The 281,136-nt window shown below is 58.8% G+C and overlaps 1 protein-coding gene across 1 annotated transcript; it reads left to right on the top strand.

Annotated features, from left to right (window-relative positions):
- Window positions 1-61,149: 61,149 nt before the first annotated feature.
- TAFA5 (TAFA chemokine like family member 5) lies at window positions 61,150-186,732 on the top strand. The gene is made up of 4 exons (XM_081311932.1): window positions 61,150-61,360; window positions 113,518-113,667; window positions 155,148-155,275; window positions 184,960-186,732. Exons 1-4 carry the CDS (start codon window positions 61,270-61,272, stop codon window positions 184,966-184,968), a joined length of 378 nt encoding a protein of 125 aa, XP_081168058.1. The 5' UTR covers window positions 61,150-61,269; the 3' UTR covers window positions 184,969-186,732.
- Window positions 186,733-281,136: the final 94,404 nt, after the last annotated feature.

Consider the following 281,136-nt stretch of genomic DNA (forward strand, 5'->3'; position numbering starts at 1 on the left):
GACGTGACTCAACCTCTCTGTGCCATGGTGAGCTGACCACTCTGCGGGTTGGAGAACTCCCACCCGCAGCAGAATGCGACCTTGTTTGGAAATTCGGTTGTGGTAGATGTGCTTGGTCACCATGAAGCCACACCAGAGAAGGTGGTCCTACCCTCGGCCGCAGGTGTGCTCTGAGGAGGGGGGGAACCCAGGGACCACGTGGAAGGGGCCAGAGACTGCAAGGACCCACTGACAGGCCAAGGAGGGCTGGCAGGACCTGAAGCTGGAAGGGCAAGATCCCACCCCAGGGCCCACCCTGCCCAACCCTCCAGTTTGAACTTGGGGCCTCCAGCACGGAGGAGAAGAGGTGTCCATCCCACACCGCCAGGTTGTGTCATGTTGGGGCAGCCTCAGGACACTAAGGGTGGCGCCCGACTCTCGGGGAAGGCCCTGGGCTCTTATGAATCAACATCTAGCAGGTGGGTAGAGGGGCCAGGAGGGCATCTCAGGCCAGAGCGTGGAGCCAGAGGGGCCAGAGGGCCTGTGGGTGCAGGCAGAGTCCCTGACATTGCTGAGAAGGGCAGCTGACTGCCCTCTTACTTGGGGGCTGTGGGGCTGGGAGGGTCCATCAGGACACGCCTGGCCTGCTTTCAGACCCTGGGCGCCAGGGCATCCTGCTGGCTGGGGCCAGGGAGGTCCTCGAGCAGGGACCTGTGCACACCAGAAGCAGCCGCCTCCTTGGCCCCTGCTGGAGGAGACCTTGACGCCCAGGGCATGCCCACATCCTGAGCCGCTGTTTGTAGGGGAAGGTGCGTGTGGGCGGGTGGAATTTTCTTTGGAAATTAGTTGCATGGTGAATTCTCCCCGCCAGGGTGGAAAACCGTGCAGGATGCAGGGCTCCTGAAGAGTGCAGCCAATGGGCTTCCTCCGCCCGCCTGGGCCTTACGCCTTCCTCGCTCCTCGGCTTCATTTACCTGCTGGACGTTGCTCTTCAAAGCACATCTGGGCACTTTTAAAGAATAGCGTCAGGTATTTGGGGAACTCGCTCTGATTTGGGTTTGTTTTATCTTGCAACATCAAACAGTGAGGCATGGAAGCTTCCGGATCATGGCCCAGAGGCCCTTGAGGTCACGCTTGCAGACACTTGCCAGCGCAGGGCTGGCTCCGCCTGCCTCTCTGCTTTCTCCCCCTTTCTTACAATGCTAATGATATTGTTTGTTCCCGGCGCCACACAGAAAAAGCACAGGATGATCACCCAGGCATTAGTCACTATTAAGCTGGTGATAAAAACAAAGCAGTTCCACAGCTCCATTTCCAGGAGGGGCGTTCTGTCGCCGATGAACGGTGTTTATTACAAATGTGGGTTTGAGGGACCTGTCACTGCCAGCGGCAGCCAGGCAGGGGAGGCGCAGCTGTGCGAGGACCCAAGCTTTAGGCCTGGGAGGCATACGCGGAGGCGCAGGGTTGAATTGCCGCTTGGAGTGGCCAGGGTCTGCCCCGGGTCTGCCGTGAACGCGTTGGAGGGTTCCCAGGCCTTGTCTTGCATCTGTGGATGCAGAGCTGGCTGATGCCCCCCGCCCTGGGGTGGCTCAGGGACTCTGCGTGAAGGGAGGCAGAGTCTCTCCCAGGCTCAGGCTCGAGCCGGGCTGCACAGGGGGGAGTGGGGCTGCAGCTGGGAGGATGTGGTAGAGGTTTGGGAAGAAACTTTGTGCCAGGAATGAAGCCCCCCGAGCTCCTGCCAGCGCTGGGCACTTCAGGTGGGGAGGGCAGAGGCACAGAGGACTGTCCTCGGCACGTCTCATGCTCCTCCCGGTTGCTGCCTGTGTTGAGGAGTGCATTTGTCTGCAAGTAACTGGACCCTGAAGGCAAAGGCCTGAGCAGGTTTCTTTTCCTAGTGAAGGAGTCCAGGAGCAGCAGCCCAAGCAGACTTTTGCTGTTCAATGTGAGCCCTGCCGTCCCTCCCTCTGACCTGAGCAGGGCCAGCGTGTGATCTCACGGTGACAGGGAGCCCACCGTGGTCCTGGGCCCCGTATCTGCATGGGACAGGAAGAGTGAGGAGGGCCACAGTCTCCTCTGTGGCCCTAGTGGCCAGTGGCCCTGCTCTAGGTGGAGAGGCAGGCAGAGATGTCGCCTGAGGTTTGGAGGAGGCCATGGGCAGGACCCCAGGGTGCGACTGCCCGCAGCCCAAAGCTGGCTCCAGCCTGGCTCCCTCTCACTCTGCGGCCCTCAATGGACGAGGCTCCTCCAGCCAGGGGCTCCCTGCAGAGTTCATGGCCACACCTCCATTTCCATTCCTAATGTTCACGCTGGCTCGGTGACCGCAGGACCGGCGAGGTCAGGTCCAGACCCGTGCCGGTGACCTGGGCTCCCCCAAGCATGGAGCCCGGAGCACACACCTGCCCTGCAGAGAGGCACAGGCAAGGCGGGCTCTCTGGACGTCCAGTTCGCTGTGCAGGGCTGACTGGCCTGGAGTTTGTGTCTGATTGTCCAGGGCCACTGGAGGCCCGGGGTTCAGGGGTCAGCCACAAGTCAGCCCAAGGAAGGGCTTTGTGACATTGGATGGCCCCAGGCAGCAAGTGCCAGCTGGCCTGCCCCTCAGCTACAGGCCAGGAAGCCTCTCTTCAGACCCTCAGCTCCAAGGTGCCATGATCTGCTGACCAGCATGCCCTCAGCCTGGGCAGCTGGGGACAGAGCTGCCAAATGTAGATTCAGGACACCTGCAGGGGCCCAGGACCAGCCTGAGGTGGCTGCACTCTTGGGGGCCCCAGAGAGGGGCTGGGCCATGATGTGCATCAGTGCAACAGGAGACCCTGTTGTGGGCAGGGGGCAGCAGAGGGGCAGAGCAGTTCCAACTGGCACTGGGGCCTCTAGCATGCGGGTCTCGGGGACCTCTTTTGAAGCTCCAGGGACAGAGCCTTGGTTCCTCATGTGTCCCAGACAGAGCCCCCGCCTGGAATGGGCCTCATTTTGTCTCTTGGAAGCTTTGGTATGTGCATAGTCAGCAGAGCTGGGCTTTGTCCCTCTGTCCTTACTGTGGGCAGCCCCGTCCCTGGTTCAGGTTAGATTCATGGCTTGAGGTGGGGCACTGTTCTTACAGGGCTGCTTCCCTGAGAGCCTCATCTGGGGCCCCCTGGGACAGGACTAGACAGCCACCGAGTCGGCCAACTCTACAGGGCAGGAAGTGGTCACTCCTGGCTCAGAGCTACTGGAGCAGGCCTGGGGCACGCCTGGAAAACTGTGGGGGCCCTCACTCCTGGACCCAGGGACCCCCAGCTGCTCTGCCTTTGCCCAGGGGCCCGAGTCCTGCTGCTCTCCCTGGACTCTGGCTTGGGCCTTCCGTGTCCAGCCCTGGCAAGGGTGAAAGCCTTTACAAGGAGGCACCAGGGCCCAGGAGGGAGCCCACTCCTGCACCTCCCTTCATTCTGGGCCACCTCAACCTGCTGTCCAAGTGCATGAGTCCCCTACCCCCTGCAGATGGAAACAGGTCAGGGAGGTGGGGCCAGGCCCAGTCTGGAGTGGACAGGTCTCCGCAGAGGGGAGGACAAGGGGCTGGTGCTGCCTCTGCAGGCGGCTTGGCTGCCCGCGTGATCCTGGTGTGGATAGCTCCCACCTCTTCCCAGCCTGCTCCGCGGCCACCGGCAGCCTCTGGTGCGGGTCAGGTGTGACTGGGAGTGGGCAGAGTGTTGCGGGCAGCCCTGCTCATGGTCCTGCTGTGAGTCTAGTCTGCTTTCTGCTTTCCAGGAGTCTCTCCTCCCCTCTTTCTCGCCCACTTCCTTTCCCAGGGGTAGCCTGGCTGCCCTGGTGCTGGCCGCCTGGGAGGCCTGGGTCTTGGCGGGGTGTCCTCTGGAGCTCCCGTGGGTCAGCGTGGGGGCCCCTGGTGTTCACGGTGCAGAGGAAGCTGGGTTTCGGGCTCGGCCTCAGCTCACTCTGGGCGACCTGGGTGGGATGGAGAGATCCTGCCAGGCTTCCTGGGCGGCCATGAGGAGCCAGGCAGCCGCCTCCACTGGAGACCTGGCTGGGCCACCTTGGATGCTCGGGGTTGAAACAGCACTTCCCTGCAGCTCCCCTGACTCATGCCTGGGGTGGGACGAGGAGCCAGCTTCCCCCCCCACAGGACCCCCAGGCCTGGGCCTCGTCCCCATCCCACTGCCGGCCACAACTTCAAGGAAATAGCAGCTGGCGAGGCCCGGCCTGTTCCAGGGATGAGCCTGGACCCTGTGCCCAGCTCCAGCAGCCTGCAGTGGGACCCCCCCCATGATGTCGGCCGTCTCTGTGGGGAGCAGGGAGGCCAGGACTCCTCGCCCTGCTGGCAGGTGTGGGGACAGCTAGCTCTCCCTGGCAGACCTCCTGTGTCCTGGGGCATGGCTCCTGGGCCAGTGGTGTCCCCTGCAGGCAGCTGAGTGCCATGTCCCCCTGTCCCTGAGGAAGCTGTACCTGGGAAGACCAGGGCATTCTGCTGGTGCTGGGCGTGGGAGTTCTGTCCCTGGCCTCAGCGTCTGCCACCACCCTGCACCCGGCCTGGGAACAAGGAGGCCCTTTTGGGCAGCTAGATGGGTACCAGGGGCCAAGCCCTCCCCCTCCCCAACCTCTGACCAGAGGCCCCTCCCAGGCTCGGGGCTCATCGTGGGCCTCAGAACAGGTGTGGTGAGCAGCACCCTGCCGAGGGAGGCCACGGCACAAGGCCGACACTGGCGGAGGCCCACCCGTCTTCTCCGTGGACACTACTGCTGTTGGTCTCTCATCCTTAAATTCAGAAGGAAGAGGTGGAGCCGGGGGGGGTGAGGTAGGAGAGGCATTGGGTGAAGGCTAGAGTCCAGCCCTTCTGCAGGCCTCCCTGGCCCTCTGTCCCCACCTGGTGCCATACCCAGTGTGAAAGGAGCCAAAGGCTGGGGAGGCCCAGCCGTGGGAGCCAGGAACCTCCTCTCCTGCAGGGCTCCATCTGCCTCCTGTCATGTGCCTGCAGGGAGACTCCGTCCTGGGCACTCAACTCCTGGCCTGGACCAGCCTCTCTGGCTCCTCCCCTCTCCACCCTTCCTCAACCATGGTGAGGAAGGAGCTGGAGTGCAGCGGGCCTCGGAGACCCAGGGCCATGCAGGGCTTTGAGCCTGGGTGGACACTTCCTCTGGGTGGGCTTTACTGCCGGCAGGTCTGGGTAGGAGTCTGAGCTGCTCAGGGTATTGGAGGGATGTGGTCCCGGCCACAGGTCACTTTGGTTCAATGCCCTCCCCCAGACAGACAGCCACACCACTGGGTTTAAAGTCCCATGTGGCACCGTGACAGTCGCAGGACTCCCTGGATGGTGCTGTGCTGTGCACTTGACCAGGCGTGAGTCTCCAGTGTGAGTCTTGAGCACTGAGGTAGAGCCTGGGGGTGTTTGGTGGGATGGGCTAAAGCGCAGAGTTGGGACGGGAAGGGCATGGCCTACTCAGTCAGCAGGGACCTGAATCCACTGAGACCAGAGCTGTGGGAGGCTTTCTGGCCCCCTTCGCATCTGGAGCACCTGGGGACTGGATAGGGGTACTCAGCTTCTCTGGATACCACAGTGACCACGTGTGGCCCCCATACAGCCATCTCAGGGGCCTCAGGCCCCACCGCCCCCGCTTTGGACCATCCATGGGAACCATGATTTTTCCACTCATAACCTTCCCAGGGAGAAGTGCTTTCTCTCTGTCCTCTGCCCTCTCATTATCCCCATCATCATCCTCATCACCATCATCACCACCACCACCACTGTCACCTTTGTAACCATCAGCACCACCATCACCACCACCACCATCATTACCATATCCCCATCATCCCCATCATCCCTACCACCACCACCATCACCACCACCATCACCCTCATTACCATATCACCATCATCATCACCTACATCACTACCACCACCATCATCATCTTCATCACCATCATCATCACCACCACCACTGCCATCATGACCATCATTATCACATTATAACATTATCATGTCACCAACACCATCATTATCATCACCATCACCATCATCATGATCATCATTATCATCACCATCACCACCATCACCACCATCATGACCATTATCACTGTCAATGTCACCATCATCACCATCATCGTTACCATCATTCACCATCATTGTCACTATTGCCACTACCACCACCATCATCACCATCATCATCATCATGATCATCACCACCACCACCATCACCACCATCACCACCATCATGACCATTATCACCCCATCCTCACCGTCAATGTCACCATCATCACCATCATCATCATCATGATCATCACCATCACCACCATCACCACCATCATGACCATTATCACCCCATCCTCACTGTCAATGTCACCATCATCACCATCATCACCATCATTATCATCCTGATCATCACCATCACCACCATCATGACCATTATCACCCCATCCTCACCGTCAATGTCACCATCATCACCATCATCACCATCATTATCATCCTGATCATCACCATCATCACCATCATGACCATTATCACCCCATCCTCACCGTCAATGTCACCATCACCACCATCACCACCATCATGACCATTATCACCCCATCCTCACCGTCAATGTCACCATCATCACCATCATCACCATCATCACCATCATGATCATCACCATCACCACCATCACCACCATCACCACCATCATGACCATTATCACCCCATCCTCACCGTCAATGTCACCATCATCACCATCATCACCGTCATTATCATCATGATCATCACCATCACCACCATCATGACCATTATCACCCCATCCTCACCGTCAGTGTCACCATCATCACCATCATCACCATCATCATCATCATGATCATCACCATCACCACCATCATGACCATTATCACCCCATCCTCACCGTCAATGTCACCATCATCACCATCATCACCATCATTATCATCACGATCATCACCATCACCACCATCACCACCATCACCACCATCATGACCATTATCACCCCATTCTCACCGTCAATGTCACCATCATCACCATCATCACCATCATCACCATCATTATCATCCTGATCATCACCATCACCACCATCATGACCATTATCACCCCATCCTCACCGTCAATGTCACCATCACCACCATCACCACCATCATGACCATTATCACCCCATCCTCACCGTCAGTGTCACCATCATCACCATCATCACCATCATCACCATCATTATCATCCTGATCATCACCATCACCACCATCATGACCATTATCACCCCATCCTCACCGTCAATGTCACCATCATCACCATCATCACCATCATGATCATCACCATCACCACCATCACCACCATCACCACCATCATGACCATTATCACCCCATTCTCACCGTCAATGTCACCATCATCACCATCATCACCATCATCACCATCATGATCATCACCATCACCACCATCACCACCATCACCACCATCATGACCATTATCACTGTCAATGTCACCATCATCACCATCATCGTTACCATCATTCACCATCATTGTCACTATTGCCACTACCACCACCATCATCACCATCATCATCATCATGATCATCACCACCACCACCATCACCACCATCACCACCATCATGACCATTATCACCCCATCCTCACCGTCAATGTCACCATCATCACCATCATCATCATCATGATCATCACCATCACCACCATCACCACCATCACCACCATCATGACCATTATCACCCCATTCTCACCGTCAGTGTCACCATCATCACCATCATCACCATCATTATCATCCTGATCACCACCATCACCACCATCATGACCATTATCACCCCATCCTCACCGTCAATGTCACCATCATCACCATCATCACCATCATGATCATCACCATCACCACCATCACCACCATCACCACCATCATGACCATTATCACCCCATTCTCACCGTCAATGTCACCATCATCACCATCATCACCATCATGATCATCCTGATCATCACCATCACCACCATCACCACCATCATGACCATTATCACCCCATCCTCACCGTCAATGTCACCATCATCACCATCACCACCATCATGACCATTATCACCCCATCCTCACCGTCAATGTCACCATCATCACCATCATCACCATCATCATCATCATGATCATCACCATCACCACCATCACCACCATCATGACCATTATCACCCCATCCTCACCGTCAATGTCACCATCATCACCATCATCACCGTCATTATCATCATGATCATCACCATCACCACCATCATGACCATTATCACCCCATCCTCACCGTCAATGTCACCATCATCACCATCATCACCATCATCACCATCATGATCATCACCATCACCACCATCATGACCATTATCACCCCATCCTCACCGTCAATGTCACCATCATCACCATCATCACCATCATCACCATCATGATCATCACCATCACCACCATCACCACCATCACCACCATCATGACCATTATCACCCCATCCTCACCGTCAATGTCACCATCATCACCATCATCACCATCATGATCATCACCATCACCACCATCACCACCATCACCACCATCATGACCATTATCACCCCATCCTCACCGTCAATGTCACCATCATCACCATCATCATCATCATGATCATCACCATCACCACCATCACCACCATCACCACCATCATGACCATTATCACCCCATCCTCACCGTCAGTGTCACCATCATCGCCATCATCATCATCATGATCATCACCATCACCACCATCACCACCATCATGACCATTATCACCCCATCCTCACCGTCAGTGTCACCATCATCACCATCATCATCATCATGATCATCACCATCACCACCATCACCACCATCATGACCATTATCACCCCATCCTCACCGTCAATGTCACCATCATCACCATCATCACCATCATGATCATCACCATCACCACCATCACCACCATCACCACCATCACCACCATCATGACCATTATCACCCCATCCTCACCGTCAGTGTCACCATCATCACCATCACCACCATCATGACCATTATCACCCCATCCTCACCGTCAGTGTCACCATCATCACCATCATCATCATCATGATCATCACCATCACCACCATCACCACCATCATGACCATTATCACCCCATCCTCACCGTCAATGTCACCATCATCACCATCATCATCATCATGATCATCACCATCACCACCATCACCACCATCATGACCATTATCACCCCATCCTCACCGTCAATGTCACCATCATCACCATCATCACCATCATCACCATCATTATCATCCTGATCATCACCATCACCACCATCATGGCCATTATCACCCCATCCTCACCGTCAGTGTCACCATCATCACCATCATCATCATCATGATCATCACCATCACCACCATCACCACCATCATGACCATTATCACCCCATCCTCACCGTCAATGTCACCATCATCACCATCATCACCATCATCACCATCATTATCATCCTGATCATCACCATCACCACCATCATGGCCATTATCACCCCATCCTCACCGTCAGTGTCACCATCACCACCATCACCACCATCATGACCATCCTCACTGTCAATGTCACCATCATCACCATCATTGTTACCATCATTCACCATCATTGTCACTATCGCCACTACCACCACTACCACCACCATCATTGTCACCATCATCTCCACCATTACCATCACCATCATGGCCACTATGACCATCATCATCACTGTTAGCATCATCATCACCATCATCACCATCATCACCATCACCACCACCATCATGATCACTATCCAGAAGGCCAGGAACCAGGAGATGCAGGACTCAGGCAGGTCCTCCAGATCCCTTCCCTCCTTCCCTCTGCAAGCCCTTCCCTGTAGCCCTGCTCTAGGCCCAGCCGACCCAGAATTTTCCCAGAGGTGAGCCATGACCCTCTGCTGATATAAACCCAATTTGGTGGGTCAGGGTCCTTTTTCAATATCAAAAAGTTACCGGCAATAGAATCCCTTCTGTGGCACAGGACTCTGAGGTCTGACCCAGCTGGGTTCTGTAAGCTGGGCACAGGCTGTCCCAGTGTCCTGAAGAACCCCCTGCTGGCCTCTGTGGCAGGCCACCCCAGCCTGCTCCCCGTCTGCTGGGCTGTAAGGTCTGTATGGCAGAGAACCAAGTGGTGGGATCTACCGCGGGGGGCCTGGGAGACCACTCCCTTCCCTGGGCCTGAAGCATCTGAGGTCCACTGGGTGGTTTCCTGGACCTGGTCTCTTCCGATCTGGCTGTGTTCTGTGGAGGAAGGATGTACTGCGAGTTCTCAATTTACCCCACCACTGGAGGACACCCCGGTTCTTCTTGATCAGGCTGCTGATGAGAAGAGCTGCTGCAGACTTTCTCACGCGGGTTTTTGTGGGAACAGAAGCTCTTCCACTTCTCTGGGAGTCGTATTTTGTGATGTGTGTGAAATAAAGAACCCAGGGCAGAAAGTTGCAGAGTGTGTGTGGCCGTGGGAAGGGGTGGGGTTGCCAAAGCCTTGCCCCTACCCACCTGTGTGCGAAGCCTTGCCTCCACCTACCTCACTGTGAAGCCTTGCTCCACCCACCTGTATGTGAAGCCTTGTCCCCACCCACTTGTGTGCGAAGCCTTGCTCCCACCTACCTGTGTGTGAAGCCTTGCCCCCTACCCATCTGTGTGCAAAGCCTTGTCCCCACCTACCTGTGTGTGAAGCCTTGTCCCCACCCACCTGTGTGTGAAGCCTTGTCCCCACCCACCTGTGTGTGAAACCTTGCCCCCACCCACCTGTGTGTTAAGTCTTGTCCCCACCCACCTGTGTGTGAAGCCTTGTCCCCACCCACCTGTGTGCGAAGCCTTGCCCCCACCTACCTGAGTGTGAAGCTTTGCCTCCTACTTACCTGTGTGCAAAGCCTTGAATCCTACCCATCTGGGTGCAAAGCCTTGTCCCCTGCCCACCTGTGTGTGAAGCCTTGCCCCCTGCCCACCTGTGTGTGAAGCCTTGCTCCACCCATCTGTGTGAAGCCTTGTCCCCACCCACCTGTATGCGAAGCCTTGACCCCTACCCACCTGTGTGTGAAGCCTTGTCCCCACCCACCTGTGTGTGAAGCCTTGTCCCCACCCACCTGTGTGTGAAGCCTTGCCCCCACCCACCTGTATGCGAAGCCTTGACCCCTACCCACCTGTGTGTGAAGCCTTGCTCCCACCCACCTGTGTGTTAAGTTTTGTCCCCACCCACCTGTGTGTGAAGCCTTGTCCCCACCCACCTGTGTGTGAAGCCTTGCCCCCACCTACCTGTGTGCGAAGCCTTGAATCCTACCTATTTGTGTGTGAAGCCTTGCCCCCCCATCTACTTGAGTGAAGCCTTGCCCCCACCTACCTGAGTGTGAAGCCTTGCCCCCTACTTACCTGTGTGCAAAGCCTTGAATCCTACCCACCTGGGTGCAAAGCCTTGTCCCCACCTACCTGTGTGCGAAGCCTTTGGAAAAAAATTCTCATTTGCAAAAGTGAGCTATCAGGGAGCCTGGCAGGGCAGCCTGGCATGAGCCTCCTCAGGAAGCTAGGGTCCTTCTCCTCTAAGAACTCCTTCATCAGCATGAGGAGCTGAGCTGGTCTGCAGAGGAGGCCTAGCTAGTGTGTCAGCCACAGCCAGCCCAGTGGCCAGAGGGCCCTGAATGACTGTCCACCCACCACAGTGAGACTTTCCTGTATGCCTCCCCTGCACACACAGGTAGGGACAAGGCTTTGCACCCAGGTGGGCAGGGGGCAAGGCTTCGCACACAGGTGGGCAGGGGGCAAGGCTTCACACACAGGTGGGCAGGGGGCAAGGCTTCACACAAGGGTAGGGGAACAATATTTTTAACCAGTGCATTATGGTTGCACAAATGAGGGTTTTGTTGTTACGTATTTGTACGTGCTCACAATGTACTGCGCTCCAGAACATTCCCTCTGGAGAGAGCTCTAAGTGTCTCTTTGACACAGCCCAGAGGGGTGAGTGACTTCATAAAAGCCATGCGGCCCTCAGTGGCAGGGCAGGGGGCCCAGCTGGCTCTGACTTCAGGACAGGACAGTGGACAGCCATCTGAGGAACGAGGGAGGCTGACCTGGGGACCCCAGTGGGAAAGAGGTGGCCCATGAGACCCGCGATGTCAAGCGATGTACCCTTCAAACCAGGCTCTGTCTGCGGCCTGAGCCTTGCAGAGAGCTTTCTGTTGGTCACTGAGGGCAGTGAGTGAGGTCAGTCATTGTTCCAAATGCAACAGCCTTCATACTGGGCACGGCTCAGAGCTGCCTTCAGGGCCAATCCCACGTGGCCCAGGGTCCCCATGACGTGCTCTCAGGCACTGCACCCACCATTCTTGAGCACTTCCTGGGGTGGCAAAGCCAGAACCTCAGCTCGGCCATGGAAGCGCTCAGTCTGGGGCCTGTGGCCTGGCGTCCCCCAGCTGGCTCCGCAGCTGGACCAGCTCTCAGCCATGGCCAGGGGAAGCAGGACGCTGCACGGTGCTGCTCAGCACCGGTGCTCGGAGGCCTCTACCCGTGAGGTCGCGGTATGCGCTGGGCTCCTCAGAACGCCACTTCACGGTCAGGTACTGCCAGAGGCAACAGTTAAGATGAGGTCATCCTGGACAGGGTAGGACAGCTGGTGACGCCATGCACACATGGAGGTAGAGGCTGACCAGGGCCACCGAGGACTGCCAGCCAGCACGGGCTGGAAGCTGGACAGAGGCTGGACAGCCCCTCCCTCACAGCAGGAGGAGGAGCCCACCCCACGCCCACCTCAGACTTCAGAACTGCAAGAGGGGGTTTGTTTAGGCTGCCCACTTCTGTGACCATGTCAGGAGACTCATACGGCTGTGTCCAGTCAAGTTAGACGGTGGCCAGGCTTGCCCTGCCGCCAAGTGGCCTTGAGTCCCCTGCTCATGAAAATGCTCACCCTGTCCTGAGGTTGGGTCTCTGGATTCTGTACTTGCCACAGGCCATGCTAGAAAGGCCTGTGCTGAGGAGAGGGACGTCCTGGCCGAGCCCCGACGCAGACAGGCTGGGCAGGTGCTTCTGCGCTGGGGATGGGTCAGCCACGACCCGTGAATCCCAGGCTGCTGGGCCACTGCACAGGCCCCCTCCTGGCCAGGCAGACAGCACGATTCCTCGGGTGGCCTTTGGCAGCTCTGCCTCCTGGGACCCTGTGAGGAGTCCACTCAGAGAGTGAGGTCCTCTCAGAGGCTCGGTGGCCTTGTGCCCCAGGTAGGGCCAGTGAGAGTCCAGGGCAGAGTGGATACAGCCACGACCCTCTGCGCAGATGGTCAGAGAAAGACTTCACATGGCTCCCCCAAGTGCTGGCTCCGGCCCCTCAGAATGGGACTGCATTTGGGTCAGGACCTGTCAAGGGCCATCACCCTTAAGTCCCAAGGTTTTAGTTTGGGGAATATTTCAGAATTGACCCAGGAGCATCGGAACAGGCCGGGGAGCCTAACCCAGCGTGTGTCTCCTGCTGGTAGTTTTCATATATGTTTTTTGAATGTTCTGATCTTTCACCTGCTGCTTTTCTCTGAATCAGTAATTATCTCAGAGTTCCCCTAAGTGCTGCCTGCGCTGCTCAGTTTAAGTTCCACCTCGGGGCCGGGGGCACATGGGCCAGGAAGTCACAGGGTGGCCCTGACCAGTGGCACTGGTGTCCTCACCAATGTTGGCTGCAGGAGCCTAAGCCGTGTTGAATGTCCACTGTCCAGCATGTCCCCACGGAGGGAGTCCTTCCCTAGCAACGAGCTCCCCTGGGCCCGTTCCTTCTCTTCATCTGTCCCTCGGTCCAACCGGCACCAGGGCAGCCCCACAGGCTGCCCTCCATGGTGGTTTCCTGGGAAGTGACTTGTCCCCATCTCCAGCTGTCTTCTGCTGGGACCTTGACCCTCCCACGTCTTGCAGGAACCGTGGCTGGGCGAGTGGGAGCTGGGTCCTGGGGTCCTTGTGGCCATAGGCTTCCAGAGGCCACCTGCTCTGTGAGGTGCCGCGGCCATGGATAGGGAGGCCCTGGAGGGGTGCCAGGTGCCCCTGAGAACGCAGGCTGTGGCCATGGTCAATTGGGAAGAGTGTACCAGAGCCCAGGGCCATCGCCAGGGGCAGGCTGGGCTCAGGGCTGGGGGGCGATGGCGGGAGTTGCAAGAGCCTTGCGACGGGCCAGAAGTCTTCATGGCAGCTGTTGCGGGGACCAGAGGGCAGCGGGGACAGTGTGGGAGGGACCTTCACACACACCCCTGGAGTGCTGCAGGAGAATGGTATGCACGCCCCCAGGCACCAGGCACGCCTCCTGCATCTGCAGCAGGGTGCCTGCTCCCTGCCACCCGGCAGAGCTCCAGCGACTGGCTTCCACCGGGGACCCTGGGCATGTGACCTGCACCCCAGCCCACGTCGTCCTGGGAAGGTGGAAAGCTGCCTTGCAGCCATCCTGTCTCCTGGGCCCGCCCCTGGTGAGTGACAGGGCCTGGGAGGACCAGCGTCTTCCTCCCCAGGGACCACTGCTTATGCCTGGGTGGCACGCAGTTCACCTCTCTGTGTCCCTGCCTCTTGTCCCTGTGTCCTTGGGTCAGAGACACAGGGGTCCTGAGGTCAAGGGCGGCCCTGCCATGCTGCCCTCTAGGATGAGGAGATGGGGTCCCTGGGGTCCTTCAGGGTAGGGCACAGGCTGCCCCTGTGCTGAGGACAGTGCCGGGCTGGTGAGAAGGGCATCCAGGTGACCCAGATGGCCAGAACTGCTCCCGTTCCAGATTCCAGAGTGCTGGGGTGGAGCTGGCTAAGGAGAGCGAGGCAGTCATGGCAAGTGAGCTCAGCACCCGTGCGCCACAGGCCTCACCTGGCCTGGGGAAGCAGACCCTGCCCTGGGGCATGTCTGCTGGCGTGGGCGCTGCCCAAGCCCACTGGTGTTTGTCACCACCACGATACTGTGGGCACCAGGGAGAACGGGACCCTCTGGGATGCCCCCTAGGGACATGCCTTTCCCATCCTATGTCTTGGAGGCCGGAGGTTGACGTGGACTCCCTGGGCTGAGGTTGAGGTGTGGCAGGGCTGCTGCCCTGGAGGCCCCAGGAGATGCCGTTTCCTGGCCTCATGCAGAGTCTAGAGGTGTCTGCATTCCTTGGCTTGTGGCCCCTTCCTGCATCTCTGCAAGTCCCCCTTTGCCTGTGAGGTCAGGTGTCCTGAGGCCTGGGATCAGGCTCCTGGGCATGATTCATCCTGAGTGCACTGATCCCCAGGATGGGGAGCAGCAGGGCTCCTCAGCACATCAGCTCTGGGGGGATCTTGGGGTTTTTCTGAGTCCCTCAGGCCCACCACCCACTGGCCGGCTCAGTGCCCACCGGCTCTTGCCTCCCCTGGACCCTCCAGGCCACCGTCCTGTCAGCTCCTTTGCTCAGGTGCTCCTCAGCTCAGCCTCCTCAGGTTTGAGCCAGTGTCAGATCCCCTGGGCTTGTGATGGCGAGGTCACAGGCCTCCCTGGGGGTGCTGAGGCCGCAGACATTAACACTCCTAGGCACCCTGCTGCGGCTGCCAGGCACTTGGAGAACAGAGTTGTCCCCTGCCTCCTGGCCCCTGCGGGTGCCTGGCCGCTGAATGGCTTCTTGCTTTGCTGCCCTGCTGTGGTCAGCAGGGCACTCAGGAGGATCTACATTCCTGGTGGTGCTGCCTCTGGTCAGTTGGGAGGCCGAGGACACCAGTTGGCCCCTGTGGGTCATGCCCAGGTGCTGCCAGAGTGAGGGGCCTTGCTGGGACTAGAACTGGAGACTGTCCTGTTTCTATGCCCTGCCTCTCCTCCCCCAGTGGAGAGTGGTGTCTCCCTGGAGAGTGATCTGGGTCTCTGGGAGGCTCTCCACCAGGGCCAGGGGCTGCCCACCTGTCTGCAGGGCCCCTCGTCCTATGTCCTTGGGTGACTCAGGAGCCCTCTGGGGGGTGGAGTAGGGGCAGGTGGCACGGCAGGCTGTCCTGAGCTCCACCCAGCCAGTCCGCACACAGATAGGTCACACTGGGAGTCCTGGGCGTCCCCGGTGCTCGCTTGGGTCAGTGTGGGCAGACCAGGACCACCAAACACCGCTTGCTCCCGCAGGCTTGGTGCGTGCCGACTTCACCCACCGGCCCGTGGCCGCACTGCCCCCATGGCCGCACTGCCCTGAGCTCCTGCCACCACCTCCCTCGTCATCGCCTCCTTCCTGGTCCTTACAAGGAGAGACAATGTCCCGTGAATGCATTTGCATGTGGATCACACTGCCCTCATGTATCTGGGAGTTTCTATCGTGAGAAGAATGAGATAATCATGTTGGTGTATACTGAATAGACTTGAAAAGATTGCAAGATAGCACTTTCATTGGAAGAAGGGAATTAGTTTAAAAATATGCTGTCAAAATATGTTGCTCTAAGTGCTGAGCTGATGATTCTTTTGTTTTGCTTTGTTTCTTGAATGCGTCATTAGAAAAAATTAACAACGACACCGCCGGAGATGGGACCGCACTCCTCTGAAAGGGAGGAGATGCGGAGATGTCCCGATAATCTTTAAAAATGACTCCTTTTCCTTGAAGTCTTCTCTCTCATCACGAGGTCCATCATGACTCCTGTTGTCTCTGTTCTGCGAAAGTGGCTCGCGTGCCTCTGGAGAGCGCCCCTGAACACCCTTACCAAGCGCAGCCCGGGCCCAGGACCCCGCAGCAGGGTGGGTGCCAGCTGCCTCCCTTCTGGGGCTGCGTCAGCCGTGGGCTGCAGGAGGGAAGGGGAGGGAGGTGTGATGGCCGCTGGGCCCCGGCCCTGGCGTGGGCTGTGCTGACGCCGTGCCCAGCCTGCCTTTGTCTCTGGAGTCTCCCCTGAGAGCAGGGTGCCTCTGGGAGCCCAGCAGACTTCTGCACTCTGCGGAAGCTTAGGAAACAGGGCAGCTCGCTGAGCACGGGGCGAGGAGCCAGGCGGGGAAGGCGTCCATTTCTGTCAGTGAACCCACAGACCCAGGGCTGGGGAGTGGGGGCGGGCGCAGCCTGCGCGGCTGCTGGGAGCTGTGCCCCGCCCGCTCAGGAAAGTCCCCAGGAACTACACGATGCGGGTGCCCACATGATGCCCAGCAGTGTGCCACCCACCTGACTGCGGTGCCCTTGCCACCTCAGCAGGGACTGGGACACGTGTCTGAGGACAGAGCACCCGCTCCAGCACCTGTGTGCACAGAGCCAGGGCCTGGGGAGCGGAGCCACGCTCACACTTGATGGGCCACGACTGGACTCCAGTGGCCGTAGGCAGGGCTGGAACGTCCCCTCTGCCTTCCCCAGGGGACCCTGCCCTGTTCCCTGGCCACTGTCACGCCCCCCTCTGGCCTGCAACAGCCTGCCCACTGTCAGACTTTTTGGGACCCTGGGGCATGGGCTCAGAGCACCTGCAGGGAGGAAGCTGCATACACCACTTGCTCCCCAAGGCCAGCGCACCTGCCGAGCCAGGTGAGGTGGGAGTGGACGGGGGGCAGCGGCAGCCCCCAGTGGCCCAGCACCAGCTGGTCCTGCCCTGCTGCTCCCTGAGCCCTGCCCAGCTCTTCCCTTGTGTGCACCCTCCCCAGTGGGGTCCTCTCTGTCGAGCACCGTCTTCCCCTCCCAGAGCTGGGGCCACCTGGGAGCCCAGGACTGGAGACCAGAAGTCCAGGGGTGCCTGTGACCCTTGGGATGTGGCTGTGGGCAAGGTGGTGCTTGAGGCAATGAGATAGGTGTGTAGTTGGCTTTGGATGCCTTAGGTCAACAGGGGTGCCCTCTGCAGATGATCATGGGCCGGCCCTGTGGTCAGAAGACCGAGGAGCCTGTGGTGTGGGTTGGTAGGCTACTACCTGTCTGTGGTCAGGAGCAACCAGAAGGACAAGACAGGCTGCTGAGAATGTCCAGGTGTCCAGGAAGGAGATGAGGTGTCCAGACAGGGGATGAGGTATCCAGCAGGGGATGAGGTGTCCAGCAGGAGAGGAGATGAGGTGTGGGCGGGAGATGGGACCCCCAGCAGGAACAGAGAGATGCTTCACCAGGTGGACAGTAGCAGCGTTGGATTCTCGGTGAGGACATGGTGATGTGTTGGGCGTGAGCAGGGAGGAGGCTCATGAACGTCCACTTCCGACCTTCCCCTGATGAGTGACAGCGTGATTGCAGCTCTGTCATGGGGAGCCTTGTGGGATCAACGAGGAGGAAACTCCCAAGACAGACCGTCCAGGTGATATTCTGGCACCCCGCTCCCCTCTTCCAGAGCTGGACTCCACTCTGACCCAGGCCCCAGAGGACAAATGGCACCCACTGCAGCTGTGACTCCCGTTTGTCACTTCCTCATGGACCTAGTGGCTGTAAGGTGGGGATGCTGTGGCTTCTGCAGCCCTCCTTTAGGACTCTTGACCTGCAGAGTCAGCTTCGTTGGTCTCCATGGTGACCTGAAAATGGGGTGGGGCTCCATCTACATTTTGGCCTGCAGAAGAAATTCAGCAGAAGTCTCCTGCCACGTGCCTGCGACATCCACACACATCATCTGACAAATGGGGCAATCTAGCGCTTGGTGCTGCCTGGCTCAGAGTCTCCTGAGGAAACAGTGCTGAGCCAGCCCCCACAGTCCCTAGGCTGGTGGCAGAACCCAGAACCGCTCCTCCCTGGCCAGATCTGGAGGTCTCCAGGGAGGGCGCTGCTGAGTCTCAACTGACAGGAGGAGACCTGGGCCAGGGGCCTGGGCAGGGTCCAGTCCAACCCACTGTGGAGGCCCAGACTGGGAGCCAGGACCCCGAGGCTCTGTCCTTGGCTGCTTCTATCCTGCCCCTTCTTCCAGAATCCCACTTCCATGGAGCTCAGTCGGTCAATTGCCCTCATCCCTGGGACCCAAGGCCTTGGGTGAGGAACAGATCCAAACTGCTCCTCACCAGGCCCAGTCCCCCAGTGGAGTCCAGCACTGGAGGAGGGAGCAGCTGGCCCCATGGATCCTGGGTGCCCCCAGAAATGAAGTTTGTGGCTGGAGGGGAGCCTCCAGGACATGGGGATACCAGGGTCCACAAACCAGGGGGACTTGTCTCCTAGGGTCCAAATGAAAAGGGTGGAGGCGTGTGGTGCCATGACTGAGGGGCCCCCATCCTTCTGGGTCCCACAGCAGTCCCTGCCCTCAGGGCCCCTCAGCCTGGCTGGGGGAAGTGGCCGAGTGGCCGAGCTGGTGTTTGCAGGCAGTCTCCTGAGCAGGTCTGGGTGTCCAGGGGCCGCCAGGCAGTGCAGGGGTGTGGCCTGCCGTGGTCCCAGCCCAGGAGTGTGGTCGCCCTGGCCTTTCTTGGAGCTCAAATGAGCAGCTTCGGGAAGGTGAGGCCAAGCCTCAGGGGCTGCATGAAGAGGTGTGATGAGCAGCCTGGGGGCACCGGCGTCCTGCACAGCCCTGGCGCAGATAGGAAGCAGTTCTCCTTCCTGCGCAGAGTCCTGCAGCCACTGCAGACAGCTCCTGCCTCCTCCCACCTGCACTGTGCTCTGGACCTGGGGGACTTTGAGGTCCCCGAGGCCAACACTTTCCCAGAAGGTTCAGGTGACAGATGGGCTGGCTGCCTGGCTGCCGGCTGAGCTGGGCATTGACTGGCAGACGGTGGAGGCAGCAGGCCTGCGCCCATAGTGCGGCCCTAGGCAGGACGCCCTAGCCCAGAGCAGCTGAGATGACAGGAGGCCTGTGAGGGACCAGAACATGCATCTTCAGGGACACTGGGGAACAGGCAGTCATCAATCAGCTGTCCAAGGTGGCCCCAGGGACTCTGCACCCCAGGATGCAGTGCTGTGGGACTGGCCTTAAAGACAAGGAGACAGTGGGCACCTGAACTCTAGGAGAGTACTGGCTGGCGGGATGGCAGAGAGGACTTGCATCTGTGTAGATAGCCAGGCACAGGACCAGATGCACAGCCCACACCCGCTGGCAGCCAGCTTGTGTCTGCCTCTGATACCACAAGCTGACCCTGCTTCTGGTCCCCGCAGTGGACGGTGGTGGGCTGTGCCCTCCAGAGCCCCGTGCCCTCCCCCTGTTGGCAGGACAGGGTGGTCTCCTCGCCTTTTCCTTCCTGTCAGAAGGATGATAAGCTGGGCTTGGAGGGTTGGTCTAGAGATCACTAGCCTGGGGCCTGGTGTTCTGAGCTCCAGCACCGATCACAGGGCCTGACGGCTCACCTTCTGAAGTTTGCCTCCTTGTATCTACTCCGCACCTTTCCCGGCTTCAGGGCCCCGACGGGTGCTGTGGGCTCCTGCCACCAAGGTTTGGGCGAGGCTCACATCTTGAAAATACGCGTTTTCTCGGGAGACCCTGGTCCCCCGTCGGTCCCATTGCCATTGACGTGTTTGGCGGGTCTTTATTTTCCACGGTCTTGAGCGTTTCCACCTTAGTGTGGGCGGGGTGCCATGGGGTCTACGAGGCCTTGAGTGGCCCTGCTGGGCTGTGAAGAGGGCTGTGGGGGTAAAACCCCACTCCACGGCAGGCGCAGCGCTGTGGCCACTGCAGTCACTGATGCTTGGGCCTTTCGCTCCTGCAAGGCCAACATCCAGCTGGTGGCTTCCAGGTGTCTTAAAGGAGGGAAGCAGGGAGGAGGGAGGGGTGTGGCCAGGCCTGGTGAAGGCTCCTGAGCTTAGGCTGGTTTTCCCAGTGGTCCCCCCGTACCAGCTCCCATGGGAAGGCCTGGGAGGCGCGTCGTCTTGCGGTGCAGGATGTGTCCTGGGTGGCAGCACAGGGATGCTGACCCCTGGCAGAGAGGTACCATTTCCTCCTTCAGGTCAGGCTGCACAGGTCTGGGCCCCATTGTCCCTGGGTGACAGCTGGAGTGCCAGCTGGGGTGCCGAGCCTGAGGTGTTCTCCCTCTGTCCAGGGACGCAGAGGTGGCCAACTGATGGCTGCAGACACCTGTCCTGTGCAGATGTGTGCTGGGGACACACTGAGGAAGGCCTGTGCCCTGTCTGGCTGGGGTGGAGGAGGGGATTGGCTGGGAGTAGCCGAGAGGGGACCCTGGAGAGGAGCACAGCAGGGGAACTTTTAGCCCTTCCTGGGCCCTGCGCCCTCTGTTTTCTCCTGCTCCCCAGAGACGACAGCCTCAGCGGGTGCCAGGGCCACAAGGCTGGCCGGGCTGTGGCTCCAGGGCAGGCAAGAGCCTCAGCATCATGCCCTCCACCCTGCAGGCCCGAGGTCCCCGCCGGGGCTTGTCCACAGGGGCTGCTTGCAGGATGTCAAACGGGAACTGGGTCCCACCACATGCTGAAGGGCCAGGAAGGAGCCTGGCACTTAGTGGTCACTTGGGAGAGTCCCAGAGGCTCTGGAAGGAGAACCAAGTCCAGGAGCCTTTGCTAATGTGCAGCTACCCTGTGGACCTTCTGGTCCCTGGCGGAGGAACTGTGACCACACGGTGGCTGTGGGAAAGCACCTTTCATCCCCTCACTTTCTCTTCCTACGCCCTCAGTCCTTCCTCGCTTGGCCTAGCGGCCAGTGTCCTGAGATCCGGTGAGAAAGTCAGGCCTGCGCCAGGTGTGAGCTCTATCAGCTGCTGCCCTTTGCCATACGCTGATGGTGTGAGGTGAGGCTGGAGCAGTGTCCTCTCAGAGCAGGCGGCACCTCGATCCCTCCTCCCAGCTGCCACCTTCCAGCAGCAGCAAGAATACGGAGGTGGCAAGGCCGGGCAGGTGAGGCTGGGACAGACAGGTGAGGTGGGATAGCCAGGCCCGGGGTCTGGTGAGGGCTCCCATGGAGGTGACCCATCAGGTCAACCTTGGATTGAGAGTGCCTGGGGCAACAGGTCCAGGAGGACCTGGGGCAGCTGGGTAGGAGACGGGGGCTGGAGGCCAGCTGCAGGTGGCGGGGAAGGGACCCTGCAGGCATCTGGTATCTGCTGATGCCCAGGGCCACTCCCTGTTCCTCCACTGACTTAATTTCCCAAAATGCCCCCTGCCCCACTGGGTGGGGAGGGAGAAGAGAAGCTGGGGTGTAGCAGGGCCAGGAAAGGGCCTGGGTGACCTCCTGGGTGGTTCTACAGGAGGAAGGCTGCTCTGCAGCAGGTTGGGGTAGGTGGACATAGCGCTGGGGCCCCAGATGGCCTGCCTGTCTGAAGTTAGGACCCTCAGGGAGAGGAGGTGGAGACGTGGTGGCCACTGCATGAGAATGTGAGGGAGGGACACTGTAGCTTCTTTGGGGGTCGGATGACCGTAGCCAATTTCCCTCATCACTTGGACCCTTGGCCCAGTGGTCACCCCACCAGCCTGGCAGCCTGGAGCTGGTGTTCTCACCCTGTCCCAGAGCTGGGGTCCTTGGCCCTGTGTTGAGGACCCTGGCCAGGCCCAGCACCCGTGGAGCCTCCCACTGTGGCGTGGGGATGTTCTGAGTTCTTGTGCACACACCTGACGTGGGACAGTGCTTTCCCAGGGCTGGGTGAAGGTGGTGCCACTGGCTGACGCATGCCCACACACCTGGTGTACCCCCTGCACACACGGCACACTCCTGTGCAGCAGACCTGCGCATGCTTGTGTAAGATGCACAGCTGTGATTCACCTAGGCATAATAGTGTGACAAAAGGGAATGGGTGTCTTTGTTCCCAGGAGTGACATCAGTGTGTATACCTCAGAGATCCATGGTCAGTGCACACATAAAGGCCGCTGGGCATGAGCATGTGTGTGGGTATGTGCTTACACCTTCAGTCACACACACACTCGTGTGCGCATACTTCAACACACACACAATCATGCACATGCATAGGCCGTGTCACACACACATGCATGGTACTTCCTTGTCTGGCCCCCCCTGTGGGGACTAGCTCGGCAGAGGCGACCGCCCATACGTAGGTGTGGGACTATTTCTTGGTGCAGACCTGCAGCCCGTGTGTGCACGCGCACGTGTGCGTATAAGTTTCAATTAATTAGTGAGGACTTGGAAACGCGCAGTCCCCGGCTCGAGGCGAGTGCCAGCAGCCCCGGGCTTTGTGGAGAAACACAGAGGAAGAATTGTCTATCAGAGGGTTTTCCCTTCCTCAAGCCAGGAAACGAGTGATTTCCTTTGTTCGCCGACAAGTTATGTGTCCATAAAAGACGCGCCCGCGGGAGCGGCCTGCTTTCGGCTGACAGCGCGGCCGCGGGGCGCCGGGTACCCAGCCGCAGCGCCAGGCGAGGCGGACAGATGGCTCCGTGCGCCGTTGATGCCTTGTCAGAATCGTGGCAGGGCTTGTTTTGCCAAACATGCGCTCCGGAGGAACAAGGACTCCAACCTGGTTATCAGAGTCTGACATTTCCAAAGTGCCTGAAGAATGTTTAACTGTTGGGTTTCCATGTCAACAGCTGCCTGTCTGCATCAGTGACTTCCAGCTTCCTGTCCCAGCGCCAAGGGAGGACAGGGTCTCCCCGTGCGGCAGCTGGAGTTCACGGCGCACCATGCGCACGCACCAGGTGCACTCCGCGGCTTCTTCCGGGATTCACCTGGAGGAGAAAGCCTTTCCCTCTGTGTCCGGAGGAGGTGCAGGCAGAGGGGGGCTGTGCTCAGGGGAGGCCCGGACCTGGGACAGGTTCCCTGTGGAGGCGGCTGGGGCAGGGGCCACTCCTGGAGGAGCTCTGAGGGATGGCCGTGTTCAGGGGAGATGCCACTGCAGATTAAAACCCAGCCAGCCTTCTCGTCTGGCAGGAGTCGGAGGGCCTGCTGACTTGAGCCAGATGGCAGGAGGGTGGTGACAGTCCGGATTGTTCCCTGGCTGTTTCCTGTGACTCTGAGATGCTAGGCCTGGGGGTGTGTGGGGGAGGCCTGTGTTCCAGCCACCGGCCCAGGCCCCCAGGGATCTGAGGACATGGGGTCCCCTCAGCCTCAGAGCCCTTCTAGGCCAGAATGTCCCAGGGGAGGTGTGTGGCTATGGGGAGGCCTGGGAGCAGATCCCCTCCCCCACCCTCCATGTGAGTCTGGGGCCAGGAGGCAGCCATGGGGTGAAGGGAGGGCTCAGGGTGCAAGTCCTGGCCGCGCAGCTGACCCACTGTCCGCATTGCAGGCAGCTCAGGTGGCCCGGGGTCTGGTGAGCACCAGCTGTTTGTAGCAAGGAGCTTCTCCCAGGCCTGAAGACCCCCTTTCTTGTTCAGGAGAGGTGCCACCCACCATGCACCAGGACCAGGGCTGGCACCGTTTCTGAGGCCCCTTTCCTGTGCTCTGTACTTGTCCACCTGGGCACTACCAGCACGGACATCCCCAGCTGCAGCCTGCCGAGGAGACAGCCCCGTCCACCTGGGTCACCACAGTGTCCCAGAGCTGAGCCAGGTCCCTGCGGGGGAAAGGTGGCAGGAGGAGCCTGGAGCGGGCCGAGGGTGCTCTCAAAACTGTGGGGATCGGGGATGATGAAGTCAGGGTGTGGAAGAGTGTGACCGAGGCAGGCACCCCCTGCCCCCCTGCAGGTCCAGGGTGCAGTGGATTCTGGGCAGTGCTCAGACATCACTGTCACCAGCTCATGGCCAGCCCAGCTTCCTTACTTCAGGAGGGAAGCTGCAGGCTGGACACAGGGGTTGTGGTTTGTATTGCCAGCTTTTCCACTCCTGAGGGCTATCACAGGCCACGCACAGTGACCACGCCTGTTGTCATAGCCACTCGGGAAGCTGAGCAGGATTGCAAGTCTGAGGCCAGCCTGGGCAACCTAGTGAGAAACCTTAGTGAGACCCTGTCTCAAAATGAAAAGTGGAAAGGCCTGGGGATGTGTCCCAGAGGGAGAGAGCCCCCGGGAGAGTGGAGCTGAAACAAAACAAGCAGGGTCCACGCAGCAGAAGAGATGGCTGTGGCCGGCCAAGGCTGAGCCACTTTCTCCCTGGCCCGTCATGGAGTTAGCTGAGGACCAGGGCTGAACAGGGTTTGGAAGAAAGTGACCCTGGACAAGAGTGACCCTGAAAGTCTCCCCAGGCCCAGTGCTTCTGCTGGCTAACCACTTTTAAGTTCCCAGGTCTGAGGGGTCTGGGAAAATTAGAGGCTGGCTGCTGAAATTTCCTGCCTGTGAACTTTTTGAACTTTATGGCGTTGCTTGTGGGATGTTGTGGAGGGTGAGTCGGGTGGAGTGACGCGTACCAGGTGTGACAGTCAGGCCCTGCTGCTGAGAAGCTGCCTGACAGTCATCCCCCTGCCACCTGCAACAGTTGGCTGATTTCCCTGCTCCTGCCTCTGAGGGTCAGCTGGCTTGTGCTCCAGGCTACAGGCTGGGTCCACCTGTCTCCATGTGCTCTGGACTGGCAACTTCTTGGTGTGGTTTTGTCTCAGTAAACCCCAGGACCATAGGACACAGCCCAGTGCCCAGCTTCAATTAGCCCTGCCCGGATCAACCCGAAGTATTGCCTCTGCCACAATCAGTCTGAACCCAGTGTCAGAGGGCCAGGGGAATGGTTCCCCCGTGTACAGCCAGGTCACACAGGAGACAGAAGGACAATAATCCAGTCTACACCCCCAGGCGTGGAGACTGGCCGGGTCCACAAAGCAAGCGGAACAGTGTCCCTTTTATCTCTTCCTGTCTGGTGTCTATTTTTAGTGTATGTCTGATAAAGTGTGCAACGGATTTATGTTGTAGGCCTGAGTGCAAACACGTTTTGGAGGGACACAGGGCCTTTGTGATTGTAGAGGGTGCCAGGGAATGGGAGTTGGACACCTGGCTGAAGCTGCTGCCCTGTTCTCCAGCTCCTGGTGGACCGGCTGGATTCCGTGGAGCAGAGCACCTGGGGCCTGGTACTGACCTGCTGGGTAATTGCCATTTTCAGACCTTGCTTCTTGGTAAATAATGACATTTCTCCCTCTCACGGGGAGGCGGGCTGTATGGAAGTGAAGATAAGGCCAGCCCAGCCGGGGCCCTGGGGAGGCCGCTAGAAAGACCCTGGTGGGCTTCCAAATTGGTTTATTTGCCAGATAATCGGAGGCAAAGAAGGAGCTGTGATAAGACATGGGGTCCTTTGTGGACGGTGCGTGGCCGCAGCTCTGTAGAGGACCGTGGGCCGGGGGACTGCCACGGAGCAGCTCTTACGATTTCCTGGGCAGGAAAATCTCTTTGATTTCCCTCTTGGCACCTGGAATGAGACAAAGAGAATTACTGTGTTGACTTTTCCTAAAGACAGTCACATTTAGTGCAGTTCATCTGTGCAACTCTCTTCCACCTCCTGGATTTTTTTCAAGCTCAGGCGGTTGATGGAAGCTTTGCACCTGTCAGGCAGCAGCAGGGAGTGACGGCTGTGGTGTTCAGTGGAGCCGGGACTCACAGTTCTTGCAGGCTGCTGAGTGCCTGCCCTCAGGAGCACCTGCTCCCTGGGAGAGGGGGCTGTGAGCAAACCCTCAGATGCAAGTCAGGGACCTGCAACCCCGTAGCCTGAGCTGGCCAAGAAGGGCCATTCCTGAGAGGTGACATTGTAACTGAGTGCTGGACAACAGGAAGAGGCCCATGGAGAAATGTCCAGGTTTCTAAACAGCCACCCACCCAGGACCCCGCCAGAGTCAGAGTGGCGCTGGGGCCCTGGTAGGGGAGAGGGGTTTGGTTTGATTCTAAGTGAGAGGGAAGCCTCAGACCAGCTGTGGGTGGCCACGCCCCTTCTGGGTCCTCCATTCCAGCCCACCATGAGCCACTTTGGTTCTCTGTGCCCCAGGAAGTCACGGCATCTGAGAGGTTTCTAGTGAGGTGACAGCTCAACCCAATTCAGTGTAATGAAAAGGGGCCCCTTTGGCCCTGGCATGGGGAGGGGCAGGCAGAGCCAGGTGGGCAGCTGGGCCCTGCTCCTGGGCTGGCTCCTCACCACCCCAGTTCACCTGCCTGCGATGCCAGGCTGTGCCCGCGCCCTTCCCGGCCCTCCACACCCATGGGAGAGACACGCTGGTGGCCCAGCGCCTCTGCTCCCTGGCCCCCTGGTCCAGCACTTCAGCCTGCTGGCAAGGCTCCCCAGGCCCCTGCAGTGAGGAGCTCCTCCGTGCAGCTGTGCTCAGGACCGGGCCTTTGGTCCCCTTCTCTGCGTCCTCAGCTCTTCCTGCGAGTCCCAGCCTCGATGCCCATCCTGTGCAATCCTTCTCAGATTGCAGCACTAAAATAGTCCTGTGACTCCCGATTATTCCTCCTTTCCTCACGCTGTGGCCCAGGACCTGACCCCTCACGTGCTGTGAGGCCTGTGGCCTTGGTGTCAGCAGGAGACGCAGAGGGCAGGCGGGGCAGTGAGATGGGTCTCTGTGCCCGCCTGGCAGGACCATTTCACTAGAAGCTGGCCGGGGCCACAGGCCTGGTGGGACCCTGGCATGGGCTGTGTAGTGCTGGACGCCAAGGCACCTGCAGAGGGACTTGCAAATGGAGATGGGGCTCCAGGTCACAGCATGTGCCAAGGATATTGGTGTGGAAGGAACCTGGGAAGTCTGACCCCGAGCTGCGTCTCTCCTCAGCACTGCCTGCTGCCTGGGGGCACAAGGACCTGGGACCCCAGCAGCCTGTTCCACCTGCAGCATGTGTGCAGGGACCCAGGGAACCTTGGGGCGGGCATGTGTGTTAGGACCTGGAGACCTTGGACCCTCTTCTTCTGCCTGTGGCTTTGTGCTCTCTCTGAGGCCCATCGTCCCCTGTCCTTGGAGGCCATGAAAGGACAGATGCACTCTCGTCCTCTCCCTCAGCCTTCCCTAGCTCCCACTGCCTCGGGCCAGGCTCTGCCTCTGTCTGTTCTTCTGCCTCCTTGGAGGCACCAGTCCAGGGACACACTGCTCACCTGGTACCCATCATCTTAGCTGATGACCTCTGCAGTCACCCTGTTTCCAGACAGGCCAGTCCTGAGCCTCCACTGCACCCTGGCTCCTGCTCCGGCCCCCCTCTGCGGTGGTGTCCTGTGCAGGTGTTTAGCACAGGGCTGCTGCCCCTTGGATAGAAGGTGACCACTGTGGTTCTCAAGCAGTACTGCCCACCTACGTTGGCCTCCCAGTGGGCATGGGGAAGCTGCAGCTCGGGGGTGACTGGTCCCCCTCCCTCAGAGGACAGTGGGTACTTCTTCCCGTGAGTTGACTGTGGTGTCTGAGCCTGCCCATGGCAGGGCACTGGGCACGTGGCTTCAGGCAGGTGGAGGTGAGCGGTGACCCCAGGTGGGTCTGATCCAGTCTCAGTCACACCCCACATCCAGAAATGAGCACGCTGGGGACCTGGCCCTGGAGAGGCACACGGGGGCTGCCCCAGAGGTTGGGGGTTCTTCCCCAGGATGGAGCCCGCCCCCACCTGTCACACAGACGTTCAGCCCTGGCCTCCAGGGAATGCTGCCAGCGTGGGCAGGGCCTTGTGGGGGGGGATGACTGCCCACCTCAGCGTGGCTGTGAGTGCCCTGGCTGCCCGCCCTGAGCCCGGATGGCGCCGTGTGCTGACCAGCCTGCCTCCAGGGGCCATGGCCCCCAGTCCCTCCCCTGAGCCATATACCCGGGTGCTGGGGCCCCTCCAGAGCCTGTCCTCAGGGGTTGGGCTTGGGCAAGACCCACCTTCACCTGAGCCAACTGTGAGGACAGTCCCTCAGTCACCCTCTCCTTGATAGTGCACCCTGCCTCAGGGTCAGGAGGGTGGCCTGTCCATGCCCATTCACTGAGGGGGACCCTGAGCCAGGGACAGTGGAGTGACAAGCCTGGGAGTGGGTAGCAAGGGCAGCTGGGGTCTCGCCCACACTGGCCCTCCCCAGTCCCTCTGGCTGCTATGTCTGTTAGGCATTTCCTGGGCAGTCCCCTGCCTCAGTTCCACTGTGCATGAGGCTCTGTGACCGACTGGCACTGACCAGCCCCTGCCAGCCAGGCTGGCCCCTCCCCGGGCACTTTTTGCAAGAACAGCTGTGGGACATGAAGAGGAAACCTTCATAAAGGGATTGTAAAATGGAATCGTGGCCATGAAGCTGGGCTGAGTGCAGGGGAGGTGACCTTTCTGGCCACTCTTTGGAGGAAAAAGTCACCCAGGAAGAGCGAATTGGGAGGACTCCATCTCTGAGCAGCTCCCTGGGCTGGCCCTGACCAGGCAGGCGGACACCCTCCTACAGGAGGCCTCCTCAGAGGCCGAGGGAGGACGTCACCATGCGGCTGGAGCAGGTCTGGCCGCGACTGCAGTCGGGAGAGGAGAAGGTATCTTTGCGCAGGTGGGAATGGACCAGCTCCTCTGCCCCCATCACGGCCTTTGCTCTCCTTCCTGGGTGACTGGGCAGGCAGGTGGCTTCTCTGCAGTGGGCATCCTGCCCCGAGCTGGCCCTGCCAGAGGAGGCCTCATTTCCACCCATGGAGCAGACCCAGGCGTGTGGGAGATGGGCTGAGGGTCAGCACTGGCACCCCCTGCAGGAAAGGCATACCTCCTCCCAGGCCCCGCCGTGATCCAGAGCGGCCTTAGGCTGGTGGGCGTCTGTCAGAGGCTGAGGCCAGCACCTGCAGGCTCCTGAGCGCTCCAGGGGGTCAGTGGGGGTGGGCCCCAGAGGCTGCCCACCTCCAAGTGCACTAAGCTGCAGATCCATGGGCCAGGATCTGCAGATCCATGGGTGGGAACCCAGGGGTCCTCCCAGTGGGTCCCACAGCTTCAAGGATCATCTCAGGGTCCCCCACTTTCCCAGAATTCCTGGCCTTGGACTGACAGCTGGTTCTGATTCATTCACCCTAAAGAACCACTGGGCAACTTTCTGTGGCCAAACTGAGTCTGCTGCCTCCAGACACTGGCAAGATGGGGTGCTGGGCCTGCTCACCAGAGTGGCTGGGTGTCCCTGCACATCTGCAGGCCCAGCTCATGCGGGCGGCCCTGGGCTTGCCCGGACTCTTTCAGGCTGCTGAGGAGGGCACATCAGACAAAGCGAGATCTTATTGAAACCTGCAGACCTCTGTGCCGAATGCTAATCTGGGCTTTATTCAAATGAGCAGCAGCGCCAGGGGGGTGGAAACAGTGTTAATTACATTAGCGCCAAGCCAGCTTCCTGGCGGGCTGGAAAGAGCTGCACCAGCTGCGAAGTCGAAGTCGAGGTGGCTGGCGTTTCCAACCCTCCTTCTCTAAAGTCCCCCTGTGCACTGCGCACTGACTTTGAAGATCCGCTGCGTCCTGTTGAGCTGCCTGCTGGTAGAATGGGTGTGGTCTGGGCCCCACAGCTGGACCTCGGGGAGACCTACTTGCAAAACTTTTGAGCTCTGGCTTTTGCTAAAGTCAGGGACAGTTTCAGGCACCTTGGGCCAGGTGGGGCTTGAACAAGTTGGGGTTGGGCTTCGATGTCACCATCTGAGTTGACAGTGCTCTGGGGCAGTGTCCAGAGGGAGGCCTGCCTAGCAGAGGCCCAGGTTCTGAGTACCCTCTTCCTCGCCCAGTGAAGCCCGGTGGGCTCTCCTTTCATCAGGGTTTCCCTGGAGTTCTGCCTCTTGGTGCGAACAGGCCATCAGGTCTCCTGTGCTTCAATCAGCAGGAGGAATGGGGGTCTCCACCGTCTCCAAATATATTTCTAGGTGACGGGTGTTGAGCAAGTTTTCAAGTCCTAAGGAAACCGTTTGTGCTGGGCACTGCCCCTCCCTGTCCTCCCACCTGCTGCCCAGTCTTCCCATCTGCTTACGGAAGCCCATCATTCAACCCTGGCCACCATGGTGATCACTGCCCTTAGTCTCCAAATGCTATTTTCCCGATGGCCGCCTCTCCTGCTTGCCCATGTGCCTGGCTCCTGTCTCTGTGGGGTGCCACCATGTCCCAGGACAGCACTGTCTGTGGTCCCTGTGATGGCTGTCACCTGGCAGCTCTTTGGTGTGAACGAGATCCCCCAGGGCAGCAGTGGAGTGTCAGTTACCCCCTCCCTCCTGACGCCTCACAGCCAGCACACAGGAGGCGCTGGGGGGCGCTGTGGAATGCGCCAGTCTGATCTGGTACCCGGCCGCTGCCGATCTTGTGGGAACACAGTTGGCCCTGCAGGCGTCCCTGTGCTGGTGAGGGGAGCTGTGAGCGTTCCCGGGAGGACTCTGCTTCCAGCGCTGGGTCTCCCTGGGGAGAGGCCCCAAACGCGGATCGTCCAGGACCAAGACCAGCTGGGCCCCCAGGGGTGGAGGCAGCTGGTCTGGCTCCTGGCTCAGGAGAGCTGCAGGCTGGGGAAGGAGACATGGGCGGGGAGTGGCACAGAGCCCTGGAGGAGAGGGAGGAAGAGCTGTCCCCGGGACCTGTCCTTGCAGGAGGCACTTTGTCAACAGACACCCCGAGTCTGGCAGTGCAGGCACACCCAGCCCCTGTCTGCCAAGAGAATGAAGGCCTGGGCCGGTGGTGAGGGAGAAGTGAGCCCTGGTTCTATTCAGCCTGCCCGCTGGGTTCTCCGCCTGGGGGCAGGGTGGCTCCAGGTTCCAGGAGTCAGCCAGGTCCTGCTAGGGAAGCTGTTCTGATGCTCCTAGTGGACCAGCCCAGCCCAGGCCAAGGAGCGAGCCTGGGTCATCCTGTCTGTACCCCAGGTCCGGGTTGGACCTTGCACTGTCACTGGAACAACCCAGGTGGGTGCCCAGCAGAGTGAAAGGGGACTCTGAGGGGAGGCCTCCCGGCCACCCTGCAAAGGCCCCCTCCCCAGGGTCCTGCACCTGCCAGTGCCCAGTGGATGTCCTAACCTCCGTCGGCACCTGTCACGGCTTCCCTGGGTGGTGTGCACGGGCAGCCCATGTGTTCCAGCTCCCTTTCCACACCGACCTGTGTGTACGTGTGCGAGGTCACAGGGCTTGAGCTGGACTTGCTGTTGCACAGCCCTGATTCATTCAGCAAACCACATGTTGTGCTGGGCAAGGGACGGCTCTTGGAAGTCCCTCAGGGAGCGGTGTGCTGTTGTCCTCTTAGAGCACAGGTGGGGGGAGTGGGCAGCTCCTGTCTTCCTGGCCTTGCTGGTCCACCCTCAGCCCATGGCAGGAGAGAGGCAGAGATGGTGCTCCTACCCAGCCGCCAGCACAGAGGGGCTGGCATGCTAAAAGGCACGAGCCAGGGAGTCCCTTGTCCTAACTCCCCGGGGCCACCTGTGAGCCAGCCAGGGGCGTGTGGGTGCAGCTGGCATTCTCCAAGGGCAGGGCCCGGCAGTTCTGGGAGGACCCACCTGAGGAACCTGTTTCAGGATGTGGACCAGGAGGCCGCGGCCCCCACGGGAGGGTGGACCCGCCAGGACTGCAGCGGGCGGGGACGCGGCCTTGACTGAGAGCCTGGGGCTGGGAAGCGCCAGTTGGCCAGACTCAGGCTTTGTCTTGCTTGGGAAGGGTTTGTTTCTCCAGACTCTGCCCAAGTCTGTTTTAATCCACCAAAAGAGGAGCTGAGTTTGATAAATAAAAGAAGATTAAAAATGGTAGAGAAAAATGTGTTTCCCCCCGCTCCCGAGAGAGTGCTGCCAAAATTGAAGTGTAGAAACAAAAATAGAAATGATCAAAATGTCTGATGGTGTCTGTGTTTTCAAATGAAAAGGCAGAGGTAGCCGGCAGCAGAGCCGCTCGGGAGCGCTGGGCTGGAAGAGGACCCCAGCGCCCTCGCGGCCCTAAGGGGAGCTGCAGGTGCGCCCAGGGGGTCCCTGAGCTGTCCGTGGGGGGCCTTCAGCCCTGTGGCTTGGAGCTCCCGGGCCCCCGTAATCCTGCCCTCCCAGCTGTCCTGCCTTCTGGCAGGAGGGCCCTGGCCTGCGATGTCATCTTGGCATCAAGCCGGGAGCCCACCCTGGACGAGAGGTAGGGAGGGGACACGTGCGTGTGGCGGGTGGCTGAAGTGCACGGGGAGGTGACAATAGTGGCGCAGTGGCAGCTTGCTACCCTCGCCTCACCTGCCAGCCTTGGTTTCTGCTTCCTGGTGTCACCCGATTGGGTCTTCACCTGGCCTCCGAGCAGAGGCCCTCAGGGACAGGAGCCTGTTGGAATGCCCTTCCCTGCCCAGCCCTGCCCCCTGGGTTCCTCCTCCCCGTCGGGGGTTCTGGGGCTCGCTGGATTAACGGATGTTCCCAGGCAAACATGTCCCTGTCCCATTTCCAGGTGGGAAAGGCCTGGCCATGTCAGAACCAGGCTATCCCTGCAGACCCATGGGCCTGCTGCTGTCCTCCCAGGTGGCTACAGATCCTCCACTGCTGGGTCTGCTGTCCTGGAGGTGGGGACAGTGACCCAGAGCTGTCCACCGTTGGGACGTGGCCACAGAGTGTTCCACAACCTCACCATGGCCAACCCTACTCTCCTGGGTGCTGGGCCCTGACTTGTGCCCAGCTCAACTGTGGCAGGGAAGACAGCTTGAAATGCACATGCCACTATGTCCCCGAGAGCCCCTGCCCCCAGTGGATCTCTCTTCCCCATCCTCCAGAGGGACCGTGACACTGATTGTGCCTGCCCTGTCCCTCATGTTGGGCAAGTCAGGCTTCTCCACCAGCCTGTACAGGCTCAAGGTCGGCCATGGCCACAGGTGTGCTGCATAACACACCCAGGTCACTAGGCAGCCTGTGGCTGCTCAGCTGGGTGAGCGTGGGGTGGGTCTCTGGGTTGGCTGCAGCAGGGCTGGGCTGGCCCTGGGCTCGGGGCTGCAGGCTCCATGTGGATTGGTGGGTTCTGCTCATCTTGGCAGGGTGGGCTGCGGTGTCCTGGTCTCAGAAGCACATTGCTTCCTGTCCCTACACACCACCAACATCCCCATGGTTGAAGCAGGGCCCCTGACGAAGACAGGTGGGAGAGGGGCATTTCCCCAAGTCACAGAGTGGCCACCATCCTTGTCTCTGTATCCTTTTGTTCAGTTCCCCATAGTGTCTGGCACGCAGCAGGTGCCGAGCCTGCTTTGGCTCCATGCTGGATGGACATCAGTTATTTTCAGTGAATTCACTGCCTTTCTGGGAATAAGAGTCTGTGCTGTGGTCACACCCAGGCTGGGAAGAGCCATCTGGTCCAGAGGAGGGCTTCGTAAAACTCAAATTGACCTAAAGGAGAGTTTCTCAAGGTGACATGTCAACTTGCCAGCCTGAGACGACTCTGGCAGTCTTACTTCAATTTGTCTCCTAAGTGGGGTCCGAGAGCCAACGTCCCGCTCCCTCCTGATGGGGGCAGGCCTGACTCTTGGCCTGCGCAGGGTCCTCGTCCCCTCGCTCTGTGCTCTGTAGACAGCCACCACAGCTTGAGCACCCAGTGTCTTCTGCAGATTGTGGACACTCGCTGCCCTGGCCTGACACTGACCCACATGTCAACGTATCTGGACGTCCTAGAGTGTCCATGGACATGGACACCTTGAGCTCCAGGAGCGCAGGGTCCCCTGCGGGCACACGGGCGTCTGGGCACCTACACCCACCAGGAGCGGGTTTCTCACGCAGGTCCACGCGCTCCTCTGAACTTCAGTGTCGTTGACCTCCTACTCCTGTGGTGGCACCTGGAGAAGGCACAGTGCATACCCAGCTGATGCAGTGCTCAGAGAAGCTGGCACAGGTGCCCCGGGAGCCTTGTCCAATACCACTGCTCCCGCTCCCCCTTCCCAACAGGATGAGCCGCGAAACAGGCCTTCTTGGGCAGTGGCGTGCTGGCCAGGCAGGGCTGGGCTTTGGACTTCTGGGCCAAGCTGCATGGGTTAGGATCCATCTTCCATCCTGACCCAGGGGTGGCTTTTAGCAGGGACAGCTGCAGTCCCTGGAAATGCGGAGGATCCGTGTCAGTCCTCTGCCCAGGTGTGAGGGTGCACAGGTCGGTGGATTCACAGGGCCACACCCCTCCTGGGAGCACCAGGCTCAGAGCCTGGCTTCCTCCTTGTCATTCATGGACAGCTTACTATGCCCGGGCGCTGGTCCAGGTGATTCACACACATGACTCACCCTCCCCGCCCAGCCTTGGAGGTGCTGCTGTGGCCTCCTGCCTAAGGAGAGCTGAGTCACACAGCCTTCAAACAGTCCAGCACGTGAGGCCACCAGCGTGTGGCAGAAGCCCACACTTGGATTGGACACTGCTGGGTACACGTCCATTGGTGGGGGTGGCCTCCCTGTACCCTTGGCCACCCAGTGTCCTTGGCCACCCAGTGGCTCTCCACAGTGGAGCCTGCCCTGTTCCCACACACATAGCTGGAATGAGGGGCCCCAGATTCCAGGGCTGGGCCCCAGGGCAAGGCAGCAGGGGCTGGCATTGCGTGTGCCCGGTCTGAGCCCTTGGGCCAGGTGAGGGTGGGGCTACCCTGTGCTGCTGGCCCTGCAGCCCCCCAGGGGCATTGGCTGCTCCACCAGCTGGGACAGCAGATGGAGCTAGGGTCTTGTGCCTTGGAGTAGCCATCTCTCCCCAGGGGCTCGGCATCCCATGGCCCCAGGAGTGGGCCCAAAGGATGGTCAGGAAGAAGCTCTTAAAACGAAGCTCTTGGAAAGCGATGTCAGTCCAAGAAGACCCCAAGCTGCAATTCACCAGCCCGGGGGCACACGTTGGAGGAGCTGACCGGCTGGAGGCAGAGCACACAGGACTCTGGACGTGTCCAGGCAGATGCTTGGTGACAGATGGTGCCTGGGAGCCCAATGTGAATGGACACTTGCAGGCCACGTTCTCTAGGATGGAGGGGCCACGGGCAAGCCCTTGTCTTTCTGGGCTTCTGCGGGACACTCCTGTCACAGGCAGCCCCCTGGGACCCAAGCAGCCAATTGCCATTTCCACCTGGCCAGTGGCCAACCCTTCCATGCAGACCCAGGAGGGTGCCAGATGGCCCAGGGGAGGGCTCCCCGGCCTTGAGCCGTTGGTGACATCATCACTCCCCCGGTAGGAGGGAGAGACAGCGACAGACAGAGGAGGGAGAAGGGCTGACCTCTCCTGGCCAGGGGGCTGCTCCAGGGACCCCTGCGGTGCCAGCCACGCCCCCAGCTGCCTGTTCTCTGGGGGATTTAAAAATAGGTAGTGCCGCAGTTTCTTCCACGTCCAGCGTGTGTCTCAGAGCATGAACATCCCTTTTCTTTGATGTTTCCAGGAAAGCCTCATCCTGCAGGGGTGGTAAGATGGCCTTTGGGGCCAGGGACAGGTAGATCCCTTTGTCAGGTAGGGCCCAGCCGAACTGACCACCTACCTGGCCAGGACACAGTGTGGGCGCCAGGCAGACAGGTGTCCCGCGGGCCACAGTGAGAGCAGGGTGGAGGGCTTCGGGGATGGCAAATGATGCCTGTCCCCCGCCGGGCAGCAGTGGTGACTCTGAGAAGGTGCCAGGGGTCTGGTCTTGGCTGGGGAGGTGGAGACTGTGGATGTTGCATTGGCACAGGCTGCAGGCGTGGCCTAGGAGGCTTGGCTGTCCCAGGGTAAGAGGAGGGACGCGGAGCCTGGGAAGTCCCAGCCGGAAGACGAGAAGGGCAGGCTGGGTCAGCCCAGGTGTGAGGGCCTCGGTTCCCTGGAGCTGGAGTGGTGCTGAAGAGGAAGAGCTTCGTGCCTAAAGCCCGAGCTCGGAGACCTCGAGGGGAGGCTCACTGTCCCCAAACCTACCTCCTCACAGTCCCCACCTCCCAGACTTGATTTCAGTGAATCTTCCCAGCGTCTCTGCATCAAGCTGGAGCCTGCGCTCAGAGAGGTGAAGTGGCTTTCCCTGGGCCACACAGGAGGCCGGGTGTGGAGCTTGGACAGAGTGGGTCCTTGGCCAGGGCTCCGTCCTCTGATGGACTTCAGCACGCCTTCTCTGGCCTTTTCACCCCTGGAGCAGGTGCCTCCGGGACACCAGCGTGACATGTACCCAGAATCAACATGTTCCTGTCCCTGCTCCCAGGGGTGACGCAGGTCACAGGGTGTTGAAGACAGTTCCCCATGTCGTCCCGCTCCTTCCTTGACCCTTGACCCTGGGGAGGTGGGCTATGTGGAGGCTCCTTTCTGGCCGGGTCCTGCCCACAGTGCCACACACTGGAGCTGAGCTACTGGGCACGTGGCATCCGGCAGCCGCCCCCGGGGCTCTGAGGCTGACCTGGACTGAGGTGGTCCTGGGCACCACTGGCAGGAGGAGACTGTGACCGTGAGGCTGAGCTCGGGGGAGAGGTGCTGGCCAAGGGCAGAGTGTCCCGAGGGGGCAGTAGCAGTGGGCACCCTGGTCCTCCAGGTGCAAGTAGGGACAAGGCCATGGAGACTCCTTCCAGACCCTGATCCGTGGCCTGAGGCTCGGAGCAGATGTCTTGTGCTCCTAGCACGCCAGGTCGCAGGGCCAGGAGGGACAAGAGGACCCCGTGAGACCCCCAGCCAGCTCTCCCCTTTCCCTCACCGGGAGACCCAGGCCTCCTTTACTGGCTCTGCGTGTCGCAGCCCTGGCGCCAGCCCCTGTGGGCACGTGTAGCAGTGCCAGCTGTTGGCAGAGGCATGGCCAGACACCGGAGCCCGAGCCTCCAAGGGGGTGGAGGGGCTGTGGAGACCCAGAAGCACATAGGCTGCAGGCGTGTGGGGTACCCCTGGCCACCCCCTGCAGAGGCCTCCTCCTATGCAGAGGAGACTATACCCGGGGCAGCGGCCTTCAGCCCTCCTGGCTGGCCCTGGCCTCATGGGATCAATCCCCCTAAACCCCTCGAGGGCTCTGCTTCTTGGAGAGCCTGGGACCTCCTTCAGAGGGTCCCCTGTAGATTAACTCAGCTTACTTGATCCATTGATTTTGTCAAGTGTTCGTTTATCACACTGACAGCTGCAAAACCTTAAATAAATATTTATCATCCTTGGAGGGGCCTGGACGGCTCCTAGGGAGGAATAGGGACAGCTCCGGTCACAGCCATGCAGACTTCCCTAGGGAGGACCCTAGGCCTGGCCCCTGGGAAGCCCTGGCTGGTGGCCCTGGTGCCTGCATCCCCTGTGGACTATCTGGGGGGTGGGGCCCGGGGACAGCCCCTCCCCTGGTGCTCAAGGCCTGCCTGGCCTCTCGGGCTATTTCATTTCCTCATTGGCATGTTCCCTTTTCCATTCCATAGTCCCCTGCTCACAGCAGAGAGATCAGGAGGCCCTGCCCTGCACCAGGGGTGTGAGAGGAATCTGGCAGGACCCTGGAGGGAGACGGCCCGACCCTGAACACAGCTCGGCCTAATCCAGCGGAGGCAGCAGCCTGTCCTCGGACTCCTGAGTTGCCTGCATCTGCCTGTGGCCACTGTGTTCCCCCTTGCTGGCCTGGGCTGGCCTCCTGAGGCCCCCTCTGAGGGAGCTGCGGATTCCTTGCATGGGTCTCACAGGTGTCCTCCTGCTCAGAACCACGCACAGGCTCCTGTCTCCTGGGCTGTGCTGACCCCCAACCTTGTCCCTGGCCCCCCCTTCCCTTCTTTGGGAAGGCTCCTTCCTCAGGGTCCTCACAGACGCGGCCCTCGGAGGCCCCCAGCTGCCACAGTCAGCACCTTCCCACGCCCACTCCCGGGCCTCCACGGGGTCTCCAGGCCTGACGGCACTGTATCCTGTGGTGGGCACGTGTGGTCTCCCTGCCTGGCAGACCTGGACCAGGCTGGGCCAGGGCCCCTGCTGCATCCCGGGACCCTGGCCAAGGGTGGATACTCTCAGGAGGTGCTCAGGCGTTAGTGGGCAGGGACGGATTGTGAGTCGGCTGGATGGAGTGTTCCGGGTGTATGTTGGCACGGGGCCAGGAGGAATGTCTTGGGATGAGCCACATGCAGGTGTGGTGGGGTGCCCTGGGGACTGCACCCACCTGGAGTTCCTGGCTGAAGGCCAACTGTGGAATGGGGGTGTGAGGCTGGAGAGGTCAGAGGTCAGATCACAAGGCAACTCCCTGCTCTACAAAGTGGAAGAGGGTGTCCGGGAAGGGTGAGGCTGGACAGTGGCCAGACCCACCTGTTTCAGGATTCCTGTGTATGGCCCTGGAGGGGACCTGGCCATCTGGCCCAAGCCCTCACCCACTGGTTCACCTCATTCCCCTCTGCCTAGATATGGCAGAGAGCCAGCATTCTGGGAGGCTTCTGCAGCCGTGCTGCTCACAGCCCATGCCAGGCCACCCCGAAGGGCTCTCTGTCCAGGTGGGCAGCGACCCTGGCATGCTTCCTGCTCTGCTCAGCCTGAGGGCCTCTGCTCTCTGGAGGGCACCCAGTGGGTGGGTGGTGGTCATCGGGCACCTCCGCTCATCATGCTGCCTCTCGGTTTCCGTTCTGGCCAAGTGTGGCCGCTCATACTTGTCTGGGCCACTATCCTCCAAGGGTCACCATCAAAGCCCATGTGGAAACTCCTCCAAAGCTCCAGGTGAGTGCAGGTGGCAGCTTTGGAGGCCTGTGGCACCAGCTCTGAGAACCCGGACTCGCTGGCTCCCCGGGGCTCGCCATCCACCCTGAGCCTGGGGCACAGGAAGAGCTCCATGCATCCGGCAAGGCCACCTCCTGGGGACCTTCCTGGAGGCCTGGCTGCAGCTTTGAAGGTGCAGAAGTTTGGGTAGCTTGGTTCATCATTTTTCTCCATTAATAAAAATTAGGATAGGAAGGAAATTATCACCATCCAACACTGACAGCGAAGTCTTCCATTTACTTCTCGTTCTACGAGGGTTTTTTTTTTTAATCAAAACGATTTATGATTAATACAACCCATATTAAAACTTTTAACCTGGTACTTTCGTAAAGTAAAAAATGTTGCCAACATATTACATTTTTAATCACATGAGTTAATTACTCTTCGGGGAGGCTTTGGAAATTCTGGAAAGGAGAGGACCATGGATTTCAAAGAATGAGGCTGAAACTGTCATTTTAATGAGAATGCAAATGAGAATTGCTAAGGTTCAGTGAAGGTCATGGCAGCTTAATCATCAAATTATTATGGCCATTTATTGCCAGTAACAAATGAATATTAAAAGCTATTGTTTTAACAGATTAGACCTCCAAATTATTATTATTTCAAAATTTCCCAGGTGTCTGGAATGTAATTTAAGGATGGCTGAGATGCTCTTCGGGCCTCTGCCCCTCTCCTGGGGTGTGGGGTTTGGGAGTGCAGGCCTCTCTGTCCCTGGTGTCAGATTGCAGGACATCTGCAGAGTCTGAAGCGCTTCATCTGCCCATGTCACAGGCCATTCACGGGGCAGCTACTTGGTATCCTTAGGAGTCTCTGCACGGTGCCCCAGGGGGCAGAGTAGTGGGTGTGGCTGTACCTGAGCTGGGATGGAGGCAGGAGGAGATGTTCCTGTCACCATCTGCATCACAGGAGCAGGAGGAAAATGGTCTCCACCCCAGGCCCCACTGGCCCTCTCACTCACCTGTGCACTCACACCCAGCCCAGGGCTGGGCACTGCTGGCCACGGTGCCTGCTGAGGGGACAGGAGGAGAGAGTGGATGGAGGGATGCAGGGTGGATGCCACTGTGTCCCTGGTGACTTGCGACTTGTCCTGAGCCACACGGCGTAGCTGGCTGCCCAGTCGTCAGCCCTTCTTGTCTTCGTGGCTTGCCATCTCAGGGCAGCCCACTCTTCCCAGCAGAGGGGCTGGGTTCTCTTTGTGCCCCTGGTGCCCACAGGGTCCAGAGCCTCTGCGAGGAGCTCAGGGTGGAAGGCGGCTGCCTTCCTGCCCCTCCTGGCTCTTCTCCCGCATCCTGCACACGCGCAGGGTGGTGTCCAGGTGCATCTGTCTCAGGGTGCACAGCTGTGGCAGAAAGAGAGGGGCCAAGGCTGGGAGGAATGGTAAACACCAGCTGCTCCCGGAGGTGAGCCACCAGAGCTCACCTCCCCACGTGGTCTGAGGCCTCCTGCAGCCTGGAACCCTGTCCCCAACAAGACCAGGGCCACTGTGTCCAAGCTCCTCCTGCCGCAACTGAGGAAGGCCTGCAGGAGACCTGGGAGGCAGCGGGGAGCTGCCCCCTCCCTCCTGCCTCCCTGCTGAGTGTCCTCTGCTTGGGCAGGGTCAATAGGTGAGCTTGGGATCTCAGGTCCTGGCCAAGACCCCTGACTCGGAAGCCCACTCCTCCTGGTGGAGAGAGCCTGGTAGTTCTGCCAAGCTCCTGGACCACCGTGGACTCTGAGGTCCCTGTGGGCCTGCGGCACAGGTGGCCTCTCCTGTGGAGGAGAGTGGTCTGTCCTGGGGGATGGGGAGGCTCCGGGGCCTGGAGAAGAGGCCGGTCCAGGGTGGAAGCCCTCCAGCCCTGCCCAGGAGCCCCCGCCCTGCCCCCTCCCCAGCGCCTCCTGCAGAGCAGCCTCTCTGGGGTGCGCTAGGCTCTGGGGACTGCGTGGTTATCACTGCATCTCGATCCCACACAGCACAGGGAGAAGTAATTAAATGTAATAGATGCTGAGGCTTCTGAAATTACATTATTTAGGAGCTTCTGCATACACACATACACACGCATGCTAAGCTGCAGATAATTAATAGATTTATTTAAATCAGCCTCTGCCATCTGTATTCACCCAGGAGAGGCTTCTCAGGCTGGCCCCCGTTGGAACACCTTTCCTTGTTCAGAGGGAAGCTGGTGGTCCCCAGAGCAGCCGGGCAGGAGGGGCCACGGGCCGCCAGCCCAGCACCAGCAGGTGTGCCACCAGGGCTGAGAGCAGCAGCACACCTTCTTGCAGCTCCTGCAGAGAGCGAGACCCTTGGTGGGAAGGGATCAGACAGGAGCGGGGACTGCAGATGCCTCAGGGGGGCAGGGCCATGGGTGTCTCCCTTACAGGGACCCTGCTATCCTGCGCAGCCTGCAGGGGTCTTGCAGGGGTCTGGCCCAGGCCCTAAGGCTGCTGCTGCCCACCAGCCCCCCTCATCTTGTTCTGTGTCCAGAAAGTGCTTTTCCTTCTCTGGGGCCTGGGCCCTGGCAATGTGCATCAGATAAGGAAGCCCCAGGTGCTGCTGGCCAGATGCCAGCTGGATTCCTTGAAGGGGACCCTGCATGTAGTCACCTTTTTGCTGGGTCAGTGGCCATGCTGGGGGACATGGCTGGTCTGTGGTGTCAGGGTATGTGGCCAGAGGGTCCTGACCTCACCCTTGCACCCGGGGGACAGGAGCTGCAGGTGGCAGATCTGGCAGATGTCCAGGGTGTGAGTGTCAGGCGGAGGGGGGTGGTGTCTTGCTGTGACGTCTTTGCTGAGGGGGCGAAGGTATGGTGGGGAGGTGTGGGCCCAGGACCTGCTGGGCCCTGGGACCAGTCATTCCACAGGCTCTGGCCCTGCTGTGGCCTGAAGAGTGGCCTGAAGGGCGTAGTGTGAGGGGCCAGCTTGGGGCCTTGTCCCTAGGCACACCCTTGTCCCCATGCTGAGCGCCTGCAGTGTCCCCATGACCCCTGCAGCCAGCACACCTTGGAAAGTATGACGACAAGTGAATGACGGGGTGAAGGGCTGGGGACCCGGTGGCTGGGGCTGCACTTGCCAGAGGGTACTGGAGGACACTGGTGGGCATGCAGCAGGGCCCAGGCCCAGGGGTTTCTGCGAGGTCCAGGTGCCCTGGCCAGCAGCGCTTACGGCTCTGCAGTGAGGGTGACTATGCTTCCCGCGCCCAGTACCCCCGGCTCTGTCTCTGCAGCGGGAAACCCATGTGGAGGCCCTTTCTGCCGGCTGGGAACCTGGGGCCACAGGGTGTGATTCTGGTGGAAGTTTGAACTGTGCACTCTCCCCTCCTGCCTGCCCAGGTCGCCTGGAGGGGTGGGCCCATGGAGGCATGGAACTCAGCGTCTGCACCACGCTGTTGACTCAGCTGTCCCAGCCCAGAGCCCAGCGCCACCTCCACTGTGCGGGCTGACTCTGGAGCATCGGGAGCCGGCCAGGGTGGGAGTTCGGGCCGGGCCTCTTCCCAGTCTCTCCCTGGTGTGGGCCTTTCTGTTTTAGCAGGCTGCTGGCCACCCCGTACTCGGGCTTGTGTCATGGACAGCAGGCCTGCCCTTCATGGACACACCCTCCCTGAGCCCTCATCCGGACCTGGGGGGATGGGTCCTGGGGGCCCATTTTTCAGAGCGACACTTCCTTCCAGTGGACCTGACCTTGAGAATGAGCTCCTGGTATGGTCAGGCCATCTGGGGTCGGATCCTGGGGAACGAGGGGGCACCTGGTGGAGGTGAGAGGGGCTCTGGCAGGAGCAGGAGGTCAGCAGGACTTGGGAGCCTTCAGCTTCACCGGTCACACCCTGCTGGGAGGCCACTCCTCTCCCTGGGCACTGCCTGGGCCCTGGGGAGGCTGATCTGGGAGCCTGAGGCCTGTGGACTGGAATCCCTTCACACTCCTGCCTGCTGAGCCCTGGGGGCTGTTCATGGTGAATCTGCCCACCTGGTGTGGTCACCACGTGCAGGGACCAGGGAAGTACCCAGGCCCAGAGATCCAGGGCCTAACGACTTCGGAGGTCAGTTGGGGCAGACAGGCATATTGGGGCAGAATTGTTTCCCCAGATCCATGCCAGAGTCTCAGCACTTCAACATGTGGCTGCCTCTGGCGGGAGGCTCTTCACAGGGTGGCTCAGTTTCAGGAGGCCATCAAGGTGAGCCCTGATGCCGGACCCCACATGACGGCTGTCCTTGTCAGAGGAGGAGATCAGGACATGGATGTGCAGAGTGACCCTGGGAGGGGCCCGGGGGCAGCGGCGCCTGCAAGCCGAGGAGGGGCCTCAGGAGGAGGCAGTCTCTGCACCTTGACCTTGGATGCCCAGCCTCCAGTGCTGCGGGACAGCACTGCTGGGGTCTGAGCCAGGCTGCGGAGCTTCGTGGAGGTGGCCCAGTGCAGGCGGCCCAGCAGAGGTGTGAGGGGAACGGCCGTGTCCTCCCTGAAGGCTGAGTGCTCCACCCAGCCTGCCCAGCACAGGCTCCCTAGGACACAGCCACACAGGGTCACCAGGACACGGCCACCTGTCACCTGAGCACCAGGGCTGCTTCCAGACTGGCCGAAGTACAGTCACCACGGTCACCCCTTCCCCAGCCTTCCTCGGCAAGCATGCTTGGTGCTTACTGGGCAGGCTGACCAGGGCCCCTCCCGGCGGCTGCCAGATTCTGCACATCAGAGGGATCCGCACAGACTCCTGGGGGCGGGGAGGTGACGGGACTCCTGGACGGACTGAGCTGGGCCTTGCCGATTCATTCTTATTCCGGCCACAGTCGCAACATCCCAATACAGTCATTACTGTGTCCTCGCTCTCTGTGGCTGCATTATAATGTGAGCTTATGTTCCATTTGCTGGGCGCCAGCAAATCGGCCCGTGCTTCTCCTCAGCGCACACTCATTTGCTGCTGCCCTAGGTGTTTCTCAAAGTCTGGGTTTTATACATAGACAAATTAAATCTTGTTTTTGAATGTGTCCCTCTCTGGAACGGACATAATGTGTTTTAATAGCCGTCGCCCCTCTTGGGGTCCTGAAGCTTGCCATCATCTGCATTTTCAAGCGGCAGATTACTTACAGGGACATGTCCTCGGAGCTGGTAATGAAGCTGGTGGAGAGTTGGGGTCTGCGCAGAGCCTGGCCCTCTCTCTCCCGCCGCTGCCAGCTGGGGGGGGGGCATCGGGGGTGACGGCTCTCTGGGAGATGACTTTGTTCCTGCATCTGCTTACTTGTGCCGCCAACCAGGAAACGTGTCCCCGGCATCTTCCCTGCGGGCCGCTGGGAGACGAGCAAGGGGGTGTCAGGAGACACGCCAGCCAGCCAAGCAGATCAGGGTGAGGGCATGCAGGGAGGCCGGACGGTTGGTTCCCCAGCAGAGAAAGACTCACCCAGCACCCACCGCGGCAGCTCCTAGGGCCCACGGGGAGCAGATGCCATGGACACCATTGTGTCCCCATCAAATTCATATATTGGAAGTGGAAATATTTGGAGGTGGAGCGTCTGGGAAGTGATTTAGGACCTGGGGTGGGGCCCTAGGGTGGGATTCGTGCCCTCCCCACGGGGAGCCAAGAGAGCTGGTTTCATAGCTCTCCCCTCTGCCACTCGAGGAGAGGGGCCTCACCACAGCCCGACTGCCCAGGGCCTAGGTGGTGGGATCCAGCCTGCAGGACCCCGGGCTTGGGCCTTTTGCTCCTGCAAGGCCACCATCCAGCTGGTGGCTTCCAGGTGTCTTAAAGGAGGGAAGCAGGGAGGAGGGAGGGGTGTGGCCAGGCCTGGTGAAGGCTCCTGAGCTTAGGCTGGTTTTCCCAGTGGTCCCCCCGTACCAGCTCCCATGGGAAGGCCTGGGAGGCGCGTCGTCTTGCGGTGCAGGACGTGTCCTGGGTGGCAGCACAGGCATGCTGACCCCTGGCAGAGAGGTACCATTTCCTCCTTCAGGTCAGGCTGCACAAGCCTGGGCCCCATTGTCCCTGGGTGACAGCTGGAGTGCCAGCTGGGGTGCCGAGCCTGAGGTGTTCTCCCTCTGTCCAGGGACGCAGAGGTGGCCAACTGATGGCTGCAGACACCTGTCCTGTGCAGATGTGTGCTGGGGACACACTGAGGAAGGCCTGTGCCCTGTCTGGCTGGGATGGAGGAGGGGATTGGCTGGGAGTAGCCGAGAGGGGACCCTGGAGAGGAGCACAGCAGGGGAAACTTTAGCCCTTCCTGGGCCCTGCGCCCTCTGTTTTCTCCTGCTCCCCAGAGACGACAGCCTCAGCGGGTGCCAGGGCCACAAGGCTGGCCGGGCTGTGGCTCCAGGGCAGGCAAGAGCCTCAGCATCATGCCCTCCACCCTGCAGGCCCGAGGTCCCCGCGGGGGCTTGTCCACAGGGGCTGCTTGCAGGATGTCAAACGGGAACTGGGTCCCACCACATGCTGAAGGGCCAGGAAGGAGCCTGGCACTTAGTGGTCACTTGGGAGAGTCCCAGAGGCTCTGGAAGGAGAACCAAGTCCAGCTGACTGGGTGGGCGACACTCAGCTCATCTCCTGGGAAGCTTGACAACGGAGGGGTCTTGGGAAGGGGCCTGGTAGACGGGGAGGGTGGTTCTGACCCAGGACCCTGCAGAAAGCAGGCCTGTCCTCTGTGGCCCCCGCAGTTGCCTCCTGACCGAGGCCTTCAGAATCCGTGCTCTGAACCCCAGGCCTGCAGACGGACAGAGGTGAGCTTCCGTCTACACCCCTTCAGTCCCTCCAGAGTCGGCCACTTCTGGGGTGACGAGTCTTGGCAGTGGAGTGGTGACCTGTCTGGGAGAACAGGGAGACAAGGGACCTTTGAGATTCTCCATGGAGATAAGGGGAGGGCACCTGGGCTGAGAGGAGCAGGGGGTGGAGCCTCGGGGCTGAGATGGGGGAGCCCTAGAGGGGTGGGGGATGGGCACAGGGCTGCAGGCAGGGTCCCCGGGAGGGGTGCTGGTGGAGAGGGGCCTGTCGGCCTAGGGAAGAAGAGCAGTGTGCAAGGCTGGTCCCCATCACCTGGGGCTCTGCCTGGTCCTGGCTGGGTCTGGCTAGGAGTGGAGCTGCTGCAGCCCATAGCCCCGCTCCCCACCAGGCAGGGTCCTCCACTGTGCTGGGGTGAGGATCCCCGTGTGCTGGTGAGAAGGCCCCTCCTCGCTGTGGGCAGCTGTCCTCGGGGCTCGGCAGGAGGCCTGCTCTGGCACACACGTCTGGGCCAGGGACTGTGATGGCCCAAGCACCGGTCCTGTGGCCCCCCCACTTACTTGAGGGACACAGGGGATCTCTGGCCTCGGCGTGGCCCCAACGAGCCATACAGTGTCCTCACAGTCAGCCTCTGGTGGCTGGAGACCACACAGAAGTCCAGAGCCGGTGGGTACACCAGCAAATGAGGGGCGCTGGCTCTGCAGGAGTGGCCCAGGTGGGTCACTGAACACAGGTGCTTTCCTGAGACCCCAGCTGGGCTGGACATCCTTGTTATTTTTAAAGGGGTCTTTGCTTGGCTTCTGGTTTCTGGCAGTGAGCTGGTCCCAGGTGGTCTGTGGGCAGGGTCCTGTGCTGTGCCGTCCTCTGCAGCTTGGGCAGCGGGTCCTGGTGTTGTGGTAACGTGTGCAATGTGGAGGCATGGTCAGGGCAGGCCCTCTTCTCCAGCTAGAGGAGCATCAGGGAGGGCCTGCAGGAGGGAGAGTGCCCCATGCCGCCCTGCTGCCCTGTGTCCTGGGACGGAACACCTCACCTGGGTGTCTCATCAGGGAGGCCAACTAGGCCACCTGGTGCAGAGGGACAGCTGGCTAACAGAGTCCCACTGGGGGATCCACTCGGTGCTGTGGTTCCATGGGGTGTTTGCTGGGTGTCTGTCCAGTGCGTCCTTCCCAGGCCCTAGGAGGACCCTTCCTGCTTCAAAGACAGGAGCGTAACTTGCCAGGGGTCCGACTTCCCAGAGCCACACCCGTGCCCTCCCTGGGCTGAGGAGCCTGCTCACCCCATTCTCCCTGGTCCCTTTGCGGGTTGTGACATCCCAGGGGGACTCTGAAGTGAGGAGGCTGTCCCACACTTGTGCGGGGCTGCTGGCTCCCAATAGGCAGGTCGGTCGGGTGTCCCCCACACTGGCCGCAGCCCGGGCTCCTCCGGTTTCGTTGCCTTGCAGAGCCGGGCGCTTCGCAGTTCCAGGACTTTCCCCACGCGCTGTCTCCTCCCCACGGTGGCTCCAGGTTCCCAGGGCTGAGGTGATTGACATCCGCTGTGACTGAGGTGTGATTGCAACACTGCAAACCCGGATCCCCGTTAGAAATTTCCAGACGCCAGCGGGCGGTAATGAACTAGTCTCGCAAACAAAGCTCCCCCATGGACTTTAAAATCAATAAGCCATTTCTGATGCTCTGGTTGTAGGTGTGGAGCGGACTTGAGCCTTGACCTTGTTTGGAAGTGAATGTTCATGGAGCTCAGCATCGCTGCCCGGGGCCGGCCGAGCCGGGCCACGCACAATCTCAAAGAGGTGACCCAAGGTCTAAACTATTTCCACCCATTGCTGTGGCCTGGGAGGGAACCGAGAGCGGTGGCTCAACTCTGGGCGCCCATAGTGTTCTGTGCCTCGGTTTCTTTGGTTGAGGTGAAGAGAGTAACTACATCCCAGGGCTGCGGGGTGGACTAGAGTGTGTAGGCCACGCCCTGAGCCTGTTCCTGGCACATGGTGGACTCAGGGTGTCAGCCATTGCTATGCCCACTACCCCCTTGCTGCTGTACCCATTCCTACATCCTTGTCCCAAGCCCTTTCTAGAAAATGGGGAGGGGGCACAGGGTGGTTGCTGAGCAGCACCGTGGACTTTTCCCACACCAAGGGGACTGCAGGAGTGGCCATCTTCCTCTGAGGGGCATTTTGTCATGCCTCCAACTGCCTGAGCCGGTCAGGTAGCAGGAACACTGGATCCTGGGAGGACCCCGGCTTCTTTCGTTGAGGTCCAGGTGGTCGGGCAAGAGCCCAGGGGAGAAAGGTCAGGTGGCCGTGCCCTGCTGTAGGTAAGGGCTGTCCCTCTGAGCCCACGGGGCCCAGCCCTCCTCAGGACCAAGGCAGGCTCCTTAGTGGGGCCTTGGGCACCCGGGACCCCGATGCCTCTGTCCTGGCTCACACCTGAAGCTGTCCTTGCTGGGAAGGGGCAGCTCTTCTCCCTACAAAGTGTGCGTCGAGCAGCAGGCCCAGTGACCAGGAGCAGTGTGCTGTGGTGAACTTGGGGAGCCAGGAGGTGCACCCGGGAGGGAGGGAGGCAGCTGTGAAGGGCAGCGTGTCACTGTGGGCATCTGGGCTGCACCCTGTGGTGGAAGTGCACACCACTCAGCCAATGCTTTCTCTGCTCAGAGCTGGAGGGGGGTGGGCAGGGGAGCCCTCTTGGTCCTGGGAAGAGGAAGGCGATGGTGCCTGCCTGGGGCGTCCCGTGTAACTGGTTGGGGATCACATTTGGCTTTATTTGCTGGGTCCTAAATTGTACCTGGGAACAAAGACGAGGGATGGAATAGGCAGCCAGTGCCCAAGTGCTCACTGTTCTTCCTGAGAGGGGCAGAGGCGGTGAGTGGGAGCTCTGTTGTCACGTGTGGTCTGGTCACTGTCCATCCATGTGGTCAGTGTCGGCTCACTGGGGAGAAGTGCCAATGTGGGCCTAGGGTCACCCTATCTGAGTTGAGGGAGTGGAGTGTGGTCAGCCCCACTTTGGTTGAGAGCTGCCCAGGTATGGGGCGTGGAAGTCCAGGACGTCAGAGCCAGTGGACAGAGCTGGGAAGTCTCCAGGCCTGGCCATGTGAGTGCTGGCTCTCTTGTTGGAATGCAGATTGATGTCCTGGGCTGGGGGGACAGGGGATGTCCTGGGGCTTGGGCCACCTTTCAGGAAAGGTGCAACTGGCAATCGCCATGGCAGGTGGAAAGCAGTCGGGGCATCCCCTCCTGCGCCACAGCGTTGCAGGTGCCCTCAGCCGAGGAACAAGCTCAGAGGCTGTCCAAGGGCGCGGGATGCACAGCACCAAACGGCTGGGCTCCCTCTGCCACCACCTGTTGGTCCTTGGGTGGGAGCTATAGCAGTGCAGGGGGAGGGGCTTCCGGGGGGGTCCCTTCAGGAGCAGGAGCAAGTTCTGGGGCACGCAGGACAGGCTCAGGCTTGGGCTGCCCAGAGGTAGAGGGGTGGGGGATGGGCACAGGGCTGCAGGCAGGCCATATCCTGAGAGGACGTGTGCGTTGGTCCCCGGGAGGGGTGCTGGTGGAGAGAGGCGTGTCGGCCTAGGGAAGAAGAGCAGTGTGGAAGGCTGGTCCCCATCACCTGGGGCTCTGCCTGGCACCTGGCTGGGTCTTCTTGCTAGGAGTGGAGCTGGGACCACTCCACGCAGCATTCCTGCCTCCCTGCCACCTGCAGGAGGACGGCAGTGGCCCTCCAGGCCCAGGTGCCTGTTCACAGTGTCAGCTGCCCAAGAGGACATCGCAGTGGTGCATGCTGCTACCCTCCACTCTCAGGAGTTCCCTGGAACATTGAAACACAGGAGGAAACAAGCCCCCATCTCGAGCCCTTCCCAGCTCTGCCCAGCTGCACCAGGCTGGCTCGGGCTGTGTGGGGCAGAATCAGCATTACACTCCGGGGGAAGCCTTGGGGAAGCTCTGCCCTGCTCCAGATGATTTGAGGGGCCTCACCTAACCTCACCCTGCGCTCAGGCCTCGGGTGCCCACATGTTGCCCCAAATCGCAGAGCCTGCCGGTGGGCAGAAATTTCCCTGGGCGTAGTCCACCTTCCCAGATGGTGAGCTCAGTCTGGCAGGTCTGTGTTCTGTTCTCTCCTGATAAAGTCAGGGGCAATGCGGGGGGTTGACAATGGACGATGGAGGAATAAGTGGATTGAATGAATGGAGAGGGGGATGGATAGGATGATGGTAGATGGACGGATGGATGAATAGATGGATTGGTGGATGAATGAATGGGGGGTGGATGGACAAGTGGATGATGGGCGGATGGATGGATGGATTGGTAGATGAGTGGATGAATGGACAGATTGGTGATGGATGGATGGATGGGGTGGATGGACGGGAGGTGGATGGATGGGTGGATGATGGATGGGTGGAGACATGAAAGGGCCTGTGACAGTTCTGAACTCTTCAGAGAGGTGGCACCTTTGGCTCTGGGAGACCCGGGTCTGGCCCAGTCTCTCCTTGGGTGGCTGTCAGCAGGTCACCAAGCTCCTCGGGGCTCAGTTTGCTCAGGGGTGAGGGGCTCTTTGTCCCAGAAGACTGCTGTGAGCAGAAGACTGCAGGAGGCACGTGAGCATGTGGCGGGCTGGGCCCCGACGGCCTCCTGCTCCCCTCTGTCCCTGCCCACGTTCAGCGCTAGGTCACGCAGCCCAGGGCTCTGCAGCTGGCAACTGGCTCATGCTGATCCGAGTGGGCCGCGTTCTTTCTGTTCCTCCTCCGTGTGGTGTGCCGTCCTGTGGAGTTGTCCCCAAGGTTGGCAGTCATTGTGGGCAGGACGTTTCGTCACATGAGCAAGCAGTGCTTGGGGACTACTCTGGGGCTTGAAGTTTCCAGATCCAGGGTCTGAACACCTTCAGTTTGATTACATTTCCTCAGGGACACTGGAACAGAAGATAATTGTTTTTAAACCAAATAAAATCAAAATCTTTGTTGAAGAACGTCTGAGCCCTGACTTGGGGCGAGCGGCCCCAGTCCTGTGCTCTGGTCCTCAGGTCCTCTGGCATTGAAAGGAGGCCCCCTGTGTGCCTCCACTCTGAGGACCAGGGGCCACCAAGTGCCCTCCACTGGCCAAGCGGCCTCCCTGCAGCCTCATTAGAGAGCTTTAAAAAGACAGTTCCCACTCTGAGCAAATGGCGTCTATTAGGTCCAGCCGAAGTGTGAGCTAATGTGTGCAGAGGACAGATAAGGGTTTCAAGACGGAGAGAGAGGCAGTCATGGTCACGGGTCAGCGATAAGAGCCGCTGCAGATGCTGTGGGTTGGCCAGGGCTTGGGCGGAGGCTGGCAGAGCCTGGCAGAGAAGAGCGGGCAGCCCTGAGGGAGAAGGGCCTTGGGGCCTCTCTGCGACATCCCCCGCAGCTGCCTTGTCCTGGCCCCATTCACTCGGTTCTGCCTGCTGTCGACCTCGTCCTCTGGGCAAGGCCCTGTGGGCACAGCAGCGTGTTCTCTTGGGGTGGGGACATGGGTAGCTGTGGCCCTGGGGTTTGTGGGGTGACCCTGGCTGAGTGTCACCTGTGCAGGGTGATGGACAGGCTTGGGAATGAGCAGAGGCTTGGGTGGGTTCCAGTGCAACCCAGAGTGATAGAGGCCTGGCCCAGAGGAGCAGCCGTGGCCGTGGGCAGCAGCTGAGGTGGTGCTATCCCAGAGGTGGACCATGCGAAGCTAGGCATTTCCAGGTCATGCCTCTATCTTCTGCGTGTCCACCGGGGGCCGCAGAAACAAAGTGTGTGGGACCCAGACACTGGCCGGCGGCTGCGCTGTCGTTGCCTGTGGATGGGCTCGGGGACCTGCACATCTTTTCTTTTTGGTACTAGGGATTGAACTAAGGGTCCCTCAACCCCTGAGCCACGTTCTCAGCCCTATTTTGCATTTTATTTAGAGACAGGGTCTCACTGAGTTGCTTAGTGCCTCGCTGTTGCTGAGGCTGGCTTTGAAGTTGCGATCCTCCTGCCTCAGCCTCCGGAGCTGCTGGGATGACAGGTGTGTGCCCCCGTGCCCAGCAGGCCTGCACATCTTGACCTCTGCTGTCCTGCTGCCACTTAATTTCTAAGCCTGGCTCTAGCCTTTCTGACTAGGGATGCAAAAATGAGCCCCACACCAGCTCTTCAGAAATAGTTCATTTAGAGTGAAGTCATGCTGCCTTTTGATAGCAAAAATAAATAAAAACAAAACACTGACTTCCTAAAGCTTTGCCTAGCTGGGAGACTCCCTCCAATCTTTTAAAAAAACTGTTATTTGAGTTTTGATTGACACACAATACCTGTGCACACTGTGGTGCCTGCGATGTTTCCGTGCCGTGGGCTCTGCAGCCCTCGCGTGGAGTAATCGGCATATCCGTCACCTCAGTGTTTATCAGTGCTTGGTGGCTCGGGCATTCTGGACCCTCCCTTCCTGCGATTTGGAAAGAGGCAGCGCACTCCTGCTCCCTCCTCACGCTGCAGGCACACTAGAGCTCCTCCTTCCGGCCTCCCACTACCCCTCTGCCCTCCCCGCCCCTCCCTCCCCACCCTCTGGGGAGATTCCAGCTACTTCTGCGGCTCCACCTGTGGCGCTGCACACTCAGATGTGAACAGCTGAGTCCCTCTGTGCCTGGCTGGCTTCACCTAACACAGCACCCTCTGGGCTCATCCCAGGAACCAGGGCTTCACCCTCTTTAAAGGACAGATGGAGCCTGTGGTGGATGCACACTGCATTTTCTTCATGGATCCTCTCATCCACGGCACCTCGGCGTGTCCACATCGTGGCTGTCCTGCCCGTGAACCGCGTGCAGCTCTCTCTTTGCAAGGCTGATTTCGCTTCCCCTGGACACAGAGCTGGGGTGGGAGAGCCGGGCCATGTGCAGCCCTCTTGGTTTGGTGGGCTCTCACCGCTTCTCCCAGCGGCGGCACTAACTCATGTTCTTGAAATAAAATTTAAACTACAAGGATGAGTTCCATCCCCTCATCCCCCCAGAAAGCCAGGTTGGGGTGTGCTGCAGCCTGAGGTGACCCAGGCCCAGCGTGGAGGGTGGAGCCCCCCTTTGTCCTCCGTGGCTCTTCTCCAGCCTTGGCTCTAGTACTGCTGTCACCCTTTATGGGTGACACATATGGGGCCACAACCTCGGGACTGAGGGACTCAGCCTGGCTCACAGAGGTGGAGGCCTGGTGTCCTGGCCCATAAGCTCCAACTGCCCTGGTGACCACCAGGCTTCCCTATTCTAGGCCCACAGTGGCCACCAGGATTGCTGCAGTACCCAGAGGAGGTCTTGGGCGAGAGGGTCCACAGACTCATCCCGGCTCTGGGTACAGCGCAGACACTGTGCAGCGGACCATGCGTGTCAAGTCCACCATGCCCTGTGCACCAGGCTGTCCCCAGGGGAAAGGTAGAGTGAGCATCGGGGTGGTCCATGAAAACACATCAGGTGGCACGTGTGTGTGTCCACGTACCAGCCCAGGGTTTCCAAGGAACACTGTGTCCAACGATATTGACAAGTCCATCTTTGAAACTCCAGGCTGCAGGAAAGGCCTTGGTCTCCTGGGAAATGTCTTTGAAAACATCTCCTATGTGACTTTCCAGAGGTGGTACACACACATCGACACACACAGAGACACTTGCACACAGAGATGCTCACACACACACACACTTTCCTACTCAAACACAGGACACAGAGATACTGTGTGCATGGGACTAGACATGGACATACATGCACCCAAGCATATGATAGTGCACGTGTACACACATGAACATGCACACCAGACACAAAGCCCACACACATGCCTGCACATGCATACACAGACATGTCCATGCAAGTTCCTATACACATACTCACATGCATGCACACACACGACCACACACCTATACACATGAACACATGTGCAAATTGACGTGCATATGCTTATACACATGAGAACACAGAAGCACATGAACTTATACACACACATATTCACATGTGTGCACACATACACAACCTTATAAATACACATGTGTGCACATAGAGACATGCATGGCCACACACCTATGTACAGAGGCATACACATCCATATATACACTTGTGTGCATGCAAGATACAGCCATACACATGCCACCTGCATGCATGCACACACATGTATGTGTATGTGCACACACTTCTATGTACCTGCATACACATACCTGCACACACACATGCACTTGTGCCCTCACACATGTCCTGATACCTGTAGTGAGGACACTTCTGTGGCTTCCTTGTGCTAAGCAGCATGGGTCTGTGGGGCTGACAGAAGCTGCCTGTCCTGTGTCTTCAGGGTCAAACAGCTGCTTCTTTGAAGTGCTTGAGGATGCCCTGCTCTGCCCCGGGCCTGTCTTTCTTCTCTGGTGGCCCAGCCTTAGCACCTCCTCTCCCCAGCGCCCTCAGATAACTTTGGATGCGCAGATCCAGGGGGTGGGCTGCTCTGGGGATTGCATGGACTGTGCCTGGAGTGCTCCATGTCACACAAGTCAGATGGAATTATTCCTATGCCACTGAGGACCTAGTTGCAGGGAAGCTATCGGGGTAGGGGACAGTGAAGGGACCCCAGACCTTTGGGCCAGGACCTGCTGGAGCCTGTGGGAACTGGGGCAGGGGATAAGGGGTCTATGTGTCCTGGTGTCCATGCGTGCTTGCCTGTGTGATGTGCATGTGCCCAAGTGCAGGCACGGTGTGCAGGGCAGCGGCGGCCAGGTGTTCGGTAGGCCTGGCCCTCCAGCTGTCTCAGAGGCCTTGAGCGAATGTCCCTCTGCAGGGCACTGCTGCAGGAGCCAGCTCCAGCTTTGCAGAAACAGCCGTGGATCCACACCTCAGGTCTGTGGGACCCTCCCCTGGCCAGCCCAGGCGGGACCGTGCGTCTCTGTCCACTCCCAAACTTCTGCACCCTGAATTTTAAGCTCAGCCTCCTGTGCCTCGTGGGGAGGCACCACCTGAGACCACCTGGGTCCCAGTGCCCAGTGTGGCCTTTGAGCAGCACTGCCTGGGGCAGCTGGTGTCTCCCTGCACAGTCCGGCTGGGCCAGGTGGGTGCCGTCCAGCTCCTCCAGTCACACAGGTTGCCCCTCTGGGGTTCTAGGTGCTCCATGGCCCTTTGTCCATGCTAGACCTGAGCTCCAGGAGGGGCTCCAGTCCACACTTAGGGGTGACTGAGCTGGCCCAGCCAGTCCATCCACAGGTGGGGCGTGTTGTCCCCATGGCTGCTGGTGCCTGCCCCGCTCTGGGCGGGGTCTGTTTCTCTTGAATTCCACCTGCTGCCTGCAGGCCGCCCTCCCTCCCCCTCCCTCCCCCTCCCTCCCTCTCCCTGGCTTTTGTCTTCCTCCTTGGCTGTAGGCACTGGCACCCACCAGGGCCAGCCCACACCCCTTCTCTCTGCCACCTGTGTCCCCTGCTGTCTGCCTGGCCTTTGCCTTCAGACCCTGCCCACGAGGAGCTCCCACACACCCCAGGTCTCAGCTGTCCACTGCCGACAGCCACTGCCTCCTACCCTCCGCCACAGGTGACCTTCAAAAGCTTCACCCCACCTTCCTGGAACCAGACCCCACCACAGCCTGCCCGCAGCCTGCTTCTCCCTCCCTCCACACCTCAGGAATGGGCTCCCTCCTTCCAGCCCCAACTCCTCCCCTCTCCAAGGCCAGGCCTTTGGCAGAACTTGCCGGAATGAGCTTCAGATCCTCAAGGAGGCCCCTCCCCCTCCCCCATGGGAACCTGGTCTCACTGCCAGCAGGGGGCCAGGAGCGGCTGCCCGAGTGGTGGTCCCTGAGAGCACAGGGCGTTTTGCTGGCAGCTCCCACCTGGAGCTGGGGGCACCTGTGTGGGGGCAGGTGTGTGGGGCATGGCAAGGGTGGGCACCCTGAGAATGACTGCCCAGCCGCCCACCTTGTTGAGCTGCCCAGCTCTGCTTCCTTGCTCCATGCTAGATGTTGGCTCAACCAACTGTGTGACCGCAGGGCTTGGTCTGCTCGGGGAGCCTTTCTGCTCGGTGACCTCAGGGATAAGTTGTCAGGTCATGAACATGGAGGCCTCCAAGAAGGAGGAGTTGGTGGCAGCAACCACGGCCCACGCCGTGGGCACTGGCAGAGCAGCCCCTCTGGACCTCAGAGCTCTGCTTGTGCTCCACAGACCCTCTGGTGATCCCTGGCCTCCCGGGTGCCCACCCCAGGCTCCACAGCAATGTCCCTGCACTTGGCCTGACTCACCCGTTGGCCAGGGCGCCTCTGCCACCCCAGCAGGTGGCCTTGGGTTGACAGTGTGTGTTCACACCTCTCACACAGCGCAGTGGCTGGCTTCAGTTTTGCTGACACATACAGCATCCTTGTTCCGAATGCAGTTTGACATTGTGTGGGTGTGACACTTTGTGGACACCATCGTGAGGATTCTAGGTTTGTCACCTCTGTCCCCAGCAGAACAGAGGCAAATAACAATGAAGCCTCAAACAAAAAGAAAAGCCTCTGCCCCGCTCTCCCTGTACCATGGCCTTTCCCGAGGGAAAAATGCTTCATACTCACACCCTCTTCTGACTTTTGTCACTGTGGTTTTGATTTCTTTATTTGTAATAAACACGATGGCAGTCAGTGCACACTTAGATTTCTCCTGTGTGATCCATCGGCTCTGGTCAGGGCCTGCAGAGGGGCTTCCCATTCTGAACAAGTGGGCAGACTTGGGCCTGGACATTCCCTTGGCCTGAGCATTCTCTTCCTCCATTCAGTCATGCACACGTGTGTGTGCACATGTGTATGGATTCAAACACATTCACATACAGAGAGGGAGAGAGGGAGCGCTCTTGCGCGAGGTGCGTGTGTGCGTGTGTGTGTGTATGTGCACACGAATTTTCTGAGCTTTGTCGACATGTTGATTTTAAAACTTAAATAGAAACGAATGGCATTTACAATACTATCTCATAAATGTTGTTTACCACAGAAAGAAGATTTGTGGCTAGAATTATGGAGAAAGAGATGTAATGTTTTATTGTAAAGCTTTTGCTGGTTGGAGGAGAGTCTTCTGCGTCGCGGGGCTTTGCACGGCTCCGTGCAGATTCTTTATGCCCTGCGCTTCCCCAACTCAAATCAGCTGGCCTCCCCTCACTCCATGTTGCCATGCCCAGTCTCTGGACCCATTTCTCTGCAGGAGTGGCCACCAGGTCAGCTGTCCCTGCAGGCGTGATGGCAAGGGGTGTGGCACGCCTTGGGTGGTGTGTCCCACTGAGACTGGCTGATGCCCTGGGGCCTGTCTTCCCCATCAGAGCTGGAGACAGTCCCCAAAGAAAGCCCCGTGTCCTTGATTTCTGGCTGTGGGACAGTGGATTTGCTGCTGGTGTCCTTGTGTCCGGCAAGGTTTCCAGAGTGCCTTGTCTTTCTTGGTCTGGGTCTGCCCGTGAGGTCTGTTTGGAATGCAGCGAGTCCATGCAGCCGGAGGTGTGTGCCATGCCTCTGGTGAGCTCCTCTCTGCGCCTTTCCCCCCTGAGACTTTGCACCCAGGGGAAGTTGAGCCTGGGGTGCCCGGGGTGCCCTCCACACCTCATTTTCCTCCGCCTTTCCTTTCCACAAGTCTCCACTGTGAGAGACATTTCTGCCTTTTCCTCATCTTCTTCTCTGCCCACTCATTACTCTTCGGTGCATCTCTCATCACTTAATATCATGTCCATCTCCAAGGGTCCTGCTTCCCTGGCTTTCCACTTGGTCATCAGCGCCTGCTTTTCTCTGATGGGCACCACATTCTCTCTCTCTTTGGAGAATGATGCTATTTAGACTTATGGAGGTTGCTTTCCCCCGAGTTACTTCTGTCCTCCAGGAGTCAGGTGCTGCATGGATGCATCCTGAGCCTTCTCTTTTACATCCGGGCTTTCTGCAGGTTCCTGGGATCCTGTCTGCCAGTCCTGTCTGGGCAGGAAGGAAAGTGGAGGTCTGGTGTAGCAGGTCACTGTGGTGACCCATGCCCTGGGTATCCCACAGTGCTTCTTGCTTGCCCAGGACAGCTGATGGGGCATGTGGACAGGTGACATCCTGGAAGTGGTAACAGAGCCAGATGGGCATCTCCACAAGGGCAAGCGCTTGTGCATTTCATGGTGGGGGAACCTGCCACCTTGGGATTGGCCGGTCCTGCTCATTCCGTTGGCCGTGGAGTTCCTCGCCTCCTCTCAGGCTCTGGCTTCTCACTGGGGCTGGGATCCTGGATAAAAGCCCAGTGGTGAGCACAGCCCACCTGCAGTCTGGTGTTTCTGAGAGTGGCCACGGGATATGAGACACCTGTGCTTTGTTGGTGACAGTCAAGGAGGCAGCAGCTAACCTGTTGTGCTGATGTCCCTGCCTGTGTGCGTAATGAGGCGATGTCAGGTTCCCCCAGAGACACTGAATGAAATGTACCCTGCCCTGCAGGCTCCCAGGCTTCAGGCACTGTGGGGACCCTGTCTGGCTGAGGGCCCTCTCCTTAATAGCTTTTGCCTCTGGCCTCAGCTGGACTTGCCCTTAAGTGGGTGGGGGCACAGCTGCCAGCAGCTTTGGGGACACAGCACTAGCAAGGTGCCTCCTGCTGCCTGCTGGCCCGTCCACCCCTGCCCCTGGGACTGGGCTCTCTTTCACTCCCAGTCTGTCCTGGAGCATGTGGGCATCCTCCCGGTGGTCTTCCCTTTTGTGCAGCATGGAGCTCGGCTCCCCCTGCCCTCTCTGACCTGCCAGTTCATGGTGGTGCTGTCATTTCCAAGGGGTCTCCTCCTAAGGCCTGTGTGAGTTTCACCTGCTGCCATCCAGAGCTGAGTGTCCAGGGGTAGGGGCCTCCATGGTCTGCGCAGCCCACCAGCTCTTCCTGGTGGAGCTTTGCCCTTCCCACCTGTGCTCTCCTTCAAGGGAACCAGCTGAGTCGTGTGCTTTTCCTAACAGGAGACCTCAGCCACCCTGGGCACCCAAGTCCCACCTGAGGAAAGTGAGCAGGCTATCCTGTCTTTACAACTTCATTTTCCTTTCTTCTCTTAATCCTCTTTACAGTAGGATCCTCCAAACAGTTCTTTTTTTTAAAGTTCCTTTAGTGAATTTTAAGATACTGTTCAATCTTCAAGATTTCAAATAATATGCACCTGATTGGGGACACAACCCATGTCAGAGGTGGCCTTGTTTCTTGATTGAGGTCCCTCTGGGGTCCTGCTGGGGTGTGTGTGATGAACACCTAGAAGACCCTGAGCCCACTGAGGCGGAGAACTCTGCTCCAGGTGCGGTGTGCAGGCCAGTGACCTTGGTGGAGGTCAGGCTCTGCAGGCTGGGCGGGGCAGGGTCTGGGACTCCACCAGAGAGGGAGACACACGGGAAAGTGTCTAGGGGTGAGGAGAGGGCAGAGTGGGTGTCTACGGAGGTGGGACTTTTCCAGGGACTGCTTGAGGGAGAGAAGGCTTAGTCCCTCTGAGGCAGTCCAGGGTTGCCTGGCTGGGGTCATCTGGGACCACCTCTCCGGGTCGAAGGACTCTGGCACTCCTCTCTCCTAGCCATCTTCAGGGACAGGGGAGGGGCGATGCAGGCAGAGGTGAGGAGTTGCTTGTCTCTCTTCTGACCAGGACTTGGGTCAGGCAGACACATCAAGCATGGCTCTGCCCTTCACTTACTGGTTGACTAGTGCCAGCTGCCAAGCATCTACAAGCCTCAGTTTCCCTAAATGTGCATTGAAGGACTTGATCCAGCTGACCTCTAAGAGCCCTTCATGCCTGGCCTCTTTCTCTTCTGGGTACATAGATACTTAATGCACAGCAGAAACGGCCTTCATGAAGCAGGTGGGCTGGAGGTCCTTCTTGACCCATCCATGCAGGCCAGGCCCAGCCAGCCAGGAGCTGGAGCGCTGATTCCCGCCCAAAGCTCTTGCTGGGCTCCTGAAGTTCAATTCAGGCAAGACAGCCTTGAGGCTTACCTTACCTTTGTGGGTGCTGGGTTCTGGACAGAACAGGAAGGGGAGGATGGAGGCAGCATGGGAGGTACCTGCTGAGTTCCTCTGGAGGGGACCTTGTGCTACATGCCCTGAGAAACAGGGCAGCTGTGTGGAGGCTGGCACACAGCATGATCCTGGAGCGACTGTGTGTGTGTGTGTGTGTGTGTGTGTTCAGGAAGATGTGCCATTTTCAAAACCCGTGGAACCACCTCCCCCAAGAGCAGCCTTCTCTGAGAGGGTCCAGCTGCGGAACAGTTCCGGGCAGTTGCCGAGCCTGGGCCTGGGTTCCACTGTCTCTCGCTGAGCAGTGGGGTGCAAGGGGGGCTGGGCGCGACTTCAGGCCTTTGGTCCTTCACTCCCGGCGCCGGCCGCGGCTAGCTCTGCAGTGAGGCTCCTGTACACCTAGGTGGAGCCCGACCCGCAGTTTTCCGCTGGACTAGCCCCACCTGACCCGCTGGCGCGCCAGGCGGGGGCGCTGCAAGACGACCCGGGTCCCCGGGGTCCCCTCCGCGGCCCAGTGCGCATCGGCGGCTCCGCGGGCCGGGCGGAACGCAGACGGCGGCGCGGCGCCGGCCGGAGTCCGAGGCAGCGCGGCCCAGCCGCCTGTGCTAGCGGAGACCTGCGCGGCGCTCCCCCTCCCGCCGCCTCCCCAAGAGGGGCCGGCGCCGAGCCGAGCGGCGGGCGCGCGCCACCGGGCCGGAGCAGCGGCGTCCCGCGGGCGGTGAGGCGCGCAGCGTCGCCGGCCCCACCTGTCGGCGCAGCCACCACCGGCACCGCCACCGGCAGCTCCAGCCAGCGCGGGCAGCCGCGGACGCGCCAGGCCCGGACCTCGTCCCGGCCGCAGCGGCGGAGGCGCGGGCTCCGGGGAGTGCGGAGGCCGGCACCGTCCGGGGGGGACTCGCGCAGCAGCCCCGGGCCGCGCAAGTTCGATCGCGGCGGGCGGCGGGCTCGGGCCGACCGAGCGGGCCCCGGAATCGGCGATGGTGCGGCAGCCCCGCGCTCGGCGCACAGCCCCGGCCCCAAGCCTGGCCCGCCGCGGCGGCGGTGGTGGCGGCGGCGCGGGGGCCCCTTGAGCCCCGGGCCGGAGAGAGAGCGGCCAGCGGCGGAGGCGGCGGCGGCGGCGGCGGAGGAGGAGGAGGAGGAGGAGGAGAAAAAGGAAGAGGAGGAGGAGGAGGAGAAGGCGACGCCGAGCAGCGAGCGGGGGGCGACAGGCGAGGAGGGCCGGGCCGGGGCCGCGCCGGACCCCCCCGCGCCGCCCGGCCGTTGCGCAATCCGCGGGCCGCCGTCCGGGCCCTGCTGGCGGCGCGGCTCCGGGGGCGGCGGCGGGGCTGATTCATGGGGCCGCGGCGGCCGCTCCCCCGCGCTCGGGCCCCCGGCGCCCCGCAGCCCGCGATGGTGGCCGAGTGGCCGGAGCTGCGGCCGCCGCGGCCCGAGACTTTCCGCTAACCTCCCCGCCCCCGCCCGCCCCCTCCCTGGCGCCCTCCCCCCCGCTCCCGCTCCCCTCCCCCCTGCCCAAAAAGACACAAATCGCCTCCCGGAGTGGCGCCTCCAGTCGCGGCGGAGCGCGGCGTTGGAGGCGGATGGAGGGCGCGAGCGAGCGGCCGCGGCGGCTGCACCCGGCGGGGCGCTGATGCAGCGCCTGGACCTTCGCTGCGCGACTTCGGGGGCGTCGGCCGAGTTGGCACTCCGCGATGCAGCTCCTGAAGGCGCTCTGGGCACTCGCAGGGGCCGCGCTCTGCTGCTTCCTCGTCCTGGTGATCCACGCGCAGTTCCTGAAAGAAGGTAATTGTCCTCGGCGTGCACACAGTTCCTCGGGCATCGTCCTCCGCGCTCCGAGCCGCTCGCGGCTGGTGGCGACCCCTGCGCCCGACTCGGCTTCCAGCACGTTCCGCCGCCGCCCCGCTGCCGCGCTCTGCTGAAGCTCGGCGAGCGCCACTGCGGGGCCGGAGCGGCCGGCGGCGCGAGCTTTCCCAGTCCCGGCCCCTGCGCGGAACCCGTGTACCCGCGCGCATCGGGATTCTCGCGCGGTGCGCGGGATTCAGATGAAGCGCGGGGTGCGGGCGTGCTGAGTCCTCAATACCTCCTGAGTCCTCGATACCTCTCGCGCTGCCGTGTAACCTCGGCTTAAGCCGAAGCTGCTGTTCCCGTCTCTGGCCCCGCAAGGCTGGGTGGCAGTGGCACCCGCCAGCGCGCCGCTGGCCCTCGGTAGATGGCACCAGCGTTCTATGCTGGCAGTCCGGTCTGGGGCTGGCGCGGAGCTGGCCTGGGCTGGGTGGACGCGGGGCTGGACACGCACTGGTGTCAGAGGCCAGACTTGAGTGCCCCCACCCCTGCTGATACCCCGTGCAACAAGCCATTTTCCAGACTGGATCCTTGACCCTTGTGTTTCCGACAGGAGAGCAGATCCTCGGCAGCCTGAGCGCTCAAATCCCAGCCCCAAGTTTCAGTCCCCTTGCTTTTCTGCCTCTCTAGATTGGAGGTCTCTTCGGTCTCGCTTCTTGGGAATCCATGGAGGCATGCAGATGTAGACAGGGAAGAGACTGGTCCTGGATCTTCTGAGGGAACAGCAGGTCCCCTTGAACTGGGGGACATTGGCCCAGGCCCACACTCCTGGAAACTTCCTGGCCCAGGTCAGGCTCCTTGTGCCCAGTTCTGGTGCACCTGAGCTCATCCTGGCCTGCCGTTATGGAGGTGAGGGACTGGGGCACTTGCCTCCCTGGGTGGCACCCACTGCCTGTGGCAGCTGGGGGCCCTGTCCACAGACCCTGCAGGCACTGCCTGGTGTACCCGTTGCCCTGAAGGGAGAACTGAGCCTAGGGAGAGCTCCAGGGGCCCCAACATGTGCTTCCTCATTAGCTCTGGCTTCCTGTGGAAGGGTCAGCCACATGCATAGCTGCTGGCCTGCCTTATAGAGTGGGCTGCTGCTGCTGCTCAGGAAACAGGTAGGTGTGAGCCACTCAGGTCCTGTGACCTCCATCCTGCTGTACATTTCCCTTTTGATTTTGGATCCTGGTAGCAGTGGACAGAAGATGGAGTCGGGGAGGAGGCTGCCTGGAGCCTGCTGCAGGCAGGGCCTGCTCATCCTGACTCCGTGGGCCCTGACCTGGAGCTAGAGGCCAGGCCTCCTGCCAGCTTAGTGACCTATTTCAGGAGAGGCGGTTCTGTCCCAGGGTGGTGGCCCTTGCTTCAGGTAGCTGTCAGTTCTGCTAAGGGGTCATTTCCTCCAAGATGTCTCAGAGGGCTGTCCTTTGCTGGTGTCCTCTGTCAGGTGACGGTGAGGTCCAGCAAATGGTTTGTCCCAGCCCCCTCATTTGGGCCACATATTCTCTACTGCGCTGTTCCCTTCTGGGGTGTCAGTTTTGGGGAAGGGCATGCATGTTAAGATGTCAGGGCTCCTCTGAGGTGGAGGGTGCCTGCCTGTGTCAGGATGTTCTGGGGCAGGCCATGATTTAGGAACACAGGGAAGTGAGGGCCGTGTGGGAGGCAAGTGGCCCAGGGATTTTTTTTCTGCATCTCCCTGTGGGAAGGCACTGGCCCTGGGTCTTCCGAGGTTACTGCTCCAGGCCACCGTCTTTCAAGCAGGAGGCGGAATGAGGCAGGACAGCAGTGTCAGCCAGCAGTCCTGTTCCTCGAGCAGTGTGTCTTGAGGGTGGCAGGGGACAGCCTTTCACAGAAGCTACGTTTGCTTGGGAGCAGACTGTGGTGTGTCAGTGGGTAGAAAACAGGTAGGGTAGTAAGGGAGTCAGGACACGGCTGGGGACAGGAGGACCTCGTGAAGGTGCAGGTGTCTTTAAGACAGCCACGGGAAAGTGCCACATTTGCCTCGCCCCCTAGGGCCTTGCCAGCCAGGTTACCCACCCTGAGCCCGTCGCCTCTGATCTCTGAGTTCCAGAGCCCTTTGCCTGGCCTGTGAAAGGTCAGGAAGGGGCATCCCTGATCTTGCTGACTTGCTCTTTGTGCCCCTTGGGGTCAGCAGCCCCAGGGGCAGGCCTTGGATCTGGGAGTGAGCACCTGGGAGAGTGAGTGGTTCCCGGGGAGATGCAGGGCCTTCCTGATAGCAGGCTGCAGACTGGAGTCCAGCCGGAGGAAGAGAGAGGCAGCAGTGACCACTGTGACCTGTTGCCCGGGATGGAGTGGGAAAGAGCTGTTAAACAGCCCTTTCCATGACTCTGGTGTTTTAGGGTAAGAATGGGAAGCCTGGGAGTCTCTTCCACACTTCCCCTTTGTGTGGAGACACAGGCCACCCGTGGCTCATCTGTCCCGCCGGCTGGTTGGTCTTGCAGGGTGTGTGAAGATGAATAGGGTGGTCAGCCTGGAGAGGCAGACTGTGGTCCTAATTGGATGGAGCTCTGCAGGGGCAGGTCCTGCTCACCTTTGGGGTGGCCAGAGGCCAGGAGGAAACGTGGCCGCAGTGTGGGGCTGCAGGGCAGAGGACCTGGGCCGCGCTTACCCGCCATTTTCCCTCCTCTGAGGACCGCTGTCTTTGCTTCTAGGGGAGGTGGCAGGTGCTGCTGTTTCTGGGCTAGTGAGGGTGGGGAGAGGGTGGGTGTCAGGGGACCTGATTTTAGGTCCTGCAGCTCCTTAGGTGCAGAGGCATGTGAAGTGGAGAGGAGGAGGGGAGAGGAAGGCCATTCCTTTGTCCCCTTGGTCACATGGCTTTTGGAACACTAAGTTAAGACAACAGCTGGAACTGTAAAAATTTCCACTTTCTTCCTGCAAAGGCTCTGAAATATTTTTCTTGAAGTCTTGGAGTCACTGGGACACCGTGGTGCTGCAGCACACACTGTCTCTGGTGATGCCACTCGGCGCAGGAAGAGTAGAATAGAACTCAGAGGACAGGGGACGCGAAGGCTGGGGGGACAGAGCCAGGCGTGCCCCCACCAGTCCTTCCTGCATGGAGGGGACAGCCAGCACTTCCCCTGTGACTGTGGATGGAGCTTTGACTGCAAATCCCAATGGCAGGGGAGCCCGTTCCCTGGGCCAAGCACGCGATCCAAGAGCTTCTTCTGCAGTTGGTTGACAGCATGTGGGGGAGATGAGCGTCTGCGGCCGGCCACCGAGCACAATGTCCCTGTGCCCTAATTCCCCGGGACTTTCCGCTTGGCCTTGGCATGCCTGTCTTCGGCAGCTGCTCTGAGGGCAGAGTGTTGATTGAGTAAATAGGATTCTGCTTTCGTTTATCTAGTTAGCTCTTCATTTTGGAAGTGAAGCGTCATGCTATGAACCCAGGTGGCCGGTGCGAAGGGGTGGGCTTAACCCATGGAGGTGCTTAATTTGATTATGGTCATTGTTGTGGCTCAATGTGGGGGTCATGGATCCGTGACATTGTGAGGGTGGCAGCTAACGCAGGGCGCTGGCATGTCTGCTACGCCCATCAGTTTATTTCTAAAAATGGACAAAGGACTTAGGAGTCACAACACAGTTCTTGGCCCTTGAAATTCATAAGCAGTATCTGTTAAATTAAAAAAAAATTCTTCCCATTATAATGTGTGCATGAGTCCCAGAGCCAGGCAGGGGCAGTGGGCAGGGGCCGTGGAGGCCCATTCTGGGCTGGTGAGGGCTCGATGATAGACCTTTTGAGGCTGTTAGAGCACTGGAGCTGCTTTTGGTGAGGCCCAAGGCTGTGCCCAGCCTTCCTGGCTGCCCGAGGAAGAGCCGGAGGAAGAGCCGGAGGCCTGAGTGTCTGAGAGGAGAGAGGCTTCCACACTGTGTCCTCCTCAGTCACTGTCCTGGCCAGGGGCTGCAAGGCTCTGGGCCTGACGCCCAGCTGCTGCTTTCCCAGCCTCTGGACTGCATGAGGAGGGATCTGGGTCTGTGTGGGGACCGGGGGACCCGCAGCCGCTGCCTGCGCGTGGTTCTCAGGGCACACAGGCTCTGTGAGGAGCGGGAGGAAGGACAGCCACGGTCCCAGTGCAGCGTCACGTGCAGACTGCTGATTGGCCTGTCGGCCTCCTCTCCCCTAACCGCCTGCAGACCTGGACAGGCCACATGAGCGTGAACAGCTGCCCGGGAGGGGTGGACTTGGAAAGGGTTAGAAACACCCAAGTCCTTTATCATCATTTGCTGCTGTTCCTTGTGTGATGCAGAAACTAGATAAACCCACACCTACGGTGACGGGGCTCTCGTCCGCTGAGACCATCAACACGGAGGGGCTGGTAGTGGAGGTGATGGCAGACACACCGGCCACACCAGGCTGGCAGGATGCAGGAGTCTGGCCTTCCCACTCCCAGTGCAGAGCGAGGATGGCCCTGGGGAGGGCTGGGTCCTGCTAGGGGTTGGGAGGTGCTGTCCCTCAGGAGGGCCGGGACTGGGCTGTCTCCCGCCAGGTCTCTGAAGCTCGTTCATCTCCTATATTGACTCCATCTTGAACCCGGGGGTCTGAACCTGCAGAGGAGGATTTCGGCCTGGGCGTGGAGGATTCTGCCCAACACTGGGTCCTCAGCACTGTGCGGGGCCAGGCGGGCAGAGGCACAGCAGGGACGGCCACGTCCCAGGTCCTCCCGAAGTGGCCATGCAGCTCAGCCAGGAGCACGTGCCCAGGAGGGGTGGAAGGAAGTGTGGCCTGGGAGTGTCTGGCAGTGACATCTCTATGTGTGTGTGTCTGTGCGCACGTGTGATTGTACGTAATTAAGCACTCATAGGTGTTTATACGGTTGTGCGTCACCCACCTCAGCATATGAAATGATGAACATGGATTACAAATTTGATTTAAAAAACTGCCGCTTAATTAGAGAGCAGAGAACACACTGTGGTGTGCGAGGCTGGGGCCAGGAGGCTGAGCCTTAGTCTCCCGGATCATGAGGGAGTAAATTGCTGGGAGCATGTAGGCATGGCGTGTGGGGCACCTGGTCGCTGCATCTCACGTGCAGTCACGTGGTGGCCCTCTTGAGGTGGAGTTTGCCCATGTGCTGTCCAGGGAAGGGGCTGACCTCAGGCCTCTTTCCCTTCGTCCACCTGGGCTCTGCCTGCCACAGGGCCGCCTCTGCAGAAGCACACACACACCTCACCACACAGGCATGTCACAAACACACCCGCCACACGCACCACCTCAACACAGCACCAGGCGCACATCCAAAGACACACATGGTCACCACACACACATCCTTAACACACTTGCCCCCCACCCCCATTTCTACACACACATGCACCACACACGCACGTACACCACGTACTGCATGCACACCCCTCACCCCATCACACTGCCTGCCCACACACACCCCCCGGCCGCACCTCTCGTGGTGGAGCAGGATGGCAGAGGTGGACCCACATTGGCCCCACTCTCTTCTCTCAGGGTTCAGCTTGTGCCTGCTACTGTGTAGGCTGGGTTCTAGAAGGTTCTGCACACCAGAGTGGCTGTGCTGTGCTCAGGGGGAAGGTGGGTGCTCCATCTTCATGGGTGGAACTGGTATGGCCTGTGAGGTCAGAGGACTGGCCCCAGTCCCCGAGGCCCAGACCCAGAGGTGGACCGAAGGCGAAGCTCAGGTTGCTGTGAGGGAGGAGCTGAATGGGCTTCCCTGCGTGCTGTCCCCAAGGCTGTGACGGTCTCGTCAGGGATTGCTGGAGGACTCCACGTGGCCAATGACCCAGTGCTGCTTGGGTCAAGGAGATGGTGGCACTCAGGGTGCTGGATGCAGGCTCCCGCCACACCCAACGGAGCAGGAGCCCAGGAGCTGAGGACCCTCGTGAGAGCAGGAACTCTGGACCCCCGTCCCGTCAGAGCCCCTTCCCAGGTGCCCTGGTGGTGCAGGCTTCACCTTCACCCCTCCTGGCCCCTGTGGGGGTCCCGGAAGGCCTGGCTCTCGCTCCCTGCTGCTCAGCACTCAGGTCTGCTCAGGTGACGTGTCCTCCATGGACCAGGGAGTCCCTGAGGTGGACAGGCCTCCAGAACCTTCCCCATAGAGGAGGAGGGGAAGGTGGGCCAAACACGAGGGTCCACTTCAGGGCCTGAGTGACACCTGGGGCGCAGGGCCTGTTCCTGGAGGGAGACCAGGAGACATCAGAAGCAGGGATGGGCGGGCAGGGTGGCTGGGACGGCCTGCTGCCCACCTGGCTGTGTCCTGCTCTCTGAATCAGGCAGGAGAAGGAAGTGGCAGCTTCATCCGGACCAGAAGGCTACTTGGTTACGGAGTACTCAGACAGCGGTGAGCCCCGCGTCCAGCCACGGCTGTTGTTGACAAGGGTCATCCCAGGCAGCTGGGAGGAGGGTCCTGAGGTTCCTGCAGTCAGCTGGTGCTGGGCAGCAGGGTGGCTTCCAGCAGGCCCTTGTGTGAGCCTCGAGAGCTGGCCTTTTCCAGGCACGGAGATAGCCCCTCCCTCCCCGGAGAGGGACTGGCAAACGCTTGCCCCGGGGGAGGGGGAGTCTCTCCAGGAAACCCTGGCTTCTCCAGGTCACTCCTGCTGCCCACTCAAGTCCTGGGTCCTGGCTTGGCCCCTGCACGGGGTGCTCGTGGAGCCCAGTGCGGCTCTGCTGTGCCCCTGGTTGGCCAAGATGGCACCAAGCCTTTCCTGCAGCCTCCGGTCCCTTATCCAGGCCCAGCACAGAGAAGTGGGAGGCGGCACAGCCGCGTGTCCCGAGTCCCTCTGGGGACCCTGAGAGGTCTGAGGATGCTGACGGGACTGCTTCAAAACCCCTTCCCAGCTCGGAGGCCCCTTGTCTTTGGAGAAAGCAGGCCATGACTGCGTCACTGTGTCATTCACGGATGCTCAGGGTGACCTGGGGGGCAGGGTGGACCCCAGGGTGGCTGAGCTCCCAGCAGCCCTCAGCTGATCAGCAGCTTCTCCTGAGGACAGGTGCACGCCTGTGCGTGTGGAGCTTGGACAGTGGGATCCCAGCTCACCCCAGCTGGGCACTGCCCCCAGCCAGCTCTGGGGTTGCTGGCCATGTCCCCTCCCTTGCTGGCTTCCTGCTCTGCCCAGTGGTATGTGCTGATCACTTTATTCTCTGCTTGTAATTCAGAGAATACTGAGGCCAGTGCTGTCCGGTGGTGCCTCGTGACCAGTGGTAGCGGGGCCCCTGGCCCCGGCCACCTGCCTCCTTGCTGATAGTATCCTGCAAAGAAGCAGGCGGGCTGAGTCACCTGCACCTTGGGGCTCCAGTGGGAACCAGGGTCTCAGCCAGAGGGTGACTGGCTGCTCACTGAGGCCACAGTCTGCCTTGAGGTGGGGGGGATCAGGTGACTCCAAGGTGGAGAGCCTGGGGGGCTGAGCATGGCCTTGCAGGTGACTATGGGGACGTGCTTGGCTGTGACCTCAGCTGGTCCTTCCTACCTGCAGGGGTAGTGACTGTCTCTTGACTTTATCCTTGAAGAGACTCAAGGACAGAGCCAGGAACTCAGGGCCTAGGTGAGGTCCCATGAGCCGAGCCCAGCACCCTCTCCTGACCTTGTTCTGAGGGGGCTTGGCCCCACATGCTGTGAAGCTGTGCTGAGGTGTTGGGGTGTCTCAGGAAGGGGAGGTCCACGGGAGGGTCCCAGGCAGGGTCGGAATACCATCCCCCAAGTTGGGGTCCACCTCCCTCACCTGATCCCGTGTGGGACTCAAAGCCTATCTTCATGCAGGGGGGCTGCAGACCCCCAGGTGCTGAGCTGTTCTCCTGCTGTGGTGATATGACCTGCCCCCACCCTGTCACCTGCCTGCTTAGGGCCGAGCAAGGCAGGGCAGGGTGCTCCAGTGAGCCCCGGGTTGGGGCAAGCCAGTGGCCTCTGAGAGGTGCTGGTGGAAGCATCAGGTGCCTGCAGGAAGACCTGTCCCCGGACAGACCGCGTGGCGCCTGGCACACGTGATCCTCCCAGGTATATTTAGAAGAGGTCGCACAGCCTCTAAAATACTCTTTTCAAAGCCAACTTCTGCCTCCTCTCACAGGCAGATTTTATTAGCCAATTACCTCCCTGCTCCCTGATGACAGAGGCAGCCGAGCAAGCCCTCTGATTCGCTTCACCGATAGAAGAGCCCAAGACCTCGCTTATAAATAACTCCTCGCTTTGCAGAGACGCAGAATCTGTCTTCAGACCTCCTGTCCCCCGGGAACGCCTGCACAGTGACAGCTTCCTGCTCCTCCTGCCCGTTGCTGTGGGGACAACCTTGATAGACATGCTGGCCTCCATGTGGCACGCATGTACTGATTGCCTGCTGTTTGCCAGGCTGTGAGCCGGGGGCAGGTGGCAGGGGTGGGCTGCTGGGGGTGGGCTCCCTGAGACCGTGTGTCTGGAAGGGTGAACCGGGAACCAGGGTCTGTGTGTCTGAGTGGACGCCTCTGGGGTTAGTCAGTGGTCCCCAAAGACAGGCGCACTGGAGAACTCAGAGCATGCTGTCCATAGGAAGAAAGGTCTCCACAGACGAGGTTAAGGGTCTCCAGATGAGGTTGTCCTGGTTATGGGCCAAAAGTCAGTGACGAGGCCTTGGAAGAGGAGAGTGCACGTGCGCGTGTGCACACACACACACACACACGCACACACACACACGGGGCACCTGAAGAGGAGCTGAGACTGAGTGAGCCGTGAAGGGACCCTGGGCCACCAGGGGCTGGGAGAGCCCTGCAGACAGCCTGACCTCAGACCTCAGGGCTCCCGTGCTGCACCTGTGTCCTAGGCAGCAGCAGGTCAGAGCCTGCAGATGACGGGGCCAGTGAGCCGCTGGGCTCTGCAAGTGTGCGGGGCCTCCAGGCCCCTGCTGGGGGCAGGTGCTCTGTCAGAGTGAGGGTGAAGACAGGATTTCTGGTTGGGGAGAGAGGACTCTGCAGACGTGACTGTCTGGGTGAAGGCAGACCTGGTTTCCCCAGAAGATCAGGGTGTGGTGGGGTGGACAGCCTGGGGATTCTTTTTTTTTTTTTTTTTTTTTATTGGTTGTTCAATGCTCTTCCACCCATAAATCCAGCACTTCCCACACCGAGGGCACGCTCTGCCGTTGGCCTGGAAGATGGCTTTATGCGGACGCAGATGGGCATTTTTCATTTTAATAGCTGTGTATTTACTTTTATGGTTACCTTCTATTTATGGCAGTGGTGCTGGCTCTGTTTACAGGGTGATGGAAAGTGTCTTTTTTACAGTCATGATGCATGGGGATGGTGCAATCGCGGGGTCACCGCGTGCCTGAGGCTCAGGAGACACTGCAGTGGGTGACCGTGTTTATTGAGGAGCTACTGAGCACCTGCTGCACACAGAGGCAGCAGAGATGCCGACGTGGCCTCCCGTGGCCTCCTGTGGCTGCTGGGAGTTCTGCTCTCAGGTTGCAGTAAGTGTCCAGGACGGGCGCAGGGTGAAGAGACCTCAGTGCCCAGGGAAGTTGTGGGGCCTGCAGTCCACGTGAACATGGGCATGGAGAGGTGCCTGTTTGTCCCTATGCCACAGGACTTCATCCTCCCGTGTGTTTGGAGCTCACAAGTACCAGCTCAATGTCAGCAGGGCTGTCCCTTCTGGAGCCTTCAGAGGAGAATCCATCCCAGACCCTGTCCCCAGCCCTGTCCCTGACCCCTGGTGGCTGCCAGCCGTCCTTGGTCTTGGCTTGTGACCGCATCACTCCATTCTCTGCCCACCCCACATGGCTGTCCCCCTCCTGTCTCATAAAGCGGCCACAGGCATTGCCTTCGGAGCCCACCTTTGCCCAGGCTGCCCTCTCCAGGGCCTGTGCTGTGCGTGCATGGACACTTGCTCCAGCTGGGGCTGCTTCTGAGGTCTGGGTGGACTCGTCACTTGGCCACCACGTGTGAGGGTGGAGGGAACGTAGCTCTGGCTCAGACCTGAGCATTTGTCTGCTCCGGGCTCCTGGTGGCCCCTCAGTCAGTGGCTGTGACTAGCGGGATCTCTGTGATGGCCTCCTACCATGACACCCATGGGGGACGCAGGGCCTTCCCCCAGGCTGCAGCCACCGCATGCCCTCTAATGGCCCCGGCACCCTCCTGCTCTGACCCCACCTGGGCTTCTTACCTCGGGAGGTTGCTCCCACTCACCTGGATGTGCCATCTGGGGTTGAGCTGACCATCCTGGGACCACCCCTCCACACCGTGTGGTGCTTCTGGGAGCCCCCAGGTGTGTCCGTTTGTAAGTTAACTTTTCTTTTTTCTTTGTGTTTTTCAAAAGAAAATTGTGAGCCGAGTTGGACACTCGCACCCAGGTCCCTCTCCTGTTGGACACTCGCACCCAGCCTCCCCAGAGGCGGTTTTTATTCAGGTTGGAATGGACCGGCCAATTTGGCAGTTACCTGCTCTGTTATTAAAGGTGTGCTCCTTAATGTTTCTTCGTTTCATTTGTGATTTATTCTTAATGCATTAATTCACGTTAATTGAAACGGAGATATTTCTCTTTTCCATTAAGCTGGTGGCTTGAAAGTGAGAGCTTAGTGCTGAGTTCTGCATATTGAGTTCCTTCCTTCTCTGGGAGGGCTATGCGCAGCCAGGGGTGGCTCCTGCTGCCCATGTGCACCTTCTGGAGTAAGCCTGGCCCTCCATGTGGACACCCCATTAGGGTAGGGGCCTTAGGAGCTGCAAGATGGGATGGCCCATCTCCCCTTCCCAATTTGGTCCCCACTCATCCCACCCCACTGCGCCTGCCCTGAGGGCTCCCAGGGCCCCAGTTACCCGCAGCCAGGGCCATGCATTGCAGGAGGAGGCTCTGGGACAGGGCTGTGCTTTGGAGAGGGGCCTCTTGCTGGATCGAGGTGGGGTCAGTAGATGCACGAGGCAGCCACGGAGGGATCAGAATGACAGAGAACAGGGAAGGACTGCACCAGGGCCCCGGGGTTGGGGAGTGAGGCTGGATCAAGAGTACTGGAGGCAGAACCCCAGCCTCGATCCCAGAATCTTGGCCACCAGCACCTCCATCTGGGAGAGCCACCATGGCGTCCCCTGGTGGAATAGCCCCTGGTCTTGAGCAAGCGTCCCTGGAGTCTGTGAGCTGAGTGGGTCTTCCCAGGAATCACGGGTCCGGCCTTGGCCACCCTGCCCTGGAGGCCTGGGCCTTAGTGAGTGAGGAAGAGTCTCTGCTATGGTCCATGCCTCATCCCACGCCTCCTCCTAAGCCGTCCCCTTGACCTGGGTCCCTGCCACCTCCTGCATTCCCGGGTGGCCAGTGTGGCTTCTCCCTGTTCCACCCAGGCAGACCCTCCATCGGATTCCTTGACTGAAGCCTTTCTCCGCCCCCGGCCCCAGGGCTCTCCTCAAGCTGGAGACTCAGCCTGGGGCTCAAGGCTCTTCTGGGCCTGCACAGCCATTCGGGCCTGGGAGTGCGACAGAGCACATCCTAGCTGGCTGGTGTGTTGGACCCACTGAGATGGGTGGCATGAGGGCCCTCGGATACACACGAGGGGAAGCCCTTCGTGTGTTTGCAGCTCTGAGCACACTCTGTGATGGCCTCCTACCATGACACCCATGGGGGACGCAGGGCCTTCCCCCAGGCTGCAGCCACCGCATGCCCTCTAATGGCCCTGGCACCCTCCTGCTCTGACCCCACCTGGGCTTCTTACCTCGGGAGGTCGCTCCCACTGCCCTGTGTGTTTAATTAGTGTGTGCACATGATACCCGACAGCTGTGGCCACCAGGGGAGAGACAAGGCTATGCCTCCCAGTTAGCGGCTGCCTCCCGTGGAGGCTGGACCTTCCTTCTGCCTACTGTAGAGGCAGGGCCTCCCTCCCTCATGTTTATTCAAAAGCAAGGCCTGAGCTGGGACTCGGGGTCTCTCCATCCTGCCAGCCGCCTGCTCGTTCTTGAACCAGCACGTGGCCCTAGGGTGGCATCCCGAGCCTGCAGAGCAGGACTGCTGCTGCTGCCCTCCATCCCCCTGGTCTTCCTCACCCAGGTGCTCTGTCAGCATGTTTCACTGGTGGCGGAGAGCAATGCTGACCGTGGAGAAGGGCGGCTGGATGGGGTGGGTGGACCTCTCTGGAGCATGGCTGCCGTGCCCTGAAGCCCCCGCTGGCATCTCTGAAATGAGAGAGAGAAGGCCGGTGGAGCCTCACTGGCCTCCAGCACACTCCTCTCCACTCAGAGCAGCCCTTGGGCACCAGGAGGGCATGCTGTGGCCCTGCAGGTCCTGCAGAGCTACCACTCCTTGTCCACACTGACAAGAAGAGCCTGCCACGGGATTCTGGGAATCAGTGTTTCTGTAGCCCAGAGTGTCCCTTTGGAAGTGGGTGAGCTCATCAGCTGTTTCCCAGTGCCCTCAGGCCCCAACTGGAGCCTCCAGGTGGCACAGAGCTGATTCCCGCCTCTCAGGGGGGTCCAGCTGTGGGCTTGGGCAGGGGGCGCTACACCACTGCTGGGCTTTGAGGTCAGAGGTCTCCTAGTCCTCTGGTCCCTCAACCCTGAGAGGTGTCATCACAGCTGCCAGCAAGGAGGGCTCTCCCGCCACATGGAGAGAAGGGGAAATGGGCACTCTCAGTGGGCAGCCGAGGTCCTGACCGCACTGAGAGTCCAGGGCATGGAGTTGTGCCTAGAGCGGCCACCTTGAGGGAGGGGCCACACGTCTCTTCCTTGCCTGTGCCTGAGATGGCCGTGCAGGAGCCCAGCACCCATTCCAGGGGACGTGGCCCCTCGGGGGGGTGGCTCTAGCCGTGGGGGTCCCCTGTGTGTTTAATTAGTGTCTGCGCAGGGCCACGCTGGCATCATTGTGCACTAATCCTTTAAGAACTGAGATCGTCTCAACTACGCCTGAGTTACAAGCTGAATAAATTAAAACTCCTTGTACACGATATCTTGTAGCCTTATTAAGTGGCAAGATTATGCAAAAAAAAAATCGTTAAGTATGATAATGCAACGAGCGGCGTGATTTGTAACAGGACATTCATTATCTCTCATTCTGCTCTATTTAAGCTCCGTTCCGGGGGAATTAGTGGCATTACTGTTCAAATCTTAACTTTTGTGTTATGAAAGCATGTTCCAGAGCTTTGAAACGTATCTGAAAGCAGAGTCTTGGTTTCCCAGGTCTAACAAGCAGCGGGCAAGCGTGAGGTCTCCCAGGGAGGCTAATCTGGAGATGTCACAGTGGTCGCACCAGTAGATTTTCCCCATCTAATTAAAAATATGTTGTTTTGCTGAAAGTTACCCAATCAAGTCACTTGGAGAAGGCTGAGGAGGAGGGGAGAGGCGCTTCCTCCTGGGGCCTGGGGAAGAGCATCCGTTTCTAATGACCACACCAGCTCCATGTCTGGCGGCTCTGGGCTGCCTGGGGACAAGCAGGCTGCCGGCTTCCCTCCTTGGCTGTCACAGACCTTGGCTCCTAGAGAAGGTGTGTGCTCAGAGTAGAGTTCCAGGGCAGGGTAATGTTGTTATGTCGTTTTAACTGCACACCTTATTTGGGGGGGACAGTTTTAGGGTCACAGAAACGTGGAGCAGAGAGTATGGAGAGTCCACTCCTCCAGTGTCCCCATCGGGCACAAGGTCCTCTGCGTGGTGCATGTGGCATTCTGTGAACCACCTGGGCACCATCAACTGGAGTCCAGCCAGTGACCACAGTGCGACAGGCTCACCCGTGGCAGGTTCTGGGTGTGGGCACAGGGATGGTGTCGTGTGTGCACAGAGCAGCGCCCTGTCCTGGAGCCCTCTGCTTCAGGGCATCTGTCTGCCTCACAGTGCTGCTCTGCAGTGTGTGGGCTGCAGCACCAACAGGCTCAGGACTCTGCTGAAGGTCGGCTGCACACTGTCCACGTCGGGAGTTGGAGCCAGCAGTGCTGGTTCTATCTTGGCTCTGATGTGACCACAGGCAGGTGATCTCCAAGAGTAGGAACACTGCTGAGCATGCTCTGGACACTGAGTCCAGGTGCCACCTGTCCTCCTGGAGAGGTGTGTGCATGCTGGGGTCCTCTGGAGCGAGGCAGTGGCAGGAGGGGCCTTGGTGGCCAGGGCTGTTTCTAGTGCTCCCTTTGCAACACACTTTTTATGATAAGTGACCCAATAAAGCTGAGAGTCCAGCCTCTTATTGTTGAGAGCCACAGCCAAGTCAAGATGAGGCCTGGCATTTTGCCAGAAGGAGTGGTCGAGGGGTAACGCCAGCGAGCCATTAAGATGATGATAATTAAGTTAAGCTGTGCATAATTATTAAGATAATGACTGACTGCTGTAACTGGATGATGCTAAATTGAAACAAGCTGTGTATTCAGTTGTGTATATAGACCTCTGCTGTCCGGCAATAAGATGGTTCCTGCTACCTCGGGTGCCCGCTACTTTTGAGTTCTCAGGGAGGTCCTGTTGAGTTCCCGTTGAGTTCGTGTGGGTTCTGGAATAAAGTTAGTTCCTGTTTGAACCTACAAGTGGCTCTTGACCTCCTGGTTATTTGTGCCCAGCCAGACTGCGGCATCTTATTTTACAAATTTTTCATCTCAACACAAAAAAAGTAGCATTTAGGTAAGTTTATGATCCTTGAAATCCACCAGCCGTGGTTCCTGTGGCTGAGGGGAGGACATGGCCGGTGCCATCCATTGCTTCTCCACCAGGGTCCCAGGAGCCACCTGCTTCAGTGGCTCCCTGTCATTGCTCCTGTTACCTGGGCCTGCGTCCCTGCCACCCCTGGGCGTCTGGACTCTCCTGGGTTGGCCAGCTAGTTCCTGTGGGAGGGAACCCAGCACCTGTGGTTCCTCACCTTGGCTCCCACTCCCTGCTCCTGCATCTGTGTCACCCCGTCCTGGTCCTCACCTGGCCCTCTGCACAGCCTTTACGGGCTCTTTCCAGCTGACTGGTTGCTGGGGCAAAGGTGGGCCAGCTGCTGCCTCAGGGCTGCTGACCATGAGGGGGACAAGGCAGGTCCAGGTCGGCCCAGAGGGTGGCTCCTGGTGGGACCATGACCTGGCAGCTGGCCACCTGAGGGTGGAGGCTGCGAGTCTGAGCCTTTCAGCGCAGGGGCTCTGGGAGGCGAGGCTACAGGCTGGCTGGAGGCCTTGCAGGCAGAAGCCTTGGGGGGGCAGCCTGTGAGCTCTCAGCTGCCTGCATGAGGCCCCGCCTGCCCGAGGGGCTCTGCAGTGCTCCAGGTACCGCCATTCAAGCTCCAGTCTCCAGTCACCCTCACAGGAGTATCCAGAGTCGCGTTGGGCCACAGATCTGGGTGCCGTGGCCCCCCACGTTGATGCCTGGAGGTTATTTCAGGGGGCAGCAGTGAAGGGCTGGTGGTGTGAGGGCAGCCGGTGGTGATGGCATGGGGCTGAGGGTGGCTGTCCCGGGTCCAGAGTCAGCAGCTTGACAGTGGCCTCTCCTCAGGCAGGTGTTGGGATGCCCTCAGGGCAGGCCCGGGAGAACCACAGGTCACAGGTGTCACAGCTGGGCCATCCACCATGGTAGCCTTCCAATAGCTCCCTGTGGGTCTCTCCTGGCTGCCATCTCCCCCGGCAGCAGCTGAGCCCCACAGCTGAGCTCCACCTGGCACTGAACCCGGAGCTGGGGCCGAGTCCCTGCTGCTGACAGGCCACATTGGGGGTCCCCCGCCAGCTCCATCACTTGAGTTCTAGGATTCAGGAGCTGCCTCACTATGAACCATTCATTATGAACTCAGGAACCACCCAAAGCAGAGGTGCCCAGCCCAGATGTGGGGTGCTGAGCCTCCAGCCCCCCGGGCGCCCCTCCTAGCACCCTGTGCTACCACTCCCCAGGCTCTCCCAGCCACGCTGCCTAGGAGTGTCTGGAGGGCTGGGGATGTGGCCAGTGATGAGAACTCTCCAGCTCTGTCCCCTCCTGGGGTTGGGGACATGGCCTCTCCTGCTGCCGTGTTCCCTCTGTGACAGCCCCCTCTGAAGGTGCCAGCCCAGCCAGCTGCCACCTCTTTAGCACACAGAGGACTCAACACTCTGGGGAGTCCACGGGTTTAGGAGCTGCGTGCCAGGAGCCAGGGTCACAGTTTATGAACTGTGGGGACACCCTGGTGTGTGGACAGGACTGCCTGGGCGTCCTTGGCAGACCCTGATCAGACAGGACACCGTGCACCAGGACTTCACTGCAGGGGCTGTGCCATCGTCCCTCAAAACCCTGGGGCGGAGTTGGGCTCTGCACCCCAGGAGTGGCCAGGGAGTGTTGTGCTGGGGGCAACGGCTGCACTCTCAGGCCATGGGCCCAGGGGCACTCAGCAGGGCACGGGTCCTGTGTTCCCAGAGCAGAGGTGCTTTGGCCTTCTCCCCTCCCTGAGAGCAGCTTGGCCGAACCTCGGAGCTGCTGATATTTGGGGCTGGATCCTTCTTTGATGTGGGGTGTCCCTGGCCTCCCACCAGTGGAGACCTGCCAGTGGCCCTAGAGCACCGCGGCCTGCTTAGTCCCTCTGCTCTGCAAGGTCCCCCAGCCCAGGGCCCAGGCGGAGACCATCACCCAGCTGCGACTCCCCCTGGATCTCGTCTGGCCGCTGACTTTCCACACTGCTGAGCCTGGGACTCTACTGAGACAGGACAGCAGTGGACGGAAGGGGGCTGGTGCGGCCTGAAAGCTGAGGTGCCCTCTCGTGTTGCGCTTCACGGCTGGTTTCTTCCCAGCGCTCGCCGCTGTGCACCACCCCAAGAAGCAGTGTGGGGCTGAAGGGCCGAGGGAGCCAAGAGGGACCCCGGCTCAGTCCCCCAGGCCAGCAGGAAGGGCCAGAGCTGAGGCGGCAACACCAGCAGTGCAAGGTGGTGGACCGGAGGTTCTCCACGAGCCCCATGCCCTGGCTTTGGTGCCAGGGCCATCCTTGCTCAGTGCCTGTCCTGCATGTGCATGCACAGACGCACACACCTGTACCTTGAGGCACCTCCTGGCCCCAGGACCTGCCCTTTTGGCCTGTTTCTTGAGGCTTTCTCTAGGACAGTGTGCAGGAAGCGTCCCTGTCCTTTTGTAGGGCTGTGTGCTATTCCACTGTGTTCAGGGCCTTTTCCCGCCAGGATTCTTCCTTGCTGGGCGCTTAGAGTACTGCTTTCATGGAATGTCCCCTGTGAGTGGCCAGCACGTCCTCAGGGTCTCAGGGGAGCCGCACCTGCAGGGTAAAGCCCTTGCAGGGCTGGAGGCACACAAGCCCCCAGGGAGGGCGTGGCAACCTGGCCTGTCTCCCCCAGTCTGTGCTCTCCCCACGGCAGCAGGTGTGGACAGGCTGCCGCGGTCCTGCCGCTCGTCTTCTCCCCCTGGGCTGGCTCCCCCCACCCTCTGGCCATCTCCTTGGGCCTTCTTGCCTGTGTCCCCCTGTCCAGGCTGTGGGACGCTGTTCCTGGACCTTTGCCCGACTTGCTCTGTCACAGTGTGGCAGATGACGCTGTGGCGGGTGGAGACTCGCTCTGCTGTTCCTCTGTCCCTTGGACTCTGGTCATGCCCATTTCTCTGGAGACCACTTGGGCCCTCCTCTGGTGGCTGTGGCCTTAGTCAGCTGGGCAACCCTGGCACGGGCTGGTGCCAGTGGGGACCTGGTGAAGTAGTGGGTTGGTGGGCACAAGCCACCTGGGCCCACCACAGCCTGGAGGACCTTTTGGCTAATGCTGGAGTTTCACGCATGGGAGCTGGGGTCCTGAGAGGCTGTCCCTTCTCAGTGTCACATGGGGATGTGGTGACACGGAGTCAGAGAAGCCTCCAGGGTGGAGGCTGATGCTCCTGAGGCCTGGTGGCCTGGGAAGGTGTCTCCCCGTGACTGGCCTCTGGGGTGTGGTAAGTCCACAGCTCACAACGAGGTCTGTGGAGCTGTCTGCCTGTCCACATTTGCTGTCTGAGTGCAGCTCTGGTCTGGGCCCCGCTGCCCGCTCAGCCCTGCGCACCAGGGTGGGCATGCCACACTGCACGGCGCACCTGCCCCAGGCTCCCGGCAGGCGATGCCTGCTGCCTGCCCATCGCTCCATCTCCTGCACCTCGGTCACCCACGCTCACTGCCTGTCCTCAGTCCCAGGAGGGAGGCCTGGACACCTGGAGGCTACTGTGCCCTCAGGGCATGGCCAGGGCTCGCCCACTCACCGTGAGTCACTGCCGCTCAAGGGCCACCTGATGGAGGTGGCTGAGCACAGCAGCTACAGCACTGACCAGCTGGGCGGCAGGGCCACCTTCCCTGGCCGAGAACAACACCCTGACCTTGCGTGTGTCTGAGGACTGTGCTGTCTCTGGATTCATTTGGGACACAGGACGTGTTAGAATTTAGACCCTCTGCTCTCCAATGTCCAGACTTCCTGTGGTCCTGGAGCTGCCATGGTGGGGACAGTGGTCCTGCCCAGCAGGGCCTTTGTGGACATGGGCTCGGCATTGCTTGTGTCACCCAGGCCCCTGGGGTGCTACGGGAGTGCCCCAGCTGGGTCTGCCTGTGGTTCTGGTCCCGACCCTCCACTCACCTGCTATTGACTTGGGCACGTCCTACTCTGGTGTTGTCCCAGATTGCTTCCAGGAGGGTGAGTGAGTCTCGGGTGGCCTGTGACTCTCCTAGCAGATTTGGTGTCTCTGCTTTTGCAGCAGCCTAGGGATAATCCTCCCTTCCACTCCTCTAATGTCTGTCAAGGGGCAGGACCTGGGAGGTTTGAGGGGACAGTGCAGGCTGAGGGCCCCTGGGGCATGAGTAGCTTGCGGTTTCTTTAGGGATGGACGAGTTCTCTAGGCTTGGGTCAGAGAGGATTTTCATGGTGGGTTCTGGAAATGAGGAGATGGATGTTACAGTATAGATGGGGGTGGAGGAGTTGACCATCCTGTGATTATGACCAGGTGATGATGTTGGTGATGGTGGTGATGGTGATGGCGATGGTGGTGATGATGGTGATGGTGATGGTGATGATGGTGGTGATGATGAACATGGTGATGATGGTGATGATGGTGATGATGGTGGTGGTGGTGATGATGGTGGTGGTGGTGATGGTGATGGTGATGATGGCAGTGATGATGGTGGTGATGTTGATGGTGGTGGTGATGGTGATGTTGATGGTGGTGGTGATGGTGGTAGTGATGGTGGTGGTGGTGGTGATGGCAGTGATGATGGTGGTGATGGTGATGGTGGTGATGGTGATGGTGGTGGTGATGTTGATGGTGGTGGTGATGGTGATGGTGGTGATGGTGATGGTGATGGTGGTGGTGATGGTGGTGATGGTGGTGGTGGTGGTGATGGTGATGGTGGTGATGGTGATGGTGGTGGTGATGGTGATGGTGGTGGTGATGGTGGTGATGGTGATGATGGTGGTGATGGTGGTGGTGGTGATGGTGGTGATGGTGGTGGTGATGGGACTACTTTTTGTGTCTTTGCATTATGCCCTTTAATACTAATAACCCTATTAAGTTGGAGGAAGACATTTTGCATGTAAGTACTTGGGATTCTGAGAGGTTAAGTAACTTGCCCAAGGCCCAAAGCTAGTATGTCAAATTTGACTTGAGCCTGGCTCAAATCCTAAAACTGGGACCCTGACTTTCTTACCTCAGAGTACATATCAGCCTTGATTAAAATGGTTCAGAGGGCTGGGGTCGGTGCTTGGTCCCCACCATCCCAGGTCTTCTCCTGTATGTGGAGTGGGTGGTGCTAACTCAGACCCAGGAAGCCCAGGGTCCAGAATGCACTGTGGATGGAGAGCCTCACTCCCTGGGCTGGGCACTGGGCTTTGTAGGGGGCGGCAGGAGGCAGCTGCCCGGAGATGACTCAGCGTGGCGAGTTAGCAGAAGGTCAGCCGTGGACTCCTGTCCTGTGGGTGATGGGGGTGCACTCTCCCCAAGAGCATGTCACAGCAAGGACTGTTAATGCTCCTCCTTCTGGAGGGCACTTGAGCCCCTCGTAGGAAAATACTGGAAGACCCTCAGAAAGCCAGCCTCAAGGAATCTGCAGCGGGGCCTGGGAGGAGACCTAGAGCTGAAGGACAGGTGTCCTCTGCAGTGTCAGGAGGGGACCCTTGGACACGACAGGCCTTTGGGTACAGCTTGGGTCCCTGTCCTGGTATCCAGGAGGCCCCCGGAGCCCCTGGGAACAGCCAGGACTAGGGAGTATGGTCCTTGGAGGGCTGAACGTAGATCCCCGCAGCAGCGTGCGGGTGAGCCGTGTTTGTGTTTTCACGAGGGAGTGCGTTGATGTGGAGACCTGGGAGGAGGGCTGAATTGACCACTGCGAGCCTGGGCGGCGAGGTCACAGTGCAATTTATTTTCTTTCTTCTTTGATTTCCTTCTTTTTATACAGAAATCGCGTTGACTGTTCTATGTAAAAACACGTTAGTGAAAAGTGCCATGGCTGCTGCCCCCAGGCTGTGGGAACGGCCTCGACTGAGCCAGGAGCTGTGCTCTGGGTGTCTGGGTGGCCGGGTCCCATTCCCGCTCTCCTGCTGTCCTGGGCACAGGGGGGCCAGGCCTCTCAGGAAGAGTCATGTGGCTGTGTAATGTACCCAGTGTCCTTGGCTTGTAGGGGAGGGTCCAGGCCAGGATCTGGGTTCTGAGGAGGAAGCTGTGTCCCTTCACTGTGGTCCTGTGTCCTGGCGCAGCCTGAGGACCAGCCTGGAGGGGGCCCTGTCCCGGATCCTGACCAGGGCTGCCCTGCCCCCTCCTGGCTATCCCATGGGTTGTGTCCAGAGGCCTCAAAAGAGAAGAGTGCTTTAGTTGATAAAAGGAAAGAACAAGTCCCGCACCTTTTGCTCAGAGTCTGCCCTTTCCTGAGCACCTGGTGGGCTCAGGAGCGAGGGGCTCAGGCTGACCAAGGGAGGATGAGGTCATTCCCCTTGGAGAATCCTGCCAGCTGGAGGGCTCATAAGCCCCGGGCCCACCCCTGATTCCACGCTGGGTGGTCAGGCAAGATCTTCCACTGATGGGCAGCTCAGGCGCCCTTTCCTGACCTGGTTCTGAACTGGGCACGTGCACTGACCTGGACAGGAGGCATCTGCAGCAGGAGCCCTGGGTCTGTCCCCTGGGAAGAAGCACTTTCCACGTGTGTATGTCCCTGTGTTGGCCCGTGGGCCGGGGACAGTGGGCCATTGGATCCTGTGGGAAGGGCAGAGCAGGATCTCTCTGGAGCACTCGAGCCTTGGTGACTTCAGTCTCCATTTGGGCAGAGGCAGGTACCCAGGCCACGGGAGCTCAGTGCTACATGCTGGCCCTCCCTGCTGTACAGCTGGGATACTTACCCTGGACAGTCCTCAGGAGCATGGGCAGACGCTTGGGTTACTTGACGTTGGGAGCAACGGTCAGCCGCTCGGCTGCCCTGAGCCAGGGCTGCCAGCCGGCAGCCTGCTAAGGAGCAGATCTTGTTGGACAGCAGCACCCGGCATGGCTGGGCTCTTTCCGGCAGGCAGGGTGGGTGTGCGTGAGGAGCTTATAGAGTGTTAGACCAGAGGGGCCTTGTCCCTTCTGTCTGACCCACGTCTGTCAGGGTGCAGGTGGGCAGGCGCAGGCCAATTGGAGGCTCCTGGCAGGCAGCTAAGCCCTGTCGTGCAGCTGGGCCTGGCTGGCCTCTGCCTCTCCACCGCAGTGGCCACTTCTCTCTGGCGGAATGGACGGCTGACCCCACTCAGAGCTCACCTATGAGACATGAGAAGAGTACACATTTAGAATGTGCAGGGGGGGTTACAACCTTCCCATGATCCCCTGCAGGGTCAGCTGGTGGTGACTGGGCAGGCGGGGTGTGGCCAGGAGCTGGGTCGCGGGGTGTGCCTTTGGACTTACGTTTTGTCTCTGGTGAGCAGAGCTCTCTGCTTCCTGGTGCCGTGTCCTGAGCTGCCTTCTTTCTCCATGCCCGTGAGGTCTGCCTCACCTTGGGCCCAGAGCTAGGGAGAAGGCTGTCCAGGGACTGACCCTCTGAAACTTTTCCTCCTGAAAGTGGTTGTTGCGAGGTCCTTTGTCCACGGCCACAAGAGGCCAACTGAAACCCCAACAGAAGCGCAGTCGCTCTGATATTCCCCGCCAAGGTGTTTTTCTGAGACTCTGGGTTCTGAAGGGCAGCTGAGAGGCCAGGCCAGCAGGGGCCTCACGGAGACCTCTCTGCAAGATTGCACATCTGGTCTCACGGACTGCCTGCCCCCAGAGACAGGAGCCTAGCCCCACACAGCCAATCCGGGCGGGAGCCAGGTTGGGCTCCTTCTTGGGGTCACTTCGGGGCTGGACTCAGAGGAAGAGTGGCGATCTAGAGGAGGTCAGCACAGGTGAGCCATTCAGCATGAGTGCCGTGCTGGCTGCACGTGGACATTCTAGATGGGGACACAGGATTTCTGTTTTGGGTGTGTGAAGGGTGAACCCGGGGAGGAGGCTTGGAGGGGCGCCCCTCCTCCAGCTGGGGTGGGGAGCCACACAGAGAGGACCCAGGGGTTCTCAGCAAAGACTCAGAAGTGCCTCTCAGGAGGACAGAAGTGTTCAGCAAAGCCCAGTGAGCACACAGCAGCCCCAAGAGCAGCGGGGCAGCACACTGTCCCTTCAGAGTGGCCTTCATCCAGGACCCAGGTGGCAGAAGGCCACTCGCCGTAATGGCCACACTCTGGCATCTGGGGAAGAGTCCTCAGAGCTTCCTGGCCCTGGGAAGGGTATGGGGAGCCAGGGGTGGCCTCAGGGTCCCCTTCCCTTCTCCCCAGCTCAAGCCCACAGGACCCTGTGTCCTGCTGAGCAGGACTCTGCTCCCTGAAGCCTGGCGTCAGGCCAGCCACGTGGGGATCTGTCTGCAACTTTGCCTTTTGTGCTTCACCTACCTGGTCTTAGAGGGAGAAGGTGGGTGGGGGGCTGACCCCACTCACAGCAAACTCTCCTGTTGGGGAACAGACAGCCGTCTGAGCAAGAGTGTACTGCCCGGGAAGGCACCGGAGGGAGCTGGCCATGGTGCTGCAGTGTCCCTCCAGTCTGTGCCGTGCGGAAGCCTCGGCTGGGCCCCTGCCATCCTCAGGCCTAGTGTCCCTCCCTAGAGCCCTTCAGACCACCCAGGCTATTTGGGGCTGGCTGAAGGGTGTGGCATCGATGGCTTTGTGCCACCACCAAGAGGTGACCAGTGGTGGTCGCTAGTGAGGGTCCTCCTGGAGCCGTGCTACCCAGAGGCTCATCTTTCTTGGGGAGGCCTCAAGAGAGAGGCGCTACTTCAGGGGTCACTGTCACTGATGGGTGTCCGTGTCCAAGTGCAAGGGAAGAAATGAGGCCACTGTTTGAAATGGCCATGGTGGCCGTGGCTGGGCAGGCCTGGCTGAGACCCGCTGCATCGCCAGGCCGAGCATTGTCTGTGGGATGGACAGGGACCACGTCGGAGGTGAGAGGCAGGGCTCGACCGTGCACACGCCCCCTCCTGTCCCCAAGGTTCCCCTCAATGCCTGGCCGCAGTCAGCTCCCGACCAGGATGGGGCCTTCCATGTGAGTCCTGTGTGAGAAGGACAGGGACTGTCCTGAGGCTCCCTCCAGCAGAACCCACCCCAGGGTCTCACCTCAGCTCGTCACATCTGCCAAGACCCCGTTTCCACATGAGGGAGGTTGAGAGGTGCTGGGCTCAGGGTTTCAGTCGTGGTTTGGGGGGATACAGGTCAACCCATAAGCAGAGGCAATGGAGGGTCATTTGGCTGGTGGCCATGTGGGGCCGGTGGGAAAGGCCTCGCTGCTCTGTGGGGAGGAGCCTGCGGACAGAGCCAGAGCCACGTCTCCGCAGCTGCCCTGCACGTGGTGGGCCGCTCCTCGTGATTCCCGGTCCTCTGGAGCCGGGCTTTTTGCTCCACCTTCTTGAGTCTGTGGCTGTAACGTCACGAGCCCGGCTCAGCCCAGCGGTGTGGGACGAACGAGGGCCCAGAGGAACCACGAAAGGTGCTCACACGACAAACAGCGCCACCGGGTCAGTGCCCACCTTGGCCGAGGGCAGATGGAGGCCCACGGAGGTGAGGGCCAGCATGCGGGGAGCCGAGTTGGGGGATGTGCCGGGCAGGGATCTCCTCTCAGCCTAGTCCTGCTTGCGGGCATCTAGCAGTGTGGCCAGCGCTTTGTGAAAACAGGGCGGTCAGGGGGTGGGGCCAAGCTGTCCCCCTGCAGACCAGGCCCATGTCCCGCCCTCTTGGAAGCCTGAGGTGGGAGGGTGGGATTCCCTGGGCGCAGTGTCCTGGTCAGCAGGAGTTCTGGTCTGCCCTCCACAGCTGCGCTCGGGCTGTGTGGACAGGCCCTGCCGCTCCCTTCCCGGACAGTGGCCCTGGGTGGCTGGCCGTCCTGCCGCGCGTCTCCCGCTCTGGTTCTGTTCGTCATTTTATTTATTTGCTTCCATTCATCCAGCTCCTGGCTGCTGTCGAGCTGGGGCTCAGGGACAGGCTCAGAGGCCTCCGGCCCTCTCTACTCTTTCATGCCCAGAGTTTGTTCTTGGGAGTCCGTGACTCGCAGGGCCTGGCTGAGGGCTGCGGTTTGGCATGGGAGGTGCCAGGCGTCAGGGGCTCACGGGCGGTGCCTGTGCTGTGTTCTGCCTCTCTGTGACCTGGAGAGGCCGTCCCTGTGGTGTGCTGATTGTGTCAGTGTGGGCTGGGCCTCTTGTGTATCCTGGCAGAACATTCTGGAAGCCCTACAGACAGCAAATTGTCTGGTTCTTCCATGTCAGATACTGTTCCAGGCACTGGGTTTACTGGAGAATGAGTGGCTGAGGTGGGCCGTCCCTCCAGGTGGGAAACATTGACCTTGAACAGGTCAGGTCAGGGGATGGGGCAGGTTGAGGGGCCTGGAGAAGCCCAGACCCGGTGGCAGCTGGTCCATACCCGGAATGCCTGACCAGGCTGGCTCCTGGCGTACTTGACTGAGGCTTTGGGGACCATGGGCCATGGGGCCTCGCCTGCCCAGGCCAGGGACCCTGTGTCAGCCTGCTGTGGGGTCCCCAGCCCTGGTGGCCACTCTTGGTGGAGTTAATCACCCAGGTCTCACTGCTCAGCAAAGAGCAGCAATTAAAGCCACATGAGGCAGGGCCATCCCCTGCCCCAGGAGGCTGGTGTCTGCCATACACACCCCTGAGACACGGGATGTGTCACCGAGGCTCTGATGGAGGAGGTAGCCCTTGATGTGAACTGGAAGTCCTCCGTGTTCCCTGCAGCTGCCGGGACAGTTGGCAGAGAGCAGGAGGTGGGGCAGGCACAGGGAGGTGTGCTCCAGGCAGGGCCGGTGGGTGGGCCTCCAGCTCAGCTGGCCAGGCTCCTGGTGCCCCAGGCTGACAGGGAGCAGGAGGGGAGGAGGACCAGAACGCAGCCCTGGGCTCTTCTTGGACTTGCCTGCCTGCAGGCTTCTCTCAGATTCCAGCAACGACCAGGAGCCCCAGTGGCGGGAGCTGGAGTTATCGTGGCTCGCAGCAGGGCTGCACGGTAGGCCCCAGATCAAGGAAGGATTTCCACTAATTAGTCTCTGTAGCTCATATTCTCCCTGGGATTCCATTCAAGGATCTTTCCAGAACCAACAAAGACATGGCATGTGAGACAACGGCTCTCTTTGTTTAACACCGTCGTCCTCCTCCTCGTTCAGGGTGAGGGACACAGGGCTGGGAACCCGGCAGACACGGTGTCCAGGGATTCATAGATTGGCCCCCTGAGGCGCTGCCCTGGGTAGTTCCGGAGATCCTGCTGGGGCGGTGGAGACCAGGGTGTGCGCTAACGGACAGCATGCAGACTTGGCTGTGGGGTCCGTGAAGAGGAAGGTCAGATGCTGCCGGCTGGGTGTGGTCTGCACCTCACTCCTGACCCCTCCTGCTGGGTCTCTGACCTTTGTGACTGTGGCCTGCTGTGCCCCAGAGCAACGACTTCCCTGGCTCTCTTGACACCTGGCAGGCTCTGGGGTCTCTTCCCTCTTCTGACACCCTCACACCTGCAGCCTCAGCCTGGCAGAAGTGCAGGTGACCTCTGGGCAGAGACCAGCAGGTCTGTGCAGGGGCCTGGGAGCAGAGACCGGGGCTGCACAGGCGAGATCTGAACACAGCTGGGCTTGCCTTCAGCCTGGAGGGAAGTGCCGGGCTTCCGAGGTGGCTGCCCACTGGGGTGCCCCGCAGCGTGGCAGAGCGAGGCCACAGGCAGGAGGCAAAGGGTACTGGTGTCACGACCTACCCCCAGAAGAATTTCCTGGGGACAGGCAGGAGCCTGCACAGGGCTTGAGGCTCAGCTCCCAGGTGCACAGCCCTGGGGGGCCACTAAGCTGCAGGAACTAGGAGCCCATCTCCAGCTGCCAGGCCACTGGGAGGGAGGGCTGTGCGTCAGGAGCTGTGTTTGAATCCTGGGCCCGATTGACAGCTACGTGCCCCTCTCTGCCTCAGTTTTCCCGCTTTCAAAAGGCAAAGCCATCCCCCAACCCAGCGGTGCCCCCTCTCATCCTGGTCCTGCTGGCTGGAGAGCCCTGGCTTTCACGGGTGCCGCTGCCAGCTACGCTGAGCCCTGCAGAGTGGTTCCTGAGTGGTGAAGACTGTGAGGACCCTTGGGCACCTGCCTGGGAAGGAAGGGGAATATGAGTAGCCTCAGAGCCTGGCCAAGTCCAGTTCCAGGGCCCCGAGATTCTGCGGGATCTCCCCTTGCTGACAGGCAGCGCCAGGCGAGCCACTGTGGGCGGCACATGTTGTGGGGCAGGCGGTACCCGACCAGCTCAGCAAGGCCGTTCATGGGCCCCTCGCTCCGAGGAGCTGAAATCTTTATGGGGACAAGTCCCCAGGCCGAGGACACAACTGACTCACGGTGCAACTGCCACAAGCACGTTGGCACTTATTTGCATCTTAATGTGGAATCCAAAGCGAGAGTGTGGACTCCACAGAGGCCAGTGGTGTTTTACAATCCAGGTCACTCTGGGACACGGAGGCAGGAAATTGCCTGATGCCCGCCCGCTGCTTTGTAGCCTCCTTCTCCCGACCTCCGCTGGCCTTACCTGACAGGCAGGAGCCTGCCTTGTGTGTCTACCAAGCCCCACCCCTTCCTCTGAACCCCTGCTCCACCTGCCCTGCCTGGCCCCGCCACCTTCCCTGGGAACTCTCCCATGGGTGGGCTTCTCCCAGCGTCCTCAGGTCCTGGGCAGCCCCGGCCCTGCCAGGGAGCATGTGTCCCATGTCCACCAGTTCTCCATGGCCAGGGCGGTACGTAGAATATGGCTAGGAGTGAGTTCCTGGGCGTGGCCTGGTCCTCCTCGATCTAGCCTGTCGGAGCTTTCTATGTGGGTGTGACACAGACACGGGACACTCCCAAGCGGTGACCCTTCTCCAGGGTCCCCAGGTGGGTGCCCCCTCCTCCCTGCTGGTTTTAACGAAGGGCGGCTCCTGGCTGTGATGGACCCCATCCCTGCCGGACAGTTGGTTCTCCCATTGCCCTGTCCACCCGTTGAGGGCACAGGGCTCTTCCAAGTGGCCTCCTCTCTCAAGATCATTGCTCCAGCACCAGCCCTTTCAGGTGTGGTCTGAGGATCTTAATCTTGGTCCTTCAGTGTCTCCCCATCAGCTGAGGCCACAGTGGGGCTGTCAGTATCACAGACACTGGTGTGCGGTCCCTTCCTTGGCGCTGACGCCCTGTTAACATGACTAGAGATCGCCAGCGCACCGTGGACGCCCAGCTCCACCTCCCTCTCTAGGTCCCCTGCCTCAGTCTCTCTCATCTGGGGCCGGGCCCAGCGTCCGGACTCCACACAGACTCCTGATCAGCCCCATTCCTCCTGCTCTGTTATCCACACATCTGACCAGGAGGTCTTCTGTGGCCACCACTGTGCAGGGCCCAGGGCCTGGTCCACATCCCAGTCTGGGGTGAGTGCTCCTCATGGTTGCCCTGTGGCCCTGGTCTGCAGCTCCTGCCTGTGAGGGAGGCCTGGCTGAGATCCAGATGACCAAGGCCCCGCCCTTGCCCTGTGACTCAGGGATGAACCCGAGTCCCTCTGAGCTCTCAGTGGCCCTTGTGGTGCAGGATTATGTCACAAAGAACACCTGGCCCTCGTCCTGCCTCAGCAGAAGGAACAGGAGCCAGTGGCCAGGCTGCAGGCTTCCTGTGCCCACGCCCACCAAGACCACACGGTGGGCAAACACGTTTAGGTGCGCAGTCTTTCTGGGTGCCGTGCACACCCTGGGATGCGTGGCCTCTGTCCTGCAGCTGGGGCTGGGCTGTCCTGCCTGGGCACCAGGGTGCAGAGTGGGCTGAGAGATTCACCGAGCTTCTGCTGGAAACCTTCAGGGCTGGGGCCCTGGGCCAATGTGAGGTGACTCTGCAGCTGGTCGCCTGGGTGGGCTGGGGATGAGTGTGGGGGGCCAGCACAGGGCAGCGGGCCTTGGAGCCCCTGTGGGAGCAGGGCCTCCTGGGAGAAGTCAGGTGCCACACATGGATCCCAGCCTCCCAGCCTCGACTGGGGCAACTGTGACTTTTAAATTTTCATCTTCTAGCTCATGAGGTTCTAGAAAGTTTAGATGAAAAGCCATGTATGTCAGCCAGGTCGCTGTCCAAGAGTCACAGACCCTGCCCCTCCGAGGCCAGGGCTATGCTGTGGAGGGGTGGACAGGTGTGCGTCCCCCCAGGTGACAGCTGCCAGGGGAAGACGGAAACGGCGATTAGCGTGCCTCATTAGCAGGAGCCCTCAGACACCTCGGCACCCACAGTGCTGATGACAGTCTCTTCCTGCACTCCCGTGGCAGGCGGGTCAGATGCCAGCCTGCCCAGGGGCAGCTGACGACGGCTTCTGCTTCCGTCAGGTGGCCCTGGCCTGCGCTCCGTGGGCTTGCTGGCCATCTGCAGAGCCTTCCTCCCCTGGCTCAGGGGCAGTGATCGCACTTCATGGCTCTCACCCAATGCAGCCCTAAGTCAACCCCATTCACGTTCCCAAGGTGATTGGCCTTTGGTTTTTGAGGTCTGTCCCCCGGCTCACGGCTCCCCAGCCCCACTTCCCAGGAGGCTCCCCTGAGCCGTGGTGGGAGGCCAGGTCCTCCCCAGTGCCTGGGGCAGTGCTTCTGTCCCTCACAGGCAGCTCTGGGCCCCTCTGCCCTTCCAGGGGCCATTGTGGGCTGTCCTGAGGGTCCCTCAGGTCCCAGCTCTGACCTCCTGTGTTCTTGCTGTGGGTGGGTGCTCAGCTCCATGCCCGCCTTCGGGAGGTGGGAGGCCTGGAGTGGCAGTGCCAGGAGGTCAGGGCTACAGCGGGTTTTTCCACGGGTCCCACAGCCAGCTGCCCCTCTGGAAAACTGGCACAGTGCGTCACCCCTCAGGACCTCAGGTGGCCTGCGGAGGGGCTCACCCCGGATGGAGCCCACAGCCACAGAGCCGCTCAGGAGTCGGGCAGACACTGTGGGAGGCTCCTGTGGGGAGGCGGCCAGGCGGAGTGGGGGGACTGCCCGCTCTGGGCAGGGTGGCCGATATGGTCTTCATATTCCTGCCAGAGCTGCCATCTTGCTTTTCTGAAGCTCTGGTATTTCTGGCTAAGTCCTAACGAAGCAGAAAGCCCAGGCTGTCAAGAATGTGACTTGTCCCCATGCTGGGTGATGGCATAGCCAGAGGCCCCGGGACACTTGTAACCCATTGCCCACCCTCCTGGGAAGTCCATCCTTCCTACACACAGAGCACATAGGGGGGTGGTAGTGTCACTTGGGCCCAAGGGTCAGAAAGTCCAGGACTTTTTCTGCCCTTCAGACCCTGGTCCAGGGACTGCAAAAAGAATCCAGCTGAGACAGGGGGCAGCTGCACCCAGGGAGAGGGAGCCACTCACCTCTGAAGGACATGGCTCTGGGCCCATGCAGGTCAGCAGGGACCCAGGAGGCCTGGTGGGCACTGCCCACATGGGAACACCTTGCTTGAGATGGGACCCTCCTTGGGGGCCCCATGCCTGGGTCTCTGTCCATATTAAGGAGCACAGGCTCCTGTGGTCACTAGGGATGACGCGTCCTGTAGACCAGAATGTGGTCAGCTAACAGTGGTGGGCCCTCGAGACTCCTAGACTGGTCCCCCCTGGCTTCTGCAGACTGTGGGCACAGGGCTGCCGTCCCAGCGACCAGTCCCAGGACTGAAATGCAGCCTTTGTGGACAGGGCCACACCTGGACACTCTCTGCTTTCCCATTGACTTTCTGTTGAATTAGAAGAAGGCTGTTCGTGCGCTTTTCCAACAAGAGGCCTGTGAACCCCTCCCTGGAGCAGCATTCCTCCTCAGGAAGCCCCAAGCCCACCCTCAGGCAGTTCCAAGCCGCCCTGTGGCAGGGCACAGCATATCCTTGCAGCTCTGAGGGTCACGTGGCCTCTCACGGGTCCTGGGCCACCAGAGAGCAACCCGACAGCCTGTGTCCTATCGAGGACCTTGGATGGCTGTCTCTTCTCTCCCTTCGCCTCCTGACCCGGGGCCTGTGGACTCCTCTTAGCTGCACAAATTCCTTCCCTGAGCTCCGTGGAGGCCACGAGGTCCTGGCCCCTGGGAGGCCGTGGAGGGGGATGTTCAGAGTTGCCCTGGCAGGGATGGCGCAGCCTGTGGGCAGCTGAAGGGCGATGAGGGGGGCAGGTGCTGACTCGCCACGGCTGTGGGTCCTGTGCCTGCAGGGAGCTGCGCTCTCCGGTCCTCCCCCTCAGGACAGAGCCGCTGGGGAAGCTCCCTCTGCCCACACCCCTGGGGGACAGCGCCTGGCCAGTCTGGCCTCTCATCTTTGACGTGGGGCTGCTGCAAAGGAGGGCTGGCTCAGGCAGGAAGGAGCCCCAGTACTGGCTCCGGGCCCTGCATCAGGCTGGCCGGTCACAGGAGGAAGGGTGTTCCCGGCCAAGGCATCCTGCTGTCCTGGAGCAGGCCCATGGCCTGGTTCTCCCCAGCCAGACATGCAGGCCGAGGATCTAGAACGTTCTCCTGGGCCCTGCCCAGCACTGCCTCCTGCCTCCTCCCCTAGCCTCTGTCCCCCTAGCCAGGGCTGTAGAGAGCCCTGGGCCCTGCTTCTCCCAGGAAGTGGCCACCTGCCAGGCCAGGGCGACAGGCTTGGGTTGGTTGTCGGGGCCTCTAGCGTTCCAGCCCGTGGACCTGGGCTCCTTAGCTTCTGGGATCCGCTGCTGGGGAGCAGCACTAGGAGTCAGGGGTCTGGGCACTCAGTCGCTCTGTGAGCTGTGATGAGAGTGGCCTCTGAGGAGCACGGGCTTCCAGAAAGGCCCTGCAGCTGTGCCCCTCAGCAGGACAGACCTGCCCCGGGCTGAGGCCAGCAGGTGGGAGTCTCTTCTTCCCATTTGACTGGCAAGCTGCCCAGGGCGCCAGTCATGAGCTGGGTGAGGCGCATCCCTGTGACTCTGCTGACCTGTCCCTTCCACCCCCTCGCTCCTGGAGGCCCCCACCCTGTTATCCCAGCTGGGGACCCTCCACCCCTCCCCTCACACCATCCCCAGTGTCTCCTCTGCAGCCCTGGGGCCTCCTCGTCTTTCTCCTGCCTTATCTGCGCGGCTCTGACCCTCATCTCCCCAGGAGCTGGGCTTCCCCTGCACGTATCTGTGAAGATTCATGCCCATATTTTGACTTCATTATCTCAAAATGGCCCTATTTGGAGTTGGACTTTTCTGATGCTCACAAAATCTGGGAGGTGGTTTTTAATCAGTCAGCTCTGCTGCGGCCGCCTCCTCAGAGAAGGGAACAGTCTCCCTTGTTCTCCTGTTTTTTAATTTTTTTTTTATTTTTGCTGAGAACAAGTTAATTTGATCTCCAAGTGTGGGTCGCAAGCGCTGTGCTCTGCTTTTGGGGGTGTTCTCGGTTCTTTTCCTCTGTCCTGGAGCTCACGGGAATGCGGGCGGGTCCTGCAAGCCAGGCCTCCCTCCCACCACGGCTGCTCCGTCCTGCAGAGCTTGAGTCCTGGTCCCACGTGTGCTGATCTATCCGGCATCTGTTTAGGGAGACCTACTGTGTCATGTTCAACCTCGGCTCACATGGGGCTCCACATGTGGCGGCCTCTACCCCGGAGCACGTGGTGGTCAGCTGTGCCCCATTCCACCCATCTGTCCTTCCATCTGCGTATCCAGCCATTTAGCCATCCATCTATTTTCCATCCTCCATCCGTCCTTCCACCCACTCATCTCCCCCCACCTGTTTATCTGTCTGTCCATCCATCCATCCACATCTTGGATGCTCTCTGGCAGCCACCAAGAGCCGTGGTCCCCAGCAGCTGGCACGGCACCGTGAGTGCTCCCTCCAGCAGCCCCTGGGCAAGCCCTCCTCTGTGCCTGGGAGGGTGGCTGTAGGGCTGCACTTTCCGAGGACCTCTTTGAGGGAACTGGAGGCGATGGCATCGCAGTGTGCAAGCGGGAAGGAGGACTTGTTAGGTGGCCTTGGGCACAGCGAGTGCCCTGGGCTGCAACATGAGGGGGGCTGAGGCCCACGTCCTGGGGTCTTCAGTCCTGGTGGAACAGACTGGGGGAATTTGATAGTGGCCTCTACCTCAGACCTTGCAAGCATACCTACGACCTGGGTCCACCCAGATTCTGGAAGTGTGGGTGCCAGCTGAACACATGTGACCCCCGAAGCCCGTGGGTTGAGAAGGAACATGAGGGGAGGGGCCTTGTCCTGGAGGGAGGCGCATCTGCAGGGCTCTGAGGCAGGCGTGGTTCCCCCCTGGAGGTGGCTGGCTCTGGCCTCACGCTCTTTCTTTTAGGAGAGAGAGTGAGCCTGAGCAGGGCCTGCTGCTCAGGTGTTTCTGGAACCACCTTCCACAGCACATCTCCCAACACATTTCTCTCTCTCCCTCCTTGTCATGAGCAGGAGAAGCCAATAAAATCCTCCAGACAGTTCCCAGAGACACAGAGTGCATCAGAACCTGGGCAAAGCACGCTGCTGCACCTGGCGGGGTGACCTTGAAACCAAGGGATGATGGTTCTCAAGATCAGAAGCCCTAAGCCCCACTCATGCTCTATCTCACAGACCTCTCCTACCGTCTGCAGCTGTCCTGGAGGTGAAGGATTCAGGGCAGCACCGAGTGGCTGCTTACACCCCGAGCAGGCCCTGGGCACCCAGAGTGGCTGTGCCCCTGCACTTACATGTTTACAGATGCACAGTGGACTTCTGCTACAAACAGCAAGTTGGGCTGTGCACAGGACTCTGGAAACCAGGGAGAGGGCTGAGCCCACCTGTGCCACGCACAGGGGATGTGGAGGGTGGAGGGTCGTGGGGCATGGCACTGGGGAGAGGCCCCACAGGGCATCCATCTGGGACCTGTGGATTCTTTGTAAACTGGCAGCCTTGGTCCACTTCCTTTGCTATAAGGAAACACCTGCAGCTGGGCCTTGTATGAAAAGCGCTCTCTGTCTTGGAGGCGGGTCGTGTGGGCCTGGCTGGTCCCCTCTGGCGAGGGCCTCGGCTGCTGCACCCTGGTGGGAGTGAGCCCCTGGAGAGACAGGAGCCAGGGAGCAATGTGGGGTCTGCTTGCTCTTTTACATCAGCTCACCTGGAGGCAACTGACTGGGCTTTCAGGACACTCCCTTGTCCTGCTGAGGATGCGCCCCGATGTCCTAACCCCTCCCACCTCTTAAGAGGCTGCCACCTCTCATGGGAGCCAGTGTTCCACACCGAGTCCTTGGGGCACAAACTCGCCCTGTCTGTGCTCTGGTTTAGCAGGAGTCTTTGCTGATACTGGGCTGGGAAGGACAAGGTGAGGCCTGTCAAGGAGCTCAGAGGAGTGACCAGAGTTTGGTCCAGCCGTCCTCCCTGGTACCTGCTGTTAGAGGCTGTGAATACCTGCAGGAAGGTGCGGCCAGAGGCTGCTTCCTGGTGAATGCCGGACACGCAGCAGTGCAGGGCCTCCCATCGGCCGCTGCCATACCACCACCTGGCCAGGTGGGCAGGGTGGGGCCAGTGGCCCTTGAGAGCAGGGTAGGGAGGTGCTGACCCGGAGAGCCGGCTGCGTCCCCTCGGGTGTGAACAGACCTTGTGAGTCCTTGTGTGGACAGAGCCTGCTGCCCAGGTAGGCCTGCAGAGCAGCAGCCTCCTGCCAGGCGGGTGGAGGACACACAGGTCCTCAGCTTGTACCCTCCCTCGGCTCCATTGCCACACAGTTGCCATGAGGGGAAGGTCTCTGCTCCAGAATGCTCCGTGTGTCTCTAATTACCAGCATCAGGCCGGCCCACCCCGTGGAAACACGTTCTGGAAGCCGTGTGGGGTGGCCAAGTGAGCTCCAACTGCAGCTGTCGCCTCTGACCTTGGAAGAGGCCTTGGTGTGACGGGAAGGGCTTGCAGGGCGCCACCAGCTCAAAGCCTTGTGGGCCCCGCCCTCTGCCGGCCTTGGCTCCCCGTAAGGTGTCTTCTCAGCAGAGGGTGTCTCAGCAGGCCCCTGGGTAGGTGATGAAGGGAAGGAGGTCGTTTGTCGCTGAGTGCAGGCTGATGTGAGAGTCCCAGGGCTCGGGGTGGTTCCTGGAAAGCCCAGAGGCAGGTGTGCAGAGGGAACGAGCCAGCGGGGCCGAGCATGCCCCATTTAACTGCATCAGATGCTGGCAAGCCCTCCGCGCGGCGTCTGCCGGGCTCCTCGGCACAGCCGACAGGGAGGCAGACCTTCCTTCGTCTCCGTAGAGTTTCAGCAGACTTCATTTTCTGGAAAAGTTCTGGATTTGTGGGGGCTGGGGTGGGCTCCCACACATCCTGCACCCACTCACCTCTCAGTAGTCAGTGGTGTGACTCCTAGGCCTGGCGTGGGGGCGTTTGGCCTGGAGAACCCTGTCAGGTGGTCTTCAATAGCCAGTCCAGGGGCTGATGGAATTCCTCCCTGTATCCGGTGTCCTTTGTGTAGGATCCTGTCACGTCCAGTTGCTGTGTCCCCTGGCTCCTTCTTGGCTCCTTGGACTGTTTCCCTGACTTGGGCTGTTTGATGGTGCCGGTGGCTCTGAGTGCTGCAGGTGTTGGGTAGAACATCGCCCTGTTGGGATTCGCTTCCCCATGACGGGTGGGGCTCTGGGTCTGGGTCTGGCCAGATAATCACTGGTGTGAACTGTCTTTCCTCACCTCCGTCCAGAGTCCACCTGCACCAGGTGGCCCCTGCCCGGTCTCCACCCTGCAGCCACTGCTCCTCTGTCCCCTGTGTTAAGGCCTGCGGTTGGGGCTGGCCTCACCCCCTCCAGATGTGGCATCCAGGCAGATGTTGGGAGTCCTTCCTCGTGGGGCTGTTCTCTTCTGATGTTCCTCAAGCCAGGCCTGGTTTGCATCAGTGTGTGCGTAGGCCCTTCTGTGCCTTGGCTGTACCTGTTATTGTGCTTCGCTAGCTCTGGCCCCTGGAGTCTGTCCGTCCAGTGACTCTGTCCCTTTGATGTGCCTGTCACTGTTTTGCTTGGTGTTTGAGCACCTCCTTACTTTCTGGGCAGGCAGGTTCTACAGGCCCCCATTTCCTGCCCAGCTGTCTTTGGAGGAGCCTGGTTCTTTTATGGTCACGTGGTTTTGAAAGCTGTGGCTGCTGGGGACCTAGTTTCTGAGCCCGGGAGCCCGATCAGAGTACGTGTGTGCCCCCTGACTCACACATGCTCTGCCTTCACACTGCAGCCAACCTGAGCTCACGGACACTCGACTGCAGCCGTCACTCAGGGATGGCCGGATAATCACAGGTGTGCACTGGTGTGCACTGGTGCGAACCCTGCCTCTTGCTTGTCCATCAACCCCTGCTCACCAGGGGAGCCTGCTCCTGTTGGGGTCCCTCAGGTCTAGGGCCCATGTACAGCTCTCGGACTCCTTGGCAGGTCCCATGGGAACTGACAGCTCTTGCTGTGCTGGAGGATGGCTGCTCTTGCCCTTGGACTCCACTTGTCCCCAGGGTTCCCTGGGAGAGCCTCCCCCAGCCCAGGCAGGAGCGGCCCACACACTCAGCACCGTCGGATGCCTGAGCTCCACTCCTGCCTGGCTCCCAGCCTCCTAGATGATTTTAGCATCTGCCCAGGTTAAGGTGCATCCTTGTTGTGGCTTCCCGGAGCTCTGGCCCACCAAGAGGCTGTGTGTCCACTGTGACAGCATCATACGGGGCAGGTGTACTGCCCTAAACTGCCCTGGGCTGCTCCCGCTCCTCCCTCCCTCCCGTCCCTGACCCCAGGTGCTTACTGATCTCTTAACTCTCAGTAGTTTTCTCTTCTGTCACACGGTTTGGTCCATAAGGTCCATGCCTTACCAGATGGGTCTCCTTCCTCCCCAAGCCAAGGCTCCTCCTCCTCAGCTTTGGGGAGAGCCCTTTCTTATTATCATTGAGTGACCCCCGATGCCCCCCTGTGCAAATACGCTTTGTTTCTCCATTGGCCTGCTGAAAGGCCCTGGTTGCTTCTAGGTCGGGGTCATGAACAGATCTGCTGTAAACATTTTGTGCACCAAATTTTCCAGACCAGTTGGCTAAACACCTCGGAGCATGCTTAGCTCTGTACCCTGCGGCATCCCAGTGGTGAGCCACGGCTCCTGCCGCTGCTCATTCTTCCAGCGTTTGATATTTTGGAGATTTAGGAGTTTAGTCATCGTAATAAGAGCGTGCAGCTCAATGCATCTTTTAATTCGAAATTTCCTGATGAAAGACTGATGTGGAGCTTCTCCTGGGCTTGCCAGTTTTTGCTGACGTTTCTGTTGTCCCGCTTCTTAATTGGGTTGTCCCTGTCCCTGCGGTTGAGTTCTAAGAGCCCCCCGCCCCCGTCTCTCTCTCTGTGTATTTTGTATACAAGTCTTCATCAGATATGTGGCTTGCAAAAACCGTCTCCCAGGCCTGGCTGGTCTTCCCGTTCCCTTAGCAGTATCTTTGCAGAGCAGATGTTCCTAATGTTAGGAGAGTCTAATTTATCACACTTTTTCTTTCATGGATTATGCATTTGGTGTTTTTATCTAGAAACTCATCGCCAAATCTAAAATCGCATAGATTTTTCTCCTAAGAGAAGTTTTGTGTTATTGTGTTTTATATTCAGGTTTTGATCAGTTTCTAGTTAGTTTCTGAGAAGGGTGTGAGGACTATTTCTAGATTCTTCTCTTTCTCTTTTCTCTCCCCCTGGTGGCTCTAGCACCTGTTTGTCAGGCCCAGACTCCTCGATGGTGCCAGTGGGTTCAGGATGGCTGTGGGGCTCCTGCAGATCCTGGCTTCCTGCGACCCAGGAGGACACACGCCACGGCTAGAGAACAGGACTGTGTCTTCCCTCGGCATCGGTGCCAACGTGGGTCTGGGTAGGTTCAGCAAGAGAACCCGACGATGGATGGACCTTTCTGAAAGATCCGTCTCTTCTGAACCTTCCTGGACTTCCTGGGCTTGGGTCCCCAGAGAGAGGGGTCCACAGAGTGCCTCTCGGTGCAGTGTGGGCAGGTTCTCCATTACTGTCCCCTGTAGTCAGCACATGCAGAGCCACTCCAGGTCCCAGGCAGAGGTGGCTTTGCCAGCCAAGGATGTGAAACTGTCCCTAGGAAGCCGGGCACAGGTGGGCAGGCCCAGGCTGCTGCAGCTGTTTTCCGCAAGTCCTCACCTCGGCGCGGGCACTGGACACTCCTACCCGTGACATGAGAAGAGGAAGGCAGGGGAGTCCGGAGCCCAGGACAAATGCAGCCTGGCTGCCGGAGTGCTCGTGGTGTCTGTCCCTAGTCTCCGTCCCAGGCTTAGCCAAAACGAGGCCATGAGCACCCCATGTAGCATTGGGGCACAGCTCTGAGCCCCTGCTCCTCACCAGTGTCGGAGTGACCACCGCGGGCAGGCGAGGGGAGGCCGTCAGGAAAGTCTGGGTGCTGGTGCCCCTGTGGATGCCCCAGGGGACCTGCCAGGCAGGTGTAGAGACTCCCTTTGTTACTCCCACTGCCTGGGCAGAAAACGGAGTCTCAGCATGGAGGCGTGGCGCTGGCCAGGGTGGCTATGACAGCAAAGAACAGAAGTAGCAAAGAAGTCCTGGGTAGGTCGGCCTGAAGGCCCAGGTGCGGTCCTTGGGTAGCTGTTGGTTTGGGAGGTGGCTCCCAGGGACCAGAGGGCGAGGGGTCATTTGTCAGCACACATCATGGTGCTCTGTCTCAGCACTAGCCCAGGCGAGGCTCCTCGGCCCTGAGGGAGCCCAGCTCCCGGGTCCTGCTGCTCTCTGGGTCCCCAACCCTCTGCCTCCAGAGTGTCCCCTCACCTCCCTCCCCCAGGACTCCTGCACATGCTCCATCCACCCCGGTCCAGCCAGCCATCTGCCCAGAAGCAGCGCACCACCCCCCGCCTGTGTGCAGCTTCCCCCGGCTGGGAGCAAGGTCAGCGAGGAAGGGCAGGCTGGGAATTCCACCCCGTGCAGCCCCAGGACGCTCACCACCTGCCTCCCAGGAGGGACGCCTGGAGCGCCACCTTCCCGGGGCGCCCTGAGCTGCCCAAGCTTAGAGGAGTGAGGCCGCAGGGCCCCTGGCCTCCTTGGAGCTGGAGTTGGGGAGACAGTCCAGTTAGCATGTCGGGCACCTTAGAGGGCTTCTTTCCAAGACAGCCACTGCCTGTAGTGTCCAGCTGTTGCACATGCTGTGTGTCCCTAAGGGCAAGGGGTTCAATTAGTTAGTAGACGGCGCAGCCTGCTCTGTGGTGCCGGGGCCGGGAGGCGGAAAGGCCCGACTGCTGAGCACCCGGTGTCCCCCCAGAGCTTCAGAAAGTAACCTACAGAGGGACCCCGTCCAGAGTCTGCATAAAACTCAGCTGCTTGGCCACGCAGGAGTCGTTCGCCTATCAGGTCCCTGCAGGACTGTCCCTGGCCCAGCTCCGAAAGGAGAAGTGGGTGTGGACAGCCCATCTTGATGCTTGCACCAGAGCCTTGCGAGGAGGGACGCTCAGCACACAGGGCCTGCCGGCCGTGCTGTGCCTCCGAGCAGTCTTTCTGGCACCCTGAGGAGTGCTCTGGTGCCCCAGGCCTTGGCCCTTGCAGCTGGTGGTCACATTGTCACTTGGTGCTTTATCCGTTGTGCTCAGATGTGGTTTGAGACACATGAATCCTCTTAGATTCAGATGGGGACGTGTTACATAAAGCGGGGGAGCCACCAGTTACCAGGCACTGCATGTGTCTCTCAGCACCTGAGGTTTCCCGGCTCGGTGCCAACTGGCCTCGGCAGCCACCCCCGCATCCTGTGGCCACTCCTGGGCTGCCCGGTGGAGCACCCTGAGTGTGGAATGGGATGCTCCGACTCTCACCCCTCTCCACACCCTCAGGGCACTGCACCTTGGCAGAGGTGTGCAGAGCTCCTGGGCAGATGCTGGCTGCGCTGCCACCTCTACTCTAAAGCCTGTCCCCTCCTCCTTCAGTCCCCAGCAGTGCCTGGGAGTGTGAGAGGCAGGGACCCTGGGTCATCCTGAGCATCCTGGTCCTGGTGGGCCACAGGGTGGGAGCTAACTTGACCTGAGCTGGGAGGAGGCGGGCAGGGCGACTGTGACCAGGACCGTGAGACCCACAGCCAGTTCCAGGCTTCCTAGAGGGACTCTGTGTGCAGAACGTGCTAGGCCGCTCTGGGCCCAGGAGGGTTTACTGGAGGATGCTGCCCCTGCCTTGCCCCATGGCATCACTGGGCACTGGTGCTGACCCGCAGGGCAGGCTGCATGGGAGGGGTGGGGACATTCTAAAAAGGCAGCCTGCCTGTTACCATGGTACCTAGGGACCCGTGCTGCCTGTTCCTCACTGCCTCTGGCCTGTGCCAGCTGGTTGCTGGTTCCTGGGCCTCTGAGGACCCCCGGCTGGGAGGAGGGCAGCCACATGCCCTTCATTGACCTTTGTGAAGTCCTAAACCAGGGCGTGATTACGACTTTACGATGTTGTGCCAACAGTGTTCCAGGCCATCTGGGATGGGCGCTGAGGCCCTGTAACCCACCAGGCGGGCAGTGCCTCATTAATATGCACATTAACAGTATAATTGACTGGAGGCCAGCTGGACAGGGCCGAGGCACTTAGCCAAGGACGTCTCGGAGCAGTAAAAGTGTCTGCCTCCTCCTCACCATCTCGCCATAAAGGGCCAGCGTATCAGCAGTGGAGCAGGGCTGCGGGGCCATCGTGAGAACCTGGACCTCCAGCCCCTGGACTGAAAATCCCATGCTCCCGAGGGTGCAGAGAGCTAGGCTGTCCCTGAAGCCAGCCAGGCCTGGGGTCAACTTACGGGAGCCCTGCACTGGCCTGCTGTGCTCAGACAGTCCCGGGGGTGCAGGGTGCTCTGTGTTCCTAGAGAATGAGGCTCGGGGTCAGAGAGCAGCCTGTGGGCCTGTGCTTGGGATGGTTAGTGGAGTCCACTCTGGGAGGGTCTGCTCTGCCCTTCCCCAGGGAGGAGCTGCCCAGCCAGGTGAGAGGTCACACCTGCGGCTCCCTTAGGTGTTGCTCCTCCCTAGGGTCAGGAGAGCCCAGCTGTCACAGACAAGGTCTGGGGTGAGCTGGCACCTGCTGGGAGGGTAGGGGAGCCCACAGCAACTTCCAGGGTCCTGGCCTGCTCTGCCCAGCCAGGCCACGGGTAGGGCAGGCGGTCCCTACATGCCAGTTCTGAGTGTGCGAGGGCAGCAGAGCCACTAGCCAGGTGCAGTTCCCGTGGCTGCAGGAACAGACTGCCACCTACAGAGGTTCTCCCCAACCATCCTGCAGGTCAGAAGCCCAGCTGGACCTGACTCTGCCCAGGTCACGGCGGTGCAGGATGGGCGCCTTCCAGAGGCTCAGGGAGGACCCCTCTGTCCCTGCCCAGCTTCCTGAGGCCTAGTCCCTGGGCCTGTGGCTTTTCCTCCTGCTCTGGAGGCATCACCCATTCTCTGTCCCCAGCCCCACCTTCTTGTCCTCTGCAGGCAGATCTCCCTGCGCCCCCTGAGGACCCTTGGGATTCCGCGGGGCCACACTAGTACCTCTCACTCGAAAGTGAGCCCCTCCCCGCCTTTGCCCTGTCCAGTAGGAAGCACACTCTGCCGTGGAGGGAGAGCTGGGGAGGCCGTTCCCACCTCCGCCCAGGGATGTGCTGGCAGCCCCCTGCCCAAGCTCCACCCGTTCCTTTCCACAGAGGAGGGTGACGAAGGAGCTCTGGGCCACAGCGGGTGCTTGGGCCCTGCTCTCCTGGGGCAGGTTGCCTTGGGGAGGGACATGGTGCATAGCAGAGCAGGCAGGGACCTGCGTGGCCGTCAGGGTTGCAGCCCCGCCCTCCCTCTTGCCATCCCGTCTACCAGCCCCTGCCCTTGCACTTCGCACTGGGCCTTGTGGCCAGGAGGTGCTGGCCAAAGGGTGCTGGGTGGAGTGGGCACACTTCTTAGTCTGTGTTACTCTAGCAAAGGGGAAAAGTATTTCTGACTTGAGGGCAGGGCCCTAGGAGCCATCGTCCCACAGTAGGGTGAGGTGCCGGGGCTGCAGCCCCCTCGACGGTTCCAGCCAGTCCTGCCCCCTGAACGCATGGGCAGGAGGTGACCTGTTTCTGCTGTGGCCTGATGCATTCACATAAACCCGCATCCCTGGCGTCCAGGGAGGTGCCTCGCGTTGCAGGCCAGCAGGCATCAGGTGTAGGCAGCAGGGCGCTGACCTTGGGGGCCTCTGACAGGGCCAGGGCATGGGGGTGAGGTTAGAGGTCCTTCATTGTCACAGAGGGCACAGCCAGGGTTGGAAGGCTCCCCCTGGGGGCAGGTGCTCAGAGAAGGCAAAGGCCAGGCCAGACGGGGACCCTGTGTCTGGAGCCCCACATGGCAGCTCAGGTGGTGCTGGCCTGGCCACTGCAGGTGCGCCTGACCCTCTCCCGGGCAACCTCTCTCATGCTGCCCGTGGGCTGGAAGGGCTGGGAGGGGGTGCGGCGAGGGGCTGGGAGCTTCGCTGCAGACACTTCCCCTGTTATGGGAGACCCTCGGCCGCCCCCAGCCCCGTAATCACAGCCTCTGCTCCGGTTTCCCGCGGCCCCTCCCACTGCTGTCCCTCCACTCTTGGGGATCTGGGCCTGAGCAGGGCTGAGGGGGCAGTGGTCATCCTCGGGGGCAGGGCTTCGAAAGCAGCAGGCCCTGGGGAGGCCACCGGTCAGCCTTGGGCAACTGCTGGCTCTTGAGAGGGCACACAGGGACCCTCCTTGAAGCTGAGCCCCGAGGGACCAGCCCTGGGGCTGCTTGGGTGCTTTCCTGTGAGCACACAGGTGTGTGGTGGGGTGTGTGTGCACATCGGCTCTGCATGAATGCACATGTGTGTGAAGGCCTGGTGTGACCATGCAGTGTGGCGTGTGTGCATTAACGTGGTGTGTGTGCATGTGTGATTCATATGTGTGTACAGGCAGTGGTGTGTGTGTGTGTGTGTAGGTAGTGTGTGGGGTGTGTGTGTGCGTGTGCAGGTAGTGTGTGGGGTGTGTGTGTGTGCAGGTAGTGTGTGGGGTGTGTGTGTGTGCAGGTAGTGTGTGTGTGCAGATAATGTGGTGTGTGTGTGCAGGTATGTGTGTGTATTCATATAGTGTGTGGGGTGTGTGTGTGTGCAGGTAGTGTGTGTGTGCAGGTAGTGTGGTGTGTGTGTACAGGTAGTGTGTGGGGTGTGTATGCACAGGTAGTGTGTGGTGTGTGTGCACAGGTAGTGTGGGGGTGGGTGTGCAGGTAGTGTGGTGTGTGTGTGTAGGTAGAGTGTGGTGTGTGTGTGCACAGGTAATGTGTGGGGGGTGTGTGCATAGGTAGTGTGTGGGGTGTATGTGCCAGTACTATGGTGTGTGTGTGTGCAGGTAGTGTGGGGTATGTGTGTGTCAGGGAGTGTGGTATGTGTGTGTGCAGGTAGTGTGGTGTATGTATACAGGTAGTATGTGGTGTGTGTGTGTGCACAGGTAATGTGTGGGGTGTGTGTGCACAGGTAGTGTGTGGTGTGTGTGCAGGTAGTGTGTGGTGTGTGCAGGTAGTGTGTGGTGTGTGTATACAGGTAGTATGTGGGGTGTGTGTGCACAGGTAGTGTGTGGTGTGTGTGCACAGGTAGTGTGTGGGGTGTGTGTGCAGGTAGTGTGTGGTGTGTGTGCACAGGTAGTGTGGGGTGTGTGTGCACAGGTAGTGTGGGGTGTGTGTGCACAGGTAGTGTGGTGTGTGGTGTGTGCAGGTAGTGTGTGGTGTGTGTATACAGGTAGTATGTGGGGTGTTTGTGCACAGGTAGTGTGTGGTGTGTGTGCAGGTAGTGTGGTGTGTGCAGGTAGTGTGTGGTGTGTGCAGGTAGTGTGTGGTGTGTGTATACAGGTAGTATGTGGGGTGTGTGTGCACAGGTAGTGTGGTGTGTGGTGTGTGCAGGTAGTGTGTGGTGTGTGTATACAGGTAGTATGTGGGGTGTTTGTGCACAGGTAGTGTGTGGTGTGTGTGCAGGTAGTGTGGTGTGTGCCGGTAGTGTGTGGTGTGTGCAGGTAGTGTGTGGTGTGTGTATACAGGTAGTATGTGGGGTGTGTGTGCACAGGTAGTGTGGGGTGTGTGTGCACAGGTAGTGTGTGGTGTGTGTGTGTGCAGGTAGTGTGTGGTGTGTGCAGGTAGTGTGTGGTGTGTGTATACAAGTAGTATGTGGGGTGTATGTGCACAGGTAGTGTGGGGTGTGTGTGCACAGGTAGTGTGTGGTGTGTGTGCACAGGTAGTGTGTGGTGTGTGCAGGTAGTGTGTGGTGTGTGTAGGTAGTGTGTGGTGTGTGTATACAGGTAGTATGTGGGGTGTGTGTGCACAGGTAGTGTGGGGTGTGTGTGCACAGGTAGTGTGTGGGGTGTATGTGCCAGTACTATGGTGTGTGTGTGTGCAGGTAGTGTGGGGTATGTGTGTGTCAGGGAGTGTGGTATGTGTGTGTGCAGGTAGTGTGGTGTATGTATACAGGTAGTATGTGGTGTGTGTGTGTGCACAGGTAATGTGTGGGGTGTGTGTGCACAGGTAGTGTGTGGTGTGTGCAGGTAGTGTGGTGTGTGCAGGTAGTGTGTGGTGTGTGCAGGTAGTGTGTGGTGTGTGTGCACAGGTAGTGTGGGGTGTGTGTGCACAGGTAGTATGTGGGGTGTGTGTGCACAGGTAGTGTGGGGTGTGTGTGCACAGGTAGTGTGGGGTGTGTGTGCACAGGTAGTGTGTGGTGTGTGTGTGTGTGCCGGTAGTGTGTGGTGTGTGCAGGTAGTGTGTGGTGTGTGTATACAGGTAGTATGTGGGGTGTATGTGCACAGGTAGTGTGGGATGTGTGTGCACAGGTAGTGTGGGGTGTGTGTGTGTGTGCAGGTAGTGTGTGGTGTGTGCAGGTAGTGTGTGGTGTGTGTATACAGGTAGTATGTGGGGTGTGTGTGCACAGGTAGTGTGGGGTGTGTGTGCACAGGTAGTGTGGGGTGTGTGTGTGTGCCGGTAGTGTGTGGGGTCTGTGTGCAGGGTGGGGCTCCAGGAGTGCAGGCTCCTCGTGCAGGACCAGACGCTGAGGGCGTCTGCGAGTCAGGGCTTTCACCCTGCACCTGCCCCAGGTCCTCTGCTCAGGGGCACCTTCCCTGGGGCTGCAGGTCACACTGGCCGAGAGTGCAGTGGCATTGGTGCTGGCCCCATGCTGGGTTCTGGGTCCCCCAGGGCTGTGGGCCACTGTTCTGCTGCTTGCTTCCTGCACATCTTTCTCTCCTGACCTGAGCAGGCACCTCCGGGAAGCTCCAGTGCCTCCCGGGGCTGGGATCTGACCACTGTCCAAGGGCAGAGCTCAGAGGATTCTGCCCTCCCCTGGGGTCCCCAGGTCCTCTCTTCCAGGAGCACCGGGTCTGGGGTTCTGCCTCCTTGCCTGGAAGGCCTGGGCTGCGCCATATGCCCAGGGCCAGGTGTCCAGGGCCTCTAGAGAGGCCCTCTGCAGATCCTGGTCTTGCACAACTTCATCATCTCCTCAAGCACCGTCACGCAGAGGTGATCCTCATCCCTGTGACCACTCCACGCAGAGTTTGGCTTCATGATCCACTGCACTTCCCTAATGAGCTCTGTGATGGAGAATCAGGTACCAGGACTTAATAGAAACTCGATTTCATTATCACTCAAATATGGAGACTTTAATACTCCATCAGATCTTAAAGGACATCTCTCCTGTAATTTAATCCTCACACGCTGTGTCTATAGGATCAGGGATAAGGCTAAACATTAGCACTCCATTGGGCGCGTGGGGCAGAGCTGAGCCTTTAGGTATCTCTGGTTTAGAAGTGGGGTCTTGTACTGTGGTCGCAGATGCTGGTGTGCGTTGGTGTCTGGCCTCGAGGCCACCTCTGAGCCCTGAGCAGCCCCATCACACCCATGGCAGGTGCCTGAGTCGGCTGGGCATGAGGCCAGTGGAAATGGGCAGGTGCCTGGCCGAGCATCTTCTTCCCAGTGTCAGGAGAGGGGGGCTGTGCCTGAGGCGGACCCTCCCAGTGCAGTACAGGGACTAGCAGGCCCTAAGGCAGGGCTTCTGGACCCTTCAGGGCGCCCTGCCCCTTTGATGCAGGCAGCATAAGCAGATGGGCAAGGCCAGGTAGCCAGGTGGCTGAGTGACCCCGGGAGGGCTGCAGGAAGGGTGAAGGTTTGTGTCCCTTAGAGCTGACTTGCAGACTCTCCTGTGCACCACCACCCCAATCTTGCTTTGCCTGCCTTCAGATGCCCCTCTGATGGCCCAGGCTGCTGTGCCCGAGGGGCCTCTGGGAGGCAAGTGTGGTGCCTGTGCACATGTGGGGTGAGTGCCAGGCTGAATGTGGCCTGGGCGTGCTTCAGCTCAGTGTGTGGGCCAGGAGGCCGGGCAGAGCAGGCGTGGGTCTCAGCTGCCCCTGCGGGGAGGGAGCGGTTCCTGCCGCCCCTCCAGGCCTGTCTGCGCCTCCCCTCCTGCCCCTTGGCCTCAGGCCAAATGAGCCAGTTAGCCTCCGCGTAATAAGAACAGCTGTGCCCCATCCTGGCAGAGCTCTCGTCTGAGCTGCGGGGACCCGTGCCTTTGCCTCGGCTGTTGCCGACGGTGACCTCAGTGTGCTCCTGAGCTCTGCCTGCGTTGGGCGGTTTAAAGATTTATAATGCCCCCCGTGCCCACACATGTGTGCACACCGTATGTGGTGACCTGTGGTAACCGGGAGAAGCGCTCGCAGCCCCCTCCGCCCGCCCCGCAGGCCCTGGGCACCTGCTGCTGTCTGAGCTGCCCCCTCCGCCCGCCCCAGCCAGCAGATCCCACGCGGGAGGAGTTGCCCCTCAGGTCTTTTTCTGATCCTGCAGGAACCTGCTCTCCTGGTAGCTCTGAAGACAGAGCCGCACACACACTGTTGTGGTGCCCTGCTCAGAAGAGTGCTCAGTGGGGACATGGCTGGGGCCTCAGGTCCTAATAAAAACCCACAGGACTGGGGAAGGCCAAGGCACCAGGGCCAGGGAGCCGCCAGGCAGCCAACCCAGGACCCAGCTCCTCTGTAGCCTGGGAGCTGAGCCTTGCAGCCCAAGCCGCTCTGCCCCGTCTTTGGGCTTGTCAAGTGCGAGCTCAGGGCCGAAGCCTGGATGGAGGCCGGGGAGGCGTGGAGGCCAGCCAGCCTCATCACCCAGCCTAGGGATTTGTGTTTGACGCATCACATGACAGCGCAGTCGCACAGATGTCCCCTTCATATCCGGGTGACCAGCATGACCGCGAGACCCCTCGCCTCATCAGAGCTACAGATGTTTCCTGCTTGTCCCTCTGGTCCCTGTCCTGGAATCTGTCTGGAGGCAGCCTGCAGCCAGGGGTGGGTGCTTTGGGGCTGTGGAGAAGTCGAGTCTCTTGCTACCGTCTTGGGTGTCCCTGATGGTCCTCCAGCTGGGCGTGGAAGGGGGACAGCGTACTGGGCACTGAGGACAACGGGCACTGACCTCCTTCCCGCCGTCTTCTGGCTTCCTGACAATGAGTTACTTGAAACGCCCCACCACCCTCCCCCGGGACTGTTCCTCTGTGCCTCCCGGGGCTGGGTCCCCACCCTGGCATGCGTCCCCACCTCCAGGGAGGCAGCCGGCTGTTGGTTTTTGACTGGATGTGATCGGGGCATCTTACCTGAAATCGGCTTCCCACGGCCAAAAAGCAGTGCCACCTCACGGGTCTGTCATGGGCCCCAAACGCGGGCAGTAAGTCCCTGACCTCACTGGCCTTGGGCGCCTGGACACTGCTATGCCACTGACCACTGGGCCTTCGGGCCTCGCTGGCCCCTGGGCTCTGCTGCCGTGTTTTCATCCTCACCAGAACACCACTCTGACATTTATGATTGTTAAATGCCATCTCCTCGTGGGTGCCTGTCAAAGTCATTTTGAATCTTTATTCTGTCATCTATCATATCAGACATACTCCCAGATTTATGTCAGAGCCCCACTGGATTAATGGCTCCTCTGTGTCCCCAGGTGGAGGGACGCTCCCCGGGGGCTAGGCCCAGCTCCTGGCTGACCCCAGGGCCTCCTCCCTAGGCCTGGGGCGCTGCCTGTGGAGGGATACCCTTTGTTGGACCATCTGGAGCCCTTGGCCTGGGCCAGGTCCACTGCAACTCTGCCCAGGTGAGACTGCCCTGTCACCCACACCCAGACCTGGGAAGGGGGTTGGCACCATGTGCCATCTGGACACTCTCTGGTCCTTCCAACAAACTGGACTGGCCTGGGTGGTGTGGCCCTCACCTTGGACTGCTGGGCCTTCTGAGAGGCCTGTCTATTCCATCTGGCCTGATGTTGCAGGGCCTGGTCATCTCCCTGGACAGGAGGGACGCCTGGAATGGCTTGGTGCCCACAGACACAGATTGTTCTTCCCAACATGGCCCCCTGGACCCTGGACACCAGGTAGTGCCCAAGGCTGTGTATAACTCTGGGAGTTTCATGTGCAGACCTCTCTATGGTGGCCTGTCCCTCGCCTGGGGTAGCTGTTGTGTCCTGCTGGGTGTGTTGTGAACTCAGTGAGTGTTTCTATGGGGATAGAGGTACAGCCATCACCCCTCCAGCCAGGAACCCGGCCCTACTACCCTTTGTGAGGAGGGGGCCCCCACACTGGGGTTCCAGCCTGTGGTGGACTGCACACCAGCTGTTCCCTGGGGACGGTGGCCTGGTGGGGCGTGGAGCATGTCTGTTTATCATATAGCTGTGCCTCGGCCCAGGCTAAGCTGGTGTCTGAGTGGCCTTGGGGCCTTCAGGTGGCCACGGTCCCTGCATGCTGATGAAGGGCATGAATGGCGCCATCCACACCCGAGTGCCTGGCACTGACCAGCCCCACTCTCTGACTAGCGAGGCTGCTCCTTTGAGCTGCCAAGGAGGGTGCACCCCTGGGTGGGACTTCCAGAGGACAGGGACCTCCTCTCGGCTCCGCAGCAGCCCAGGGGCGGCCAGGGTGGACGTAGCAGAGGTGGAGATGCCTGTGCCCAGGGCCTTTTGAGGGGGCCGGCATCCACCCATCTGCCTCTGGGGCCATGGTGTCACTGTGGGTCACTCTGCCCTCTGAGAGGGGACATCCACCCATCTGCCTCTGGGGCCAGGGTGTCACTGTGGGTCAGTCTGTCCTACGGGGAGGCATCTGGCCATCTCAGGCTGGGGCCTGGTGTCTCTCTGCCCTGGCAGGCTGTGTCCATCCGTCTGATGCTGGGGCCATGGTGTCACCAAGGCTAACTGTGCCGTATGGGGTGTGTCTGTCCCAGCTGGGGCCATAGCCTCACCCTGACACTCAGTGTGGCACTCTGGGTGCCTGTGGATGGCAGGTGCTCTGGGTTTGCTGTGTCTTGACTCTGTGCCGTGCTCCCGTGGTCACAGCACCATTGGGTGTGGCCTCCTGTGAGGCTCCTCAGCGTCAGGACAGCTGCTGCTCCTGAGCCCAGATGCCTGGAGGTTTGCCGTGCCTTTGCTCTAGGCCACCTGCCCATGCCCGACCTGGCCTTTGTCCCCAGAGCATGGTCCCTTCCCCAGCAGCCCTGCCAGAGACCCACTGTCAGCACTGGGTCATGGCCATCGAGGGCTGAATCCAGGGATGGCTCAGTGAGGCCCCAGGGATGGTGGCGGGCTCAGTGTTTGTCCCTCCAGTCCTCTTGGGTCAGTCGCAGTCATCCCAAGGGCAGCCCAGCCTAGCCCCGGAGGATGGTCACCGTGCAGTAGGCGGAGACCATGGGGCCAGAGGGTGGACATGCAGCTCCCTGGAGGAGGGGCTGCCAGGGCAGGAGACCTGGGAGAGGGTGGCCAGGGGAGCTGCAGGGCTCTTCCTGGAGCTCTGGATGAGTCCCAGGCCCCTCATGAGCTGCCTGTCAATCACCTGGGATGCTCCAGGTCCCTCAGGCAGAGCACACGCCCACAGGTGGATTCCAGGCCCGTGCAAGATGGAAGCCTCCCATTTTCAACAGGTTTTGATCTGCCATTGGTCGATAGGGGCACATGTTGACTCAGGGCCCAAAGTGGCCCAACTGGGGGGCAGGGTCTGGGCTGATGTGGCCAGTTATAATGAAGCCCCTCGGTGGGCCTTGATCCAGTAGAACTACTGTCGGGTAGGAAGAGGGACCCCTGGAGAAGGCCCTGTGGTGAAGGACAGCCTGGCAGAAGCATAGTGCTTCTGCCCCGAGGACAGTGGGCAGCGCTGGGGCCTGTCAGAGGACACGGCCTCTGCTTTCAGAGCGATCACAGGAAATGCTGTCTGCCCTCGGAGCCACCAGGTCTGTGGCATCCTGTCCTGGTACCTCCCCTAGGACACTGGCAGTAGGGACCCAGGGCAGGGGAGCCTGGGCAGAGGACCACCTGTCCACAGGCCACTCTTACCACCACAGCTCCTAAGGGACAAGGGCCCAGGTTGGTGGCTGCTGCCTGACAGCTGCCCTGAGGTCCCCCAGAGGGGGGGGCAGGATTTGGAGGGCCATTGGCTTGCACAGGTGACTGACAAGGGTGACTTGCTGGCCACTGATGCACAGGCCCAGGGGCAGGGGGTGTGTAGTTAGTGGCCAGGTCTGGGGCAGGGGCAAGGGGCAGGGTCTGCTCAGCTTAGTGGTGCCCCAGTCCTGTTCCCAAGCCTTAGTTTGACCAGTCCCACAGATAGACAGCTCCAGAGAACTGCCCAGGCCAGGCTCTGCCTGAGGAGGCAGCTGGCCATCACACAGTGTCTGGGGTCAAGGTGGGCAGGAGGAGCAGGGCAGCCCTGAGCAGACCTGCAGAGCTGAAACAGGCATTTGGGGACAGAGCCCACGTGTCTGCCGTCTGGGGAATGCAGTGGTGGGCGCAGGGGTATGTCCCGTAGATGGTGTGTGCTGCGGTGGGGCTGGTCTGCCCAGACCCTGTTCACCGCAGGCACCTGGCAGGCGCTACCTGCTGCTCCGGGGAGCGTCCCATCATCCCCCTCCTGTGAGCTGCATCGTCTTCTCACTGATTTATATGTTTGCTTGTTTATTCCATCTGCTTTTTAAGGCAGGGTGCGATTTCATGACTGATAGTGTGAGTTAGAATCCGCAGCCTGAAGGGAGGCGCTGTGGCCAGGGCCTGGGGTTCTGCTGTCACGAGCGGGCCCAGCAGTGCAGTGTCGGTGGCTCACAGTCCTGGGGACACCTGGATGTGTGCATGCCTCCCAGCCTCCTGAGCCTCGTGAGCCAGCTGTGCGTGACTCATCAGCACCCTGCCTGGCTCCAGATAGCTACGTCTGGCCACCTTGGACAGCTCCCCCAAGCCCTGCCCTGCACTGTGGGCAGACCAGGCTGGGTGACCTGTCTGGCATACCCTATAGATGCCCCTGTGCCTCCTGGGTGATGACTAGACTCAGACACTTCCCGGGTCCAGGGTTCCCTGAGCAGGTTGGGCTGTTGGGGCCCTGCCCACTGCAGCCCATTGGCATGACTGATGGCTGCTCTGGCCCAGGCCTGGGCTGGGCTGGGGACCCTGAGGGTGACAGCAAGGTGGGTACAGTGTGGCAGGAGTGAGCGTCTGCATGACGGCACCGGAGGAGCCGTGTGGTGAGGATGGCTCCCTGGTCTGCAGACCAGCCACCGGGACAGTGGGACCACTGCTGTTCTGCCCCTCGTCCTGCCTGCATCTGCGCCGTCCCTCCTGGGGTCAGCTCCACGTGCTTGTGATACTCTGAGCCTCTGCCTGTGTCCCCTGTGAAGCACTCACCTGGGTGGCTGGGATTCCGCGCAGGCATCTGCAAGGTGCTGTCTCCCCAGGCAGAGGCCGTGGGCTTGGCTGCAAGAGGGCTCAGGGCAGCAGGATCACTGTGTGCTGGTGGGTGAGAGCCAGGCCACCTGCTGTGGGCACAGGGCGTGGGCATCTGGTGAGGGCTGCAGAGCTGTGTGGGGAGGGCGCCAGCTGGGCAAGGGTCACCCCGTCTCCCAGGAGGTGGCCAGTTCCCATCTGACGGCCTGCGTCGAGCACCGCGCTGCCTTTGTTGGCTAGTGTGTCTCCTCAGGGCTTGCTACTGGTGGCCGGGCTACAACTTTACAGGCAGCGAGGACCTAACTTCCCCTTGGAAGTCCCTGACGGCCGCCTTCCCTCTCCTGAGACATCTACCTCAGCCCTCAGAGAGACGTGAGTCCCTGGGGCAGGATGCAGAAAGCAACTGGAGTAGGTGCCACTGCACGGCACGTGTCCCTAGGTTGGACCGGGCTCAGGGCCACGCCTGCCTGGAGGAGCCTGGGTGTCCCTGCAGGCATCAGTGTGGCTTGTGAGCCTGTGTGTGTCACACTGGTGTGCACTCTGGCCTGCTCTGCGTCCACCTACCAGGGCGTGGTGTGTTGTGTCCTCATCTGTGTGTGGCTGTGGGTCTGTGACACGTGACGTGCGCGCATGTGTGTGGACATGCACAGGCCTTTGGGAAGGCAGTGGAACCCGGACCTCCTGGCACAGATGGCACAGCTGGGCTCCCTGCCGTGCGGTGTGCACCCAGGTAGGGTGGTGGCTCCTGCCTGGCAGTGTGACCACTCACACAGGCTTTAGCACACCTGAGGGTGTCTGACCTGCTTTCTGACCCTAAGGTGTCACATCTTGAGGGTGGCGTGCTGGCACCTGGGGACAGAGATGGAGGGACTGGCTTGGTTTCAGGGCCCTCGCTCTGCAGTTGGAGTCTCTTCTGTCCAATGCTGCGTGTGTGTTGGGGTGGGGAGGCAGCTGCTTCCTCCCGACTTGGCCCTTTCATTTCCGGCGTGGCTGAGACAGGGCCAGGTTTAATTTCCTGTCTGCTGTGGCAGAGCTGCCTGAAAACCAGGGCGCATACAGAGCACAGGCTGCTGGGGTGGCCCAGGCCTGGATGCCATTGTGCTCTCCGGGTATCCTTCACAGTGTTTTAGATGTCCCCTTGGAGCCAGGTCTCCTTCCCAGAGCCCTGGCAGGCCATGGTGGTCTTCTCTACAGGTGGGCACTGTGTGGCCCTCCAGGCTGTGGCCATTCACCTGACAACTCCTTCTCTCTTGCAGGTCAGCTGGCCGCTGGCACCTGTGAGATTGTGACCCTGGACCGGGACAGCAGCCAGCCACGGAGGACCATCGCCCGGCAGACGGCTCGCTGCGCATGCAGAAAGGGGCAAATCGCAGGCACCACGAGAGCGCGGCCCGCCTGTGTGGATGGTAAGCAGCCAGGCAGCACCTCAGGGTGCTGTGCACAGCGTCACCCAGGGCCATGGTGGGAGCCAGGTGTGGCCCTCTGAGCCTGCTGCGGGGTGTGCACCGGGCGACTCTGGCTGACCGCTAGCATGACTGCACTGTGGGCCGCTCACTGTGTGCTTCCTGAGGGCTAGGGTGGCAGGGACCAAGTCTCTGGGCCCTCGGTGTTGCCACAGGAGAGGGAAGGACCGTGGGGGTGGTCTAAGTGGCATGTGGTTGTGAGCGAGATGGCACAGTCTGCTGGGCGCCCACTGCATCTGCGCACATGTGGCTCTGGCCACGGCCGAGAGAGCGCGCGGAGTCCTCGCCTCTGGTTCTGGCTGGGATCCAGCACCGTGGGCTGGACTTGGTGGAGGAGCAGAGCACCTCCCCATGGGCTCTGCAATTGAGTGGCCGTGGCCTCCTGAGACACCCCTGCAGTTCAGCCGCCTGTGAGATGTACCCCGTTCTAATCCTTCCTGAACAGATGCTCCCGGGGGGTGCTGGGCGGGGGGGGGCACCCTGAGAGATCTCTGTGAAGGGAACCACAGGTGGGCTTTAGGCAGAGGAGGGGCCCTGTGGCTGCCCTGGTGCCTTGGATATGGTATCTGGCCAGTGGTGGAGGAGGTCACTGTGGGTCACTGTGGGAGACTTGGTTTGGGGCAGGCAGCCCGTGGTTCATCATGAGACCTGGGAGCCCCACCGTCAGGGCCTCCACCTGGGCCACAGAGAGGTCAGAAGTGGGGGACTGTTGTCAACACCTGCTGGGTAAGACCAGGGGGGTAGAAGCCAGGCACCTGAGCCAGGCTGGAACCCACCAGGGTCACGTCCTGTGGCGTGGGTGTGGGCCTGGCCAGCAGGAGCTGAGTCAGTCCAGGTGACCTTGAGGGAGTGGCCCCACTTGGAGCTGTGGAGGGGCCTTGGTTCCAGGCACAGAATCATGACCACAGCCCACGAAAGGGGTCAGATAGGGTGAGCCTGGGGACAGGAGGACAGAGTCCCCTGTGGGTAGGGCTGTGAGGCCACCTCCTAGAGTGCAGAGGAGCCAGGAGCCCCAGATGGTGACTGTGGACTTGGGCTGCTGGATTCCCAAGAGCCCAGGCCCGGGGCTGGGGTCCAGGTGGGGTGTGTGGCTGGGCCAGCAGGAGGCCCTGTGTGGCCAGGGCTGGGCAGAGGGGGTGGGCCTGGCACCCCCACGACCGTGTGGTGGGGCCTGTCGGGCCTACGGTAGCCTCTAGGGCGGCCGCTGCTGTCGTGCCGTGCTGGAAAGAGGCCCAGGGAGGTCAGAGTTCCTGCCAGTCACTCAGCTGACGTGGCCTGGTCTTTCTGGTCTGGGTCAGCTCTCTCTTCCCCCTCAGTCTGTGCACAGGATTTGGGCCCCCGGCTCAGATTCTGCCACTTCTGCCTGGGAGCCGCGGTGCACAGCTCTCCTGTGCCCCAGGTCTGTGTGTGGGTGCAGGTCGGGTCTGTGCACTGTGCTTAGAAGGCAGAAAAGACGGCAGACTGGGGCTCCGAGGGGTGGAGGGGGCTGCCTTGGGAATCAGATGCCACCACAACACGGGAGGGTTTCCCAACCAGCCAAGCAGTGTCCACTGTGACCACCTGTCTCCCCAGCTAGGGAGGGCCCTCCAGGAAGGGAGCAGCAGAGCCCATGAGCAGGAGGCTGGGGATGGGCTGACTGGATCCCCAGCCCCTTCCAGTGTCTCTCATAGGGTGTACTGGGACTCGCCAGAGACTCGGTCAGCTTGTGAGTCTGGCCTGGGCTGAGGCAGGGAGTTCCAGCCCCACTGGACACCTGTCAGAAGGGAGGGAGCTAGAGGGAGCAGGCCCAGCCAGGCCTCGGCCGGTTCAGGTCTTAGATACCAGTGCGGCTTCTGGGCTGAGGCTCTGCACAGGTCTGGCTAGTGGTGTCCTCACCTGGAGACTCCAGGGGCCCAGGACGAAGTATCCTATGGGGCTCCCTGGGCTCACCGACCTCCTTCTGCTGTCCCTGGACCCCATGGCCACCCACATTTCTGCTTCCAGCCCAGAGAGGCACTGGGGTATGTGGAGGGCACTCTGAGGCTGCGGGGACGAGGCTGAGCCTGTTGGCCAGTGGTGAAGTGATGCGGCACATCTGCAGGGCCTGAGGCCAGCGTCCCTGGCCTCACGGAGCCGTGTCAGTTCATGTCCACACAAGATGACCTAGTAAAAAACCTGGTGGCAGTTACTCGGATCCTGGCACTTGGCCTGCCCAGCCTACTTCCCCCAGGGGCCGCCATCTTGCTGGTGGTGAGCCGAGCGGGCTCTCGCTGCACCCTGCACTCTCTGGCTTCCGTGACTGGAACCCGTGACACGTGGTGGCGAGGAGGCCTTCTTGGTTGACATTGATTGATTCTTCCCAGGACGCTCGCGGCTCGGTTCTTCCCCTCCCTCATTACCTCCGCGTGCCTGTGGGGAGACGGGGGTCAGGATTGATTACTAATTGAATCTGGGTCTGCTCATCTGAAACCGTGTCCGCGTCCCTCTCCCCAGGAGCCTCCCAGTGCCTCAGGAGCTGGGTCCCAGAGACCCAAATTAAACCCTCACCACTTTCCAGGGAGGCCAAACAAATTAGTTAGCCGGCGTTTTCTGCACAGTGGGCATTTCCAGGCTGCCATCTAATTTAATTTTTGCTTTTCTCTTTCCTCGCTCCGCGTGCATAATCAGTTTCTTTGCGTGCGACTGAGTCCGCCGAAGGAAACTCGGGCCTCGTTGGTCTGGTGGAGCTGGATGCAATCAGGGCTTCTCCCGCGGTGGCTCCTGCTGACCCGACGTGCTCTGCGAACCCAGGAGCAGGGGCTGCTGGGCAGCGCTGCGTCTCTGCACCTGTGCACTTCCTCCTAGTTGGGTTTTCAGTTGTTTATAAATTTGCTCATTTGGATAAGGACTGTGCTCCTGGGTGTAGGGGCTGTATGGGAGCTGGGCTCTCCTAATGCCCAGTCTGCAGAGCCTGGGGGCTGCGGCCAAGGGAGTCGAGGCACTCGCTGCCTGCCCTCGCGCAGCTGCAGCCCAGGGGAGTTTTTCAGTGGTGTTGAGGGGTGACGAGGAGCTGGCCAGAAGAGCTTCCCTCTGTGGAGGAAGGGGAATGGAATGAGAGGGGACCTTCAGGCCTTCGGCCTCCCTGGCCATGTCTGTGAGTGGAAGCATTTCCGGTGAGCCAGTCCCCAGCACTGTGACCCTGTGCACCTGCCTGAGAATCACTTCAACTTACAGAGCTGTCAGGGACAGGGACGTGAGAGCAAACTGGTCCCTTGCTGCTGCAGGGCTGCCCACCCTCACTAACATCACAAACAGAACTCCCCGGAGGGCTGCCTTCTCGGCAGGGCACCATGCCAGGCGGGTGGAGGCTGCCCCTGCTGAGCTCACGGCATCTGTCATTGATCTGAGCCCCCTGTCCCATCGGCAGGAGCACGTGGTCCTGAGCGCTCCTGTGGGAGTGCAGAGGCCCTTGCTGGTGCCGGCGGGGCACACGGTGACCGCTGTCTCTTGCAGAAGCAGTGCCTGTTCACAGAGAGGCTCTCTCCTGTAAGCAGGGCTTTTGTGAAAGTCCTCTGGGAGGAATCGGGTTGGCAGCCTGGCACCAGGTGGGGTACAGGGAGCAGAGCCGGTGGGTTTTGAAGCAGTACTTCCCAGGGCCACGGAGGGTCACGAAGGACGCCACTGGGGGACTCCAGGCACAGGACACAGGCAGCTTTCCCTGGGAGCCTTGAGGGAGGAGGGCAGGCTGGGTTTGGGGCATCGCAGGGACCTGTCAGGAGGGCTGCAGCTGGCCCCGGGGCTGGAGGGCGCCCAGGACTACAGGCGGTGCAGGGAAGGTCGAGCTCTCTCCTGCACAGCCAGAGGGTCTCCACCCAGGAGGCTTGTGGAAGACCCAGGAGGACCTGGCTGCTGACAGGACTGACCTGTGTCACCTGCCTAGATGATCGTGGGGCTTGAAACCCAAAGCAGACGTGGCCCTCCTGGGTGAGCCGGGAGGCACAGTGGTCCAGAGTTCAAGTCCAGAGCCACGGCTCCAGCTGCTCACCTGCCGGTGCCATGGGCAGTGCCCTGGTCTGTCCAGCAGGTGGGATAACAGCTCTCAGTGGGTGAGACGAGACCCTGCTCCAGCTGGCCCTGGCCACCCCCAACCTGGTCAACCACCCTGTCTGCCAGAGACACAGGTCCTGGCCACCTCTGGGACAGCTAGGGGATGCTGGGGAATGAGGGGAGGGGTCCTGGCTGGGATGTGGGTGTGTGAATAGCTGCTGCCGGTCGGGGTGAGCATGGGGCCCCGTTTTCAGGGACAAAGTTGGTCCAGAAGTAGATGTGAGGAATCAGGAGTACAGAAATAAACCTCCCTTACACAGGAAGCCGACTCTCCACCCGCCTGCCAGACACTCGGAGAGGAAGGAGCCGTCTTTTCCACAGCTGGCAGCGGGCAGCCCGCTGTCCACACGCAGGGGAACGGAGCGGACCCTGCTCACACGGCGTGCAAAGGTCACGTCAGAACGGATCGGAGCCCGGGATGTTGAGGGTCAACTCTACTAAATTTTAGGAAAAACACACACGAAGGGTAAATCTTTACGAGCTTGGGCCTGGCCAAGGACTCTCAATGTGACACCAAAAACAAGAGCAGTCCAGGGACTCATGGTGACTGGCATCGTCTGTGCCTCCAGTCACCCCACCAGGGAGGTCAGGAAAGTCCACACAAAGGTGTGAACACAGATGCTCAGGAACCATGTCACCAAGAGTGGAACCAGCCCAAGCAGCACCAGTGCACGAGTGGGTGACAGAAGGTGGCCTGTCCACTAATGGGCAGCACCCAGCCATGCTGCAATGTGGTGGACCTTGGCAACAGGTTGCTGAGAAAAAGGAGCCAGAGCCCAGGGCCACAGGTGATTCTCTGGACGTGAGATGCCAGGACAGGCCATTCCAGGGACAGGTGGGTCGAGGCTGTGTGCTGGGGTGCAGGGTGGGGAGTGAGAGGCAGGGCTTCGGGACTGGGTCACAGCCGATGAAGAGGCCCTAAAGCTGAGCTGTCAGCAATCAGCCTCGACAGTGGTCAGCCCAGGCCACTGCAGGCCAGGTTCAGGGGAGGTGCAAAGGCCCTGCATGCTACCCCCCAACGGTGGCATTTTGGAGAAGGTGGGCCAGGCTGCTGACGGTCTTTCAGGTGACACCCACGTGGCCTTCTGTCTGCTGTGGTCGTGTCCCCAGCCAGGTCATGGGTCTGGATGCCCTTGAGCCCACCCTGCGTGGGTTCCTGGTCTGCAGCACGTGGGCCCCCGGCGCCAGTGCGAGCCGACAAGGGCGCCTGGGCTTGGCAGGGGCAGCCGGCAGCCAACGTCGACATTCAGTTTGCACATTCTGTGCCGCGGAAGCCTTTCTGCTCCTGAATGTGCGCCTGGGAGAGGCGTGTGTCGTAAACTCTCGGAAACTGGAGGGCTGCCTGGAGGCTGTTGGCGCCTCTGCCTTCCAAGCACATCCGTCATTTCTGCATCGCCTGATCCAGATGGAGCTGGAAATGCTCCCTGCATCGCACCCCTCGCTGTGAGCGGCCGGTAGGGAGGTGCCGGCGTGTGCAGAGCGCCCGGTTCCACAGGATGCACCTTCGCATCACCCCACCGAGGAGCCCGCCATGGCAGGTGGCAACTGCGGGCACCAGCCCACGGTGCCTCCGGCAGCCCAGCACCGTGTCTCTGGCTGACTCTGGAGGAGCCCTGTGGCCTGCCCAGAGCTGGCTGCAGCCTCAGGGATGACAGTCCCTTTGCTTCCTCAGAGTTCACCTACTGGAGGGGACGGTCACTCTGTCAACGCCTTCCTCGGCTCCTTCCAGGTCTGGCTGGAAACCACCGGTGGCTCCTTGATGTTTGGTGAGGTGAGAGGCCGCTGAGGCTGGGGGAGAATCGCTCACTCTCTGGGTGCTGCGGGGAGCAGGCTGGGACAGCGGAGCAGACAAGGCCTTGGTTCTCCACATGGCCGTCACCTGGGGCCTGGGGACCTTGGAAGGCGGCCGGCCATCTCCTCCCAGTAGTAAGGTGCCTTCCCAGGGGCCTTGGGACACAGGGTCCCTGTGCTGTCCACCTCTGTTCTTACTCAGTGGCCTCCCAAAGAAAGAGGGTCACCTCCTGAGGTGGCTGGCCTTGAGCAGGCTCTTTGCTCTCGGGGAGCCCCAGGGAAGATGGCCTCCAGTGTCCCTTCTGTCTCTCAAAGCCTGTGGCACCTGACCTGGCCAGTGTGTGCTGCTCTGCGCCAGGTCTGCAGCTCCAGCCATGCCTGCTGTCCTTCAACGGTCCTGGGCAGGTGGCCCCAGGCTGCCCCCCTTGTCCTTCTTCCACATGAGGTTCCCTGGGCCCGCCTCCCTCCCTGATACCCCGATGGCTCCAGCGAATGTGGATGGGTGTATTAGTGTGGAAATTCTGCCGCTGGGGGCTGGCTGGGACCTTAGTTAACGCCAGTGACTGCCTGGTGGGAGGGGAAGGAGTGGGCAGGGTTGGAGGAGGTTCGGTGTCAGGGTGACCTGTTCTGAGCTCTCGGCAGGGCCAAACACAGCCTGGCGCAGCCACGGGAACACCCGCTTCTCCCCACAGCCTGGTGCAGCAGGAGAGATGTGAGGCGCAGCCCCTGGGGCGGAGGGCCAGGCCCAGCCCGCAGAGTTGCAGAGTGTGAGCAGCTGGCTGTGGCTGTACAGAGGGCATCAGAGCTTAGGACAGTGCCCTGGAGGCCTGGGCACAGTGCACAGGGAGGGCTAGTTCTGCCTGTTGTCCCCCCAGATTCCCGGTGTGAGTGAGTGGCAACGCCCGGCCTGCACCACCCTGACCCTCTGCTGCTCCCTGAGAGCAGGTGGCCCCTGCAGAGCAGCAGGACACAGTGGCCGGAGGCCCCTCTCTGTTACGTGTTTGTCCTTAGAGAACAGAGTGCTATTCTGTATATTTCTGCCTGGGTTCGTTTATGCACCTCCCCGCATTTAAAGAGAAAAAATACCTGAGCCTGGGCAATCTAGACAGAATGGGAATTCACTTCCTCACAGTTCTCAGGCTGGGAGCCAGGCCTAGTGTCTGCTGAGGGCCACACCCTCCAGTCCTCCCATGGCCAGGGTGGGACGGGCACAGCGGCAAGTGTCTGCCCTGTGGGCGCGGCCCCAGGCTCTGCTGGCCTTGCTCTGGGATTCACCTGATGCCTGCGCTCCCGGGGTGGTTGCCGAGCCGTTTGGGTGGCTGTGTGGCCTCGGCCGAGTCCCTGGGCTCTCCGGGCCGTGGTGAAGCAGTGGCGTGGTGTGTGTAAGGCAGGGCTCCCTGCAGCCAAGCACCCGCCACGTCGTGGGGTCCCCCACACCTTCTGAAGGCTGCGGGACTCGCTCATGACCCCCCATAGCCCTCACACTAGCTGCTGAGAGCCAGTGCCGGCCAGGATCTGTGAGCTGACTGGTAAACACAGCCCATGTTAAAAATTAATCACACAGACTTTCCTGTAAATAAGTGATTAAAAGAAAGGTGCCCTCTGAACACACCAGGAGGGAGAAGGCAGGGGACCTCGGGTGAAGCCAAAGAAGGAAAACCCCAGAGTTCAGGATGGAGGTCTGTGGAGTCGAGAACAGGAGTGAGCGTCACCTACACCAGGTCGGTTGATTCAGAGGTGAGTGTGATGGCAGCCCGTTAGCTGGAATGAAAGCAGGGGCAGGAGGGAGAGGGAAGACAGCCGGGTTATGAAATCAGGAAGAGAGGGAGCAAGACCACCCACTGCAGTCAAGAGGACTAGAAGGAAAACTGCGGCAGCTGCCTGCCGACACGTCGGGTGACGTCGAGGAGGTGGGCTTGTTCCTGGAGAGACGGAACCTCCAAAACTGACTCAAGAAGAAATAGAAGCTGGTGGAACTAGAGCAGGAAAATCACTGAATTAGTAACCAGCGCTCCCCAGGGACCAGATGGCTTCGCCAGCGAGTCACACTAAACATTTAAAGCATCCACACCGATCCTTCTCAGGCTCTTCAAAACCTGGAGAGCAGTGCTCTCACTACAAGACCGCCACTTCCCCAAGCTTCGAGCCTCAGCAAGCACATCATGAGGGAACAGCAGGTCCCAGGAGGTCCAGCGCTCCCCAAATAGCGAGCTGGATCACACCCGGGACCCCAACCAGTGCCTCTGGGAGTTCATCTCAAGGAGGCAGCTTGGTTCAGCAGGAAGATCAGTCAGTGTAACACAAACTGCTGGCAAGACACAGACGGACTCGGGGTAGAGCCCAGTCAGTGTGAGGCCCGGGGTTCCATCCCCAGCACTGCAAAACAACACAAAACCAAACAAAAACCTTGGTCATCTGTGTGCACGATCATCCCACCAGCAGACGCACACGCACCTTTGGCACACTCAGCAGCCTCTCCTGGTGAAAGCTCTCCACCAGCGAAGGTCAAGGGAGTGTCTGCTGGGTGACTGAGGGCATCTGCAAACACCGCAGCCAGCACCAGGTGCAGGGGTGGAAGATGGGCTGTGGGGCCCTGGGATCAGGAGTGAGGCAGGACGTCCTCCATCAGCCCGCTTTCCGTCACCGTGCCCCAAAAACCTGATAGAACACATGGGAGGAGGTGACTTTGTCTCAGATCTTCAGAGGTCCGGTCCACTGCTCGGGCCTGAGGTGAGGCAGGACATCATCGTGGAAGGGCGTGGTGGAGGAAACTGTCAGCTCCTGGCAGCCAGGAGGCAGAGAGAGCTTGAGGGAAAGGAGCCAAGGCCAGACAACCCCAAGGGCACGACCCCAGTGACCTACTTCCTCCAGCTGCCCCACCGGCCTGGTGCCCACCTGCTAGTTCTTTCAAATCATTAAGCCATCTGCGTAGGGTTGATCTGCTGGTGAGGTTACAGCTCTCATAACCCATCATCTCTCCTCCCCCAGGAGCCCGTGGGGGAGAGCCACACCAACCATCCCCTCACCACTGTCCTTTCATGTAGTCCTGGAGGTTCAGGGCGAGGCACAGAAACGAGAGTCATCTCAACTGGAATGCAAGAAGAAAAGCTGTCTGCATTCACAGAAGATGGGATTTTTGCAAAGAAAATCTTAAGGAACACTCCACCCACCCGAGCCTTCAGGGCTGAGCACATTCAGCAAGTTCCAGGATCTAAGGTTTATCCCCGAAAGCCAGGTGCCTTCTCTAGGGTGGTTACGGACAATGGTGTCTGGAAGACATCACTTAGAAATTCCATTTACTACAGCACCAAAAGCCATAGATACTCTGCAGTGAATTCAAGACTTGTACCCCGACATCCGTGGAGCGGAGCTGAGGCTGAGCCTCAACATGGAGCCCTGTCCCAGCCCCGGCCAGTTCTTCAGCCCTCCCCTGTTTTGTGTGTGTTTCTGTCCAGTCTCATGGTACACTTCATCCCTGGGGCGTCCCCTCTCCCCACTGAGCCCTAGCGTCTGACCAGGGTGGTCCTCTTCACCCAGCACCTCCAGCATGGAGCCTATTGCCTGGGAGTGACAGGCGCTCCGAGGACGTCCACGTGATGCACGCACCTCTGGGATGTCTGGATGGAGCAGGCTTTCAGGGAGACGTGATAGTGAGCAGAGCTGTTGGACCTGCGGGTCCAGCTGGTCACAGTGGGAAGGACGGGGCTGCCAGAGGTCTAGCGTCTGAGCAGTGTCCGTCAGGTCCTTGATGACACTTGACGTGTCCAGTGACCTCTGTGCTCATGCCACCCCCTCTTTGTTCCATCTTCATCAGCCTCTGGGAATAATCACCATTAGCAAGAAGAAATCGCTTTAAAAAAGATCTTGAAGGAAATTCTCTTTAAATCTTTAAGGAAACTGAGAGCTGATGGGTCTGAGGGTGGTGGCGGCCTGCGTACCCTCACGGAGGCCCTCTTCAGGGACACTTGCCCCAGTTCCCCAGGGAAGGGTGCGCAGGGCCTGCTGGGTGCTGCAGAGCTACAAGCCGAGTCTGTCCTGTCCAATACAATACCGTCCCTCAGGCCCACAGGGCCCCATGCAGGTGGGTGTACAAAGCCCTTACCAGCAGACATCCATGGCCTCCACCAGAAGGTCGTGGTGACCCGGCAAGGACGGCGACAGGCCTAGCCTAGAGACGGGGGGTTTCGCTTTCTTGCTGAGCGGATGGATGGCCATGTCTCTGTCACCCTGGGGAGGAGGGTGCCAGCTCCCCAGCTCCTGCCTCTCTGGGTAGAGTTGAAATGTGGGTGACTTCACATCCCCGAGCACAGCCACCCGACGTGGGGTGGCAGAGCTCGGAGGACACTTACTGACGGCCAGCACCTATGGGCCCCACCCCACCAGCTCCTCACTGGAGGCTTGAAATGGATCACCCCATTATGTTCTCACAACTTGCCCCGAGGGAGACACCGCTGCTCCCTGGAGGTGACCCAGGCCACAGGCCTGGAAACTGAGCCACGGCAGGGTGGGACTTCCCACGCACACAGCTAGAAGGTGGCGGTCCCAGGGTGTAAGTGCCACAGAGAAAACTGCTGTTCCTTTCTGGAAATGACCGTGCATCTCTGCGCGGCCCCCGACCTGCTGGACAAGCAAGCCCAGGGCAGCAAGCCTGGTGAAACTGCTGTCTTGTGCAGGCAGGGGGACCCCAAGCTCTCCCCAGAGTTGTCATTTTTCCACCTTTTGGCCTGGGATGGGTTTCTTCTTTGTTGATGTCTGAAATGCCCTCAAGCCACCTAATTTGCCTCTTGTCTTTAGGCTAATTACTTAGTTTCTCTAGCGGCTATAATCCCTTTGGTACCCCATCTTCTTGGCCCCAGTTTTGTACGTTTTTCTCGCCAAACAGCAATTTTTTTCAAATCTTTATCTCTTCTCTCCACTTCTGATTCTCACAGCAAGCCTGGCTAAAAGCTGCCAGGAGTACCTGTGTCACTGCCATGAATGCTGTGCTGCCTTGAAATTTCCTCCGCCAGATGATTAACCTGTCACTTTTAAACCCAATCTCAGGACATGGAAGAATGTGGGCAAGTTCTTTACCAGAAGGGAACATGAAAGGCCTTTAGTTCAGTTCCCTGTTGAGTCCTGCTCCCCTTTGAAACAGCTCCCGTGAGCACAGTCTTTGCTGTCTGCATCCCTGTCAGCTCTCTCGCCTCCTGTGCTCCCACCAGAATTGCCCAGGGAGCTCTGCCTAGAGCACTCTGAGGCTTCTTCAGCCTGAACCTCGACTCCTCCAAACTCGTCCCACAGACCAGTTCCAAAGGTTTCTGGGTTCTGTGGTCCGGTGAGTTGTGACAAGCCCCACTTCTCCGTATCGGTTTCTGTTAGCTTTCTGTCTCTGTGAGCAATCTACCTGGCAAGACCAACTTATTCTGGCTCATGGCTTCAGAGGTTGATTCTGAGGTTGGCTGAGTCCAGGGTTCTGGTCCTAAGGTGAGGCAGAAGATCCTGGTGAAGGGCATGAAGAAGGAGCACTGCTCAGATCATGGCAGCCAGGAAGCAGAGAGAGAGAGAGAGAGAGAGAGAGAGAGAGAGAGAGAACATGAGGAACAAGGGACAAGATATATGGTTCCCAAAGCACAGCTCCAGTGACCTGCTTCCTCTTCCCCCACGCGCCCACCTGCCTAAGGTTGATACCCTGTGATCCATTAGATTATCACACCTTCAGTGGATGCAGCTCTCATACTCATTCACTTCCTGCGTTGACGCACTAACTTTAGGAGGACACCTTATGTCCAAACCAGAACACTTCCGGGTCTAGGCCTCTGGGTCAGGTGTGCTGTGCACAGCCCTGTGATATGTTCTCCGACACCTTAGTCGTCGAGAACCCCGCAGTACCCATAGCTGAGAAGGATCCACAGCTTCTTGGTGGTGGTTGCGTGTAGACAACTTCAACCTCAAGTTATCCTTGAGCAGTTTTGAGTCTGTGATGAGATGAGCGAGTTTTACGATTTCTTGGGATGGGAGGAGAGGGCAATGAGGGGTCCCAGCCGCCTTGGAAACCATGGATGGTGGCAATGGGGTCCGACCCCGAGGAATCCTCGCTTAACTTTTTACTGTGGAGACACTTCCTTTCTGCCAGTCTGAGGTTCCCGGTCCCTTCAGCAGCTCCGTCATGAACCTGGGCTAGGCTCAGCTCCAGGGGCCGTTTGGGCACGCAGACCTCATTCATTGGCAGCCCAGTAGAGACGCGCTGAGGCAGGGCCAGAGCCTGAGGACCAGAGCCCGCTCCGCCCCTGTGGTGAGGGAGCCTGCCCGGCACCAGACCTTGGTGTCCTGGTCTGTGACGTGGAGGTGAGTGTCACTCTCCTGATGGAGACTTCGGGGGCAGACACTGCGGGGCTCCTGATGGGCATGGCATGATCGGTGTGCAGCCAGTGTTTGGGTCCTGAACACCTGGGGCGGGTGGCTGGCCAGTTCTTGGTTGGAGACTCAGGTCTGTTTAAGGGGGCTCTATTCCCCTCCACTAGTGTGGCCCAGGGTGGCACGGGCTCTCCTGCTCCAGTTGACCTTTGTGGGAAGAATTGCCCAGCAAATCCTGCGTGCCCAGCACCAGGGCCAGGCTGTGGTCAGTGAGGTCAGCTTGCTCCACTGCTGATCCTCAGCCACCAGCACCATGTCCTGCTGTAGGGTCAAAAAGAGGGTGTTCTTCATGACCCTTAGCCTGGATAGGGGTCTGGGCTGAGAACTACAGGGCGGTGCTGGAAATGTGACCAGCCATCCAAAGGCCTCAGTGAAGATCTCTGCCACTACCCAAGTGGTAGAGGTGGGAGGGGTCAGGCAGTGGTGGACGGTGTGAAGAGGTGGGTGTTGGTGGGATTGGTCAATGGGAGGGAAGAAAGGTGAACAGAGTCCTGGGCACAGGCTCTGCTGGCCAAGGGCCCTCTCCCTACCCACCACAGGCAGAGGCTGGCCCCCTGCCAACCTCCGGTATTTGGGGTGTGTTAAGTGTCTGAGGGATTCAGTTCTGTGCCCACTGCCCCATTCTGCAGAAAGGACTGAGCATCCGAAAACTGGGGCACCTGCAAAGGCTTCTGCAGCCACCCCGGGATGCCAGGGACAGCGGCTCCTCCTTTGAATGTTGACTCTGATGCCTTCTGCTACAAGGAAGTGTCCCCAAACCTGGGCTGAGTAAACACAATGTCTCACGGCCCCCATCACGCTGCCATCAGGCCTGGTCTCCCCCCTGCCATGGGGCCTGTGTCTAGGCCCAGCCTCCCCCTGCCACGGGGCCTTATTGAGTTGCCTTAAAATAGTGTCTACACTATCTGGTAGTTTCACAGGTACACTTGTGTAGACATTTGCCGAAGAGATTCAGGATCTTACACATGGGATTAGAATCCAAAGCGAGTGACCGTTCTTTTCAACCCCAGGAGACAGGCATTTGACTCGCGTGCGTCGGTGAGTCGGAGCCCTGATGCCCTGGTCTGGATCCTCTGTACTCTGCAGTTTCCTGGGCCCTGGCCTCTGTCTATCAGATCCTCTGTCCTGCAGCTCCCACAACGAGGCCGGCACTGCCCACTGTGCCTGGCCCCTCCTGGGGGACTCTGAGCCGTCCGGGGGTATTCCCTGTTTTCTTCACAAGCATCTCTGTGTCGCTGCACTGGGGTCTGCTGTTCTCCAGAACAGAGGCAGTGGGCACTTGGAGCTCCGGGCCATGACAGATGGAGCGTCACAGACATCCTGGGCTTACATACAAGCCCCTGAATCTCTGGCACGTCCCTGCAGGTGACGGAGCCGTGAGTCCGTTGGATCGTAGGGCCAGGTGTTCCTCTGAGCAGGCCCAACACTGGACGTGCCTCCGTGCGGCTGTGCGGAGCTCGCGACGGCCCACCCGACTCGGTCGTCCCTTCAGTGGTCCTCCTGGGTGACGTGGCTCTTCCTGGCGGTGTGCACTTGGCTTTCTCTGTGGAGTAATAATGACAAACGTGCTTTGTTTTATCAGTGAGCTGAATGGCCTCCTTGTGAAGTGACCCTTGTGTCCCCAGCCTCACTGTGTCTCTGCCTCCTTGGTCGGCAGCAACATGACCAGGTCTAGGTCGGGTCCATGTCCCATCGGTGCTTTTCAAGGTGTGGGCTGGGCCTGGAGTTGGGCTTTTTCTCTGCCAGAGTTATCCTGCCGACCCCACCTTGGCTACTGGAAGGTCCCGGCCTTGTACGTGGATGATCAGGCCTCAAGTCCTGAAAGCACTTCCTGTGGCAGACCTGGGGGGGCAGGCCCGTCCCTCATCACATCATGTTTATCAGCTGTGCGTCTCACACTGGCGGCAGCGGGACCCCGATCACAGATTGCTGTATGTGTCCCTCCCGCCCCCAAAGGCTAAGGGACCTGTGGGGTTTCTGTTTCCCTCTTTCCTGTTCCACCTCTGCAAACCTCCCAGGGTGGGGCTTGCAGCAAGGAGGTGGGGGATACTCCCACTCCCCTGTCCCCACTCTGCAGCCCTGGCCTCCTGCCCCTTCCCAGGAGAACAAGGATGGGCTCCATGGGGCATGGCCTGCCAGCCCCCTCCATGGGCCCCTGGCCTGGTGGTCTTTGATGGCCCTGCGGGCAGAAGTGGGATCAGTGTGCCCCCTGTCTGGCAGTGGGCACCATGTGCCTTCCCCGGTGTCTGCCCTCCAGGAGGGGACTTGTGCTTCTCCTGAGAGCTGGACCCATGCAGTCAGGAGGGTCCTTTCTGCCAATCAGAGACGACAGGTGGGCGGGGAGCCCCAGGTCCCACGTCCTCCCTCCATGGGAGGACTCTGAGCTTTGATCTTGGCTGAGAAGCAGGTGTGGGCCACAAGGCTTGTTCTACAACATCTGGAGCCAGGGCGTTTGTTTCTCTGTTTTAATAGATCTTAGAATATTAGAGAAGTTTGTGTTCTAGAGAAGTAGAGCAGAAGGCATCCTCTTTCCCCACCCTGGGTCCGCGTGCGGTGGTGGGGCTGCTGGGCTACGGCTGATGGTCCAGGACCCACGCACTGTGCTTGGCTAAAGGCCACATTTGGCACGAGGGTCCTCTTGGTGTGCTGTGGGCTGTGACCCTCGCCAGATGTGTCACACCATGAATCACTAGTGTAGGTCACACACAAAGGTCTGCAGCTCCCGGGCTGGAGCTGCTGTTCCCTGGGAATGGTGATCTTCACAGGACCCACCCCCCTGGGCGGGAAGCTGACGGAGACTGCCCTGTGACCCTGTGTGATGTTCCCCGGGGAGTGTTCTCTCAGGACCCTCTTGAGGGCCACCTGGTCTGTCCCCCAGGGCTCAGTGGTCAGGGTCTGCATGGGAGCAGGGAGCAGAAGGGAGCCGCCCCCAGCCACGTGGGTGGTCTCCTGGGAGGCTGCACTTGGTGCCGGGTGGCACAGCCCGAGCAGGGACAGCAGGGCAGGGAGAAGAGGACGTGGATCCCCTCTCCCTGCACCAGGCACCATCTGTCTGGTCCTTCCAGGCAGCTGTGTGCCTCGGAGCTGCTCGACGGGCAGGCCCCACACCCGTGTCTGGGAGGAGCCAGCCCAGAGGAGGCTGGCACCTGCCCAGCCTGGTCACTGCTGCCTAATGGCCTGATTATCTGCCTGTCCTGTCTCTTCACCCAGGAGATGGGTGTGTACTGCAGTAAGAGGGGCCAGTGTCCAGTGTCAGGAGACAGGCCAGGGAGGAGAGAGGAAGCTTTGGAAAAGTCCTAATAAGATTCCATTTCCTGAAATAGCCTCGCTCTGATGGTGATGCATGGGCAGCCTTATTGGTCCTGACGTGGGTATTGCATATTAGATATTAAGAGTCTTGCACATTAGCTTCCCAGCTCTGAGCTTGCTGTCTCCTGTTGGTATTTATTTACCTCACGGTCTTCGCTTGAATATTGATGCTCCTCAGGACTCTGGCACTGCATTATAACCCGCCGCCCGTTTAATTCAATTTCTCTCCCATTCTGACTCCCGTGACAGGCCGGCAGCTTCTGCCACCAGGGCTGCTCCAGGGCCGCAGTCTCCCCATGCACTCCGCCAGCCTTTGGAGGAAGGAGCCCCAGCACTGGGGCACGCGCCTCACCTGCCAGAACTGGCTCCGTTCTAGGGCAGACTAGTCAGGCTGAGGGAGACCGAGTCCTGCTGATGGGCACCGCTGTGGCCCGAAGGTTTGTGTCCTCCCGAAATCCGTGTGTATTTCTGGCCCAGCTGATGGTGGCCTTTGGGGCCTCTGGGAGTGCAGAGGCCCTGGGAGCAGCACCCTTCTGGAGGAGCCCCAGAGAATCCCCTTCCCTTTCCTCCATGGCAGGCACAGCTAGAAGGGGCCTTTTGGAGACCAGGAGGCAGGTCCTCGCCAGACTCTGCACCTTGACCTTGGACTTCAGCCTTCAGGACTGGGAGGATGGAATTTGTTGGTCTAAGCCGCCTGTCTCTAGCACTCTGTTGTAGCAGCCTGAATGGACCTAGAGGCATTGGGCCACCTCCAGACCCTGAGAAAGGAGATGCAGTGTGGGTCAGCTTGGTGCATGGGGTCATCTGCAGAGAGGTGTGGGGCCAGCGCAGGCTCCGGGGCCTGGTCCCCGCAGCCCCTTCGCGCAGGCCCAGGCAGCTGCATTCCTCAGCAGAGGACCTCACACGTGCCTCTGCCTCCTTGGTCGGCAGCAACATGACCAGTCCACCAGCCACATGCCATGGCAGGGAGAGCCCACTGGACGGCCTGTGACCGGGGATCACCCTCTCTGGGACTCCAGGGCTCTTTGGCATACCTATGAAAAAGCACCTGTCTCCTTCCCCAGGTCTGCCTTAGGGTGGTGTCCTTTCTCCCTGGACGAGGGGGTCTCATATGAGTCATGTCCCACATGGTACCTTGGTGCTGCCCCCAGAACCGGCACGTCCCCATTCCCACCTCTCCAGCCTTTCCCAGGAAGGGGCCAGGCTTGGAGACCTCGAGTGGCTTAGCTGTCACATACCCCAAGGCTGGGCAGCCTCCTGTCTGGGATGACTTCTCCATTCAGGTAGATTCAAATGGGAAAAACAAAAAAATAATGACTTGTCCCCCTCCGCCATGTCCCCAGGCCGTGCTGACTCGCGCCCACGTGACTGCTCTCCGGGCTGAGTGTGCTCAGAGCTGGCTCACGGCTTGCGCTGCCAGTAATCCTGTAATTGGCCGCTAATCGCTGCGTGCACTTTGTGGGCTGGCCGTCCTTAATGGTGGTTTTTATGGTAAATAAATGCAGTATTTGTTACAATTCCTTTATCTGGGTCATTTTTCCTCTGAAGAGGTCATGATTGGGTTTACAGAGAAAATTTGGAGTGTTCTTTTAATTGAAGGTTTTGCTGGAAAAGCACTCTGAGTTCAGACCACTTACGAGGCGCTGGAAGCCAGGTCTCGGGGCATGTGAACAGGCCACCCACATCTGCCTTTGCACGCCTGGGCCCGTGGCTGGCCTGCTGTCAGCTCAGACTCCGAAGACACATGGCAGGGTCAGCCCCAGCCCCCAGCCACCTCTGCCAGGAGGCTCTGAGCCCCAGGATGGAGGAATCTGCTGGCGGGACCAGGGAGCACAGCCTATGTGGCCTGGGCAGAGTCAAACCCAAGGTTGTAGCTCTTGGCAGCACAGGGAGGGTTTAGGAGTCACTGGTTAATGACCCAGCAATTCTGCCATCTCATCAGGATGTAGGAAAATGCTGGGTCGAGGTGTTTTGTCACGGCCCTGACGGCCAGAAAGCACCTCCTAAGTTGTATGAGGGCGATTGTACATGATGGAGACCATTATGAACCGCAGCTTCTCCGCCGCGGGCTTTATGGGCCCCTGGTGACTTCACTCTGTATAATAAATAAGGCCGGGAAACACCATTTCCCAAGGCTGGGACAGGTGGTGCTAACTTATCTGTGTGAATAAAATCCTAAACCTTGCTAAGTCAAACTGTCATTGTCATTACACATAAATTAGAAGGCTGGGGAAACATTACACACAGGTATTTATTAGGAAACGCCAGAGGATCTCTTCTGTTCCCGGGCACCGCCAGCCCGGAGGAGCAGGGCACGCCATCTGACACACTCCTTAAGTCCCACGTGCAGAACGTGGGGACAGTGCCCTGGAAGGGCGTGTTCCTCACCCTTCCAGGCCCCCCCAGCAGCAGGAGCAGCAGGAGCAAAGACCAACCATGAGCAGGGCCTGAGCCCCTGACCATCCTGTGGCTGTTCAGTGTGACCGCCCTGTGGCTGTGGCATGGCAAAACTCTCTCCTGACTGGAAGCTAGGGAAGCCCCTTTCCAGCCCCACCTGGGGCCTGTGTGGCCTCTGGGTGTCAGCTGACAGACAGGGACCTGCTCAGCTGATGGTCTCTGCTGGCTGGGGCTTGCAGCCCGGGCAGCGTCCACTCCCACTGAGGAGTCACAGTCCCCTTATTTCTACCTCGTCTGTGCTGGGCCCAGTGGGCTGTCCAGAGCAGGGAGGCCTTCAGGAACTTCTGTTCTGGTCAGAGGCTGTGGGGTCCCATGTTTGCAGAGAGGATCCTGCTTCCTGGCCAGCAAGCCGGCAGGTGACCTGCTCTGACTGACGCTGGTGAGGAGGTGTGGCCTGTGAAGGCCCCACCTACGACCCCCAGAGCTTGGCTCCTGCTGCTTGGCCAGGCTCACAGGGAAGGAGACCTGCATCCTCCCGTGACCCAGGGGAATGAACCCAGGGGTGGAGCTGTGCTGTGGGGCTTCAGTCCTGAGTCTTGCACGTGGGACCTGTGTCTTGGAAATGTCTGCCCCTTAGCTTCCCAGGTCTCAGTTTTCTCACCTGTCAAATGGGGACAGCAGCTTCTTCAAGGGCCAGCGGTAGCATCAGAACGTGGTGGATGTTACTCGGCCGTATTTACCAAGATCAGTTAAGAGAGGCTTTCTGCAGACTTGAATGTGAAGACTCATGATTTTCTTATTTTGGGCTCCTTGTTATTTGGCCTTGACCATGGACTCCGGGAACATGACGAGAAATCCTCCCGCTCCCCCCACCTGCTCCCTGCGCAGGCCTGAGACGACCACCCTCTCTGATTGTTTTGACAGCCAGCACCTAAATACTTCTGTTAGGGATTGTGGATAGTAGAGAAGAGTAGAATGAAAGAAGAAAATGGAAGTAATGTTTCACTATCCTAAAAAACTGCTACTAGTTTTTTTTTTTGAAAGATTAATTTTTCTTGTATTTTCTTGAAAAAATATATGTGCCAACCTTTTCTTAAGAGGAGAAAAATCTTCCTTAAAAGTTACAAATATAAACATTACTATTTCCATAACTTGAAAATAATAAAAGACGAGCTAAAAAATTTACACAGAAGGAAATACCATGGTCATCAGTTAATTATCCTCACAATTGAAACAATTGAGGGCATATAGATCATTGTTTTTAATTTTCATCTTTCACAATGATTTCCAAAAATGTATAATGGATTTCTTCACTTAGGAGCCTGTATTCCAGAATATTTTTCTACCTTAGTATCTTATCTATGAAATTTTATTTTTTAGATAATTACTTACTTTTAAAATGAATCCATGTTTGCAAGAGTGTCTACCTTCCTATTCACAAATAAAACTGAGCCTTGGAGTGCAAAAAAAGAAAAAAAGAAAAAACACATGTGGTTGAAGAAGTTGCCAGAAGTCAGATGAATATTTCCTCAAAGCTTGGTTGGTGGAGCGGGGCACCCTGGCTGGGTACAGAATGCCATCTCAAGGGTGCTCCCTGCCTCCCAGACCCTCTTGGTGGCTGTGAGACATACCATCAGCTCTCCAGAGCCGAGCTCCATGCACATTCTGGGCTTTGCTTTCAGGTGCATCATGTGGTCTCCTTGGCGTGTTGGCACCTAGGTGGCACGTGGAGTGGCACTTTGGCTCAGGGATCTCTTACCTTTCATCTTTGATCACGTCCCACCCTCCGCTGTCACCCTTCTCCCTGGACCGCTGCAGGGTGCTGTCATCGGCGTGCAGGCCCCGTGGGCTCAACTGCTCTGGAGAACAGGCTGTTCGTGGCAGGTGGTGCTCGGGACCAGGGCACTGGATCCTGAGTCCTCTCTGGAAGAGGTCAGGCCCTGTCACTCATGGCCTGAGTGTGTCAGTGCTGTAGGCATCTTCCTCTCTGGCAGTCCCACCATGAGCTAGCTTAGAGCTCCTCCTTCGTGCCCACACCAAGCCTCTGGCAGCACCCGTTTCTGCTGACAGAGTAGCCTCTTGTGCCTCTCTCCAGCGTCCTCTCTGAAAGGCTCGGTGGGTAGTTTGCCTTTGTCCCTCTCTGCCTGCTCTTGCTGTGCTCTGCATGTGACCCCTGGCTATCCTGCCTCTCTGTGGAAGTCAGAGGATGAAGTGAAGAGACCTAGGTAGGTGGCTGCAGGTGCTCTGCCTTTGCACCAGGCCTCTCCCAGAGCTAGAGGAGGGGCTGCCAGGCTCTGCTGAGCACGACAGGCCTGTGGCGGTGGTGCGGTCAGTGCCCTGTCATGGCTGGGCAGAGAAGGTTTGAGGAGCTGGAGGTGGACTGCCCAGCTCCTCCTGGTGTCTGTCCCATGTTCCTGCTCTGTGAGCAGAGCAGCACCCAGTAATCACCAGCACATCTTGCCCACCGACAGGGAGCCCTGGCTCTGGGAGGCCACCTGAGGCTCACAGGTGGACACAAACATCACGGGCCGATGACAGTCGCAGGCTGATCTCCGTCCCCGAGACAGGACAACACTGGAACTCCGTCCAGTTCTGCTGTCTCTGGTCACCGGAGCCAGCCTGCCCCAGCCTCTACTGACCTATGCAGAGACGGATCGGGGTGTGCTGGCCCTTGTGTGCCCACTCCCAGGCCGTTGACCTCGAGGAGGTCAATGGATGTCTCTAACCTGTCTCCTCATCTCACCGTGAGGATGGTCCCAGGCCCGGCCTCCGGACAGCACGCGCATGAAGAGACCAGAGAGGTTTGCAATGCCCTCAGAAGGGCCTCGGCAGCTCTGTCACTCCTGGGCACCCAGGAGTGGCCCTGGGCCCTGCTGTCTTCCACAGGACACTTGGCTGTCTCTGTGCAGGGGCGTCCCTGCCTGGCTGTCGGCTGGAAGCCACTTCCAGCATCCCCGGCTGCCACGTCAGTGCCAGTAAATCTGTATGAAGACAAATCTGCCTTGGGCTGGGTGTGCGGGACAGAGCTGTCCCCAGCGTGGTCAGCTGGCAGCTCCTAGCAGGGAGGCTGATGGACAGGAACAGTGGCCTTCTCCTGCTGTGGGCCGCGAGGCTGTGGCTCCCCAGAGGCCAGGATGCAGGGAGCTCCCCCCCACACACACTGCTGGTGTCAGACATGGTCATCACATGGTCCTGGGAGGCGGCTCTGGGTAGATCTCTAGGTGAGGACCTCGCAGGGTATGGCACTCCACTGAGGGTGGCCAGGACCAGGGGATGGGGTGAGGCCCACGTGGGTGCCACGGCAACTGCTGGGTCCTCTGGAGGACGCCATGCAGAGACTTGTGTGGTGGAGGGAGCAGCCCTGCCTGAGCGGCTTGTCCTGTGTCAGGGCAGTAGGGATGGAGCAGGGAACCTGGGAGGATGCTGGGCCTGTGGCCAGGGGTGGCTCAGAACGGACCTCTGCAGCATGCTGGACCCGAAGGAGCCTTGAGAGGTGGGCTGGAGGGTCCCTGGAGCACCAGCGGGGCAGAGGGGCTGGGCACAGGTGGGAGGTCTGCCCGCAGGGATGAATCAGAAAACAGACCTCGGGCCAGATAAATGGGACACCCAGCTGACTGAGACAGGAATCCCCGTGAAGACCACCCCACCTGGCAGGCCCCGTGATGTGGTGGAAGCCTGCAGGACTGACGGGCTCCCTGGCCCTCTCCCTGGTTACTCGGGATCCGGCGCTCCAAGGGGAAAGAGCCTTCCCAAGCACCAGCACACCTGGGGACCAGCCCTGTCCCGCACTCCAGTGTCTTCACAGTGTCACCTGCTGCTGACCAGGTGGGCTCAGGCCAGCAGCTCCGGGTCCACCCGGTTCTTCCCTCCTCTCCGACAGCCTTGGGCAGCCTCCGGAGCCTCAGCTTCCCCACTGTGCGCAGGGAGGACGGTGCTGACTCCAGGAGTCCCGGAGGCCCCAGGAGGCTGTGCAGGGGTTCCAGGGCGGGCACCAGCCCCCAGTCCCCTCTGCGGCAGCTACGACCTTGATGGGAGTGGGTGGGTGACTGTGGTCCATACACATAGGGGACAGGACAGCGTGTCTAATGCTGAAACTGCACCTGCACCTGCACCTGCACTCACGCTGGACCCAGACCCCAGATGGACCCTGTCCTCGGGATGACATGCAGCTCCCTGGATGGCAGCAGGAGGGCACTTGCCCTGGTACTGGCCGCTGACAGCCTAACTGGATCCTCAGGAGGAGGAAAAGCCTCCCTGCAGGGCCAGCCTCGGCCCCTCCGTACTGCGCACCGCCCCACCTCTCTCCTGGCAAAGCTAGAGTCTGCTCCGTGCAGGCGGCCCCTGCAGGGGAGTCCAGGGCCAGAAGGCCGAGAGGTGATGAGAGGGCAATGACGGGGACCTGTCAGCAGAGCAAGCAGTGCCCTGACATGGAGCGCAGGGCAGAGAGCCCGAGCCCAGGAGGGGGTCGCCTCCTGGGAGGACGGCTTTCCAGAACCACCCTGCCAAGACCCAGCACCAAGCACCAGTGTTTGGGCACCACCTGCATGCCAGGACTCGGTGGCAGGTGAGGTGGCCCTCCCCTGGGGAAGGCCTGTCCAGAGGGGAGAGCAGAGATCCCCGACTCCTCTGCTGCAGCGGCTGCAGGAGCGTGGTGCCGTGGGCCCCGTGGGGTCCTCATGGCCCAGTCAGCTGCATTCTGGCCCATGCTGGGCTGGGCCTGCAGGACTGTATTGGGCCCCAGCTTCGTGGGACTGACCTGCGCCAGGCTCCATGGAGAATGGACAGGCCACTGGAATCCTGTGTGGTGCTCTCCTTCTCTGGGCCCTTTGCTTCAGTCCCGGTTGGTCTCAGAGCCCTGGCAGATCCTCTGAGACACCACTGTGTGGGGCCCAGCATGTTGGGCCACCCCTGTGCCCTGCTGTCCCTGAGCACAAAATGCCCAGAACCTCAAGAGGACACCGCTGCCTGTCGTACCTGTCACCCAGCAAACTGCATCAAATGCCAGGGACAGATTTCCCCCAATTTTGAGACACTCAGGAAATGATGGCATCAAAGCAAGGAGGAATGTCACAGGTCATCAGTAGAGACACGCCACTTTGTGGCAGAAGCCAGCGTATGGGGCGTCCAGTGGAGACGCCTGTCCCTGCGTCCACAGCTGTCGGCTTAGCCTGAAGCCGTCTATCCTTTTTGTAAACAGATTCTCCCGTGTCACACGTCTGCCCTCCCCGCAGCAGGGTGACCGTCTCAGGGCCAGGTGTGAAGGGAGGACCCTGCAGGCTCTCGGCCCGTATGGTCCTTTCTCCATGGGCCTGTTGCTGGCCACAGGGACCTGCAGTGCACTCCTACCCAGGAAGCTCTGTGGTTGGTTGAATTCAATGAAAAGCCTGTTGGAGCCCAGACCCCCAGTTCCAGAGAGCAGGACCTTACCTGGGAACAGGGTCTTTATGGATGTGACAAGATGAGGCCACTGAGGAGGTGGCTCCTGTCCAGTGGGAAGAACCGGGAACTCTGGACAGACAGGAGAGAAAGCCCAGTAGTGGCGGGCCCCTGGGGTGAGGCACCTGCAGACCAGGGCACCAGGGAAGGATGTGCCCCCCCGGAGCCAACAGAGAGGAGGGGCCCTCCCCGGACCCTTGGAGGGAGTGGCCCTGGCCACACTGGGTCTGGACTTGTGGCCGCCAGAACATCAGGGGAGTACTTGCTTGTGTTCGGGCAGAGTGAGTGGTGATGGTCACAGCCACCCTGGGTCACCAGTGCAGGGCCTGACAGCCTGGTGGGTGTCCGACAGCATGCAGGTGCATCCCCTAGGGGAGCTGTCCCCATGCCTGCGGCCACCTGGGCTCCACCTGCACTGGGCCTTCTAGCTGGAGAAGCCCCAGGCCCACCTCTGCATCCCCGCCTGCCCCTGAGCCACTCCGTGAGGACCGGCTCAATGACTCTCTGGTCCAGGACACCTAGCTGGTGCTCAGGGTGGGGCCGGTGCTCATGCTCAGTATCCTCTGCGTCAGAGGGCAGGCTAGGAGGGCTCGGGCCACTGTGAGGTGCCTCCCTCATCCCTGGTGGCCACGTGGGTTTATGTCATCATGCGCCACCTTCTGTGTGTCTTCAGAGTCCCCTCTGGGTGAACACTGGACAGGTGGATCCCGTGGCCACTCGGGAACTCTGGAACTTGTGCTGGACCCGCAGGGGGCAAAGGAAAATACCGAAGTGGTGGGCACACGTCTGGGCATCTGCCCTGCGGGAACCAGTGGCTGCCAGCTCCCTGGCTGGGGGAGGCTCTGCCTCCATCCTCCTGTGGCTTGTGGCTTAGTGCATCCTGGGGGTTTGTCTCCAGAGCCAGGCTCCCGGAAGGGGTGCGTGACTTGGGTTTCTGCCTCCTGGAGTTTGTGTAAGAACACTGAGCACTGAGTCCTCTCAGTTCCCGGCTTCCCACCTTGGGGCCTGGCCCTGGAGGTCCTGCGGAGTGTCTGCCCTGAGTCCACTTGTCCAGCCGCCCTCCCAGGAAACGCGTACCCTGCAGAGTTAGGTGACTTGAACTGTCTCTACAGCCATCCTAGCAGCAGCTGTGTTGGGCACTGCCAGGCACGGAAACCGCTAGACTCCCTGGGTGGTCACCTCTGGGCAGCGGTCATTAGTGACCTTGAGTGGGTCATGGGTGTGGCTGCTGCCTGCAGAGCCTCCACTGGTACACACAGATGGGCGAGTGCACCCTGAGGAGCTAACCAAGTGGCAGTGCCCTCTAGGCCATGCCCTTCAGAGTCCCCAGCACTGCCCCTGCCGTCCCTCATGCATAGAGTCCCCAGAAGGTCTCTTGGCAGCCCGTTTCCAGGTGACGTCATGGGCTCAGTGTGCCAAACGCTGTGCACAGAGACACAGCTGGGGTCAAAGCCAGGTGGTCAGGCCTGAGACCCATGCCCGCCCTGGCCCTGCAGCTTTGGGAACAATACCCAGGGCAGGACCTCGGGCACCCCCTGGCAAGGCAGAGAAGGGGTCCTTAGGGGGCACTGGCCTGGGTGCCTGCTGCGGGGAGGGTGCCAGGGCAAGGGACACTGACCCAGGTTGGAGCCCAGGAGAGATGGTAGCCGGGACGCCCCGGGATGGGCTGGCAGGGAAGGATGGGCAGGTCTGGCGCCGGGGCTCCCTGGCAGCTGCTCCCTAGGAGCTCAGCATTTCCTTAGGTGGCTTTGCCGGGTACAAGGAAGACAGCTGTGATTCCCAGGAGCCATTTGCCCCTGCAGCACAGGGCCCCATCACCACTGTGAAGCCCCACAGCCTCCCGCCTTCCTCTGGGTCTTGAAGCCATCAGTCACTGAGGTCTGCTGAAACCCCAGGGGCAGCTGACCTGGCCCCATGGAAACGCGACGGCCCTGTGTACAGTGGGGCCCCAGGCCCACCACCCAGGCCCCCCAGCTTTTTTCCTCTCAATCTAATTTGATCCTGTCCTTGGCTGGCCTTCTGCCTCTTGGGTGTCCACTCTGCTTCTCTACAGTGGCACTCCTGTGGTGATAACTGCCCTGCAGAGCCCTCGGAACCCACAGTGTGTCCTGGCCCCATCCGCCATGGCTGGCTGACCCTCCTTGTGGGTTCCAGAGAAGTTACGTGGAGCCCCAAAGTCCAGTGGGTGTTGACAGGGTACAGGCCAAGCGTGAAGAGGCTGAGTGGCTCCCACGGGTGGCCGGCGTCGACTCTCTCCACCCAGGGATTGGAGATCAGAGGGCATGAGGTCCCTTCCCCGCAGGCAGCACAGTGTCTAAGGCCACCCTGGGACTCTGATCACTGGGCAAAGGCAGGCAAGTCCAGGGCTGCATGCCGTCTTGGTCGGTTTAGGCTGGTGTAACAGTACCATTCAACAGGTGGCCTATAAGCAGAAGAAGTTTGTGCCTTGCAGTCCTGGGGACTGAAAGGCTGAGGTTTAAATGACATCCACAGACCAGGCAGATTCTGAAGAGAGCTTTCTTCCTGGTGGCAGACGGCCCCTCCTCTCTGCATCCCCACAGGGTGGAAGGGGTGCTGATCCTGCTGGTGAGAGCACCACACTCATGTCCTTGTCACCTCCCAAAGCCCCCACCCCAGGCCATCGTCTTGCAGACTAGGATTTCAACATGAGAATATCAGGGAGACACACTCAGACCATAACACAGTGCTTGGGTGCTTGAATACTGGGTGGGCAGATGGAAGGAAGGGTGGTTGGGTACCTGGATGGACGCAGGCATGGGTGGTCAATGAATAAAGGAAGGGGAGGGGAGGGGGATGAAAGTATGCTGAATGGACTGATGGGTGATGGATGGATGAGTAGATAGATGAAAGATGGATGGATGGATGGATGGATGGATGGATGGTAGACGGATGGTGAATGGATGGATGAATGATGGATGGATGAGTGAATAGATGAAAGATGGATGAGTCAATGGATGGATAGATGGATTGATGGTAGACGGATGGCGAATGGATGGATGAATGATGGATGGTGAATGGATGGATGAATGATGGATGGTGAATGGATGGATGGATGATGGATGGGTGGAGGATATATGAGAGATGAATGGATGAATGGATGGATGGATGGGTTGATGGATGAAAGGTGGATGGATCGCGAATGGATGGATGGATGGATGGTGAATGGACGGGTGGGTGGACAGATGAGAGATGGGTGAGTGAATGGATGGATGGACAGAGGGTCTAGATATTGAGCCAATGGAGCTTCCTATGGTGATTCTTGCTGGGTCTAAGCGTCAGTGAAGGCACCAGCTCCCCAGATGCAGGCAGAGTTCTCAACCCAGTGTCCACTTGCTGTGGCCTCCCAGCAACACTGAGCCCCAGCCCTCTCCTTTCCTGGCTGGCCCCAGATCACCAAAGCCAAGCAATGTGCGACTCTTGAGTGCAGGGATGTGAGGCTGCCCCACTCCATGAAGAATGACGGCCCCCTGCTGCCTGGTGCTCCCAGCCCTTTCTAGCAGCCAGGACCCCGGGGCCTCCTGTGACCAGGCAGAGGGGCCACCCTTTCTGCACTTCCCCGTCTTCCCTCCTAACAGCTTCTGTTGATTCTTAGGAACTTGCCCAAGAAAAATGATTGGAGTGTTTTTTCCCTTCCGTTTACATATCTTGATCCTAATGAAATAATGAAGCAGGTAGCTCATGACAACTGCCGGCTTTTTTCCTCTCAATCTAATTTGATTACCCGGATTTGGAGTGTTTGGCATGGGGGCAGGGCGAGTGCTGATCACAAAGTGGGGCTGCCCATTCTCCAGAGTGGGGGGACAGTTGTAGGCAGCTAATGGGTCACCCTAATCAGAGAGCTGTCCTGAAATTCATACATTCTACTCTAACTATTTAAAGAAAAAATAATTATCGAGACTGTTCGCACTAAATTATGCTGTCTAGAATTTGCAGAAAGAAGATGTTGTCTAATTTTAAGATGTTATCTGGGGGTTGCAGATTGTTCTTAACAGATTAAGAGACCAGAGAATGCTGCCTTCCGTGGTGGCTCACTCAGTCCTGCAGTCTGCCTGGCCTCCCTGCCCCGTGCCCTGCTGAGCTCCTTGGGGGGTTGGAAGGAGAGTCTGGACTCCCCAGCCTCTGGAGGATGCTGTGTCCTGCTTTTAAAGAAAGAAAGGAAACCTTTGTTCCGGTGCTGGCCCCTGCCTAGCTGTTTGGCAGACGTGAAGTGGCTGCTGTGACGTGTTGGGGTCTCTCCAGCTCCTCCTCCCGCTCTCTGCAGGCCCTGCACTCCCATAAGCCCTGCTGCACATGTCCAGAGGCAGGCTGCGGGGCAGACGCAGGCTCAGGAATGTGCAGGAGCCCCTCCCTGCTCTGGGCACCTTCTCTGGGGCAGGGGCGGGACAGGCAGAGTGAGCACTCTGTGCCCCCTCGTCTGGCCCCCACCCCAACATGGGAGGTCCTACTCATTGAGTATCAAGCTCTGGAAGTGGCTGAAGATTTATTGGAGGGACATGTGTGCACTTAGACCCTCGGAGCCCGGGCAAGAATGAAGGGAAGGGCTATGGCCTCGAAGCCTGACCAGCCAGGGTCTCAGTGGCAATGCCCTGGAGACTTGCTGTGTGACCACTGGCCATGTCTGGGTCAGTTTCACTGCCTGGGCCTCAACTGCAGAGCTGCTAGGACTAGTGTTAGTGCCTCTAACCCAGCTGTCACTGTCCCACCCTTAGTGGAACGGGGGTGACAGAGCTAGCCAGGACACTCCAACAGAGCGTGGGACAACTGGCCAGGGCAGGGGCACCCATGTCAGCCACCAGGGCCCCACCCACCCTGTGCCTTGCCCCGGAGGACACCCTGTACCCTGGAGCCCCACCCATCCCATGACGCTGGCAGTGCAGTGGGACCCTGAGCATGACTCAGGATTTGTTCACAGGCTGGAAATCCTGGTGGGCCCAGCACTGGCCTCGTTCCAGGAGGGTCAGAGTGGGGGCTGCTGCCTCCTCAGGGCCTGGGGTCCTGGCTCCCTCCAACCTCCAGCTTGAGTTAGGTGGGGACCCGCTCCCCGTGCTTCCAGGGATTCAGGTCATGTCCAGTGTGTGGGCTTGTGGGACGATGCCCTGTCCACACTGTGAGTTCTCGGGCCAGAAGTTCCCACCTGTACTGGGCACAGTTCCTTTGAGGACTCCTTGCTGTCAGGAGAGTGACTGGGACACTATGAGCAGGGACACTGTCACGGGAGGTTGTGTTCTGCGCGGTCCCGGTGCAGGCCAGACACTTCCCTAGTGCTGAGCAGCTACTGTGCTCCGGGCACTGCGGGAATGTGTGCCTGACCCCAGCTGCCTCTGTCCAGGGCACAGCATACCCGAGTGTGCTGTGGTGGAGTTGGGCTGAGGTCTGTGCACCCCGTGTTCAGCTGGCCTTGCAGTTTGCCCCGGGTCCCCACACCCACAGCAAGGGCCCCCTGCTTCATGAGCACTTTAGCTCATGGCCCCAGCTCCCCGGCTCCCTAGCAGCTCAGCATGGAACGTTGCCCTCTCACCCCAGGCTGGAGCATGGGGCAGGAGACGGGAGAGAGCTGCCTGGGCTGAGGAGCAGGACGCCAGGCGGGAGGTACAGCCTGCCTCCCTGCCCTCTCTGAACCTCACGTTCAGGTGTGAAACGAGGAGAGCAGCGAGAACCTCCATCTAGGGCTACCGTGAGGGTGAAGGGAGCTGTGTTGGCCTAGGCAATGGGTGGTCCAGGTGGGGACTGCTGATGGCCATGTCAGCAATGGAGAGGGGAGGTGAGGCGGTAGTGATCATGGTGGTCATGGTAATGGTGGTGATGATGGTCATGGCTACGGGGATGACGGTGGCGAGGGTTACGTCTATGGTAATGATATTGGTAATGGTCATATCCAAGGTTACGGTTGTAATGGTGATGATAGGACGCTCATGGTTAGACATAAGGTGATGATGTAATTATGGTGATGATGATGTTTTTATCAACGGTGATGGTGATGATGGTCATATCTGGTAAAGATGGTGATGATGGCTATATTTATGGTGATGATGGTGATAATGGGAGTTATATCTATGGTTATGGTGATGATGGCTATATCTGTGGTAATGATGGTGGTGATGGTTTTATCTATGGTGATGGTGAGGATGGTGACGGTGGTGAAGGGTATATCTATAGTGATGATGTTGGTGTCAGTTGTGTCTGTCTATGGTTATGATTGTGATGGTGATGAGGGCTATTCTGTGGTGATGATGGTAATGGTGGTGACAATGGTATAGATGGTGATGGTGATGAGGCATTCATGGTGGTTGTGATGGTTACTATCTATGGTGATGATGGTAGTCATGGTGGTGACAATGGTGTAGATGGTGATGGTGATGAGGCATTCGTGGTGGTGATGATGGTAGTCATGGTGGTGACAATGGTGTAGATGGTGATGGTGATGAGGCATTCATCGTGGTGATGATGGTTACTATCTAGGGTGATGATGGTAGTCATGGTGGTGACAATGGTGTAGATGGTGATGGTGATGAGGCATTCATGGTGGTGATGATGGTTACTATCTAGGGTGATGATGGTAGTCATGGTGGTGACAATGGTGTAGATGGTGATGGTGATGAGGCATTCATGGTGGTGATGATGGTTACTATCTAGGGTGATGATGGTAGTCATGGTGGTGACAATGGTGTAGATGGTGATGGTGATGAGGCATTCATGGTGGTTGTGATGGTTACTATCTAGGGTGATGATGGTAATGGTGGTGACAATGGTGTAGATGGTGATGGTGATGAGGCATTCATGGTGGTGATGATGGTTACTATCTAGGGTGATGATGGTAATGGTGGTGACAATGGCATAGATGGTGATGGTGATGAGGCATTCATGGTGGTGATGATGGTTACTATCTAGGGTGATGATGGTAGTCATGGTGGTGACAATGGTGTAGATGGTGATGGTGATGAGGCATTCATGGCGGTGATGATGGTTACTATCTAGGGTGATGATGGTAATGGTGGTGACAATGGTATAGATGGTGATGGTGATGAGGCATTCATGGTGGTTGTGATGGTTACTATCTATGGTGATGATGGTAATGGTGGTGACAATGGTGTAGATGGTGATGGTGATGAGGCATTCATGGTGGTGATGATGGTTACTATCTAAGGTGATGATGGTAATGGTGGTGACAATGGTGTAGATGGTGATGGTGATGAGGCATTCATGGTGGTGATGATGGTTACTATCTAGGGTGATGATGGTAGTCATGGTGGTGACAATGGTGTAGATGGTGATGGTGATGAGGCATTCATGGTGGTGATGATGGTTACTATCTAGGGTGATGATGGTAATGGTGGTGACAATGGTGTAGATGGTGATGGTGATGAGGCATTCATGGCGGTGATGATGGTTACTATCTAGGGTGATGATGGTAATGGTGGTGACAATGGTATAGATGGTGATGGTGATGAGGCATTCATGGTGGTTGTGATGGTTACTATCTATGGTGATGATGGTAATGGTGGTGACAATGGTGTAGATGGTGATGGTGATGAGGCATTCATGGTGGTGATGATGGTTACTATCTAAGGTGATGATGGTAATGGTGGTGACAATGGTGTAGATGGTGATGGTGATGAGGCATTCATGGTGGTGATGATGGTTACTATCTAGGGTGATGATGGTAGTCATGGTGGTGACAATGGTGTAGATGGTGATGGTGATGAGGCATTCATGGTGGTGATGATGGTTACTATCTAGGGTGATGATGGTAATGGTGGTGACAATGGTGTAGATGGTGATGGTGATGAGGCATTCATGGCGGTGATGATGGTTACTATCTAGGGTGATGATGGTAATGGTGGTGACAATGGTATAGATGGTGATGGTGATGAGGCATTCATGGTGGTTGTGATGGTTACTATCTATGGTGATGATGGTAATGGTGGTGACAATGGTGTAGATGGTGATGGTGATGAGGCATTCATGGTGGTGATGATGGTTACTATCTAAGGTGATGATGGTAATGGTGGTGACAATGGTGTAGATGGTGATGGTGATGAGGCATTCATGGTGGTGATGATGGTTACTATCTAGGGTGATGATGGTAGTCATGGTGGTGACAATGGTGTAGATGGTGATGGTGATGAGGCATTCATGGTGGTGATGATGGTTACTATCTAGGGTGATGATGGTAATGGTGGTGACAATGGTGTAGATGGTGATGGTGATGAGGCATTCATGGCGGTGATGATGGTTACTATCTAGGGTGATGATGGTAATGGTGGTGACAATGGTATAGATGGTGATGGTGATGAGGCATTCATGGTGGTTGTGATGGTTACTATCTATGGTGATGATGGTAATGGTGGTGACAATGGTGTAGATGGTGATGGTGATGAGGCATTCATGGTGGTGATGATGGTTACTATCTAAGGTGATGATGGTAATGGTGGTGACAATGGTGTAGATGGTGATGGTGATGAGGCATTCATGGTGGTGATGATGGTTACTATCTAGGGTGATGATGGTAGTCATGGTGGTGACAATGGTGTAGATGGTGATGGTGATGAGGCATTCATGGTGGTGATGATGGTTACTATCTAGGGTGATGATGGTAATGGTGGTGACAATGGTGTAGATGGTGATGGTGATGAGGCATTCATGGCGGTGATGATGGTTACTATCTAGGGTGATGATGGTAATGGTGGTGACAATGGTATAGATGGTGATGGTGATGAGGCATTCATGGTGGTTGTGATGGTTACTATCTATGGTGATGATGGTAATGGTGGTGACAATGGTGTAGATGGTGATGGTGATGAGGCATTCATGGTGGTGATGATGGTTACTATCTAAGGTGATGATGGTAATGGTGGTGACAATGGTGTAGATGGTGATGGTGATGAGGCATTCATGGTGGTGATGATGGTTACTATCTAGGGTGATGATGGTAGTCATGGTGGTGACAATGGTGTAGATGGTGATGGTGATGAGGCATTCATGGTGGTGATGATGGTTACTATCTAAGGTGATGATGGTAATGGTGGTGACAATGGTGTAGATGGTGATGGTGATGAGGCATTCATGGTGGTGATGATGGTTACTATCTAGGGTGATGATGGTAGTCATGGTGGTGACAATGGTGTAGATGGTGATGGTGATGAGGCATTCATGGCGGTGATGATGGTTACTATCTAGGGTGATGATGGTAATGGTGGTGACAATGGTATAGATGGTGATGGTGATGAGGCATTCATGGCGGTGATGATGGTTACTATCTAGGGTGATGATGGTAGTCATGGTGGTGACAATGGTGTAGATGGTGATGGTGATGAGGCATTCATGGTGGTGATGATGGTTACTATCTAGGGTGATGATGGTAATGGTGGTGGTGGTGGTTATATTTACAGTGATGACGGTGATAGTCCTATCTATGTTAACGGTGCTGGTGATACTGAGAGAAAAGGGGCTTCAGCAATAGGTGTGGTGACTGTGCTGAGTTGGAGAGGGGAAGCTGAGGCATAGCTCTCTTCCCTTGGAGGAGGGGAGTCTCCTGTGCAGAACAAGGAGGCCAGACGCAGGGCGGGGTGCATCCTGCAGAAGTCATCTTGAGCAGAGGCCCTACCTGCTCCTGGGCTTCCCAGGAAAGAGAGGAAGTGTGTCATCAAAGGCACCCAGGCTGACAGGGGATGAGTGGCTGGGAGCTGGGCGTCTTCCAGATGCCGCTGAGTTGATCTTAAACACCCCCCAGCGAGGGAGAGGCAGGCCTTCCTGGAGGCGCTCGCCAGCAGGCACCGAGGACAGTTGTTACCCCATGCTGGGCCCTGACCCTACGTCCGGAGTTGGAGGAGAGAGGGCTGTAAGGGAGGGAGGTCCTGGCACCGATGCAGGCCACTGCAGCTGAGGACACTGGATCTGTCCTGAGAGCAGGAGTGTGTGTCAGAGCGGCTGTGGGTCTGGACGGCCCCTGTGGGCCTACCGGGCAAGGGTTCTGGGCAGAGGGGATTTTGCAGCCTGATTTCCAGGCTTCTGGGCCTCAGGAACATGCCCTGGAGCAGGAGCGGCAGGCCTCCAGGCTCAGCGCAGCGCCCTCAGGAGCCACTCCCACGGGGTGCAGGAGGAAGAGGCAGCTGACCAGGCCCAGCTGTGAGCAGGGAAAACAGTGCTCAATCAAGTTTTGGGCCCTGATTGCCTGAGACCAGCACCTAATTACCACATGGGACTGCAGGTGACAGGATGTTCCATTTCCTCACAGTGACTGAAATAGCCATAAGACCTGCTAGACTCCCTGAGGCCAGCAGGGGAGATGTCGCCTCACTGACCATGGGGAACCAAGTCACCTGTGACCCTCGCGCCACCTGTACTGGTTACAGGGCCTGTACCCTGATTCCTATGCCTCAGCTGAGATCCAGCAGTGGATCCCTAGCTGTCTGAGGACCCTGACGCCCACCTGGGGAGAGGACAGGGACGCAGGGCCTCCCCAGAGCCTCCTTGGCCCCAGAGCCAACGCCTCCGGAGCTCCCTTCTGCCACTGTACATGGCAGGACTGTGCCCACTCATGGGGAGGCCCGGGCCCAGTCTCCCAACAGGCGCGATACAGCTGTGGTCTGGTCCCACTGCACAGCTCGCTGAGTGCCAGTCCCTCGGAGGGAAGACCCCTCGAGCTGCCCGCTGCTGCCCTACATTGTTTTTATTATAATGTTGTAGGAATATGAACAAATGCAAAGCCACAGCCTCCTCGCCCCATAAAATCAGAATAAACCAAACCCATTTACAAATTAAACACAAATAAAACTGCAAAACCAATAAAATTTAAATTTGCAGTATTAAGTTTACAGGGCAGATGTTTCCCAGAGACAGCGCTGGGCAAAGGCAGGGGTGGGAGGGAGGACCTACCTGCTGCTGCCCAGGAGCCTGTGCTCATCAGCCTGCCGCTCTCGCACAGGGGCGTGTGGCCTCCAGTCCTGTTGATAGCACAGCTTCGTTTCTTGTGATCACACCTTACACTTGACCCGGGGCCATCCTGGGGGGCATTTTTATAGCGGGTTCCTGATAATGTGCTGAAGCTCTGCTCTCTCTGTGCGTGAGGACAGCTGGCCTTCAGCGTGACAGGACACTGCTTTAAACAGCAGCAATCCAATTACTGCAGAGACTGGGGACAGAGAGGAGATCTCCATTGTGTGTTTGCTGCTGCACTCACAGCTAATGAGCTGCTCGAGGCTCGGGGCGGGGGGAGGCAGGAGCCCACTGGGGCCTGTGGCCAGCCTGCCCCACGAGTGCCATGCTGGGCCCCACCTCTTCCTGTTGGGATCCACGTGGGTTTCCAGGAGCGCTGTGAAAGCATCCATGTGTGCACACAGGGGCTTGCACACCCCACACACCCGCACGCGCGCACACACAAACCCTTTCCTCCCACACTCTGGCTGCTAATCTTGAGGGTGAAGCCCCTGCAGAACACACAGGTGCTCCTCATTTACTCCAGGTGTAGGTCAGCACTCTCTGGGAGGGTCAGCAGAGAGGACTGTCAGCCCCCGGACTGGCCCCAGGCTATGGCACACCCCAAATGGTTGCAAAAGCTTGAAGGACACACCCAGCTGTCAGGGACCACAGGCCTCACGTGGGAGAGGCCACGAGGCTCAGCACAGAGCAGTGTCTGGGTGGTTAGAGGTCTGTGGACAGGGCGGGCCCGGCCGCCCACTGTCCCGGAGCTCCCTGCTCCTGCTAGCCAGCAGCACTGGCTCTGCTGCTCCAGCGCTGTGCATGTGCAGTCACCCCGATGCTCCGGGCGAGGGCGTGGCCTGGTGTAGGTGCGGCCCACCACCAGGGACCCAGCTCACTTTGCTGAATCGGTGGAGTGGCCTGCCCTTTCTCCTGGAGTCTGGGCAGCCCAAGGAGACAGGGCCTGGGGTGGGCAGAGAGGAACAGGAAGGGGCAGGGCGGGCCCCTCAGGTGCTCCACGGGCCCTGTTTGCTGATGGCTGGTGCGCGGAGGCCTGGGTGCCGCAGGTGTGGTCCTGAAGAGGCGGGGCCCGTGCCCCCTGCACATGGGACTGAGACTTCTCTGTTGGCACCCAGATAATTCAAGGTTGTCAGGACTCTGTTGGTGGAAGGGAAGTCGCAGTCCAGCAGCTCAGGTCACCCCTCCTGAAGACCTCAAAGGCGAGCTTCCCTCCCTTCTGACGGCCCCTGCGCCAGGCGGGAGGTGGGCGGCGCCTCCTGGCTGTTCAGGGGCATCTCTGTGTGAGAGGAGACCCTTGGGCGCAGGGACCTGCTGTCGGGGACAGGAGCATCCAACTGGGGGCTCCCGGGGAGGGGTGTGAGGCTCAGCTCCTGCCACTGGAGGGTGCTGGGGAAGTGCCTGAGGACGACCTTCACAGGAGGCCTGGGGACAGCCCTGTCCCTGTACCCCATTGCAGGGACACAGGCCTCTGGCGGGCTGAGCGGTGGCCAGCAGTGGCGGGGCGCAGCTCTGTGGTGGGTCTTCTCTGGCAAGCGTGAGTGTGCCCCTCCCTCCAGGACTCCAGTGGGGCCCTGTCCTTGAGCACTCCCCGGTGCTGCTGGGGGGGGTCCACCCACCCTGCCCAGGTACGTGTGGGTGGGCCTGCCCATAGGAGCTGTCCCCCTCCAGATGCATTTCGCACCCTGCTCTTCTAGGTGTCCTTTGTCCTTGGAGAGCCTCTGTCCACCATCTGCCTGTCCCTCCCGTGGCCACAGAGTCTGTCCCCGACTCCACTTGAGGTGCCAACTGTGGTGGCAACTTGACCAGGGACCGAGCAAGTCCAGGTCCTCTCCCTCCGGCTCCTTCTCGTCTCTTGCTGGCAGTACTCACTGGGGTCTGCCATCGGGTGCCAGGTCTTCACCTGCCAGGTCTTTGCCCTCGAGGGTGTAGCTGCTGGGCTCTCAACCGGGGGCACCGGTGTCCACGCAGAGGGCTCTGGGGCAGCGACGGGAGCGAGCTGCCCACAGAGCCGGGGATGCCCTGCCAGGAGCCCCACGGTGCAGAGACGCCATGCAGGGCTGTCAGCAAGCCCGGGGGTGTGAGCTGTGGGTGTGCGGACACATGTGCCCGTGGGGGTTCATGGGTTTGTGTGTGCCTGTGCCTGTGTGTGACTGTGGTGTGGTTGTGGTGGGCGTGAGTGTGTGCCTGTGTGTGCGTGTGTGTGCATGCAGACTCCCCGGAGAGCAGGGCTGTGTGCAGGGTTCCTGATGAGGCTCTGGGGAAGCGTGGCCGGTGGAAAGGGCAACAGCATGACCTCACTGAGCCCTGGGCCATGGCTCCTGTCCGAGGCCAGGACTGGCAGAACCATGCACTTCACCTCGAGGCCCACTGCTGGGCCCGCCCTTCCTGGGCTTCCTGCTCTCTGCACGGCCGGGACTCTCAGTGGGGATGTGGGACCTGTGAGACCCCAGCCCCTGACCTCTGCATGCTGAGGAGCCTCCTGGTTGTCACACAGCCCAGTTGTGGCCATGTCTGCCCAGAGGTTGGCCACCAGCCACCACCACTCAGGCTCCCGGGAAGCTTCGTCAGCTCCTGGGGACGTCCCCCTCCTGCCCTGAGAGCTGCAGAGACATGAGGCCGGAGGCGGGGCCTTCGGAGCCGTGCCCCGGTGAAGTGAAGTTGTGAGATGGGGCATGAAAAGCCCCTTTGTCCCTGGGACGTGGTGGCCCGGCACTGAGCCTCCCACTGCCTCCAGCAGGAAGTGGGCTGGGCTGGGCAGTAGAGCCCTCGGGGGCAAACAGAAGGACTTGTGTGCTCGGCGCCGGGCACTGTGTCCTCGGAGCGCTGGCTCTGGGCACACCCAGGCCTGGGACGGGCAGGGCCAGTGACTCTGCTTGTCCATTCATTCCGCAAATGCTTCCATGTGCCTACTGCCAGCCACAGGGCCCCAGAGGGGCCTTCCTGTGTGTGTGTGTGTGCCTGGTGTGCACCGTGTGGAGGTGCACAGGCGTGAGCATGCAGGGCTTGCACCTGTGTGAGTGGCTACACATGTGTCTGTGTTTATGTGTGCACATGCATGCTTGTGTATATACGTGTGTTTATGCACATGCATGAACATGTTTGCCTGTGGACGATGCGTGTGTGCGGTGTGTGGCCACCATGCAGGCCACAGTGTAGTTGGCCTCTTCACCCCTGACCTAAGGCCTTTGGGATCCGCCCTCCTCTGCCTCCCTTGTCACCAACATGGGGGCTGTCCCTGGGGCTCTCCCTGGGGCCAGCAGGACACAGCCTGTGAGGGAGCAGCCAGGAGGGACAGGCTCAGCAGCCCCTGTGTGTGGGCAGGTGACCTGCCTCTGGTGGCATAGGGGCCTGGCTGCATGCGGTAGTGAGGAGCCGGGGCCCAGCAAGGAAGGCCCTGTGGGGCTCTCAGGATGCCCCGAGCTGCAGGTCTCCCCAGCCTCTGCCTGCATCTTCAGCCCTTGGTCTGAGCAGCCCAAGTGCCTCCCACCTCCACCTTGCCTGACCCAGAGGGCTGAGAGGGGTATTGGGACGCTGGCCTGCTGAGCCTCGTGCTGTCTGCCAGCTCCCGGGGAGGACCCTCTCAGAGGGAGAGCCCTGGCTTGAGGTCCCCAGCTGCCATGAGGTAGCGTGAGATCCGAGCCCAAGCCCCAGTGCCGGGCGCTTGCTGTCTGAGCACGCCAGGCACACGCACACACGGAAGTCACCATGTGCCCTCGAACAGGCCAGGACCAGCTTGCTGGACTGGTGCTGCTGTGCTGCCTGGGCTGGCCCTGGCCTGGGCTGGATACCCCAGCACCCTGCTCTGTGGTGGCAGGTGGTGCTGAGCCTGGGCCCTCCTGCCCACCTCTTGAGAGAGCCAGGACCTGCTCCCGCTCTCGGGGCCGCATGGCTGATTTGGGCCCAGGCACACTGTGAAGTCTTCTGAGGCCTCATCAGACTCAGACCAGTGGCACCTGTCTGAGAGCCTCTGGGTGGCTCCCAGGGACACCTGGGAGCACACAGTGGGGCTCTTACAGGCCACAGCCAGCCCCTTCCCTGCCGCCGCTCAGTGGTTGAGGCCAGGCATGCTGCCCCGTTCCTCGTGTGTCGAATGTCTCAGGCACCACTTGTAGGTCGCATGGGGTGGGAAGGTGTGTTGATCCGTAGTTATTCTTGGCTTCAGCCTTGTGATGGGTTGGTGTCTGAGAAGGTTTTTGTGCCATCTCTGACTGTCATCCAGAGTGACACATGAGCGATGGCCAGGTGGCTGCTATGACTTACCCATGAGTAATGAGCAGCCAGGAGAATGTGTGTGGCCCCAGCGCTCCTGGCCCCCGGCCACCGTGCTGGGGTTGGTGAGAGCCCGGGGGCATGGGGGGCCGGCGGCCCCGGGCTTGAGGGCACAGCCTGGGTGGCCACTGTTCCCTTGGGTCCCAGGAAGCCAGACGGTCCCTCTCCCAGAGCTCTGCAGGGGCGTCAGTGCACACAGCCCCAGTCTCACCCCTCTGGGGACCCTGCTCTGACACCTGTCTGCCATTCAATAAGGGACACTGCCTATCTGTGGTCATCCTGGCTGCCACCACCAGCCGGGACACCGTAGCACAACACCTGCGCTGGCAGTTCAGACTCCTCAGCTCTGGAGCCTGGAGGACCAAGGTCAAGGTGCCAGCGGGGCCGGGTCTGGGAGGCTCTCCTTGGCTTGCAGCGCCGTGCTCTCCTCGTGTCCTCCCCAGGGGGTGGTTCTGGGAAGCGCTCCCTGGTGTCTCTGATAAGGACACCAACCTTGTCAGGTCAGGGCCCACCCCAGGACTTCACCTGACCTCAACTACTTTTCCAAGGCCCCGTCTCCAAGTGCGGGGCTCGGGGGGGCTCCGTACGTGAACTTGTGTTCAGGGCTTAGCAGTGGCCTGGGGAGGAGCCAGCCTGTGACCTGGCTTTGGGACCACTTGCCTCACTGACTGGGGGTATCAGCATGCCTTGGGGTGGGCTGGGTGGGCAGCACGTCCTCCCCAGGGTGCCATGCTGTGTCCATGGCAGTCATGACAGATTGATCCCAGGACTCCCGTCCACTGTGCTCCTCCTGGTCCATCAGAACTGGCAAGGAGGGGAGGTCACTCCAGCTGGGGGCCTCCCTTATCTGTTTAGCTGACTGTCCCCAGCCTCCAGATCATCCTCCTCTGGAATGACCCCCAGACTCAGTCCTTGCTGGGTGAGACCTCTCCTGAGAACCTCCAGGGCCAGCTGGGGGGCCCCAGACGCAGTGGCCATGTGACACTGAGGGCTGCTTGCCACAGTATTAAGGATGTCAACACAGAAACAGCAGGCCCTGGCCATCCCTGCCATGAGAGCCCTGTGCACCTGCTCAGGGCAGGGCTGGGAGGCCAGCTGGCTGGCCCTCTGGAGGACACCACTTCTGAGAGCGTGCCCTCGGCCCATGCACGTGCACCACTGCTACCCTGGTGGCCACCCTTCTGCTGCTTGGGAGAAAGTTCACTGAACATGAATCCTGCACAACTGCAGCTCTAGTGGGTGCAAATCAAGAATCGGCAGTTTGTCTTTTCTAAAAGAAAAAGTTGAGGGAGCCCAGGAGCTGGGGTGTGGTGAGATGGCTGGAGCAGGGCTGGGTGGGTGCTGAGGTCCCCTCTGCCTGGGCAGGGAAGGTCTCGCAGCCTGCGCCTTGGGAGGGTGGCAGAGGGACCCTCCCACCTGCAGGTTGCAGAGCTGCAGCTGACACCTGGCTCTCTGCACCTCTGGGGCCACAAGGCCCATCAGAGCCTGGCTCCAGGGAGGAGGAGCACAGAGGGGGAGGGGGAGGTGACCACCTGTGTCCTGGCACCTGGTGACATAGATCTCAAGCCTATTCTGAGGTGGTGGACTGAGGTGGTGAGCCACAGGACGTGGAAGTCCACGCAGGGCCTCGCGGGTGGGGAGAAGCACGTCAGGAGCTGCGGTTGCTTCTGCGTTTGGCGCAGGGCACCTGTTTTAGCAGGAACCCCTGGGACAGAGGGGTGGCCCTCCTGGGCTCGGGGCCTTGCACCGGTGCTTTTTTTTTTAAATGTAAACTTATAAGTTTTCTCCATTTTTTGGCATTGGGGTTGAAGTTGGGTGGAATCCCGTGCACACCAGGGCCCGTGTTCACTGCTTACCTGCATCAAAGTAACCCCTGGCAGGTGGCTGGTGCCCCACCTGATGCCGGCTGTCCTTGCTCTGAGCCACGTTTGAGAGTGCAGCTCAGGCCACCGGCAGCGCCCTGGGAGGAGGGAGCGTTTTCTCCAACCTGAGACGTCACTGTAGTTGGCTGGAAGTTTCTGGACAGAAGAGTGCGAGCTTGGGGTCTCCTCCCCTGTGCCCTGCTCTGGGGCATCTGTCACAGAGCAGTCTCCCTACAGACACAATCCAGGCTGGGTCTGCAGGGAAGAGAGGGTGCAGGTCCCCTGGGGGTGGGAGAAGTTGACTGGGGCCTGACAGCCTGTCTCACGGGAGCCAGCTGCCCCCGCCTGCCGCCTGGCCTCCACCAGCACCCACCCTGCCTTGTCCAGTGGCCACACCTGGGCCTGAGGCCCTCTGGTCCTGGAGCCTTAGCCACTGGGGCAGGAGTGGCCCTGGGCTCAGCCCAGGGTGTGCAGGGGAGAGGCCGGGGGCCAGGGCTTGGCTGCTGTGAAAGCCACCACTTCCTGTGAGGCCTCAGTCCTAGCACTGAACCCAGCTCAGTACCTCCTGTGGGCGGCCACCGTGGGTGCATCTGCGGAGTGCCTGCCCAGGGAGCCCTCCTCCACCCTTTCCTAACAAAGGAGAGAGTGAGGCTGCTGCCCCTCGGCAGGGCCGTGATGCTGTTCAGTGGAGCTGCCCCCAGAACCCTGGGTGAGGACCTGCTGGTCAGTGCCTAATGGCTGCAGAGCCTGGCTTGGGATCCAGCCCCAAACCAGGAGGGAGGTCTGGATGGCCTCCCTGCCGACTGTCCCTGGGCAGCACTCCTGGAGCTGCCCCCATGGCTTCTCTGTGACACCCAGGTGCCAAGCACCATTGCCAGGGTCCAGCCCCGGGGACACCCCATGCGGGTGGGCAGCACTGACCGCCTCCTCTCTCCGCAGCGCGCATCATCAAGACAAAGCAGTGGTGTAAGATGCTGCCCTGCCTGGAGGGGGAAGGCTGCGACCTGCTGATCAACCGGTCAGGCTGGACGTGCACACAGCCCGGCGGGCGGATAAAGACCACCACGGTACGTGCCTCGTCCTCGTGTGGGGGCATCGGGGGTGGGGAGCGTCTGAGATGCCAGAGCCCAGGGGAAGTGGCTGTGGAAGTGTGGCTCTGACAGGACAGGTGGCAGCTGGTTGGTGGCTCTTTTCCTGGGCAGAGGCCACCGGCACTATCTCCTCCCCACCTCACTCTGGGACAAAGGCCCTGGTAACCCGCCCCTGATCATGGTCACAGGGTGCACCTAGAGGCCAAGCAGCTGGAAATGGAACCACCAGAAGGCTGGTCAGTGGAGGGTGACAGGTCACCCAGGCCACCACTGTTGGTGAGGGCTTCCTGCCTTCTGGGTCTGGAGTGGCCTGTGTCCAGAACCTCCTGAGCAGGATGAGCTCTGCAGCCCACCTGGGGCCAAGGGGACATTCCAAAGAGTCAGGACTGGGAAGGGACGTGGTCCGAGTTCTCCCAGATGTGGCACAGGGGCCACTTACAGACCCTGCGCGCGCTGAGGGCAGCAGCTCCGCCCTACCCTTCCCTCTGAACAGGTGGCCTGGGGACTCCTCTCCAGAGCTTCTGCTCACTGGGTCCCCAGAGCTGCTCTGCCCAGAGGTGGCTGGGAGCAAATGGCTCTGGGTCATTCGTGGATGGTTCTTTGACATTTCACCTCTGAGATAAACTGCCCAGCACACACCTGGGCACTGTGGGCAGCTTCCCCACTAGGGCTGAGGCCACAGAGCCCAAGTCCAGGTGGGTGTGGCCCTGGGTGCTGGAAGGCGGGTTCACAGGGTGTGACCTCCATCTCTCCACCCCTGTCTGGCTCCTCCTTGCTCATGTCAAGGGCTGAGGACCCCAGCAGCTGTGGTGACCTCCCTGACCCAGGCCCCATTCCCTGAGGTCAGGGAGGTCTTTGGCTCTGAGGAAGGATCTGGAAAGCCCCACAGGTGTCCAGGACTCTTCTGGGGACTGCGTCTGGCAGGGGGCTGCAGCCACTCAGACTAGACCACAGGAGCTTCTCCCCATTCCTGCATGGGACGGAAGCCGGATGGGCTGTTCTATGTGTTCTAGGGGCCATTTGGTGTGGGCACTCTGGGCACAGCCATGACCACCTGGTTCCATCGGCTGGGCAGGTGCATAGGGTCTGAGCACAGTTTGAGGCTGGGCTGTAAAGCCACAGTGTCCCAGCTGCAGCCTGACGACCACCCCTCAGCAAGCTGGGAGGGCAGTGCTCAGGTCCAGCAGTGGCTCTGAGGCCTCCCGCATTGGTGGAAAGTGCACTTGGCCTTGAAGGAAGCCTGGGTACCAGCCTGGGCACAGCTGTCAGGAAGAGCACTGACCGCCAGGGGCTCGGGCCTCCCCAGGGCAGGAACAGGACAGCAGAGGACTGTCCTCGGGCAGACGCATGGGTTTGCCTGTGGGGAGCAGGAGCCCTGCAGATGTGACCACACCTGGAGCCCAGGGTGACCTCGGGGCCCTTGGCAGACAGAGGCCTGGAGGTGAAGGACCCCGTGGTGTCCAGACCCTGTCCTGAGGCATGGAGGGCATGGACATGCTACCCTCCCTCCTGGCCTCAGTTTCACGATCATGAGCCTTGTCAAGGTGGCCAAGCATCCTGGGGTGTGACTGGAGGCCAAGCCTTATACGCAAGGCCAGTGTGGGTTGGGAACAGCCCCCGGGTAGCCACGGGTGAGTGCTAGCTCTCCTCCCCTCCCCTCCGTCCCCTCTCCCCTCCTGTCCCCAACGTGGAAGCTGCTAGGGGCACTAATTATTGTGGTGAGACTCATGAGACATAAAATCCTGAGTGGCACTGGGCATGCTCACAGGGTGAGCACCCACTTGTCTAGTTTCAAAACACCGTCTTCCCCTGAAGTCGGCCCTTCCCCATGAGCTGGCCAGCCTCTGAGCATGCCCCACTGCCCGGGACCTGCAGCCCCCACTTGGCAACTCCAAATATGGTCATCCATAAAGCCCCCAGTGTGAGGGACCCACCCTGAGGGGTGGGGGGACAGCGGCCCAGCATGTCAGGACCCTGGGCAAAGCCCCAGTGGGTGGGCTTTGTGGTGGTTTCCCTCCCTGGCCTCGGGTACGACATCTGCAACCGGTTGCAGAGGGAAAATGCTGGGGACCTGCGTCTCTGCTGGACAGGGCAGGACCTGGCCCCTGGCCCTGCTTCCCTGAAGAGGGAGCTGCAGCCATTGAGGAGCAGCCCTGGGTGGTGCTGGGTGCCAAGTGACCCGGGGTGACTTCAGATGCTCCTTGCAAGGGACACACCATCCTGCCAGGGCTAGGCCACGTTACGTGGGTCTCCACACCCCGGGAGTCGGCACCGCAGGGGTCCTGGAGCCCGTGTCCCATGGGTGCCCAGGGGCGACTGCGTCTTCATGTCTTCGCTGTTGTCACATGGGGATGGGACCAGCCTGCCTGCCTCCTGCGTGCCCCTCCCAGTCCTTCTGAACTGAGTTTTTGAACCAACTCGTCAACAGCAAGTCCCCACTTGTCTCCTTGCCGAGGAGCCAGTGTGGCCACTAGCACGGCCAGAGATGGGCCTCCCTGGGAGGGGGTGAGCACCCATTCCTAGAGGGTGGCACGTGGAGGAGGGCCACACACCAGGGACACTGAGCAGGTACAAACATCCTTACCACAGCAGCAATAGCTGCACTGTCCAGTGCTGAATTTACTCATGGAAGGAGTGGACAGTGCTGGCTCTCATTCCTTTGGCCACACAGGCCTGAGCTTCCGTCAGAGAAGTTGTGTTTGGACACCTTGAGTGGCTGTGGGTGGCCAGGAAGCCAGGGAGGTGGGGCTCACACCTGCCAGGCTGCCCCACGCCAAGCTGGCCCGGGCTGGGCATGAGACGGGTGTCTGTCAGCTCGGGAGCCTGAGAATCTCCCGACTGCCCCTTTGTAGATGCATCGGGGGGCCTCCTCCCACCCCTGAGGGCCTCTGGATGCCAGCAAGGACATGGCAGGTGCAGGTGCTGTCCAGGAGCAGGTGGGGGCGAGGGGGTGGGGGAAAGGTGCTGTGACCCCAGCTCTCCAGGTTCTTCACTCCTGGAGGCCGAGGCTCCCCACACGGTGACAGGCCCTGAAATGGGGAGCAGGTGCAGGGGCTCCAGGCCACCTTCCTCTGGCTGGGACCAAGCATCACGTCACCAGTGCTGAGCTCCACTTGGCATGGGCCCAGGATCCCAGAGCAGGGATCTCGTTGGGTGGCGCGTGCGGTGGCCAGGGTACAGGTGGACCTGGCAATCTGCCAGCTGTCTCCTGCGTCCCCGGGAGTGCAGAAGCCCAGCTCCTTCTGGGATCCCTGGCCTGTGGCCATCAGTTTTTAAGCTTTTTAATGGTTGAGCTCTTGAGCCAGACTCTGAGAGCCGGAGCTTGTCATTCTAGCTCCATGGTGGCTTCCTGACCCTACAGGGGTAAATTAACACCATGGGGTCCATATGTCACCAGAAATTGGCTTTCTGATATGAGGGTTTTCTCATAAATTGGCTTCAGGAGGCCCCGTGACTACGTGGTGGCCGCTAACTCCATCCCCTGGCTGGTCCTGGGGTAGACCCTCCTCCTGCCAGTGCCCACCCCACGGACGGCACCTCCTCGGATCACCTCACTGTGAAGCACCCGGCCCCACAGTGTGTCCCTGCTGCCTTCACTCCTTTGTCCCCAGAGTAGGCTACTCAAAGCTGGCCCTGGCCCTGGGGCCCTGCAGCCCTCCTGAGGCTACGTCAGGCCGCGGGACGGGTGGATTAACGGATGGGCTGCGCCGGCCCACACATGCTGAAGTTGGCACTTCCAAGATCATTCTCTCTTAAAGTGCGGGCCGTAACCCCATTAGTGGGTCGTGGGCATGATTTAGTGGCTCATGCTCAGCATTTAAGAGGAAGAAATGGAATCAAAATATCAGAGAGCTCCCAGGTCACCAGGGCAGATGGCACTGAATGAAACACGTGCAACACGTCCCCCGAGGTGTGCTGTCCTTGTAGGTTCTGGGAAAGTGGGGAATCCGCTGTCCTTGGTGGACTCAGGAGACAAACTGGGCTCTGGGGCGGTTCTGTAGCCCCTGCCTCTTGGCCTGGCGTAGCCCTGTGGACACCTGTCCACCTGGGGCAAGGTGGGTGGTGGGCACTGCGGGTTCTCCCCAGGGTGGGAGCAGCCTCCTCCCCTTGCACCCGACTATGGTTCCTGCCCCTGGAACAAGGCTTAGGCCATCCCATCCTCAGTTCTGCTGGGGCTTCTGCGCCCCACCAGCAGGGATCACAGAGGGACCGGAAGGGAGAGGAGGGACCCAGGTGCAGAGACTTGTGGCTGGGGCTGCAGCGGCATGTGTTAGTGTCAGAAATATTCCAATCACTGTTTATCCTGCACATTTCTGTAAGTTCATGGATGGCAAGATGCCGGACGGTCGGCCATACCATTGCCTATCTCAGGATAAACCAGCTAGGTTGGAATCCATCCTTCAAATCAGCTATGAAGCACCGAGCCCGCCGCCCCAGGCCAGAGTCCCCAGGGATAGGCAGGCCCCAGCTGCCTCTGAGCATGTGTGAGCCGGGACATCAGATGCGGCAGGTCCAGGGTGGGCACTGAGGTGCAGTGTGGAGGGTCATCCCAGGGTCTCTGTTAGACCCCAGGCATCCGGTACAGGTCTGCTGGAGGCCCCACGGCCAGCCAGCAGTGGCCACAACACAGGTAACTCACTCTTTTCCCTCATCCTGCCTTGGGTGGGAGGCTGGGAGGGCCAGGCAGCCTGTGCGCCAGCCTCCTGGGTGCCCCGGGGACGAGATGCCTCGTGTACCTTAACCACCGTCTGTAAAGGGTCTCCCTATCAGTTCTCGGTTGTCAAGCTCTCGGGGACAGCGTCTCCTACATCCGTCCCTGCAGCCCTGCTCGGGAAGTTAAGCCAGCCTCAGCAGTAAGGACCCCTGTTCCTGGTCACATGGCTGGCTGTTCCAGCAGACACTTGCCACATCCACCCACTGCGTGGGACAGCACCCACCCCACCCAGAAACCATGCCCCTGGAGCTTGGGGCAGGTGTCGATCCCAGGACAGACACTTGGAGGGACCGGTACCGTGATGTCTCTTCATTCTAAGATCCTGAGGAAGCACATTGTCAGGTGGCTCCTCCGCTAACAGAGCCTCAGGAAGTGGGCAGAGGTCCCTGCCCCAGAGAGCAGCAGCAGGAGCGAGGCGTTAACATGTGGCCCTCTGGCCGCCGGGGTCCCCAAGCCCAGCACTTGCACCTGCAGATGGGTGGAACAACACCGACCTGCTCACTGGAGCGTGGATTCCCAGAAAGGCCATCGTGGGAACTCTGGCAAAGGCTTGCAGCAGGCCCCCAGCTCAAAAGGGCCAGATGTCCGTCTGCCCTCTTCTGCCCCAGGGAGACGGCTGTGAGGCACAGGATGTGCTGGGGGGACGTGACCTGCTCCTGCCAGCAGAAGTCAGCAGAGAGGAGACCAAGGAAAGCAGGTGGTCTGGAAGGGACCACTGGGGGCTGCAGTGGAGGAGAGCTGACCACTGAGAGCACTGTGCTGGACCTGCCCCAGACTCTACCCTCAGGCCCCTCTGAGTGTGGGCTGGGTGAAAGGCTGCGTGAGAAACCCCAGAGCTTCTGTACCACACACCTGGCCACAGCGCGCTGGGCACCCCATGGAACTGGACACACCTGGCCATAGCGCCCTGGGCACCCCCTGGGACTAGACACACCCAGCCACAGCGCCCTGGGCACCCCAGAGGACTGGACATGGGACTTGCCACAGTCTTGGGATTGGACCCTGCGGCACCAACACAGTTGTGCACAGGGAGCTTGTGGAAAGCAGGAGACAGGGCGGAAATAGACAGCCTGAGTGTGAGACCACTCAGCAGCCAGAGGGCTGGATGAGGAGACGGGCGGGCGGCTAGGCTCCCACACCAGAGTCCTGTGGCCACAGGAGGGGTGGCTTAAGACAGCAGACTGTCTTCTCTCAGGGTCCTGAAGCCTGGAAGCCCGGTGTCAGATGGCCACAGCCAGGTTCCCTCTGGGGTCCTTGACATGTGGCCACAGGACTCCAGGCTCTGCCTCCATCTCTGTGTGACCTCCTGGTTCAAACCTCCCTCTCCTTTCTCTGGGAAGACGCTTAGGGCCCAGTCAGTCCGGATGGTTCCATCTGCAGACACCTGGCCTCCTCTGGAAAGACCCTGGCTCCAGGGGGGTCAGGCTCGGGTTCTGTGTGTTTGCATGTGGGTCTTAGGAGACACCATGCCACCTGCCGAGCCTACGACCCACACCAAACCCGCAGTGCTGGGGTGGGGCCAGAGCCCACTGTGAAGCCTGCCCACTGCCACTCAGCTCCCTGGTGCACAGCCCCAGACACCAGTGGACAGCAAAGGGTGCCTAATGGAGGAAAGAGAAAAAAACAGAACCCAAGGAACAGGAACCGGGAAACAGAAGCAATGAGGGACAGAAGAAAAGGCATCACAAGGTGCAGAACAAGGCCAGCACCACCGTCCTCCAGGGGCGAGGAGCGAGGCTAGGATGCAAGAAGAGGAGCTGGGCAAGGGTGGCCACAGGGCCTTTGCTCTTCGGGTGGAGATGGTGCCTGCTCCCCTTCCCCTGGACTCTCTGCCACCCTGTGACTTGATGGATCAGCTAACAGGTGTGGTTGTCAGCATTGGGGCTGCAGGCTACTCCTGGCCAGGCTGCCTGAGCCCACTTAGAAGGTCTGCTGCCCAAGGCACCATGCTGGAGGCTCAGGGAGAATGGCCCCATAGTCCAGCCCTGGAGGACCTGCTAAGCCCAGCCCAGCCCAGGTGCCCAGCCCACGTCCTGGACGAACAGACAGAAACAAAGGCCCTGCCTGAGGCCACTGCCTCTGGACCCTCTGCTGCAGGGCAGTGGACCCCCACAGGGGGCCGCCGGGAGGAGCAGCGAGAGGCCCTCTGGAGCCTTGTGCACACACACGTGCAGGTGTGTGTGCATGTCCGTGTCACACCTGTGTGAATGTGCTGGGGAGACGCAGGGCTTTATAAAGCCCAGCGGGGTGTGAGGAAGGTCAAGTTGGAGAGGTCTGTCAGAAAGCCAGGGAGAACTTTTTTTTAAAAAAGAAATGGGAAATAAGAAAGGGGAAAAATAGATAATTACAAGATCGATTCAGGAGGTCTAAAGAATAGACGATCCAAAAATAGAGAAAAATGAAGGAGAAATGATCAAAGGACTATTTTCTAAAAACATTTCCGGAACTGGAGGACGTGGCCTTCCTGTGGGAGGGTACTCACAAGCCCAGGAGGAGGAAGAAAGCCCCTCCGAAGGCTTTCAGCATGACATTTCAGGCCACCGGGGATAAAAAAAGTAATAATCCAAAAAACTCAGAGGGAAAAACTAGGTCATGCACCAGGATTCAGGCCTCGGACTCCACTGCTGCTCAGCAGGGTCTCTCCAGCCAGGAATCAGCAGCCGGGTGCTCAGGACCAGTGCTCAGGACCAGGTGCTCCAGGCCCAGTACTCAGGACCAGGTGCTCCAGGCCCAGTGCTCCATAGCCCAGTGCTCCAGGACCAGGTGCTCAGGACCAGTGCTCCAAGGCCAGGTGCTCAGGACCAGGTGCTCCAGGCCCAGTGCTCAGGACCAGGTGCTCCAGGCCCAGTGCTCCATAGCCCAGTGCTCCAGGACCAGGTGCTCAGGACCAGGTGCTCCAGGCCCAGTGCTCCAGGACCAGGTGCTCAGGACCAGGTGCTCCAGGCCCAGTGCTCAGGACCAGGTGCTCCAGGCCCAGTGCTCCATAGCCCAGTGCTCCAGGACCAGGTGCTCAGGACCAGGTGCTCCAGGCCCAGTGCTCCAGGACCAGGTGCTCAGGACCAGGTGCTCCAGGCCCAGTGCTCAGGACCAGGTGCTCAGGACCAGGTGCTCCAGGCCCAGTGCTCAGGACCAGGTGCTCAGGACCAGGTGCTCCAGGCCCAGTGCTCAGGACCAGGTGCTCCAGGCCCAGTGCTCCATAGCCCAGTGCTCCAGGACCAGGTATTCAGGACCAGGTGCTCCAGGCCCAGTGCTCAGGACCAGGTGCTCCAGGCCCAGTGCTCAGGACCAGGTGCTCCAGGCCCAGTGCTCCATAGCCCAGTGCTCCAGGACCAGGTGCTCCTGGCCTAAGTGTTTTAGTGACCTGGTGTCTCAGAGTCCAGGTGCTCCTGGCCCAGATTTTCCGTACCCAGGTGTTCCAGGTGTGACTCTGACTTGGAACTCCGTAGCTGCTGGTAGAGTCCTTCAGGGTGAGGGGGAGTGTGCTTGATTCTTGGAAGCCCTATGAGAGGCTCGGTGTGTCCCTGTCTCTGGGAGCTAGAGATAAAGTGCTCGGGAAGACGGGGGCAGGGATGAGGACAAAGGGGCTGAGGACTGGAACCTGGAAGCCGTCCCCTGGGGGTGGCGCCGTGGAGAGGCCCCTGGTGCAGGCTTCTCACGGGGTTTGTGGATGAATTCCAAATGCCTGGGAAGTGAAGGAGTGGCTGGCCACTTGGTTTCCCAGTAAAAGCAAATGGAAAAGCTGTCTGTGGGGACTGTGAGTGCATCAGTGGCCCAGTCCCACTTCAGCCTGACCCTCTCCCGCGGCACACCCAGTCTGCCGAGCACCACGGTGGCTTGTGGAAAAGTCCAGCACCTTGCAGGGTCGACCCAGCCCCTGCCCTTGGGCAGCCTCCAGGGGTCATGAGCACATCTCCTGGGGGTGGGAGGTGAGGTCTGCCCTGAATTGAAGGGGAGGCAGGGAATCATGTCCTCTAACCCAGGGCCAAGGCGGCTAGCTCTAGGAGGTCAGGGGCCAGGGTGTGGCCTGGATGAGTGAGGCCCAGCCAGGCAGGTCCAGGAGGTAGGACTAGGGGCCATGTGGAGGATGCTGGCTCTGAGCCCACTGAGAGCCAAGTCTTGGGGTGTCCCGCTCCAGCTGTGGAGGGTCTGCTGCTGTACATGCGGGGTCTTGGTCAGAGCAGGAGTGGGGAGACCTGGAAGGTCCGCCGTGTGCTACAGGGCATTGGTGACATTGGTTGGCACAGGCGGGTGTGAGGAGAGGTGGCTGTCAGGGCGGAACTGTGACACCCTTGCCTGACTGCTCCCTGGTGTGCCCATGGTCACTTCATGGTCCCCATGCAGCAGACAGTGAGCTGTGCACCGGTGGCCTCGGTCAGGCTGAGCTCAGAGAAGACGCCATGGGCCCGGGGCTAAGCAGCCAGCACCTGTGTGGAGGCCCCGAGTCTGGAGGTGGTAATCCTGGAGGGGAGAGGTGTCCTGGTGGGGAAATCCATGACCACTGGGGAGCTGACCTGAGTGAGTGCAAGGGGCAGGCCGCTGTGGCCCAGCCAGCTGTCTGCCCATCCCACCCTCTCCAGGAGGTCAGCCGGGGTCTGCTTCCCCTCCTATCCTCACTGCCTGGCATTCCCAGGCCCGTGGGGACCCCAGGAGTCCCCTAGCCTTTGGGATGGTGGCTGGACTTCTGAGCCTCCCCACTCTCGGCCTCCACATGGCCCTCCCTGTCTGTTACTGGGAAACTCTGTGGCCGTCTCCTGCTCTGGAGGCCTGGGCTCTCTTGCCCTGGCATCCCCAGATACGGTGCCAGGTGCCACTTCCTCCATGTCCTGAGTGGCACTGCCCACCTGCTCTCGCTCCCCTTGGCCATCTGGGTGATCTCCGCCACCCTCCTCCACTCTCTTGGCCAGGCCTGGGCCATCCTACCCCTGAGGACTAGGAGCAGTGGCTCTGTTCCCTCATGGAGGAAATGTGGCTTCCCCGTCCAGCTGAGGAGCCCAGAGCCAGCTGTGGCCCCTGCAGACAGGCCGGGGGCCGCTCTGGAGGTGTCGTGGGCATGTGCCTCGCTGTCCAGTGAGTGTCCAGACATTAGAAACCTTCATCACAGACCCCGATGCTCGGCCGTTGTCGTGCTTCTTGCTCTGAAAACCAGTAAGAGAAAGTTGATTCTGGCTTGACGGAGGTGGAGTGGGGTCGCTGACCAAAGTCCAGAGCTAGCCATGACCCTATGGGTCCTTCTCTCTCCTTCAGCTCTCTAAGGTGTCCTGACCCAGGCAGAGCCCCTCAGCTCTGGGCTGCTTATGAGCCATGACCCTGAGTGCAGCCAGCAGCAGGTGGGTTTGCTACCTGCACAGAAGTCCATGGAGCCTGGGCCTCACCCTGGGGCACCTGGCCCCGCTGTAGGGCCAGCCTCGGCTCATGACCCGAGCTCCTCTGGGCTGGCCGCTGGGTCCCCACAGCACATAGCCTCATGGGAGGGCAGCTGTAACAGAGAGACAGTGACAGAGGACACATTAGGGTCCTGGGCTGGTCAGCTACCCAGGCAGCCAGGCTACCTCACCGTGACCTCTGCCTGGGGACCTCACCGTGACCTCTGCCTGGGGACTGTGAAGCAGGCCGGCGAAGCCAGCAGCTGCCTTGGAAAGTGGGCCTCAGGCATCTGTGCTCCGGGCAGCACGGGGCCTTCTCTGTCCACGTGGGCAGGTCCACAGGAAGGTGGGGGCGTGCAGATGCCATAGCTGGGGCTCTAGCAGTCCTCCCTCAGAACCCAGAAGGAGCAGGCTGGAAAGAGCAGCACCATGCCATCAGCTCCAGGGCCGTGTGTGCCACGTGACGAACACGGCCGCAGGCAGTGGGCCCCGAGGAGGGCTCCGCGTGGCCTACTTCTGCCTCTCTGCGTGAGGAGGGGGTGAGGAACTGCCTCAGTGGATAGGTGGGAGTCCAGCTGCGGATTTTCCCCTTCCGCAGCCACCAGCCTCTCTGAGCGCACCCTCGGCACCTTCATTCCTGGGCCTGTTCCGCTCCCCTGGTCCCCTGGACCTGGTGCCAGACCTGTGGGGGCTGCAGGAAGCTGCTGCTTGAGATGAGATGGATGCTTCCTGTCCACTCGGAGCTCTCCACGGGGAGCAGCAGGCAACTTTGCCTCTGGCCACCTGGACCACAGCGAAGAGACTGCCGTCCAGTCTCACGTGAGATCCGATGGTGCTGCAGGGGTCCTGGCAGAGCAGAGACTGCAGACAGCAGGAGGAGCAGGTGACAGGAGGAGGGAGGCTGAGCGGCAGGAGTGCTGGCCACAGGCCAGGAGGGAGGAGAACCGCGCAGGACATCCAGAGCAGGAGGCCAGGAGCGCGCCCCTCGCACCACTCGCCGGTAGCTGGGATGGCAGCACGCCCGGGTAGTGCGGCACCTCGATCGATCTGGATTCTCTCTGAATGTGACGTCCTTGGGAGGACGAAGCAGACTGAGGATTAAGAAGTGGCGTGAGAGGCGAGGCAGGCGGTGGGTGCTCAGCGCGAGGGACCCAGTACCTGCACCCTAACTAATCTTTGCTCAGCACAATGAAAAACACCAAGCCATTCCTCTGATCCCTGTCTGCAATCCATTCTGTGTGGTTTTAAATCACCACTATTCATCATCACAATAATAGCTGGACATTTTAATAGATTTCGTGTGTAAACAAAAACGTAGATGGCGGGCGCCCGTCATCTGGTATTGTAAGCAGTGACATTCTTCATTTTCTCAGCAGAAATGAGCCCAGAAACAAAAGATTGGTTTGACCACGCTCAAATCACTTCTGTGGACACTTTTGGTAATAGGAGACTTTATATGCTGATCGCTATTTACAGTAATTGTGCCGCATTAGTCTCAATTTTCCTTAAAGCAGTTATTCTGTGAATTGTCTTAAATTTGTAAGTGGCAAATGGTGGAAATTCAAGGAATCTGGCCCAGTGGGAGTGGGAACGAGGCTGTCACAATCCATGGCTTGGGGCAAGCCTACCATGAGGGTGCCAACACAGGGGACCAGCAGCCTGCCCAGCAACTGGACGCCCATCCGCAGGTGGCGTTGAGAAAGTTTGAAGGAGGCTGGCTGTCAGAAGGGCTCCTGGGAAGTTGGAGCTCTGGCCCCTGCACCACGGGCAGCTGGGTCGAAGGTCAGCCTGTCCACAGGCACCCCACTTCAGCCTGCGCCCTCCCGTCCCCACCCTCTGGCGTCCCACAGGTGCAGCAGGAGACCCAGGGCCTGCTGTCGGGGAGCCTGGTGCTGGGGAACCTGGTGCCGGGGCCACCAGAGAAGAAGGCAGGTTTCCCGTGTCCTTCCCTGGGGGTTCTGAGGACTTACGGTGCTGACGTATGACGGGGTGGGGATCGGCCTGGCCGGCCACCCCAGGGTGTGACGTGAGGCCACCACAGGTCCCTCGGCTCCAGGACTGTTTCTGAAAACTCCTGCCTGGCTGTGAGCTTCCCCCAGAGGAAGGCTGTGGAAGGCAGTCCCAGAATGTTCCAGAAATCTGCTCTGAGTCCTCCCCCAGCCCCCGGGGTTGCCCTCTAGCACACCCAGGCCTCCCAGCACACAGTGGAGTCAGACGCCCAGGTGGAGACCCTCCTGCCAGGGCCTCTGGGCCACTGCCCCTGGAAGCCAGACCCAGAACCAGGGGCCAGTCTACCCGGGCAGCTGTCCGGTGGGCAGCGCCCCTGGATGGGGATGTGGGCAGGGCTCTTGAGCGTGTTTTCCTCCTGTACTTCGATGCGTCCTTCTAACCTCGCAGGTGAAACTGCTTAGGGATTTCTTCTTTCATAAAGGACAGAAGTAAACTAGACCCTTCCCGGCTGTACTGGGAAGACTAAGCTCAGGTAGGTAAGGGGGAAGTTAGCCCAGGCCGCCTGCCCACCAGCCTGTCCCTCATGCCCAGGTTCCCGTCTGTCATGGCGTCTGCAGCGGGTGTGTCCAGATGTGCCCCCAGCCAGACCTGCAGGAGGAGGGCCCCTGACCACTCTTCCCGGCAGCTTCTGAGTTCCGCAGTGGAATGAAATACAGCATTTGGCAGAGACATTTGGTAAAGATCAGTCTTTAAAAATGAAATAGAAGAAATTCTGTCTCCATCCAAGTCACTTTAAATGTCAGCTCCCCATTAAGCCCCAGACGCAGGTGATGCAGGCCGGGAGGTGGCCTGCCCGCACTCCCCTTTCCTTCTCCTCCTGGGGAACCCACCCCTGCAGGGAGCCTGGGTCTCAAGCTCAGTGCCACCTCTGAGGTGGCCCCTGCTGGACCTTCCAGGGTGGGGCACGTTCTAGGGCTGTAGCATGGTCCCGATAGCACTTCCTGGTCAGATCTGATTGTGCCCCCGCCTGGAGGAGTGGCCGTCCTTCTGCACCCCTGGGGAGGTGACCCTGTGGAAGTGCTCACCTCCCGAGCTTCAGTTTCCCTGTCTGGAGGAGGGACGGTGCCCCAGGCTGGCCTAGCTGGCTCTCAGGATGGAGGGAGGGAAAGTGATGGGGAAGCAAGGCCTGAGATTGGAGGAGGTCTCTGTGGGGAGGGTCTGGCCTTCCTCCTGGGCGCCTCCCAGAATGCTCTGGAGGGCTGGCATCCCGAGGGCACGTCAGCATGGAGCACGGCCACCTGCCTCTGCCAGGCAGCTCCTGCCCTTCCCGCCATGGCCGCTGTGCAGCAGGGAGAGCTGGTGACGTCACTGCAGTCCGACGTGTTCCGTTCTGATTGGGTCTGCCCTGCACATCTAGGCCTGGCCCCAGGTAGCTCTGGGTTCCCGCAGGACACACGGACAGCTGATGGGTGAGGTTTCGGAGATGAGGGCCAGATGAGGGCATCGTGGCCACCTCTTCATGGCCACGCCACTGTGCAGAGCGGACAGGCTTCTCTCGGGTCTGGAGAGAGGGGGCAGGCTGCCGGGCTGAGCCTCTGGAGGAGTGGCCAGCTGTGGGCTTCTGCGTTAGGAGGGCCGCACGCTCAGTTGCTCTCCTCGGCCTCTGCCAAGCTCCCCACTTCGAAGGCGTCCTGGACACAAGAACCGCCAACAGCGCCAGGACCTCAGGAGGGAGGCGCAGCGTGTACTGCCCACAGGAGCAGCACCCAGGCATGGCCTCTGGACCCGGCCCTGAGGACTCGCTGCCCATGCCTGGGCCCGAGGACCAGGAGGAGGGCAGGACGCCCGCAGGCACGGGGCCTGTGCTCTTCCATTCGGTTCTCTGATCCCCAAAGAGCATGAAACTCCCGAGCGTAGACAGGAACGTGACCTCCCAGGGGGAAGAGCCCATCGCCGGGGCCGCCTCCTCTGGTAGAAGTCTGTTGGGCAACATGGGAAGACAGGGCCTCGGCGTGTCCCCAGCCCCTGGCAGCCCCTGGCCAACCTGGGGAGGGCGGGACCCTGCACCCACTGGAGGCCGTCCAGCCAGCCTCGGTGGATCCCAGGCCGACTTCAACCTCTGCCTGCTTAGAAGGCATCGCGGCCAAAGCTGGCGGGAGCCTGAGGAATGGGAACGCAGCCACGGGTGGAGGCACTGTGCGGAGGACAGAGGGCAGAGGCAGCCCTGGAAGCAGCCCCTTGCAGAATGGGACGATGGCTTTGGGAGACGCCGCTGTGAGGCCAAGATGGCGGTGACGACGCAGGAGCCAGGACCAAGAACCGGGGGAGCCGCTGACTGGAGGCACCTCGGGGTGCTGGGGAGACGCCAGGCGAGGACAAGGGCACGGGAACCAAGAGAACCCGGACGAGGACTGGGAGCCTCAGGTAACAGAAGTGTCACCGCAGGAGACCCAACAGTGATGTGGGGCCAAGCCTGGGAAACTGGGAAGGATCGGAACCCAGGCTGTAGGCCCAGGGACGGGGCAGGAGTCCACCCTGAGGGTCCTGTGCGTCCAGGGAACCGCCGTGGCAGGGACAGAGGGAAGACAGCTGAAAGAGGTGCTGCAGAAGACCTCCCCAAGTTCCCCCAACAGAAGGAGAGCTCAGGGACAAAGAGAAGGCGCCCGCGTCTCACATCTCACTCGGCATCTGTGAATCTTATCAAGTTCTTTTGTTTCAGATTTTTAAAATTTCTTCATTTATCTTTCTTGGTGCCTTATAATTACACTAACAGTGGGATTCATTATGCCGTATTCTTACGTGCACACAATATCATTTGATCAGTCTCCTTCCCCAGCATCTCTCCTGGTCCTCCCTCCTCCCTCCCCAAGTCCACTTGCTCTGCTCTCCCAGTCTCTCTTCTATCATTATTATTGTTATTTTAATGAATGCATTGTAATTATGCATATGTGAATCCTTGGGGTATATCTGTACATAGACATAGCATAATTTGAACATCTTGGGATTTGCAGGGAATCTGGGTAATAACTCTCCAGGGTTACTGGAGAAAAGTAGTGCGGACCCAGGAGCAGGCTCTGGAGAGCCGGCAAAGGACAAGCCAACTGAGCTCAGAGACCGGGCCAGGAGGACAGAGGGAGGATCTCCTCAGGGAGGTGATGGAAAGCAGTTTGAGTGGCAAACCCAGGCCTATTTCTAGTTGTTTGGACAAAAGGAATAAATTGGAAGGATTAGCAAGGATTTAGAGAGTGCGCCATCTGCATACTTTTCCTGAAAAAGTACCTAAGAGACACGCTCAAGTCCCTGAAGAGAGACATCAAAGTCAGGCGCTGCGGATTGGAAAGGTCACCCGTAAGAAGATCAGTGGTCACCACTGATACCATCTAAGTGGAGGGCTACGACGATCCTGCGACTCTGGCCACAGGGCGGATATGGAATCCACCACCCCTGAAGCAGGGCACTCGGTGGACTGCAGAGGAGGGTAGTGCCCTGCACCAACCGCCTGGCGGCGACCTCGGGTGAATTAATGGACGCGGTGGAGAGGGATGGCAGCAGGTTGAGAAGGCCCCTCGTGTCTCGTTGTGGGTCACGGGGAACCATGACAGATTGCGTCCTTAGAGAAACAGGCTTATTATCAGGATAAAAGCCACCACTGACAGAAGCGATCCTGAATTCCTGCTCAGGCACGGCAGAGGGAAAAGGAATGGAACTGTGTTTGCAAAGACTGCGGAGTTCAAGAGCTCAGTCTGCAGCAGCCCGGCCCGTGGTGCCCAGGACAGACTTCCAGAAGCAGTGAGATGACACTAAGTGTGAGGGGGTTGGCCACCTGTATCAAAAGGCAAGGGTCATCGACTCAAGGGTTCAAAGTTGCCAAGAATGTGCTGCCTTCGATGGGCATGCCTACAAACAGTAAGGTTAAAAGAAATCCTAGTAAACATACCAAAATATGCAGTCAGAAGGAAATCAAGAAGTAAAGTGCATTGAATTGACACAGAATGTCACATATTGATACAGCGACTTACCGAAATTATGTATGTGGAGCATGATGATATCACATTTCTTTAGTTGCTGACATTGACACAGAGCAGACACTGTCACATGTTGATAGCAGTAGCTCACTGATACATGGATACAGAACACAGTGATGTCACATACCGATAGCTCCCTGCTGACACACTGATGATACGTTGCAGTCCAAACGGAAATGAGAGCAGCCGCGGAGTCCCACTCGGCACCCCCTGCCCTGCGCGGCACAGCAGGTGTTACCTAACCCATCACAAGTGAAGCAATCGGAAATGCCGCTTTTCGTTTGGAAGTTAAAGAACTCTCAAATCAGAGGGAAGTTCGAGTACATTCCATGAGTAGCAGCAATGAAAGCAGTCAGGTGCAGGTCTTAAGAACAAAACGCTTCCTAGGTTGAATTTGCGGTTGCATATGGAAACCGGGGCGTGCACGCGGGACTGTTTCCAGTTTACCGTCATTTCTGAAATCTCTACAAAAACGCCCACACGCCGTGTCATGAATTCAGCCTCCCTCGGCGGGGCCCCGGCCTCCTCAGTCGCAGTACTACATCTGCACCTGCACCTAAGTTGGGCTGGGGACCGGGGTGATACCATTGTCTGCTGCCCAAAGGGTGCAGCAGGACATGAGGCCACTGGGTAGCCCGTGTGGCCAAGCAGGCATCTGCGTCCAGGCCCCTGTCCCTGGACACCCCACACCCGTGCCTCAGTTTCTACGTGAGCCACAGGGGGCGTGCTGGTGAAGCCAGAGGCAGGCTGGCACCTGCAGGGCTGTCTCACTGCTCCCAGGGCAGGACCTGGGCCACATGCACAGAGGTGGCTCGTGGTATTGCTGTGTGTGTCTCGAAAGGCTTGGCCACACACATGGTCTCCGGTGTGTGAGGCCCACAGAGCACTTACAGCCTTTATTTTCAGATCAGAGATAATGAAACTAAAGAGCCTAACTTAGACGACCTCGACCCCCCAAAGAGGAGAGGGTAGCTACTAAGGATGGAAAGAAATAGCAATAAACCTGGAAGAGACATTCTTACAACTGATCATGGCATCATTGCCAAGCCTTTAAAATGGCTTCTTTTAAACTCTATTTAATGTAATTTTTTAAGGACAGAAAATCAACCCTAAAGGACGAAGGGAAATTCGCAGCACAGATAGGGTCTTCAGCTATTCCCAGAGTATTCATCACTAAATCTGGACATTTCCATTAAATAACATGATTTTTCTAAAGAGAAAGTTGCTAAAAATAACTGAAGGAGTAGAAAAATGTTAATATTCTCCAGTAAAATTTCCAGAGTGAAATGGTTTGATAAGCACATCCTTTAAAATATTTAGCAAATACCCAGAAATGTGGAGAAGGTCCAGTTCCCTCTGGCAGCTGGGGAAGCCCTGATGCCCAGCATCCCCACAGGTGGGAAGCCACCAGCAAGGTCACCGCTTTCCTCGAAGACTCCGGGGTCTGACTGCTGGATGCCCCAGGTGCCCCATGCAGACACTGCTGGGGACTCCTGGTGGCAGGTGTTGAATGGGGCGTGCACCTGCACGGAGTCAGCACCCTGAGTTCTACAGGAGAATTTAGATAAGAAACGAAAATCCATCTTAACATTTCAAATCAGGTGGCTTCAGCCAGCTTTTTTGCTGCTGTGACCCAATGACCTGACCATCATGATTGTCAGGGGAAAGACTTTCCTGGGGGCTCCCAGTTTCAGAGGTCTCCGTCTACCGAGGGCCACCTTCATTGCTCGGGGCCTGAGGTGAGGCAGAACATGATGGCCGAGTGTGGTGGAGGGAAGCCGAGGGAGAGCTCTGCTCCTCCCAGCAGAAAGCGTAGACTAGCTGTCCACCTCTGCGAGCACAAGCCCTTACCTGGAGGAACCAGTGGCCGCAGGTGTCAGGGGACGCTGAAGAGGTCGCTGGTACAGGCCGCTGTTGTCCCTTCTTTCAAACATTAATTTTTAGATTAACTAAAGTTTCCACCCAATTTCCAGCAAAGTTTTGGACTTGTCAAGTGATTCCACTGTTTACCTCGGGGCCTGCTTCAGTCCAGGCCTGAGAGGGCTCTGGAACAGAGGTCTCTCCAGTGTCCACACTCAGCAGTGTTCCATCAGCACTGCCCATGCCCTGTGCTAGACAGGAGCAGCGGGAGGCCAGGGAGGCGCCTGGTGGCTGCTGGGCTCGGGTTTGGGGCCTGATGGGCCTGAGCTCTGGTTGTGTCCTTTGTCCTTCTCATAAGATAAGGCAAGGACAGTGTTAGCAGAGTCCCCTGGACACAATTAAAAGCTGAAACGTGTCAGCTCTTATTGTTTTCTGACCTGTGCAACACACCAAGTGGCCCAGCTGAGAGGGGTGTTCAAAGGTGCTGACCCGGGGTGCCGTCTGAGCTGCAGCAAAGGCCAGGGACAGTGGCTTTGCATTTGGGGAAATCCAGGTTGCTTTCTTGCTTGCACCGTTTCTGAACTAAATTCCCTAGGGATTAACTCAGAGAGAGCGATGTGAGGAGAAGGCATTGGGGACTCTTCAGTCAAGTTCAGGGGTGGAGGCTGCAAGCCCAGGTCCAGCCTGAGAAGTTGGCACTGTGAACCGGGCACCGTCCTCATGGGAACAGCGTAGCTGGGCGTGTCCTGAAAGCACTGTCCTGCACGCGGCCCACTCAGCAGCGCAGCATGCCGTGGGTGCTGCTGTTCCCCTGTGGTCCCCGGGCTCTGGGAGCTGTTGCTATCCCCCGTCCCCATCTGGAGAGAGTGTCCCGCCCACCCTGGGCTGGGTGCGGCGCGGTGGCAGAGCGCTTGCCTAGCGTGCACAAGGCACCGGGTTCCCTGCCCTGCACCACAGGGAAAAGCCAAAATCTGAAGCCCGCTCTCTGCTGAGTACCTCCTGCTGTCTACTGTCCTGTAGTCAGAGACGGGCAATGGAACTGTCCCACACTGGACAGTAGTCGGGGCCACGTCTGCGAGCACTTCTCTCACCTGGTGGTTGGGCAGGAGGCGCATGAGCAGAGAGACCCTGAAACTGCAAAAGGGGTGCCCAAGGAGGGTGAGGCGGCCACCCAAGGGCAGCCAGGGCCGCAGACGGGGCCCACCAGGGTTCCTTTGGGCCCTTGTCATTTCACCTACTTCCCTTTGAAGGCTTCTAGAAGAGGTCAGTGACCCTTAAGCTGTCGGTCCTTCTGAAAGGCCATCAGGCAGTGTCCATCAAGAGAACCAGAAACACTTTGACAAGTTGCTGTGGAGGACAATGTGGCCATTGCTCAGAAGGTGGACATGGAGTGGTCATGGCACCTGGCATCACCTGAGGGGCAGAAGCAGCCTGCACCAGAACCCGCACTGGTCCATTACGGGACATTGTCCCCAGCAGCCAGAGTGGACACACCCAGGAGTCCTCAAGTGGAGACCAACAGTTCCAACGCTGTCGGTCGCGGTCCATCTTTCAGTCATGAAAGGAGCGCAGCGCTGACCCACACCCCCACACAGATGGACTTCAGAAGGCTGTGCCCAGAGAAGGCCGTGGGTGCACTGCCCACGTCCTGTGATGCCATCTATGTGGAAAACCAGGAATGAGCGGCCTGCAGGGACAGCAGACGGGGGTGATCGGGGCAGGGAGGGGGGCGGGTCCACAGCTGGGGAGATGCCCAAGTGCTATGCTGACCGCGGTGAAGTTGCCTGACTCCAAGTGCACCAAGAGCCCTGGTGGACACTGCAAGTGGTGGAGTAGAGTGGGGGTGATCTGTAGCCCAGTGACTCTGAGCAGGTGTGCAGACACCCCCTCTTCCAAAGGCCTTGCCCTAACCTCTGCCCGGACTCGGGGACCACCTCTGATGGACAGCAGAGGCAAGGGGCTAGCCTGGCGGGACCAACACACCCTCTGCTGCTGAGCTCCTCTCAGCCCCAACACTGGCCCACACAGAGGTGACCACCTGCCAGTGACCATGTGTTCTTAGAGTGGACACAGGACGTAGGTCGTGAGAAGGGCCCAGGAAGCTAGTAGAAGGTGGACATGGAGTGGCCATGGACTTGCCCTCAGGTGGGAGGACATTGAGCTTCAGAAGCAGGACGCCCCCCACTGTTGGGCAGCCCTGGCAACAGCAGGCACCGAGGTGCCACAGTGGGAGGGCTTCTGATGTCCGCTCTGTCACTTCAAGTCCCCTGATCACAGCCGCCTGTGAACTTGGAATGCACCCTCTGTGGGCTGCTGCTGGCGGTTGTCCTCTGTGATGCCCTCCAGGTCTCGTCGTTGGGGCCAGCAGGGAGGGCCACACGCTGTGCTGGATTACTGCTTTCAAAAGTGACGGAGACTTCAAAGCCGCAGCAGGACTGGGGACAGAAAGGGAATGATCTGGGGCCACAGAGCTGTGTCCTTCCCTGCCAAGGCTCCTTTGAACAGCCGCCCACCCCCAGCCCCTCCGCACGCTGGTGAGCTGCCCGGAGGTTGGGGGTCGGCTGCTCCAGAGAGCTGCAGGCAGACTGCTGGGCTGAGCTGGTGCCGCCTCCCCAGGCCAGAGGGCAGCTCCACCCGCCTGCCCACTCTCTGCGGCCAGCACAGGGGCTGTAGCCCCAAGGTCAGAGGTGGGGAGAGTGGAGCACAGTGTGCAGGGTGAAGTGGGCAGGCCAGCTAGCCCCAGCCTGCCTCCGGGAAGCTGCGGGTCCAGCCTCCCTGGGATCAAGGGGCACTCGCAGCCTCTACTCTGAGCCAGGAGCCAGTGAGGGGGCATCAGGAGGCCACCTTCTGAGTGGCAGGTGAGTGCTGGAGGGATCTGGTGGCCGCCAGGCTCAGGGCTGCCCACCCTGTCTGCAGGATGTGCCTGTGTGGCCTCCTGTCCAGCAGCTGAGGAGGAGGGGAGGATCCGGTGCTCCCCGGTGGATGCACTGAGGACCGCACGGTGGTGGCCTGGGGAGGAGGCTTGATGAAAGTGAAGGGACCCGAGAAAGTCCCGAAAGTCCAGGCTGGACTCAGAGCAGGGGCACAGACCTCAGGTGCACAGTCCTATAGACTGCAGCATGCCAAGGTCAAGGCCAGACCCTGGGCACCCAGGCACACACAGGGTGCTCTCCTCTTCCCCTCCCTGCAGCACAGGACACAGGACAGAGGAGGTCACTCCCACACCTGTGCTCTACAGCCTGTCTGGCTGCCCTCACCTCTGCCCACCTCGGCCCCAGGCTCAGCCCCCCAGGACCTTCTGCTGTGGGTCCTGGTCCTCCTCTGGGGCCAGAAGGCCCCGTGGGGAGGTGCGTTGCACCGTGGGTTCCTCCGAGCCCATCTGCACAGGTGGTCAGTTTCTGGATTGAGAAAGGCAGCCAACGCTGGAGGTGGATCTGCTCTCACCCCTGGATCATCTTAAAATTCTGATTTCAGTTTAAACATACAAAAGCCAGCTTTCCCAGGTAGGCATCAGGTGCATCCGTTTTCTATTGCTGTATGGCAAGTCCACAGGCCTAGGGATGGCACAGTTCTGTGGTCAGCTGCTCTGCCCAGCGTCTCACCAGGATGAAATTCAGGTGGTGGCCAGGACTTGCCCTCAGGTGGGAGGAGCCTCTTCCAGGCCCAGAATCCCGCCCTGCAGAGAGAGGGCTGGGGCCACTGACTTGCTGGCCCCTGGCTGGCAGCCCTCACTGCTTCTGGACACTGCCCACCTTCCTGGCCATGGGGTTCCTCCATAATCAAGCCAGATACAGGGTGGAACCCTGAGCCCTGGCCGGGTCTCCCTTCCGCGTCGGACTCTGTGCCCTACACTACAGGAGGAAGTTCTTGGCTCTGAAGGGGGTGTGACGTGACCAGACCCACCCAGAGAATCAGGGGAGTGACCCTGGGGCAAAGGTCAAGGAGCCAGCCCCACGTCCTGCCACCCAGATGGCCGGCCCTCCTTCAGCAGACTCCACTGAGCAGGGTTCCACATCAACTCGGGCGCGGGCACCTCTGGGTTCTCCTTCCTGGTTTTAAAAGGCAAAGTAAGAACATGGAGAATCAGATCCCTCTAGGTTCAGAGCCATCTCCGTCTCTCACCTCATGGGTGGCCCAGGGGCCGGCGGCTGTCCCCTGATGCTAGCCCACGTGTGGGTGCTGTGCGCTCTGTGCGGGAAGGATGTAGGCCTCTCGGGAAGCTCTGGGGGGCTCTGGGGTGGGGCTGTGCCCGAGTGGGTGGCGGGTGCCCACAGAGGGCTCCCCAGAGCTGGTCACCATCTTGGGGAGCCAGTAGGGGGGAGCCTCCTTGCAAACCGTCCCCTCGAGGTGACCCGTGGGAGCAGCATTGCTTGGGATCTAAGAGACCAGGCCTCCCCAGGGGCCCTCAGGCCAGTGCTGGCCAAGGAGGAGAGAACGTAGGCCACGGAGGAGGGCAGAGCCTCGAGGCACAGGCCTGCAGAGGACAGTGCTGGACCCTGGGCGGCTTGGGGAAAGGACAGATCTGCCTGTGCCCTCTAGTCCTGGGTCGGGGAAGCTGGGGCTTCCAGGAAAACTCCCAAAGGCCTCTGGCTGTGTAGACCCAGAGGCTGGGGCTGAGGCCTTTCCTAGAGCCCTGGCCAGGAGGGGCCAACCCAGAGCTGGTCCCACATGCCTCTTGGGGACCCCTCGCCCACCAGCAGCACCAGGCCACACTGAGAGGGGTGGAGGGGGATGAGGTCAGGCAGGCCGGGTGGTGGAGGGAAGGCTCAGGAGTGACGTGGCCTCTTCCTGGCTGAAGGCTGCAGGGCCTCTCAGGCCAGCTCAGCCAAGCAGGAAGGAGGAAAGGTGGGCTCAGGCCAGGAGAGCTGTGGTGACACAGAGTGCAGTTGGGGGGTTCCCCCAGCCACAGCCAGGACCCAGGGTTGGCACAGGGGTGGCTGAGGCAGGGCCCAAGGCCATGCGGAGGGGCAGTGAGAGAGGAGGCATGCAGGAGGCCACATGTGAGCAGCCACGGACCACGCCAGGCCCAGCTTTGTCTAAGCCCACCAGGGCGGCCACCGGAAGATCTGTGTGCCCATCCACCCCCGTGTGCCACATCAACGCTCCTACACCACGTGTCCACTTAAGCTCACATCAGGACCCTGGTGCACACAATGCCACCATCCTGCTGCCCACCGTGGCCAGCCGGGCTGGAGCTTCTGCCATCTGGCAACGGTCAGGGCTGGCTGAGGGCTCAGACCTGGGGCAGCTAGAATGCCCTGGTCAGGAGGATCAACAGCCATCCCGGTCAGCCATCAGTGGCCACCCTGGGTCTTCTCTCGCACCATCAGAGGCCCCCCATGGCCTCCTAGCCTCACTTCTCGGAGCCTGAAGCCCAGCGTAGCTGTCCCTGATGGCCTACTTTCTCCACCACCTCTCCTCCTTGGCCAGCACTTGCAAGGCAAGCCGCCCCTCGTCAGGATCAGGCTGGGTTCTAGCACGGTGACCCAAAACATGGACCTGGTTTTTTTGTTTGATTCCCCAAAAAGGAAGAAGCACAGTTATTGGTCATCTCAGCCCAATGTAAATAGCCAAGAGCAGCCGTGGTGTCCACTCCGGAGAACTGCTCCCATGCTGGGCCCTGCCTCTACAGGGTTCCAGGAAGTCCTGCTCCAGGCAAATCCTAAGAAGACAGCTGCAAGCCAGGGGAAATAAGGCACACCAAGACGAGAGCCTCATTTCCAGACAGGTTAGGGGACAGTGCTGCCCCTGCCTGGGAACATGGGTGTCCAAGCCCTCCATCCTCCAGGATGGGCTGAATAGGAGGCCGTGTAAGGGCTGAGACAGGTTAGAAGTCTGCTGGGCTGGGTCCAGACGTGGTGTCTGCTCCTCGGCTGGCTGCTCAGGTTCACCACTTACCAGCACCCCACAGGACAGATCTGGGGGTGGGGCACGGGGTGCTCCCTCCGTCCATCCTCGGGCTCACCCGGGGTCTCCTCCTCCTGTCACCACCTGCCTCCTCCCACCCCCTGTCCTGACGGGTTAGACACGTGCTTCCTTGTTCCCTGGTACAGGGCTCCGTGACTCTGATCTGTGGCTGCAGCCTCACCCTTGGCCTGTGCTGCAGCCGCCTCTGCACCTGTCCTCCATCCTGGGGCCACGCAGGGTCTGCTCTGCAGGGCGTCCCATTAGCCCTAACTTACGGCTCCTGAAAACTCGCCTGCTGTCCAGGTCCACCTGCGTAGGTGAGCGCCTCTGGCTGTGTGGCCTGTTCTCAGCACAGCGAGAAGCCAGGTCAGCTGGCCCCGGCCCCGAGCTGGGGAGGGTGGGGCTGAGAACCCCAGAGAGGAGGCCCACCTCCAGCCCCCAGCACAGCCCAAGCAGGAGGTGTGGCTGTGACTGTGGCAGGTGCCGGGGTGGCCACAGAGCCTGGCCTGGGGTAGGCAGAGCTGGGTCCTGACCTGGCCTTACCCTTTGGCCATGTGGCTTTGGGGACGCACAGAGCCTCCAGACTCAGGTCCCTCAGATGCCCAGGGCCATCGTCTGCCCCTCCCGGATGCAGGCAGTATTGGCCACTCCTGCTGCATACTGAGAAGAGGCTCCAGGTTACAGGGTGGGGACGGAGCTGCCCCTGGCTGGAGTGGCCCAGCGCCCCATCCTGCTCCCGTGGGTCTGCTCCCTGCAGCCCCTGCCTCCCCCTTCACGTGGTGGGATGAGGCGGCCATGTGGCTTCAGAGCTGGCTCAGTGAAGGGCCAGCAGCTCAGCCTGGGCAGACTCAGGTCGGCTGGCCCAGCATGACCCACTGAGACTGGATGCACAGGAGGGTGGCCCAGCGTGGCCTCGCAGGGTGGCCTGGGAAGCACACCGATGGTGCATGCCCACCCTGCTCCCTACACTGCAGAGTCGTGATGACCACTGCTGTGGTGGCCCTCGGCACTGCTGTCCCAAACTCTCCTCTACCCTTGCTCAGTCTATCACACGCAGTACCCGGCCCACCCATCACAAGGCCACATGGGATCTGTGGCCAGCTTCGCCTCTGCCTGGACACTGCACGTGTCCCCACAGGGTCGTGGGTCTCTTGAGGTTACGAGCTGTCCAGGCAGCCCAGGCTGTCCCTGAGAGCTGGGTGCTGGGCCTCCGTGTGGTTTAGCATCCGGGTCCAGCTGGGCTCAGTCAGCTGACTCGTCCCTGGTCACAGGAGCACCATGGTGCCAGCCGACCGGGGGATTTGAACGAAGGCCTTTGTGAGGAGGATCGAGGGCGGTGGGTGGCTCAGACCTCGTCTGAGCCCAGCCTAGCTAGAGCTGGACAGCAGCACCTTGGAGGGTAGACGGGGCTGGACTGGGAGGAGCTGGTGGGACTGCAGTCCTCTAGGGCCTTGGAGTGTGGAGAGCCAGGTGGGCGGCCAGTGGTGGTCAGTGGACCCCTGTGAGGGACTTTGCTCACATGGACACCTACGTGCCCCAGGTGGAGATGCCTCTGGACCCCCGCCCCCCCAAGGACCTGCAGACCTTACCCACCAGGAGGCTGTGATGTTTCGGTGCGGCCAGGCCCTGGCCATGTCGGTCCTCTGCTGGTCTCTGCAGGAAAGACCCGGCTTCCCCCCGAGGGGCTCGGGCACCCTGGACAGCTCAGCACTGGAGCTGTCTCATATCCCCAGAGGTTGGAAGACCTTCTGCCCTGGCTGGACAGGGGCCAGCTCTGGTCCCCAGAGATCTGTGGTCAGCACAGTGGGGAGCTGCCCTGAAGTGACCCTGCAGGGCGAGGGGGGGGCCTGTCTGCCCAGAAGCAGATAAGTAGCCATCTTCAGCCGCCTCTCAGGAGCCTCAGTCAGACACAGAGGCTGGACACCGTGGCTCAGGCCACCTGTGGGGAGCTTGTTCCCCCTGCCCAGACTCATGTAAGGTGGTGCCAGTCCCCAGGACCTCAGAATGGGGCCATCTGTGGACATAGGGTCCTTGAAGGTGTCCATTTAATACGCGATCCTGCTGGCCTAGGGCAGGCCCTTTGTCCCACAGGAGAAATGCAGACACAGAAGGGCAGAGAGGCCAGGGGTATAAAGACATGGGAGACGGCCATCTGCCAGCCAAGGACAGAGCCCTGGCCCGGATGCTGCCCACTGCGGAGGAGCCAGCCCTGCCTCCCCCTGGCATGTGCTCCGTGAGACCATTTCAGCCTCTGCCCAGAGCCCAGCTGCGGGTGTGCCTAGTTTGAGGCCACGGGGCTGAAGACCATCAGAGCAGCTGTGGGAGGCTGGCACGGCACGGCTTTGGCCATCCTGGGGACAGCCCCAAAGTGCAGCACATGGGCGCGGCTGTGTCCTGGGCTCGCAGGGCCAGCAGCTCACCCAGAAGGCCGCTCCACAGGGCTGAGGTGTGCTCGGAGCTGCAGAGTGGACCACTGTCTCCGAGGATGCTGGTGGGCAGCGCAGCAGGATGGCCTGGGAAGCGGACACTCGTCCCCACCTGAGCCAGAGCTTGTGTCCACGGGTCACCTCAGCCAACAGGACGCCGGGGAAAGGAACCCAAGACGCAGTGTCTGTGAGGCCCTCTGGCCTCTCGGACCCTCCCGGCCTCCCTACCGCCCTCCCCATCTTGCAGCGTGGGGGGTGACAAGGCTCCAGGAGGTGTGACTCCCCGACTCGGTCCCCAGCTGGCGGCATCCAAGCCCCATCCTCCCCGACTCGGTCCCCACCCTGAGAACCCTGGGCACCCAGGGAAGATGAGTGGCTCCCACAGCTCCTGCAGCGAGTGAGACTGATGGAGAACCTGGTCACTTAGCCGGCAGGTCCTCCTTCAGAAAGCAGCTCTCAGGGACACAAGTGTGTCCCCAAACTCTGCAGATGAAGCCCAGCCCCCAAAGGGGCTGCTTGGGAAATGTGAGTCAAAGGAGGTGGTTAAGGTTCAGTGAGGTCCTAGGGCAGTCTTGACTCAGCAGGACTGGGGTCCCTATAGGAGAGACCAGGACACCGACCAGCAGAGGGTGGCCATGTGAGGACAAGACGGCATCCACAGCCCGGGAGAGGCCCCAGGAAGAGCCAGCCAGACACACCTTGGCGCTGGGCAGTCTGACCCCAGACCTGAAGGGTCCACGCCCCTGTGTAGGCCTGGGCTCGGGTGCTGTTAGGGCCGCCTTGCAGGCTGGGTGGGAGAGCCAACAGGAGCCCTCCCTCCGTCCCTCCACCTCTGTCCCTCTGTCCCTCCTTCCCTCCATCCCTCCCTTTCCTTCTTTGTTCTGCGCTGAGCACCACAGGTGTTCGTATTTAGTCAACAGAGCGGGTTTGCATTCTCTTTCTTACGCTGAGCTCCTGAAGTCAAACAGGGCTGTTCCTTGTGTGTTTTGTCTTTAAAAAGGGCCTGTTTGTTGAAGAGGGCGGACCTTCCTGTTCCCCTGTACAGGTGAGGAAACTGAGCCTCAGAGGGGCTGAGGACAGCTTCTGGCCATGAGTACCAAGCACACCAGGCCCTTCTTGGGGCCAGTCTGAAGTGACCCTTCCTTGGAGCCCTGGGGCCTGGACCAGGCCCCTCTGAGGAGGTTGGGGCATCCCCAAGTCCTGACCACCAGGAAGGGCCCTGCAGATGTCCGGACCAGGCTCCGATTCCCAAGCTCAGCCCTCAAACTGACGTGGTCCCAGCTGCCAGCCCAGCGACCTGCCAGATGGCTCAGGAGTGGACTGCTGAGTGGACCGCTCTCCCCACCTCGCCTGCTTGCGATCCTGGGGGACCCCTTCACTCACAGACAGAGTGGACCCCTGGGCAGAGACGGGGCTGAACCACACCAGCAGGAGACACGCGTGGGGCACAGGAAGGAAGGTGCCCACCGACTTGTGTCTGGGCTCTCCTGGGCTCAGGTCACGGAGCCTGAGAAGCTGTGAGCCCCTGGACACACAGACCCAGAGTGGGCATGTGAGTTCATAGGGGTGGGGCCTGTCACTGTGTCATGGACTGGGCAGCCCTGTCCCCGTGCCCTCAGCTGCCCAGACATAAGAGCAGAGCGACCTAGGACAGGGCACTTGACGTTTCCTGGGATGGCAAGACCGTGAGGTGAGGGTTTCACAAGTGACCTGAGGCACAGCTGCTGTCCCCTCCCTGGTCCAGCACTCCTGGACCAGCCAGGGGAGGAGGCAGGGCCAGGGCACCTCGTGAGCTCTTCCCTTGGGGGAGTGGCCCCAGGGAGGAAGCCAGGTCCCCGAGTGGGGCAGGCGGCTGCAGCTTGGTCCTCAAGTTCCCTCCTGTGAATGGCCGTCCTTGTCCCATGCTGGGGCCATGGGGCCTGGGGTCTCCAGCTGTGCCTCCTGACATCTCTCTTACTGATCATCTGGACCTTCATCTGGATTCAGAGCAGCATGCTCCTTGGTGTGGCAGACTCGTCCTGCCGTGGTGTCTGCAGGATTTGGATGAGGAGAGGGCGTCTCTCATGGCTGAGCAGGGGGGACATTCGGGTGGCTTCTTTATCATGTCCCAGACAAGGAAATCCTGTGGCCCACCTGGGGGACCCGGCTTCCCAGCGAGGCTGTTGAGACACCCACACAGTACCAGGTCCAGCGGTGGGATTGAGATTGAGGACACCTGCTCTGGACACAAGACTGTGCGCAGGGACCTACAGCCAAGCCTCGAGGAAGCCATCGCTGTGAGACGTCACCAGGACGCACCTCTTGAGCAGCACCAGGAAGTCCTACTTTTCCACTTCTCAAACTGTGAAGGTGAAGAGGAGCCGTGCAAAAGCCACTTGACCTCTCAAATCTGAGAAGGTTGTAAGTCCCCGTGGGCAGCCTGTGGTGGCGCCCGGTGACCAGGAAGCACGGGAAGCCCTGGCATTGGGGCCGCCCACCATCGTGCAGGAGAGGAACTATGACGGGCCACCCAAGTCCCTCCCCATGGACATGTTTGTCACCCGCCTCCAGCCAACGTAGGAAGTGCTGCCAAAGCATTCAGGCGCGTGCTGTGTCCACCCCACCTGCCAGGCCACTCACCTGGCGAATGCGTGGGAGGAACAAATGCAGGACGTCTCTGGGTGTGGACGCTGGTGACTCCTCCTTCTTATTTACCCGCAATTTCCCAGGGCTTCTGTGGACAAGTGACTCTGGGGTTTGGTACACAGATAAATGAAGGCCTGACCCTCTGGGGGAGGTGACTGATGATGACCAGGACAGCCCTGGAGGGTGGACCCTAGACAGTCTGACCCAGGGACCTGCGACAGGGCAGCACAGGCTGCCCGCCCTGTGGGGACACGAGTGCACGGCCTGGTCGGCGGGAAGCAGAGGGTGGGGACAGAGAGCTGAGGCCAGGCAGCTGACTCGGGCACTGGGGGGATGGCACAGGCCACTCAGGGTTTGAGGGAAGAAAAGGGCACAGGGGACCTCAGTGGTTTGAACAGTGTCCTCCAAAGTGGCCCTCCACCCAGAACCGGTGGACAAACCTCCTGTGGAAACAGGGTCTTTGCAGATGGGATGAAGTTGGGGCTCTCCAGTTGAGGTGACAAATCCAATGACAACTGTCCTTATAGGAAAGAGAGGGGAGGCCCAGGGAGAAGGCTGGCTGAGGATGGAGGCACAGGTGTGGCCTTGTGGCTTCACGCCACGGAGGGCCGGGGACTGCCCAGGAGCCCGAGTGCTGGAGCCGACCCTGCCTCCAGCCAGAAGGAGCAGGTGCCCCCACACCTGAGCTCAGAGTTCTGCCCACGCTGGGGACAGTGGACTGCGGGGCAGGACGTGCCCTGCTCCCCCTGGGCTGCCGCAGGGCTGACGGTCTCTTCTTTTTGCTCCTCAGGTCTCCTGACGAACGCAGCCCTCAGGGGCTCCAGGAGTGGTCTTGGCTCCCTGGACAGTCCACACCTCGACCCCGGCCCTCAGCCCTCGGTGGACTTCGCCTGTTCCCTGCATCCAGCCACTGTTTCCCGTGGCCCATCAAGGACAGCCTCTGTCCTCAGCATTCTGAGCCTGACCCGCCAAACCCAGGAGGGCCGGACGTGGACGCACAGGTGGAGGCGCTGGGCACAAGCAATACAGGGCTGTGGAGCCCGGCCGTGCCCTCCCTTGCCGGCCACTCTCCTTGGAGCTGGAGGACGAGGATGGGGCTGAGGAGGAGCTGCGGCCCCGCCAGATGAGCCCGGACGCGCGCGGTCCCAGGACTCTCAGGTGCAGACGCCGCCTCTCCGTGGGCCCCAGACTGTCTGAATTGTTTTATTTTCTTATACTTTCAGTATACTCAATAGACCAAAGAGCAAATCTATTTTAACGTGGACGCACCCTCACTGTCAGAGTCCCGGGCTGGATGGCGGGGCGGGGGGAGGGGTGCGGTGGCAGAGACATGCTGGTGGCCCCGGCAGAGAGCGGGCAGCGGTGGAGGCCCCTGCCCCACGATCGCCGCGGTGCGCCCTAGGAAGATGGCGCCAGCCGGAAGGACGCCACAGCTCACCTGCAGGCACTGGCCCGGGCATGGCCGGCGACGGCCCCCACGTGGACAGCACGGTCCCCGGGGACACGGGCCGTTCCTGTCTCTGTGCTTAGACCGACTTTATCATACTAAAATCACTTTCTGTTTTAACCAGTTCAACACGCCTCCTCTTCGACAGCCCCATTTTTGATAGTTGGATAATCCAGTTCTTGCCAAGAGCATGTTGGGTCTCCCGTGACTGCTGCCTCCTACGATACGCCATTTAGCTCCAGAAAGCAAATTAAAGAGAACGGAAGTAACACTGTTTGAAAGAGATCATTAAATGTATTTTGCAAAGCCTAAAGTTATATATTTAACAGTTTTTATATGTTGTATATTTGTAGAAAATCCTATTTAACATTTAACGTGGCGGCCCTGGCCTCCCCGAGCGTGGGGCCAGGCCCCGTGTGTCCCTGGAGACTGTGGGGTGGCTGCGTGGGACCTCGGAAGCCGGGCGCAGGGGGCCAGGGCTCTGGGAGAGTGGCCGGGCACCACGGCCCTGGTGTCCCGCCGAGGCTCCTGGCCAGCACTGGGGAAGCTGGGTTTCTTTCCACTCTGGTTCGAGGTTGGTGGCCACTGTCCCCCTTTCGGTCTGGGACTGGTAAGCGCTGCGGGTACAGGATTTTGGTCTGGCTCTTCCCACGGATTCCGTTGGCCCTTTCCTGTCCCTCCTGCCACTCCTTGGCCTCCAGGCCTTGGGCAGTGAGTTCTCCTTCCTGAGGGGACGTTCCCCTCCTTCTCAACAGACCCATCTCCTCTCCGGGAGGCCACGCAAGCAGGGTGGACAGAGGGACAGGGGGACAGGGGCCAGGCGCAGGTGCCCCTGCCTGGTGGAGCCCGTGGCCCTGAGGAAGGGACGAGTGTGTGTGTCCTCCCCTGGTGACCGTACGCCAGCGCCCTGTGTTTTCCTGAGTTCCTGCTGAAGTATACTACCTACGAGTCCAATTAACATGACTATTATGCTAGTTCTTCAATACTAAAAAGTTTAAAAATGTAACTACAGTATATAGACGCCGTTCCAACCACCGTAGACTAAAGATAGGAGAGGAAATCCATGACGCAAGACCCGTTCCCACTCCATGAGCACTTAGTTCACCTTCAGTCACCGAACATGCAGAGGGGTTTGTATCCTGGAGAGAAAGAAAGGCTGAGGGGGTCTTCATCACAGAGGGGCGCCAGCAAGGGCCTGCCCAGCTCCCGAGGCCTAGGCTCGCCTGTGCCCACCGCCTCCTCTGCCTGTCCTTCCGAGAGCGAGTGTAGACGCCTTCGAGGGCAGAGACCGGGAGATTTCAGGTGTCACAGCATACTATTTCTCTTTGTTTTACAGTATTGAATTTTGTGTTGATTCAGCTAAATTATGAAAATAAAGAAAAAATCCTTTGATAAGCATGGCTTTTGTTCCCTGGCCGTGGTGTCCTGGGAGAGGGCTGGCGCTGGCCTGGCTGGGGGGGCAGCAGGTGGGCTGGACACCCTGGGTCAGACCAGCTCTGGAGACAGGGACCTCCTTCCCGGGCCCAGTACCCCTGACCCCGCCCAGCACCCCGGCTCGTCCTGGGCCCACAGGAATGACCTCTGGAGCCCGGCCCCCACAGGTAGACAAGGCCCCTGCTCGGGGTGCCCAGCTCCCAGGTGCGAACACCTGCTCCCCACGCAGGCCGAGGCCCGGAGCCGTCCACTGGGAGATAAGCACCCTCTGCTTCCTGTCTCCCTGCCCACGGGGGCAGCCCAGGCAGCCAGTGGGAAGAGGGGCCATGATGTGCCTCACCTGTGCCAGGTGTCTGTGCACCAACCCCCATGGCCCAGGACACAGAAGTGAAGCCCCACTCGGGGCCCCGGGGCTCCTAAGGGAGACCAGGCCTAAAGGACTCCTGACTCGGGAAATCTGCTCACCGCCCCCAAGAGCAGTCTGTGGAGAGCAGATCGTCTGTGCTGCCTGGAGTTTGGGGGTCCCACTTGTCATTTCCACCTGCTCTTTATAAATATTGATCCTGGGCAGCTGTGTCCAGTGGGCGAGCCACGGCCCTGGGATGGCCTGTGCTTTGTTTCAAAGAGACTTCGAGGGTCTTTGGGACCATGGATGCAGGCAGCCTCGGCCCAGGTCTCCCCTCCAGGTATCTGGCTTGTCCAGGGACAGGGGGCAGCATGAGGCAGCCCACAGCTGCCGCAGGAGCCCCAGGTCAGCCCCCCGTGCCCTCAGGTGGGGCCTGCGGGGGACCCTGGGCCCCTCCCACAGAGGCAGAGCTCCCTGAGCTCCCTGGGGTCTGCAGTGAGAAGAAGGAAGGGGCAGCAGGGCCAGCGCCCACTCCTTCCTCGGGCCACACCAGGCTTCCAGGGTCAGCTGGGCTGCAGCATACTGGGTGACAAACACTTCTCTGAGCCTGGCCAGAGGTCTGAGGAACCTGGTGGGGGCTGGAGGGCTGGAGGGGCCATGTCACCAGGACGCTGGCAGACAGACTCGGCCTGACCTTGCCGGGGAGGCTCTCGGGAGTCCAGCTCAGGCCGTCAGGCTACCCCTGCTCCTGGGGAGCTGGTTGAGCAGGCCACGTGCCTGTCATATAAGAGGGGGATGCACCATCCTGTCCCTCATCTGGGGAAAGAGCGGGTTCTGTGACTGACAGCTCTGGCTCGTGGCTCACTGTTCTGTTTCCCTAAGCACCACTGGTCAGTCACCATGGCTGCCCTCCCTCCCCAGGGTTCTGGGGGCTGGAAGAGCCTTCTGCTCGCTGCAGACACCCCCACAGTTGGCTTTGCCATTCCCAGATGCTGAGCACTGAGTCAGGAGCTCACAGAGGGGCCTGTGGAGCCTCCCTGACCTCAGAGAGCTCCCAGGGATGGTGAGCAGCCCCTGGTGTCCAGGGTCCCCAAGGTCACGCCCAGAGCATCAGTTGATACAGAGATAGAATGAGCTTGGTGACAGAGGCTGTCACCAGGGATATCGTTAGCCCACAAAGCGCCTGCTCTGCCCTGCATTGCAGGTGTCCTCCCCGCCCTGTGTTCTGGACACCACAGTGACCATCAATATCTTGGCCTTGGGAGGTGACAGTGTTTCAGCCTTATCCTGAGCTGACCATCAGCCCAAGAAGCTGTTGTCCCAGAAAAAGCCACTTCCCGTGAATCTGCCCAGTGGCCCTGGTGGCCCCAGATTCTCAGTGTTATGCTCCACAAAAAAGGGGGACCTCCATGCTCACTCGCAGAGTGGACCCTGGGTCAGTCCCTTGCCCTTCTGAACTGGCAGTGGACAGGGCCCCTGAGCCCCTGCTGTGCAGAGCTGCTGAGGCCCTCTGCCTTATTCCAGACCCCGAGGCTTGCTCCCTTTGCTGGCCCTGGCTGGTCTCTTCCGGGACCTTGCTCACGGCTGTGTTCAGAAGCTGCTTCTTTAGGGACGTCCTGCACCCTAAATGCAGTTTGTCTCTCCCTCCTGTGCTCGGAAATAATAACCACATTTCTTTTCTGCTTTTACGAATGTCCCCCTTCTGCCAAGGCTGCAGGGAGGGACTAGTCTCCTTAGCTGGCTGTGGGCGGGTAGGTGGCCCTGGAGGATCTGCGGTGGGTCCTGCCCTCCTCCCCCATGGGAGAAGCCGGCAGGAAACCAGAGCCTCCCGTAGGCCGAGGGCGCCTCCCAGTCCCTCTGGGAGGGAAAAGACGGCCCTGCTGAGAGGACAATGCTGAAGAGAGACGTTCTGACCCTCTGAGGTCTACGAGGAAGCCTGTGCTCAGGACGGTGGCCGGTGGCCAGCCACTGTGCAGGGCTGTGTGGATACCACAGGACAGAGGGGACGGGGCAGGGCCCTGCTGAGGCTGGACAGGGTCACAGCCCCAGGAGGTGAGAGAGAAGAGCCCCAGCAGATGGGGTGGCTCTTCCTAAGCTGGTTCAACAGGGGTGAGGCTGGACCACCAAGGTCAAGGCCAGGCAAGGGACAGCCCAGTGCCACCAACCCACTTGGTGGCCCCTGCTGTGTGTGCCTGGCTTCTAGCCAGGAGCATTGCCTGCATGAGAGGACCAGGAAGGCCGGGGAGTGGCCAAGCCACTGTCACAGCTGGGCACTGTCCTCCAGAGGAAGTGAGGGGACCGTCCTCCGGAGCCGCCTTCAGGGTCCACCACTGCCCTGGGCCTGGGCATTGTCAGGGCTCAACAAGAAGTTGGCCCGTGCTGTGGTCAGCTGTGAGTGACCCCCAAAGCCCCCGTGTGAGACCACGCAGAAGTGTCCAGAGGTGAAATGATTCGATTATAGAGGTGGGACCTGACCAGTGGATTAATCCACTGAGGGATTAACCCACTGAGAGGATTAACTGGGTGGTGGCTGAGGCAGGTAGGGTGTGGTTGGAGGAGGTGGGCCACTGGAGTGTGACTTTGGGTTTGTATTTTGTCCCTGGAGAGCAGAGCTCTCTGCTTCCTGGGTCATGCCCTGAGCTGCTTTCCTGCGACATACCCTTCCACCGTGATGCGCTGCCTTGTCCTGGGCCCAGAGCTCTGGAGTCGGACTCCTCTGGACTGAGACCTCCAAAATCATGAGCCAAAATGAACTCTTCCTCCTCTTTGCTCTTCTTACCGGGTCTTAGTCACAGCAATGCAGAAATTGACTAAAACAGCCCAGAAGCCTGGAGCCCAAGGCTAAGGCTTTTCCATCCTCTCAGGAACAGGTGGCTTAGTGGCTGAGGGACCAGGCCACAGCTATCAGCCCAGCCAGCTTCATGCTCATCAATCCCAAGATCAGCCCAGAGGCCACATGGCCCAGGGATTCCCAGGACCCATCCTAAGCTAAGACACCTCCCAGGCAGGTTCCCTGCCATGAGGGCTGGACAGTCCAGTAGTCCAGGCTGGGCCCAGGCCCCAGGTCCTGGCAGGGCTGTGGGTCCAGCAGCTTAGCTCTGGGCACTTGGCACCCCACTGGGCTGAGAAGGGAGGAGCCACACCAGGACCCTGTGCTCTCACTGAGAACAACACCAAGGAGGCCCTGGGCCTCACTGCAGTGTCCCTTCTGCCCATGCTGGGCAGAGGGACAGGGGGGCTTGGGCAAAGAGCTTACTCACACTTCAGAGGCCACCGGAGCCAATGCATCTTCTGGAAGCAGCTTCCGACCTACTGTGGGTCCCTCCGGAGATGCTTGGGGCAGCCCCAGGTCACCGCCTGCCCTGACCCCTGGCCAGAGCCTCCCTCCTCCAACCCAGGAACTTGGAAAAGTTCCCCAAAGCTGGGACAGTGCATAAACAGCTTGCCCAGGTGGAGCAGGCCCAGCCCTCCGTCCCCAGAGGAGCACGAGATGCTGGGCCCCTCAGCCTGGGCCCTGGCTGGAGCCGGTGCAGCCAGAAGCGTGGAGGTGCCCCACCCGCCCCACACAATCTCCGTCTGCCCAGTTTTTCCGAGGGTCTCTCTTCTGGTACCCGCCACCTTAACAGCACCTAGCATAGGTCTGCAGTGGACCCACTGGGGCTAGCCATCAGGTTACTTCCTGGAGTGTGACCACTCGAGCCTCCTCCAGGTTCCTGAGCCTGAGAGGCTGGGCCTTAAGTCACAGGTCACGGTGAGCCTCCGACTGCCCCAGAATCACCTTTGCTTTTCTGCTTAGGACGCAGGCATGCCCAGAAGCCATGGCTGAAGAGCCCGTCAGTCAGCAGGCTGCTCCGGGGGAGGCCCACCGACCTGGGAAATAGTTAGTGGGCCTGGACCCCCAGGGTGCCCAGCAAGGGGCAGGCAGGGCTCTGACACCCAAGGCAGTCAGGAAGAGGTGAGGCCTCCACTGTGGGAGTCCGTCTGCACCCCACCTGCCATACAGACCCTCCACTCAGGAGAAGAGTGACCAACAGGAAGAAGGGAAGGAAGAGACAGAGGTCTGGGTGGCCCAGAAGTGGCCCTGCACATGGTGGCCTTCTAGACCTCCTTGCCCCCCTCCAAACTGACCCTTCCTGTCCAGACACAAGTCCACATCCCCTGTTGCTGCCCCACCAGGACAGGGCCCGGGCTGGGCCCTTGAGGAGCATCCCGGGTGTGGCCCTCCACCCTGGAGGCTGCATGGGAGCCAGGGGACCCCTCTCAGAGGCCCAGCAAGAGAGGGCTGGCTCCTGCCCGTGTGTGTGATTTGTTTGGGGTGAGCTTGCTGTGAGGTTCGATGGCAGGCCCCGTGGGCACAGTGCGTCCTCCTGGGGCCATGGAGGGACCTCAGGTTAGCACTCAGTGCCCAGGGCACTCCTGGCCTGGAGGTCATGCACAAGCAGGGGTCCCACAGTGTGGCTGAAAGTGCTACTTGGCCACTGAATTGGGTACATCTGTCCGCAGAATTCTGTTCGGGATTCTGCTAGGGGCACTTTTATTCCAAATTAGCCTTAAAATTACTATTTAGCCTTGGGAGGTATGTGTGTGTCTGTGTGTGACTTTGTATGTGTCTCTGGGTGTCTCTGTCTCTGTGTGTCTGTGCCTGTGTGCCTGTGTGGGTGCCCATGGGTCACCTGTGTGGTCTGGGTGTCCAGGAACATTCCAGGGGTTGACTGGCAGGTGCCACAACCGCCCAGGGCCAGGCCCAGTCACGGCGGAGAGTCGGGAAGATACTGTCACTGGGAGCAGAACGCCGCTCTCCTCGCAGGGGACCCCATGCCCACCCTGGAGGGGGGCGTGGCTTAGGGCTTCCTGACCTTCGACTTGGGCATGAGCAGCAGTCCTGGTGGACCCCAGGCCGCGCTGCTGGGTCCTATCATGTGTTTTTTCCCACGGCCTCCAAACGGGCTTGTCCCGGACAGGACAGCCAGGTCCCAGGGTGAAAGGGCACGGGACAGCAGAGCCGCTGACTGCCCTGCAGCGGGTGCGAGTGGGGGCAGGCCGGCAGGGTTCTTCTGGGGTCTCTAGGATCCAGGCCCCCTCCTCCCTGACGTCACTCACCCGAACAGGGGGTGGCTCTAACTGGAACCCGCGCTTCAGGGCCTGCTGCAAGTAGAAGCCCTCACTCTCCTCACCAGGCTCTGTGAAGACTCAGCCTCTGGGCCATCGCCTCCCCCGGCTGGCGGCAATGTCACCAGCATCTGCACCCACGTGCCCCACCACAGTGGCCCTGGGCCAGGGTCCCAGAGGCAGGATGTCCCGTTCCTGGGGTAGATCTCACCGTGGTTCGACTCCACCTTCTTACGACCTGGGCCTCTGGACCCGGCCTCCCTCCAGTCAATGTCAAGGGACCAAAGCCCCCAGGGATGGGTGGGCTGGTGTGCGAGGAGCAGTCCCCTCTGTGCAGATGCCTTGGGGCAGGTGGCTAGAGGCAGCCTGGGGTGATTCCCACAGAAACATGGGGCCACTGACACCCCCCCCCCCGGCTCTGTCCAGTAGATTCCTGGCTGCAAAGCAAACACCCACCTACATAAAATGAGAGGGACCCACAGAGGAGAACCCCTCCCTCTCCCCAGAGAAAGGCCACCCTGGGCCCAGGCAGGCGGCAAAGAGAGGTGCAGGCCCGGGTGGCTGTGCCCGGACTCCAGGACCCACCTGGAGGAAGGTGTGTGGAGTGAAGCCCAGGAGTTCAGAATGAGCCTCGTAGATCCAAGTCCAGAGAGCAGCAGCCAGGCCTCTGGTTAAGGACCCCGTGTGTGTGCTGAGGATCGGCTGAGGTGGGCGGCCAGGTCCCGGGGGGAGGGCCTCTGCACACACACACACACACACACACACACACACACATGGGTGGCAGACTGGCTTGTGTGGGGGAATCATTCCACGACATTCATCTACATCAGAATGTTAACGTACCACTTACAAATGTACAGAAAAAATGAGCCATGAGCAGGAGCAAGGGAAGAGACCTGCCCTACAGCAGGAGATCCAGGTGGGTAGCCACAGCTGTGCAGAGGGCACAGGGCCACACACATGGACCCAAGGACGGCCAGTTTCCTTTATGTGCATCTGCCCTCATCCTCCAGTCAGTTCCTCCCGCCTGGCCTCCCTCTTTGACCTCTCCTCAGTGGTCACAGAGCCCCTGTCTTGTGGTTTCTAACTTAAACACTTGTTCCTGGTTTGAATTCCATCCTTGGCTCTTTGGGGAATGACTCGGGTCCTGGCCTGTTGACCCCTGATGCCCAGGACTCTTCCTTTCCTCTTGTCACCCCCACCCCACCCTGTTGAACCAGAATGCCGGGGACTCTTTCCTCCCTCTTGTCTCCCCTCACCCAATCTCAGAGACCTGCCCACCCTCATGTCCTGCAGGAAGAAGGCTCTTTCTGGAAGGGTCTACGGCACTGTCCTTAGAATGTGCAGACCTGGTGTAGATGGGATGAATGTGTGTTCAAAGGTGTCCCAGAGGACATGAGTTCTGTAGTTAGGGCTTGGAGCTGTCAGTCTGTGCATTAGGGTAGTGGGTCGGGATTTTCCTAAGAGTTCTTGAAGGGCCATGGGCAATGGGGTCCTCAAATCTGAGAGTTGTTACGGCTCGGCTGTCCTCTGTAGAGCTCGAGGGTCGAGAGGCCATCCCTGTGTGCGATGTGGATTAACTCTTCTGTATTCAGACTGTCTGGCTCACGGTCCCACCAGCCGGCACCCCAGGGAGCAGCTGGGAGAGGAAGCACCTGCCACACTCAGCCGAGCTGCTGTCTCGTGGAATAGAGGCCGAGGGCACGGCAGTGTGGACAGCGCCCAGGTGCCGTGGACACCAGCCTGCAACACGGACCATGGAAGTCTGGGGCCAGCAACTCCTCCCTCATCTGTGTCTAGCAAAGATGTGCTTTTAAAATGAGGGGAAATAAAGGTACTTGCAAATACATAAAAATGCACAGAGTGTCCTCCCCTGAACTCTTCCCCAGTAATACCAAAGGATGAGACTGACAAGCAGGAGGAACCCAGCAGGAATGAGGCTGGGCAGGACGAGGCCAGGGGAGATGGACGGGGATGGGCCAGGCACTCCCGCCGGGCGTCAGCGGTTTTACAGTCCGAAACCCAGGACTGGGCAGCTGCCGAGGCCCTGGGAGAAACAGAGGCGCCTGCGCTGGAAGCCACCTAAGAGTGGCAGCTCTGCAGTCCTGCCTGAGGCTGCTCTTAAAGTCCCACCTGCGGTGGCAGAGAAGCCACCACCTTGCCAGCTTGAGTGGGCAGACAGCAGCCTTCAGGGCAGCAGGACAGGTGGGCCTGGGGGGACCTCGAAAGGCAGGGAGCACGGGTGTGGGGAGAGCTGGACTGGGTGACTTCTCCGAATCCCCCTCACCTGAGCAGGACAGAAATCAGACAGAGTGCCGTGCGTGACATTAAAGGAACCCTGCCTTCAAGGTCCTTCTCCAACCCACCTGGTGCAGGTGCTGGACGGGGCACTGCCAGGCTTGGGGAGGAAGAAGCACTGGAGGTGACGGGCATCTCAGCAGCCAGGGACGCAGAGACCAACGCTGCCCGGGATGCAGCCAACATGGGACGGGGTGCAGGACCAGCGCTCATGGCCAGGAGGGAAAGGAGCCTCCCCGAGCCAGAGCCGCAGCGGCACAGCAAGCAGAGACGCCGCGGCCTGAGGAAGGACTCGACGGTGGACCAGCCACCACCCAACCAAACAGCCACCCTGGAGGGCACTGCAGAGGCCAGCTCGGCACAGTGCCAGAGCGCAAGACCAGGGGAGCGTGGTGTGCCCTGGGAGAGCTCGCAGGAGCCCAGACAGCCTCTGGGGGGTCAGCAAAGGCCTCAGGGCCACCGTGGCCTCTGTTATTCACATCTACTATAAATCAGCCGAATTATTGAAGAAGTGGGGTGTTGATGAGTGAGGAGGTGGAGGTCTCAACAGAGAAATGAAAACTTTAGAAAATAGGAAAAGTTTTAGAGGTGACAAACGCAGTACCAGAAAATAAATCGAAAAAAATTGCCAGGCGGTCCAGCCGCGGATTGGAGACAGCAGAGAGAGAATCAGTGAACCTAAAGATAGATCAATGAAACCTGCTCAGTGTGAGAAACAGGTAGGAAAATGATTGGAGGGAAATTTAAACGGTTCAGAGACCTTTGGGACCCTACCCAGGTGTCCAGCCTGGGTGTAATCAGGGACCCAGAGAGAGTGGGGAGAAAAGGGAGTGGAGAAAAGAAATGGAGAAATGGGGGCGGGAACCTCCATATTTGGTGGAAACATTAACGTCCATACACATTCAGATCACAGCCCAAAGTCGGGTGACGTAAGTCACAGCCAGGTGGAGAGTGAAACCCAGAATCAGGAGACAAGTTCTTCAAAACAAAAGAAAAAAATGACACCTTTTGTAGAAGGGACAATGACAGAATACTGACTTCTGGCCAGAAACCGCGGAGGCCGTCCACCCAGCTGGCCCCAGTGCTGGGTCAGGGACAGCATCAGTGAGCCACAAGTCTAAGGGCAGGAAAGAAGAAGAGACGAAGAAAACCCAGAGGGAATAAGAGCAGAGAGGTAGCCTGGCGCCCGCCCACCTGCCTGGTTATGCCCTGGCTGGACGTGTCAACACCCAGTGAGGACCGGAACCCGCAGGGGGTGGAGGGGCCCATGGGGGTCTGTGCTGGGCCACCTGCCCTGGTCCAGTGTACCTACGAGCTTTAGGGTGTCGACGCACACACAGCCCTTCCAAGTCATGTGGAAGGAAGATGGCCCCACGTAGACCAGATGGGGCATAGAGCAACCCTCGGAAAATCTCACAGAACAAAATCTTAGAGGAAGTGTTCTCTGGCCACGAGAAAATCAGATGAGAAAGCAATTACAGGATGGTGTCTGGAAAATCCCTAAATGTATGAATCCCTTCTAACAACCCATCGGTTAAAAAAAAAAAAAGAAATTTACATTTAATGCACTTAATTGAATAAGCTGACTTGAGTGGTGGTAAAAGCACACTAGTTAGACCATGCAGATGGGAACCAGAGCAAGCTGCAGTGCTGTGTTTACATCAGACAGAGTAAACCGCAGGGCAGACACCATGGAGACAGGCCAGGAAGGTGCCTGTGTAAGGATCAAGGCGTCCGTCCAACAGGGAGACCTGGCGGGGTCAAGAGCGCGCACCTCGGTGATCACCCGGCTTTGTAAACCAACGTTGTTAGATCTGAGCGGAGAGAAGAAAAGACAAAGAAAACCAGACAGTGTGCAGCCCCATGAACTCCACTTTCTCTCACCACAGTGCTGTACTTTGTAGTTGCCTTGGTGTTAACGCCTCCAAACACCAGACCCCCTGAGACGCCCTCGTTTTGGCTCTGCATAACAACGAATATCAACTGAAAAGGAAAATGATCTTCATTACATTCACCTAGGTATTCACCATTCCAAGTGTCCTCCTGTGTCCTGGAAAATGTCAGTTCCCCTCGGCATCACGTCCCTGCAGCCCAGAGGATGCCCGGCAGCCTCTATTCTAGAGGACTTCTCCTGGCACCTCCTACTACCCTTGCCGGAAGCCCTGCTCTACCCCTCGCTGCCAAGGCTCTGCTTGGAGGGCAGAACAGCCCTCCTCCTTCTTCCCCCCTTTCTGCCTTCTCTCTTTCCCTCTACTCTCTCTCTAGACACCCCTGCTCTCTCCCTTCCTCTCCCCTCCCCTCCCCTCTTCTATTCTCTCTGTGTTTTAAAGACACTAAGACCTGGCTTTCCGGTCTCTCTCGGCTGCTCCTGACGAGAAGGTCGCTCTTGTTCAGAGCTCCTCTTCTTTTGCTTCAATGTATCATCTTTTTCTCTAGCTACTTTTAACATGCTCTCTTTATCCTTGATTTGGTGGATGCACACATAAGTTTATTTGATTTTGTTCTATTTGGAGTTTGCTGAGATTCTCGAATCAATAAATTCACGTCTTTCACCAAATTTGGGAACTTTTTTGTCACTGAGTCTTAAAAGGCTATTTTATCTCAGTGTCTCTCTATTATCCTTCTGGAATCCCAAGAATATATGTATTAGACCTTTCGATACTGTTTTCAACCACCTGAGTTCGGATGATTTTCCAAGTGTTTTCTCTCTCTCTTCCTGACTTCTACTGATCTGTCCTGATATTTCCTCTCACATCTCCTTACTTCTATTGAGTTATCTCATATTTCACATTTTTCTGTCTTAGGTTTTACGATTTTTACAATATTTTCTGTTTTCTCTGCTAAAATTGTCAGCCTTTTGATTTAATTAAAGTATGTTCCCCTTTAAGTCTCAATGCAACAGGAGACACAGGTTCTCTTCTGCCAGTTCAGATCCCTGTTCACACAGAGCATTGAACAGTTTATTTCCCTTGGGAATTTGTCCCATTTTCCTGTGTTTTCATGGTTTCTGTTGCTGTGTTACATGTCAGTTGGACTTTGTTTTCCATCCTGAACACTGAAAATGGAATATTGTGTCCTCTCTGGATTCTGATGCATTCCTCTAAAGAGTAGGCTTTTAATTTTACTTTTTTTTTTTAGCTAACCTGGCAATTAGCCCAGTTGGATGCAGACTCTGAGCTCTGAGTTCAACCTCGGTTCAGTTTCCTGCATCCTGGGTCCTGTCCTTGCCTCCCTATTGATCTAAGAGCCCGTCTGAGGCATGGAATTGGGGACTTCCCTGCCTGGCTTTCCTCCCCCAGTCTCATCCTCTAACTCCCCATCAGTGGTCATGACCTTGGATGTTCCCCAGATCTCAGTGCAGGGAGATGGCCGAGTGCCTTTCCTTTGCCCCTCACTGGGACAAAACCTCCAGGAAGTGAGAAACTCGGCCCTTGCCACTCGCCTCTGTACGTTGTTCTGATGCCCGTCCTTGGCTTATTCTTAAACATGCTGAGGTCGCAGTCCTATCTGCATTCTGTCTCTGTGTGTGAGACTGATCTGTGCAGGCTCACACTGCCACGCCGGGAAGCATGGGCCCACGGAGCTGTGATATGTGGGATTTGCACTGTAAACAGTTCTGGATCCTGTTGCCTTTCAGTTATTATGACTTTTAATCTAATGATTATTTGGGCATGGTGTTTGCATTTCTAAATAGGGGTTATATTTACTCTAGCTTTTTCTCTTTGGATTCTGATTGCACAGTGGCCCCATATCTTCTTTGGCGTAAATGTGTGTGCATCTTACATCTTATGTGTTTGTCGTTGTATTTAGGTATTTATTGAGGGCTCTTTAGGGCCTGGGGCTTGATTGGTTATTGGGGTTTTTTTTTCTATGTGCACTTAGAAAAAAATACTCTTTATTTGCCAGGTGCTCTGCTCTGATGAAGCCATTGCCATTGTCCTCTGATCTTCTTCTTCTCATCTTGGAGAGAATGGAAGAGTGTTAGATTGGCATTTTTTCCTAGCAGATCTATTAGTTTATTTATTTGGAGGCTATTTTATTTATTCATGGTAAATATTGGTAAATTGTTCAATACAGAGGTTTTTTTATGCCACCACCCTCTCCACTGGAAATGTTATTTTGTCTTGAGTTTTAAGTTATCAGTGTGTGGCTTTGCTGGGTTCTTTGGGGATGGCATGTCTCTGATATGTCATTTTTCACCCCTGTACCTTCAGTCCTTGTGGACATGTAAATGGAGGCTTGGACCTAGTGGGTGGTGCATCCTGAACATACACATTTTAATTTAGTTTTTCCAGTTTCATGGAAAAGATCTTATAAGAATTCTGATGAGAATTTTACAGAATCGAGGATTTGGGAGTGGAGTTGCGACTTCTCCAAGCTCCTGAGGCTGTCGTGGATGGCTCTGAGATCTCTCCATCCACGGGAGCTTTCTCTCTGTCCTCTGTCAACATTCTACGGTTCTCTCCATCGGCAGGCTTGGACGTCTCAGCGATTGGCTCCCTTGTTTTCACAGAATCTCTGGGAATGTTTCATTAATTCAAACACTACAGTGGTGCAATAAAAATTTCTGGCAATTGAGTCAGTTATTTTCCTTCTAAGTTTTATGATTTTTCTTGTCTTACTCCACAGGACTGAAGTGTCCTTGGCTTGTTCCAGATTTTAGAGAGAAAGCGTCCGTCCGGAGCATTATCCTGAAGAAGGAGGCCCTTTATGCATTTTTACAGATGACTTGTATGGAGTTAGGGAAGCTCTGTCCTTTCCATAGTTTTCTCTGAACTTTTGTCAGAAATGGGGTCAACTTTTTACAATGTACTTGCATGTGTCCGTTTGAACAGTGGTAGGGTTTTATGTGGGGAATCATGGCGTGTCGTATTAATTTATCCTTTTACTCCCAAGAAAACCAAGTTTGGTTGTGAGAGATTTTGTAGAAGGTTGCTGCGTTTGAGTTGTTAATAACCTGGATGTTTTTTGAGAAGCTGTGCCCATAAATCACATTAACCTCCAGTTTCCCTTTCCTATGCTGTCCTTTCCTGGCTGGGGATCAAGATTAGACTCATATCATAAAATGAGAACTTTCACTTTTTATTGTCTGGAAAATTCTCTATGAAATTGGAATGATCTGTTCATTGACTGCTTGGTAGAAGTCACCCATAAAACCGCCCATGCCTTTTTAAAAAATTGAAAATGCAGCATGGCTGGACTTTAGAACACCATTTTTAAATTAACCATCTCTTTAATGGTTATAGGTCTATTTAGGCTTGCTAATTCTTTTTGGGTCATTTTTCTGAAGTTATAATTTTTCAGGAATATTTCCAGTTTAATGAAGTTCTCACATTTATTGGTCCAAATTTGTTTGTAGAGCTCTCTTTTCTTTAATGTCTTCCCCATGACATTTATCATACATTGAAAATTGCATGTGAGCAGTGTAAAGACCAAAAAAATGAAACACCCACCCACCCAACCCTGGCGCTGCAGTCAGATCCCGACGGAACACTGGAAACCCCCTTCTCCACCAATCTTGCCTTCTGATCCCTCCTCCCCACATTGTCACCATCCTGAATTTATACAAAATATTTTCTTGGGTTTCTCTATGGTTTTATGGATAAGCATGCATAGAGTTTTCTGTGTGAACATCACATCATGGAGTCTCACATGTGAGACTCAGGGAAAACCCAGCCGCATGGGGGAACTGGGCTTGCTTCTACCTACATGAAGGTCCCAGGAGCAGTCCGGAGCTGGGAGGGCCCAGCCTGATTTGGAGACTTGCTGGTGTCACCTGTGGGACCTGTGGGTCCTTGGGTCATGGGGTAGACCCCAGCCACCCCTCCTCTTTCTGCCTCTTGGTCAAGTTGTGACCGTGGGCTCACACCCTTGCTCTCTGCCACTGCCCTGTGCTGCCTCCCCAGAACAGGGTCCACGTGAGCACCCTGCCTGTGAACCTCGTAGGTATTTCAGTGCCGTAACAGGAGCTGACTAACCCAGGGGCAGCCTTGAGGGGCCCAGGGCTGGAGAGGGTGAGCGGATGCAGAAGCCTTGCCTGCCTCAGCTCGTGGGAGAGGCAGAGGTGAGGTGCCGTGGATGCGGCTGGGAGCCGTGGCGGGTACACGGCAGAGGGTGGACCTGCTCTGGGTGAGGGTCACAGGCCCCTTGAGCTGCCATAGGCTCCTCAGCTGTCAGGGAGACTGAGGCTGAGCAGAGGTCACCCTGACTGGCACCAGGACAGGGTCAGGGTGTCATGTGTCAAATGTCCAGACTGGGACCTCTCTCCCATGATCAGTACTGGAACTCCAGGGTCCCCAGGGAACAAAGCCCCAGCTGGGTGGTGGACAGGGCGCCACTCCCTGAGCCAGGAAGAGGGCACATGGGAGATTAATCCGTCCATTTCCACAGAGGTGCCCACTTACCCATGCAATGGTGGCTATGTCAAACCATAAAATGGACCATTTGGCTTTATTTCCCTGTAACCTTGGACGTTGCAAAACTCGGTGCAACTTGGTGAGATTTAACTGCACTCAGCAGAGTGTCGGGCCCAGTGGGTTTCACTGACCTGCGCGTCTGGTCTGGGCCCTTCCCTGCCCAGGAGCTGCATCCTCCAGGTCCTGTGAGGCAGGAGGCTGGGAGCCGCTGGTGGGGCTGAACCTGCAGCTCCCTCTCTGGCTCCTCAGCTGCCTGGAGGTGGGGGGGGGGAGCTGCCGCCTCGCCTGGCGGTGCTGGGTGTGCCGTGTGACAGGTTTCTCTTGTTTTATTTAAACATGTCCCACTTTCCAAGCAGGCGCCGCTCAGGTCCTTTCCACAGAGCAGCCAGCTGGGGACAGCCGAGCTCTCCCCGGCCACGGACCGCAGGACACCTCTCTGCACCAGGTGAGGTCTCTGTAGCAGGTGCGACTGACCGTTTCTTTACCCAAAGGAAAGGGCTGGTGACAAAACTCCACATGGCCCCAGTGACCCATCAGCAGCAAGAGGGACACAGGGGAGGAGGCCACAAAAGAGCCCAAGAAAATGGGGACACCAGGCGTGGAGGCCCCTGGGCCAGCTCCCTGGGAGCTCGGGGGGAGGGTCCCTCAGCCTGGGAATTCAGGGTCAGCGGGGCCGCATAGCAAGACCCCGACAATAAAAACCAAAAGAGTGGAAATGAAAGAAGAACAGGAAATGGCGAGAACCACCCATCTGTTGACTGCAGCAGGACCAGGTTCCAGGCTGAGCTGGGAGGGAGCTGCTTCAGGGGCCTGAGTGCCCTGGGCGGCTGTGACAAGACTCACTGGCCCTGTGGGTCAGATAGCAGGACCTCCTCACTGTTGAGGCCAGAGGCCAAGGTCAGCCGCAGGCGGCTCCTCCCACGGCCGCTCATGGGTGGCAGTGCAGCCTCCGCCCTGCATCCTGGTGTGGCCGCCCGTCTTCGTCCCAGTCCTGTGGGACTAGTGCCTCTCATGATTCCTTCCCTGATTCAGCTCTGTCCAGCCCTGCCCCTGATCTCTTTGTGGGGTCCTATGGGTGAGGGTCCTGTGGAGGAGGGTCCTGTGGAGGAATATCCTGTGGGTGATGTCCTCATGCCCAGGGGTGGGGGGAGGGAGGCAGACAGTGTCCTCAGTCCCCGAGCTCCAGTATTCTGGAGCTTCACATGCAGAATACTGTCCTCAGGTCCTTGGAGCTCTGCTCACGGCCAGCGAGGATCGGGGCTTAGAACCAATGGCGTGGGCTCTGCCATGTTGGGCACAGCACGAGCCTCCTGAGTGCTTGCCCTGACACGTGGGATGCTCACCTGCTTCTCCTGCGCGATGGCTGTGAAGTCGTGCGGCTTCCACACCCAGCTCTGGAGTCACAGTGGATGTGGTCACCTGGAAACATCGTCTAGTGTGGGTTGGCGGTGACACCCTGAAGGCCATGTTCCCGTTCTAACTGGCACCCAGGCTGGGTCCTGGCTTGTGATTAGGCCGTTTGCAGACGTTGTCAAGTTCAGAAGGGGCCACACGGATTAGGGCGGGTCCTAAACTCAACACCTGGTGCTCTTCTTAAGAGGGGGAGACCCGGAAACAGAGAAGGAGGCCATGAAGATGCAGGCAGAGCTGGAGTGGGGGGACCACAGGCCAGGGACACCTGGAGCCAGCAGAGGGGGCAGCAGCAGGAAGGATCTTCCGGAAGCCGCCAGAGGGATTGTGACTCTGCTGAGACCTTGGCTTCAGGCTCCTGGCTTCGGAACTCTGGGGGCACACATTTCTGGGGCCTTCAACCACCCGTTTATGCTAAAGTTTTACTGCAGCCCTGCGGAATGATTCCTCGTCTTTCTGCACTTGCTTCTCATGGGCAAAACCCTCTTTTTCCTACTGTCACGTCCGCCCCTGGAATTTCCTAGCAGGGGGTCAGTGCCCCTTCAATGTCCATTAGATGGATGGGCAGGAGCCATGCAAGGAGGTCCTGCCCAGGAGGATCACAAGTTTGAGAACAGCCTGGGAAACTCATGAGAACCTGTCTCAAAATAAATAATAATAAGGACTGGAGGTGTGGCTCAGTGGTAGAGCAGCCCTGGGCTCAATCCCCAGTGCCACACACTCGCATGCAGACACACACGCATGCATGCGGACACACACACACACACACACACACACATCATCATCAGCAGCAACAGCAGCTCATCTTGTTAAAATTCAGGGGAGGGGGCCATCCCATGGAGACCCAGGCCCCTTTCTATTGGCACAGGTCCCCTCTTTGTCATCATGAAGAAAGCCTTGGGGGAGCGCCGAGGTGTGGCCCTGCATCCTGCTCCGTCTTCTCCTCTGGTGAACAAGGCCCTGGCTGCCATGTTGCTGGGTGAAAAGGTGCTCTCAGGTCTGTGCCTTTTGACATTCTCTGCACTTTGCCAAATCTCACTCTGGAAGAAATTGTGCTTTGGCCAGCCCCCAGCCAGACCCGAGGGCCTCTTTTCCCACTTGGGCTGGTGCCCAGAAGAGCCAGGGATTAGGTTCCTCTTAATCTTTGCCAATTTGCTAAAGAGAACCAGGTACAAATCTCCTTGAGGTCCTAATCTGCATGTCTCTGATTGCTACTGAGCTTGGAGGTCTTTTCATATGTTTATTGGCCACTTATGTAAATGTGTCCAGAACATTTATGAAGCCATTTAGAAGGCAGGCTGCCTCTTGCAGCCAGAGGCCTGGGCACAGGGACAGGGCAGGAAAACCAGGTTCAGCCCTGGACTGCCTGGCAAAAGGGCCAGTTTCTGGATCCCAGGGGCCCTCCATTATGCTCCTGTCGTCCATCTGCTGCCCCCTCTGTGTTCTCTGAACCACTCCCCCTGGTGTACATGGTCCTCAGGATGAGGGAGGACAGTGTGGCAAGGCCAGCTCCAGGAAACAGACACTTCAACAGGCAACTCTGCTCCAGGCCAGAGAATTTAAGTTGGAAGTGGGAGTCCAGCTCAGGAATTTTAAAATAAAAACACATTTAAAACAAAACCCACCATCAGCAAATATGGCGGCAGCTTGGCCAACACTTCCAAATACACTTCCACCTCATCTCCACTCGAGGGCACCTCCAGGGGTGGAAAGTGGGCTGGTGGCCCACCCAGGACTCCTGCAAGCTGTGGTGTTGGTGAGTGGACGGACAGTAAAGGAATGACTTCTGGGCACCCTACCCAAGGCCATCACTTACTGCCCCGTCCAGGAATGGTCCTGACCACAGGCCCACGCCTGGCTGCCTCCAGATACAAAAGGACTGCCAGCCCTATTTTCTTGCCTTCCCCAAAGCTTTCCCGAGACTGACCCTATCCTAAGTCACCTCCAAGGACAACTGGGCCAAAGTTAGCCGTCCACACTTGGTTCCTGCTCTTCACCTTTCCTCCTCTGACAAGTTAAATCACTCCAGTTTTACACAATTATTTTTTGATTAGTCACGCCGAGCCCATTAAATGGAAGATCGACTTTTTCATAAAACATGTAGAAAAATCTTGGATTATTATTTTCAAAATTAAAAAATTAATAATTCTGGTGATGAAATGCATCGTTTGTTCATAAGATTCATCAAGTGTCAGGGGACAGAGCGTTTTCGACAGAGGGGCTCAGAGCACCAGCCGTTCTCAGGAACTAACCACCTGCTAAGCCCTCGGGCCCAGAGGAGGAACTTTTGAAGATCCCTGCACAGCAGGAAACTTGCAGATTCCCTACAAGTCAGTCCCTCCTGGCCCCCCTCCTGGCCCCAGGAAGTATTTCCTAGGGTCACAGAACACAAGCTGGGAGGAAGCCATGAGCTGCACCTGGCAAGACCCTCCTAGCTTAGACCAAAGTGAGGCCAAAGTCATGTGTTCAGGAGAAGCCAGGGGGCCTCACCCAAAGCCCAGATCCCTGGCCGGCCAGAGGCTCCCACGCCCCCTGCTGGGGCCGCCAGGGTCCACGGGGTCCACCACCAGTGACTGCTGGGAAAGATGGCACCGCTGAGCTCACTGCAAAGTCCCCTGGTGGGAAAACTCCCAGGAGACAGAGTTGACCAAGCACCTGGAGAAGAGGAGGTGACAGCTCATCTACAGGCCTCCTCCAGGGGATGGCGTCTCCACTGCCCAGAGTAGGCCAGAAAGAGCCTCCTGTCCATGTGGGGTATCCCCACATCACCAAGTGTGTCCTCTTTATGAGGCAGATGTCCTGATCTTCAGAAATGCACACAGATGAATATGATGGAAAGAACTTAATGACAACTGACCCTCAGGTGGTTCAAGAAAGAGAGAAGGGGGGGGGGAGGAAGAGGAGAGAGGAGGAGCAGGAGGAGGGAGAGGAGGAGGAGGAGAGGAGGAGCAGGAGGAGGAGCAGGAGGAGGAGGAGAGGAGGAGCAGGAGGAGGAGCAGGAGGAGGAGCAGGAGGAGGAGCAGGAGGAGGGGGGAAAGGAAGAGGAGAGGAGGAGCAGGAGGAGGAGCAGGAGGATGGAGAGGAGGAGGGGGAGAAGGAAGGGGAGAGGAGGAGCAGGAGGAGAGAGAGGAGGAGGAGCAGGAGGAGGAGTAGGAGGAGGGGGAGAAGGAAGGGGAGAGGAGGAGCAGGAGGAGGGAGAGGAGGAGCAGGAGGAGAGAGAGGAGGAGGAGCAGGAGGAGGAGCAGGAGGAGGAGCAGGAGGAGGGGGAGAAGGAAGGGAAGAGGAGGAGCAGGAGGAGGGAGAGGAGGAGGAGGAGCAGGAGGAGGGAGAGGAGGAGGAGGAACAGGAGGAGGAGCAGGAAGATGGAGAGGAGCAGGAGGAGGGAGAGGAGGAGGAGGAACAGGAGGAGGAGCAGGAAGATGAAGAGGAGGAGCAGGAGGAGGGAGAGGAGGAGGGGAGAAGGAAGGGGAGAGGAGGAGCAGGAGGAGAGAGAGGAGGAGCAGCAGGAGGAGGGGGAGAAGGAAGGGGAGAGAAGGATCAGGAGGAGGGAGAGGAGGAGGAGCAGGAAGATGGAGAGGAGGAGCAGGAGGAGGGAGAGGAGGAGGAGCAGGAGGAGGTGAAGAGGAGGAGCAGGAGGAGGGAGAGGAGGAGCAGGAGGAGGGGAAGAGGAGGAGCAGGAAGATGGAGAGGAGGAGCAGGAGGAGGGAGAGGAGGAGGAGCAGGAGGAGGGGAAGAGGAGGAGCAGGAGGAGGGGGAGAGGAGGAGCAGGAGGAGGGAGAGGAGGAGAGGAGGAGGGGGAGGAGGAGGGGGAGCAGGAGGAGGAGCAGGAAGATGGAGAGGAGAATCAGGAGGAGGGGAGAGGAGGAGCAGGAGGAGGAGCAGGAGGAGGGGAAGAGGAGGAGCAGGAGGAGGGAGAGGAGGAGGAGGAGCAGGAGGAGGAGCAGGAAGATGGAGAGGAGAAGCAGGAGGAGGGGAGAGGAGGAGCAGGAGGAGGGGGAGAGGAGGAGCAGGAGGGTGGGGGAGGAGGACAAAAGAGGAGGAGGCAGCACTGCAGCCGTGCTAGGCCCCCTGGCCTAGGCGAGGGCCACGCTGGGTCTTGGCAGTGTCCGCAGCTCTTCTGCACACTGGAACTGATTTACGACAGAGTCCCCATGGACCTGGCTGTGCATGTGTGAGTGGCGTGGCTTGTGTGGGGTGCTCACTCTCCCCATGACTGGACTCTGGGACCCCTGGGGCCAGCTGCCTCTGGAGATTTGCAGAGCATGGGGTGCAAGGCTGAGAGTCTCCTGACCTCTGAACCCTCACCCTGCAACTGAAGACTTCCCTCCTGGGTGGGCGATCTGAGGCCCTGGGTTGACACCTGCAGCTCTCTGCCTGACCCTCTTGAACTCAGTTGTGTTCCCCAGATTTACAGGTAGCAGCTCTGGCCCTTGGAGTGACTGTGGAGATGGGCCTGTAGGAAGATCAGGTACAACTTGGGCCCAGGGTGGCCTGATCTGATAGGACGGTGGCCTAGCAGAGGAGACCCCAGAGGGGCTCTCTCTTTCTCTACCAGGTGGAGTGACTGCCTTCAAGAGGCCCAGAGGCCCTGGGCAGGAGCCGCCCTCCTGTGGGAGGATGGACCAGGATGGAGCCCTGAGCCTGGGGGGTGTCCTTAGGCTTTTCTCTTCTCACCCTGCACCAGAGCCCCTGCCCTGGGGCCACTGTGGTTTAATGTGTCCCCCCAAAAGTGTTAGAAACACTCCGCAGTATACAGTGTGGCCCTTAGAGGTGCTCTCTCCCTCTCCCTCCCTCTTCCTCCTCCCCCTCTCTCCCTCTCCCTCCCTCTTCCTCCTCTCCCTCTCTCCCTCTCCCTCCCTCCCTCCCTCTTCCTCCTCTTTCTCTCTCCCTCTTCCTCCCTCTTCCTCCTCCCTCTCCCTCCCTCTTCTTCCCTCTCTCTCTCTCCCTCTCCCTCTCTCTCCCTCTCCCTCTCTCTCCCTCTTCCTCCCTCCCTCTCTCTCCCTCTCTTTCCCTCCCTCCCTCTCTCTTCCTCCTCCCTCTCCCTCTCTCTCCTTCCCTCTCTCCCTCTCCCTCTGCCTCCCTCCCTCTCCCTCTCCTTCCCTCCCTCTCTCTCCTTCTCCTTCCCTCCCTCCCTCTCCTTCCCTCCCTCTCTCTCCTTCCCTCCCTCTCTCTCCCTCTTCTTCCCTCCCTCTCTCTCTCCCTCTCTCTCCCTCTCCTTCCCTCTCTCCCTATCTCTCCCTCTGCCTCCCTCCCTCTCCCTCTCCTTCCCTCCCTCTCTCTCCTTCTCCTTCCCTCCCTCCTTCTCCTTCCCTCCCTCTCCCTCTCCTTCTCTCCCTCTCTCCCTCTCCTTCCCTCCCTCTCTCTCCCTCTCCTTCCCTCCCTCCCTCTCCCTCCCTCTCTCACTCTCCCTCCCTCTCTCTCTCCCTCCCCTCTCTCCCTCCCTCTCCCTCCCTCTCTCATTCTCCCTCCCTCTCTCTCTCCCTCCCCTCTCTCTCTTCCTCTCCTTCTCCCTCCCTCCCTTTCCCTCCCTCTTTCTCCCTCCCTCTCTCTCTGCCTCTGGCTCCCTGTCCTTCTCTCCCCCTCTTTACTCTCAACCCTCCACCATGGAATGAGGCAGCAAGGAGGCCCAGGCCAGATGCGGGTGGTAGATCTTAGAAGTCCCAGCTGATGAGTTTCTTTGCTATGACCTGCGGGTCTTGGTGACTTGTTGAGATGGCACAGAATGGACTAGTAGACTAAGGCAGGGGCCGAAGATCCCCTCGAGGATTCTAAAGAATCAGGTGGCATGGGGTGGGGTGGGGTGGGGTGGGCAGAGGCCGGCTCGCCCCAGACCTCCTTACCCTGGTGGGCTGCCACTCTTCCCCCAGCTGCTGTCATTCTCCTGACCCCACAGCTCATGAAGCCATTCCCCGGATGGCCCTCAGGAAACTCAGCTCTGTGCCAGCAAGCCTGAGAGAGCTGGCCACCTTCCTCAGACCTGCTCTGCCAGCCGCTGCCCACACCCCAGCAGGTCAGGGCTGCCCGGAGCCTCTGCCCCGCGGGAGCCTGGCCCGTCTGCCTTGCCCATCCCCCTGCGATGGCCCGCCCCAGCCCTGGCTCCCGTCCCTCTCCACGGGGCACTCCCTGTGTCCTGGGCGCCATGCAGTCATTCATGGAGTCACTTCTGGGGGACACAATCAGGCAAGGGTGGTCTTCAGGGAGGGCAGGAAGCCCCGAGGCGAGGGCTCAAGATCAAGCCCAGCTGGAGAACAGGGGGTGAGCATGTGGAAGGGTGGCCTGGGCAGGTGGAGGGCCAGCAGCCTGGAAGAGGACAGTTGTCACCCTTAAAAGGCAGCTTGGTGTCCTCACCCTAAGCTTCTCGCCCCAGGTTGGGTCTCCCGCAGACTGACCACAGCCTCAGGGAAAACCGTTCTCCCGCTTCCCCTGCTGAGGGGTGAAGCCACTCTTGGGGTTGAGGACGCTGAAGCTCCATGCTGCGTGGCTGCTCTGGGCAGAACCCATGGGGGCAGCTCCACCATTTCCTGGTCGTTCTCAGCCTCCTGGGCTCCACCAGTCCTGGCCCTGCCTCTTGGCGGTTTGTTCAGGGTCTGCCTGGGGTGGGCTGCCCCTGAGGGCGCCATCTCCCCTTCCCCCTGAAGTTCCTCTCAGCCTCTCCACAGCCCAGCAGTGTCTTGTAGGTGACACACCTTCAGGAGGCCATCCAGGTCTGGACTGCTGGAGTCCACCTTGTCCAGGCCACTGGGGGACCACAACACCACAGCCCTAGTGCTGGGCCTTCCTCAGGAACCCCAGCTCCTGTCTTCGATGACAGATGTGAGCCAGGTGGTGCACCCCGGACAATGGATGTGGCCCCTCGTTAGGCCTGTGACCTCAGGCACATCCTGAGCTCTAGGAGGTCTTCTCCTCCAGGAATCGTGCTGTGCACACCACTCTCAGCTGGGTGACAAGATACACAGCATGTCCACATCATCTGTTTAGGCAGGAGGAGGAGACCTAGCCTCCCAGCAGCCCAGAGCCAGTCTGCTCACGCCGTCATCAGGAGAACCTGGGAGCTGGCAGGTGGTGGCAGGGGAGGGATGCGCTTGTCTCTGTCATCCTAGTGGCCTCTGGTGGCCTCTCCTGGAGTGGTGGGCTGCCACCCCATGATGGCTGGTGCACATCTTGGCTTCCACATTTGGGTCCTCAGTCTCGGCTGGGTCTCTGTGAACAACCTCTAAGCTGACCTGGGGATCGAGGGGCACTGGAGTGCTCCGGACGTGGGTTCCTGGCCCCCAGACGGCCCTCACTGGCCCTGGACGAAGGGATGAGGGGTGAGAGAAGCAGGACGCTTCCTGCCCTCTCCCAGGTTCCCTGTGCTCCTGGGGAAGGGCTGAGAAGGGTGCTCAGTCACCTCGGGGATAGAGTCTGCTTCAGGACCAAGGACAGAGCCAGGCCAGCGTGGGGCTAGGTTGGCATTTGGACCTTCAAGGAGCAAGAGGAGCTCTCTGCAAACTGCAATTAGGGCCTGTCTTTGAGGCCCGGAGAAGCTGGAGGTGTGTGGCTAGTGCCAGGCGAGCGGGGCTGGCTGATTATGGCCGTGAGCTGGTCTAGCTAATTATTGACGAGCATAGGAGGGGCAGTCTTCTAAAAGTGCAAGGTACGGCTTTTCTGTAATTGCAAGTTGGCAGGCCTTACCTCCTGCGCAGAGCCAAAGGTGAGCCGTTTGTAGGACGCTCGCCTGGTGGACGGGCAAGTGCGGGGTCCGCCCTGTAGGGCGCTAGGAGGAGGATTCCTCTTCTCTGCCACCCGCCTCTGTGTTCATTTAACAACCTAAATGGTGGCTGTAAATCAGCTGTGCTTAACAGCTTCAGAGCCCTGATGGGAGGGCCTGACCGGCAGCCTGCCCTGGGGTGGGCAGAGGGAGGTGGGGGTGCCCATAGGCCTGGGGGAGCAGCATGACCCCAAGTGTGGGCCAGGGGAGAGGACAGGAGGCTGAGCCAGACACTCCAGTGCAGAGCAAGACTCACAGGGCAAGGCGCTCATGGGCTCCGTCCATCTGGGGAGGTGGTGGCCCTCGAGGGTCCCTGCTGAAGGTGGTGACAGGAGCAAGGCCAGGGTGGGCCAGCGGGCGTCCTGCACAGGCAAATATGAGAGGGGGTCGACAGAAGGTGAGGAGAGCGCCGTGGGGTGGGGTGCTCTTTCCCATTGTCCACCAGGTCGGGTGGGAGCCGTGTGAGGGCAACTCTGCTGCGGAGACAGGGGCATCCTGGGGGGGGGGTGCAGCTCGGCAGATGGGGAGCCTGGGGCAGGAGCAGTGGCTGCAGTCTCCTTCCTGGAGGTGGCCTCTGGGCTGGGATGGGCACCTCCCCACTGAGGCTGTGTCAGGGCCGGGACGTCGTCTGCCACGAGCAATGTCCTCCAGCAGCGCCTGAACCAGCGTGAGGCGAGGCCCGGCCCGGCCCAGGGAAGAGGGCTGTGGTGGGGCAGTCACCAGCTCTGCCCGGGATGCTCCTAGTCCTGTCCAGTCCCTCCAGGGAGAAGGGCACTGAGGCCCCCCTGGGCTGGGTCTCGTGGTGCAGGAGGATGTCTGCTCAGACCCTGGACACCCGAGTACTGCGGCATCTCGAAAGTTCCTTCAGCTGGCAAGAGGCCCCAGGCACGACTGACCCAGCGAGGTCCTAAGGGTGCAGCAGTGAACGTTCTTTCCTCAGGTGGGCGGGTGCAGGCAGCCCTTCCAGACCGACGCAGGGGCTTGGGCGGGGTGACCTGGGATCAGGGAGTGGTGGGGGGAAGCTGAGCAGGAAGCGCTAGGATGGGTCAGTGGGGCCAGGGGGCTGGCCGCGGGGCTCAAGCAGGCTCTACCTGGATCCTGGAATGGGTGAGCAGGGCAGGAGCCAGCCCCGCTGTCATTGTGCACCTAGCAGAGGGAGGCTGGCGAGGAGTGGGGCTACTCCTACTTGTACTCCAAGGAGAGAAGGGGAAGGGCCAACTGCAAGTGGCCTTGGGAGAGCTGATGGACTTCATGCTGGGAGGGAGGGCGGAGGTCAAGAGTGAGCCGGGAGGAGCCGCACTGTGTCCCGAGTGGGGAGCAGGAGGAAGCCCGGGGCAGAAGCTGAGGGCTTCGCCTCTCATTGCCTTTGAGCCACAGGAGCTGGTGAGGAGAGTCTGCAGCTCAAGGACTGACCTCAGTGGATTCCCCGTCTTTCAGAGAGGAGACGGAGGCACTGGTGGGAGAAGGACCTGCCCAGAGCAGCTCTGCCAGGTGGTGACCAGCTCCCATGACTGTGCAGTGACTGCCAGGACACACTCGGGCCCTCTGTAGACGCGGCCACGTCCTCACTCCTCCTGAGCACCCCTGGAGCTGGCTGACTCCCTCAGTTCCATTTCCTGGACCTCAGCAAGGTCAGCCACGTGCCGAGCAGCAGAGGCAGGACCTGAGTCCTGAGTCCATGCTCACCCCTGCCCTCCTGCTGGGCCTCCTGGTGCTCCTCCAAGGACAGGAGCCTGTGAGCCTCCGGATGACCCACACAACAAGTGTCTGGGAGATGGACCCCCCAGAGAGGTTCAGGGGACAGCGACCTGGGCACCAGGGCTTCCACAAGTGGCCTACACTGCCCACACCTCCATGCCCCAGAGGGAGGTCCTGGGCTGCAGCCACGCTGAGCACAACTGGCCTGGGGAGGGGCGGGCACATGCACACGCACACTCATGGGTGCCCACACACACACCCAGCACACCAGGCCCACACTGTTCACACCTGTTGCCTGCGAGGCCAGGTGGGGGTGGGGTACGGCTTCATGTCCCTTCACGACCTTCACGACTATGATTCTGGTCCTGACCAAAGGCTCAGTGTGTCAGGCTGGTGAGGACGTGACCTCTAGTGCAGGGCCAGCGGGGTCCCGCCTCATGGAGTGCCACGATGGTGTGGGTGGGGGTGTAAGAGGTCCTGGAGTGGGTATGGCCATGGCGTCCACAGTGGTCACCCGGAGGTGCCCTGTCCTGTACTCCTGCTTCTTTGGGTCTGCAGTGTCCTGCTGCTTCAGGCCCCACTGGTCATGGGACAGGCCAAGGGTTCCAGGTGCCCTGCTCTACAGAGCAGGGGTCTTGCCTCCAGGACCCCTGTGTGCGACCCTGTCCCCTTCCTGGGTCCCCACCTGGCCAGTATATCAGTGCTCAGCATTCTCTCCTCTCCGCAGAGGCTGGGCAGCTTCAGCTTCCAGCCGCCACACGACCTCCTAGAGGAGATAGAGTGGGCTCTGCCAGAGGCAGAGGTTAACGATGTTAGTCCTCCTGCCCCTCTCCTTCTTTCTTCCCTTTGTTTCTTCCATTCTCCCCCCTTTCTCTCTCATTCTGCCCTCTACTCATGTTTATCCTAATCATCCACCTGTCCACCCACCTATCCACCTATCCATCTGCCTGTCACCCACCATCCACCCACCTGTCCACCCACCCATCCACCCACCTATCCACCTGTCCACCCACCACCCATCCACCCATCCATCCTCCTGTCCACCCATCCATCCATCCACCCAAGCTGCACCACCCTGGCTGAATTGCAAATTCATTATGCAAATCCCATGTGCCCACTGATGCCTGACCCCAGGTGAACTTGTGGGTGAAAAGTGAGCTTGTTTGGGATCCACCCTGAGGATATGACACCTGCCTGCCCAGCTCTCTCCATGTCACATCCAGCTTCCTATCCCTGCTGGTCTTCCCCGTGACAATGGTGAGCAGCTGGCTCCCGCCACCTGCTGTCCTTCTACATAGCTGGCCCATCGTGACACACATCTAGCAGAAGCAGGGTGGTAAGCTGCCCCCTCACAGGAATCAGCCTTGCCGACCCTCCAGACCCTTCACCTTGGTCCTACAGACTATTTCCAAAGCTGCTCAGGTCAGCAACCCTCCCAGCCCACCCACTGCTGTGACTCCTCCACATGACGGTGGCAGTTTCTCTCATCACAGTCTGCATTTTATCCTGAAATCCCCTTGTCTCTTCGATGGTTTATTAAAATGTTGCATCTGTGTCTTCAACACACTGATTTCAATTTCTCGGCTGCATGCCCTGAAGTGGGGTTGCTGCATCTTAGTGCAGTTCTGGGTTGGGAGCTTGAGAAACCTCACATTGCTTTCCACAGGGGCTGCACGTTCACAGTCCTGTCCCCAGTGTGCACCCTTGACACGGCCACCAGCACCGGCTGAGTTTTACCTTTTAGATGAGAGTGGTTCTGACAGATGTGAGGGGCTAGCTACTTGTGGTCTTAACTCACGTTTCCCTAAGGCTTAGAAATAACAACATCCCTTTTCACTATCCATATGCATAGGCACACGTTGGCGACCTGCATGTCTTCTTTTAAGGAAGATCTATTCAGGTCTTCTGCCCATTTTTAATCATGTTATTTGATTTCCTGATGGTGAGCTGCGTTCCTTCCATATTTTGGATATAAACCCCTCACCAGATGCGAGCTTTGTGAACAGACTCTCTCCCACGCCACAGGCTGCTTCCTCTCTGGCATTCCTTTGGCTGTGCAGAAGCTTTTTATTGGATGTGGTCCCATTTGTCTGTTTCTGTTGTTGATTTTCCATAACATCATTCACAATATCAAGCTATGGAACCCACTTAGGTGCCGTCACTGGGTGAATGGATAAGGAGAATGTGGGGTGCCCCTCCCCCATGGAACACCATCAAACCTTAGAAAGAGGAGACTTTAGTCATTGTGACAACATGGCTGGACATGGAGGACATTGTGCCAGCAGGCCTTTTAGAGCCAGGCATGGAAAGACAAGCCCCACACGTTCTCACAACCCCGTGGACTCTGAGCCAGCCAGATCATGTAGGCAGAGTGCAGAGTGGGTCACAGAGGCTGGGGACAATGGGTGACGGGGGTCAAAGGGTACAATGTCTCAGGCAGGAGGAATAAATGGTGTCTGAGGTCAGCTCATTCTTTCATTCCACCGTGTTGCAGCACCACTTTGTATACCACAAATATAGATAAAAATCTGCCAATATTCAATGAAACGAAGCATTTTAAACCATGTCCATTAAGGTCACTGTGCTGTGAGGTGATGTGGGTGTTAGCCAGGGCATGTGCCCCGCGCCCACGTCACAGTTCCCCTGCCCTGGGGAACCTCTGCTGAGCCCTCTGGACCCCGCTGATCCCTGGTGAACACTCATGTCCTTATGGCTACAGCTGTGCCTTTTCTAGAATATTCACAGTCTGAATCAGCGTGGTCCTTCTCAGACCGTCTTCTACTCCAAGTGTGCACGCGGGGCAGGGCTCGTGTCCTTCTTGGCTGGACAACCTGTGGCTGCCACTGGGGTCTATTCCACCGTGTGGGCGTACTGTGACTTCTTTCTTCCCAATGTCACCTCTGGATGACATTTTGTCTGTTTCCGGTTTGGGGAGGTTAAGGATAAAGTTGTGATCAATATGTGCATGTGAGCTCTGTGCAGAGGCACGTCTTCACAACCCGTGTAAACCTGGGGGAGGGGGTGGTGGGGTGCGAGGGACCCTTCAGCTTTGCATGGAGCTGGCCACCGCCTTGCGCTGGTGCCTGCAGGGAGGGAGGGCCCTGCCACGCCCCTCGCCACGCCCCCGCCACGCCCCTCGCCACGCCCCGCTGGTGTTGGGATGTCAGCCCCTCTTTGGCTGCTGGGCACCAGCGCGCTGTCGTTTCAGTTTCCAGTCCCTGGTGACCAATGCGGCCGAGTGTCTTCCACTTGCCCAGCGGCCATCGCGTGCCCTGTGGTGAGGCGGTCTCTTCAGTCCCTCTCTCACTTCTTCACTGGGTCACTCCCTCCTGCTGACCGTGGAGACCTTCGCGTGGGCTGCGAGCGGGGCTTGCCTGGTCGAGGTCCCCCCAAGTCTTGCAGAGCCCAAGTTGTGGTGTGAACACAGTCGGGAGTTTCTTTCCTGGGATGTGGCTTCAGCGTTGGACCTAAAATCTCAACACCAGGCCCAAGTCGGTCTAGATTTTCTCGCAGGTTTTCTTCTCCAAGTTTTGCAGTTTTTCTTTCAGTGTTTGGGGCTACTCCAAGAGGTGTCGTAGATGAGTTGGACGGAGCTTGTGAGCGGCAGGCAGGGGCTCCCTTTCTGTCTCGGAAGAACTTGGGTGGAGATTCACTTTGGCACCCTTTCCCGGCGAAGCCTGACATTCGGGTGGAATTGTGTTTTCCGTTATAGATGGAATTTTCTCTTGAAGACATCCAAGATAATTTTGATTTTCTGTCTCTTAATGTGTAATTTGGTAAACCGTTTTTCAAGAATGTCTTCCATGTCATCTAGATTATTAAGATCATTGCCGTGACATTCTTAGAGTATCATCTTCTCGCTTTTAATGTAATTAGCAAAGTCTCCTGGAGCCTGGTGCAGAGGGCTGAGCTCTCCTTATTTCAGGGAAGGGGCAGGGAGGGTGAATAGCAGAAGTCCCAGCCGTGCCCACCTGGAGCCACACCTGGCCCTGCAGTGAGGATGGTCCTTTCTCTTCTCTTACTGCCCAGAGGGGGCAGCTTGAGAGGCAAAGACTGGCCCCTCCTGGGTGTGTCTGGAGGACTCGGGCAAGCTGGGGAGATGGCTGGCCAGGGCCCTTCCTGAGTCCTCAGCATCCTCCACCGAGGCCATCTGTGAGTTCTCCCTGGACGGCAAGTTGACCCAAGGACACATCTTTCCAGCAAGGGGTGCACAGCCCTTCAGCACCATCCTTGTGTGGCAGAGCTCATCTGAGTTCATTCCTGGGGAGCACCTGGTCTCTGGGTGATGCAGCAGCACCCCAGAGGGTCTCTGCACGGGCAGGGGGGTGGGAGAATGGCCAGAGCGCCGTGCTGGCCACCTGCATCCACTCTGCTCCTGGCTGTCGCCACAAACCACCTGTCCTGCCAAGGTGCCCCAGTGGCATGGAATCTCCAGGTCCCATTCCAGGCTCACGATCAGAACTATGAGGTAGGGTGTGGGAGGAGGTGGCCGGGCCCCTGGGTGGAGCTGTGGCTGGTGGGGAGTGCAGAGTCCGAGGGTGTGCAGTGTCAGTGTGTCTTATATTTTCTCTATTTTGATTAACTATTTCATCTGTTTGGTTCTGTTTTGTCTTTTATTTATTATGCTTTCCTGTGTTTCACCTGACATCGGTATCTACTATCGTTTGTCTATCTAGCCTCTACCTATCTGCTTTACCTCTCTGTCATCTATTTTAGCAGATGGCTTGTGTTATCCTGGCCCTGGTTCCTGAGCTCTGGGGCTGCTGGGGCTGCTGGAACAAGAGCAAACTGGACAGTGAGAGTCCAGGAGTGGGGAGCAGCTGCTCTCCTGGGTGTTGGTGACCATGGCCCTGGACAGTCTCCACATTCTGAGCTGGAGCGGTCAGGCAGGAGTGTAGAGAACTCCTAGAGAACAGTCCTGCAAAGACAGCATCTGACATGACAAGGTGACCCTCCCACTGCGCTGCATACCTGGGCCCCTCTACCATCTGCAGAGAAGTTTGGTCCATTGGTGTCCTGTGCCTGCCATGAAAAGGCGCCACAGACCAGGCAAGTTGCCAACAGGCTCTTACGCTCTTGTATTCTGGAGGTCCCAAGTCTGAGGTTGGGTGCTGGCAGGCTGGTTCTTCTGAGGTTGTGAGGGTGGGTCTGCCCAGCCCCGGCTTGCTTCTGGAGATCTCTGGTGTCTCTGGCTGTGGAAGCAGTGCCCTGAGTCCTCCCTCGTCTGCACATGGAGTCCTCCCTACATTTCCCGTGATAGGAGCACCAGTCTGTTGATCAGGGTCCAGTCCCACCCCATGATCTTCACTGATTACATCTACAACAACTGTGCTTCCAAATAAAGCCACACCCTGGGGTTCTGGGGTTTGGGACCTCAATGTGCGGATTGGAGGAGGGGTGCGATCCAACCCAGGACTTTTGAAATCAGAGTAGAACACTCAGAAGGAGGCATCGAGTCCCAGGGGCACATGAAGGACACTTCTTGCCGCTGGGGAGCCCTGGGAGTGCAGAGGAGGCCCCAGCGGCAGGCTGCTCCGACATAGCTCAGGCCAGCTGGGGAGGCACCTTCCTCAGGTGGGAGGTGAGTGTGTCTGTGCAGAGGTGACCTGGGCAAAAAGAAGGCCAGCTGACCTGCAGAAAGAAAAGCCATGTCTGGCAGAGGGTGCAGGGAAGGAGCCTGAGCTTTCCTGGTGGGCAGGATGGGGAGGGCCAGCCCACTTCTCCCCGTCCCCCTGTGCTGTCCGAGGAGCGGATGAAACCCAGCTGTGAGGGGCACTCGCTGTGGCTCTCGTGGGCACGAGAGACTATTAAGTCCAACATTAATGGGATGAATGCACTGAAGTATGTTACTGCAAAGAGCCGCTAATCTGTCATTGTTGCCTCAGACGCGCTCCATGAAGTAGGGCAAATGTTTATTTTTCTCTTCAGGAACTACGGTCAGACATTAAGCAGTTCTGGAGGACAAGTAATTAACTGTGGCCGAGCTGCCTTCTCGGGGACACACGTGTGCACGCATGAGCTCCACAGCCCTTCCTCACTTAGATGGGCCCGCTGGCCCCCATCCACCTCTCGGCCCAGGTGTTTATCTGTCCTGCAATTGTGGGAGGTCCATCTGTCCTTCAGGAAGGTGGTCAGGTGTCCATCAGGAAGGGCAGACAGTGCCAAGCAGAATGCTATGGGGCTGGGCAGGATCCCAGGGGTTCCACGTGCACAGTGGTGTCCCTGGGAATCGTGGCTCCTGTGAAATACACCTCATAGTCTGAAATGAAACTGAAGGCTGTCATCACTGCTGTGGCCTCCCTGTGTCCTTTGAACAGCTGGGGAATTGGCAGTGGGTGGCCCCAGGGACTGGACTTTATGTGGATTTGTCTTCAGTGGAAGCATGACGTGGGGTCCCACAGCAATGCAGCTGGCTGTTCCCGGCGAGGCCTGGGACCACAGCTGCTCTGCAAAGTCTGGACCAAGGGCCAGGTGGTCAGTTACTGGTGCTGTGTAGTCACCAAGGAGATCTGGGGACAAAGACTCTCTCCTTTCAAGGTTCCTGCCAAGTAGAGCCTCGGGCCTTAGCAGTCCACGCCCCACTCCTGTCCAGGAGAACCTCTGGCAGACATGATGTGGATCCACACTCACCCCAGACAGTTGGCTGGGCGCTGCAAGTCTCCTAAGAAAACCCCAGCAGCCCTGGGTGGTGGGTCACTGTCCATCTCCCACAGCCTGAGTCTGTGTCCCAGGCCACTTCCCACCCAGAGCTGCCCAGCCACCATCTTGAGGTGGGATCCTGGGCTACTCACATCCCTCACTCTGAGCTTTGAGTTGGATGTCAGAAGGTCAGGGGCGAGGAGCTGGGCTGGAGGCCACTGGACCAGGCGTGCTGCTCAGCTCCCCAGGCATGTCCATGCACGGCTGCAGATCTCATGGGCTCTGGTCTCACTAAAATAGCCCTGCCATGCCCGGGTCTCAGTGCCTGAGTGTCCAGAGGCCTTCCTAGGGACCAGCCACCCCTTTCCCTTTGCTGTAAGCAGCATGGCCCTGCTGAGTTTGGCCAGCAGGAGTGTCCTGTGCATATTCTTATGGCCTGTGACCACGCTCCTGGCTCTGATCTGGAGCAGAGTTGACATTGAAGTTCAAGAATATGAGAAACTTCGCTGAATTCATTTATTAGTTCTAGAAGTTTTCTGTGGAATTTTTAGGATTCTCTAGGTATAAAATCACATCATTGGCAAATAGTGCTAATTTGAGTTCTCCTTTTCCTGTCCGTATCCCTTTAATTTCTTTTGTCTGTCTGATTTCTCAGGCCAGTGTTTCAAGAACTATGTTAAATACAAGTGGTGAAAGAGGGCATCCCTGTCTTGTTCCAGTTTTTAGAGGGAATGCCTTCAATTTTTCTCCATTTAGAATGATGTTGGCCTGGGGCTCAGCATAGATAGCTTTTATGATGTTGAGATATTTTCCTGTTATCCCTAGCTTTTCTAGTGTACTGAACATGAAGGGGTGCTGTATTTTGTCAAATGCTTTTTCTGCATCTATTGCGATGATCATATGGTTCTTATCTTTAAGTCTGTTGATGTGATAAATTACATTTATTGATTTCCATATGTTGAACCAAACTTGCATTCCTGAGATGAACCCCCACTTGATCATGGTACACTATCTTTTCGATATGTTTTTGTAATAGATCTGCCAGAATTTTATTGAGAATTTTTGCATCTATGTTTATTAGAGATACTGGTCTGAAGTCTTCTTTTTTTGATGTGTCTTTGCCTGGTTTTGGAATCAAGGTGAAATTGACCTCACAGAATGAGTTTGGAAGTGCTACCTCTTTTTCTATTTCATGAAATAATTTGAGGAGTATTGGTGTTAGTTCTTTGTTAAAGGTCTTGTAGAGCTCAGTTCTGTATCCATCTGGTCCTGGGCTTCTCTTGGTTGGTAGCTTCTGATGGTGTCTTCTATTTCATCACTTGAAACTTATCTGTTTACATTGTGTACATCATCCTGATTCAGTTTGGGAAAAATCATATGACTCTAGAAATTTTTCAATGCCTTTGATATTTTCTATTTTACTCAGGACAAGTTGTCAAAATAATTCCTAATTATCTTCTGTATTTCTGGAGTGTCTGCTGTAGTATTTCCTTTTTCATCACATATGTTAGTACTTTGAGTTTTCTCCCCCCCCCCTCTTCATTAGCATGGCTAAGCGTTCATCAATTTTATTTATTTTTTTCAAAGATCCAACTTTCTGTTTTGGATGGTTCAATTTCATTGAAGGCAGTACTAAGAGGAAAATTCATTGTTTTGTTTCAATTTCATTGATTTCAGCTCTGATTTTAATTATTTCCTGTCTTCTATTAATTTTGGTGTTGGTTTGTGTTTCTAGGGCTTTGAGATGTAATGTTGGGTCATTTATTTGTTGACTTTTTCTTCTTTTAAGGAATGGACTTCATGCAATGAACTTTCCTATTAGTACTGCTTTCAGAGTGTCCCAGACATTTCGATATGTTGTACCAGGGTTCTCATTTACCTTGAAGAATTTTTTAATCTCCTCCTTGATGTCTTTTTCAACTCATTGTTCGTTCAGTAGAATATTAATAAATGAATTCAGCAAAGTAGCAGGATATAAAATCAATACCCATAAATCAAAGGCATTTCTGTATATCAGTGACAAATCCTCTGAAAGGGAAATGAGGAAAACTATCCAATTTACAATAGCATCAAAATAAATGAATACACAATTAATAAAATACTTGGGAATCAACCTAACAAAAGAGGTGAAAGATCTCTACAATGGAAATTATAGAACCCTAAAGAAAGAAATTAAAGAAGACCTTAGAAGATGGAAAGATCTCCTTTGTTCTTAGATAGGCAGAATTAATATTGTCAAAATGACCACACTACCAAAAGCACTCTTCAGATTTAGTGCAAGTCCAATTAAAATCCCAATGACATTCCTCATAAAAATAGAAAAAGAAATCATGAAATTCATCTGGAAAAATAAGAGACCCATAATAGCTAAAGCAATCCTTAGCAGAAGAGTGAAGCAGGTGGCATCACTACACCAGACCTTGAACTATACTACAGAGCAATAGTAACAAAAACAGCATGGTATTGGCACCAAAATAGACTGGTAGACCAGTGGTACAGAATAGAGGACACAGAGACTAACCCATATAATCACAGTTATCTCATATCAGACAAAGGCACCAAAAACATACATTGGAGAAAAGTTAGCCTTTTAAACAAATGGTGCTGGGAAAACTGGAAATCCATATTCAACAAAATGAAATTAAACCCTTATCTCTCACCATGCACAAAACTCAAGTCAAGGTGGATCAAGAACTGAGAAATTAAACCAGAGACCCTGTGCCTAAAGGAATAAAAAGTAGGCCCTAATCTTCATCAGGTCAGATTAGGCCCCAACTTCCTTAATAAGACTCCTATAGCACAAGAATTAAAATCAAGAATCAATAAATGGAATGGATTCAAACAAAAATGCTTCTTCTCAGCAAAAGAAATAATTATTGAGGTGAACAAAGAGACTACATTTTGGGAGCAAATTTTTTACCACACACATCAGATAGAGCACTAATCTCTAGGATATATAAAGAACTTAAAAACCTTAACACACACACACACACACACACACAACCTAATCAATAAATGGGCCACAGAATTGAACACTTTTCAGAAGATGATATACCATCAATCAATGAATATATGAAAAAATGTTCAACATCTCTAGCAATTAGAGAACTTGCAAATCAAAACCACTCTAAGATTCCATCTCACTCCAGTCAGAATGGCAGATATTAAGAATACAAACAACAATAAGTGTTGGTGAGGATGTGGGGAAAAGGCACACTCTTACATTGCTGGTGGGACTGCAAATTGGTACAGCCAATCTGGAAAGCAGTATGGAGAATCCTTGGAAAACTGGGAATGGAACCACCATTTGACCCAGCTATTCCTCTCCTCGGACTATAACCAAAGGACTTAAAACGGCCTACTATAGGACACAGCCACATCCATGTTTATAGCAGCACAATTCACAATAGCTAACCTGTGGAACCAACCTAGATGCCCTTCAGTAGATGAATGGATAAAGAAACTGTGGTGTATATACACAGTGGAATATTACTCAGCATTAAAAGAGAATAAAATCGTGGCAATTGCAGGAAAATGGATGGGGTTGAAGAATATAATGCTAAGTGAAGTTACCCAATCCCAAAAAACTAAATGCCAAATGTTTTCTCTGATATAAGGAGGATGACTCATAGTGGGGTTGGGAGGGGGAGCATGGGAAGATTAGACGAACTCTAGATAGGGCAGAGGGGAGGGAGAGAGGGGACAAGGGGGTAAAAAGATGGTGGAATGGGATGGACGTCACTACCCTAAGGACGTGTATGAAGAAGACATGAGTGGTGTGAATATACTTTGTGTACAACCAGAGAGATGAACAACTGTGCTCTATATGTGTAACAGGAATTGTAGTGCATTCTGCTGTCAACAAATTAGAATTTTGTTGAGAGAATCCACCGCGCAGGTCCCTGAGGTGGAGTCGGCTGAACAGAGACTGCAAGCCGCTGTCTGGTGTTGATGTGAGAGGATGGAGCGGCTCTGAGACGGGGCCTGCCAATCACCTGTGGATCAAGCATGAGATGAAGGACAAGAGCTGATGGAATCTGAGTGTCCTCCCTTGGCCAGGACACTCGTGTGCTGGCCCACCCACTTTGGGGTTGACCTCTGACCCAGACCTATCCTGCCCCACCTGCACCCTCTGCCTGGCCTCTGTTGCCCCACCCCCACCCTCCCAGGCGGGAGGACCCTGCCCAGGCAGTCACTCATTCACTTCCTGAGTGGGAGGTGCTGTCCATGTGCTGGGGACCCAGAGACCCAAGGGGGAAGGTCCCACTGACATGGGGCTCAGGGCGTCAAGGCAGATGGATCGGGCAGGAGAACCCGTGAGTGAACTGGGTGGCTTCACAAGCCCAGGAGAGTGCAGGGTGACTTCCTCTGCATCCGAGCATGAACAGGAGCCGGAGGAGGGAAAGCTGGGAGGCACCCCTCGTCCAAGGGCCTGAGTGGGCACCGGCGTGGTGGTGCCAGGCAAGGTTTCCACGTGGCTGTCACACGGGGTGAGGGACGTAGGCAGGCCAGCTCCCTGCAGCTCACACCCCATGGGTGGGATTGGAGGCCTGGCAAGGGCAACTCGCTGGATTCACATTATGGATCCCCAACCTGACTGGCTATCCTGTGCGAGTGGACGGCAGGCTGAGGAAGGCTGCGGGGTCAGGGGGCAGACTTGACATGGGGAGAAGAGGTGGGATTCCAGCCTGTGTTGGCCCCCCGTGTGAGGAAGGCTTGGATGGGGCGAGGAAAGCAGGGTCCGCAGGGCTGGGCATGGACGACAGCGGCTGTGTGAGCTGGGGAACAGGCGGGAGTCATCTCAGGGTGCTGGGAACCGGCTCCTTTGGGCCCGAGGCCTGAACGTTACTGGCTGTGCAGTTGGGCGTTATTGTCAGGGTAGGGGCTCTGCTACAGCAGCCTGCACCTTTGGGGTCACACACGGGACTCTCAGGGCAGGCAAGGCTGATGTCCAGACCTTTGCAGTCTGTGCTGCCATGGGAAATGTCCCTTCGCACCTCACTAAGGACGCTGGGGAGAGCACTGGATCTGTATCTGGAGTGGTTCCTGGTGATCTTTTCTCCACACTTGCAAGCCATGAACAGAGCCTGTGGCTCTGTGGAGGTCTATGGGGAACGTGGGGAGAGGCTGGGAGTTAAGGTTCTGTGTTGGGCTGCCAAGTGAGAGAACAGAGACATCACTGTGCACAGGGGGGCCAGAAAACCAGAGAGGGATTGCTGGGGGCACTCACCACAGTCTGTGGTGAGCCTGGTGCAGGGTGTGAGGCTGGTGGGGGACAGAGAATGGCTGTGGGGGTGGGGGAGTCCCAGTCAGTGTACAGGTCGCCCCACAGGCATCCCCAGAGGAACTGTGATGGATAACCCAGGGCCCTGCCTTGGGAATGGTGAGTGGTAGAGGAGGCCATCCGAGCGCTGTCCCAGGATAACTGGTGAGAGCATGCCCAGCAGCAGAGGTCCTTACTCCAAAGTCCCAATAGGACATGGAGCATGGAGATTTCCAGAGAATCCGTGGTTTACTTAACTAAGCCTCAACCCAAGGACAAAAGGCTTGGCTAGTGGATCAGGGGACCATGGGGAGGTCTAGGGAAGAAGGATGTGGGTGGATTTATGGGCATGGGCTTCTCTAGAATGTTAATGCCTACCCGAAAGCACCCACCGATTGAGAGAATCGAATCCAGACAAGCTGATCTAGGCAGTTTGTGACAACAGGCTTCTGCCGCTGGTGCTGGCACAGTGGGCCCTGGATGGAGTTGCCTCTGTAAAGGGAGACAGATGTGCTGTATGCCCCCACCAAAGCCCACCCTGCTGCATAAGCCTGAGCAAGGTGGCAGGCTTCAGGGAGACAGACGCCTTGGTGGCAGGTTTTGGTATGGACCCTTTTCATGCTGAAAGGACAGCAGAGATTCTTGACTAGAGCTCACAGCACCCCACTGATGGGTTGGTCTGGTGCCTACAGCACCTCAATAGTCATTCCAACAAGATGGACCACATCACACCTCATTGGGACCACCAAAGAGGCCTGACAAGTGGATGCACAGGCTCCCTTGCATGCCACGTTACTGAGAAAACGCTGTCCTGATAGGGCAATGGACCAGACTTTGGAAGATGCAGTGGGGGACAAGCTCAGAGACCTTCCTGAGAGGACAACGTCATCTCCCTCGTGTGGTACCTGCACAGTCATACCCTAGTTCAGTGGGAGGTACCATGAAGTCACTGCAGAGGAAACCATGCTCAGTGATCTTAACCATCAGTGCAAAGATGACCACTTCTCTTCCACTTTCAAAAATGTTTGTCATACATTAAAAAACCCACTGTTGTTGATTATTAATATAAGATAAAATGCTTATTAATAACATTTATTTAGAACCTAGAAGTTCAACTGTTAGAAACAATGAGAGCCAGGTTCTACTTCTTAAAAAATCCTTGTCAGGTGGCTCCAGCCGGCTTGTCTCCCGCCACCGACCCAGGGCCATCTGTCCTGGGGGAGCCCCCACACCCCTCCTGAGCCTGGGTCACGGTCCAGCGTTTCCTCCTTGGCACTTTCAAGTCCTGAGACGCCTGGAAGCTCCTCCGGGAAGGTTTTCTGGCGTCCCTCCTCTGCACGTGTCCATCTTCCTCTTGGCCACGGTTCTTGGTGGATGTGGCCAGTCCCCAGGTCCTGTCTCTGGCTGACCTTAGGCCAGCGGCCTCTTCTCTAACTCCAGGGTGCTGGGCTCCAACTTCCGGCCTCTCTGCTGCACCCGGTCCTGGTTGGCTGCTCCTCCTCTTTCACCCACTTCAGTCAAGTGTTCCGGGAGCTGGTCACCTGGACCCCGGCAGGAACCCAGCTTTGCCGAGGGCGCTGCATGACTGACAGGTGCCTGGGGCCAAATCACTGACTGGCCTTGAAAGAAGCTCCATGATTGGTCCCTGACGATGGCTCCCGTGTTAACTGTGTTGTGATTGGTGGAGGCTGAGGGCGGGGCATGCCGCTTGCACTGAGCGCGGTTAAAGGCCCCTGGACTCGGGAGTCTGACGGGTGTTTTTGAACTAGAGCGAAGTGGGGACTTCCTTGGGTCCGAAACAGATGACCGCCAGTCCTTCTGTGTCTACGCAGAACACACAGCCCTGGGAACCCGAGGGTGGGAGTGAGAAGACCCCACTTTGCCTTATGCCCAGCGACTCACTTGGGAGATCTATGGCTCCCGTTCCACAAATGCGCGCGGTGTGGGCTCGGAAGTCCTGCTTCTCAGAATTTAGGGCACAGTGAATGTGCCAGTATACCTTCTCCTGTCACTGCAGGCTCCTTGTTCCCAGTGACCGGTGTGCAAGGACAGTCACCTCTGTGGCAGGGTGGTGTTCTCTGATCCCCAGCAGGGTGGGTGCATTGGGGCAGTGGGCTCAGGAAGAACACGGTGGTGCTGTCTGGATCACACTGGCCAGACGCCATAGGCCAGGTGTCCCCAGCAACAGAGGTTTACTTCTCACCCTGTGGAGGCTGGAATCCAACAAGGTGCAGGAGGAGTCTGTGTCTGGTGAGGGCCCACTTCCTGTCCAGAGGTGACCTTTCCAGCTGTGTTCGCACATGGTGGAAGGGGTGACGGGCACTGATCTTATCCATCGGAGCCTCACCTTCCTATCCTCATGAGCGCCCAAGGCCCACTTCCTGATGCATCAGGATGTCAACATATGCATTTGGGGACATACCGACGTTCTGTCTCCAGCAGGGGCCCAGGTCTGCCTGGGTGTTTCTAGCTCCCCTCTGATTCCCATGCTCTGGTGACAGGCACAGCAACATGGCCTGAGCAAGCGTGGTGGCCAGTGCTGGGAATCCTGAGATGACAGCTTGGGTCCTCCCCAAGAGAGACCCATGGAGGGTCTGTCTTCTAACCATCTGAACTTCCCTGTGAGTTCCCCCCAAATTATCCCAGCCAGGCCCCTCTGAAGCTGCCGAGACCTTCTAACAAGTGCCTGGAAGAGGCTGTGAGGTAGAGTGGGCTGGACCTTGGTGCTGTCCAGGAGCCCCTGCAGAACCAAGGCCCTTCCTTCCCTCAGCGTTTGGGATGCTGGTGGTGAGGTTCTCAGCTGCAATGCTCCTCAGGAGCTGCCCTCAGGGAGGGGGAAGGCTGACCCTGGGCCACTCTCATCTGGGCTACAACAGGATTCTGTGGTCAGGAAGGTCAGCTGTACCTCCCACGGTGACAGATGGGCACATTAAGGAGGCGATGGCTTGGCCTGCAGCGCTCTGGACTTCCTAGGCAGGGCAGGAGGAGCTGGCGTCCTCTCCTGGGCAGAGCCAAGACCAGGGGGAGGGACAGCCTATGACCAGGCCCAGGGACTGGGTCCCGTGGGCAGCTCAGGACAGTGGTGGCCAGGGCTGCAGCTCGGGACAGTGGTGGCCAGGGCTGAGGCCGGGGCTGGCAGAGCAGCAGAGGGGAGCTCTGCAACACGGCTGGGCACCCAGGTCAGGGGCAGGTGGCGTTTCTGGGGTTCAGCTCCGTGGCCAGTGTGACTCAGCTTCCTCTCACCACTCTCCTGCTGAGTTGTCTCAGAGGTCACTCCAGTACTTAGTCTAGGGCTCGGGAGGGTGGTCATCACATGGTCAGCACACTGGTCATCCTGGCTGCCTGGAGCCTCCCCAGAAGGTGACCTCACACCTGCCCCCTGAGGCTGTGTGTGCAGTGAGCCCCAGGCCCCTGGAGAAGAGGGCTGGGAGATATGGGAGGCCTCTCCTGAGGAGGGGGACGCTGGCCTGGGGGAGGACCCTGGTCCTTGGCTCATGTGGATTTCCTGGGACCTCAGCTCCCTAGATTAAATCCCAGTGCCCAGGGTGGGTGTGGACCTCACAGTGGGCTGGCAGGTGTGGACTGTGTCTGAGCCACCAGGGGACAGAGGGACAGTGCTGTCCTTGTCCTTGTTGCTGTAACAGGTCACCTGTATTGGGCAGTGGTAAAGCTCAGGTGGCTCCGGCCTTTGCCCCGGCATCCTTCCCTCAGGCACAACTGACCACTGGTGAGAGGCATTGTGGGAAAGGAAGGGCCAGTCTGAGCTCCAGCTCCCAGATGCACGTCTGGGGCCCAGCACCAGCCTGTGTCCTCCTGGGTGGGGAGGTGCGGCCAGCAGGGTGCTGAGCAGGAGGGGCCGCGGAACTCATGGAGCTTGCTGAGGTTTGGTGGGAGGAGAGCCTGGGCCTTCTTGGGGTGCTCATAGCCTCGGCCAGCTCTGTCCAGGTGTGTGATGGCCAAGGTTCTCTCAGGCCCTGGGCTCTTCCATGGTCCAGAGGGGCCTCCGCCCAGGAGCTAGAATTCCTTCCCTCCACCTCAGTGAGGCCCACAGGGCTGGTCAGGACCTGAGGCTGCCCAGCTGCAGACTCCACTCCTGAACCCAGCTTGCCTGGACCCTCCTACAGAGGCTCGGTTCACTGGTGGCCTCCCTCCTGAGCCCACACAGAGCTGTCCACTCAATGTCCTGCCAAGTGGAGGATAAGGAGGATAAGCAGGAATCTGGCTCCTCAGGGTGCTCACAGAGAGGGTGTCCACAGAGGCAAGACATGAAGAGATTATCCTCTACTCAAAGTGCCCATTAGGGTCCATCAGTGCTCTCAGCCACAGCCTAGGCGGGCATCAGTGTGGTGCCCTATCAGAGCAGAAAGAGAGGCCCCGGGCTCCCTGAGCCAGCCCTGAGATCCCCGGCCTGGCGGTTAGGCCCCACATCCAGGGGAGCAGCGGGACCAGCCTGCCCCCTCTGGGCTTGGTCCTAGGGCCTGCCCTGATTTCTGTCCACTGGGTACCCGTAATGCCCTCAGCTTTCACCATGGCCCAGTATGGGCCCAGTGTGGCCCAGGGGTCCCCCATTATCTGTCCTTCAGCCAAGACTGGGCAGGACAGTGTCACCCTGGTGTAACAGAGACTCCTGGGACCTTCCCTCGGAGGCAGCTGGAGCTGAGCAGGACAGGTCTTGTGGGGACTCCTGTGAGAAAGGCCCAGGGGACCTCCCCAGGAGTCCCTTCAGGGACATGGCAAGTCAGGGGTGGTGTGTGAGCTTGGGTTGAGGGGAAGACGGGGGAGGCCTGGGGGAGGCTTGTGGAGGGTGGTAGGGTGGGGGTGGGTGAAAGTCGGGGCGTCTGCAGGGAGACCTGCAGCTGTGGGGCCCTTGAGCCTCAGCTTCTGCTGCAGCAAGGTCTGGAAGCAGGACCGCACCCTTCTTACAAGTTCACTCAGTCAGCTGACGCTTAGGGGGTACCTGTTGGTCCCAGTGATGTCCTGTCCTCAGTGTGGAGAGAAGGTGGTATGAGCTGGTGGTGGGAGGGGGTGCAGGGTGCCGGCCGCGGGAGGGCCAGGAGGAGTGGCAGGAGCAGCACAGAGGACGGCTTGGACCAGCAGGCAGCTGGGGCCTCTGTGGGCAGGCCAGCCCAGGCAGGCTGTCTCCCGGGAGCTGGGCTAGGGTGAGTCCTGCAGGCGTCTGGATCCGCGGTGGAGTCTGGCAGGAAGGGGGAAGCAGCTGCTTGGTTTTGGGGCTTCAGCTCCAGGGCTGGTTCACTAGGCTCGGGAGGAGAGTGCCTCCGCTGAACTGACCAGCTGCAGAAGTCACGGAGAGGTGGCGGTGAGTCTGCAGATGTGGGAGGTGCCACGTCTGCACTGTGAGGTTCAGAGGCTCAGGGAAAAGCAGGCGCCTCGGGTCTGGACTGTTGCCTTGGTCACAAACAGCAGATTCTGTCTCCACTGGGGGGTCTTTGTTGGGCCCTGGGACTGGGAGGGAGAGGGTGCCCGGGAGGGACGTGGCACAGAGCCTTCTGCATTTAGTGGGTGCATGCTCCTCTTGGCCAGAGGCCTCTCCCCAGTGCAGGGCCCAGGGCAGGAGGGATGGCAGGGCTCCTATTCCTTCCTGGACCGGAGCAGAGGGAAGCCCTGGCCGGGAAGCCCATGTCACCACCTCCAGCTCAAGTGCAGTGGGGCAGGGGCCCCTTCCTCCCCTCCTGCCCAGAAGGGGCGACTCTGGCCGGCCGCATGGTGAGTGCTCCCAGACAGGGCTCTGGTTTGCCTCCCACAGCTGCTGGGATTTCTTTTAGCTGCTGCCGGTCTCTTTCTTTTCCTTCTGCCTCCTGAGGCATCCTCTCAGGACCGATTATCCCCTTTCCCTCCCGCTGGCCCCAAGCTAACCTGTACAATCAGGAAATCTACCTACGTAAAGGGCATAACGAGCGCGTGCCTTTGAAGGAAATGGAATAAGGTAGATGTGTGCACCTGCCACTCAGGTTAAGACGGGCCCTCCTGGGCCCCCGCGGTGTGGAGGTCTACAGTGGCTGCCCCCCATCTCACAGCTGCGTCGCTTCACTCACGTCTCAGGTTCTGCCCGGGCTGAGCCCTCTCTTCGGCTTGGGTCCATCACGTCTTCAAGTGTCTCGTCCTGGTTTTGTGTTCTTGATGGCCTGGCCTCTCTGGCCGCCCTGGCTGATGGGTCCACCCTTCCTATTGCTGCCAAGTCTGCCGTCTCTATTTTGGTGCCAGGTTAGTGAGGACATCCACATTTGGAAGTGCTAAAGCTTTTGGTCATTTTGGATCCTGGAATTTGAGCCCAGTGCCACGTGGCATGTGATTTTTGGAGGTCTTGGAATGGGGACGAATATGTTTATGCAGGAGGGACATAAAAACAGTGACCTCGAAGCAGACCGGGGGAGGTGGGGTGGTCCCTCACACTTCCATCTCCCGCCAGGTGATGGCGCTGCCTGCTGGCTGGCCTCCACTCTGCCAAGCCTTTTCTTGGCCTCACGGCTTTGGTTTTCCACGTGACTCACTCGGGCTCACGAGATGGTAGGAGCGTGAAGTCACCCAAGGCTGGAACTTGTGTGGTTGGGCTTGGCCAGCTGCGGCCCTCCCACTGGCATCAGGAGGACACACCTGGGGGACCCATCGCTGTTCCCACCTGTGCCCCAGAGCAAGGTGGCAGAACCATCCATCGCCCCAGATGACCTGCAGGCTGCGGCCAGTAACAGACTACGGCGGCTGACCCCCGTGCCCAAACGCGTGACCAGCAGAAGCATGTTTATTGCTGGAAGTGATTGCAGGTTCTGTTGTCTGCCACAGAGTGGAAGTGGGCCGTGGGGCTGCCATCTCTCTGTCCCCATTTTCCTGACCACGCCCTCCTTGTCAGTCCTCTCTTGATGTCCACATCATCCCACCTCTAACTATCAGAGACACCTGGTGCCCATGTTGCCCACACCTTGCCTCTGCCTGGGCCGTTGCTTTCCTGTGGTGTCAGTTTTTGTGTTTTGCTTCCTGAAGTTAGAGGGAAGCGTGCAGGAATTCACACTCACGCTCTCCCGTGGTACATGGAGTCATGGCCCTCACTGGTGAGTCCAGGCATGGCCTTTCTCAACCCTGTGGTCATTTGAAATACAGGTTTGAAAATGTTACAAAATTATTTTGCTTCCCTCATCCACCAATATGTAGGAGAGAGGAGTTGGAGCCAGCCACCTCCAGGACATCCCTCTATTTGTGTGGCCACACGAACCCATTGCCCAGCATAGGTAGAGCCCTCACTGGAGATGTGCGGATCCATGGCGGTCAGTGCTCTCTTGATGTCCGCATCATTCCATCTCAGCAGCTAGGTGGAAACTTGAGTCCTTGTCTTGGGCCATCCCGGGGCGTTTCACAGCCTTTCTGCTCTGACCCGCTCCGTGCACCCTCACCTAGAACGGAGCCCTATTCCTTTTGCAAGGAAGTGGCCTTTATAAGCTCGACAGCTGGGCCTGGGGTGCCCGTGGCTGCTGGGCTCACAGTCCTTCTTGCTGTCCTAAGGCAAGCCATTCAGCCACGCTAGATTTTTCTATGCAAATGTGCCACCATCCTGTGTCTCCCGTCACTCACTCTGAAGGCAGGTGGCCTTTCCTGCAATGCATGACTAACAGCTCAAAGTCACAGCTCCGCCCAGGAGGGGCCTCACAGGACTGAGCACAGTTCCCAGCCACTGGGCTGTGCAGCAGGTATAATTTCCAGTAGCAGCTTGTTGCCAAAACATTGTTTACACTTGTGTGAAATCAGCCTGACCTATTGGTCGTCACCCCCCTGTCACACAGCTAGGCTCACTTCTCAGCTCTTTTCCAAGTTCCCTTTTGATTTAGATGTGCTTCTTGTTCTGCAGGACGTTCTCTGAGCTCTACATCAACAGGTGGCCAGACACCAGAGCCCTGCCCTCCTACACTCTCTTCTTCATGTCCCTCCCTGCCGCCTGGGTTATTTTTTATCTTTGCCCCCACCTCACTTAGAAAATACAGGCAGATGTGAACATATATTTGTGTTGTCTTTTTTATTTGCACAAAAGATAGATTCCATGAACACTATCTGAGCCTTGCTTTATTACCTCAAAACATGCACAGTGTAGATCACTCTGTGCTACAGACATGACCCTGTTCATCAGCAACTCACTTCCATTCACCCCTCTGTAAAGCCAGGTGAGCTGCTCACCCCTCTGTATCGGCAAGGGAGCTGACAAATGTTCAAAACTTCTCTCTGAGAAATGTAGTCAGACCTCCTACCCATCATTCTCATGCAAAGGATGACTGGGACACATTCAGGAATAGTAATAGCACATGTGGAGTTGTGTGCTGTAACTGCCCATGGATGGTTCCCACGGGGTGTCCTGAGGACTCCAGCCACGCTCTTGAACTTGTAGCCAACTTGTGGCTGCAGGTTAGTGATGAGTTTGCAAAACCAGCTGAGAACACTGCTGGATTGTTGCCCAGCAAAGGGAGAGCCCCAGGAGAGCCCCAGGAGAGTCCCAGGAGAGTCCCAGGAGAGTCCCAGGAGAGTCCCAGGAGAGTCCCAGGAGAGTCCCAGGAGAGTCCCAGGAGAGAGTCCCAGGAGAGTCCCAGGAGAGTCCCAGGAGAATCCCAGGAGAGCCCCAGGAGAGCCCCAGGAGAGTCCCAGGAGAGTCCCAGGAGAGTCCCAGGAGAGTCCCAGGAGAGTCCCAGGAGAGTCCCAGGGAGAGTCCCAGGAGAGCCCCAGGAGAGTCCCAGGAGAGTCCCAGGAGAGTCCCAGGAGAGTCCCAGGGAGAGTCCCAGGAGAGTCCCAGGAGAGTCCCAGGAGAGTCCCAGGAGAGCCCCAGGAGAGTCCCAGGAGAGGACCCCAGGAGAGCCCCAGGAGAGTCCCAGGAGAGTCCCAGGAGAGTCCCAGGAGAGCCCCAGGAGAGTCCCAGGAGAGTCCCAGGAGAGCCCCAGGAGAGTCCCAGGAGAGTCCCAGGAGAGTCCCAGGAGAGCCCCAGGAGAGTCCCAGGAGAGTCCCAGGGAGAGTCCCAGGAGAGCCCCAGGAGAGTCCCAGGAGAGTCCCAGGAGAGTCCCAGGGAGAGTCCCAGGAGAGTCCCAGGAGAGTCCCAGGAGAGTCCCAGGAGAGCCCCAGGAGAGTCCCAGGAGAGTCCCAGGAGAGCCCCAGGAGAATCCCAGGAGAGTCCCAGGAGAGAGTCCCAGGAGAGCCCCAGGAGAGTCCCAGGAGAGTCCCAGGAGAGTCCCAGGAGAGTCCCAGGAGAGCCCTAGGAGAGTCCCAGGAGAGTCCCAGGAGAGTCCCAGGGAGAGTCCCAGGAGAGTCCCAGGAGAGTCCCAGGAGAGTCCCAGGAGAGTCCCAGGAGAATCCCAGGAGAGTCCCAGGAGAGAGTCCCAGGAGAGTCCCAGGAGAGCCCCAGGAGAGTCCCAGGAGAGCCCCAGGAGAGTCCCAGGAGAGTCCCAGGAGAGTCCCAGGAGAGTCCCAGGAGAATCCCAGGAGAGTCCCAGGAGAGAGTCCCAGGAGAGTCCCAGGAGAGCCCCAGGAGAGTCCCAGGAGAGCCCCAGGAGGACCCCAGGAGAGTCCCAGGAGAGTCCCAGGAGAGTCCCAGGAGAGAGTCCCAGGAGAGTCCCAGGAGAGTGCCAGGTGAGAGTCCCAGGAGAGTCCCAGGAGAGAGTCCCAGGAGAGTCCCAGGAGAGAGTCCCAGGAGAGTCCCAGGGAGGACCCCAGGAGAGTCCCAGGAGAGTCCCAGGAGAGTCCCAGGAGAGTCCCAGGAGAGAGTCCCAGGAGAATCCCAGGAGAGTCCCAGGAGAGAGTCCCAGGAGAGCCCCAGGAGAGTCCCAGGAGAGTCCCAGGAGAGTCCCAGGAGAGTCCCAGGAGAGCCCCAGGAGAATCCCAGGAGAGTCCCAGGAGAGAGTCCCAGGAGAGCCCCAGGAGAGTCCCAGGAGAGTCCCAGGAGAGTCCCAGGAGAGCCCTAGGAGAGTCCCAGGAGAGTCCCAGGAGAGTCCCAGGGAGAGTCCCAGGGAGAGTCCCAGGAGAGTCCCAGGAGAGTCCCAGGAGAGTCCCAGGAGAGTCCCAGGAGAATCCCAGGAGAGTCCCAGGAGAGAGTCCCAGGAGAGTCCCAGGAGAGAGTCCCAGGAGAGTCCCAGGAGAGCCCCAGGAGAGTCCCAGGAGAGTCCCAGGAGAGCCCCAGGAGAGTCCCAGGAGAGTCCCAGGAGAGTCCCAGGAGAGTCCCAGGAGAATCCCAGGAGAGTCCCAGGAGAGAGTCCCAGGAGAGTCCCAGGAGAGTCCCAGGAGAGAGTCCCAGGAGAGTCCCAGGAGAGTCCCAGGAGAGTCCCAGGAGAGTCCCAGGAGAGTCCCAGGAGAGAGTCCCAGGAGAGTCCCAGGAGAGCCCCAGGAGAGTCCCAGGAGAGTCCCAGGAGAGTCCCAGGAGAGAGTCCCAGGAGAGTCCCAGGAGAGTGCCAGGTGAGAGTCCCAGGAGAGTCCCAGGAGAGAGTCCCAGGAGAGTCCCAGGAGAGAGTCCCAGGAGAGTCCCAGGAGAGTCCCAGGGAGGACCCCAGGAGAGTCCCAGGGAGGACCCCAGGAGAGTCCCAGGAGAGTCCCAGGGAGGACCCCAGGGAGATCCCCAGGAGGACCCCAGGGAGGACCCCAGGGAGAGCCCAGGGAGGAGCACCAGCATCACTGTGAATAACTATCACATTGACAGGAACTTTGGTTGCTGTGGTCATTGGCTTCTCTATGAGAGGAGATGACAAGATGTCTGTCGGGGTCTCTCTCCTAAAATGCGCCTGTTGGGTCCGAGGTGCTGCTGAGCCTCCTGTGCCCACCAGCAACACGCCCAGTGCTCCACTGCGTGTGGAGGTAGTTGGTCCCGCAGAGGTCGGTGTGCTGGAAGCATGGTGCCCGCGGTGGGCCAGTTCAGAGACCTTTGAGGGGTGGGGCCCACTGGGAGGTGGTTGGGTGGAGGCACCAGCCTTGGAAGGGATTAATGTGGTCCTGGGGAGACCCTGGTTAGTTCCTGAGGAGCTGAGTTTTTATAAAAGAGCAAGCCTGGCCCCCAAATCCCTCTCTGCTTCTTGTCTCACATGAGCTCTCATCATGTGCTCCCACCATGGAGAGGCTTATGGCCATGAGGTCCTCGCCAGGGCCAAGACAAGCTGCCACTCTGCTCCTGAATAAACCTCCTTTCTTTACAGAGCGTCCAGCCTCAGCTATTTGGTTGTAGCAATAGTGAACAGGACGGTGTTTCATAGTCGAGTTGACCATCCCTATTTCTGGTATTCAGTCTTCCTCCAGTGAAGTCTGCTGGTAAAGGAAGTGTCACAGTGAACAGGTGTGTGCATACGTCAGTTCATGGGTTGCTAAATGTGTCTTTGAATACATCTTTAAAAGTGGACCTGCTGAGTCTTGCTACTTTCCTATATTCAATTGTTTCTGTAGTGGTTTCCTCTGATTTTTTTTGTGTTTTCTAAACATGCAATTAGAGCATCTGCAAATTGAGACTTATCTTTCCCTTTTCAATTATTAATACTGTAATTCCATTCTCTTGTTTAATTGCTTTGGGTGTTACCACTACTGCAATGTTAAACACTAGTGGAAAGAGGGGGCACTCTCGTCTTGTTTGTGCATTTAGTACAAACACCTCCAGCATTTCTCCACTAAGTGAAAATGCTGGCTTTTAGATTGAAGTATTTAATTGTTATCAGGTTAAAATATTCGATGATTTATACTTTACTGAATATTATATTAAGTAAGAAATGGATGTTGAATTTTCTCTTGGATTGGGGGAGATGACCATAGGATCTTTTCCCATTAGGTCAAGTAATATGATGGATGAATTATATTAATGCTTTTTAAAAATATTGAACAGCCTTTGCATTCCTGGAATAAGTCCCAATTGTCATGTTGCATTTAATTTTTGATGTGATTTGTTTTATTTGCAAATTATCCATTCTATTATTAATCATTCTATTGTTAGAAATTTCTGAGTATTAAATGTGACATTTTGCATTAATATTCATGAGTGATATTAATCTATATTTTAATTGTGAATCTTTTCCAGATTTTGGCATGAAAAATACTAAATGGCTTGTTTCACAAATAGAATTTGGAAATCATCTTTCTTCATCTGTGCTCCTAACTGTTTCAAGTGACCATGGGATTCTAGAGAGAAAATGATGTCATTTCTTCATAAACTTATTTGGGCTTTTTCACTGGTTTCATGGGGGTAAACTTTACAAATTTAATTTTTTTACATAAAATGGGTCTTTTTAGACCATCAGCATTGATGTTAATTCCCCCCTCTCCCGCTTTGGTTGATGTTTTTCTTGAAAATTGTCTATTCAATTGGGCCTTACAATTTATTTTCATAGAAATGTGCTATTTAAAAAAAAAAACTTAAAAAACTTCCATGTTGTCAGGTATTTCCTTCTTGGCACATTTGTGCTCTTCTCTTTCAAAAAACCAGGTAGACTATTGGGATCAGTTACCAGTTCCCCAGACACAGGCACAGAGGAGCCTGCTGAGCACCTCTGACAAGTTGTCCCTCAGACAGGCTGTTCCTCAGGACAACGCTGTGTTTTACGCGGGCAGAAGTGTAAAACAGAAGCCAGAGCTCTATCTTTTCAGATGCTTGCCTGCTGATGTAATCATTCTACCGTCTTCCTGCCTTCTTCATGCTTTTCTCTGTTTGTCTTTATTAATTACTTCCTTTTGCTTCTTTCCAGATACTTTATGGCTATTTCCCCACTTTTTAAATTCAATATTTAGTTTGTAGAATACTCACTATGAATGTTCCTCAGAGAACAGAGGTAGCTGAGTCCACAAATCTGGGATTCATTTTTATCTCAACATGGTGTGCCAGATATTTTGCAAGTTTGTTTCAAATTTTCCATTTTGATTTGTTATGATACAATGAAATCATAATGTAATATGTGCAATATCATATAGCAATGATATAATATAGTGTGTTCATTGTGGCTTAACAATGTGGTCAGTGTTTTTGATTGTATCCTGTGTGCTCAATAAGTAGTCCAGTTTAAAATTCCAAGTGTGCGTGGTGTGCTTCTGCTGTTCAGGTCTTCTGCCTGTGATTGATGGGTTGGCCAGTCTCTCTCTCATCCTACTAGATGTATTCTGCTATTTTGGCAGTTTCTCTTTATCAAAGAGTCTGTGTTTTCTTGATGGGGCAGAACTTTTATATCTGGTGACATCTCTGTGTGAGTTGTGGTGTGTCGTGGAGAACGGGATGTCGAGTGCGTGTGCTCTGCCGACTGCTGTCTCTGCAGAGCCGGGAGCTTCTGTCTGAGATCCCCGTGACAGAGGCCATGGGCCCTTGCTCTTTCTGGTGGTACTTTCTCAGCGGATCTTGCTGCTGTTCAACTTTTATTGTTGTGAGTCTCTGTTGTGGGCACCCCGTGTGCCTGTGGTTGACTTGGGTTTTCTTTGCTAAGCTGGCTTCTCAGGGAGGCTTGAGCTGAGTGCGAGAGTTGACTGGCTCCATGTCACTCGTCTCGGCACTGCCAATAGGCCTTTGATGGGTCTGTTATTTTTAAGTGTCTTCCAGTCAGTGATGTCTTCCAGTCCTTCTCCTCGGGTCTCTTCACATACTGACGGGCAGTGCTGCCTCCATGCCAGCCCTCGTGGCAGTAGCTGGTGACCTCCTCTTGGGCCCTGCCCTTCTTCCACACGCAAGGGATCAGGTCTTTCTCGGCTGGGTCCATTCCTGTGATCCTGTACTATTCCACTTCCCCCATTCTCACGTCCCCTGCAATGAGTCGGTGTCACCAGGTCACACTGCCCTCTGCAAACTTGTCCCATAGTGCTGGTTCCTGTTAAAAATGGCACATGCTGTGCATGACAGTGTGTGCTGAAGGTTGTCCTGGCTTCCTGGAAGTGTGTGCAGACCCTCCTGGTAGAGGTCCCTGGGGCGGAGTCCTCACCTGCCCTGCTGTTCGCTGTGGTCTGGGTCCTCCAAGATCAGCGGCTACAGAGCCCTGGGCTGGTCACTGTCCTGTCCTGGTGCGAGGCCTCACTGTGGCGAGGTCCACTGATGCTCTTGTTACATTTTTCCTCCATGTCAGGGGCTGAACGTGCGCTGGGCTGGCCCATGTCCATGCAGGGCAATACCCGCACATCTTGCCCTTTTATCTCAGAAACTCCCCCGACCACATGACGAAGGACGTTTCATCCCACTTCTACATCTCCTTAGTGTTTGCCCGCATTTCCCTGGCAGGCTTCTCTGAAGTCCAGTGCACTCAACACTACTGGATTGGGCCCTTCTGGGGGACTGTCCCGGGCGTGTTGGTGAGCCCCGAGGAGCACTGTGTTGGTGAGGATGGCGGCCTGTGTCCCTCCCCAGGTTTCGGGATGCTGCCCGTGTGCAGCTCAGATCATCTGCCTCTGTTCCGTCTGTGCCTATGCAGGTGCTGGTAAGTCCCTCCCTTCTGAGCTGTGCTTTCTTCCTCTGAAGCCATCCTGAACCTGTCAGTCTCCATGGCCAGCCCTCAGCTGGCCAGCCCAGGCTGGCCTCAACCTTGCAATCTTTCTTCTAAGCCTCCCAAGTCGCTGGGATTACAAGTGTGCACCACCACATTCCCACTCTTCCCCTTTACCCACCATGTTCTCTCCTGGGCCTGTGCCTCCCCTGCTGTCCTTCAGCCGTCTGCTGCTCTCAGCTGCACCTGCAGACCCACAGAGCCCCAATTTCTCATGTGTGACCATAACTGGTGCCTTAGCCAGTTTGTGTATATGTTCTATTTTGGATAGCTTTTCTTTTCTCTGCTCACTTTGAGGTGAGACCTGTGTTCCTGTATTGTAGAGGAGATGTCTCTCTGTGTGGCATAGGGTGGGCTGGGTCCTTTCTCCAGCCTCTGGACACTCAGGACTTTCTCTCCTGTTCTCCCAAACTGAGACTATTCTTGGTCCAGCCCTCTACATGCCAGGCACAGCTCAGCCCCTCTCTCCTGTTCAACATGCTCCTCCCTTGGCAATTTGGAGCCTCACCCAGGAGCTGTTGTTCAGGCTGAAAATCTGTCCTGGGAGGTGATCTTGTTGGGGACATTCAGCATCCTTGAAGCCTGGCTGTCCCAGTTCTCCATCCTCTTCCTCTGTTCCCTGAGGCTCTTTGGCCACCTGGACTCGGGGGCCCTGGAGCCCTCTCCAGCTCACTGCGCAGGTCATCTCACCGATCACCTCTGTGTGGTGCTGCTGCTGTCCCAGGGCCTCTCGTGTTCTTAGGAGAGATGGGGTCCCTCTCTGTCCCTCCTCATCCACCATCCACGGACCCCCAGGAGTCCACGTGGTCCTGTGGCCCACCTCTTGCCATCCTGAGATGGCTGGGAAACCGGCTAAGCAGTCCATCAGGATGCCGTCCAGGGGAGCTTGTCAGCAGCTGCCCCAGTTTGTCCTGGCTCTCTGCTGCCAGGGCAGAGACGTGGGGGCTCAGGAACCACACTGTGCTTGTGCCTGGGCAGCGATTGCTTAACTTGTGTCCTGTTGTGTTCGGCCTCGTGTTCCCAGGGCTGTAGGTGACACTTCTCAGGTTGCTTAGTTCTTCCTGTTCATGAAAACAGAGGCTCTAGTCCTGGGTCAACTGCTGCTCTCTGTAATGTCCCCAGGCTCTTTCCTTGGTGGTGCTCCACTGGAAAGCAGCTCTGGGGCAGCTGAGCCTGTGGCCTGCAGTTCACCCACACAGACCCGAGCTGCCGTGTGCAAAGCTGCGCTCCTGCCTTCGGCTCGTCTTCAGAGGCTCGGCTCCGACCTTGCTGGCCGCTGGGATCCTCTGGAGCCTTCCCTCTAGGGCGCTCCAGCAGCCCTCCCTGGGGGTGGCCGGGAGGCATTAGCTGCAGACGGCAGACGTGGATCTTCAGCCCAAGCAGATCCGTGTCCCAGTCCTGGCTGAGGGGGTTGCTGGCTGCATGTCCCTGCGTGGACACTCTCTGAGTTGATACTTCCTGGGAAACTGGAGTTGGTAAGGTCCTTCAGAGGGACGGGACCCTGCAGGTCCTGGCCTGGGAGGGGTCTAGCTGGAGCGGAGGGCCCTGAGCTGCCCTGCTTTCCTGGACAAGGGGGCCTGTGGTGGAGGGTGCCACTGTGGGATCTGGAATGTCCTGCTTTAGTCAGCTGTTTGCCACTGTGACCAGGAGACCCACAGAACAAGTTAGAGGAAGAAGGGTTACTAGGCTCAGGTGTCTGAGGTCGCAGCCCATCAATGGCTGACTCCATCCCTCTGTGCCCAGGTGAGGCAGAGCATCAGGGCAGAAGGGCATGGAGAGGGAAAGCCACTCAGGACATGGCACCAGGAAGTAGGGAGAGCTGTCCTCACTGGGGACAAAGTACAAACTCCAAAGGCATGGCCCCTCTTCCTCCATACCTCACCAGCTTGCAGTCAGTCGAATTAATCCATTCAAGTGGATCGATGCCTGATTAGGGTAATGTTCTCAAGCTCAGTCATTTCACCTCTGCTTTGGGGACACCTCATATCTAAACCACAACATCCCCCAACGCAGCAGTCTTCAGAGAGGAGGAGCTTTGGGGAAGTGAAGGGATCTGGGGTGGTTCTGACCCACCAGTGGATTAATCCACTGATGGTCATAGCTGAGTGGACACTGAGAAGGGTAAAACCTGTGGGGTGTTGGGAGCCCAGTTGGCAGAAGCAGGTCTCTAGGGGCCTGCCCTGGAAGGGCCATCCTGGATCTGTCCTGTCCTCGTGCCCTCTGTCTGCTTCGTTTGCTCTGCCACACCCTTTCACCATGATACCTGTCCCCCCTCGGTCCACCCACATTGGAGCCAGCCCACTTGGACTGAAACCATGAGCCGAAATAAATCTTTCCTCGTCTAAGCTGCTGTTTTTCGGGTATGTTGACATAGTAGCAGAAAGCTGGCTAAACAGAGGTCTTCCTGGCTCCTGGGGAGACTTGGCCCTTGGGAGCAGGGCCTCCTTTCATAGTTCTTAGACCACGGGGGGCATTGAGCCAAACACTGGAGGAAACGTGGGCTTGGAGTCTCCCCGCTCCTCAGCAGAGGTCAGGGGGTACCCAGGGCCCCATGCCTTCAGAGGGTTTGGGCTGGTGTCATCCAGGCTGTTGGGAGTCACTGGGTTCTTGGGCTCTGGCTCTGGCCTCTCAATATGGGGGTCGGGCGCTGCGCAAGGAGCCTCGGGTGGCGCTATACTGTGGGGGCCTCTGGTGTGTGAGCTGGCCTCATTCCAAAGATGCCCCCCAAACCTTACCCAAACCAATGATCTTATGTTGATGGACAAAAATTAGTCTCTGAATTCTAATGAGACTGTGCACCCGGGAGACAGACAGCTCATCTGAACATTAAATGAGAAAAATTGCCGCTTTTGCTGGTTCCTTTAGAAACTAATTTGCATTCTGTCAGCTTCCATAATGAAGGGGAGCTGCAGATACTGAAGGGACACGGTGTGGGTGGGGAGCCCTCTGGCCTGGCTGGGAGGTGGCTATGCTGGTGGGGGAGGTGGGCTCTCAGCAGAGGCTGTGTCCCCGGGGCCCGGGGACGCTCTCCTGCCTGCCCCTCCTCTGCCGGCATCTCAGACGGCACCAAAGCCGCCCAGAGTCCTGCTGGGGGGGAGACACACCCTCTCAGCCCCCTCCATGGCTGTCCGAGTCTCGCCTTGGGCAGGTCCCCCTCCTATCTCTGTGGGATTTGAGTAGGCCGGGGTCCCAGGCATCAGGGACACTAGGTCTCTGCTCACCACAGTTGTCTGTGTGGATGAAAATCACGGTGGCCCCTGTTTCCTGATAATTCAGTGTTGACAGGTCCATTCTGCTGCCCTGACCTCAGGGCTTCATCCATAGGACCATCCACTGGCCTGCGTCCACCTGCAACCTGGCCAATCTGGATGGCTCTAGAAGATCTACCCACATACTGGGCTCCTTGGTGCTGCCCACCGGCCACTGAGGCAGGTAGGGGAGTGTCCATTCACTTCCAGGTCTTCTGGTGGCCCAGGCAGGCTTCCTTCCGGCACTGGGGCTGGTGTCCAGGCAGCCCACTCCTCTGCTGCTGCTTACAGCCTAGTTCCAGAGCTGACCTGGCCTCGCTCCTAGAACCTTGGAGCTCACAGCAAGCGACAGGCATCTGATTCCAGGGCAGGAGGGAGGCCCTGTGTCTGGACAACAGGGAGGGCAAAGGTTACTGTCCATAAAGACCACCCGCCTGCCCATGTCTGACCATGGTGAGCCGTGGCCCTGCTCTCCTGCCATGTGGCTGGTGAGACGTCCACCTCTAAGAACCGGGCACTCATTCAGTGTAGGAGCAGCCCGCATCCCTGTGCCATGTGTCTGCTCTTGACCCTAACACCAAAGTGAGTGGCCATAGAGGCACAGGACCATGGCAGTTGGTGGTCCAGCCACGAGAGGAAGCCCGGGAAGTTGCTGGGGAGGCCGCTCAGGCACCCAGCCAGCCAGGCTCCGGCACCACCCCGGGGCACAGACACTCTTGACTTGGTCCCATTCTCTGACCTTGAAGATCTTCCTTCACCCCGTGGTCAGAGGACTGAGGCCTCAGCCAGACCTGGCGCTCTTCCTGTGACACAAGCAGGGTCTTACGGGCCACACCTCCTCCAGCTCGCGCCGTCCTGGCGACCCCTGTGCCTCTCCTGCATCCTCACACTCGGGACGGAGCCTCCCTCGGGTCAGCCATCTGGGCTGCACAGAGCAAGCTGGCTGGCCCCTGCTTGGGACCTGGCAGGCTCTGCCCCGGCTCTGGCTCTCCTGTGCCCACCCTGCCTGTCTGAGGTGGAGCCTGTCCTGGGCTCTTTCCTGCCCACGGGAGCCTGAGGCCCACTGGCCGCTGCTCATCCTACTCTGCGTCCTTCCCTTCAGTCCAAGTTAACCACACCCCTGCAAGACTCCTGGTGAAATGTGGCTTTTTAAGAACCCCGTCTTATGGGGTCCATGCAGGCCGCAGACACGCCCCAGGCTTCTTCCGGGCTGTGGGGGATGCATGCTGTGGGGGATGCATGCTGTGGGGGATGCATGCTGTGGGGGATGCATGCTGTGGGGGATGCATGCTGTGGGGGATGCACGCTGTGGGGGATGCATGCTGTGGAGGTGGGACTTTCCCCTCTGGGGCCCCGCCCAGCTTGGAGGCTCCGGCTCTTCCTGAGGGCCCCCGTGAGGGTCTTGTTGGAGGTGGAAGGCCACGGGAAGCACCTGTAAACCCGCCCTGTCCCCAGCATCTGGAGCTCAGGCACCTCTGAGCCACCCAGTGGATTTGCTTCTAGAGTTCTCCCTGAGCAGGTCGGGGAAGGCTGAAGTCCTGGTCTTCCCGCCTGGGCCTGCTGTTGTGGTTCGGGTGTGAGGTGTCCCAAAGCTCATGTGTGGGTGTAGAGGGCAAGTGATGGGTTAAGGGAGCCTTAACCCAATCAGTGCACTGACCCCTTGATGGGGGATTAACTGGTGGTAACTGGAGGAGGTGGGCAGGTGGGGGTGGCTGGAGGAGCTGCTCACTGGGGCGTGCCCCTGGGTTTATCTTTCGTCTGTGGTGAGGGGAGTTCCCTCTCTGTCTCTGCTTCTTGGTGGCTGGGTCCTGAGCTGCCTGCCTACACCACACTCTTGTGCCATGATGTTCTGCTTCATCTCAGGCCCCAAAGGTCGAGTCGGCCATCTGTGGACTGAGACCTCTGAAACTCTGAGTCCTAAAAAATGTTTCCTCTCTAATTGTTCTCATCAGGTCTTTTGATCACAGAAGCCAAAAAGCTGACTGAATCCTCGTCAGAAGCTAGGGTCCTGTCAAGCCTCCACCAGGATGCAGGGACTGTCCTGGGGTCGCCCAACCCGAGGCCCTCAACAAAGCTGCTCATGACCCAACTGAGGGTGTGGCCAAGTCTCCACGGCAAAGTCCACGTGGCCAGCAGCCTGCCTCACTTCTGGTGCCAACGTGGGCTCTGAGCGCCTTTCACAGGGACAGGTAAAGGCTGGCGCACAGAGGGGAAGAGTGTGGTGCTCAAAAGGGGAAGGAGGCTGGGGAGCGAGGCCAGGGAGGGAGGCTGGGGAGGCAGGCTGGGGTCCGAGCCTGAATGGGGCCCCGGGTCTTCCGACAAGGCATCACTCGAGTGCATGGGCACGAGGCATGTGGGTTTCCAATGATCCACTGAACACCACACCGCTGTTTGCCCGACGACCTCTCCTGCCCTCCCACATCAGAGGTATAATACAGGCAGATCATTAACTCGGCCACCAAAGCTAACAGCTGACATTGGCACTAATTGTAATTAAAAATTAGCATAGAAATGTGCTTTTAGGAGATTAAAATTATTGGTAGGTCGTGGCCCCGGTGCGTCACCCTAAGTGATGGACAGCAAATGAGCCTCGCATTAAATAAAGTATGTCTAATGGGCTTTTGGGAGTGAAAAGATGCAAATTCATTGATTTTCCTCTCTCCTTGATTTACAAAGGCGCCTCCTGCATGGGTAAACACCGCCGAGACCGCGCACGGCGGCGGCTGGCCGCTTGGCAGGCAGTTTCTTCATCAACTTCCATACAGGGCGACGACCTCTGATAGCAGCTCTGTTCGGTAAGCAGTTTCCATACTCTGCAAATTGTATTACATATTAGGAGTATTATCTCCCTGCAGCCAACTATCACTTAATGACTAGTCGCGTGGTGAGTGCGTGTCCCACAGGGGAGGCGGCTCGCAGCACGCTCACGGTGCCTGGCGATGGTGGAGTCTGCGCAGCCCGTGATGGGCGAGCACCGGGGCTGCTGTCAAGGGGAAGGAACATGAAGACAGATGTGCCAAGGGCAGGTGCCAGTGCGGCCGCATCCCTCTTCTCCCTCCGCCAGGGTCCCCGAGGCTCAGGCGACAGTCGGGCTCCCCAGACTGCGCTGGGCCAGCCTCTCGACCTTGCAGGACCAGGGTCTCTCCCTGACAGACAGAGGCAGTGGCCAGCTGGGGTCTGCAGGCACCTTGCCCGCCCCGGGGGGCGCTCATCCTCCATTCACAGATTAAGTGGCTGACTGGCTCCGTAGGGTGACAGAAGTGTCCCTGTGCTTGGCAGCACATGGGATAGAGGGTAGCAGAGGGACGGATAAGGGAAAGGACAAGTGGACAAGGCCAGAGGTCACCACAGCACGGGCAGAGGAGGCGAGGGGCGTGGGGGGGAGGGATGGCTGGGCGGCCGCGGCCACTGAGGGCCTGCTGCATGGTGTCTGGCGAGTGTGAGGGAGACACAGGCGCACAGATGAGAGGTTCCTGGGCAAGGCAGACTTCAGGCGCCCCAGGATTAGGGGACAAGCTGCCTCGGGGCAGTAGGAGGGCTGAGGGGAGGGCCTGCGAGGACCCTGGTGGTGCCCGGATGCTGGGCTCCTTCCACCCACAGGGAAGGCAGGGGAGGCCAGTGGATCCTGCTTTCCAAGGCCGGCCTAGCCTCCGTGCAGGGCCTGCCCAGGGGCATGCACATGTGGGGGCCACGGAACAGCTGGAGGAGGGAGCCCGGGAAGGCTGGATTCCTGCACGGTGGATGGTCCTTGTAGGAGCGTGGTTTGGGCAGGCTGATGACAGGGTACAGGGGAGTGGGGAGTCCAGGGAATGCCCAACCTGTGGCACAGCCACAGGGGCATGATGGGCCCTGAGGGAGGTGCCAGGTCCCGTGGGGGACTAATCTAGGGCTGCCTGCAGGCCCACTGAGAGGCCAGTCCTGTCTCTGTGGAGCAGGCGGAGCGTCAAGTTTCCCGACTGCCTTCCCCACTCATGTGCCCCCGGGGCCGATGCCTTGGTGCTTAGGGTCCACCAGAGAAGATACAGGTCAGGCTCACAGCCCCGTGCCAGCACCAGGTCAGTGCCATGTCTCCTCCACCGCTGCCCACTGCACCCCCCTGGTGGTACCAGGTCAGCCAGGGTTTCTCTGGAAGCCCCCGCTCCTGCCCCAGACCTGAGATGGCAGGAAATTCCTGCAGCTTCCCCCTCCCCCCACGAGCCTCGGCCCCTGCCCCATGTGTTCTCCCAGAAGAGGGCCAGCTGCTGCTCCTTCAAGGCTGCGTGGTTCCCACCTGGCCCTGGGAGGGACCCAATCTCCTGTACCACAATTGCCCAGCTGAGAACCTGGAGGCCGTCAGGGTCAGGGGACAGTAGCCTCCTAGCTGGTCTCCAGCTCCTGACAGGGCCAGAGCTCAGCAGGCTGTGGCTGGAGGAGGGAAGGTCGGAAGGACACCGTGGGGGTGGCTGGCAGGTGATTGGGGTGCTGAGATAGATAGAGAGAGACCAGACCCTGGGTGGAGGGCGCCTGTCCCCTCTTCCCCAGAGGAGGAAGCACACACTGAGGATCACCAGGGCCCTTGGGCCCCTCACCGTGGCTCGGGAGCCAGTGCCACCCGAGGAGCCTCTTGGGGTTATTTTTAAAACGAGCCGCGGAGCTGCCGGCCAGGAGCTGCAGCCCATCTCTCAGCACCGGCACCTGTGGCCTCCGCCCAGGAGCGCAGGTTGGCTCAGAGCCTAAACTCCTGGAGATAAATGGATAAAGCAATCATATTCCTTGGAATTGGGTCCTGAAGTCAAAGAAAGGGATGAGGAAGGGGTCGCGGGAGGAAGGTTCGCGCAGGCAGTTTTATTAACCCCTCTGTGACCTCAGCGATTTCTTCCCGCCGCTCTCTCTGCCCTCCCCTGGGCCACTGCAATTGGCTGGCATTTGTGGAGCCAGCTGGGGGCAGGGGAGGCCTGAGCACAAAGCGGCCCGGCCCCCACCACGGCCAGTTCACAGGCTCAATCCATCTATCCGCCAGAGGAGCTCCGCGGCTGCGCTCAGACTAAGTGAGCCATTTAGAGGGGGTGGACGCCTGCCCTCCCAGTGCCTTTCAGAATATGGGGGAATTAGAAGGCGGGTTTGCTTTCTTTAACATCTCTGTTTCTCCTGGAGGTGCCCCGTGAGCGGATCTCAGCTCCCTGTGGCCAGCAGCAGAGGCAATGGGGTCCACTCCCCGGCTCCCCACTGTTTAACCCAGGCAGCGTAGCCCAGCCTACAGCACCCGCCGACCCCACGCCTGGCCTGCCATCTGGGACCCTGTGACCTCACTGTCTCCCACGCCTCTTGGCCCGCCATAGGATTTCCTCCAGCAGATTTCCAGGTGGAGAGGAGAGCCCGGAGGCGTGGCGGCTTCCCTGATGCTCTGCCCCTCTGTCCTCCCTGGCATGGCCACAGCTGGCCATTAGCCACCCCCAGGTGTGGGAGCATGGCCCTGGTGTGAGGGCTGACGTGGCCCGTGTCACATCCTTACAGCAGTGTGTCCTGCCCGAGTGGTGCCTGGGGAGGGTACAGTGAGCCCTGGGGACCCCAGATGCCCACGCTCCACACACCAGCCTCTGAGGGAAGACCAGGGTGAAGGGGAGGGGCAGGAGGCAGAGCAGGGTGCAGGAGGGAGCCCAGGACACAGATGCGGCTCAGGCAGCACCAGGTGACAGCGTCAATTCAAAGGAACACCACTGGGGAAGTGCTCACTGAAGCCTCGTGCCATCTAACTCCCGACTCCGTAGGTGAGGTTGGCTCAGAGAGTGGGTCCCTCTGAGCCCCTGAGTCCTGGGACCTTGCAGATAGCTCCTGTGCAAAGAAATAAGGGGCCTCAAGGGGCTGCAGCCCAGGAAGGGTAAACGAGAAGGAACGCAGCCCCTGAGCCAGGGGGATGAGCCCCCCAGGAAAGCCTGCCATCGACAGGATGGGACTTGAAACCAAGGAATCAGCCTCCACTGTACCTGGACTTGCCTGCTCTGGGTCACCTGCCACAGACAAAGGCAATTGCCCCCAGGGCACACCTGTCCCAGGCCCTGCCATACCCGAGTGCACAGTACCGGGCCTGAAGCACAAGCCTGGGAGCTGCCTGCTCCTGCAGACACGGTGGATGGCACGGGCAGCGCACCACGCCCAGGCCAGATGTGAAGTGCCAGGCCGGGGCTCCGGGCATCAGTTCAATGAAGCAATTCAGAGGCAAACCCACGGGGCCAGGAAAATCCTGAAAGGAAGGTGCTGAGAAGACCTGGAAGAGTCAGGTGTGAAGCAAACTAACCACTACAGGGGGAGACGTGGCCGAAATGCAAGCCGGACCTGAGATGCTCCCCGGGGAGGCAGGAGAAGCAGGAAGGTGCCTCCTAAAGAGCAGCCCCCACAGCGACGTGCCATCTTCCATCTGAACCCCTCGGAAGTTCCCAGCCAAGTGCCCACGACTTAGAAGGTGCCATCTGAACCCTGAGCTCCCTGTGGTTCAGTGGACCTGCCCCCCCCCCATGCACAGCCTTGGGCAGCCGCAGCCCCCACCCATCCCAGAACTTTCTCACCTCCTGCGCTGAACCCAGGCCTGCTGAATGCGAGTGGCCGCCCCAGCCAGCCCTGGCCACCGCCATTCTGCCTCCCGTCTCTGTGAACTGCAGTTCTAGTCGCTCACTGGGTCCTGTCACTCATCGTGTGAGCTCCAACTCTGCCCTGGTGCAGACGGTGCGGGGCCTCCTTTCCCAGCTGTGTGGCATCCCACATGGTGGACCTTCACTTTGGCATGTATCTGGGTACCTGGGCTCCTGCTGCCTGTCCTCTGCTGTGAGCACCGGGGTCCAGTGTCTCTGAGACCCTGGTTTGAATTCTCCTATGTGTTCACCCCACAGTGGCACTGCCAGATCACCTGCTGCTTCTGTTTCTAATTTTGGGGACCAGCACCCTGTTTTCCTCAGGGGCCACCTGTCATGCACTCCAAGAGCAACCTGCAGGATTCCAGGTATGGCATCCTCACCCCCGAGCACCTGAGGGACCTGCTTTCTGATGTGCTGTTCCAGGGGTGGAGCTGGTGACTGACCGTGGGGTGCATCACCCCTTGTGTCCTGGCCTCAGAGTTCACGTGGCGTCCCTCCTGGTTCAGGAGGAGGGAGACAGACCCCACTGCCCAGGATGTCTTACCAAGTGTGGCTCTGCAAGGGCCACACGGGAGGGTGCAGTGTGGAGCCCACACACAGCACGCTGTCCTGTAGATGAGGCAGCCCACAGCCCCGCGACTCAGGCATGTGTGCTACCTTAATTATGGACACCAAGCCAGGAGTTAGATTAAAAACAACCTAAAATCCATGATAAAATGGAGGCTGAACACCTCCCTGTTCCAGCTATTCCTCACATATCTAAGGGATCACCCTTTAAATGTGGAGAGGCCTCGTCGACCACATTAGAGGATGCGTTAGAAACTTTCTTCTGTTTACTAATTATTTATCAAAATCACAATACATTCATGTGGTTTTAATCCAGTGTTGCTAATAACGGAAATATTAACTCAGGCTAGAAGAAATTTCTCCTGGCCCTTGGAAACGAAAACTTGCCAATTGGTGTGGGTGTGTCTGTGCATTGGGACAGGAGCTGCGGTGAGGCTCTCAACAAACCCTCTACAGAAAACCATGCTATCTGAGGCCAGAGTCCTGTGCAGGGTTCACCAGAAATATGAGCATGAAGTAAGAAAGTAAGTGAGTTGTTTCAACTGCAGCTTGCAACAGGAGCTCACTCAGTTTCTATCAAGTTGGATGATACATAGCATCAATGACTATGCACCTCCATTCCATTACAAATATTTTCAATAGTGAGGCAATAATTTTGTTTTTATATTTAAATGCAATGAAAATCACTTTTTTGCTACTACATTCAGGATTGTCACTGTTTCTTACAAAGTGAGACTGAATTTTGATTTTTCTCTAACATTCTTGATATTAAGTGAATATTAAAAGTAGCTCCTTCCTGTGTCCAGGTTTAAATTCACCTTAGATGACCTCTTGGAGCTCAGTGAGCTCCCGAAATCTGTGGATTAATGTCTTTGGACAGTCTTGGGAAATTTCTTGTCATTTTCTCTTTTAAAACATTTTTTTAAAAATTTCCTTTTTTAAGCAGCTTTAGGTTCATAGAAAAAGTGAGTTGATTGAAAATAAAAAACTGAGCAGAGTGTAAGGGACTTCCCACGTGACCCCTGTTCCAATACACCTGGTGGCCCCAGCTGACCCAGCGGGGACTGGCCACCACGGATGAGCCAACAGACACGTGATCACCAGAGTCCATGGCTCGCGGGAGTCCACCCTGTGCCTGAGCACATGTGTGGTGATGTGTGTCTGCCCCCAGGGCACCGCCCTCCCTCGCTCCATCCCTCAGGTCACTGCTGGCCCTTCACGGTCTCCGTCCAGAGGGTGGTACGTGGGTGGCACGGCCCGCAGCCTCTCAGGCTGGCTTCTCTCACCCGTGACCTGCCCTGGGGCTCCTCCACAACTTTCCCGGCTCATCTCCACATCTGGTGGCACTTCACGGTGGGAGACGTTCTGCTGATTTGAGTAAATGACGAGGGGCATCCCTGCAGAGTGGCACTGGGAGACTGTGACAGTCTTGTAGGAGGCGACTCAGTTGTCTGAGTCTCTGGGTTTCTCTGGGCCCCCGTTAGGTCTTCAGTTGTGAAGAGCGTCCAGGAGCTCGCTGTCCACTCAGTTACGATTTCTGTGTCTGCCTGAGTTTCACTTTTCCTTATGTAGATATTGGGCATGTTTTGTTGGATTTGTATCTAAATATTTCATTTTTGGATTGTTAGAGCAAAGGGTATGATTTTTAATTTCAAATCCCACTTGTTCGTGGCTGACCACTGGGAAAGTCCTGACCTGGTGATTTAGCCTGTGCTCTGCGTCATTGCAGGATCGCTTGCTGTTCCCGGTCCATGTTTGGAGACTCCTTTTCCACCAGGTGAACATCTCATCTGCATGTCTGCCCATTCCTCCTCCTCAGTCCTCATGCTTTCTATGTCCTGTCTTGTCCCGCAGCCCGGGCTTCCAGTGCGAGGGTGGGAACGGTGGAGGGGACACCCGAGTTTCCCATGGCAGGTGTGACGGCAGCCGCAGGTTTCTGTGGATGTTCTCTGTCAAGTTGAGGAGGTTCTCTGTCTCCAGTTTACCGAGAGTCTTTATCCAGACTTGCTGTTTTTCCAGGCCTTTCTGCATCCACTGATGGGATCGTGTCAGTTTTGCTTTGAGCCTGTTGATGTGGCGGGTCACATTAATGGGACCTTGTGTACCTGGGACGCCGTCATCCGTATGCATCATTCTTCTTCTGCGTGGTTGGGTTGGCCTCGTTCACGTCCCACTGAGGAGCTGTGCGTCTGCACTCAAGAGCCAGACGGCTGTCGCTCTTTTCCTGCAAAGCCTCTGGCTGGTTCTGATGTTGGGGTGATGCTGACCTCACGGAGTGTGTTAGAAAGTACCCCCTTTAACTTCTGCTCAGACAGACACTGCAGGGTTGGGGACAGCTGCTTCTTTAGATATTAGGTAGAACTGACCAGTGAAACCATCTGGGCCTGGGCTTTCTGTATGGAAATGTCACTAATTACTGGTTCCATTTATGTGGTAGCCGTGGCCTGCTCACACGGCCTGCTTCTCTGTAAGATCTGGCAGATCCTGCCTCTCAGGGAAGTGCTGTGTGTCACCGAGGTCATCAACTGTGCAGACAGAGCTGTCGGTGGCGGTGGCTTCCCGCCCTCAGCACCCAGGTGCTCGAGGGACGGTCTCTTTCTGATGCTGGGGTTGAACCCTCTCCTCTCTCTCAGCAGGTCTGGCTGCTGCCCTGGTTTTGATCTCGTTGTTTCTGCCTTAGTTTTGGTGACGTCTCTTCTGCTGCGTGGTCTGGATTTGGTTTGTTCCTGGTCCCTTCCTGAGGTGGAAACTGCGGGTGCTCCCCCTCCCCCACACTGGTGCTCTGCAGTCCACTAATTTAGAATTTTCGTTTATTCACAATGTCTTCAAACTTCTCCTGAGGTCTCTGTTCCAACCCGGGGCTACTGAGGATTGCATTGCTTAATCTCCATGTCTGGGGATTTCCCAGGTGTCCTTCTGTCACTGATGTCCCACCTAATCCCCCTGTGGTCTGAAGGCGTGCACGGGTGACCTCTGTTCCTCTGAACCCCATAGGTGGGTTTTGCCTGGATGGTGTTCCTTCTGTGCATCCTGCTGGGGTGTCTGTACCCCCACTCCACAGAGGAGGGAGCCAGGGGTAGACACTGTGGGTAACAGTCCCAATGTCGGGGAGCGGGATGGACAGAGCTGAAACCCAAAGCCAGCCTTGAACCACCAGTGAGGAGAGAGGGTGCAGTGGGTGGGCTGCAGTGGGCAGTGTGTGCCCTGGGCTCCCCGGGGAGGCGGCTGCCCTGGGTGGTGGTGACCCCAGCCCCACCAGACCTGGCTTGGTGATGCCTGACTTGGTGCCCCTGACTCTGGGGATTGGGCTCCTCCCTTCCTGCTCTCCTGGGGCCCCCACACCCGTCCTGCTCTGTGGGTAGCGGCACTAGCGTGTCCACCGCCACCACTCACGGGAGTCCTGCCTGCCCTGGACAGGGTCCTGGTTTCTGCCCAACTCACCAAGCCCACAGCCACACTGCTAATTCCTTAATAAAAGAGCATGTTTATGAAATCTGACAGCATCGGGGGAGATTTTTAAATGCTGTATATTAGGCCTTTCATGGGGAATAGCTAATGACAGGCAGGCTCAGCGGAACAGAGATTTCATCTAATATCAGTTTCAGGAAAGTCAATTGCGGGGTTATTTCTGCAGATTAAATTAACTTTATTTGGAGGTCACCTCCTGCAGCTAGATTGAGAGAGACAGATACACAACAGCCAACGCTATCTGTGAGACCTAATCCCACTGCACAAACAAAGCTATGTGTCCCCCGAACCCCCTACACGAGAAGGCTTTACCAGCCCTCCCAGCCTTCACATGCAGGCTGAAGGGCAGAAGCGTGGGCCAGTTATCAGGAGCGTGACCAGCCATGCAGAGGGCTCCTCCTGGGGTGGCTCCAAGTGAGCAGAGCGCCGTGACTGGGCTCCAGCCCGCATCTTCACTAGGGGCACAGAGGGGGCCCCGGGTGGACCTGCTCAGGGGCCAGGAGCCTCCACCACAGTCAGGTCAGCAGCAGGAGCAGCAGACCCTCGGCCGGGCTACAGCGCCCACTGGGCTGTGCCTTAGCATAATGTGACCAGAGACCCCTGCAGGGTGGACCCTCAGGGACCCGCTCCTCTCTGCTGGCTGGGTGTGGGCTGGTTCTTTTCCTCTTTGGTTCAGTGACACAGACCTTGCTTGGTTTGGAAGTCAGTGAGTGCCATGCCAGGACTCCCTTGTGACTGGAGCTGAAGGGTGGCGCTTGGGGACAGCACTGAGCAATGCCACCTCCCCCCACCAGCCCCACACTTACAGCTCCGGAGCCTTGGCCTTGTTTGGCCTTGTGTGAGTGCAGGGGGCTTAGGGGCAGGGCCTCACGTGACGGACCAGGGAGATGCGGTCACACGGGGCTCCTACCCAAGCCTGTCACCTTCAGGTCTGGCAGGAGACTCTGTGTGTCCTCCTCAGTGCATGTCTAGGTCTCAGGTGCAAAGAGCCTGGAGTGGACGCCGCCTGGGAGTCGGGATTGGCACACTTGCGCCCTCTTGGTACTCTGGCCTTGGCGGCGGGGGGGGGGGGCTCCAGCCCCTTGTCACCTCCCCAGCCTTCCTCCTGGCTGGATTCCTGCCTCCACCCAGGCAGGCTGGTTGGCAGGGGCCATCGGGGTTCTCTCTGGCCACAGACTGTCTGTAGTGTGCCTCTGCCCAGCTTCTGCCCCGACCCCTGCACTGCCCACATCACCTGGCACCCTCTTCCTGCTCAGAAACCTCAAGTCCAGGGCCCTTTTGGCCCCTCTCATGGGTTCTTCTTCCAGCCCAAATGGAGTGAGCCCCGCCCCACCCAATGCTAACTCACTCAGAAGTGGGGGAGGTGAAGGTTGCTCCCTGGCCACGGCCCAGCAGCCCCGTCCACACCCGTGGGTCCAGGTGTCCAGCAGGCACCACATTCTTTCCAGGACAGCCGTCACAGGAAGAAAGGTGCGGGTTCTGCTGGCAGCCGCACAAGGCCACCTCTCCCTGCTCCCCTGTCGGATTCATGTCCCCTTCCCTGCCACCTCCCCGGGGCCGTGCAGCTGAACTTCAGGCTCTCCAAGGCCCGAGCAGGGTGCTGCTTACACGGCGGCACCAAGGGGCAGGTGTGGCGGGGAGGGGCACATTCAGGGGCCGGGTCTGTGGGCGCCCTCCTCCAGAGCCACCGTGCCCTCTGTCTGGTGTCTGTTCCACACTCTTTTGTGTTCTTATGATGTGGACACTTCACCTGGGGCCCCTCCTCACACCTGGAGGGCAGGAAGCTGCACTGTCCGCTGTGTGGCCGAGGTGCTGCAGGCGTGGAGTTCATGGGGCGGAATTGAAACCCCCCACCCAGGCTCTGGTGGCTGCTCCTCTGTGCTGGGCTTGGCAAAGGGCAGATTCCACACGTGGGACGAGGGGCTTCTGCTCCTGGGCCTGGCTTATCTGCTTAGCCGAACGTCCTCCGGTGAGTCCCTGTGGTCACCGCGACAGGATCCTCCCTTCCGGGGCCCAGCAGGACTCTGCTGTGAATTGGCATCTGATTTCCTTCTTCCTGTGCGTGGACGCTGGTGTGGTCTCCGGGTCTTGGCTTCTGTGAATTGGGCTGCTGTGACCCCCGAGGGTGCAGTGAGTCCTGGCTGTGTGGACCCCAGATGGGGTTCCAGGCACCTCCTGCTTCAGCCCTGCCCCACACCTGCGCCCACATCACCCCGCCTCCTGCGAGGATGTGGTGAGGTGTGAGGCGGGGTGTGACGGGGTGAGTCCATGTGTGGCTGGAAGTCGCCCCCTCCCCTGGAGAGAGGCCCGGCCCTTCCCACCCACCTCTCGGGCCTCGTGCTGGGGGAGGCGAAGGTTGCTCCCTGGCCACAGCCCAGCAGCCCTGCCCACACCCGTGGGTCCATGGCCCTGCTCCTCCTTCTTCCTCTGACCACGGTCCTCCGGGCTCTCCCAGGCTCCCTCCGTTGCTGACTGTTCCCAGGGCAGCACCCAGCACTGGGGCCCTGGGACCCTTGGGATCCCACAGCACCCTGGGACCCTCACCTCTCCCTAAACCCTGGGACCCTCCCCATGGCCTGCTCTGGGGCTCCTGCTGCTCTGAGTGCCCTGTGCACGCAGCCCCCCACACGGTATGACCACCACCACCAGCAGTTCCCACTCGCACATGCTGTGCCTTTGGGCTGGCGGGGGGGGGGGGCTGGAGGCTGGGTGGGCTCCATCGAGAAACGTCGTGTCCTGACCAGAGACCCAGGATTGTGGGGACGTGTTGGGCAAAGGGTCTTTGCAGATGTAAAATAGTACTGCAGGGTGAGACTATCCAGGATTGTCCTGCAGGGGCCTAAATCTAATAAGTGTCCTCACGAGATAGAGACAGAGGAGGAGGCCAGCCATGACAGGGCAGAGACTGAGTGGCATGTCTGCAGCCCACCTGAGGCCAGGAGGACCCTCTCAGAGCCTCAGCAGGGAGCACAGTGGTCCAGCTGGTGGTCCTTGGCCGTGTGCCCCAGGGAACCACACAGGTGTGTGAGGAGGACCGTCCTCACTCCTCACCAGACCACTCAGGCAAGGCCTGGGGTGGCACTTCACCAAGTGACCTGTGCTGACCCTCCCCTCCTGGACCCTCTGCCTCCAGCCCCCTCCAGCCCCCTCCAGCCCCTGAAAGCCCTCCCTGGGATCTCTGGCTCCTGACCTCCCAGTACTCTGCCAAGGCCCCTGGTTCCTGGAGACCCAGGGACTCCAGCCTCCTTGCTCAGGCCTCTCCTGGACAGCTCCAGGGGGACCTTGCCTTTGGGTGTGGACAGGACCCATGGCGTGCTCAGGGGAATGGAGCGCCACGTGACCGCAGGTGGCCCCGAGCCTCCAGGAACCAGAGGCCTCTGCATTGGCTGAGAACCCTGGGTGTGAATGTGGGGGCAGGAGGGGCTCCCTGGGGGGCAGCATAGCAGCCCCCTTGAGCAGTGGGGCTGACCCTTCGTTAAGTGAAGCTTCTGTTTTTGACAGACACGATGATCACACGTGTGTTGGGGCCAACATGACATGGACACGATGATCATATGTGTGACAGGGCCAGCATGACGTGTCAGCTCGGGTCCCCGGCACAGCTCACCCCCCATGGAAACCCTTTCTCCGTGGGAGCTCTCCCGGCCGTCTTGAAACGCGTGAGGCTCTGCACCTGTCCTGCGGCCCAAGGCTCCTGCTGCAGCATAACTGGCCCCCATCTGCCACACTGCACCCTGGGCTGTCCTCCGCCTCCCTCCCCAGCCTCCGGTTCCTCCTCGTCCTCCCTGCTGTCACAGAAATGCCCTGATCCCACAGGAGCCACTCCCCTGCCTGGCTGCTGCCTCCCTCACGGGTCACCTGTGCTGCTCCAGGCGGCAGGACCCGCCTCCCGTGGCTGCGGAGGGGTCCCTGGGTCTTCTGCCCTTTCTTCACCCGGTCACTTGCTGGTGGGCACTCGGGTGGACACCTGGCAAGGACCAGGACACGAAAGCAAACTAGACAAATGGGACGGCATTGAACTGAAGGGAACCCCAAAGGAAGACACAGGAGCAGACCTTCTGAAAGGAAGACGCCCAAGTGGCGGAAGGTACTGGAAACCATGCTCGGCAAACCCCCAGCGGCCAGATTCGCCTCTTTCCAGTGGAGACGGCTGTCACCAAAGAGTCACAAAAGGGCGGGTGCTGGAGGAGGTACAGGAAAGGGCCTCCCACCTGGGAACAGTACAGGGGTGTCCAACACCGAAAGTGACCCACTGCCTCAGCCTGGGCACGCCCTAGGAACCCGCCTCCGCCTACTGAAGAGGCTCCTGCTGGCCCAGGCTCCCACCTCCCCAGGACGCCGCCCCACGGTCCCCTGCTCCACCCGCCTGCTTCAGGACACCTCTCCCAGGAGCCCAGGGCCCTCCTGGCTGGAAGCTGTGGTCAGCAGGCCATCCCAGGGCTGGTCCGGCACTGCCATGGGACAGCTCAGCAAGGGCCTTGGAAGCAGAGGGGGCTTCTGTTGGTAACAGCACAAAAATGGCGATCAGAGGGCGCACTGGGCAGTCTGGCCTTGGGATGTGCGTTGGAACAAGGCCTGGAGGTGGCCTGGCCTCCCAAGGCTGGGGGCTCAGGACCCTTCCGGGTGGCAGGGCCCTCTCTGGGCAGTGCTCTCCTCTGTCCCGTCTTCTGCTGGTGGGCCCCTTTCCACCCGTCCCTGTTCTCTGTCAACCCCTCTTCAGGTGTGTGTCTAACTGATGTGCTGCGGGGGGGGGCTCTGGGTGAGGTGGTGGGCCCTGGTGGCCTCTGACCTTCCCCAGGGCCCTCCCAGCAATGGATCAGAAGCTGGCTGTGGCAAGGGTGACCCTGCCCACTCCCTGCAGTCTCAGGGATGTCCAGTGGGCTCACTAAAACCTCCATCCAGCGTGCATGTGTTCAGCTCCTGCTGTGTGCACTCTGGGGACACAGGGATGGCGAGGGCCTTGCACCAGGTACTGCTCCACTCCTAGAAGGTTTTCCTCAGTGGACACCATCCTGTCCTCCTTCAATGGCCTGAGATCTGTCCAGGATGTCTGTGCTCACTCCAGCTGCATTGCGCAGGGAAATGAGGGGGATGGGGCTGTTGCTGGAGCCGAGGACATCAGCTGGACCCCTGGAGATCACCCTGCGTGTGACCTTCCTTGGCTCCCCATGGCTGGACTCCACTACTGACCGCCTTACAATACCCTGCAGTAGGGAGCCACTGTCCGCAGCAGAGAGCCGGGTGGACATGCAGAGTCTCCTGGTGGGGCAGCGCCTTCTGAGAGTGACGGACAGTCCCTGTTCCTGAGAAAAGGCAGCGCTGGGGTGTCCTCCCTGACCTGGGCAGCCTGGGACACACACATACAGGCACGTACATATAGGTGCACACATAAACATGCACACACCTCACACGCATGCTCACACACGCACACACCCACAGCTCACATGTGCACACACTCATGCACATGTACACAAATGCACACAGATGTACGGGTCACATATGCACACAGGTACTGCTCACGCATGCACAAACAGGGCCCCGTGTGGCAGGAGAACCTCCTCAGCACCCCCCTCATCCTGCCACCTGCCCTGCCTCAGGGGCATCCTTTGGAGGCTCCCGTGCAGGTGTGTTTCTGCACCTCCCATGGGGCTCCTTCTCCGAGTATGGCGGTGTGTGCTCCGGGACCACGGGTCACTGATGTCTCATTTCTAGGGCCAGTGACCCCTCCCTCCCTGTGTCCCCTGGCCACCTTTGCTTTATGTTTCCGTCTAAAGCTGGAATCATGGTGACCAGCTCAGAGCAGGCATCCCATCAGTATTCTGATGGTCATGGAAAGGAATTTACAAGTCAGAAGAGGCAGCTTCAGTCGCTGGGTCCCTCTGCCACGTGGGCTTCCATTAGCCATGATTTTCTTTGGTCTTTCCATGAACGTCAAGGCTGTCCCGGGGCAGCCGGTGCACACTTCCTGTCTCCTTCGTCTCTGGGTGTTCCTCTCTCTGGCCACCGTTGTGGATGGGGCCTTGCCTCCCACTGTCTTCCAGGGGACTGTCCTGCCTCATCACGTGTCCCCTGGGTGGGCTCTCAGCCTGTGTCCTAATCAGACTGCAAAGAATGTGTCTCCTTCCTCTTCCAACGCCCCCAGTCTGTGGAGAAGGTCTTGCCCTTACAGAGGAAGATTACTTAGGAAGTGGATTAGGAATGGAGGGTGTGGACCCCGGACAACAGATTCGTGTCTGCTCCTGGAAGTCATGGTCCGCCAGTCCTTCACGGCGCACGTGTGCATGGCACACTTAGTGCTCACAGGACACAGTGTGGCTGTGGGTGTGGAACCATGCCAGGCCACATGCACATCTACGTGGTGTTGGCCCTGGGGAGCCCAAGATGGCAGGGACAAGCCAGGAGGCTCCGTCCCCAGGTGAGACCCTGGAAGCAGGCAGACCCTTGCACCTCAGTTGGCATCAGTGCCCCTGCCAGACTTGTCCTGCTTGCAGTGTCCTGGAAGGATGGTTGGTCCTTAGATTTGATGGGACCTCTCCCCAGGACCTAGAGACATGGAGAAATGGCCTTGGTGGCTCCTGGCTCTGTCTCTGTCTCTGGCCAGTTGGGAGAGTTTTGTTTTTAAAACTGGTCAAGAGTGTACATCTCTACACCAGGCCAGGCTGCAGGTGGGAGAGGAAGGGCTGGAAGGAGCCCCTGGAGCTCGGGTGCTCCCTGACCCTGGGCATCTGCAGCCTTGTGTGAGTGCTCCCTGCTCCTGCGTCTCTGGGGGGAGGGTGCCAGCTCCATCGAGGACCAGCAAAGAGCAAGGGCCGCTGCAGGCAGCCTCCAGGGGCTTTGTCCTTCTTCCTGATGGCCGGCCCTCGGGACAGCCCCAGGAGGCAGGTCTTGCTGCCTTGACATTGCAGAGGAGGATCCAGGGCTTGGAGGGAGGGAGTGGGCGAGCAGTGTCCAGAGGATCCAGGGCTCGGAGGGAGTAGTGGGTTAGTAGGATCAGGCACTCACTGGATGAGCCGGGACCCATGCAGGTGACCCCTGCAGCGTCTCACCCCAGGACTCTGCCCTGCACCTTGCCCCTTCTGCTATTCAGGCCTGTGTACATACATATGCAAGCCTGTGTGCACGTGTGTCAGTGTGTCTGAGTTCTCATGCACAAATATGTGCCCACATGACACATGTATGCACATATGTCCTAGAGTGAGCCTGCTGAGTGTGCACACTGGTCTGGTATGTGGGTGCACACCTGTACGTGTGCTTGCCTGGGTGCGTGTGAGGTTCTCCACCTCCAGGGGTGGCCCGCATGCCTCCTCGGCCTCCCTCTCTCTCCCACAGCACCTGCCCTGTGCGGACACTGGGGGCTGGGGTTTGGAGGGAGGTCTTCCTTCCCTGCAGCAGCCAGCAGTCTGGGGAGGTGTTGGCATGTGCTGACTGACTCTGGCAGACAGTCCGCAGCTTGTGTTGACCATGAGACTGTCCCCGGGGAAGTGGCCAGCGGTTCTGTCAGCTCTTCACTGGCCACATACATTCCTGAGGCTTCCTGCTGTGGTCTCTGTGGTATTGGCCCCAGGCCTGTCCATGCCTCCAGGTCCAGAGACAAGCCGGGCGGGGATCGTGTGCCCCGGCAGCGCTGTCTCCTGACCCTCTCAGGACTTGGATTTGGGATGTGTGGCCTTTGTGGCCAAAACCCAGTGACCAGCTAGAAGGGAGCCTGGGGACCTCACAGGGGTGTGTTCCTCATGGGGACAGGTCCTCGACAGGGAACTTGCCCTCCTGGTCAGTGTGGTGGAAGAGCTCTCCTCCCTCTCCTGCTGGTGGGAGGAGTTCAGGTGGATTGGCTCCCACTGTTCTGGTCCCACTGCCCACCACGTGAATCTGAGTGGCTGTGAGAAAGCAGGAGCTACTTGTCCACTTAACCCAGGACGTGCCCAGGCCATTTGCGTCCTGATCAGTGCATCCTGTTGTGCATCCTCCATAGTGTGTTTCTTTGCTCAAAAGTAACCACAGCCAGAAAATTCACTTCCAGTCCACTTCCTTGGAGGCTGCTCTGCCTCTGTCCAAGGTGGACAGGCCCAGGAATTCCCACTCTCCCAGCTGCGCCCCAGCCTGGAAGCCCCTGTGCCTTTCCATTTTGTTTTGGGGCTTGGGGAAGCCTGAGCATTTAGCTTCATTTTCCATGGACTTCTATCTGGGCTTGTGTCCCCAGGAGACATCTTCATGGTGACTTTCCTAGTCCCCCTCCCAGCGAGAGGCCCAAGACCCTGGCACCCCTGGCCTGGGTGGGCTTGTATAGGAAGCCCCATGAGCCTGAGCTCCCAAGGGCAGACCACCACTCTTGCTCAAGCACACCCCCCACCCCTGAACGTGCAGGCACAGAGCAGGAAAATGTGTGATGGGTGGATGGTCGGCTGGCTGGAGGAGGGGACGGATGGATGGGTAGGTGGGGTGGATGGCTGGAGGAGGGGACGGACGGATGGGTGGGTGGGGTGGATGAATGGATGAGTGGATGGATGGATGGGTAGGTGGATAAAAGGATAAATGGATGCAGGGTGGATGGAGGGGTGAATGAATGGGTGGATGGACGGATGGATGGACGAGTGTCTGAAGGATGGGTGGATAAGCAGATGGATGGATGGTTGGGTGGATAGATGGATGGATGGAATGTCTCCCTCTCCCTGGCCTCTCTTCTGGGCAGGAGGCAGGGAGGTGTGCAGGCCATAGCTTGGCCCACACCTGAGACCTCTCAGTGCTGAGCAGGACGTTGTTGTGATATAGGGAAGTCTAAGTACTCCTGAGTACATACTCCATGCTGCCCTTCCCCCACCAGCCTACCAGTCCCCGCCAAGCTCAGCCCTGTCATTTCTGAGAGCTGCCAGAGCCAGAGCCGTGAGGAGCAGCCAGCCAGCCACTCCTACAGGGGCGCTGGATCCCCGTCATCCAGAGCACTGTGTTGGTGACAGAGAAGGCTGCACAGGCTGGCATTTCCTTGTGCGCTAGGCGTCTTCTTTATCTCCACCAGGAGCAGAGTCAGAGGCTACACCTCCCAGGTGTGGGCGGCCTCGGCCCTCACCACGGTGGCATTGCAGCGTTCCCTCTGAGCCGTTGGGGTGTGTTTTACTTTTCTGAATAAATTGGGCTTTTGCGTCTGCTTCCCTCTTCCCTGCTCCTCCCCAGACACCTGGTGCTTAGGAATGTCCTGTGGTTACTGTGACCCGTGCAGGTGCCAGGGTCTCGGGGCAGTGCCAGGACGTGGCCTTTGCCCCTCACTGTGGGTCTGTGGACGGCCTCCAAAAGTGGTGGGTCCGCCGTGTTGGCTGCTGGTCAGGTGGTGGTGCCTGCAGCCTTCTTCCATGTTGCCCCTCACCCTGATTCTCCACCTGGGACGTCCTCTGCTGAGGTGAGCTCCCCCGCCTTACCACGTGGCAGCTGGCAGCTTTGGGGATGTGGGTGTGGTGGCCTGTGCACCCGGGGACACTCACCCACCTGTCATGTTGTCCACCTTGCCTTCTCCTCCCAGGCCCTGAGGGCGTGTCCCCGGACTCTGCTTTGCCCTCTGCAGGAGACTCTCCTGTATACAACCATGTCCTCTAGGCAGCTGCCCCGGGACAGGCCCAGGAGCTGCCGGGGAGGGGTGGGGCTTCTGGAGCCACAGAGAATGTTTTAGCAGGCCTGTGGGAGTCACCAGCTGGCCCCGGGGGATGACTTCACTGAATGGACACATGCAGGGGTGGACGCTAGAGTCAAGGGGGAAGGGCAAGCCAGCTCTACTGAGAGGTGACTCGTTTGTCCTCTGGCCCAGACAGCAGTGTGGTCCCTCCCCAGAGCCAAGCTCTGTGTACAGCACTGGTGCGGGGCTGTGGGCACCCACTGGGAGCTGGTCCTGGGAGCCCCAGTGTCACCTGCCTGGGTCTAGGTGACCATGGCACATCTGTTTCCCATGCTGTCAGGAAGAGGTGACCTCCCCTCTGCTGCCACCATCACTCAGAGGCGTGCTGCCCCTGGATGGGCGTCGGGCGCTCTGATCCCACCTTCACTCCTCCCGCTCTCACCTCTAGACCCCAGCCACACCCTGCAGAGCCCACGGCCTCCAGCGCACACCTGCTGTGATCCTGCAGAAACAAGGATTTTTCCTAAGGGAAAGTAGACAGTCCACAAATCCACTTTCTCTTGACCCTCCCCTCTGGGGATGCACAGGAGGGTCTCAAGGAAAATGTCCCTGCCCAAGTGTCTGGTCACCTGGGCGGGAGGTCACCTCCATACCTGGACCCTCAGCAGAAGCCCCACCCAGATCCTGCTCTCCAAGCTCCTGAAACCAGCTACCAAGGGCCAGGCCAGTGGCTAGCCCCCAAGTCGGACAAGCTCCAGAACATGGACCAGCTGAGAGCCATTGAGCACCAGGGGACCCCACCTCCTCTGTCTTCTGCTCACCTTGCTGGACTGCCCACCTGCCCCTGAGAAGTCCCTGGAGCCCCACCTGCCCCTGGAGAAGCCTCTCCTCTCACCTGGAGGCCCCGCACACTCTGAGTGTGGCTGCCTCTGCAGCAGTCTCCTGGACAAAGTCTCTGCCGTCTGACCATGTCTGGCTGGGTTCAATGCATCCTTCTTCATGGTGGGGCAGGGCCTGAAGAGGGGGAGACCCAGGGGCTGCTGCAGGTGGAGCCCTGCCAGGGAACAGGATGCTGGAGGAAGGACGAAGCCTTCTGCCCCAGAGGACTCCTGGTGAGCCAGGGGTCATCTCAAGGTCATTCTGTCCTGCAGGTGGTTTCTGAATCAGTGACCACGGGCCACGTAATAGAGCAGACCCCACATCACCACGGCCACATCTGTGGCCTTGATCTTTCCAGGGGTCAACGACCAAGCACAGGGCCAGCCCTTGTCCAGGCAGGAAGCTGACCCCCAGAAAGTGGACACCTGGGCTGACTGGGCTCCTCTGGCAGCAACAGCCTCCACGGGTCCCATCTCCAGGTAGGCCGGCGTGGGGGGGGCACCATGCACCCTGTCAGCAGACTGAGAAAGCAATTCCTGAGCGAGCGTTTTGATAGATCACTCAGTCACCGGAATCAGCAGCTGATAAATATTGAATTGCAGTTCTCCACAAATGCCCCAATTATCTCCCCCAAAGCAAGAATTAGTGCCGCATAGCAGCACGTCACTAAATGTCATCCAGCTAATTGAATTTCTTGGTTGACTAAAATATTCCCAGTTCTGAAATTTAGACAGACAACAGAGAGGTTTTGGCAACGCTAGCTCTTCCCCTGAGGTTAGGCTGGGAGCAGTAGCCTTCTCCTCCAGCTTGGGGACCTGGGGAACCCGAAGAGGTGACCATCTCTTCCAGGGAGTGGGGCAAGGGCAGAGGAAGCCCAACTGGACAGCTCTCCATGGGGTGGACTTGGCTCAGGGATGCCTGGGATGTTTGGACACTCGGCCTTTCCAAGTCAGGTCCCCCCGGCTCCCATCTGGAATGGGGTCCAGTCCCCCAGCCCAGCTCCTCCTCTCATTGCTCAGTCTGGAGGCCTCCACAGTTGCTCAGAGCTGGGAGGAGGTTAATACTCCATAGGGTCCAGTCCTGCCAGTGGTCTTGCCTGCCTCGGGGGCCCCATCCATTGCACATGGGCCAGGTTTCAGTGGCCCTGTGCCCTTGGACCAGCTGACCTATAGTCGTGTCCTGCGACTGTCCTTGTCCTGTGGGAACCCCTCCTCTCTTTGTGCCCCATGCCATCTTTCTCTCAGGGAAGCGTGCAGGTCTCAGAAGCAAAGACACCACCTCCTCCCTCAGCGCCGCGCGTTTCGGACACAGCTCCAGGGTTGGGCCTCCCTCAGCCTCTCCTTCCTCCTCCCTTGTCTTCTGTCCATCGGCGTCTGGGGACCCTGCCTTGGAGCAGGACCTCCCACACCCTGGCTCAGCCTATCACGGCAGGGGCCGCATTCTGTCTTGGCATCTGAGATTCGCCCTCACACATAAAAGAGGCCATCAGAAATACACCCTGCCCTGGGGACTGCTTTCCGGGGTCCTGGGAGCCGTCCTTGCCCTATTTTCTGGGACTTTGCTTCAACAGCTCTCTCCCTCTGTGCCTCCAGGGCTCACCCAGCAGCTCTTACAGAGGTGCAAGTCCCTTCCGCCTCCCAAGCAGAGAAGGGACCTCGGGAGCTTCTTACTGGCACATTCTCGTGGCATAGGGACCCTCCCTCCTTTCCTGTGCACCAAGCCCCTGGGGAGCACTGATGTCCTGCCCACCCACCTGTGGCCCATCCAGCAGCCACTGCAACAGTCTGGAAGTGCTCTTGCAGGGGTGACCCCAGGTCCACCTGGTCAGTCCCTGGGCTGCCTTTGGCCTCATCTAGAGGACTGGTCTGAGGCTGGCTTTTCTTCTCACCTCCCAGGGGTCCTCCCAGCCCAGGCTGGAGGGCCCTGGAGGGCTGGGCAGCCCGCTGTCGGCTGTCAGTTGGAAACACAGGAGCAGAGGCTGTGGGGAGCAGTGGTTTGGGCTTCAACAGTCCTTGGCTCCCTGAGCCCTGCAGGCCCCCACTCACTCTGCAGCAGCGCCGTCTCCGGAGTGAGTCGACTTGACGTGTCCATTGGTGCTTATGGAGGACCTACTGTGCCTGGCACTGGGGTTCAAGACAAGCCTCCTCCCTGTTCTCCCAGTGCCAGGGGCACAGGGGGACCCAGCCTGGGCCAAGCGACCCTCCCCACGACCTCTGCAGCCTGCCCTCTCCCTGGAATCCAACCCTGGAGTGGAGAATCCTGTTACATCTGTTTTCATTAAGGGCCTGAGAAGCACCTGAGCCATGTCAGGCTGTGGGGAGGGCAGTTACGGGGGTGCTGTGGGCCTGCTTCCCTCTCCCCGAGTCCATTTGTCACCTAGAAATGGATCTGTAGATAGCACAGAAGCAAAACGCTGTTCATCTGGGAAATGTGCTCTTTGAGTGCATTAAAGACACTTTGAGTGCTTTGGGGTCAGAATATTCCAGATAGCACCAGTCGAGAGCCTGGGGATCAGGCCATGTGTGACCCTGGGCCCCTGCTCTTGAGCCCCCACCCAGGGCTGTCCAGCCACAAAGGCAGGCGAGGAGCTTGGCCCGGGAGGGCTACCCTGTGGTCCCAGAGCTGACCGCAGAACGGCCCCTGGGAGAGTGGCCAGGTGGAGGTCATGGGGATGTGTGTGGCTGGGATGGGAGACTGCAGGGCAGGCGAGAGGGGGCAGCCACATGGAGGACAGTGGACGATGGGAGGAGGAGGAAGCAGGCTGCCTGCTGAGTCAGGGGTGCCAGCCCTGAATGCTCAGGCCACTAAAGCCAGGATCAGCCCCCAGGTGGGCACGTCATGTGAAGGCCCTTCTCAGGGCTCCTGCCGAGGGCCTGCCAGAACTTCCAGGGCCTTGATGCTGGCAGCAGGTCCAGCAGCAGTGGCCACCTGCAGGGCCTCCTGTGGGTACACCTGGCAGACCCCACATAGAAGGAAAGTGACTGAGGCCATCACTAGGTGCCCACTGCCAAGCCCACCCTACAGCCAGCGTCTCAGCTTGTCCATCGCCTTGGTCAGGATGTGGGCTCTGCTGCGAGGGCCCTGCTCAGCAGCCAAGGCTGCCCATCAGGCCTGGCCAGGACTCAGCAGAAGGCCTGGCCAGGGAGGCACTGACCTGGCTGCTGGGGCCCTGGCTGTCCCCATTCTCACCCCATGGCCCTGCACAGGGCAGCTCCGCACACAGTGGCTGGTGTGGGAGGGAACCAAGGGGGATGCTGTCATCTCCCCAGAGAGGGAGCCAGAAGAACGTGTTTCCTGGGCTGCCCTCTGCTCCTAGAGGTACAGCCGCAGGTCCCACGGTGGGGGCAGGGGCTGCAGGAGGGGCCCCTGCCCCTGCCAGGGAACACAGCAGCCCACAAGGGGCCTCCTGCTCTGGCCTGTGGGAGGACCTGGAAGGCCTGAGTGGGTGTGGACAGCAGCCCCCCACCCCTCTCCACACTGGGAGGGGCTGGGAGCACCCAAGAGTGAAGTGAGCCCAGGGGACCCCTCGTGCACTGGACTTGGGGCCCAGGGACCTGTCTCTACACCCACCGCCCCCCAGGCCTGGAAGCCTCATGGTGAAGGGGCCTCCCATTCTCTGGGTGAGGAGGTCCTGAGAGGAGGCGGAGGAGCAGGTGGGCAGGGAAGAGATGCCCAGCCCTCCCCCCCCCCCCCCCCCCCCCCCGCCGGGCCAGCGGAAGGAAGGGCTGGGAGGGAGACAGGGACCTCTTGAGAAGCTCAGAAGCGCTGACCTGGTGGGAGTCTGAGCACACAGAAGCCACAGGACCTTCAGCGGCTCTGGCCGCTGCCAGGGAGGCCCAGAGGACCTCCGATGGACGGAGAGGACAGCCTGCTTGGGTAATGAGAGGATTTTATTCCTTTTTATTAACAAACAAACTCTTCATCAAAAGTGGGCGTCTTGTCAGGTTTCTAGAGTTTCAACCACTTACTAAAAATGAGCACTTTTTAAAACAGAGAAGGAATGAGGGACTGGCTAACTAGCTGCCTTCCTGGGAGCACTCAGGGACCAGCTCTAAAGAGCTTGTGCAGCAGCTCCCCTGAGCCCCAGGAGGAAAAGGGGGAGCAGGACAGGGAAGTGGGGGATGGGGGAGGGGGAGGGGAGGAGGCGGAGGGAAGAAAGGGAAAGGGCGGGAAGGAGGAGCATGGAGAGGAGGATGGAGAGGAGGGGACAAGGTAGAGAGGGGAGGAGGATGTGGAGAGAAGGTGGAGGAGGAAGGGAGGAAAGGAGGAGGAGAGGATGAGGAGAAGGGAGGTGGAAGGGAAGGAAGAGGAGAGGGGAGGAGGAAGGGGGGAGGAGGAGAAGAGGAGGTGGAGGAGGACAAGGAAGTGGGGGAGGGGAGGAGGGGCAGGATAGAAAGGAAAAGGGAGGGGAGGAGGAGCATGGAGTGGAGGGGAGAAGGTAGGGAGGGGAGGAGGGGGAAGAGGAAGAGGAGGGGAGGAGGGGGAGGAGGAAGGGAGAGGGAAATGGGGAGGAGAAAGGGGGAAGGGGTGGGAAGGGGAGGGGGAGGGGGAGGAGGGGAGGGGGAGGAGAGGAGGGGGAAGGAGGGGGAAGGAGGGGGAGGGGAGGGGGAGGGGAGGAGGGAGGGGAGGGGATGGGGAGGGGGAAGAGGGGGAAGAGAAGAAGGGGAGGGGAGGAGGGTGAGGGAAGGAGGGGAGGAGGGGAGATGGAGGAGGGGGAAGAGGAGGGGGAGGAGGGGGAGGGAAGGAGGGGAGGAGGGGAGATGGAGGAGGGGAAGTGGAGGAGGGCGAGAGGAGGAGAGACAGGGGAGGAGGAAGAGGGAAGAGGGGAGGAGGAAGGGGGAGGGGAATGGGAAGGAGAAAGGGGAAAGGGGATGGGAAGGGGGAGGGGGAGGGGAGGAGGGGAGGGGAGGAGGGGAGGGAGAGGAGGGGAGGGGAAGGGGGAAGGAGGGGGAGGGGAGGGGGAGGGGAGGAGGGAGGGGAGGGGATGGGGAGGGGGAAGAGGGGGAAGAGAAGAAGGGGAGGGGAGGAGGGGGAGGGAAGGAGGGGAGGAGGGGAGATGGAGGAGGGGAAGTGGAGGAGGGGGATAGGAGGAGGGACAGGGGAGGAGGAAGAGGGGAAGGGGAGGAGGGGAGGAGGGGAGATGGAGGAGGGGAAGTGGAGGAGGGGGATAGGAGGAGGGACAGGGGAGGAGGAAGAGGGGAAGGGGAGGAGGGGAGGAGGGGAGATGGAGGAGGGGAAGTGGAGGAGGGGGATAGGAGGAGGGACAGGGGAGGAGGAAGAGGGGAAGGGGAGGAGGGGAGGAGGAGGAGGGGGGGAGGCTGCAGGGCTGCAGGAGGGGAGAGCAGGAGGAGGGGCTGCCACCAGGGGCGCTGGCCAGAAGTCATGCAGACCCAGCTCAGCAGTTAGAATACACAGCTGGAGCCCCAAGAGCCCAGAACTGTGCCATCCAGGAACATCTGTGTCCCCAGTGATGCTGCCCCCCTCCCCGTGCAGTCTGGCCTCTGGAGGTGGTCACTGCTGTGACCCTGCAGCCTATGGACACCATCTGACCACAGGACAGGATTCCTGCTCCAGGGGGGAGGGCTGGAGGGCACAAGGCCCAGAGCTGAGGGCTGGGCAGGTGACCGGCCTTGTGGGGGAGCCCATGTGTGTCTACCTGCCTGCCTGCCGTCCATCACCTGCCTGCCATCTGTCACTCAGCATTATCAGTCATCTTCATGTGGTCCACGTCACCACCCTTGAGCCATGTCACTGAGTGCCTCTGGCCTCCTTGTTTTGCACAGACCCTTGTTGGTGACTTTGGCTGGAAACTATAGAGACCAAGCCTGCGTGCGGCCATGGCTGGGGCCTGCCCCGCGGCTCTCCCCGTGCAGCCCAGTCCTCCCTGGGTCTCTCTCCTTCTCCTGTACTTAGCCTGGCACCTCTTTCAAGGCGAGTCTTCCAGGAACACACTCCCTGGGTGCTGCCGGCCGAGAAGTCCCTCTTTCCTGACCGCTGGAGGGATGTCCGCTCTCCTCCTGGTTTGGGGTTCCCATCATCTGTTTTCAGATCGTGGTGAAGTACGCCACATACCGTCCCCGTCTCCTCCATTTCCACAGCTGGGGGCACAGAACACACTCCTACTGTCACACTCACTGCCGTCCACCCTCAGGACTCTGTCTGTAAAACCAAACTCCACACCCACTAAACAGCACTCCAGCCCTGGGCCACCCTGTTCTCGTCGCTGTGGGTCAACCACTGACCAGGTGGGATCACTATCGCCCAGGGCCGGTCACTCTGTGGCTGCTCATGCCCTCGGGGGATGCCTTCCAGGTCACAGCCCCTCCCTGAGCAGCGCAGTGGCCTTCCACGGCGTCTGCAGCCCACAACCACAGAACTGCTTCCACGTCTCGGCTGCTGTGGACGAAGCCACCGTGGGCGTGGGGGGAGCGTGGGGGGAGCGTGGGGGGAGCGTGGGGGGAGCATCCGTGGAGCTTCGGTGTACAGGTCTCTCTCTGACACTGGACTTCACCCGAGGGGGCTGTGAAACCAAGTGGGGCTGCCGGGTCACCTGGCGACTGTTTCCATCTGCTGAGCAGGTGCCCACTCTTCCACACGGTGCTGGGCGGTTCCCTGCTCGTGGGCAGAGCCCGAATGCCCAGTGCTCCCCGTCCTTGGCACAGAGGTCCTCACTGGTGTGAGGGGGCTGCTCCGAGTCCTGACCTGCAGTCCTGAGGAGGGGGATGCCCAGCGTTCTCATGCGCTTACTGCCACTTGCCCATTTGCCTCGGGGGGCGTTCTGCCCACGTCCGTGGCCCACCTGGGCATCAGGCTGCTGGCCGTGCTGCTGGGCGGCAGGAGGCCTCTGTATTCCAGGAGGATTTGTTGGCTTTTCCTTTCCTTAAGTCTCCTTTTTTGTTGTTCTGCTTGTATTGTGACAAGGTCTGAAGGTGTGTGTGTTTCTTTTGTCGCCCGCGTCTCGGTGCCTGAGAATCACGGCAAGGCCAAGGTGGTGAAGTGCCCGGCCTGTGCTTTGTCCTAAGAGTTACAGCTTCAGGTCTCGTAGGTGGACCCCGATCCACTCTGAACGGACTCTTGGGTAGGGGTGAGACAACTTCATTCCCTCTCCTGTAGGTGCCCAGTGTCGCCGCGCCAGTCGTAGAAGACTGGTCTCTCCTATTGAGTGGGACAACACCTTCCCCCCCCCGCCCCCCGGAGCAGGTGTGAGGGTCACTCAGTCCTACTTCATCAGTCTGTCTGTCTGTCCTCTGGCCAGTTCCTCTGTCTAGTATCACACTCCCCACCCCCACTCCCTCAATGTCCTGTTCTGTTTTTCCAGTCTCTCTGTTCTCTTCACTCGGTCTGGAAGGTCTCCCTCTTTCTGTCCTCCACGGTGTCCCGTCTCCTAAGAAGACCATCGAGGACATCCTTCCCTCCTGTGCTCTTGACTCTAACCCTTGCTTTGGGCTCTTTCCTGAGATTCGGTCCCTCTGTCCCCGGTGCCCGTCTCTTCTCACATGCTGACTACTTTATCCATTAGAGCTCTGAGATGAACCACTCTTCTCCTGAATCCGAGTCTGCTCATTCCGGCACCCTGCCGTGTCTGGTGCTGATTCTTGCTCTTGGCTTTAAATTGGGCTTTTTGTCTCTTATTACGCCTTGTGATCTCTGATACCATCCATGATGTTCTGGGACAAAGGAATCACGGCAGACGGGACAGTGGCCACGAGACAGCACAGCGGGGGAGGCACGTCTGATATCCTGTGGTCAGCCAGTCTTCAGGGACCCTAAGGCTCCGGAATGTCGCTTCTCAGGCACCTTATTTAGTGTTTAGACCAGTTTGTTCTGAAAAACAGGCCAGAGCAGCTGAGGTGCCATACACTGTTACCCAGGCCACAGTCAGAACAGCAGGGTCTCCAGCTGTGTCTGGTAGAGACGGGAGGTGGGGCAGCCACGTGGACAGCCGTCTGGTGGCTTCTTACTCTCACCCCATGACTTGCCCATTGCATTCCTTAGTCTTTGCCCAAAGGAGCTGAAAACTTGTGTCCACATACACAGCTGCACACAAGCCGTCCAGCCATGAAGACCGGAGAACCTTAAATGCATATTGATAAGCCAAAGGAGCCCATCTGAAAGGCCTTGAAACAGGTACTGCCACTGGGTGACCTTCTGGGAAAGGCAGATGGAAAGAGCACTGAACAGAACCGCCTTCCATGGCTGTGGGTGGAGGCTGACTGGGGGACACAGGACTTGGTGACACTGTGGTGGTGGATCCCTGACCTGGGCATTTGTCCAAACCCCTAGGACACCCAGCACCCACAGTGCACCCTGACGGGAACGATGGCCTTTGGTGGCGGTGACGTGGGCTCATCCATTGTAACAGACGCTCACTCTTCTCTGGTGTGGTTTTGAGGGGAGGCTGTGTGTGGAGGGCAGGAAGTCCCTGGGGACTCTGTACCTGCCTTTCCACTTTGTGGGACCCTAAAGTGATCTAAAATGTAGAGATTAATACAGTAAACACAGGGCCAAGTCCGGGGGCAGGAGGAGCCCATCCAGCCACTGCTCCTGTCCTTAAGCCACTTGTGCTGGGGCAGCACATGGAGAGCCCACACACAGGCGCCCACTCCTCGCTGTCTCCATGGGGAAGCTCAAAGCTGCTGGGGTGACAGTGGGCAGAGTGAGGGTCCAGGGAGCCCGCCCGAGTGCCAGGGCAGGGAGGCAGCAGGAGGCCCTCTGACCCCAAGAGGAGAAGGGGACAAGAAGCCCAGGTGACCCCCTGAAAGGGCACCCCAGCTGCGCCTGACGGGGGAGGGCGTGAGAGCCCAGGTGGGGGTGGCGGCCTGCAGACCTGGGTTGGAGTGTGCCTCATCCAGGAGCTCAGCTGCAGGTGCTGCTCCACGGTCACCCAGCTGCCGGGGACACCCAGCCCCATTCCCTGGGGTCCAGCTGGGCACTGCTGTCTTCTCGGCTCTCTGGTTCTCAGCACCTCTCCCTCGCATGATGCCTGGTGGGGGAAGGGGGTCACCTGTGGGCACCTCTGTCCTGGGCGAGGAGCTGTGGGCAGGAGGACACGTCCACAGCTGTGCTGGCCCAAGCACTGAGCCAGGGGCCTGGAGGTCAGCGTGAGGCCACAGGGGTGAGACCCAGGTCCCCCAGGCCTGGCTGCTTCTCTGGAGGAGACTTCCTTTTACTTTCTGAACTTCAGCAGCAAGTCGACGTGCTCACATGTAGACCTCAGCAGGCCACTCTTGTCAGGACGGCTGTGACATGGGGACGGCCCCCACAAGGCCTGCTCCCTGCATGCTCACGGGATCCCAGGGCACTGTACGAGGAAGGGGATGGTCGGGGACAACCCTGCGCTGCCTGTGACAATGTGAGCCTGCCTGCCGGGAAGGGCTGGCCAGTGGCACACAACCTGGAGGACCAGGGGACAAGGGCCTCGGCAGGTAAGGCGAGCTTTGGCAGAGACCGGCCACCAGAACTCCGAGTTTTTGTTGCGCTGTTAGCAGGAGAAGCCGGCAGTGGCCTTGCAGCCTGGTGCTATCCTGGGCTCTGTCCTGGGCGCTGTGTCCTGGGCACTGTCCCGGGTGCTGCCCTGGGCTCTGGCCTAGGTGCTGTCCTGTGCATTATCCTGGGTGCTGTCCTCTGGTCTCTATGACACTTGCTGTCCTGGGTGTTGTCTCCTGGTCGCTCTTCTGGGTGCTGTCCTTGGTGCTGTCCTGGGTACTGTCCTCAGTGCTGTCCTGGGTGCTGTCTCCTGGTCTCTGTCCTGGTCCCTATTCTGGGTGCTGTGCTGGGTGCTGCCTCCTGGTCTCTGTCCTGGTCCCTATTCTGGGTGCTGTGCTGGGTGCTGCCCTCCTGGGTTCTGACCTGGCACATTCCTGGCCACACCTGCTTGGTTTGCACTCTGCAGTGGCGGTTTCCTTTGTCATTCAGTCCTCCTGAGGCTGTGACTGGATTAACCTTGAGAGTGGACATAGGACAGGCTGTGACAGTCTGACAAGAATGAGTATTGACTCCTCGCTCCGGGGAGGAGGTCGGTTCCCTGGACACGTACTGACCTTGCTTCGTGTGGATCAGTTGAAACCCCTTGGGTCAGTGATCTCAATGTTCCCTTCAGCAGGAGTCCCTGTCCCCTCCCACTGTTACCTGCCCCGGGACGCCATGCCAGGAGGCAGGCCTGTCTGCCCTCTGGTCACCATCGGGCGGGGTGATGTCCCCTCACAGCCTCTGAGGCCCTCCTGACGGAGACGACCTGCGGCCCTCAAGGAAGTTGGAGCCCGCGCCTGCAGGCGGCTCCTTGCCGGCCTCCTGGGGGACAGGATGGGAGACAGGAGAGAAGCTGCCGGGCGCATCCCTCTCGTGCGCTGGCAGCCTGTCCCTCCTCAGGGTGCAGGGCCACTCTGAGTGTGAGGAGCAGGTAGGCCAGCTGTGGCGGGGAACGGAGTCCTCGCTCACTTGGATTCTCTCCAGCCCTTCCTGCCCTTACCAGGCCCAGGCCACCTCTGCCCCAGGCAGCCCAAGGGAGATGGGGAAGGGAGGGCCAGAGATGGACGTTCCAGGGCACACAGTAGCCGTGCCTGGACTTTGGGTGTCATATGCATGAGGAGCCCTGGGGTTGTTGGGGTGTGGGCTGTGGCCCTTGGAAGCACCCTAACTCTGGGGGACACTCCCTCCCCTCCCAACCCTGTCTAAGCAGGACCCAGATCCTGAGGGTCAGCAGCTCCTGTGAATTCACCGAAGTCCCCACGACTCTGATTCTCCAGGAGCCCGGACCTGGACCTGCAGAGCCTCGCTGCAGCCAGAGCCCTTTAGACGAGGCTGGTCCCCAGGCCTCCTGGGCCCCGTCTTTCTGCCATGGCTGGACAGGTGTAGAGGGTCCTGTCACCCAGCTTTCCCAAAGGACACCACTAGAGCTGACCCCTCAGGTGAGGGGCCAGGACCAATCATAGGACAGCAGGAAAGGTGTCCCTCAGGTCAGTAGAGGTGAATGTGGGCAGCTGCCTGCTCAAGACCGTCCTCCCCTGAGAGCACGTGAACCCTAAGGGTACCAGGAGGACACACAGGTGGACCAGTGGACACCTCCCCAGGGCAGGGGGCTCCCTGGCCTCTGAACCAAAGAATCTCTGTGGAAACACACACCGTGGACACTGTCCCCATTCAGAGAGAAGGTGGGGAGACAGGTGAGCTGGGCTGACCAGCCCCTGCCCTGTCCCTGCAGTGGCCCCCTCACCTTCAATAGAACTGAGGAGAGGGTGCGGAATCTGCTGGTGACCTCTCTCCCAGGGCAAGGGTGGAATCCCACAGGGCAGCAGAGCCCGGAGTGGCCACGGCTCACAGGAGCTAGGAGGCTGGGTGGCTCAGCCACTGTCCCCATTCAGGAGGGTAGGGGACCCTCAGCCAGTGCTTCCTTCACCCTGTCCAGGCCTCACACCAGGACACCACTCTGCCACTCGGCTGTACTTGTCAGCAGGAGCCACAGCTGCGGCCCAGGTCAGAGGCCCCCCTGGCTGCACCGTGGCACCTGGAACAGGCTCTGGAGGAGGCCCTGGAGCTGAGGTGGGACGGTGAGGCCAGGTGACCCTGGTAGTGGGCAGAGGATGGTGGGCATGGGTCCTCAGGCAGGCAGCCCATCAGGCCATGCTGCCCCTAAGCTTCTCCAGGGAGGCCCCTGCTGACCTCAGCTGTAAGGCCACATGGGAAGTGCAACGTCCAGTGCTGTTACTGTCCTAGGCCACCCTGAGGACAGGGGCACCTTCTCAGGCTACTTCTCAGGGCCACAGCTCTGGGACTTTGTGTTCACACCAGCCTCCCTCCCTGGGATTGTGGGGTGCCATGGGTTCTGCAGCTGCCACTCCCCAAGCTGGTTATAGGGCCCCGCATGGCGCTCTGGTGTCTGTGACCCTGCCCTGCAGTCCCCCGGGCTTTGCTGGGGTCTGCGTCTCTCGCCCCTGATCCCTTGAATCCTTCACAGTGGGCGGGAGATGCAGGTGGAGAGGGGGGCTGCATAGAGGAGCCACAGTCCCTCTGGGTCCTGGCAACCTCAGGACTGTCCACCTGGGCTCTGCTCTCCTGAGTCAGTCAGAAGTTAGCTGGGGATGTTCATCTAGGGGACAGGCATGTCTCACTGTCAGGTGTTATTAAGTTGGGGCTTTTAATATGTTAAAAATCCAGATTACAGTGTTGGCGTCTGTTAAGTGCAAGGAGGTCTGCATCGGAGTCACAGGTGTGCAGGTGTGACCAGGTCGCTGCATGGCCCCAGGGGCTCCACCTGACCCCAGCTTGGCCCACTGATCATTGTACCCATTGCACAGTGAGCTGTTTGCTGGACACCTGAATCTCTTCACACCCTGCACCCTGTTTGCTGGACACACCTTGCCCCTCCAGTCCTGCTCTGTCTCTGCATGTGGATTGGGAGGGTTCCCCAGACAGGAGGACTCTGCCATGAGGCCCAGGAGGTTCCTTCCCCAGGACCTCACATATCCAGGACTTGGTGCCACAGAGGTCTCACAGGGCAAGGCTCAATGCTGTGATCATGCCACTCTCCCAGACCACCTGTGGGCTCTATAGGTTGAACACTGCACATTCAGCTTTCTACATGATCCTGCAGGACAGAAAGATGGCAACTTGCCCCACACAATGGAGAAACATCCACCTACCCACAGGTGCATCCATTCATCCACCTACTCACCCACCCATCCACTCATCCATCCATCTACCTACCCACCCACCCACTCATCCATCCATTCACCTACTCACCCAACCACACACCCATCCATCCATTCACCTACTCACCCATCCACTCATCCATCCATCCACCCACCCATCCATCCATCCATCCACCTACTCACACACCCATTCACTCATCCATCTACCTACTCACCCAACCATCCATCTATCCATCCATCCACCTACTCATCCACCCATCCACTCATTCATCTATCCACCTATTCACCCACCCATCAACTCATCCATCCATCTACCTACTCACCCACCCACCCATCCATCCATTCACCTACTCACCCACCCATCCAACTCTCCATCCACCTACCTACCCACTCATCCACTCATACATCCATCTACCCACCCATACACCCATCCATCCATCTATCCACCTACTCCCACACCCACCTACTTATTTATTCATCCACTCATCCATGCACCTACTTCTCTACCCACATACTCACCCATCTCTCCACTCATCCATCAATTCCTCTATCCAACCAGTATCCATCCATCTATCCTCTTATTCAACCATCTATCTACCCACCCACCCACTCACCCATTCATCTACCTATTGCCACCCACTCATCCATACATACCTCTATCCCTCCAGTCATCCATTTATCTATCCATCCATCTGTCCATCCACCTACCCCTTCACCCACTCATCCATCCATCCATCCTTTGTTTAGGGAAACAACATATAAATAAGTAAACAGATTGACAAAGTGAGTCCCCGTGGGAGGACCGACACGAAGCCAAGAGCAGAGCATTGTGAGCCCTGGCGACTGGGGAGGCCCCACAGGGGGCAGGGTGTGAAGAGACTCCAGGTGGCCCAGCAAGGGCCACCTCACTAAGGAGGCTGAGCCTCTGCTCACAGTTCTTGTGGTCTGGGGAGGAGGGGCAGGGTCTGGGTGGATTAAGAGCCTGTCTCCTGTCTACTCTGTTGGTGACAGGAGCCATCGTGTCCCTCCCTCTCTTGTGACTGAGTAGACAAGGCACCTGAGCAGTCCCATGGGGACCTGACCCTCAAGAGTGCCCTGCCGTCCAGTGGGGGAGGTCCTGCAGATGGTGCTGGGCTGTCTGCAGAAGGACAGGGTGCAGCCCAGCAGAGAAGCCTGGGGCAAGGCCATCCCAAGGCCGCCTGCCCCCGCCCCCATGCAGGAAGCCATCTTTATTAGCCATTGCGGCCTGGTGAGCCCTTGTGAGCCCTTGAGTCTCAGGTTAACACCACGAGCTGGTGGGAGAATGAGACCCGCCTGCACCGTGGCGGTCCCCTGGGTCAGCACAGGTGGGCGTGGGGGTATGCATCATCCTCCCTCAGTGTTCCTGGAGAACGTTCCAGGAAACTCGTGAATACCCAAATGCAAGGATGCCGCATCCCTGGTGTAAAATGGGCTATTTGCAGACTCTGTGGACAGCCTCCTGTGTACTTTAAATGGTTTCTAGATGACTTACGATACTCGATACGAAGTAAATGTGGCATAAAAGGTGCTTCCGCTGAATTGCTGATGGAACAAGTGCAGGTGCTGCGCGCAGAGCAGCCTCCTAGGTCTACGTCAGACGCGTCGGCAACAGCGAACACACTCCCGAGTATTTTCCACCTGAGGGCTGGTGAGTCTGCAAAGCAGAACCGTGGACAGGGAGGCCGACTGTCTTAGAGGCCACTTTCCCCACACCCTTGTCGTCTTCTCTGGCACGCGTGACTTGAGCCTCCCTATTGGAAAATTTTCTGCTTCAGGATGCCCTCTGGTTTGGACCCTCGAGACTCTTGCCCAGCAGGACAGGCTGTCCCTTCCCTGGAGCTGTGTCTGCAGCACAGAGAGCTCCTCTGTCTGTCCCTGGGAAGACGTCCTGGAGGAGGCACGCTCAGGGTGGAGGGTGGGTGTGTCCTGCAGGGAGGCACGGGGGCCCAGCATGGCCGGCAGTGGGCTGTGGGGCCGGGAGGTGCCCAGGTCTGACATCATCTGTCCAGGGGACTCGTGGTGGAGAGGTGGCCTTGGGGGCTGGAGCGTCTGTCCCCTGGCGCACACAGGGAGGCTTTGCAGAGAATCAGGCTGTGACACTAATGAAGGCTAAAGTGATGAGGACGCCGTCCATCTCTGTGTCACAGCCATTGCATCAGCAATTACCATAACCGCGAGGAGCGCGTGATTTATGGAGGTCGTAACGATTATTTTTGCAATAGTACGTTAGAGGATTTTTTGGCAATAGATCAATTTGAAAGAAATTGAAAGATAGTTTTCCAGTGAGGAACTCCAGTGAATTAAACAACAAAGAACGTGCGTGTGCGTGTGCGTGTGCGTGTGTGTGTACGTGTGCATGGATGAGCAGCGGGGTCACTCTCCCTACTCCCTGACCAGGAACGGCCTGAGTTTCAGAGGACACCAACTCTGAGCAGGCTCTGTGACCCCAGCCTATGGAGGAGCTGACTGCTCTGACACAGTCTCAGAGGTTGGGTCCCAAGTGTCCCTGGGACTGGAGGGCCCAGGGAACCCCTAACAGGACAACCTCTGCTCTGAGGGTCCAGCTGCCCCCGGGCCACTGGCTCAGTGGTGAACGAGGAGGCTCTGTTCTGGTCACGTGACCTGGGGGCAGGGTGAGGGCAGGGCTGGAGCCTCTGCTGTTCTGGCCCCGGCCACTCGTGGCCTGACACCCCAGCCCCTCAGCCTCCAGTGGCTGTGGGCCTCCCTCCTCCTCTCTGGCTGCACCTCGTGGAGCCAGCTGGTGACAGAGCTCCTGAGAAGTTGCATGGCCTCTGCAGAGTCTCCCTGCCTCCTTCCCACCTGCTGCTTCAGGCCTGAACCACACGCAGCTCCGGCCTCCAGCCTCTTCCACACTGCTCTACATGGTCCACCTCCGACGCCCCTGCATGAGTCCCACCCCCAGCTCAGCCTGTCTAAGCCCAGCTCAAGACCTTCCCCTCACTTGGGAATCACCCACTGTCCTGCAGAGCCCGGGGCCACCCTGTGCTTGCCACCCAAGCCCCTCAGCCAGTCAACACGGGTTGCTCACTCGGCACCCTGGACATCCCTCAGAAACCTGGGTCACCCTCAGGGCTCCCTGCCTGTCCCCCCCCTCGGTGCCTGCACGCCCTGCGTCTCTTCATGGCGTCCTGCCTCGAAGCTTCTTCTGGCCTCCAGACCAGGCAAGCGCCCTGGAAGGAGCCCCCTGGAGTTGTGACTCCCTCCTCGCGAGCACCTCACAAGTCGCACTCTTCTGTTGGTCCTGGTGTGTTTGAATAACGTCCGTTTGTCCTGTTATACTGTGAACTGCACAAGGATGGGGTGGTGGCAAGTCTAACACATTCCTTCCTCCACGGCTGGGCATGGAGCCTGCCCACGGCGAGCACCCACCCGTCTGTCCCTCCCTCCCTCCCTCCCTTGCCAGCAGGCCACCTTGAGCAGCAAGTGGCAGGTGGAGGCTGCCTCAGGGAGGTGGCCGCTGCCACATGGCGGCTGACAGGAGGAAGCCTGGCAGTTGCTTGGTGGCCCTGGGGACAGTGCTGTCACCTCTCCAGTCCTAAAGAAGGTTCAGCCGTGGGTCAGGAGAACCAGGCCGCGGTGGGGAACGGCTAGGCTGTGCAGGGTCAAGGGCCACGGAGACACATCTGCACAGCCAGGTGTCACTTAGCCATGAACACTCAAGAATCGTGTCATCGAGTGGCACCTGGAGTGTGCTTGCACAGCTGGGTGGCGGCCCCACACACCTACCCGGCACAGCTGCAGATGCTGCTGTCACAGAGACTGGCTACTCCAGCAGCACCACAGGCCTGTGAGGAACGCGTCACACAAGGACCTATGACTGACGGCCATGATGTCACTGGGCGATAGTGACATCTCGTGACGTCTCGTAGTGATCTTCGGGCACCACTGCCACATATGTGGTTCAACCTTGGCTGAGGCATTATTATGGGGTGTGTATATATATATATATATATATATACACATGCATTTTAATATGTTCAAATAACCCAAAAACAACTGCACATGAAAAAAGGGCGTACACGCCACTGTGTGGACTTTGAAAATCATTGCCTTCCCTAAAATGAAATCAATTCAACCCAGCTCAGTGGGGCATGTCTGTAATCCCAGTAACTCAGGAGGCTGAGGCAGGAGGATGGCAAATTGGAGGTCAGCCTCAACAACTTAGCAAGACCATATCCTTAAAAAGAAAGAAAGGGAGAGGGAGTGGCTGGGATGTAGGTAAGAGTAGAGCACCCTCGATTCGATCCAGTACTGGACAACGAAACAAAATAAAGCTGCAATGAGCAGCAAGTCTCAATGCTTCCTGCCCTGCCCTGTCCAGTACAAACAGTTCCAGGAAAAAAAGGCACACGATCTCAAGATGCTCCCAAATTGGGAGAGAAGTGAGCTGGGGGCAGCCCGAGGAAGGCCAGACACACTGGAGACCAGCAGACCTCACCCTGTGCAGCAGGCCACTTGTCCATGTCTCCAGGCAGGTTTAAAACTGCAGCAATTTAAAGAGAATACAGGCCAGTAGGTGGAGGGAAGAGACCCAGGGTGGTCATTTAGAATCTCTTAGACTCAGGGAGAGAATGACCATGGGGCCAATGGACATGATGTTGGAGAAAACTACCGCCGTCAACAACCCACCCCACAGGGGCACAGAGGGTAAGAAAATGGGCCTCAGATAAGCTGCATCAAGGAAACACTGTCCACACTGCATCCCAGCCAACTGGGTCCCAGAAGGCCAGGCTTCCTGGGATGACCACTTTGAAGAAGCCACAGGGCAGCTGAGCCAACACTGCCACAGAAGAAGGAAGAGAAAGGAAGGAGTGGACGAGACGAGATGAGAGGAGGTGAACGTGCCAACAACCGGAGAAAAGGAGACCTTCCTGGGATGAGTTAGTCTCCATTAGAACAAGTTCCAACAAAATGAGGCTTCAAGATGAGGGGATTCAGCCATGATAAGGAGGATATAAAAATCTCCGGGCTCTGGAGACAAACTGAGGTAAGAACATTCACATGGTGACGCTGACAGCAATTCCTGGCCAGTGAGAGGAAATGAGATTGAACCAGGGATGAAAACTCTCCCCTCCAAGAAAGCCCACTGCTGAGTCACACCAAGCACTAACAGGAGCAAGTACTGGCTCTTCCTAAAGTATCCCAAAAAGTTAAGTTGGAGAGACTCTTTGAAAACTCATTCTGTGGCCCCGAGAGCAAAACCAGAAAATAAGCACACACACACACACACACAAAAAAAAAAAAAAAGAAAGAAAGAAAGAAAAAGAAAAAAATACAAGCCAATATTTTTTGATGCAAAAATCCTCAACAAAATACTAGCAGACTGAATCCAACAGCACACTGACATTGTCATTTACCACAATCAGGTGGGATTCCTCCCAGGAATGCAAGGACGGTTCAACACAGACGAAGCATCGAATGTGACACAACACATCAACATGACGGAGGACAAGACTATGTGACTATGTCAATAGATGCAGAAAAGGCACTTGATGACATTCAATATGATTTCATGATTAAAATGCTGAACAAATTAGGTGCAGAAGAATGTGCCTCAGGATAACAGATGTCACATATTAAAAACTAACAGCTAACATTATGCCACATGAAGAAAAGCTGAAACTTTCTCACAAAG

This window comes from Spermophilus citellus (genome assembly GCF_964194105.1).
Source record: "Spermophilus citellus genome assembly, chromosome: 10".
NCBI lineage: Eukaryota > Metazoa > Chordata > Mammalia > Rodentia > Sciuridae > Spermophilus > Spermophilus citellus.

Excerpts from the sequence above, each read along its gene's own strand:
- TAFA5 (XM_081311932.1), top strand. The coding sequence starts at position 61,270 with ATGCAGCTCCTGAAGGCGCTCTGGGCACTCGCAGGGGCCGCGCTCTGC. Across the intron at positions 61,361-113,517 it reads CGCGCAGTTCCTGAAAGAAG|GTCAGCTGGCCGCTGGCACC; the intron begins GTAATTGTCCTC and ends TCTCTCTTGCAG. Across the intron at positions 113,668-155,147 it reads GCGGCCCGCCTGTGTGGATG|CGCGCATCATCAAGACAAAG; the intron begins GTAAGCAGCCAG and ends CTCTCTCCGCAG.